General features: G+C 44.1%; 1 protein-coding gene across 1 annotated transcript; it reads right to left on the bottom strand.

Annotated features, from left to right (window-relative positions):
* Positions 1-99,968: 99,968 nt before the first annotated feature.
* LOC309647594 (uncharacterized protein) lies at positions 99,969-242,072 on the bottom strand. The gene is made up of 6 exons (XM_082435040.1): positions 231,672-242,072; positions 196,613-196,677; positions 112,148-112,224; positions 105,332-105,380; positions 104,048-104,148; positions 99,969-100,320 (listed from the first exon to the last, which is right to left on the bottom strand). Exons 1-6 carry the CDS (start codon positions 231,858-231,860, stop codon positions 99,998-100,000), a joined length of 804 nt encoding a protein of 267 aa, XP_082291166.1. The 5' UTR covers positions 231,861-242,072; the 3' UTR covers positions 99,969-99,997.
* Positions 242,073-288,358: the final 46,286 nt, after the last annotated feature.

The following is a 288,358-nucleotide window of genomic DNA, read 5'->3' as shown; positions in this document are numbered from 1 at the left end:
TAGGGGAAAAAAAAAAAACCCTCAAAAGACAGATTCTACCAATTTAGTTAATTTGGATTAACCTTTTATCCCCACTACTGACTTATGAGTTGGGTGTTGTGTACAAGTTGTTAAATGTAACTCTATCTCAGTTTTGTCATCCTTAAAATGGGGTAATAATAGTTCTATCTCATAGCTGTTCTAAGAATTAAGAGATCCAGAGCATGGTACACACAGCAAATGCTCAGTACATATTTGCTATTGTTCCAATACTATTGTCCAGTCAAAGACACTTTTACAGCAACGCACAGCAGTTCGCAAATGTTTTCTATTTCACTTATACTATAGTTATGATCATATCGCCTGTGTTGGAAATTGACTTTTCAAAGCACTCAACCTACATATAGGAAACACTTTCCTGCCCGAAAAAAATTTAATCATTCCATAATCTTTATCATTATAAGTCTTTATCATCATAAGTTGTGATTTTTCCCAATACCTGAATTACACGGATATATCTGAAGGTAGCACAGGTGCCTACACTGAGGGAACTGTTAGGAATTTGCAGACAGTACCCCTAAATATTCTCACATAGACACGTATTTGCAATTTTTATTATGTGCAATTGACACATATTTGCAAGATATTTTTAAGGGACAGACTATGTGTTTCATTTGAAACAGCAAAATTGCTCCCCACCAGAGCCAGGGAACACTTGTAGAGAAAGAAGAAAGAGTAGTGTGTCTGCAGCGGGTGGAGAGTCCTGAAAGTCTGAAGCTGGGTGTGTTATTTCTGGCTTCCCCACCGGCCTCCTCCATGACTTTGGCAAAGCTACACAGGGCGTGGAAACAAGAGCCTACCCACACGATAGCACGGTTATTCTGGCATGAGAGTGGGTGTTGCAAATTGGCGAGCTACTTCCAAAGAACTGGAAAATAAAAGCAGATGTGAGTTTTGACATACGCTCTGGGAGGGAGTTGGGGAAGGCGAGCATGCAGAAGGGGAAATACTCGTTTTGGTTTAAGCCGGCAAAGGATCCAACTATTGAAGTAGGAGGTTTGCTCAACTGATGCTTTTATAAGTGAACTAGACTTTACATATTGGATTCCTTGCTCCCAAATGTTTTGATTTGCTTTGGGGGGTGTCTTGAGAAACATTTTTTTTCTCTTCGTCATTCGTAGGATTCTCCTCTCCGTTTGTTTCTCTGTCCCACCAAATCGAAATCCATCGGTGGGAATAGAAGTCTCTTTCTATTTGAAGATTTATGAGGGCCTTGTAATAATCCTCTCTAAAGAGGAACAACAAGAACCCCATGACAAAGTGTCACTGTAATATCTGATGACCGTCTTCCTCGTTTGCCAATAACATTGAGATGTTTTCTGGCAATGCAAAGAATTGGCCAGATCCACTCAATTCCTTTTCCTTGTCAAAACTGAGCGGCACTAAAAGCACAGCCTTTGGGAACCTCTGAATGTTTGGGATGCTGAGGAAGAGAACTCACAAGCTCCCATTATGAGGGGGCAGCCACAAACTGTGAGGGGAAGAGAGACAGAGAACCAGAGCAGAATCGTGGCACCCTGCCCATCCGCAGGAGAAGCTGGCAGCTCACCTGAGAAATGGAAACAACATTCCTCCAATTAGTTATCTCTCATCTTAGAAGCCTTTGTGAAGGAGCCTGTGTTCTGGGGAGGCAGTCAAAGCCCCACAAAGTGATTAAGTCATTTTGAGGACCTACGGAATTGCTCATCAAGGACAGAGTTGGCTTTAGAAGGCAGATGAAGAGAACAGGGCAAGGGAAAGAAGTGTAAGTGGTACAGTGTAGGGTGATTGGTGACGTTTATACTAAAGGGTTTAAGAAAAGAGTGGTGCATCCTCTTTTCAGTATCCTTCAGAGAACCTTTTCTTCCCACCTTTCTGGTCCCTCCTCAGTCTCCCAGGCAAATGAACCCAGCCCTTCAATGCAGGTGCTTCTTGGGACTCTACTGGGTCCCTTTCCTTCTCATATTATGCACTGTCCCTGGATAACCCCAAATATTTCTGTGGTGTCAATAACTAACTGAATTTTGTAGATTCCTCCAAGCATAGCCTCAAGTCAGACCCTTCTCTTGAGCCTCATATTATACCTCTAACTGCCCGCTGGGCTTCTCTGCATGAGTTCCCCCAGAGACCTCAAACTCAGCAAGGTCAAGACAACTCACCAGTTTTGTCCAGGCTTGTCCTCAAATCCTGCTGTTCTCTCTCTGTGTCATGTATTTGCCAACAGCATGGTCACTCACCCAACACTCAACCTCAATGAATATCTCACAAATCCATCTCTTCCTCTCCATTCCCATGACCACTACTTCAGTTCAGACTCCATTCATTTCTCACCTGGATTGCTACCTGAAATCCCTCTCTCACGTCTCATCTCCTTCGCGTCAGTTCTTCACAGTGTTATCGTGGTACTGTTTATACAAGATGAAACAGATTGTGCAATGGGGTTTTGCTCTTGTCCTACTCTTTGTCTGGAATCCTGTTACTGAGAACCATAGGCCACTCTGAAGAGCCATGGAACAAGCAGGCACTCCCTCCCAGGGCTGACTGACAAGTGGCCAAATGAGATGCAGATCTCACTCCCAACACTGTCTCCAAAGTATGTCTACGGAAGACTGGAGCTCAATAAGTTATCAGGGAAGAGGGGGTCATGGAGGCCTGGGGTAAAGGAAAACAATGTTTTGGCTTTTCTCCTCTCTTTCTCATGGGGACAAGAGGCTTCACTGTCCCTTGAGTCAAGGAAAGTGGGATATAAGAATTGTTCATGAAGAGTGGAGGTGCCTTCAAGGAAGGACACTGGAAACTCACTTCCCAGCTTGATGTTCACTGAACGACATTAGCTTGGAGCAGAGGGTTCTCGGGAAAACTTGACTTGCATCCTCTGGAGTTTGCCAACATGCGTGAAGATAGAGACAGATGTCTGCTCTTCTCCTGGAGTAGTCTGAAGACAACTCAACTGGGGGAAAAGAAGAACCAGTGGATCAGCCTGAGTTCCCAGCAAGGATACACACATTTTCATGGGAAAGTCATGTCACAGAGGGAAGCTGGACTACTGCCATCTTTAAGGTATCCTGACCTGCCAGGAGAAAGGGATTGGAGGATACACTTTTGGACACAGGAGCTGGGGAGGTATCACAAGAGCTGATCTCTGGAAAACATCACCCATGTCAGGGAAGTACATGGTACAGAGAGCTTACAGAGTCTTCCAAATCTGAAAATGAACCCGCAAAAGGACACTTTCCTCTTTTCCTTGAATCCCCCCTTCCTTCAAATCTTCTCCTGGAGGAGCCAAAACAGAAATGATAGAACAAACAGCAGGCTCCAAGCCCCAGCTCAGGACTGAGGTGAAGGAAAAGAAGAAACTGTGGCTTGATTGTGAGTTTGGTGTTTGTATGTAGACTCTGCTGGACTTTTTAATATCTGTAAATGAGTCCATTGTCAAAGCAAGACTGTTCTTATAGCTGAACCTGACTGGAAACCTACAGGATCTTCTAGAGATGTCGTCAAAGGTTGAGGACAAAGGATCTGGCAAACACATTTGAAAGCAGTGCTGGGAGAAAAACAAAGTCATGTCTCATGTTCCAAAGTCAAAAATAACATGTCATTCCTGCTTAAAATCCCTCAATGGCTTCCAAGCATAACTCTTGGCACATAATAAGCCTAACTGTTTTTTTTTTTTTATTGACTCTTTTCATATGCTTAACTTTCTTGTTTTTTCATCTATTTATTTATTGTTTTTGGCTGCGTTGGGTTTTCGTTGCTGCGCTTGGGCTTTCTCTAGTTGTGGTGAGCAGGGGCTACTCTTTGTTGCAGTGCACGGGCTTCTCATTGCAGTGGCTTCTCTTGTTGCAGAGCATGAGATCTAGGCTCGTGGGCTTCAGTAGTTGCAGCACATGGGCTTCAGTAGTTGCGGTGCGCAGGCTTCAGTAGTTGTGGGGTGCAGGCTCAGTAGTTGTGGCGCACGGGCTTAGTTGCTCCCTGGCATGTGGGATCTTCCCGGACAAGAGATCCAACCTGTGTCCCCTGCACTGGCAGGCAGATTCTTAACCACTGCACCACCAGGGAAGTCCCAGCATAACTGTTTTTTAAAAAAATATATGAATGAGCACATCCATATTAGAAAAAAAAAGTAAACCTACTCCTACTCACATATTTCTGACCTACAAAAAAGAAAGACATTGAGAAGGCAGGTTATTAAACACTTTCAGAATATTAAGTAGACCACGAATTGACCATCTCTTGTTCTTCCAGCTCCAGCCACCTTGCCCCAATATAATGTCTATACTGTATCTCTATCTATAGCTACATCTAAATCCATATTCTTGTCCGTATTGTATCTTACGTCATCAATGAAAACATAGGGACAGATGTTCTTAGTTTGTAGCTTTCATTACTTTGAGTGCTCATAGAACGTTTTACCATGTTCAAATCAGTAACCAATGAAGATAAGGAAATGAAATATAATTTGTTAGATATTGATATCTATATAGTTATCCATATCTATAGAGATGTATAGATACAGGTATTCCTTTTTCCTTCCTTTTGTCTCGGCCTGTTTCAGCTTTGCTGCTGAGAATCCCCCTGAAGTGTGGCTGCAACTGATCCCTGGGACTCTCTCTGGCCACCATAGTGAACCCGGTGGCAATCTTGCAGGCCAGCATCATTAGCTACCCACCCAAGGCACAGAAACTCCTTAGAAAATCCTTTTCACTCTTGACAAAGCCTAGCTCCCAAGACTTGATGCAAAATCACATTCTGGTCATTTAAAAAAATAAATGAACAAATGACTTTTTCTTTCTCTTTGTATTCCCATCTCAACAGCCCTGTAGGTAATATTTCAGGCTGACTTGAGAAAAAGCCTTAAAAATGTGAAAAAGGAAATAAAAATTTTTTCTTTTAAATTACGCTGATACAAATTTGAACCATGAACTGGACCAGGCTCTGTGCTTGTCTATGGAGATAAAAAGATGAAAGAGATATGACCGCAGCATACAAAGTGCTCTTTCTGGCGGAGATTTATGTAAATGGATAATTATAACATGGAATGAAAATACACAGATAGACTCAACACTCAAACATTCCCGGGCTCCTCAATTCCTCCTTCCTCTGTTTTATCTTGTGATGTCCTGAACACTGGCTGGGCAGTGAAAAATCCAGAGTTAAGACTTCTTATTTGGGCTCAGTTATTTGGCAAATAGTTTATTAGGGACGGTCAAGAGAACATATTCAAACATTTCCAAACATGCACTCTGGGAAGCAGTGGCCTCGTGGCACCCAAGGTGAAGAGCTGATAGGGGTGGCAAGAAATGATTCTTTTTCTAATGGAAGAGTTTCAAAAAAGATACTAAAAATCGGTTGCTATGAAACATTTTGAAAAAAATAAGTTGTGCATGAATCCGAATCTACACCTCCTAAAATGAACAATAGCTACAGATTTAGTAGCTTTCATAGCAAAATTGATCTGGAAAGTTGGTGAAAATGGATACCAAAACATCAGATGGGAAAGCACATTGCAAAATAGCTTTATAATCTTAAGCACGAAAGGATGATACCGTCTCCATTAAATATGATTGATCAAAACGATTTTCTAATTTCTTATGTAATTTTTAACCAAACATTATGTTGCTGCAATAATAATGATTCAAATAAAAATGGAAATATCCAATCAATTAGATAATCTTGGCTAACTGAGTACTAAATCAGAATCTCACACAAATAGAGTATTTTCCCCTGCAAATAAGTAACTCCTGGGGGGGGTGTGCTGTGGGGTTTGTGAAGCCAGGATTGTTTGTGTGAATCAAGTAACTCCTTCTAACAGCATTGTTTTTTAGATGCTCTGCTATCCAAAAATCGTGTTTGACCTTGTGGGGTTTTTTTGGTAAATGGTCCACAGGAATTAAATATATTAATAAGTTCACTTGGTTCTAAATATTATTAGCATAATCATGTAAAGCCTAAACCCTTCCAGTTATCATGTACACAGCTTTTTGGTCCAAGCTTTAAACAAAAGGAAAGCAGCTCTTCAGCAATGCACAGTGGGAATGAGGGCTTGTTTTATAAGTTCCTTGCCAATAATTTTATAAGGTTAATGATGCTGTTTTGATAATGGATCTTGTAGACCTTTCCCCAGGATCAATCCTTCTAAGTATGATTTTATCATGTGTGGAGGGACTTGTTAGTCATAAAAATCAGGATTTTTTTAAATCAAACATGTATACATTATTTCAAATGATCTAAATATGAACTTACTGAAGAGTTGGATTAGATGTCCTGGAATTGATGTCTAAGCCTATTCCAAGTGTTATAGGCTGAGAATGTGTTTATCTCTGGGTTCTGACCATCAATTAATCATTCCAATAACATGTGAAATGAAAGGTAAATCCTCTTTAAAAGTTGAAGGCTGAAATGCAGATATCTGGCACCAAATATTTCCCAACACTCCATTTAATAAGCCTCATGATTCATGGGGAATCATGAATCACCAAATTGCCCATCAGTCAGCGAAGAAGAACTTGTAAACTGGGCAGGTGGATGAACCTGGACCAGATGTATTTAGGCACAATTTCCTGTCTGTCTGCTTCTCTTGTTTGAAGGGGGCTGAGTGGGTGTGAAATGGGGGCAAAACCATGGGGGGCAAGGGCAGCAGGTTTCTGGAAATGCCTGGGGCTGGAGAAAACATGAAACTGGGTCGTACCAGCAAGTTGTACTCTTGTGGCAGCAAGTTTTTGATACTAGTAACTATTAGACCTCTGAAATCTCTAAATCTTAGGTAAGATCTGAATGATCAACAAGTTTGGGGTCCCCAGTAAATTGGGGGAGACTAATTTTCTCTTCTTTAACCCTTCCCTTTTCAGATCCATCATAAGTTCTAAGTGCAGGTATATTATTCCCAAGCCCCCTATCACTCTCCTCTGTACTTTCTCTCTCCTACACACACACACACACACACACACACACACACACACACACAGCAGAACACACTCAAGAAACCCAATCTGGACCATCTTGACTAATTGTGTCTTGTCTACTTTCTGTAGTAATCTTTTTAAGGGAAACATTTGATCTGTTTTAGAAATGAGACAGGGCTTTTTGGGTTCTGTGTGTCTGCCATCTTCTCCTGCCTTTCATCAAGGAGGCCAAACTCTGAGAACTGCTGTTTTGGCATCAAGAATCACAAGAACTGTGTTGAGACATGGGTGAACCATCAGGAAAACTCTTCACCGGGTTGGGAGGGAGACAGAGCTGGCTGCTTCTGAGGAGGGACTGACGAGGTTGGGGCAACCCGCTGCAGAGGACCCCTGGGGCACCAGATACCCTGTACCCCAAAAACGCTCCCTAAAGGCAGGACCATAGAGACAAAGGAATAGAAACTCAGGAACAGTGACCCAGAATGACTGAATCATAAGGATGAAAGTCACCAGGAGCCTGTTTTCTGTTTCCCCTAAAGCCAACCAGCAAAGGTTGCCCTTCGGCTATATCAGCAGAAAGACTGATCTCAAGAAACATGCTCCCTGTTTGGCAAGCCTCCTTTGGCATTTGAGACTCTGGTATCCACAGTCTTGGAACAAAGATGTTTCATTTTTCAAGAGCTGGCTGGGAATTTTAGAGAAGGAGAATTCCTCTTGAGTTTCACACGTACAAGAGATTAGAAGAAGGGTGGGGTACAAGTGTGTTGACGTATTCTACTTTTACTCCCTGATTTCTTGGAAAACATCATGTAGCCACTGATTCCAAGGGCTTCAGAGCAATCCAGGTGTGGCCTCTCCAATGCACGGGCTGTCCCCAAGTTGGTATCTGGGCAACCCTCTCTTTAGTTCAGTACAAACCAAAGCACATGACACAATCAGTGATGAAGGGCTGACTGCTGTAGCATACCCACATCACCAAAATTAGGGGCAACAAGAACAGTCTGTTCTTGTGGGGTCCCAGCTTTTGCTTGGAGTTTCTTGCTTGCTCCTGATCTTCTCCTCCTGACTGCCTGCCGTGTGTGCTTTGAGTTCCATATCAGATCCAGAGACAGAGCCTTAAAGAGATGACTTAACCAAAACCCACATTTGCTGAAGCCAATTCTCTCTTATATGTCTATTTAATTTGGTTAAATCTGAGGCAGTACATTGCCAAGATACTGCAGCCTTTGATTGCTGTTGTACAGCATGGTAGGAGCACTAGATTTAGGACAGAAAATGAATTTTGATACTTACCATTTATCACGTACATGGCTTTGACAAGCCACGTAACTTCTGTTTCTTCATGAATGGAGTGGAGCTCAGAGGTTTGTGGGGATTAAATTGGATAGAGGTATTTATGGTGCTTTCAAACTATAGTGCTGTAGCATTGTTAAGGGATTAGGTCCTGTATTAGTCAGAATAACTGATGTTAGCTGATGTAACAAACAAACCCTAAACCAGGGGTTTAAGAAAGTAAAGGTCTATTTCTTGCTCATGACAGTGCCCAGTGCAGGTTGGTGGGATGGGAAGTAGGTGGGTGGACCTTGCTGCTAGCTGTCATTTAACGACCCAAGCTCCTTCCTTTATGTTGCTCTACCTTCTTCTAATGCCTTGTCCTCAACCAAGGAAAGAGGTAAAATATGGAGAAACGTATTTGCTCTTAACTGCCTTGGCTGGAAGGTGACTCACGTGCCAGGGGGTTGGAGGCAGCATTCTGGCTGTGCCCATGAAGAAGAGGACAGCATAGATATTGGTGAGCACTAGAATTCTCTGCTACAGAGCCTGACAGTGTTAATTATTGTACCCCTCCATGGAGAAATTATTTCATGCTTATTACACTCTGTTTAAAGTCAAATGCCGTTCGAAAAGACACACTCTCTTTGACAATCACCGTCAGAGATCAAGTTGAACAAGCTGCTTTGAATGTTTAATAAATACATTTAATCTTTCAATGCAAATTTCAGGCAATGGATCATAAAGAAAGAAGTTTATTTTGGAGCTGCCGAATAAAATAGAAAAAAAGAAGAAGAATCCTCTGATTGAAAGATGACAATCAGTATTTGTGTATGTCCATCACATAGCCAGGTCACTGGCTTCCTCTTACAGTTAGGATTGACTAGTATGCTAGTGTGCTTCAGTAACAGCCAATGCTAAACTTGCTCAGTGGCTGAGGTTTGTTATTTCCTGCTCATGCTTTACGTCAAACACAGTTGGCAGAGGGCTCTGCTGATCGTCATCACTCACGGAGCCAGCATCTCTCTGGGCACGCGCTCCTATAATCACGAGGGCGGGAAAAGAGGACAGAAGCTCTTAAAGTTTCTCTCTGGAAGAAGCAGACCTCACTTCTGCTCACATTTCATTAGCCAAAAAGGACGTGTGGCCACGCCAAACTTCAAAGGAAGCAGAACATGGCCCAGTAGGAAAGATGAATTGGTACCTGGGTCAATGGTTTTCGCTCACACCCTTTCTGTCTCTTATTCCTTCTTGGGAGAAAAAAGCAAGTGAATGAAGGCAGGGTGAATGGAGAGACAAACAGAAATATTTTGTCTAATGATCTGGAGGCACTTCAAACTTTATTGGTAGGAAAAAATAATCCACATCATCAAACAGAACTTACAAATAATGTTGAAGTCGTATTGCCCTTGAATCCAGAGCCAAAACTGTATACAACCCTAAAGTTATTTTAAACAACAACATGGATGAACCTCAAAGATGTATGCTAAGCAAAAGAAGCCAGATGCAAAAGACCACATACTGCATGGTGCCATTCATATGAGATTTTAGAAAAGGCAAAACAATAGTGTCAGAAAGGAGATTAGTGGCTGCAGAGGACTAGTGTGTGGGTGGAGAAGATTGACTGCAAAGGGACATGAGGACACTTTTTAAGGTGATGGAAATATTATATATCATGATTGTACTGGTGGGGCCATCACTATATGCATCTGTGAAACTTATCAGATTGTACTCTTAAAATTGACAAGTTGTATTGTGCTTAGATTGTATGTCAGTACAAAGCCAGTGCTTTAGAGACCTTATGGTGTATAATTTGTAAACTTTGTTTTAAACTTAGGTTTGTATTTGAACTGTGTGTTCTTGAAAACTCACACGAAGTGTTTTATTGAGGATAAGCATGTTATTCTCTTTGTTTCAATTAATATGACTAGGGGAAATCTAGTAGTTCCTGACTGCACAAGTGAAGAGTCCATGAAACCCTAATTGATTGCTCTGTCCAGTGCTTCCTTCTGAAATAAAATCATCAAAGGGGTTGTTGACATTGTCTTTATTCCTAGGCTGTCCCATTTGAAGTAGCGTAACTACAGTTGTGGACACAACCAATAGACAAGAGATCAGTGTCTCAGACGTTGACAGAAGTCTGTGGGCTGGGCCTGAAGGTAGCCTGTGGCCTGAGGTATGATCTGACTTCAGAGCTCTTCCTAAATACAGTGCTCTGTATCAGAAAACAGAACAAAATAAAAAACCAAAACCTCTTCCTTGGAGAGTATAAAATACACAGAGCAGAAGTCCATAGGAAGAGCACAGACCCTCCAAGTTCATTCTCCTAAACATGGGCCTTTGCAACTTTTTATCAAGGCTATTGAGACCAGGATGATGGAAATTAGAGGAAGTGTAGGAAAGAAACATGGAGAGAAAAAAGAGTCCAAGGTGGACCATGTTCTCTAGACTTGCCTTCTCTCCCATCAGTAACAGGCCCTGACTCCCCTTATCCGAGGTCTTCCCCCACGTGAGAACCTGCCTGCAGCTCAGCTCTGAGAAGGAGAGCCCAGCAGGAGCTGCAGGTAGAAGCCATGGGAGAAAGGCAGCAGCTGTCACTAGCTGGGTGACCGCTGATGGTATGATAAGCCCGTGCGGTAGAGTGAAGGAAGGATAAAGAGAGAGCAGAGCCGGATCAGAACAGGGTATCAGAGCAGAAGCAGAGGCAGCGGTAGACAGCTGAAGAACGATGGACACCAGAGTTACTTTGATCCTACGTAACGTCCAACTTTTGGTGGGACATGAGTGGGCAGCAGCCGCTGACTGATTTCCTGGGCTCTTCTCAATTCCCTGCACATCTATCTACCACGGTTTGCATCCTTTCTTCTTTACTCCAGCTCTTTTCCATCTGTGCCAGTTCTTCCGGTTTTACAAATCAACTGATACCTTTTTCTTCTCAAGTTCAGACCTCCCAGCTCTGTGGTTGGCCTCTCTTACCTGACACAAGTTAAAAGTCCTCATCTTTATCTTTGTGCCAAATCAGGTGACTGGTGGCCCAATGGCAGCAATCTCCAACTTTGCACTTACTGTTAGTACCTCTCCCTTGTCAATTGATTGCATCTATTTGTGCATCTCTTGAACTCTGCTTGAGAGTAAAGATCACTTCTTACATCTTTTTACCCAAACAGAGCTTTAAATTTGACACAATAGGTGTGAAATACAGAACTGTTGCTTTTATTTAATTTTTCTTGGAGTAACAAAGATCTGGAATTCTCTGGCAAATCAGTTTGTCTAGAAACCAGTGGTATCTCTAGGTTTCCCTAGAAAATATCAATACCACTATACTTAAGCTATTTTATATGGTGATCTTTAGTATTTCAACAAATTCCCACCTAACTCTATGCTACAGACCCCAGGGTCCTTCCAGATACTTCCAAGAAGGTCCAGAATTTAACAAATAAGATTAGTTTTAATTTATTGAAGATTAGAACACGATGGAATCTTAAAGATGAGCACATTCAACTCTTTAATATCACAAAGGATAAAACTGCATCCCTGGGATTTCACTGACTTTGCCTAAAACCCTACAGCCAGTTAATGGCAGAAATGAGTCTTAAACCAAGATTTACTAATGTTTATTCTTTTCTGTTTATCATGACAGGAGGCCTCTTCTCTACTTAATTTTTTAAATAAAATAAATGCATGGAAAATTTAACAGGAGTGGAGAGTCTCACTGAAAAACCAGTGACAACTTGGTACAGTGGTTTTCAGGTAGGATTTTCTTCAGCATCACTGGTGGGCTTTGTAAAAGAGACTGATCCCCAAGTCCCCCTTCAATCAGCAGGATAAAAACTCTCAAGGTAGACCCAGAAATGTGTAATATAAAAATAGTTATTATTGATTCTGATGAACCTCAGTTAAGAACCACTGAAAGTAGGAAAAACTGGACTTTGATTTCAATGGCTCTGAAATGGAATCTGAGATATTCTACTTCCTGTGTACTTCCTGAGCCAGTTGCTTAACCTCTCTGAGCTTCAAATTCCTCATCTGTAAAAAAAGAGATGACAATGGTAGTTCTATAGAGTTAATGACATGAAACACTTAGCACAGTTCCTAGCACAAAGGACACACACAATAAACACTGTTTTTACACGGCATCCTGGAAATTCTCATATTCTTCTCTAAGAAGAGATCACATTTGCCCTAGTAGTTGAAGGCATGGGCTCCAAGATCAGAGAAACCTGAGTTCCAAGCCCACCTCTGCCATTTAATGTTATATAGCTTTGGAAAAATTACTCAAATTGTCTATGTCTGAGTGTTTTCTTCTGCATGGGCTAACAATAGCATAGTGGTTGGCATATGCAAAAAAAAACCAAACCCTATATTATTATTATTATTACTATTATTATTACTATTATTACCACTCTATTCTGACACCTAATATACAGATTTTACCAGCTGAAGGCTCTTCATTTTATTGTGACTAAATGGGACTAGCTATTCAGGTGCTGAATAAGACATCATAAGATGGCATAAATCCACCATTAGAAACTGTTTTACGGTGCACTTGTATTTTTATTGACATAATTTACATACAATTGAATGTGTAGATATTCACTGTACAGATAAATTAGTTCTGAAAAATGCAAACACTCATTTAATCACTTGTCTCTCAGGTATGGAACTATTTTTTTCACTCCAGAAAGTTCCCACATGCCCCTTCCCAGTCAAGCCCACCTCTCCACCCCTGAAGAGACAACTACCTTCCGGATTTCTATCATAATGGATTAGCCTGACTTTTCTGGAATATTTTCTGTAATGTTTTCAAAATCTTCCACATTGTTGCCTGTATTGATAGTTTACTCCTGAATACACTTTGTTATTGTAGTATAGTTAATTTACAATGTTGTGTTAATTTCTGCTGTACAGCTGAATACACTTTTAATTATTTAATAGTTGAAAGATTACTTCACTCACTGCACTCATTCTGTAAGTCCTATACCAGAGAAATAACTTACGTGATCAACTTTTAAAAAAGAAATAGTAAGGATTATAGACACAGCATTGCTGATGCAGAATTCTTATCAGCTGGTGGCAGGAATAAAACTAAAACATGATAACTGTAAAATCTGGATTTGGCTATTTTGTCACCTCAGTGGGGAAAAGGTAGACCAGTCTTGGCTCGATAGCTTTATTCCAGTCTGATATTTTCATGGAGATATCTGAACATTAAAATGGGGTACTACCAGGGTCACAAAATGCCTTCAAAGCGTTTTCAAAATTAGGAGGCACCACATTTGAAAAATTCCCTAGAAGAGCGGTGTCCAATGTGCATGGCTTCACAGGCACAACTGGAAAGCAATATATTAGATCTTCCACATTTATCTAAAAATAAGGAAGATCTTGAGCTTTACTAACATGTACGATGTGGATTGCCACGGCTCCTTGTGTCCATGGTGGGAAGTCAGGTGAGGGAGGAAGAGGAGGTCCACCGGCATCCTTTTGGTGCTCTTAGCACTTTTCAGTGTATGGCATTTACGTGAGCCCTTGTGGAAAGGACTTAAGGATGATATCATCTAGTTTTAATTAAGTCAACCATCACAAAATATGGGCTTAAAATTAATCCTGCAAAGAGCTCACAATGAAAGATAACACGGTGAAGTAAGCACCAGCAAAGATGGCAGCGTTGACCTTTCTCTTCCTGGGAAGTTCTTCTCAACTGCATTGTGAACTTAAGACATTAATAGTCTCATCACACCTGAGAAGAATTGGGCAGAAAACATTTGAAATTATCAAGAAGACTATTTGAAATAGGGACTCACTTTCATTATCATTAAAGATGAGCTTTGGCTGAGCTTATGCTGAGCCCGTCTGTTAACTCACGATAAAATGAAGCCATCATGGTTAGCAAGACATTTAAAAGTATTGCCAATTTTATCTTCATCCTTTAAAGTGCTCTATTTTTAGGACATTCTGGTTCTATTTTTGTATATGTTTTAATATATATACTATTTCGTATGCTAAGTAATTTCTGAATAAATATACATGTATTGGAGGTATTCAAATATTTTACCACAAGAATGAACAATCTAGTGTAATGCAACATGAAGCTACTTCTGCGTGTACTCTCCACTGTGAAGTACTTTTTATCTCTGAATTACAAAGTGAAGAGCAATGAACTTAGGGAAACGTGGGATCAAGTTCACTACATTCTAATGACGTGTGGTTTGGTCTCACGAAGCTGCTTCACCTTGTAGCTGTGCTTCTGGAATGTGGTTAGATGTAATGTATATTACATTTAAAGAATATAGTGCCTTCCAAAGTAATGCAAAACACCCTTTTTTTTGGATTATTCTTCCAGAAATTTGCATAGTCCCTTACTACCTCGATGTGTTGAACATTTACTACCAGGCTCCTTAATGTCCACAATCATGTAGATTCACGCAACTATGTTTTGCTATTTTGAATCTTGAATTTGTTCTACCCCCTTGAGCTTGCTTATTGTTTTACTGGAATGTTTAATGAGTGGGAAGAGGAAAAAAAAAATAGAAAACAGAGAAAGAGAAAAATAGAAGCTTCTAAATATCAGAAGTGAAACTGGGATTATTTTTAGGCAACTAATAGTAGTATCTGCTACCATAATAATCCTCTGCTTTGTGTAGTGCTTTTCTTCCAAAGAATGTAAAACACTTTATAGACAGCTTGAGATCACGTGATGAATCCACATCAAAACTAGGAAGAAGTTAGCTCCTGGTTAATTTTTTTTTTTTTTTTTTTTTTTTTTTTTTTTTTTTTTTTTTTTTATTGTTCTTTTGTTTGTTCTTTTTTTTTTTTTTTTTTTTTTTTTTTTTTAACCTCTTTATTGAAGTATAATTGCCTTACAATGGTGTGTTAGCTTCTGCTTTATAACAAAGTGAATCAGTTATACATATACAATATGTTCCCATTTCTCTTCCCTCTTGCATCTCCCTCCCTCCCACCCTCCCCATCCCATCCCTCTAGATGGTCACAAAGCACCGAGCTGATCTCCCTGTGCTATGCGGCTGCTTCCCACTAGTTATCTATTTTACATTTGGTAGTGTATATATGTCCATGACACTCTCTTACCCTGTCACATCTCACCCCACCCCCTCCCCATATCCTCAAGTCCATTCTCTAGTAGGTCTGTGTCTTTATTCCCGTCTTGCCACTAGGTTCTTCATGGCCTTTTTTTTTTTTTTTCCCCTTAGATTCCGTATATATGTGTTAGCATACTGTATTTGTTTTTCTCTTTCTGACTTACTTCACTCTGTATGACAGACTCTAACTCCATCCACCTCATTACAAATACCTCCATTTCATTTCTTTTTATGGCTGAGTAATATTCCATTGTATATATGTGCCACATCTTCTTTATCCATTCATCTGTCGATGGACATTTAGATTGCTTCCATGTCCTGGCTATTGTAAATAGAGCTGCAATGAACATTTTGGTACATGACTCTTTTTGACCTATGGTTTTCTCAGGGTATATGCCCAGTAGTGGGATTGCTGGGTCGTATGGTAGTTCTATTTGTAGTTTTTTAAGGAACCTCCATACTGTTCTCCATAGTGGCTGTATCAATTTACATTCCCACCAACAGTGCAAGAGTGTTCCCTTTCCTCCACACCCTCTCCAGCATTTATTGTTTCTAGATTTTTTGATGATGGCCATTCTGACCGGTGTGAGATGATATCTCATTGTAGTTTTGATTTGCATTTCTCTAATGATTAATGATGTTGAGCATTCTTTCATGTGTCTGTAGGCCATCTGTATATCTTCTTTGGAGAAATGTCTATTTAGGTCTTCGGCCCATTTTTGGATTGGGTTGTTCGTTTTTTTGTTATTGAGCTGCATGAGCTGCTTGTAAATCTTGGAGATTAATCCTTTGTCAGTTGCTTCATTTGCAAGTATTTTCTCCCATTCTGATGGTTGTCTTTTGGTCTTGTTTATGGTTTCCTTTGCTGTGCAAAAGCTTTTAAGTTTCATTAGGTCCCATTTGTTTATTTGTGTTCTTATTTCCATTTCTCTGGGAGCTGGGTCAAAAAGAATCTTGCTGTGATGTATGTCATAGAGTGTTCTGCCTATGCTTTCCTCTAAGAGTTTGATAGTGTCTGCCCTTACACTTAGGTCTTTAATCCATTTTGAGTTTATTTTTGTGCATGGTGTCAGGGAGTGTTCTATTTTCATACTTTTACATGTACCTGTCCAATTTTCCCAGCACCACTTATTGAAGAGGCTGTCTTTTCTCCACTGTATATGCTTGCCTCCTTTATCAAAAATAAGGTGCCCATATGTGTGTGGGTTTATCTCTGGGCTTTCTATCCTGTTCCATTGATCTATATTTCTGTTTTTGTGCCAGTACCAAACTGTCTTGATTACTGAAGCTTTGTAATATAGTCTGAAGTCAGGGAGCCTGATTCCCCCAGCTCCATTTTTCGTTCTCAAGATTGCTTTGGCTATTCGGGGTCTTTTGTGTTTCCATACAAATTGTGAAATTTTTTGTTCTAGTTCTGTGAAAAATGCCAGTGGTAGTTTGATAGGGATTGCATTGAATCTGTAGATTGCTTTGGGTAGTAGAGTCATTTTCACAATGTTGATTCTTCCAATCCAGGAACATGGTATATCTCTCCATCTATTTGTATCATCTTTAATTTCTTTCATCAGTGTCTTATAATTTTCTGCATACAGGTCTTTTGTCTCCTTAGGTAGGTTTATTCCTAGATATTTTATTCTTTTTGTTGCAATGGTAAATGGGAGTGTTTTCTTAATTTCACTTTCAGATTTTTCGTCATTAGTGTATAGAAATGCAAGAGATTTCTGTGCATTAATTTTGTATCCTGCTACTTTACCAAATTCATTGATTAGCTCTAGGAGTTTTCTGGTAGCATCTTTAGGATTCTCTATGTATAGTATCATGTCATCTGCAAATAGTGACAGCTTTACTTCTTCTTTTCCGATTTGGATTCCTTTTATTTCTTTGTCTTCTCTGATTGCTGTGGCTAACACTTCCATAACTATGTTGAATAATAGTGGTGAGAGTGGGCAACCTTGTCTTGTTCCTGATCTTAGTGGAAATGGTTTCAGTTTTTCACCATTGAGGACAATGTTGGCTGTGGGTTTGTCATATATGGCCTTTATTATGTTGAGGAAAGTTCCCTCTATGCCTACTTTCTGCAGGGCTTTTATCATAAATGGGTGTTGAATTTTGTCGAAAGCTTTCTCTGCATCTATTGAGATGATCATATGGTTTTTCTCCTTCAGTTTGTTAATATGATGTATCACATTGATTGATTTGCGTATATTGAAGAATCCTTGCATTCCTGGGATAAACCCCACTTGATCATGGTGTATGATCCTTTTAATGTGCTGTTGGATTCTGTTTGCTAGTATTTTGTTGAGGATTTTTGCATCTATGTTCATCAGTGATATTGGCCTGTAGTTTTCTTTCTTTGTGACATCTTTGTCTGGTTTTGGTATCAGGGTGATGGTGGCCTCGTAGAATGAGTTTGGGAGTGTTCCTCCCTCTGCAATATTTTGGAAGAGTTTGAGAAGGATAGGTGTTAGCTCTTCTCTAAATGTTTGATAGAATTCACCTGTGAAGCCATCTGGTCCTGGGCTTTTGTTTGTTGGAAGGTTTTTAATCACAGTTTCAATTTCAGTGCTTGTGATTGGTCTGTTCATATTTTCTATTTCTTCCTGGTTCAGTCTCGGCAGTTTGTGCCTTTCTAAGAATCTGTCCATTTCTTCCAGGTTGTCCATTTTATTGGCATAGAGTTGCTTGTAGTAATCTCTCATGATCTTTTGTATTTCTGCAGTGTCAGTGGTTACTTCTCCTTTTTCATTTCTAATTCTATTGATCTGAGTCTTCTCCCTTTTTCTCTTGATGAGTCTGGCTAATGGTTTATCAATTTTGTTTATCTTCTCAAAGAACCAGCTTTTAGTTTCATTGATTTTTGCTATTGTTTCCTTCATTTCTTTTTCATTTATTTCTGACCTGATCTTTATAATTTCTTTCCTTCTGCTGGCTTTGGGGTTTTTTTGTTCTTCTTTCTCTAATTGCTTTAGGTGCAAGGTTAGGTTGTTTATTCGAGATGTTTCCTGTTTCTTGAGGTAGGCTTGTATTGCTATAAACTTCCCTCTTAGCACTGCTTTTGCTGCGTCCCATAGGTTTTGGGTCGTCGTATCTCCATTGTCATTTGTTTCTAGGTATTTTTTGATTTCCCCTTTGATTTCTTCAGTGATCACTTCGTTATTAAGTAATGTATTGTGTAGCCTCCATGTGTTTGTATTTTTTACAGGTCTTTTCCTGTAATTGATATCTAGTCTCATAGCGTTGTGGTCGGAAAAGATACTTGATACGATTTCAATTTTCTTAAATTTACCAAGGCTTGATTTGTGACCCAAGATATGATCTATCCTGGAGAATGTTCCATGAGCACTTGAGAAAAATGTGTATTCTGTTGTTTTTGGATGGAATGTCCTATAAATATCAATTAAGTCAATCTTGTTTAATGTATCATTTAAAGCTTGTGTTTCCTTATTTATTTTCATTTTGGATGATCTGTCCATTGGTGAGAGTGGGGTGTTAAAGTCCCCTACTATGATTGTGTTGCTGTCGATTTCCCCTTTTATGGCTGTTAGTATTTGCCTTATGTATTGAGGTGCTCCTATGTTGGGTGCATAAATATTTACAATTGTTATACCTTCCTCTTGTATCGATCCCTTGATCATTATATAGTGTCCTTCTTTGTCTCTTGTAATAGTCTTTATTTTAAAGTCTATTTTGTCTGATATGAGAATTGCTACTCCAGCTTTCTTTTGATTTCCATTTGCATGGAATATCTTTTTCCATCCCCTCACTTTCAGTCTATATGTGTCTCTAGGTCTGAAGTGGGTCTCTTGTAGACAGCATATATATGGGTCTTGTTTTTGTATCCATTCAGCCAGCCTGTGTCTTTTGGTGGGAGCATTTAATCCATTTACATTCAAGGTAATTATCGATATGTATGTTCCTATTCCCATTTTCTTAAATGTTTTGGGTTTGTTATTGTAGGTGTTTTCCTTCTCTTGTGTTTCTTGCCTAGAGGAGTTCCTTTAGCATTTGTTGTAAAGCTGGTTTGGTGGTGCTGAACTCTCTCAGCTTTTGCTTGTCTGTAAATGTTTTAATTTCTCCATCGAATCTGAATGAGATCCTTGCTGGGTAGTGTAATCTTGGTTGCAGGTTTTTCTCCTTCATCACTTTAAGTATATCCTGCCACTCCCTTCTGGCTTGCAGAGTTTCTGCTGAAAGATCAGATGTTAACCTTATGGGGATTCCCTTGTGTGTTATTTGTTTTTTTTCCCTTGCTGCCTTTAATATGTTTTCCTTATATTTAATTTTTGACAGTTTGATTAATATGTGTCTTGGTGTGTTTCTCCTTGGGTTTATCCTGTATGGGACTCTCTGTGCTTCCAGGACTTGATTAACTATTTCCTTTCCCATATTAGGGAAGTTTTCAACTATAATCTCTTCAAATATCTTCTCAGTCCCTTTCTTTTTCTCTTCTTCTTCTGGGACCCCTATAATTCGAATGTTGGCACGTTTAATGTTGTCCCTGAGGTCTCTGAGACTGTCCTCAGTTCTTTTCATTCTTTTTTCTTTATCCTGCTCTGCAGTAGTTATTTCCACCATTTTATCTTCCAGGTCACTTATCCTTTCTTCTGCCTCAGTTATTCTGCTATTGATCCCATCTAGAGTATTTTTAATTTCATTTATTGTGGTTTTCATCATTGCTTGGTTCCTCTTTAGTTCTTCTACGTCCTTGTTAAATGTTTCTTGCATTTTGTCTATTCTATTTCCAAGATTTTGGATCATCCTTACTATCATTATTCTGAATTCTTTTTCAGGTAGACTACCTATTTCCTCTTCATTTGTTAGGTCTGGTGTGTTTTGACCCTGCTCCTTCATCTGCTGTGTGTTTTTCTGTCGTCTCATTTTGCTTATCTTACTGTGTTTGGGGTCTCCTTTTCACAGGCTGCAGGTTCGTAGTTCCTGTTGTTTTTGGTATCTGTCCCCAGTGGCTAAGGTTGGTTCAGTGGGTTGTGTAGGCTTCCTGGTGGAGGGAACTAGTGCCTGAGCTCTGGTGGATGAGGTTGGCTCTTGTCTTTCTGGTGGGGACGTCCACGTCTGGAGGTATATTTTGGGGTGTCTGTGGCCTTATTATGATTTTAGGCAGCCTCTCTGCTAATGGATGGGGCTGTGTTCCTGTCTTGCTAGTTGTTTGGCATATGGTGTCCAGCACTGTAGCTTATTGGTCGTTGAGTGAAGCTGGGTCTTGATGTTGAGATAGAGATCTCTGAGAGATTTTTGCCGTTTGGTATTACGTGAAGCTGGGAGGTCTCTTGTGGACCAGTGTCCTGAAGTTGGCTCTCCCACCTCAGAGGCACGGCCCTGATGCCTGGCTGGAGCACCAAGAGCCTTTCGTCCACACGGCTCAGAGTAAAAGGGAGAAAAAATAGAAAGAAAGACAGAAAGAAAGAAAGAGGCTATAATATAGTGAAGTAAAATAAAGCTATTGTAAAGCAAAGCTATACAGACAAAATCGCACCCAGAAGCATATACATATACACTCACAAATAAAGGAAAAGGGGAAAAATTAATATATCCTGCTCCCAAAGTCCACCTCCTGAATTTGGGATGATTCGTTGTCTATTCAGGTATTCACCAGATGCAGGCACATCAAGTTGTTTGTGGAGTTTTAATCCGCTGCTTCTAAGGCTGCTGGGAGAGATTTCCCCTTATCTTCCCTGTTCGCACAGTTCCTGGGGTTCAGCTTTGGATTTGGACCCGCCTCTGCGTGTAGGTCGCCTGAGGGCGTCTATTCCCCGCACAGACAGGACGGGGTTAAAGGAGCAGCTGCTTCGGGGGCTCTGGCTCCCTCAGGCCGCGGGGAGGGAGGGGTACAGAGGAGGCGGGGTGAGCCTGCGGCGGCCGAGGCCGGCGTGACGTTGCACCAGCCTGAGGCGGGCAGTGCGTTCTCCCAGGGAACTTGTCCCCGGATCACGGGACCCTGGCAGTGGCGGGCTGCACAGGCTCCCGGGAGGGGCGATGTGGAGAGTGACCTGTGCTCACACACAGGCTTTTTGGAGGCGGCAGCAGCAGCCCCAGCGTCTCACGCCCGTCTCTGGGGTCCGTGCTGATCGCCGCGGCTCACGCCTTTCTCTGGAGTTCGTTTAGGCGGCACTCTGAATCCCCTCTCCTTGCGCGCCGCGAAACAAAGAGGCAAGAAAAAGTCTCTTGCCTCTTCGGCAGCTGCAGACTTTTTCCCGGACTCCCTACCAGCCAGCTGTGGTGCGCTAACCCCTTCAGGCTGTGTTCACGCCGCCAGCCCCAGTCCTCTCCCTGCGATCCGACCGAAACCGAAACCCGAGCCTCAGCTCCCAGCCCCGCCCGCCCCGGCGGGGGAGCAGACAAGCCTCTCGGGCTGGAGAGTGCTGCTCGGCGCCGAGCCTCTGTGCGGGAGTCTCTCCGTTTTTTTCCTCTGCGCCCCTGTTGCTGTGGGGTCTGCGGTGATCGCCGCGGCTCGCGCCCTTCTCTGGAGTTCGTTTAGGCGGCGCTCTGAATCCCCTCTCCTTGCGCGCCGCGAAACAAAGAGGCAAGAAAAAGTTTCTTGCCTCTTCGGCAGCTGCAGATTTTTTCCCGGTCTCCCTCCCAGCCAGCTGTTGTGCGCTAATCCCTTCAGGCTGTGTTCACGCCGCCAGCCTCAGTCCTCTCCCTGCAATCCGACCGAAGCCGAGCCTCAGCTCCCAGCCCCGCCCGCCCCGGCGGGGGAGCAGACAAGCCTCTCGGGCTGGAGAGTGCTGCTCGGCGCCGAGCCTCTGTGCGGGAATCTCTCCGTTTTTCCCTCTGCGCCCCTGTTGCTGTGGGATCCGCGCTGGTAGCTGCGGCTCGCGCCCGTCTCTGAAGTTCGTTTAGGCAGCGCTCTGAATCCCCTCTCCTCGCGCACCAGGAAACAAAGAGGGAAGAAAAAGTCTCTTGCCTCTTCGGCAGCTGCAGACTTTTTCCCGGACTCCCTCTTGGCTAGCTGTGGTGCACTAACGCCTTCAGGCTGTGTTCACGCCGCCAACCCCAGTCCTCTCCCTGCGATCCGACCGAAGCCCGAGCCTCAGCTCCCAGCCCCGCCCGCCCCGGCGGGTGAGCAGACAAGCCTCTCGGGCTGGAGAGTGCTGCTCGGCGCCGAGCCTCCGTGCGGGAACCTCTCCGCTTTGCCCTCCGCACCCCTGTGGCTGCGCTCTCCTCCGTGGCTCCGAAGCTTCCCCCCTCTGCCACCCGCAGTCTCCGCCCGCGAAGGGGCTTCCTAGTGCGTGGAAATCTTTCCTCCTTCACGGCTCCCTCCCACTAGTGCAGGTGCCGTCCCTATTCTTTTGTCTCTGTTATTTCTTTTTTCTTTTGCCCTACCCAAGTACGGGGGGAGTTTCTTGCCTTTTTGGAGGTCGGACGTTTTCTGCCAGCGTTCAGTGGGTGTTCTGTAGGAGCAGTTCCACGTGTAGATGTATTTCTACTGTATCTGTGGGAAGGAAGGTGATCTCCGCGTCTTACTCTTCCGCCATCTTAAACCTAAGTCGCTCCTGGTTAATTTTGATTGATAAATGCCTTTGGGACTTATACCTGAGGTCAGGGTTTAATTACTCATCTAAGAAATGAGAGGGGAATTTTGATGGGAAGAGGAAAAAATAAGAGAGAGAAATAGAACAGCAGAAAGAGTGAAAGCAAACGTCACTGGTTATTTTCCAGTTAACTTTATTTCCTTCTGTCACTTACCCCCTCTACAGAATTTAATTGGTTTTCATCAGGTGGTGGCCAGATCCCAGTTTGGTGATTACCTTCTGCCTGTTCAGAGTGTTCCTAGCACTTTCAATTTTCTCTCTTTTTTAAGTTGCTTGTGCTGCTACTTGGTGGAATTGTGTTTATGTGAGGGACAAAGCATTCGCTGAGAAATATTTTTCGTGTGCCCACATTATAGACTAAACATTCCCAATACATGTGCTTGAGACCTTCTCATAAACATTCCTCAAATGTACTTATTCTATAACGTGTAGATGAGCATATCCTTAAAAATACTTTCTAGTTTTGGGCATGAATTGATTTATTTCTACATAACAGATGCTTTTCTGATAAAGCTCCTTGACTCACCATTTTTAGAAGTCAGCCCATGCTGGATTTAACTGCTCCTGTTGATATGCTCTTCCGTGGATCTAGTCTATTTTTTTCTTGCGTTATATGTTTAGTCTACCTGATTAGTTTGCAGTCTCTCAAGGACAGTAGCTGTACTCATTGCTTCCTTTGGCGGTATTTACTCAGTGGAAGCATTTTCTTCACTATTGTGATCATAAGCTAGAGTTCCCCCACCCCACCCAATTTTCAGGAGGCATGCGGAGCCTCCCATACCGAGTACATTTAGATGGCAGTGTAGAGCTTATGCTTATGATTTACTCATTCGTTCAACTAATATTTTTGATCTCCTACTACCTGCCAGAAGTTGTTTTAAACTCAACAGTAAACAGACAAAAATTTCTGACCTCATGTGGCTGGCGTTTCAGTGAGGGCAAAACAGATAACAAACAAAACAAACAGGGAAAATATTGAGTAAGTTAGCTAGTTCTAAATACCAAAAGGAATAAAACACCTAAAAGGTAGCATCTGAATATAGACCAAGAAAATGAGGGAGTAATCCATAGAACAATCTGGAAGGAAAACATTCCCTGCAGGGGAGAGAAAGTGCACTAAGGCGGGAGCAAGACTGGTTTGTTCAAGGAAGAACAAAGAGGTCGTCAAGCAGGAACAGAGTGAACATCTGGGAAAGCAGTGGGAGGAGAACTCAGAAACGTCCTGGGCACAACAGTGAAGGGGCTTGTGGGTTACTGAAAAGACCTTACTTTTACTCTGAGGAGAAGGAAAGCTTTTTGCTTACCAGGGCTGCTGTAACAAGTCACCACAAACCGGGTGATTTAGGCAACAGAAATTTAATGTCTCACAATCCTGGAGGCTAGAAGTTCGAAAATCAAGGTGTTGGCAGGGTTGATTCCTCCTGAGGGAGAATCTGGAGCAAGCCTCTCTCCTTGGCTTGTAGATGGCCGTCTTCATGTTCACATGACATTCTCCCTGTATTTGAGTCTGTGTCCAAATTTCCCTTTTTTATTAAAGACACCAGTCGTGTTGGACTACGGTCCACCCTCATGACCTCATTTTAAGTTGGTAAAGACCCTATCTCCAAATAAGGTCATACTCTGAATTACCAGAGTTGAGGATTTCAACATATGAATTTTGGAGGGACACAGTTCAATCCATAACAGAAGCTACTGGAGGTTGTGGAGTACAGAAGTACAGGGCCTAACTCTACTTAAAAGACTCGCTTGTCCTTCAGTGCCAAGAATGGAAGCTGGGACACTGGGCAGGAAGCTCTTGCAATAATCCAGGTGAGAAATAATGGTGGTGGCTGTGGAAGCAAGGGATGAAAGCAGTCAGGTTCTGGATATACTCTGAAGGTGAGCCAATAGGCTTTTCTGGTAGATAAGCAGTAGAGTCTGAGAAAAAGTAGTCTAGAATAACTCTCAGTCACCTTTTTTATAAGGTTGGGGATACACAGCAAGAGGAGCAAGTTTGGAGGGGAATAAAAGGACATTTAGGACATGTTGCGTTTGAGATGCCTATTACACATCCAAGAGGAGATGCCAAGATCCAGCTCAATAAACGTGTCTGGAGTTCAGAGGCGAGGTCCATGCTCAACACACAGATAGTCCTTAAAGCCAAGAGGCTGGAGTGTGAATAGAGAAGAGATTAAAGAACTAAGCCTCTGGCTACTTAATTTGAGATTTAAAGATATGAAAAGAAAACAGCAAAGGAGACTGAGAAGTAGCAGCTACAAAAGAAGTGAGAAAACTGGTCGAGGGTGCTGTCCCGGAAGTGAAGGAAAGAAAATTATTCAAGAGATCCATGCAGTTAAGTGACACTAGGAAGCCAAGTAGTATGAATACCAAGAGCTGACCATTGGGTCAGGGAACGTGAGTGTCATTGGTGACCTTGTTGAGAGTCTTGGTGAGGAAAGGGGCCAAAAGCCTGGTTGAAATGGGTTCAAGTGAAGCTGAGCATGTTGGACCAGCAAGTACAGAAGATGTCAAGAGGTCTTGCTGTGAAGGGAGGGGAGGCATGGAGCAGTGGCTGAAGGTGTAATGCTGGGCACTAAAGCACACTCATGTGCTGATGGGAAGGATCTAAAAGGAAAAGAAAATTGACAATGCAAGCAAGAGAAGAGCATTGATCACTCTAGAAACTGTGTCAAGATATCTCCCAAGTCTTAGTTTTTTTTTTAATATACTATTTTTTAAACATCTTTATTGGAGTATAATTGCTTTACAATGTTGTGTGAGTTTCTGCTGTACAACAAAGTGAATCAGCTATACATATACGTATATCCCCATATCCCCTCCCTCTTGCGTCTCCCTCCCTCCCACCCTCCCTATCCCACCCCTCTAGGTGGTCACAAAGCACCGGGCTGATCTCCCTGTGCTATGCGGCTGCTTCCCCCTAGCTATCTATTTTACATTTGGTAGTGTATATATGTCCACGCCACTCTCTCACTTCGCCCCAGCTTACCCTTCTCCTGCCCCGCCGTGTCCTCAAGTCCATTCTCTACGTCTGCGTCTTTATTCCTGTCCTGCCCCTAGGTTCATCAGAACTTTTTCTTTTTTTTTTTTAGATTCCATATATATGAGTTAGCATACAGTATTAATTTTTCTCTTTCTGACTTACTTCACTCTGTATGACAGACTCTAGGTCCATCCACCTCACTACATATAACTCAATTTCGTTCCTTTTTATGGCTGAGTAATATTCCATTGTATATATGTGCCACATCTTCTTTATCCATTCACCTGTTGATGGACACTTAGGTTGCTTCCATTTAAAATGGGATAATAATACTTGCCTAGTAGTTTTGTTATGAAGATCAAATGAAATAATACATGGGAAGTATTTTGAAAGATGTTTAAGATTATACATACAATAACCTCTGAAAATTATAGTAGCCATATACATGTGTATAAATATACATGTTATGGTTGTTTTATACACTTACTCACACACAGACCTTTTGAGTTGAACTTCTAGTTCTGTGGTTCTGTAGAAGTCGAGATACGGTGCATCTTTGTGGGTGCAGCTATTCATCAATGGGAAAGAAGCAGCTGTGGCAAAGAGGAAAGGCCAGAGGCTTGCAAGCTAGTTGTCTTGGTCATACTATTTAACCTGTCCAAGACTCAGTCTCCTGACCTATAAAATGAATATTAAAATCTCTACCTTAACGGAAGAGATTAATATAGGGAAGTGAAAGGGTTTATATCAAAGTTCCAACATGTAGGAGACATTCAGTACACTCTTCCTGGATTACAGAAGCCAAGCCCCACCCACGTCAGTCTAATCATCTTCTAGGCTTTAAAGCTATCAGTCAATGTTTTCCAAAGGTGCTTTTCGGAACCTATGTAATTAAAAAGATTTTAAAGTAGCCATACTTTAACGAAGCCCTGCTCTTTGAAAAGTGAGGCAAAATCTTGGTGTTCTGAGCATTGTAGCTGTATAATAATCGAGCACAGTCTCAGTATGATAAAATAAGCAGATCAGCCTCTTTATGGGCCATAAGACAATGTGGCTTTTGTGAAACAAATCTGTACGTTTAACGAGAGGGCCTACATCAGTCTCTGCTACTGAAGATGTTTACTATTAGTGATTCTTGCTATGGAGGAACTAAATGTTTCCCCACTTCCCCTGCCCTAGGGAACAATTGCTCCATGTAAGTTACAACCAGTAGATTTGTTGGCTGAGCAGAAGAATGGATTTTGGTGTTTTTGGAGGCCACTGCAGGTATAGCTCAGTTATAGGAATGGCAGTAATACATCCTGAAGGTGGGATTGAGTGCAGGCAGGAAACATCGCTCTGAACCACAAGGATGGAGTCATTCTCTAATGTTGACGTCATAAAAGGTCAAGGACCTGAAAGTCAGCAGGTTCATCCAAAATTAAACCACCTTAGGAAAATAATCAACCATTTTGTTTTTAAAAAATGACTCCAGAGAAGGTCATTACAATAGTGGCCAAGGTTGGGCTCCTAAGCAAAGTAATTTTTCTTGTATTTAACTTTGATGATTTTCTTTTCCTTTAAGATACCTTTTAACTGTCTATATATCACACCAATAACAAATCAACATCGACTTTTATATGATGAGAGGCATATTCATGGATTCTAGTTTTAGATAGACATTCACTTTTAAGATAATTCGAAACTTGAGAATTTAACAAATTAGCTCATTTCATCTAAGAACTAATGGTCTTTCTCTGAGTCATTCACAATTGAGGGATTAAAGAAAACATCTTCTTGCTATATTAGTCATGCAGGACCCTTGACTTAGCTTGGAGAATGTTTATGGGAATGATAAGTAGTTTTTCAGTTTCAGATTTCTAGTGTGCTAATTTCCTTTTATGAGTAAACCAGTCATGAGTTTGGAAAGAGGAGCGTCAAGATGAATGCAACTTACTGTTTTGGTGGTTATTTGAACAAGAATCTATATAATTCAGCAGATATTAGAAGCCTTACATGAAGTTCTAACAGTTTATGTGAACTTTAGTCATGAAAACATCTATAATATGGGTAATGAAATACCGGGAAAACTATTTGGAGACAATTTTCCATGGATCTCTTGGGTTTCTGCAAGTCTTGTGAGTCGAGATGCTGACTGGCTTTGCTCTGGACTATCTTTTCAAGGACGCTTTTATATCAACAGCCTTGGAAGACAGACACTTCTCTTCCCAGAGCAAAGGGCAGGCTTGTTTATAACATTGGAGGATGGAGATAGTGTTTCCTTCCGGAGTAAGGATAGGCGTGCTTATTGCTCAGTATAATAAAGGTAGTACCTCCTCTGGAGCAAAGGGAAGGCATGATTACTGCCCATTATAAAAAAGAATCTGGGTTCCTTAAGCTCAGGGCTTCTCCCCTGTAATGCAAACCTCTGTGTGTGCAGGTGTCCCCTGTCCCTCTTTGTGTCTTCATGGGAGCATTGAGTCTTGGGGGAACAACAAGGAAATGCTGATATTCTTACTACCACTACTGCTGTGAGTAATAAAGTCCTCTGTCTCTGATTTAGGCGTCTCATGTTTTCTACCAGCGTCCGGCAGACTGTGACAGGCTAAATTCTTAGCTTGCAAGTAGGGTAAAATCTCAGACCTGACACAGTTTTTTTTTTTAATATGAATTTATTTATTTATTTATTTAACTTATTTATTTGGCTGAGTTGGGTCTTCATTGCTGTGCGTGGGCTTTCTCTAGTTGCAGCCTGCGGGGGCTACTGTTCATTGCGGTGTGCAGGCTTCTCATTGCGGTGGCTTCTCTTGTTGAGGAGCACAGGCTCTAGGCACGCGGGCTCAGTAGTTGTGGCACACGGGCTTAGTTGCTCCGTGGCATGTGGGATCTCCCCAGACCAGGGCTCGAACCCGTGTCCCCTGCAATGGCAGGCGGATTCTTAACCACTGCGCCACCAGGGAACCCCCCGACACAGTTTTGGCAGTCACATTGATATGCATTGGAAAGGTATCGTGTGTGTGCATGTGTGTGTGTGTGTGAGAGAGAGAGAGAGAGAGGAGAGAGACCTTCCATGTAAATGAGGTGGTTTAGAATTTCTGATAAACTAGCAAAATAAATAAAAATTTTTAAAAGGTCATCTCCACCACTGTTACATTTTAAAACTGGTGATTATCCCCTAGATTGTAGATTCTTAACAGGAAAGAACTATGCCTTCATTTCTGAAGTCATAGCTCCTTGCTCTGTGCCTGACACATAGTAGGTATTCAATAAATATTTGTGGAACCAAAGTTAAATAAAGCACACCACTATAGAGTGCTTTTTTATTGCACAGTCTCTTTTAATAATTTCATTTGATAATTATTAAGCTTTACTCTTGAAAAGGGGTGTTACTAATATTTTGAGTATTAAATAATAAAATTTTGCATTTTACCATAATTTTATCAAAAACTAGTTTTTTCTTTAAAGGCTGATTATCAAGCTGCTCTGCATTTTCTAATGTGTTTTGACTATATCCAGCCTCATGGAATAGAGCAGAGTTGGCAAGTTAAGATATTTTACTTCTCCTCATTGGATAAAATGAGGTTGAAAATCATTTTCAACCTCTGTGATCCTATGGTACTGATCTCCTATTTTTCTCCCATGAATCTGAAGAATATTAATATTCATTTCAAAGTCACTCTCTTTGTAAGTCACATTTTCTGGGATTCCTTTTCTCTCTTTAGGAAGGCACACCTGTCTTTGCCTGGAGATGGAAAAATGTAAACAAAAAAATAATTCACCAGGAGGGAAAAGCAGTGCAAACCCTAAGCCTATGGTTATTTGTGCATCTGAGCCTGGGATCCTCTCTCACAGTCTATTCCAGACAGTTTATCTGAGCCCAGGTGGGTCAGGTGTTCTTTGGGTCTGGGGCCGGGATGGAGTGCAAAGCTGGAGCTGAAGATGGGGAACTCTCCTTATAAAGTTCCCATTACCATCCTTGGAATAGAGCAAGGATTACTTTACTCTAAACGACTTGTATTAAAAATATTGCTGTGAATGAATAATTCAGTTTAATGGTTGAAAGCATGGGGCTTAGAGTTGGGCAGATCTCCTGTCTGGCCTGGGAATGAAACCCGCGCCCCAGAGCTGAGTGGGGATGAAATGTCATCGTATCTGTCATGGCCCCAGTGCTGTGACTGCCCTGTGGAGAAGGGTTCAGAAATCTTAATTATAGCAACTGCTATTTCACCTATTATTTGTATGTCAGGTAGGCAGGCCAGAAAGAAACACATCTGCCTTCCCGGTGGCATGGGGTAGGGTGGGAACGGGGTGGAGGGTAGGGTCCGGTGAGGAGCTGGGGCAGAAAAAGAAATAGCAGCTGTGAATAGATCTCCCGTTAGAGAAGGTTCTGGCGAAGGTGATGTCTCTGCATCCGAAGGTTCTGGGTTTTTTTCTGTGTTTTTATTTTTGTCACAGGTGCTTAGGAGACAATAATTCTCATAAAGATTCATCACTCCACAGGTGTTTTGAATCAGAAAATAATGAACAATGGGACCCGGGTTCTGGCCTCAGAATCTCCTACAGTCCATTCAAAGGTCTTTCATAAACAGTATCTTAAATAGGGATCAGGGCACTAATTCTATTAGAACTGAATATTTCTCTTCTTAGAAAAGTGCATTGTACCTTTTCTGGCTGAAATCTAACTTGAATGTGCTGCCGAACACTTTCTGCAACAAACTATGATGCAGAAATCGGTCCCAAAATTCTGCAGAGGAACGAACGCATCACCTAGCGTGCAGAGACGAACTCGTCTGAACCTTGACTTGTTAACTCTGATGTAAAGAGGTTAATCTCCAGAGCTTGTTTAGTTCAAAATACTCTATATTCATTAATTCCTTGTCATTTGTGACGCACAGAGAGGAAAAACATGTGCACATCTGCGTGTGTGCATGTACCTGCGTGTGTGACACAGAAGAGGAAAACTGAAGGGGAGAAACATGACTGAAGCTTGATGTTCAAAGGAATACTGAGTCAATGTTATTCTAGGCAACACACACAAATTTCAACTTAGAAACTGGCAAGTTGGTTGTATTTTTCAGATGACCAAAGTGCATACTTTCAGAATGATGGAAGACTATTTCAACATGATATTTAACAAGTCTTCTATATTGATGACAAAATTCCAGGCTCAACCAGACTGAGCCGAGCTACCACCATTCGATCTGGGGCAACCACTTTCTCAAGGGAACAAGACACTCCCTGGTGCACTCCGGGGGAGAGATGTTTTATTTATTTATTATTTATTTTGTGGATGAAATGATACGGTATACACCACGGGTCTGCTCGATTTTCTGCCTGGTTTCAGTGCTGACTATCTGGACCAACTTCACTATTCCTGTCTAAAAGATACAGAGCGTCCCCAACTAGCCAGCCAGCCCTCACAGCACAAGCCTGAGTCAGGAGCCAGCAACTCAGGTTTCAAAGTGACTTAGACAATTTACTGACACCTCGGTCCCCATTTTCCTATCCGTGAGACAGTTTTGCTTGCTCCGCTAAATTTAAGATGTTGAGACAGTTCTACAATGTCTACGGATCCATCTGAGCTCTCCTTCCAAGAATGACAGCTGTTGGGGGCCGCTTTCAGGGTGGTTGCCTTCCGCAGACCACACTCCTCTGAGAACTGCCTCTCCCCCCCGCAGCCCTGGGCCCCAGCAGCCAGCTCACTTGACGTGTGGCTGATCTCCTGGCCAGAGTTAGTGGAACCAAGGGTGGACAAGAGGAAGTGACCTCTAGGAAGCCGAGCCTATTGGTGCCTCACCCTCAGAAATCTGGAAGGGGAACCTAGAACCTGGCTCAGTTGGTTGGGAGTCCTGAGACTGCGAAGTGATGTAGAGCCACGGTCCAGAGAAGCAGGGAAAGCCATGTGCAAAGAGAGAACTGATTCCGAAAAGCAGAGAAGCAGAAACGAGCCCCCGCTGGTCCCCAGAGGAGACGCTGCTCCTTGGCTCCAGTCCCTCAGTCCAGGACTATGTGCACCCGGGCCCCTCTTCCTGCCCTTGGTTGCCAAGCGATAGCCTCATGTCCTCCCAACAAATCTCACTTTTTAGCACCTGCTAGCTGGAGTCATTCTCTGTTACTTGGAGCCAGATGATCCCTAAGCTTGAAATCATATCATCTGCGTTGCTTGTTGCAGAAAAGCTAGCAACGTTGTTGACACATAAGGATTCGCAGCAAGATTTTTGTAAGGCAAGCAGATTTCTTAAAAATCCCTTCCCAGAACAAACCAACACACACACTAGCTTCCTGCTCGTTCCTCGGCATCCTTGTCTGTTAGGGTTAAGTCCATTTTTTGTTCAACATTAACGTGAAACTGAGCAGAACTTGAAAGCAGAGCCCAGAGCTCAGCCTTTAGCAGAGTTTTTATTTTTATTCACACATTGAAAGATGAACCATCTCAAAGCACTCCTCAGCCAAGCTGGGTTTTGACTCCTGTCCATACACAGGCGGACTCGCTCCATTCACCAGCCGTGGCCGCCCCCTGTCACTAGGTGAAATACGCATGTCATTCACAGCCCAGTTGGCCCATGCCAAATATGCTGTCAAGGGCATCCAATGAGCCAGAAGAATTAGGGGCTGAGACCAGACGCCGTCCACCACCACCGTCCAGCGGTCCCTGGAGGTGTGAGAAGCCAAGTCATTTCTGTTCACAGAGAATCGGAGTGAATCATGACCATTTCTGTCAGCCTGAGGTTGAAAGTGAAACCCTATTCAACCATCAAGATTTGCTCAACGGGAGGTTGGTTACGGTGGGAAGCAAAGCACAGCACATGCCCATAAGTAGTCCCAGACCTGTAGGTGGAGAGCTTTCCTTTATGGTCCCTGGTTCAGCACATCATCAAAGAGTCTCTCTCTCTCCCCTTCATAGAAAAATGGCCAGTACACTGTTTTAAACACATCACTAGACGAAAAGTTGAAATACTGGTTTTAACCCCAGCTATGTGTCCTCGAGCAAATTATTGGCTTCTCTGAGTCTCAATTTCCTTGTCTTTATTTATTTTTCACTTTTTCTTCCTAGCTGTATTAAGATATAATTAACGTATAACATTGTGTAAGTTGAAAGTGTTATATTGCACTATGATTATCACCGAGTGTGAGCTAACACCTCAATCATGTCACATAATTACCATTTCTTATTTTTTTAATGGGCATTAGACTACATCACCTCCAAGTTTCCTTCCAGGTGTAAAGATGGGCGGCTCTTCTCCTTATAGTAGAAACTCTTTGGAGTAGGGGTTGTATTTTCAACTCCTGTGGCCCCTCCCCATTGCCCCCTCCACAGTGACGGTCTTTCCTAAAGGGGGGTGAATGTGTCATGAAAATCGAGGGGTTGATCAGTCTTCCTCTAAAATGCACACACTTAGGCGTCACAAACCTCAGCCATTAAGCTACAAACCACCCCAATGATAAAGGCCCCCTTTCCGCCAAGTGACTTCATCACAACAAGAGATTACTATCAAAAGGATGTTTCATCCTGCAACTTCCCAAGAGAGATAAGGCTTCTAAATTGATATCTATGAACTCTGTCATTCTACAGAGGCAGATAGCTACTCATATTTCCCCACAGAAGAAGTGGGGTTAGCAGGAAAATAAAAGTGTTTTTCAACTCCTTTTCAGTGGAATTTACGGGTAAACTGAGGGGATTCACCTTGTTTTTTTTTTTTTAATTTTTATTGGGGTAGAGTTGATTTACAATGTTGTGTTAGTTTCAGGTGTACAGCAAAGTGAATCAGTTATACATATACATATATCCACTCTTTTTTAGATTCTTTTCCCATATAGGTCATTACAGAGTACTGAGTAGAGTTCCCTGCACCATGCAGTAGGTCCTTACTGGTTCTCTATTTTATATATAGTGGTGTGTGTATGTCAGTCCCAATCTTCCAATTTATCCCTCCCCCCTGCCTTAACCCTGGTAATCATATGTTTGTTTTCTACACCTGTGACTCTATTTCTGTTTTGTAGATAAGTTCATTTGCGCCCTTTCTTTAGATCCCGGGAGGCCAGACTCTGGCTGAGAATATCCTGATATCTGGGCATCCCCACTCCACAGAGCAGCCACAGAGAGGGTAGTTCACCTCCCCGGCCTCCCGGCCTGTTCTTCTGCTGACTCCTGCCTTGTGGGTCACACAAGAGTGCTAGCAGAGGGCACTCTTGTGAGAAAAGTGCCAGGAACTGTGCCTCCTCTAGAAATGTCACCAAGACTCCGTTATGGAACAAGAACGAGACATCCCCTTGACTTCCAGGCATTCTGATTCTGCAGAATCCAGGCATTCTGATTTTGCGGGCTGGTGTGTGTGGTGTTTGCTTGCTCTGTGCTGCCAACCCCCTTGCTGACTTTTGCAGCCACGTGAGGCTGAGCTATTATCAACGGTGCATCAGGAATAGGGCTCCTTGTTTGATGCAAAAACACTTGGCCAAAAATGCGTTCATCTTGGAGGATCCATGAAACTTTAAAGATAAGAAAAACGTGCTGTTTGAAATCAGAGAGAGCTCTCTGGAAAACTGAGTGTGTAAGATGGTCAAATGTGACATAAATGCCGGTGATGTGTGCAGACCACACCATGTCTGCTCATTCTGTGACTTGATGAGTGTTATTTTGAACTGAAGTGACTTTGTATAAGCATGGATATTTTCCCTTTTTTCTTCTATTTTTTTAAGAAGGAAGAAAATAAATTAAACCCAGTAGTAGCCAATGAGTAAATATGTTATCTATTGTTAAAATTTATTTATAGCCGCACCCATAGAAAAATTCATGTAAGAGTGTAACTTCATAATGAATTTTAATATGTACTTTTGGATCATTGCTTTTATAATTTTCATCACAGTGATTTTTTTTTTATAGAAAAGTAACATTTTTATGGCAATCTCTGATGTCTCTATTCCCCATAGAGAACAGACACACTTGTCTCCGACTGTTAGACTTCCTTTTACTGAGTCGGTGATCACTCTGCATTGTCAATCACTGCTTGTGAGTACATCTCCTTCAACAGACCATGGAGTCCTTGAAATAAAGGGACATCCCTCCCTTAGGCTTAAAATACTTAGCAATTGGTACATATGAGATATGTAATAAAGAATTATTACAAAAATAAGTAAATTTACCATTACAGAACCATGTTACATACTGCAAAAAAAAAAAAAAAATATATATATATATATATATAAAATGAAGTCTCAAGTCTAATGGGCCAAAACAAAAAAGGAAAAAATTAACTTAATTTGTAGCATTCCTTTTTATCTGATGTCAATTTCTTTCTCCAATAAGCCATTGGTAGGTGAAAGGCAAATGTTAAATCCCCATTGATAACAATGCATCATATGGAAAGAACACCATCCAAGCAAAAATACATTCTTGGTCAACCTGAGTTTTCTCTCAAATATATATAAATTGAGATCCACTAAAAGGAATTTAATTCCTAGCCAGAGTAATTCAGGGCATCTTTTCTGGAGGAGACCTCTGTCAAGATGAAATAATGCAGTCTGCTTGAGCTGACTCCAAGTATTTTAGAATGCGTTGCCCTCACCATTTCTGAAAGTCCAAAATAGAAGATCTAAAAAAAAAAATCCACAACTTTTTTTTTTTTCTCTGAATGGAACATTCCATCTTGGTGCAGTTCATCAATTTTTTCCATCTTGCTCTTATTACTGTTTTTTTTTACCAGATGCCCATTTCTTTCTGTTATTTCTCTCCATGCCCATGCGCATATCCATGCCTGGTAACCTGAGGTTTATTTATTTTGATTTTTTAATTGAAGTATAGTTGACTTACCATGTTGTGTTAATGACTGCTATACAGCAAAGTGATTCAGTTATACATATATATATTTCTTAATATATATTCTTTTCCATTATGGTTTATCATAGGATATTGAATATAGTTGTCTGTGCTATACAGTAGGACCTTGTTGTTTATCCATTATATATGTAAAAGCTTACGTCTGCTAATCCCAACCTCCCACTTCATCCCTCCCCCCAACCTCCTCCTCCTTGGCAACTAGCAGTCCCAGGTTTATTTTGACGGAGCACGCTGGCTGTGGTCAGGGTCAGAGGAAAAAAGTTAGTCTTCACGTTCAAGTTTTAAAATGCTGTTTTATGGACCATATCGAAGATTGTTTTTCTTTCTCAAAATCTTTCTAAGAGAAAAAACTTACACCATTTAGGGAGCTTCATACTGGGAACAGTCTGCATAATGGGCTGTATTGTTTCTTCACTCTTAGGGGGCAAAGCAGGCACTGTAATTCCCACAATCACATGATTCAGATGACCCCATTTTTGTCCTCTGCTCCAAGGTCTCTGGACTAGGAAAGAACCTGGTGGCTTGTACAGCAAGACAAAAGATGGCAGTTTGATAATATCATTATCTAGAGAAGAGCTTCAGGGAAGATTGTCTGTTTAGCTCTGGATTACACTTCACCGCAGCACACTTCACCAGAAGCAAAGCACTAGCAAGTGACATTGTACTGGACCCTTAGCGTGAACTTTTTTCTACCGGAAAAGGGGGATAGATTGGGGAGGGGAGTGGATGGAAGATTCTTTCCTCCATGTCTGACTTGAGCGTCATCCATTTATATCTCCTTGATCCCAGCATTCGTTAATGGAAGTAGGATGTGAGAAAGTAAGATGAGAACATAGGCAGTCAGACAATAGAATCTCAGCCTAGGAAAGGACTTTAAAGCGTTTCTATTCTACCCGGTTATCTGCAGTTGAAATTCCTCTATAATATCTCTGCCAAGCAGTTGCCTGGTGTTTAGTTAGACAGTGAATAAGACAATACACTCAGAGTGCGGCTGTCACCGTCCTCAGAAGGATGCAATGTTCTCAGGAGGACCCTGTCACCTCTTGGAGATCTAGATGTTTTGGCCATAGGTGTGACTTTTCTGACCTCAGGCATTTTGTGTTGATCTGGTTAGATCGTTGGTCAGAATGCAGGGTCACAGCTTCCATCGTTAGATCTCATGACACTAGGAGGCTTATTTGTTTATTTTGCAAGGAGAGCTCAAGAGGAGGTGAAAAAAACCCCAAATATTCTGCAAGCCCTTTAGCTTCCCAAACATGGTAGCCAGCACTTCCGCGGGCTCTGTTTAAAGGTTTCTTTCCCTTTGCTGTGTGTGACCATGCCTAGCCATCCAAGGAACAGGCTGCTATATGCTCTGACCTGGGGTCTGATCTTTCCTGAGGGATAGTTTATCCCACCAGACATCTCGACAGTCTGGTTCAGGCCACAGATTCGGACTCCTGGATTTCCCTTCTGGATGCTAATTTTGTCGTCACAACTCAAGGACACCACTACCCATTCAAGCCCCATTGCTTCCTCTTCCTTTTGGTTATTTTCAGTCATAGAGTTTGCCAGTATGATAGTAAAATACGGACACATTCATGTATTCTTTACTTCTAAAGAATTGAATGAAAATAAAGTGAGCCATTGCCTTCTTCTAAGGAGCTGAGGACCTTTTGCTCAATAACCATTACTAAGCTCTCACTATATGCCAGAAGTCAAGTTGATATTTTTTTCTAATCCCATCATTGCTTTGAAATACATATTTTGAAATTGACCCTGAAATTGACAGATCTTTTAATCTTTTCAAACATCACTTTAAGGGTGTGGCTCTTCTGCTTCCTCCCAACACAATCCTTCTTGCATTTTCTGCTCCAAGAGGCGGAGGAGTAGAGTTCTGTTCTACACCAGGGAGATAGCTGGCACTCAATGAATAAAAGATATCGTAGACCAGGGGAACACTCAGAAAATATAATTATTAAAGCAGAGATGTATGGTAGGGCTTTCAGCAACAGAGCTGCTTGAAACTCCTTCAGAAAGAAGAGCTAGAATTCCTTATCTTCCTTTTATTTTAGCATCCAGACTTCCCCTCCTGGCTCCTAAAAAACAGCTTAAGCTCTTTTCTGCTCCATAGCTTGTCGGTGACTAATCATAGTATAAATGTTCCTCTCCAGCTATAAGTAACATTGGAGATGCCAAAACTCAGAGAAGCATTAAATCACATGGAACGTTCGTATCAGTAGAACTCAGGTCCTCTAATGATCAGCACTACCTCCTATAATAGTACGATTCAAGGATCCACCTGGAAACAGACCCCCTTATCATTTGCTGACAAAGAAGTCTAAGAAGTGCTTCTTAGCTGGAAAGACACTCAACTTATATTGTACCACTCTTGTTTTCTCCTCCCACGTGGACCGTGTACCCCGAAGGAAATACTTCTTAAATGTGTTAGGAGGTTCTGTCCATTCTTCAACCCTGAGGTGACAGTGGCAGATGGTTATCGCCCTTCTTTTAGGCATCACGATACCTAAATTACCATGTCACGATGGGACCCATTCTGATGTCAGAAGCTAATGTCCTGTGAGGCGAATGGGCTGCTTCCCAGAAGACCTGGAATAAATGAGGGGCAGTGGAAGTGGTCCCCCCATCGAGTGCAAGTAATAAGCAGGTACATGGTGTGCAGAGAATTTAAAAACAATGATAAGATCAACTAAAAGTCTGTCTGCTGTTTAGTATTTCCATGTGCTGGCATTTCTAAACAATGTCAGTGATAAAACACGCCTTCCTGAAAAAAATCTGTTTCTGGCTATACTCTGTTTGGAATAATTGCTGAAGTTATTGTTGATTTTACATATGAACATATCTCTGTAACCTTCAAATTAGCATGCCTTGATTATGTATTCTTTAATAAACATGGTATTTTAAATGGAAGTGAACACAGAGAACCCACTTTCCCAGCTGGCGCCCACCAAGTCGACTGAGCAGCTTGTGCTTCTTTCAAGAGTTTGTGGTCAGGGGCTTGGAGCTGGTAAAGCTTGTTTCCGTGACAGTGCGTGTGTTCAATTGCTATGGTACTACACATTCCTATGATTAAACAGTAGATTCAAAATAAATGATAAAATAATGATAGTATATTAGTCACCTAGGGTTGCCATAACAAAATAGCACAGGCTAAGTGGCTTAAATACCAAAATTAATTTTCTCACAGTTCTGGAAGCTGGAAGTACAAGATCAAAGTGTCAGCAAGGTTGGTTTCTAGTGAGGCCTCTCTCCTCAGCTTGTAGACAGCTACCTTCTCCCTGTGTACTTACAAGGCCTTTCCTCTGTGCACACAGGGAGAGAAAGATTTCTTTCTCTTCTTATAAAGACAGCAATCCTATTAGGTCAGGGCCCTATCCTTATGACCTCATTTAACCATAATTTCCTCCTCAAAAACTCGATCTCCAAAAACTCACATTGAGGATTAGGGTTCAACATATGAATTGGGGTGGTAGTACAATTCAGTCCATAACAGGTAGTGATGGACTGAATTGAAACAGAACCTTGGTCACTTCAATTCTCTCCTTCATTGTGACTGTGCAGCACCTTTCCTTTTGTTTAAAATTTTAAATAGAGAAACAGATCACAAATTGCAAGGCATAATATTTTTGTTTGGTAAATGCAAATGTTAGCTCATGCCTGAAATATCTTACATCTTTGGAATAATACGTTTAATATTAAAATTTTTTAAATAAATTTTTACCTATATAATTGTGATTTACTTGTTATTAAACTGAAATGTATCGCTTGTTATTGCAATAGGCAAATATGTAGATAGGCTGTCCCCTTTTTTAAAAAAATACTTTAATAGAAAGTTTTAATCCGTTACTTGCAGACTTTCTTGTACTGTACAATTTTATTTTATCTTTTGAACAGCTTGGTTATACACACAATGGCCAAGGAAAGACTCTTCACTGTGTTTCTTTACTAGGCATTTTTACATTTCATTGCATTTCACGATTATAGTTGGATATGTTTGTCATTGGAGGTCAAATAACTGTGGAAAGCCACTCAGGAGAGGTTCTTGGTCCTGATGACTAGAAAGGAAAATGGAAAGAAGCTAAGCAAAAATCACCCTGTTGAGGTCCTGAGCTCTCAGATTAACTTAGATACGTTTTCTCTGTGGAAATGTGGCTGGACCCTTTCCTAATAATGTGGGGCTGGGGATAGGGAATAAATAGATCCACTCACCTCCAGCCAGGACTCACTCCCAGTTGTTTCCTGCTTAGGTTCAGTCTGCCCCAGCAAAGGCATGGTGCCCCAGCTCACAGGTCCAAGCCCTAGGTCACTCTGACAATCAGCCCTCAGTCACCCCCTTGGGCCTCGAGTGTGTACCCCAACAATGAACTCTCCCCTCAGGAGCGTGGACCTCAGAGAAAGCCAACAAGGACCTGGGCTTGAGGCTGTTTGGGGTGGAGGGGCATGTTCTGGGGACCACATACCCAGATCTTGGTGACAGGGCTTCAGATGGGCACTTCCCCTTGGCCCTGTGGACCCTTCAAAGCCAAAGGAGGGTGCCAAGCTGGCCGAGCTTGCTGTGCAGGTCTAAGGGAAGCACTCTTGTGGGGCACCCTGTCCTCTGGTGGAAGGGGCTTGGCTTTGAAATGTGGGTCAAGCACAACGTAGTTTGCAAAATTTTCGCCTCACTAGCTCCTTGGTTGCTCCACGGATCTTGGATTTTAGATGTCAGGTCCCTTACTCAGGATCCCTGGAACTGCCTTATGAGAGCCTTGGAAAGTCTTCCTGCCCCTCGGTTCTCCATCTAAGAGCAGTACCTTCCTGGCTTACTTCTGGCCTCTGAAACAGCTAGTCGGGAACACTATAGACCAAAGTCCAACTTTTACATACTTTCCTAAGAGTTAAATATAGCATTTTTTCTTGTTATGTCACATGAACCAAAATTACTTAAACAAAGACCATTCCTTAAGTGCCCTTCGTTTAATATATCTGCTTCTACGTTTGCATCGATTTATATTTGTACGTGAACGTGCATGCGTGTGCATAGGCATCTGTGTACATGCACGTGTGTGTGTGTGTGTGCGCCTGTGTTTGTATCTTTGGCTCCCAGAAGCCCCACTGAGAGTGATTTGTTTTGAATACCGATGCCTGTTCTGGTTGAGACTTTTCTTTCCCTCTTAAAGGTTTCAGCAGAAGCTGTGAAAAGGTACAGATCAGAGCATATAACATTCCCTAAGGGACTTCTCGGAGGCTAACACTTCATGTGCCAGACTCCCTCGTTTCAGGATAGGTATTTGACATGCTTTGTTACCTGATTAAACCTGCATGTTTTTCCTTCTGGCTTATTACTGTCTGAGGCACTGTGTTGTGAAATGAAAATTACTGGCATTTGCCTGCCAAATGCAGTGATTCAGAGAATTGTGAATTAGGATTCTTTAATTACAGAGATCTGCGCCTGATAGGTTAATTTCAAAAGCAAAGTTAACCACATGTGCTCTATTTATTTTCAAACTAATTCTATTGAATTACATTTCATTTAAAAGGCCTTCTTGGTCCCCTTTTAATAAACAAAGAACAAAAGACAAAATGCTTTTTTAAGATTCAATCTCATTTCACCTGGGCTACAGAATGAAGAAGAAAATTATATTCTCATAAAATAGAATTCAAACACCAGTGATTTTTATGAGATGTTGCTTTAATAGTACTATTATTTGGTATTATTATTCTGAACTATTTTTATATTAAATTATTTGAGAATAAATAAAACAAGGTGATTTATGGGGGAAAGATAAAAGGTTCTGTTTTAAGCTCACACTGTTTTCTCTATTTCCCATTGATGTTTAGATTTTCAAGAAATCACTATAAATGATGTCTAATTTTTTATTTTATAGACCATTTTGTTATTGTTAATAGATGTTAATTTGAGACAACAGTAACAATTATTGCTCCACAGTCTATGAAGGCAGCTTCTTTATTTTTATTTTTTAAATTAATTAATTAAGTTATTTTTGGCTGCATTGGGTCTTCGTTGCTGTGCACGGGCTTTCTCTAGTTGCGGCGAGCAGGGGCTACTCTTCGTTGTGGTGCGCGGGCTTCTCATTGCGGTGGCTTCTCTTGTTGTGGAGCTCGGGCTCTAGGCGCGCGGGCTTCAGTAGTTGTGGAGCACGGGCTTAGTTGCTCCGCGGCATGTGGGATCTTCCCAGACCAGGGTTCAAACCCGTGTCCCCTGCACTGGCAGGTGGATTCTTAACCATTGCGCCACCAGGGAAGCCCCAAAGCCATTTATTTTTAAAGGATATATCCATTATAGTTATTTTAAGTTTTTCTTCCTTTATTAAAAGCAAGGTATGCACATAATAGTAATTTGTAAAAGATCCAGACAGTAGAGCCCCAAATAAAAAGTTTGTCTCCCACCATCTCCATTACCCAGAATCACAGACTGTTAACAGTTTCAGAATGTATTTCCTCTAGAGCTGGTTTTATATTTTATATGAGATGCCTCTATTCTTTTCAAGAACTTTTTTTCTTAGCATATGCCCCTCTGTTACATTAACCTCCAATTTCCTAGGATTCTCCCCAGAAGCAAAGCATCTTGGGTGCCTCTTATGCATGCTCCTGGATATTGTATTATCTAGGCTATTATTTAAATGACTCTCAAGTGGAAGATAGTTTCAAAATGTTAACAACTTCTGCATTTAAATAAAATGGAAATGTAAGCATGAAAATGCTGTAGGTACAGTACAGGTTGTTTCTCCTTTTATATAATCCTGCAGGATGTCATTCCCTTGGAAAACTCTTCAGAAATGGTGTCCCCCTCATTGCCTCCGTCCAGGGACCTTACTGTCCTTCATACACGGTGCATACATTCCTCGTCCCCAGATTATTTACACTTACAGGGAGATGCAGCTACCCCCAAATGGGTAGGAAAACCTTGCTTTGTTTGGGGGCTCCCTGTGACTCTGTTCTTTGATTCTGTACCATGACACGCTTTGCAGGTAAACTCACCTCCTACCACCAAGGGCTTGTAGTATTAAATTGTAGTATCAATTTAATAGTTCTGGATATCGGCTAATTAATGCTGTTTAAAAATATTCACGTGCAAATTCCTGAGTTAGTGGTTTCAAACATTTAAATTCATTCGTTGGAAAATAAATAAAAACGGAAAATCTGTGCTTTTTTGCCTGTCAGACTCTGTTCTGGGCACCAAGAAGACAGACTCCCAGAGCCACAATCCTCATCAGGAAGAGTCACAGCCTGCTGTGTGAGGCAGGTCATAGACCACCAGCCCAACGTCATGATGGTTCTTGGAATAAGAGTGAGGAGACGTGAACTCTGCCTGGGGTCCTGGAGAAGCTTCCACAGAGGAAATGATGGTTATCCTGTGTTATAAAGAAAGATGGAGACTTTGGAGGTCAGGATGGATGTTCACGCCGAGGGAGCTGAGTGTACAGAGGTTGCTTTGGTGAGTGGTCTGGTGAGGCTGGAGCAGAGAGGGAAAGGGCGAGGTTGCTGATTCACCAGGCTAATTATGCCTCGTGGGTGCTAAGGGCTCACTGGAGATTTTGCAGTAGGGGAGCTCAGAGCCTGCCAGGGCCGAATCAAGGAAACAGCTTGTTACTAACCTCTGCACCCACCTGAGTGCAGTAGGCACCCCAGGGGGAGTCCTGACAGGAGTGTGATGGTGTTTCTCAAATCAACAGGATGTAACGGTAGGAGAGATACCAAAATAACTCTTTCCACCCCGTCCCCGTCCCCCCAGCCCCATCCCGCCTACAGATCCCAGCTTAGTCACAGGTATCCCCAGAGCAATCCCTCCTCCTAGAACTGGAAGAGGACGTATTCCGAGAACCTTGCTGGGAGACTTACTGACCTCTAACCGCGAAGCTGTGCAGAGCAGACAAGCCTTTGAATGAAGAGGCTGCTTCCCCAGCCCACGGGGATAGCAGGGGTATGACTCTAGCCCGGACGGCCTGTGGAGGTCAGAGCAGACCTCTTAGAAAGCAGTGCTTCTTTGCTACCTCCACGCTTTACATTTTTCTCTTCGTGGAAGTTCTGTTTCTGCCCGAAGTTACTCGCAGAAGAGCAAAAGGACCTGTACAAAGATTTATGTTACAGAAGTGTTCATTGCCGCTTGATGAATTTTGGCGAAACATGGAAAATAACCCTAAATTTCTAACAATGAGGGACTGGTTAAATCAACTATGGTATATCCATGCAATGTTATACCATATGGCCGTTATAAACGGCGGAGAAAAGAATATATAGTGAGATGGTACAATGGTCTTGATTTCTAAATGCTAGAATTATGCATGATTTCTTCTTCTTTTGGCTTATATGCATCTACTAAATTTTCTTTAATGCATGTACACATTTTAATAAAAAGGAATGCTATTTTTGACATCAACAGTATTTTTTTCTTTATTTTGAGGTCCAAACACTCTGGGATTCAATGCCAATTTAAGGCACTATAAATATAGCAAATGCTTAAAGCGGATCTTCATGTATAATTTACTGAAGGAGTCAAGTGTACATTTCTGAACAATTCAAAGCTCTCATTTGGACTGTGGTCCTGGAGACACGGTAAATCCTCAAGAGTAAAATTTAAGATTGTTTCAGCATCCATCCAAACCCCTTGACACAGATTTTCTTTATGCAAAGTTGTTCAGACACCACATTGTTTGTTATTGAACGTGTAATTTGACAAATTGTTTTCTATTTCTCAACTCTGGGATTTAATAGTTACAAATAGGATCTTAAAAGGTAGACATTCTTCACTTCCCCACACAATTATTACTTACTGTTTATCACTCCCGCTCATCGGCCCTACCCACCCCTGTTCCCAGCACGTGTACACAAGTGTAACAGTTTTGTCCAGGTTACCATTCTGAAAATAAATTTGATTTAATTGTGGATCAGCAATATGGAATATAATTTATATAAATGTAGTTGAAAGGGGCCTTTATAGAATTTCTATTTATTGCTTCTATAAGCTTGAGCAAAATAATGTTTTTCTCAGTTTTGCCATGAACGGTCCTCTTCTGGATTTTGATGGAGAGTCTTACTCGCATCTCTGGCGAGTGATTCCCAAGTAAGCAGAAGAATTCTAGGTGACTGATGGTTTCTCTGGAAACGGGAATATACCTCTCGTGCTTTCACCCACTTTTAAACTTTACCCCTTTTATTTGTCTTCTTTTTTCTTCTTCCATACCTCCTATGTAAGTTTTCCTTTTCTTTTCCCCTGGGCTGACAGTTTTCTCCAGTGGAACACACAGGCTTTTGCTTAATGTTTTGGGGTAATTCGGGACTGCAAATTGCTATGATTTTCATAGACTCTCACTCTATAAAAATCCCTCTATGAATGTATAAATCTAAAAGAGAGTTTGGGGAGAAGGAGGAAAAAGGCACAAGCCCTGAACTTCCGGTACCGTTTCTACATAAGGAAGAAAACAAGGAAAATGAAACAGCAAAGCCAATGGAAGGATCAGGAGAGCACGTTCTTCTAAGACGTCACATAGAAATGTCATACCCAGACGCCCACAGTGACTTTAACTATTTTCCCTTAATTTTGGAAGGGCAGGCTTAAAAGTGTTTTAATATTAGAAGTGTCAGAATAAGCTTCATGAAAACATTTTTTCTTATTGGAAAGGGAACATTAATTTCAGATTAGCAATTTAAACAATTTTTTTATCACTTTAATTTCGGAGCTGTCAGAAGAGAAGCTTCATAAATATTCTTTCTTGTTCGGAAGGGGCATTCTTATAAAATGGAAACTCTGGGGTGGCCCAACTGAATATGCCCTGTAGAGAAACTATAGAAAATGTTAAAATAATGAGATCTTACCTTCCAAGTGCCTGAGTTAATCCCTGGGACCCAGGGAGGCAGTTTTGAAGAAGTTGTGTTAACATTTAAAAACCACCTGGGTTCCATATAATACGAGGGAGTAGTAGGCTAGCCGAGCTAATGGTACTTTTGAAAAGTATTTTACTTACTCGGCGGGGAGCTCAGACATAAGGAAAATCTGGCTCGGCTATGTGTGGTTTTATAGCGGCCATATGCAAGAAAGCCAAAGTGAAATATAGGCATTACATAAAAATCCTCTTTACATATCAATGTGTTGTATGGAGTCCTAATTGCAGATAGGGAAACTGAGGTCTCTGAGAATAGATTTGAACTTGCCCAAAGACATAGCAAAGCAGTCATTAAAAAGAAAACTTCTAAGTCAGACAAAGACAAGACTTAGACAACTGCTAAGTCAGACAAAGAGTCTATGTGGAATCTAAAAATTTAAATATGGGGAATTCCCTGGCACTCCAGCAGTTAGGACTCCGTGCTTTCACCGCTGAGGGTCCGGGTTCAATCCGTGATTGGGGAACTAAGATCCCGCAAGCCGCGTGGCATGCCAAAAAAATCAAAATAAAAATAAAACAAAATAAAATAAAATAAAAAGTTAAATATGTAAAAAACAGAGAGTAAAATGGTGATTACTGGGCGATGGGGGGGAGGGATAAGGATTATGGCGTTTAAGGGTACTAATTTGTAACAAGTAGGAAATAAGCCCTAGAGATCTAATGCACAACATAAAGAATATAGACAATAATATTGTCTTATAATTATGTAATGTGATAACTATCACTATTTTGGCAATCTTATTACAATATGTAAATATATCAAAGTAACACAATGTACACCCTAAACTTACATAATATTATATGCCAAATTTATTCAATAAAAAAATCTTCATACAAATGTAATACATTAAAAAAAACTTTAAAGTGTTTCCAATCTTGTTCACATGTTCTGAATGTTTGTTAATTCCTTAACTCCAAATATTTGGATAACTTGACTTTATTTGAAAAGCACTTTAAACTTTAATACATAGCCCCCTTTTCAGTATTATAAAATTTTGTTTCCAGAAATAAATGTAGTCTTGAAAATTCCCCATCACATATACTCTCCCACAAAAGTGTAAGAAGCATATCTTTTTCTCTAATTCCTGGCCCAGCTTCAGGTTGTAAACATTTCCAAACACCTGCATGAATATCAGCAAGATCCACATCTGCTAAAGGGCCTGTATATTGATTCAAGATCTGCTTCAGATATCATATATTCTTTCCAAAAAGATCTTTCCTTTTTCTTTTCAGGAATGATTAGGAAAAGCTTGTGTGATAAGCTTGATTGCAGGGCTGTAAATGCTGAAAAGAAAGAAGGCATTGGCTAGCCCAGCTTACTGGGAGGGAAGAGAAAAGGGAAAGTGATTTTGGAACCATTTATAAGGGTGGACTGATCTAACGTAATCTGATCAGGGATAGGGTTCCATTAGACCTTCTCATGAAGGAAGTAAAACTCCAAAGAGAACCGGAGTTGGAGGTCCAAAGTTAGAGATACTTGAAAAGACCCGACTCTTTTCACTTTTAATGGTGTGATATTTACATGGTTCATGAAGACTCTTGGACATGCTTGGAGTTCCATGAATATGTAATGTTGTTTTGAATATTACTCCTATTAAAGTGGGTCCTTTTAAAACATCATACAAACACTGTCGGTTTCTTGGGGCTTGATGCTATTGGTTGACCATCGGTAGGACCTCTACCCTGAATTTCCTCTCCAGGAATAGTGACAAATGCATGTGAATCCTTTGTTCTCTTTTGTTTGGCCCACTTATCACCAATGGCTTGTATTTGCAAGAACGAGTTGTGTACTCTTAAGTCAGACTTTATGAGGTGTATGACCTTGGACAAAGTCACTTAACTTTCCCAAATTTTGGCTTACTCATTTGTAACGTAAGAGTAATTAATCATAGAGCCTACCTCAATATTTCTTCTACATATTATGCAACATAATGCAATGTAAAGCATTTAACCCAGTTCTGGCACCAAGTAAGGATTTAATTTTTCTAAAGAAAGTAGCAACTAACATTTATTAAGTGCTTATTACTTGTCAGGCAATGTTCTAATCACTTGATAGGTATTAACTCATTTAATACTATTTACTATTAACTCATTTAATACTAACTCATTTAATATTATTACCTCATTTTACAGATGAGGGAGTTGAGCCACTTATTTGTCAGAAATTTAAAAGATCAATAAGTAATATTGCTTACTTCTTTTCCCAGGTTGGAAAAAAAAATTGAGAGAGAGAGACACAGGAATAGGCCGATGAAGCTCTAAATATTACTTTTATTATTAATACAGTCAGTCAGAGGAAATGTCTTCAGATCTGCAGCCTTGCTAGTATTTTTTTCCCAGAAGACAATTTACCCTCCCCCCTATGGACATCACTGGACAATTGCTGGTCTGCAGGTTATTTCCTGCAGAGAAGAGAGCAGACCACAAGGCCTCCTCTGAGCAGGAAGTGAGATCTGAATAAAGGGAAGGAAAAACTGAGTTGAGCATGTCTTGTTTCTTCCCTCAACTCCTCTGTCAGGTAATCCCTTCTCCTGTCAGGAGGAATAAATGAGAGACTCCAGCCATTAGGCTAAGAAAAATCCCACAACATTAAAAATGGAAGTTAGGATCTAAGAGGCTCTCCAAATATCGTCACCATCATCATGATCGTATTTATTAAGATTCAATTTCTTAACTAGATAGTAGACTCCTCAGAGTTTTTAAAATTTCTGTTTCTATCAATTTGGGCAAGATGTGTCTTTCTAGGAGTTCATCTATTTCACATAAATTTTCAACTTTGTTGGCATAAAGATGTTTCTATAACCTCATTATCTTTTTAATGTTTGTCAGATCATAGCAAAACTCCCTTATTTACTTCCTGATAAGAATAACTTATGCCCCCTCTTAATTCTTCTTGATCAGTCTTGCTAGATATTTATACATTTTCTTGGACTTTTTGAAATTTATTTTTAAGATATTAGCTTTGTTGAATCTAATGTATAGTGTATATTTGCCTTCCAATTCACTGATTTTTGCTCTTTATTATTTCCTTCCTTCTACTTTATTTGGCTTTAACAGATCTAGCTTTCTGGGCTGGATACTTAGGTCATTGAATTTTCAGCCTTTCTTTTCTAATCTATGCACTTAAAAGTATAAATGTCTCTCTAACAATGGCTTCAGCAGCATACTACAAGGTTTGATATACAGTATTCTCATTATCATTCAGTTCCAAATATTTTCTAATTTCCATTTTCTAGTCCCATTTAGCGCATTACTTTCTTTTATCTATTTCTACCATAATTTCAGTGTAGTCAAAGAACATGAAGTCTCTTAATGATTTCAATTGTTTGAAGTTTTTCAAGAGAGATTTACAGCGTAACATATTGTCTATTTTAATAAATATTTTCTTCAGAGATTGGGTCAAGTTTGCTAATCATGATGCACAGATCTACTGTGTTTTATTGACTTTTTGTTAAAATCTCCATTTCTTATTGTGGCTTTGTCTATTTTTCCTTTTAATTCTGTTGATTTTTCCATATATATTTTGGGGTTATCTTACTAGAAACATATAAATCTAGAATTATTATATTCTTGATGAATTGACTATTTTATCTTTATGAAATGTTTTTCTTTTTCTAGTAATGCTTTTTTCCTCAAACTCTACTCTTTTGATATAATTATAACTACACCAATTTTCTTTTGGTTAACATTTGTATGAATATAAATATGTATTTTTTCATTTTTTTATTTTTAGCTTTTCAAAATCCATATGTAAAAGCTGTATCTTGTGCCCCAGATATAGATATTCATAGGGATATAGATATGGGTAATATACAGACATAAAGATAGATGAATATCTACAACCTTATCTATGTCTACATTTATGTCATTATTATGCCAATAATATTATATTATAATTTATAAATATAAAAATCTATTTAACAAATTAGTGTCACAACATAAATGATATTCTGTAACCTGGTTTTCCTACTTCATATATATTATAGCAGTCTCTACCTATGGATGCCATGTTATTTTTTCAATATTTTATCATGAAAAGTTTCAGCTGAATAACAAAGTTAAAAGAACTTTATAGAACACTTGTATATCCATCACCTAGACTGTACCACCAACATTTTACCAGCATTTTACTAAATTTGCTTTCTCACTTGTCTGTCCATCTATTCATCCATTAATCCACACCTACATCTATATCATCTATATCTATACCTGGAAAGGATATATATACTGTAAAAAGTTTTTTATCTCCAGGTAGAATTGAATTATGGAGTTAAGAGGTATAGAATTTTTATTTTTATATTTTAATTATGTCTGTGTCATTTAGGTATTAGAAACTAAGCAGGAATAACTTTTGAAAGAAAAAAATAAAGGAAGAGGTATTAAAAATAATAAAACAGATTCCCAGACCTGATCCTTAGATACTGTGTGTCAGTGGATCTGAAAACCAGCCTCTTTTCCACCAGTCAGTCCAGCCTCTCCCCATGTGTGTCCTGCAAGCACTTCTTGAGCATTTAATAAGTGCCAGACATGGAAAGAAATCCATTCCTCGTGCTATTCCATTGACTGCTAACAACCACCACATGAATTAGGTACTATTATTAACTCCATTTGAAAAAGAAAATAACAACAAGCACAGAAAAGGTCAATTTCCCTCCAAATTGCACAGTGGTGTGTGGTGAATAGCAGAACAGGATTAGAGACCAGAGTCTGACTCATTTTTAAATGAATCAACTCAAAGAAGACACAGAGTGTCCACTATGAGCCAGACAAGGGAAGTGGCAGACACCATGTATACAAAAATGAACAAGATCTGGTCCCTGACTTGAAGAAGTCTTTAGTCTGTTGAGAACGACAGGGCATTTTGATACTGTCTGGCAAGGGGCCTGATAGGGGTAATCATGGGGCATTTGGGGAGCACGTGTTAAGTGCACTTGACCCATTGCAGGGGGGGGATTGTCTGGAAAGATCTTCTGGAAGAACTAATATCTAAAGCTGAGACCTGGAGATAAGGAGGCATTAAGTAGATCAGAGTACTCTGCCAGATGCTTTAGGACATGGTGTAAAACCAGGGCCAATGGTGGGAGAAAGGCAGGAGTCCAGGGTCAAGAGAGATTCTGGCCCATTTTAGTTTTATGTCATAGCAGGAGTTGTATTTCTAAAACACAGATCTGATCATGTCATTCTTCTATGAAGAGCCTCTAATGTTCCCTGCTCCCTACAGAGAAATACCCCAACTCCTTAGCAAACATGCAAGGCCCTTCATAACCAGCTCAGCTTCCTTGCTCTATTTTTGCTCCTCCAGCCATGCTGAAATACCCAACTGCCTCTGCCACATCCTAGCTCCTGCTTTTCCCTTTGCTGAGATACCCCTTCTCCCCTCTCTGCTCAGTGAATTTCTACCTATTTTTCAAAGTCCACTTAAAAGTCACTTCTCCCCTGGGCATCCAGTTGAAATTAAATGTTTCTTCATTGTTCACATGATATCTTTCTCCATGCCTTAATGCATAAATTATTATATTATTATTTTTGTGGCTGTGTTTATCTTATCTAATGGAAGCTGAGCTCCTTGACAGCTATGCACTTCTCTCCTTCAGGCCTAGTGGGTTGGCAGAACCTCGGTAGGTCACCAACAAATACTTGTGTAATTGAATTGATTTGAACTCTAATTTTGCCAATCATTGATTCGATGTTTCTAACTTCACATTTTTCCTGTAAATTATAGTTAAAATTGTCAGTTTGTATGACCTCATTTTTAGTCCAAGAAATCTGGCTCATTTAATTTCTTTATAAATAATGATTTATAAAAAGGTTAAGTGCAGTCAAGGTTAAGTTGCAAGCCTTGCTGCAGTGGAATAACCCCAGGAGAAACGATGAGAAGAGATTTGAAGGATAACAATTGAGCAGAAATCACATCTGCAGCTTTGATTCCTGGGCACTGGCACAGGAAGTGAAAGAACCCCCCTGAGGTTCCAGCTTTAGATTAAGAGATTATTCATAGCCAATCTGCCAACTGGAGTCTCAGTGAGTGGAGCCCAGGATTCTGTGCTTATAACAATCCCCAATCCTTGCCCCAAAACATGCCCTCACTCAGTTCCTGCTCCCTCCCAGGTGATTCTTATGCAAAGTAAAGTTCCAGAACCACTGCTAATAATCTCCCCTGGCAATATAATCAGTCAAAATTTTTTCCCATTAAATTGCACTTTCCTGGGAGGTATAGTCCATAGCATATATTGTTGAACAGCATGAAGGATTCCGTCCATGGTGTCTAGGTGAAATCACATAACTGACAAATATGTAGAAGTGACACTAATAACTTTGACATGATGACAATTATAAAGAGTTTGAACTTCCAGTTGTTCCAATGTGAAAAATTATAGTCAGGAGCCAAAGAATTTGAAAAGCGATTTTATGCTAATTAATTATGCGATTCCAGGCAGATACATTTGGAGATACGACTATTTTAAAGTCGGGATCCTGCTTTTCCCAACATATCCTTTTTACATGAACGTTAAACTTAGTAGTTAATAATAATCACCAGAAGTAATATGACACTAACTTTGAAAACCTGTCTTCACAAGGAAGATGGCAAATGTCACCATGTTGCAATAATAATATGGTTATTATTATTCCAAATCCCATTATTATTGCAAACTCATAGACCATGAATTAAATTATGTTCACAAAATTGAATATTAGAGTGCAGAAAAATACAAACATTTAAGACACATATATAACAGTTTTATTGTGCAGGCAGAGAGAGAGTGAGAGTAAAACGGTCTCCTTCTGGCATACATTTAATAATACTAGTGCGTGGCAAGGCATTCAGGTGGTTAGAGTTCAGTGAATATAATAATAATAATTAATTATAGCACCAGGTATTACTATCCACGTGCACCAGCTGTGCTGGAGCTTTCTATACATTATCTCTGGTCTTCAAAATAACCCTCCAAAGAAAATATCATTCCAGTGTTTACATTTGAATACACTGTGTGTAGGCAATTGTCTAAGGTTTCACAACTAATTAGTGAAAACACTAGTTTCTGAACCCAGGACTGTCTAAGCTCAGAGTTCATACTCCTTTTCCTTTAGATGATAAACTGCATGAAAGCAGAGCATGTATCTGTTTTTATTCCCTGTTCAATTCCCAGAGCCTTGAACAGAATGTGGTATAAAGTAGGTGCTCAATAAATAAAAGAATGATAGCATGCTACACAGATCAAGAATTTCATCCTTGTCAATTCCTTGGAAACAAATCCTTAATTCCACAGTTTATGATATCCTGACCTAAACAAAAGTAACATTAATCATGATGATAGGCAGAAATATAATAATAAAAACTTCTGATTAATCCAAAAGAGGGGAAGAACAGGTCAAAAAAAAAAGGGGGACAAATAGAAAACAAATACTAACATGGGAAACACAAGAGAAGAAAAGGACCTACAAAAACAAACCCAAAACAATTAAGAAAATGGTCATAGGAATGTACATATTGATAATTACCTTAAATGTGAATGGTTTAAATGCTCCAACCAAAAGACACAGGCTTGCTGAATGGATACAAAAACAAGACCCATATATATGCTGTCTACAAGAGACCCACTTCAGACCTAGGGACACACACAGACTGAAAGTGAGGGGATGGAAAAAGATATTCCATGCAAATGGAAATCAAAAGAAAGCTGGAGTAGCTATACTCATATCAGATAAAATAGACTTTAAAATAAAGAATGTTACAAGAGACAAGGAAGGACACTACATAATGATCAAGGGAAAATGATCAATCCAAAAAGAAGATATAACAGTTATAAATATATATGCACCCAACATAGGAGCACCTCAATACATAATGCAACTGCTAACAGCTCTAAAAGAGGAAGTCGACAGTAACACAATAACAGTGGGGGACTTTTAACACCTCACTTACACCAATGGACAGATCATCCAAAATGAAAATAAATAAGGAAACAGAAGCTTTAATTGACACAATAGACCAGATAGATTTAATTGATATTTATAGGACATTCCATCCAAAAACAGCAGATTACACTTTCTTCTCAAGTGTGCACAGAACATTCTCCAGGATAGATCACATCTTGGGTCACAAATCAAGCCTCAGTAAATTTAAGAAAATTGAAATCATATCAAGCTTCTTTTCTGACCACAACACTATGAGATTAGAAATGAATTACAGGGAAAAAAACGTAGAAAACACAAACACATGGAGGCTAAACAGTACATTACTAAATAACCAAGAGATCACTGAAGAAATCAAAGAGGAAATCAAAAAATACCGAGACAAGTGACAATGAAAACACAATGATCCAAAACCTATGGGATGCAGCAAAAGCAGTTCTAAGAGGGAATTTTATAGCTATACAAGCCTACCTCAAGAAACAAGAAAAATCTCAAATAAACAATCTAACCTTACACCTAAAGGAACTAGAGAAAGAAGAACAAAAAAACCCCAAAGTTAGCAGAAGGAAAGAAATCATAAAGATCAGAGCAGAAATAAATGAAATAGAAACAAAGAAAACAATAGCAAAGATCAATAAAACTAAAAGCTGGTTCTTTGAGAAGATAAACAAAATTGATAAACCATTAGCCAGACTCATCAAGAAAAAGAGGGAGAGGACTCAAATCAATAAAATTGAAATGAAAAAGGAGAAGTTACAACAGACACCGCAGAAATACAAAGCATCCTAAGAGACTACTACAAGCAACTCTGTGCCAATAAAATGGACAAACTGGAAGAAATGCACAAATTCTTAGAAAGGTATAACCTTCCAAGACTGAACCAGGAAGAAATAGAAAATATGAACAGACCGATCACAAATAATGAAATTGAAACTGTGATTAAAAATCTTCCAACAAACAAAAGTCCAGGACAAGATGGCGTCACAGGAGAAGTCTATCAAACATTTAAAGAAGAGCTAACACCCATCCTTCTCAAACTCTTCCAAAAAATTGCAGAGGAAGGAACACTCCCAAACTCATTCTAGGAGGCCACCATCACCCTGATACCAAAACCAGACAAAGATACTACAAAAAAAGAAAATTACAGACCAATATCACTGATGAATATAGAGGCAAAAATCCTCAACAAAATACTAGCAAACAGAATCCAACAACACATTAAAAGGATCATACACCATGATCAAGTGGGATTTATCCCAGGGATGCAAGGATTCTTCAATATATGCAAATCAATCAATGTGATACACCATATTAACAAATTGAAGAATAAAAACCATATGATCATCTCAATAGATGTAGAAAAAGCTTTTGACAAAATTCAACACCCATTTATAATAAAAAACTCTCCAGAAAGTGGGCATAGAGGGAACCTACCTCCAAATAATAAAGGCCATATATGACAAACCCACAGCAAACATCATTCTCAATGGTGAAAAACTGAAAGCATTTCCTCTAAGATCAGGAACAAGACAGGGATGCCCACTCTTACCACTATTATGCAACATAGTTTTGGAAGTCCTACCCATGGCAATCAGAGAAGAAAAAGAAATAAAAGGAATACAAATTGGAAAAGAAGAAGTAAAACTGTCACTGTTTGCAGATGACATGATGCTATACATAGAGAATCCTAAAAATGTCACCAGAAAACTACTAGAGCTAATCAATGAATTTGGTAAAGTTGCAGGATACAAAATTAATGCACAGAAATCTCTTGCATTCCTATACAGTAATGGTGAAAAATCTGAAAGCGAAATTAAGGAAACACTCCCATTTACCACTGCAATAAAAAGAATAAAATACCTAGGAATAAATCTAGCTAGGGAGACAAAAGACCTTTATGCAGAAAACTATAAGACACTGATGAAAGAAATTAAAAATGATACCAACAGATGGAGAGATATACCATGTTCTTGGATTGGAAGAATCAATATTGTGAAAATGACTATACTACCCAAAGCAATCTACAGATTCAATGCAATCCCTATCAAATTACCAATGGCATTTTTTATGGAACTAGAACAAAAAATCTTAAAATTTGTATGGAGACACAAAAGACCCCGAATAGCCAAAGCAGTCTTGAGGGAAAAAAACGGAGCTGGAGGAATCAGACTCCCTGACTTCAGACTATACTACAAAGCTACAGTAATCAAGACAATATGGTACTGGCACAAAAACAGAAGCATAGATCAATGGAACAAGATAGAAAGCCCAGAGATAAACCCACGCACCTATGGTCAACTAATCTATGACAAAGGAGGCAAGGATATACAATGGAGAAAAGACAGTCTCTTCAATAAGTGGTGCTGGGAAAACTGGACAGCTACATGTAAAAGAATGAAATTAGAACACTCCCTAACACCAAACACAAAAATAAACTCAAAATGGATTAGAGACTTAAAGGTAAGACCGGACACTCTAAAACTCTTAGAGGAAAACATAGGCAGAACACTCTTTGACATAAATCAAAGGAAGATCTTTTTTGATCCACCTCCTAGAGTAATGGAAATAAAAACAAAAATAAACAAATGGGACCTAATGAAACTTCAAAGCTTTGGCACAGCAAAGGAAACCATAAACAAGATGAAAAGACAACCCTCAGAATGGGAGAAAATATTTGCAAACGAATCAACGGACAAAGGATTAATCTCCAAAATATATAAACAGCTCATGCAGCTCAATATTAAAGAAACAAACAACCCAATCCAAAAATAGGCAGAAGACCTAAATAGACATTTCTCCAAAGAAGAGATACAGATGGCCAAGAAGCACATGAAAAGCTGCTCAACATCACTAATTATTAGAGAAATGCAAATCAAAACTACAATGAGGTATCACCTCACACCAGTTAGAATAGGCATCATCAGAAAATCTACAAACAACAAATGCTGGAGAGGGTATGGAGAAAAGGGAACCCTCTTGCACTGTTGGTGGGAATGTAAATTGATACAGCCACTATGGAGAACAGTATGGAAGTTCCTTAAAAAAACTAAAAATAGAACTACCATATGACCCAGCAATCCCACTACTGGGCATATACCCTGAGAAAACCATAATTCAAAAAGACGCATGCACCCCAGTGTTAACTGCAGCACTATTTACAATAGCCAGGTCATGGAAGCAACCTAAATGCCCATCGACAGACGAATGGATAAAGAAGTGGTGGTACATATATACAATGGAATATTACTCAGCCATAAAAAGGAACGAAATTGGGTCGTTTGTTGAGACATGGATGGATCTAGAGACTGTCATACCGAGTGAACTAAGTCAGACAGAGAAAAACAAATATTGTATATTAACGCATGTATGTGGAACCTAGAAAAATGGTACAGATGAACCAGTTTGCAGGGCAGAAGTTGAGACACAGATGTAGAGAACAAACCTATGGACACCAAGGGGGAAAAGCGGTGGGGGGTGGGGATGGTGGTGTTCTGAATTGGGAGATTGGGATTGACATGTATACACTGATGTGTATAAAATTGATGACTAATAAGAACATGGTGTATAAAAAAATAAATAAAATAAAATTCTAAAATGAAAAAAAAAATTGAAAACAAATACTAAGATGGAAAATTTAAACTCAGTCTACCAGTGATTAAATTTAGTATTTAGTAAACGAACTACCCCAAGTAAAAAATAAAGATTGTTAGACTGGAATTTTAAAATTACATTCATATTGTTCACTTAATTCTTGTAATTCTCTATTTATATCTGTTTTATGGGAGAAAAAAATGGAGACTTCAGGGAGTAAAGAAACTTGACAAAATGACATAGCTGATAAACAGCCACGTCAGGATAAGGGCCCTAGGTGTCCAGCCCAGAATCCTCACTTGTGCTGGTTTAGTACTGCTCAGCAAAGAGAAAGTACTGTCGAGCTTGGCAAGAATTGTGTACGTGCAATTCCAGGGGCAGAGCCAGATTGCAGCAGGCGTGGTGAATGGTAAAGTTTAACCCCACCATAAAGAAGTGAAAGCTCTTTGGGACTGGATAGGATTTCTGGGCAGTGTTAAGGAAACAACTGACATCAGACACCACCAATCTGTAGTGGAATCAATATACAAAAAAAGTATGATTTTCTCCAATAGCATCTGCCTATCCTGGTTAAAAGTAGAGGAAACGGATGGTTGATCTATTCTGGGTTTGCATTTTGCTGGAAAGTGGCAAAATATGAGATGGACAATGGAGGCTAGGGTCTGGGGGAGAGGCTTCTGCCCTGGGGTCTGAGCTGAAGAGGCAGGCTGCATAGTCAGGGGGCGGGGTATCTAAAGAGAGCAAAGGCAGAGGTACAGGGGCTAGAGGTCTGTATGAGGTTGAAGAGCAGGTATCCCAGGAGGAAGAGAGGGAGAGAACTAGAAGGATTGACCCCTGCTCTCAGAGACTAGAATGGGTGTCCAGACAACGTCTTGTAAGACATTCTAGAGATAAATTAGAAACAACGGTAAAGTAGGTTAAGTAGATTTATTTTGTATCATTAAATTTCAAGGAGAAAGCTAAAAGCTGGAGACTGCAACTCACTTCTTGTTGTTACCTGAACCACCATTTTCTTGAGGTTCTTAAAAATTCTGATCAAAGATCATTACAAAATTCTAAATTCCTCCAGGTAACAGATTGCTTTCTCTGCATCACTCAATTTTTTTTTTTCTAAAACAGGGAGGAGGAAGATAGTTAAAATTAGCCACCTTTTTATAATGCATTTGCTGAAACTAATTGGTAATTATTTTTTAACTGAGGCAGTTGGTGTGAGAGTGGTGATAATATATTTACAATATACACTTAGCGTCATTAATGAGGTTGTCATTTCTATGTGGGATGGAGATGGTCAGAAGCTGTTGCCTTTATGGCAGAGAGTTGCTCTTTCAGTTCTGGGGTGGGATGGTGGGGTTAGAAAACTCTTAAGAAATGGCCCTGCAGTAATAATGTGTGTCATGATATGTATTTGAAGAGCAGTAATACACACAGTTTTTCAAGAATTTCCATAGAGCAAATGAATCATTTTTATCCTAAAACTTGAGTATTTGAAACATCTATTAACATAAAAGTGTGGTTTCTTTACAGTAAAGTATTGACATGGATGGAAACTCCCTGATTCTCTGATAATAAATATATCTTCCCATCCTAATTCTTAAGCCTTCTAATATTAGCCTTTGCCCTTCTAAATTCCCATATTTGGATTCAGAGTGAGACTTTCTTTTCACTTCTCATTTAATCAACGTTGGCACCCAACTCGCCTCTGTCAGCTTGATATTCAGCTCTGGTCTGACCTAATTCTTCTGAGGCAATGAACTCGCTTACTCCCCATAGCTGGTCAAAAGGAGTTAGGGAGGGGAGAGAGGAGAGATACCAAGTCTTTCTTGTGTTGGGCTGCATTAGGGCATCAGCCTAAGGCATTTAGGTACTTTGATCACATTCCATGGACAGTTTAAAGCATCTCCTTAGTCCCCACGGCCCCACGATGAGTTTAACTTGACCTCACTCCTCTTCCCTAGCTATACAGTGAAACCTCGTCTGGCAGAGTGGGGTTGAGAAGGTGGATTTTTTTTTGCTGCCGCAAGTGGGTCCTAATCCTTGTGTGTCATTTCTCAGTGCCCTTCCAAGCACTGGAACGTCTGGTGGTGCCCGTGAGTCCTGGCTGCTGCAGCAGACATTTCTGCTGCCCTGTCATCACCCCTTGACCATGTTGTGGCATGTTTATTACACAGAAAATTGTCCTTTGGGTTCCATCTTCACTGGACACTACGCTTCTTCCCTCTGCTGGCTGATGAGATGTTTTCCAACTGACCGTCTTCACCACAGCAGCATGGAGCCTTAGTTGTAGCCAAAACTCATAGCAGAGTTGTAATTTCCATCTTGTAGCTCCGACTGAGGAAAACATAGTTTAGCGTTGTTGTCTATAACTGATTTTATTTAGTTCTAGGACTCCATTCACAATAATGGCCCCCAAAGTATAACTTTGCTTGGCTAGGGATTGTGAATTGCCCACCTAAAGTCCGTTCTCCCATTCTTTCTTACTAAAAGAACACCAGTTTTATCCCAGTTACCAAACATCCAACCACAGTTTATGCTTCCCAGATTCCCTTGCAGTAGGTATGGACCTGTAACTAAAGTCTGACAAGTAGGAGGTACACTGGAGTGTTATGTGTGACTTCCAGAATAGCCCTTTCGTGTAAGATAACTCAACCTGAGATGTACCCTTTCCCCCCACTGCCCACCTCCCACCTCCCTTCCGCTTGCTGCCTAAAATGTAGGAGCTCGCGTATGACTTGCTTTCTGTATTGCTTCACTCTTACAGATTATTTTGAATTGTGGGGTTTTTTTCCCTCCATGCCTTGGTTCTTCAATAAGAATGCAGCAAAAGCAATTTAAAGTCATGGACTGCTTTATTAAGCAATGTTGTGTGTGTGTGTGTGCACATGTGTGCACGTGTGCGCACGTGCACATGCTTTGTGTGTATAAACATAATAGAAGAGACAATCCCTGACATGAAAAAATGTAAGATGAGGATAAGACTTACTTGGTAAGAATAATAACAGAACATATCTAAGGTATACATACAGGTACACTGATATATATCAACATGTAGATATAGATAGATTTTAACCTAGTGTCAAGATAGGTATGTTAATTGTCACTGGATTGTAAATTATCACTTTCCTTTCCTTTACATTCAGAAATTCAGCTGCTCATGTGTTTAGAAGTGAGATGCTCAGAAAGGATGAGATGAATAGACATTTCTCCAAAGAAGACACACTGATGGCCAAGAAGCACATGAAAAGCTGCTCAACATCACTAATTATTAGAGAAATGCAAATCAAAACTACAATGAGGTATCACCTCACACCAGTCAGAATGGGCATCATCAGAAAACCTACAAACCAAGAAATGCTGGAGAGGGTGTGGAGAAAAGGGAACCCTCTTGCACTGTTGGTGGGAATGTAAATTGATACAGCCACTATGGAGAACAGTATGGAGGGTCCTTAAAAAACTAAAAATAGAATTACCATATGACCCAGCAATCCCACTACTGGGCACGTACCCAGAGAAAACCATAATTCAAAAAGACGCATGCACCCCAATGTTCACTGCAGCACTATTTACAATAGCCAGGTCATGGAAGCCACCTAAATGCCCATTGACAGAGAAATGGATAAAGAAGTGGTGGTACATATATACAATGGAATATTAGCCATAAAAAGGATTGAAATTGGGTCATTTGTAGAGACGTGGATGGATCTAGAGACTGTCATACAGAGTGAAGTCAGAAAGAGAAAAACAAATATTGTATATTAACACATATATGTGGAACCTAGAAAAATGGTACAGATGAACTGGTTTGCAGGGCAGAAATAGAGACACAGATGTAGAGAACAAACCTATGGACACCAAGTGGGGAAAGTGATGGGGGGGTGTGGCGGTGGTGGGATGAACTGGGAGATTGGGATTGACATGTATACAGTAATATGTATAAAATAGATGACTAATAAGAACCTGCTGTATAAAAAAATAAATAAAATAAAATTCAAAAATTCCAAAAAAAAAAGAGTAGCCCCCTCTCGCCACAACTAGAGAAAGCCCATGCACAGCAACGAAGACCCAATGCAGCCAAAAATTTTAAAAAAGATAAAGAAAGGATGAGATGGAGGAAGGACCCTCACCCTTTTGAGCTGTAAAGAACTGCTGATGCTCTGCTCCCACTATCTTTGTAAAGAGGCTCCGCGTTAACCACATATGAGGATGCCAGGCCGACAGAAGACAGTTCCCTACAGTCTGTGTCTGAGAAACTCATCTCCTTCCTAACAAGTACTACTGGGCAAGTTATTGAGATGACATCTTAATACATGAAGGAAATCATTTGAAGATTCATTACATGCAAATCTTTTATTAACTCCAAGTGCCTTAAAAACACACACACCACATAGACACAGACACGAGCATAACTATCTTTGCATCATTTCTAGAATACACGTAAACCAAAGAAAGTCTCCGTGACATCATGAAGTACACTGACAAACTTCAATTTACCATAAAAATGCTAATCCTGAAAGTAGTTAACACGGTAATATTTCCTGGAATCTAACAGAAAATGTTTCAAAATCGTAACACCATAAAAAGAATGGTATTTACAATAAATATAATTTAATCTCACACATAATGATAAAATCACAACTTCCCTTCTCAGTTGTTTGACCCATGCAATAAACTAGAGTTCTGCTGTAAATTGCATGGCATGTTGGTGATCACTCGGAATGGGCAGGTGATTGGCGAGTGGGACCCTTCAAAACGATCTTTTTAAGCTCATTAGCTATACTGTAATATGCCGACAGGTGTAGCGAAGACATCAGCTACCTACCAGAGATTCAGGCTTCCCTCTACACAGCACAGTTGTATCTGTGTGGTCCGTGCTGGCTCAGCTCCGGGCGTAGGCGTGTGGGTGGAGAGATGTGTGTCACTCAGGCCTGGCCCATGGAAACCTGCCTGCGATCTTCCAAGCACTCTCTCATCCTCTGTCCTCTGGCTGGAAGTGAACAATGGAGACACCAGGAGAGGGGGGGGGGACAGAAATCTAGAAAGAGCCTGGGTCCCTGAAATACTGTGTGGAACGCTGTTTGCAAAGGATTCACCTTAAACTGATCTCGTACAAAAATGAACTTTGTGCTAAACATGTGCGGACTTGCCTGTTATCACAGTCAGCTCTGGCTTAATTAACACACAGGCTGAGGCCTCCCTGGTCCTCCTCTCAGGGCGATGCTGTCCTTTCACTGAGTTATTGACAGGAAGGCCCTTATGCATGGCTCCTCTCCATTTCCCCATTCTTCACTTTTCTCTCTGACATTCTCCCTATAGCATCTCTTCTGAATCACTTGTCGATCCTTTAGAGATTGAGTCTTGGCTTTCGTTTTACAGAGGCTGCTGCTGCCAAGGGAGCACAGGAAGTGGGGGGGGGGGGTGGGGAAGAGATGGGACAGGGTCCCCTGAGGGCATCACTCTCCTGCAGTGTCTGCACTTCCCCCGTACTTGCTCTTTTCCACCCCAGGACCACCTGAATCACACTCCAGGGCCTGGATGTCAGGGCTCTGCTGAGGTCGGGAGGGCGGCCACGTTGTAAGAGTGGCTTCTGGACTCTTTCTGCAAAGGAGGGATCCAGGAGCTTGTTGTACAAGGGGCCCTGAGAACACCCTGGAAAGCAAATCCCATTGTGCTCAGCATAAGGTGGTAATTCACAAAGGGCCTCAAGGGGTCTAATGTGCAATTTTATTTCCTCTTTGTAAAGTTCACCTGATGTTCCCTGAGGCTATGCCAATGAATAATTACCCATTTCCGTTCTCCCAAGGAGAATCAATCACAGTACCAAATGGTAACTGGCTCCTTTATGTAATATCCCTGGAATTTAGGTCATGGCAATATTCGAGTTGCATTTTATGAATAGGAAACTTGCTTGAGAAACAGCACCACGTTTTGTTGTGTTCCTTAGTACGCACAGTTCAGGAATTGGAATGGGGCAAGTCCATTCCCAAGTGTGTACGTGAGTGCACGTGTACATGGTGCGTAAGTGGGAGTGTGAGTGTGGTCCGCTGTGCTTGCAGGCCGGTGGTCTAGACTGGCACCTGAAAACTGGGCTTGGGGACTGAAACCGAGTTGGCTGTGGATCTCCAGAAGGACGTGACATGAAGAGTCAGAGACCTCATTCTTGTCACTGTTGTTTCACAATGAGTGCAAAGACAGCGTGGATCCCGGCTCCAACACTTAGCAGCTGTGAAACTTTGGGCAGAGTACTTAACCTCTCTGTTCTTCCATTTCCTCTCCTGCAAAATGGAAATTGTAATGATACCTGCTTCCTAGGGTTGCGAGAGGATAACATGAGATACATATAAAATCCTCAGCGCGATGCTGTAATAGCAAACCTCAATTTACATTAGCTAATATGAATGACAATTAGAAAACGAGGATTGCATTGTCTACTGAGGAAGTTACTACGTTCATCACGGAAGACCTCTTAAGTCTCTCCCCTGTTGAATAGTCTATGAATCGCTACCGGAGCTTCCTCTGCCATAAAATGAGGGTAATGTTCACTTCTCTACCTCCCTGCGTCCTTGTCCATCAACTCAGTGGTACCTGTAGGTCTCCTGCTCTGTGAGTGGCACCTGCCACATGCTGGGAAGAGAAAGCCCTTCCTAAGGGACCAGTTAGATCATGTCCCACCGCTGCAGGAAACGCTCCAGTGGTCTTCCTCTAACACGGACCTGAGAAGCTCCCGAGGTGGTCTGTGTGTCGCCAGCCAGCCACCCAGCCTCACCAGCTTCAGTGCCCACCTTGGCCCTGAGCCCAATCTGCTCACTATCTACGAATCTTGCAGCGTGACTCTCTGTCCATTCACTCTTCCCTTGGGGTTGAATGCTGAGCCTACCTCCATCCACACCCACACACGCTCTCCATCACAAGCACAGATGTTTCAATATCATTGAGATTTCTTTCAGGACTCGTTTTAAGTACCTCTTTCATTTTGAAACCTTTCACCAATCCTATCCCCAAAGGAAACTGACTTCCCTCTTCCCTAGGACCCCACAAGTCTTCCTACGTGTTCCTGTCACTGCACTTACAACCCTTCCTTGCACTGTTGTTTGCACATCTGTTCTTCTTTCTTTTTTTTTTTTTAAATTTATTTATTTAATTTATTTATTTTTGGCCGTGTTGTGTCTTCGTTGCTGCTCGCGGGTTTTCTCTAGTTGCGGTGAGTGGGAGCTACTCTTCATTGCGGTGTGTGGGTTTCTCATTGCGGTGGCTTCTCTTGTTGCGGAGCATGGGCTCTAGGCACACGGGCTTCAGTAGCTGTGGCTTGCGGACTCTAGAGCACAAGCTCAGTAGTTGTGGCGCACGGGCTTAGTTGCTCCGCGGCATGTGGGATCTTCCTGGACCAGGGCTCAAACCCGTGTCCCCTGCATTGGCAGGCGGATTCTTAACCACTGAGCCACCAGGGAAGCCCTGTTCTTCTTTCTTACTCTTATATCCCCTGTACCTAAGACAGCATCTGGCACATTTCGTGTTGAAGCGCCTTACATTTCTGTTTTTTTTTTTTTTAAAGAATTGAGATATCTTTTGTTGTTGTTGTTGTTGTTTTTATTTATTTATTTATTTATTTGTATTTATGGCTGTGTTGGGTCTTCGTTTCTGTGCAAGGGCTTTCTCTAGTTGCGGCAAGCGGGGGCCACTCTTCATCGCGGTGCGCGGGCCTCTCATTCTCACGGCCTCTCTTGTTGCGGAGCACAGGCTCCAGACGCGCAGGCTCAGTAGTTGTGGCTCACAGGCCTAGTTGCTCCGCGGCATGTGGGATCTTCCCAGACCAGGGCTCGAACCCGTGTTCCCTGCGTTGGCAGGCAGATTCTCAACCACTGCGCCACCAGGGAAGCCCCTCATATTTCTGTTTTTATAGATGAAAAACTCAAATGTTGGCAATTTCATGTGGTCCAGCCTAGAGAGGGTGCTTAGTAATATCTGCTGATAAAGTAATAAATGAGCAGATGAATAAATGAATGAATGAACTTTTGCTCCCACTGACCTACTAGTAGCTGACAAGTCTCTTAAATGATATCATGACTTTCACAAACACTCATGTATCTTCCTGGGTACATGTTAATCCTTTTTTTGATTTTCCAGTAGAATTTTCTTAAAAATCTAAGCTATAGCTGTGAGTTATATTTTTACAGTAAAATGATAGAGACCGTTCATAATATTGTTCTCAGGCAAACAAAAGATTTAAGAATTGTCTAAGACAATCTCATACACACACACACATTCACATACACATTCACACACACACTTTAGAACGGACTTATCCCATTCTGAATCCTGAACTTGTACATACTCAACCCTGTTTCTCCCCTGTTGAACCAGCTTGAAACACTGTTCCAATCTACTCAATCCATCATAATTAATCAATATATTATATGGAAGCCAAATGATTGTCCTATTTCCCAGGCCCACTCCTCGACCCAACCATCTATTCTTCTAAAAATGATTATTGCGGTCACAAAATTGGCTCCAAATGTGATGAACAACCATGGAACAAACAACACACATGAAGTGTTTTTTCTCACATTTCATATCATCAGAAAATGACCCAAATCATCCACTGATAAGTCCCTCTTTGGGGATCTCCTCTGATCAAAGAAGCAAAGGTGGAATGTATCATAGGCATTGGGGTTCCCCACATCTCAGGAATTGAATGTCACCTTTCGACTAACATTGTGCTGAGAACCAGCCCTCTGAGGTGGGACCGGATTTGACAAGAGTCAAGGAGCTCTAACCCTTCTCTGATGGGGGCCAGTCAGGAGCCTTGACTGCCAGTGGGTTGTATGACTGGACCAGAAAGCACAAATTCAAATGCCTAGAGAGGCCAGTAGATCATGTCAATAGGAAAAGGAGACTCAATGGGAAGCAATAGGGAGCAGTGAGGAGTGTGGCAAAGTAGTCTATAAGAAGGCACTCAGTTCCAGTAAAGTGTTCCCATGCAGATCTGTGAAGTCAATGTTGCCAGATTTTAAGATTTTTTAAAGAGAAGTTAGAAATCTGGAGAAATTTATGAGAAATCTTCTGGATTTTGAAATAGTGCATGTGTCACATAAAACATGGCTGAAGGCTAGATCTACTCTCCTGTCACCAGTTGCAACTCTTACATGAAACCATAACCCATGACACCTTATGCATACAAGGTATTCAGAGACTGAAAGGGGGTTCAGTGGTCAGAATGTTCAAAGAAAACTCTCATTTTAAATACTCTCACTTATGATTCCTGCAAATATTCTGACCCCTATTGAATCACATGTCTCAAGTTTTAATTTGGAAGCTTTGATAACTCTAGTTAGCATCTTGGGTCTCCTGGTCAGTTAGTAGTTATGCCACAAGGCTGAGAAAGAGAGAAAGAACTGGCTTAAATAGGAGAGGCAGAAAGAAGGGTGAGTTAGGCAGTATGTTTATTTTAGGGAAGAAGGAAGGTTAAAAACCCCCTCATTGTTTTCCAGCTCCTGATGCGCGTCTCCTTTTCTTTCACTTGCTCTTGTCTCTCAACTTTAAATGCTTTGGCTCTGTTAATAAGAAATTGTGTTTCTCAGAGGTTTAGTCCGTGATGAGGGTACGGCACGATTAGACCATTACCACCCCTCTCTAAAAGTTTCGGTCCAACATCAGCAAAACCTGCCTTCCAGTCTGAACTTCTTCCAGCCCCACTAGCCGACAGATGGCATTACCGATGTCTCTGAGATACACACACACACACACACACACACACACAGACACACGTGTACACACCTTCCCCGCGAGTGAACACACAGTTCGGCTCTGGTGTTAGAAGCACAGTGAACTTATCAAGCAACAAAGTGGGTGGCAGGGAGAGAGATGAGTCTGAAAAAAAGGTCACCTCCTCTTTGGCTCCCACCCCCAATTAAGGAGTCCAGGGCATTTAAGGTCTAGCACATTTCCATGTGGGATGGAAACACGACTTGATGAAATGCAGCTTTTGAACAGGAAATGGGAGGGTCGTCAGTTTGGGCTGGAGCATATGTAGAGTAATAATAATGACACTGCCTTCGCTGGTGTCAGACCTCCATTTGTCAAATAGCCCATGGAGCCGTGACAGGGCACGGTCTTCCAGCCCGCCCAAGCCAGATAATTACACTGGCTACAAAACATCCAGGAACGGAGCACGGGAAACCTTTTAGGGGTCCTTTATCTCGCCCTGCCTTTTCCAGAATGAGGCTAATTTGCTCCTCTTTCAGCCGGCTCCAGCCCAGAGAGAGCAGGCGAAGGGAGAAAAAAGAGAGCGAACCGTCAGTGTTATTGAAGGGGCTCATGATGAGTCACGCTCACACGCAGGCCAGGGCCATGCCTGACACCACGCAGCTCATCAGCAGACCTGCGAACTGGTGCTCCTCTCACCGCTGAGCGCCAGCAGGCCCCCAGGGCCCCGCAGAACCCTCTCCTCCCACACCCTGCAGCGAGAAAGGCCGGTTCGGGCAGGCCTGGGTGCAATCGGCACCCCAGATGCTAAGTGAATCTGTTTGATGCGCTGTGTTGCTGCAAGTATAATTATCCCGGAGCTCAGCTGGTGTGGAAATCAAGGTAACATCTCTTCTTGTTCCACTGAGACAGTTACCTGACTGGGGCCTCCACTTCCTCCCCAGGTTCCCTTTGGAGAACCCAAGGGCTGGGCATGTACGTGTTTTGCCAACCTTGCTCCTCTCATATCCAGCGACAGCCGTGAGCCCTGCTCATCCGGAACTGGAGACGATTCTTCTCCTTGTCCGAGTGATACCAGCAATTAGAACTTAAATGTATAGTGCAGGCCATTGGCGGGCTCAGGGCACCGAAGACGAATCCAACTCATTTGCAGGAGACGAGGGTGGGCTGTAGGAATCGTTGATTTCAGTTCCAATGGCAATGGGGAAACTGAGGCTGGGAGGTCAAAGGACTTGCTCAAAGATGTAAAGCAAAGAAGAGGAGCCGGGTCCCCGCTTTTCTGTTCATTGTCACTCCATTTGTTGGAGCTACAATCCCATATGATAAGACGTTGTTTCCAGTCAGGACAGTAAAGTGTTCTCCCCTTTATGAAAACACCACTCTCAGAATCATAACTCCATAATGTTCAAGCAAAACAAACCAAAACAATCTGGCTTCTGTTAGTGTGCTCTGTACCCTCCGCAGGGGACCTGAAAGCAGAGGGGACAGGGCTAGGACATCGTAAGTGACCACAAGAGGCACTGAATACAGGGGATCATCATCTATTCCTCAGAGTGATGTGGAACCACGATGGGCTTTGGCGGAGAGAAGTAACTCTTATCACCCAGCTCAGGGGAGATCTGGCGTCCCTCCTCTGCCAGAATCACTACAGAGCCTGATTCTAGAGCTTACGTTATTTGATATGCACTGATATACATATTAGCTTAGATTTATGGTATCTACCCAAAGTGACCCTGGCCCTGAAAGAAACCCAAGTGGTGATTAAGAACCATCATTAACAACGCAAATATGACTCAAAGCACTCACACTCTATTTCTTCGGGCTGGAGACGCCTGCACCCTGGCTTCAGGGAGATGTCACTGTCTCCGTGACGACCCGGGCAAGTGTGGTAAGACCTTGGGGAAATTCCTGTGAGTTTCTCAAGTTTTCAAAACTCCCTGCAAAGCTGCTAGACGGTGCTTCATCTAAAGGAAGCATGTTGGTAATAAGGACCTACTGTAGGCACAGGGAACTCTACTCAGTACTCTGTAATGACCTACATGGGAAAAGAATCTAAGAAAGAGTGGATAGATGTATGTGTATAACTGATTCACTTTGCTGTACAGCAGAAACTATCGCAACATTGTAAATCAACTATACTCCAATAAAAATTAAGAAAAAAAAGAAATGTAAGAAAAAAAATAATGGACGCATGTTGGCAAACTCAGAGATAACGTGTGAAGGACATTTACCATGATGGACACTCAGCCCTGGGCATTCCTCTTCCTCCCGGAGGAAATGTAAAAGACAGAGCCAGCGCCTGGTACACGGTGTGCCCTGGAGATGGGGGGCTGGGGACCACTGCCCCTTCCCTTGGGTGAGTCCTCCGGTGTCTCCCATTTGCTATGTTCCTGAGTCAAAAGAGGTAGAGCTTAAGACAGGAGATCAAGTTAAAAGAATAGCTCACCTGACCCCCAAAGGAATGTGCTTAGGAGCCGCCAGGGACCAGTATGGCCTCCCCACCCCGACCAGGGCAGGGCTCACTGGCCGGTATGACTACTCCTGCCCAGCTGAAGCCTGACTATAGTGTACACAGCAAATCCATGCACACCAAGGCAAACATCCTCTGCTTCCAATTTTTACACTTGTTTCTTTCACAAGGGAGGTGATCATGATATCTGGCGATGTCTGCACAGCTTTCGTAGGTACCATCTTAAGTGTGTTGACTCTGTTAGCTTCCGTTACAACCTTAGGAGGAAATACATTCCTCATTTACACGTGAGGAAGCCCATACACTGAGAATTCCCAGTCACACAGCTAGCAAGTGGCAGAGCTGGGATTTGAACCCACTCTGCTGGGTAAGAAACGATGACATGATCCTACGTGGACACAGGGTCTTGTGCATCTGACGTACTCTGGAGCATTGGCGGGGGGGGGAACCTCTCTCTCTCCAGTGCTGTGTGGACATGCAAGAGAGGCAAAGAAGACCTGGGAGATTCAAACCAAGGGGAAGTCTGGAATAATGGTCAAGAACAGGGGCTTTGGGATCAACAGGTGTGGCTGGAGTCCACTCTGTCCCTTACCAGCTAGGTGACCTTGGGCAGGTGACTCAACCTCTCTAAGCCTCATTTTTCCCATCTATAAAATGGGTGTAAAAACTAACACACCATTGTAAAGCAATTATACTCCAATAAAGATGTTAAAAAAAAATGGGTGTAAGGAGGGCTCTATCTCACAGTGTTCTTGCAGGGTTAAAAAGAGCTGACCCCCCCCCCACCCCATCCCAAACAGCACTGAACAGTGGCTGGCTAACAGTTAATGTGGCATACACGGTGGTGTGAGTTATTATTAAATACAGCGAGCTAAATGGCAATGAGGGCAAGATAAAGTTTAAAACACGAAGATTTAAGGTCCACATGATCTTCTTAGTGATCAAATTTGTCATAGAGACTTATGACCCACAAATAGGAATTTCCCTTCAAATAGTAGTTTTGGGAAACAGTTCCTTTTTCTCTCCTGGCTGCCGTCATTTATTTGACTTCCTCCCTTCCTCCCTGGGATCTGGTGAATGATTCACAGTTATCATGTAACAGCTAAGCCTGGCTTCTCCTTGGTAACAGCTATGCCCATGGTGTCAGCAGAGCTGCCTCTGGGCAGCGGGGGCCGGACATGGGATGCAGAGCGGATGTGCCCCACCCTGTCCTCACACATCCTCCCCCTCTGTGTCCTCGCTGGTCCTCACGGCCTGATGACGTATGGCCAGATGGCTGGCCGGGAGCCTGTATTCCTCACCCAGGTCCTGTCACTATAATAACCGTATTTTCTCCTGCGGTGAAGAGTAATTGAATTAAATTGGGCGGCATTTGATCCTGACCATGTTAATCGTCTGATCCAACTGAGGCCTCTGCGAGGTCGCGGGCAGGAGTGAGCAGAGCGGCGAGACAGATGTCCTCATCCCTCGGGCCTGGCCGTCGTCTTCATATTTCTGTGCCCATCCTGGTGACCTTCGTCCTCCAGGTGGAAGCCTCTGGAGGTTCAGTGGGCCTGGGGGTGAAGCAGGAGAATCCCCGGGTGTGTGGGGAACACAGCAGAGCTGGCAGGACCCAAGTTTGACGGATGTCACGACATACGGACGTGCAAACGTCCCAACAGGGACGGATGGAAGCACAGGCGATGGGTGGCTCTATAAAATTATGAGCGCAAAAAGTACTGCGCGTGTGTGTGTGTGTCGGTGGGAGATCCGCAAGCAGGAATGAAAAGTTTTGCTCTGGTAACATCTCAGACTGTCTGTGGTTTAAAAGTCACATGTCTTTGGCAAACAAGCAGCCCCAGGAGTCTTTATCAAGAGTAAATTATGTGGGTATGTCGCTTATCTAAAAGTAAATAGGAAACACAGATGACTGCCTTTAAATGTCTCACTAGCTCTATTTCCCCTTCTTTCTGCAGATAAAATTAAATATAGACATCACCATCTAAATGTATCAGCAGGATTCACAAAGGGACACCAGGAGGTGGAGATAGGAGGAAGTCTCGGGGGGTTAGGCCTTTAAAAATCTCTTTTTCTGTCACCCTTCCCCTTGTCTTCACCATCCACTTGGTCCTGGTATCACTGTTCATCGTTCAGACGTGAAACTGAGAGACATTTGCAAACGCTTGACCCCATCTCTCTCAACCTCCATTTCATAATTCCTTAAGGTAAACAATGGAAACAAAAAGATGCTCGCACATTGACGGTGCCTGGAATCGCCCTGCTTGTAAAACACTGGCAAGACTGACTTCCATCCTCAAAGGCACGACCTCTGTCACTTCACTGTGGCCATTGGCCTTGTTGGCTGGTCCTTGGTGAACCCAAGAATCGAGGTGCCAGGCTGGGAGGAGTCCTTCATTTTGACTGGTTACCCAGGACCTGCCAGGAGGAAGGAAGAGCTGGGGTTTTGCGAATAATAAACAGCAGTCAGTCCCAAGGGCTTAGGGGGGTAACAATTATGGTCCTCCCAAGGAACCCAGAGTAGCTGGTTTCTGATTCTGTCTATTCTCAGATTATTGGTCCAGGAGGAGGAGATGGAAGGATTTCCCCCTTCATTTATATTCAGAAGCTTCAGTCTGTGTGTGAGGATAAGTATCTGCGGGCTGAGCGAGAAAGGAAGTCCCAAACACCCCGTCATTTTTAAATGATGGGTTATGACACATTAATGACTCCCAGGATGGGGAAAGTTTCCATTGGGACATAAGATTCAGCCCAGTAAGAGAGCCCAGAGCCTTCAATAGGTGCCAACTTGGTTTCCAACACATTAATCCTTTACAGCCGACCACCACCTTCCTAGTGAGAGGTCCTCCCCAGAGATACGACGAGTCACCATCACAGTATTGATACAGCAAAGGGTGCAAGTCCTTGCTGCGCTGTATGCAACCAGCCTAAAGTCTAAGATCAAAACCTAAATGTACACAATGGAGACTTCATGCTTGAATCCTCAAACACGTAAAAGGGATTGTCCCTAATTATACAAACAAATTGCTAATTTATTCCTCTTTATAGGCTGTTTTAGTAAATGAACCATAGATTAAATGTAGTGCTAAGTCGAGTGCATAACGGTCAGGGAATTCTCACCATGCAAACGAGCACAGCAGAATCAAATCTCCAGAGCCCATTGTGAAATTTAGTGCCATCTTGGAACTTTCTGGGTCCCCTTCATCTGCTTTCTTTCCTGCATGTCCCTTATTCATGACGATGTTCCCCAGGTGCTGCTGGTGGCCTTCTTCTTTTCTTTCTCACACACACGCTCCCTGCAGGGGTTCATTAACAGCTGTGGAGGGCTTCAGTTACCATATGCACATTGGGAAGGACCCAAATCCAGATGTTTAGGTTAACACTCTCTCCTCAACTTCAGTTCGTTCAGCAAACATCTGTGGAAAACCTACTCCATGGGAGGCACTGGGCTGGGCACTGGGCACAGAGAAATGCATCAAACACGGTGTCGCCTGTCAAGGCTCACATATAAATTTATATCCAGATACTATTGGAATTTTCCACTTTTAGAGTAATAATAGTAGCAGTAATTCGTTAAAAATCTGCTACAATTTATTGAGAACCTGTTTGGAGCCAGCTACTCAAAACATGGTGCTTTCTGGCCCCCGAAGCACGTGAGCATAGCCTTGCTCACCCACGGGCCAGGCAAGCCTCAGTGCCTTAGCTCTGCCAGGACACGTCTCCATGCCAGCCTGGCAGCCATCCAGTGACGGGTGGACACGGACCAGGTCACATCTTTTTTAATAAACTTTTTTTTTATAGCAGTTTTATTTATTCTCTTTTATTATTATATTAAAAATTGAAGTATAGTTGATTTACAATGTTTTGTTAATTTCTGCTGTACAGCAAAGTGACTCAGTTATACACATATATACGTTCTTTTTTATATTCTTTTCCATTCTGGTTTATCCCAGGACACTGAATACAGTTCCTTGTACTATACAGTAGGACCTTGTTTTCCGACCGGGTCACATCTTGATCATGTGTTTTGGATCATTTTAGCACTGATCCAAGGATCATGGTGCTTCCTATTTGAAGTTTCTATTGTTGGCAGATAATAATTAAAATTTGAAGTAAAAACGTCTTACAACTTTCTTTTAAGCTTCCAGATCAGTTAGTATTTTGAGATTGCAAACTGAGTTTTTTTGAAAAAAACTTTGCAGCTAGATCCCTGAGTGAATCAGTTTTCTCATTATTATATAATTAGAACAAATAAACATATATATTTTTAAATATAAAATGTAAGATGAGCTTGTCACATGTAACCCCAAGTTTTTGTATTAATTAATACCTCTTTATTGTTCTCACTGGTTGATTTTGTAACTGTTATAAATTTGAACTTACAAACTAATTCCCTAATATTTTTTTTCTATTTTTATTTTTATTTTTTTTAAAATCTTTATTGGCGTATAATTGCTTTACAGTGGTGTGTTAGTTTCTGCTTTATAACAAAGTGAATCAGCTATACATATACATACATCCCCATATCCTCTCCCTCTTTCATTTCCCTCCTACCCTCCCTATCACACCCTTCTAGGTGGTCACAAAGCACCGAGCTGATCTCCCTGTGCTATGCGGCTGCTTCCCACTAGCTATCTATTTTACGTTTGGTAGTGTATATATGTCCATGCCACTCTCTCACTTCGTCCCAGCTTACCATGCCCCCTCCCCGTGTCCTCAAGTCCATTCTCTACGTCTGCGTCTTTAATAAAATGCTGCTTTTTATCTGTTTCACATGCTGGCATTTTCCAAGAGATTTTGTTTGGGAAAAAAATACCTAGTGCCAAAGAAGTTTGGAAACTATGAAACAAACCTAAGGATTTAGCCCCACGTGCACGGTCCCTCGTGGGCTGGCCCTGCCTGCTTCCTCAGCTTCACACCTTCCACGCCCTCACCCACACCATGTGCCCCAACATGTAAAATCACCTGCTCTTCCTCCGTCCGAGTCTTTACTTACACACGCTGTGTCCTCTACTGGAATCCCCTTTCCCTTCTCACCTTCCATCGACCATCACCTTCGGGAAGCCACCCTGAACTCTCCAGGTCGAGATAGGATGTGTGTCTCCCTATCTGTGATCCCACAGAAACACTTCCCCAGCACTTCCTTCATCGCTGTAGTTTTCGCTGGCACGCCTGAGCTCCTAGTTGGGAAGACCTGTAGCTTATTTATATTTATTTACTTAATGGCTACCCACTCCTGGCTTATAATATGTACTTAATAAATACGGATTGAATGAATGAATGAACAGGTAAGCAATGTAAATAAGAACCCAGATTTAGTCCTTAAAGGATTTGAGCTTTCAAATTGCTGAAATGTCCATGCTGGATATGTAATGCCTACCAAGCATCAGGTCCTGCTTTAACTGTTTATGCAGATTGCCTCATTGAATCCTGCAAACCAGCTCCATGAAGTAGGTAGTATAATCATCATGTTAACCTTTCCAGATGAGGAAACTGAGGCAAAAGGAAGTGACGTAATGTGGCCAAGTTCCCACCGCTAGTGAAAGGCAGGGTTACACTCAGACCCCAAGCTCTGACGCCGTGAGAACATCCTGCTCTAACTTCCTGCTCAGGGGCTCCCTACTGATTACATGGAGATGGCTGTAGGTAGCTGAACATCTTCTTGAAGACGCAAAGTCATGATGACTATCCTCTAAAACAGATGCATTTGGGAACTGGTGAGGCCCTTTCTCTCTGCACTTGACGGCCCCAGCATATGGTAAATTTTAAGTACGAATTCCACTTTGACTCCTTGATTATCTGGGCTTCTCAGTGTGCCTGTCTTTGGAAAGACCAGGGGCAGAAGAGGAAGGAACATGGGCTTTGGGGTCGTGAAATCCTTAACGTGGAGCACAAGTCTACCATTTACTGGCTGTCTGACCTTCTCTGAATCTGTTTTATCATCTTTAAAATGAGTCCATCACACCAGTGTAACATTGGTTGATATTGGTTGCTGTTAGAATAAAACAAATATGTGTGAAATACCTAGTCTATTCACTTTCCTTTCTTCTTCCTGTTCTAATCCTTTGATTTTAATGTGCTATGGGGTTTGAAAGCAAGCTTGTTAGAATCATGCCTAAGATAAGCACAGACAAGGTTCTGAGTCTTCATTATTAGAGTAAAGCACATGAGCTTTAGAACGTGTCTTCCCTTAGCAGTTACCTTGGTGCCACTGGAGGCATCTTCGCTTTTTTCCTAATTCTTGCTTGTCTTCCGGATAGATGAGGCTGCGTTCCAGATAATTGAGGGGTCCTGGTAGCCACCTGTCTTACCTGGCTCACCGCTTGGTGGCAGCACACCACACTTCCTTTACCCTTACTCTTTTCTGTAAGTGTGTAAAAAGGAGGTGCTTTACTTAGGGGCCAATCTCCACTTCTCTATCTCCTACATTGCTTTTGATGCAAATGATCGCTTACCCTTTTAGGTAAAAGCAAATATTGTTTGTGTGTGCTTTCATGCACTCCTTTAGGATGACGTGGAGCTTTGAAGCCAAACTCAGCACATTTCATTAGACCATTTTCACTGGGAGGTTTTTCTTACACAAAATGATCCACAATTAAAAATGTGGAGAAATTTTCTCAGTGTGGCACAGCTTTTTAAAAGATAGGGACAGAGCCTTTATCGAAAGAGCAATTTATCATGCCCGTAATTTTCCACCTCTGTCCTGCTATTATTAAGGATGGCCGTTTTAAAAGGAACTCTTTAGCTCTGGTCTCTCGGCTCAGCCTGTAGCCTCACATAATGGCCTGTCTCTAACTTCAGCCCATTTCCATGGAAGTAATTATACCACGGGGCCGAGAACGGCGATTTGCCACAGAATCAAAGAAGAAGCAATTGGGTTCAAAATGAAAAACAATCTCTAGATAAGGGAGGGAAAGAAGGATGATGAAGTGAGGGGGATCCAGAGAGCTCTGTTTTACGTGGAAGAGTGCTGTAGACTAACGTTTTGACATAAAATATCATCAGAATAAGACAATAACATATGAAGTGAATGAAATCATTTTCCTCATGCCCCCTTCCTCCTCCCATATTTTTTTATCACAGCACATGGTTAGACGGTCCCAAATAAATGGTTCGCTACAGACACTGTGATAGTTCTTGCACCAAGCATTCCAAATAAATAATTTTATTTCTTTCATAAAATGCTGGAAAAGAATCACAGAGTCCATGGCTGTAGATGTGATCTGGGAACTCATCTTATCCCATTCCTGTGTCTTCCGGAAGGTTCAGACCGAAACTCTCCCAAGAAAATCAAAATCGATGCTGGAAAGATCATGAAATTTTTTTTTTTTTTTTTTTTTTTTAAGCCAAGGACAAAGATCCTTCGGTGTAACGGGTCAAATATTTTGTCCAGAAAGGAACATAAGCTGTGGAGTCGGGAGACCTTGGGGGAAGGCTGGGCTCCGGGGTTTGCCAACCCTGCCACTCGGACAGGTTCACATAATGTGTCTGCGCTTGGGTTGCTTCAAAAATGGAGATAATAATCTACGTCACAGGGTTGTTCCAATGATCCAGTGAGACAATGGATGTGAAATTGCTTTGTAAACTGGAGAGTGCTTTTCAACTACCACTTACGAGCACTGTTGAGTTCACTCAGTTCTTTTCCCCCTCAGTGAGCTACAGCACCCTGCCCTTTAGCAGCGAAGTGCAGAGGACTGATGCCCGCGGGCCGCAGCGCCCTGCCCCCTGTGTGCGCAGGCGCCCTGGCTCAGCAGCCTGGAGGGAGGGGTGATCTGAGGACAAAGGAGGTGCCTGGACCTCCCCGCCCCCTCCTGGGAAGCGCACCTGCGCGTTTTCCGCAGCCCCGCCTCCATCTAGCGCTGGAACTGTGGCCTGAGTGACAGGAGATGTGGCTTCGGGCCACTATCTTGCCGTATGACTCTAGGTTATTTCTTCACTTCTTTGGTTACTCATTCAAAATAAATAGGGATCCGAGACCTAGGCTCTTGAGCCAGGCAACCTGGGTTCAAATCCAGGTTCCACCAGTGACTTGAGAGGTGACTTTGGGGTAAGTACAAATACTGGTCAGTATTTATAGAGCATTCAGATACGCCAGCCCTGCTCCGAAGGCTTCATCTGCATCAACTCAGGTGATCTTCACAGTAACCTTATGAGGTTAGCGCAGTTATTATTCCCGTATTCCAGACAATGGAACTGAGGCCGACGTGCTTCGGTAACCTGCCCAAGGTCACTCAGCGAGTGAGTGGCAGTCTCACACACTGAACATGATGACGCCTAACGCCTCCTAAAGATGTAGGTGGAGAGCTCAGAGTAGTGTCCGCCACTAGGTAAACACTCAGTGATCGCTGTTATTTATTGTTCATTAAGGACCCATTAAGTACCAGCCACTCAGCTAGATGAGCCCATGATACACAAGCTCCCCAGGCCCACCCCGGAAAGATCGCAAATAACGTTACTTGCTGTGTTTATTCCACACGGTTGTTCTGGGGATAAAGTCAGAAAGGCAATGTGTAAAGATGTAGGTGGGATTTTTTTTTTTTTTTTAATTGGAGTACTTTAGATTGGCGTGTTAGTGTCTGTGGTACAAGGAAGTGAATCAGCTGTACGGACACATATTTCCCTCCCTCTTGGACCTCCCTCCCACCACCGTGCCATCCCACCCATCTAGGTCATCACGGAGCATGGAGCTTTTGAAAGTGAAAAAGCAAGTAAGTACATGGGGAAGCCAGAGTTAGCGTTAGTTTATGTTAGCTGAATCTGACACAATGTCCTTGTAAGAGGAAAAACTGAATCCAAGAGATACATTATAATAATCTTCTGGCTGGAATAAACAGCATCTGGTGCTGTGACAAGTGTCTAAGGCTCCGTTTGCCAAAATCATCGATTTGATTTTGTAGTTCTTAGAGTGTCACGTTGACCCCAGCCCTGTTGTCATAACTCTGTGCTTGTTTATTTTCCTCCAGGGTGGGACACTTAACAGCAACATGAAATGTCTGTTTTCTTTTCCAGGACTTGTTGGCCTTCTACCAGAATATCAGAGAACTGATCTTTCTAAACACCCAATCAACATATACTTCTTGGACATGTACTGTTTGCAAAACACTATGCTAAGGGCTGTATTTGTTCATGCTTTCCTCATTTTATATCTATTGCTGTGGGTTAACTCTGTTATAATCTTTATATTACAAGGATCACAGAACAAATGCCACAGGGGTTCATTGTCCCTTTTATCTCCAAGAATGTCTCATAGAAGAAAATTGAACCTAATACAATTTGTGAAAATATTAAAAAGCACCATGGTTCTTTTAGCCCAAATGGCAAATTTCTGAGGGAGATAGACAGAATCACAGTAACACGATGTTAATCTGATTTTAATGGGCATTTCTTGACCACCTACTCTGACATAAGTTCTAGAATATAAATCTTCCCACCTTGGACAAGTTATTTAACCTTACTGGACCTCAGTATCTTTATCTATAAAATGGGAAAAGAAATAAAATACTTGGGAAACTCTTAGAAAGCATATATTACTTCATTTAATCCTCTCAGCAAGCCTGTGGAATTGACGTTGTTCCCTATTATATCTGATAAAACTGGTGCGTAGCTTTCTGAGCAAAGCTGCCTACCTAAGTTCTCACAGTTGGCAAACAGCCAGATGAAGACTCAAATACATTCTTTATTTCAAAAGCCTGTGCTCCTTGCCCTGGACCAAAGGCCCAAGACCAGAAAGGATTGCCTTTGGGAAATTCAAAAGCCTAAACAATCGGTGCCAGGTTTTATTATTCTTGCACTCAGTGGTCCTTATCCCAGCCATGTGGACACTCTGGCCCTACAATTTCTTGGTTATCTCTGTTTGCAGGTCAGCGCTCAGAGAACTTCCCACAAACAGTTTCAAAATACAAATGCCCTGTTTCAAAGCTAAGCAAAGCCAGATTGACTTTAAAATCAGAAAGTTCTGTTCCCCCTACTTTGTGTGCGTGGCACGCTCTGTGTGCTGGAGGTCAAGTTTTCCCAGTGATAAGGGGGACCTGACTAGAAAGACCTCAAAGCAGGAAAGCGGAGCATGAGTGCCCCAGAGGTCATCGGCGGAAAGATGGCCTTGAGAGGAGCACTGTATCTCAGTGGACTTGCCGCCGGGAATCCAGGGGGAGCAAATACACGCTGTTTCTGCCAAAGGTCACACACCTAGCGGGGCAGCTGACAAAACCAGGATGGCTTCTAACTATGGCACGTACGCTTTACCAATGTCCGGGCAGCTAGTGAAACTGAGAAACTTCCTTTGGGAAGTGCAGTGGGTTTAAATGCCTCAAAGTTCAGGATAGTGTCTTATGTTGCTGCAATTTCTTCTCTCTCTCCTCTTTCTCCCCTCCCCCCTCTTCTCCCTCCCCCTCCCCTCCCCCACCTGCTCTTTCTCTCTTCTTTCTCCTCTCCTCCTCCTCCTCCCTTACCCATCCTTTCAGAGAACAGGAATCAGTCCATTTAACTCAATCCATTGAACTCAAAGCCTGTTCTGTCCTACATGTTCATAACTTTCACTAAAACTTCATAAGATAGCTCTCACAACAAGCCCTACCAGGTACCACTCAAGGTGATGTGCATAAATTTTTCTACCCCTGTTTGATATACTCACTCTTAGAAATGATAGTTCCTTTGGGTCCTGTTCAAGATGCCAATGAGGAAGCCCCCTCCCTGAGCTCCAGGTAGTTAAGCGTGTTGGAAGAGCGGCAAGGGAAGTTTCCAGAGACGTATCTGGAATCACTACCTAATGAAGTTAGAATAAATGATCATATCTAATATCCAATGCAAGAGGCATTTATTATTGTCCTTAAAGGAAAACTGTAACACACTTTAAATTAGAGCCCTCTCATTTATTTTTTTAAAACATTGTGCACACTACTATATATAAAATAGATAACTAATAAGAACCTACTATATAGCACAAGGAACTCTACTCAATACTCTGTAATGACCTATATGGGAAAAGGATCTAAAAAAGAGTGGATATATGTATATGTATAACTGATTCACTTTGCTGTACAGCAGAAACTATCACAACATTGTAAATCAACTGTACTCCAATAACAATTAATTAAAAACAAACAAACAAACATTGTGGAAAGAATGCAGGCTCCTGCAGAATGGACTAGGAAAGGCAGCAAAATGATGGTTTTTGCTCCGGTCACTTTCCTGGCTTCCCCCTAGAGGCTCTCCTGGGAGAAAGGAGGCCAGTGTGGAGTCAGATGTGCAGGGGATTCTCCAAGCCCAGCTTCTCTTGAGTCCAACCAGGCACCCAGGGACCCGTCTCCTGCCCCCAGGAAGTGGCAGGGCCAGCCTTCCCCGGTGCTGTCCTCCCCTGGAGAGGAGGGGCCCCCTCGCTGTGCAGATGCCGTTCACACCCCCGTTCTGGCAGCAGCTCCCCAGAAGCAAAGGTGCAGGGCTGGAGCCGCAGCTTAGCTGGCTCACCTGTGTGCTCGGAGACCGCTTGCCCCGGTTCCCCGGGTGAGAGTGCTGGGTGAGCCTGGCAGTCGTGACCATCTTCACCGCAGCCTCCTTGGCTCCCAGAGAGCCTTCTTCTCTCATCTTCTCTGTGGCTCCCCTCGGAGCACTCCACAGAAAACTCTCTCTTCTTTTGGTAACTCAGGTCAGATTTGCAGAATGCAAATTCAGTGAAGGCTCAAGTCCTTTTCCACACTGGCTGCCTCTTGTGCTTAAATTCAGCCCCAAATTGCTTGATTCTCGGCTCTACTCAGACTGCATGGATTTAGCCTGAAATTCCTTAAGTCATCAGAGAATCCCCAGGACCCCTCAACTTAATTCCATCCACCCCCAGTGTGTGTAGCTGGGCTACATCCACAACCAGAAAGGAAGGAGGATCTACTTATAGAACCCAGGAAAGAGAGAGAATCTCTCCTGATCACAGCAAGGTGTAAAATATATGATGCCATTGCTGGATGCAGTATGTGAAGTTTGTGTAATTTCATAAAAAGAGCTCAGAGAGGAGAGAGGAGTATCCTGGGTTCTAGCTTTGTTCCTACCATGTGAAAAGCAATGGATTCTTAACCTTTCTTTTTTGCATCGTGGACCCCTTTGAAGACCTGCTAAATGCTTTGGATCCTTAATCATATATGTACAACCTTTGAGGGAATGGATAACAGAGTCTGCCCTCAGGGTGATAACCCCCCCCTAGTCTACCCCTACAGTGTTTTCCAGTACCAACACCCACAGGGTCCATTAATCCTGCATTCGGGGGGGAAACAATCTAGCAAGTTCTATTTTACTGTTCAAAATGCTAATTGTTCCATGTAGCGTTGAGAGTGAAACCAGAATAGTGTGGGGAAGTTTAATCAACTGGTCTCATCCTCGGTTTTTATGAAATGCTAAAATTATCCTGAGCTCCTCGGAGCGTTACTGCAGTTCCATATGGTTTATATCCTAGCAATCTAGCAATTCATCAATCTGTTTACATACTGATGTTATACTTAGATTGATATTTAACTCTCCTCAGAATCAGTGCCTTGCAAAAGATTTATAAATGACTGCTTTGCAGTAATAGAATAGATATTGCACCAAATGGAAAATAGTAATCATTTAATTACAGATCATGGTCCCTTTCTTTTTATTTACACATACATAACCATATATTTACACATACGCACATAGAGCTGGCTGTGTCAGTCCCCGACATTGACAAGTATGTCAAATACTGAATGTTGATTTGTTAAACAGCCGCTAAAGTTCTGGATATAAACAGCCTCCTATAAAAATGCACATAAAGTGAATGTACAGCTATCTATACACACATAAAAAGTGTGCACTTAACTTATCACTCTCTTTTTCTGCTTGTTTTTATTTCATGGTATATGTCACAGTGGGATTTAAAATCTGTCAGGAGACCTCAACAGTGTATGAAATAAATAGGCTTTTTTCTTCTACTCCTATAGCACCATAGAATTTTAAAGCTGGAAGAGATTTGAAAGGCTGTTTACCCTGGCTTCCAACCCAATACAGGAATCATCTCTTTTACACCCTTGACAGATGGTTGTGCAGGCCTCTGCTTGAATACTTCTAGTGATGGGGAACTCACTTCTGTACAGATCTAAATGACAGGAAGATCGTCCTTGTGTCAAGCCAAAATAGGTTCCTAGTCATTTCCATGACAGATCTGAAACCAAACTTGTCTTCCTTCTCCTTCAAACTAGCTCCTTCTTTTATGTCTCCCATTCTAACTAATAGAACCACTGATCAGCCACTTAGAAACCAGACCCCACACATCTCTTTTCCCCATTCAATTGGTTACCAAACCCAGATGAGTTTGTCTTGCCTCTTGGATCTGGTGCCTTCTCTCTGTGCCCCAAATTTTATCACCTCTTTCTCGAGTTATTGCAGTAACCAACAACTGATCACTGTAATCTCACCTATATGGCTCGCCACTCACTGGAATCAAGACTTCACTCTGTAAACCCTACACTGAAGCCCTAGGACACAAGAGGATGCAGCTGCCCACCCCCTCCCCACCATGGCGAGGCTCCAGCTCAGTGCTCCCGCTGTATGTCTCAATGCTCTGCTTGACACCCTTCCCACTGCAAGTCCCAGCCCTAAGGGACCACTTCTGGGGAGTTCCCCTGCACATGCCACCATAATTCATACCACTAGGCTTTCGTGGATTTTGTTACTTTGCCTGAAGCACTGTTCCCCCTTGATCTACCTAGTGAAGTTCCATTGATCCTTCCTGACCTCAGGAACAAATCACTTTTTGTCATGATTGAAAAAATGGAATTCACATAGAAAGAGGAAAATTTCTTTTGTTTGGGGCAACATTCTCCCTAATCAGCCCAGGTGTGAGATTACCCACTTCATGTGCTAGATCTGTTCCTTTCTCAAACTAGAGGAAGCTAGGATTATCTCTATCAACTTCTGAGGCTATCATTAGGAAATATACAAGTCCCCTGAGTTGGCCGAAAGAAAGTTTATTCAGCCTGAATGACCCTAAGAAATTTGTTAATAAACAGTCTACCCTCAGGCTCTGTATTCTTCCTTATCTATTGAAGAGCAGTTATTACCCATGACTTGGAAAAGAATTCATCCAGTACACACAGATGGCCTATCCTGGGAATTGCCAGATCCCTGGACATATTCCCTTACTTCCTAGACAAACTTAGGCACACTAAATTCGTAGCTGCCACCATATATTTATATTCTTCCCCAGGGGCTCTGAAAAATAGAGTTAATTTTATTTCTATTTGACAAATGTCCTCAATGAAAACAATAATGGCCTCTAGCTCCAACTAGCCCATGTTTAGCAGACAGGCCTCAGCCTGACTGACTGTTGAAGGGAATATACTCTCTCCTCTCCCCAGGGGCCCCCCAAGCCTTTCAGTCCCTGAGTGTTCATCTGGAATTCAACTTAAATACATCTCTGAAAACCAAATGTCTAATGAACACGTATGTACATACAAAATAACCTCACAAGTGTTTATAGCTTAATCACCAAGAAATGGAAACATTCCATGTCCTCCAACTGGTGAATGGATACAGAAATGGTACTGGCCTGCTTACTATGAAGCAATAAAAAGGAACAAACTATTGACACATATAATACCATGAATCTCAAATGCATTATGCTCAGTGAAAGAAGCCAGAACCCCCCAAAACTACATACTTTATGACTGCATTTACATGACACTCTGGAAAAGGCAAAACTATAGGAACAGAAAACCAGTCAATGGTTGCCAGGGCTGGAAAAGGGGAAAGAGGTTGCCTACAAAAGGGTGAACAGGCATTTCAGGAACTGATGGAACTGTTCTCTATGTTGATCATGGTGGTGGTCACACAAGAAATGTGTCTGGGGCTTCCCTGGTGGCGCAGTGGTTGAGAATCTGCCTGCCAGTGCAGGGGACACGGGTTCGAGCCCTGGTCTGGGAAGATCCCACATGCCGCGGAGCGACTAGGCCCGTGAGCCACAACTACTGAGCCTGCGCGTCTGGAGCCTGTGCTCCACAACAAGAGAGGCCGCGACAGTGAGAGGCCCGCGCACCGTGATGAAGAGTGGACCCCGCTCGCCGCAACTAGAGAAAGCTCTCGCACAGAAACGAAGACCCAACACAGCCAAAACTAAATAAATAAATAAAGAAAGAAATGTGTCTGCCAAAACTCATAGACCTATACACTAAAAAGACTGAATTTTAGTATATGCAAATTACACTCAATAAACTTGACCAAAGATAGTTTTAAATGAAGGTGGTTTTTTTTGTAAAAAGAAGAAGAAATAGTGGCTAAGTAACATTATTCTCCTCCTAACCCCAAAGTTCAGGTAGATGTGTTTAATCGGGAAGGATTAAATTGATACCTAAATGGGGTCAGGACTAGGCAACATCCACCCACAGGGCGAACTGATTGCTGTTCTGAGAGACCACAGAGTGCCCTTGTGGGAACAGCATTTCAAACGTGTTGATTCTAGAATTGTCGCTAGTATAGGTCGGGATGGCAAAGGGGTGGCCAGGGTAAGAGCCAAGCTTGGCGCTTGGGGGTGCACATCCTTCAGTGGTCCTCCTCTAGGGCAAAGGGCAGATGCCTGAACAACCTACGGGCAAGAATATGAGGTGACAGACATGCAATTTTCAAGTGCTTCCAACGCAGCATCTCACTGAATCCTCCTAAGAAGTTTCTGAGACAGGGGTTATCATTCCAGTTGTGTAGATGAATAAGCCTGGGTTGGGGGGATATGACTGAACCAGATCCCAGCAAGATAGTGGATGGTAGGGCTGGGCCATAGGGCTTCTGACTTCATGCTTATTTGTTTGTTGCTTGGTTGGTTGGGTGGTGGTGGCAGTGGTGATGGTGGTAGTTTAAATGCTACTCAAGCTCTTCATCTTTGACGTTAGTCCATCATCAGAATGAAAACTGGTGGAGATGATAGAGAAAAGCTTTTCTCTCACTCAAAGATAAAGATGAGGGTGAATTTCTGAAAAAGAGACATAAAGGATTTTGTCCAGATTAGTCACCTACAGCTCCGTGAAACCAAGCATCTAATTTACAATTTTGTAGTTCAGGGCAGCATTCAGGTATTTTGACTACACGATTGGAAAACACTTGGATGTTTGGAGTTTTGAGATGAACTGTCTGACCTTTTCTTTGTCAGCCAGGTATTCAGGAGTCTTTGATTTACAAACTGCCCAAAGGTGACCCAGTGGAGGCATGTGGCGGTTGGGTACCTACAGCGGAATGTCAGTGTCTGAGGAGTTCTGTTGTTCTACCTGAAACCACTAGACTCACCCACATGAAAGAATGGGAAATACATAACACCTTCCACACATCTTCCTGGTAACAGATCCCCCTGCTATACTGCATGACAAATATAGATCATGTAATGGTTTTGGTTGACATAGGAACAGATTTGGAAACTTTCAAACCAGAAGGGTCAGAATGTTAGGAAGTTTGTAGCAGGGAAAATTCTTGCAGTGGCAGCTGATAAGCTAAATCGCCTGACTAGACTCTCTCCTTTCTTTCTGGCACATCGCCTAACTGAACAACCCAATCCCGTGTGGTTCTGTGACAGTCACATCAAACAGATGGTGCCCCTGCTTGAAGCCCTTCCGGGGTTCCGTTCGGTGCCTACGTGGGAAACGGAGGCCCAGAAATGTTGACTGCGGGGTTAGTGATGTGGTGGGAACCTAGGAATGGGATGGGGCAAGGGCTGTGTGTTCACGGCTCCAGGTCACGCTGCGCCCCCTCCTCAGTCGAGCCAGGAAGAGGAAAGAGTTCAGGGGGGCTAAATTCCACCCTGGTGCTTCCCTACGCTCTGGAGATTGTATTTTTTCCCATTTCTCTTTTTTTACTCTCAACTTTCCCCCTGACCCCCTGCTAACAGGCCCATGCAGAAGGAAATGGAGAAAGGGCTCTCCTTTCCTCCTTTTGCTTTTTCCTTTGATCATCCAGGTGAGCCAGGGAAGGGGGCAGAGAGAGGTGGGACGAGGAGGGGACCCTGGAGAGGAGCAGAATAGAGGAGAAACTAAAGCCCAAAAGCCCAAGAGCCTTAGAGGATACCTGACCTACTAATCATTGTTAATAATTGTACATCTCCAGGTTACCTGCAACCAACCCTTAACAGTTCTTACGCATCTCACTTGGAGCAAACTCATTTTGTGAACAATGTGGATTTTCACAGAAGAGAAATTATGGATTGATACCCCCTTAGCAGAGATGTAACCTTGGAAGTATTCATAAACACCTCCACTAAATGCCAGCTTCTTCTCTGTCATTTTAAACATGACTGGATTTCTAAAAAGGTGATTTTCAGCATAGCTCTTTGAGACCATATCTATTGGGTAAAGTGAGATATACCTGCAATACAGTCAAGGTTCCCAGAGGAAGACATTCTCCATTTCTTCCACCATTTACCATAATACTTGGGCAAGATGAATGCAGAAGCAATGAACATGAGAGTTAGGCTGGGCTGAGCAAAGACCTCTCTGTCCCAGGGCACAGGGTACCATCTTGATTGTTATTCCTGGCAAGGTTTTCAGGGTGATAATAAATGCTTCTCTGGGACAGAATCAGTCTGTCTCTCTCATTGCAAAGCAGAAGGCAGCTTTCCCACTTTTATGGAAAACGGGTGGGGAGAAAGAAGATGGCAATAGGGATGAACTTCCTGGTCATTTTATTTTCCATAGCTCTGGGTTTTATGGGACCAGTGGGGATGAAGCAAGTACACAAACTATGAATGAAATAAAGCAAACCAGTTGCCTTTTCAACCTTATGTTTTTAATCCCATCTCTCAAGTAGTGGCCGATTTAACCTTTAAGGATGTCTGTGCCCAGACTGTATGTAGCAAGGGCAGAACATTAAGAATCTCTTGACTTGGCCCAAATCCTATTTACAGTGCTAAAATAAGTACAATAAATTCTGCAGAAATGATCAGCCGTGAGTTGTGCTTAGCATAACTGAAGCTGTTTCAATTGTAACAGCCAGCCATTCAATCAGCAAACATTTATTGAGCACCTCCTGGACTCCAAGATCTGCGTGAGGCCGCAAGGCACCCACTATGAATATCTCTTGGACCCTGGCCTCAACAGTTTGCAGCCAAATTGGGAGACAAATACATACACAAATGACCCCAAGGCTATGTAATAAGGGCTAAAACTCTGGGGAAGGATATTCCCAGAGAACAGAGCTTCAGCCTTGCAAGGCCTTGCAAGGTGAGTAGAAGGTGACGGAACCAGGAGTCCCCTATCCAGGGCATGTTTGTTCCTGAGGGATTCTCAACCCAAGAGCATTGAATTTTCCATCAAGAGGGCTGCCGATTTAATTTTTCCTTGAAAATATATACACAAGCATATACACACATTTGCCCTCCTTGGTCTTGTCAGATCGATAGCAATTATGTTTTTGTTTTATCTTCCCAGGTCATGGGTGCATTGAGATCTAAACTCCAAAGGAATCAAGAGCAAGTGTACTTCATGTCTGTGATTTCAAGCACTCTGGGGAAAGATTTGGGGTAGTAAGTGAATAACAGTGAACAATATTTTCCCATCTGAGTGGCACGTCATATGGTGTTTGCTCTTAGAATTAATTTAGCTTTCTGGTCAGGTTATCTTGCACACTTTCCAGGGTCCCCGGATATAAATAGACTAAGCAGTAAGGAGGACATCAAAACAAGTGTGTGTTTGTCTGGAAAGTGGTAACAATTGTGCAAAGTGGAGGAAGACAAATAAATGCAAGAAAACAACACTGAACAGAAAGCTTTAGGACATAGCTAGTCACTACAATAGCTCATCACATCAACCAGCTGGCCATAAAAGGCTAGCTAGAAATTCAAGTCAAGGTGAGGAGAAGCTATAGGTTGCAGTTTAATGATGGAGGTATTTGGCTCTCCTAATTTATTTATTTTTTAAATCAGGTCAAGTTTAGCAAATTTGTGACCACTTAGAGGGGTGGGACTGGGAGGGTGGGAGGGAGACGCAAGAGGGAGGAGATATGGAGATATATGTATACGTATAGCTGATTCAGTTTGTTATAAAGCAGAAACTAACACACCATTGTAAAGCAATTATACTCCAATAGAGATGTTAAAAAAAAAAACAAAACGAAAGAAAAAAGAAAACTTCCTCACTGTTAGTCAATAATGAGAAATGGGTCCAGTTCCAAAGTTGCCTAGAGAAAGCATTTGCCAAAAGCAAGCTGGGGCTCATGAGTGAATATTTATCAACCTAAATACCTTAGTTCCTTCTTTTTTTGGCAGGGGTATGGAAAAAATGCTCATAGCCTGACAGTATTTACCTGCATTTTATTTGTAAATCTGAATGAACAATATGCCTTTCTTGACGTAGATTCTGCTAAACCAAAGGGAGATAGGAGGAACAGTGTCCTGGTTTGCCCAGAATTCTAAGTTTTAGCACTGGGAAACCCCTCAGCCCTGGACAGGCTGAGCTGGTTGGTCATCCTAAGGGAGAAAGAATCCCAAATACAATTAGCCATATTCCAACTGAAGGAATTCTCAGACGGGAGGGGCTATTTGTCTATAGGTCAAAGCACTGTACCTGCCCAACCTTGGTTGGCCTGTTATGTCTCCTTCCTTTACCCATGATATGTGGGCCTGTGATGGGAAGGTGAAAAAAAAGAAACAAACCCTTCTTTTCCTACAAAAGTTCTCAGGGTCAGCACCTCCTTCTCATGGCCTGTTCAGTTACTAGTAGGTAGACACAGCCGATCAAGTACTTTGTGAACAGCAATCTCAACCTGCAGACAGTGAGACTGGTATTTCCAAGAGGCTTTAAGAAAGTTCTCCTAGTTCAGTGGGATAAGCATCACCTGGGAACTTGTTAGACATGCAAATCACCAGGCCCCCATGTCAGAGGTGAAAAGAATAAAGTCAGAGTGTAGGACATGAGTTTAAAGAATTCCTATTGCAATTAGAACAAAGGCTAAACGTAATTTTCTTTTCTAATCTCTATCCTTATGAGGTTGACTGTTTTACCATTAGATTAAACTCGGGTCCAGATTAACTGCTTTCTTTTTCCCCAAATCTCCAAAAAAGCCCAGAGCACAACTACAGCCTGAATTAGGGAAAGAGAATAAAACAATTACTGTTTTAATTGAAAAGGATCTCCAGCAAATATTGATCCATGTCACAACCATGTGCTGGGGATGGAAATTAAGTCATCCTTAAGGATAAAAGCCTCTCCACACCCCCATCCTCACCACACCCGCCCATTTCCCCCCCTCTAGAAGCAGGAGAAATTGATTCTAGTAAAGCACCGTTCTCTCCAATGCTGACCCAGTTAGGTCAGTGACACCTCTTCGAAAGGTCTGTGGTCTCTGCCCTCCCGGATAAATCTCATTCAGGGTTGCCCAGCAGCCTGGCTTTCTGGCCTTTAAAAATGGTGATGGATTCATTTAGAATCGGGGGCTACCGAGCTGCGAGCTCAGGTGTTGCAGAAATGGCAGGTGGTTGGAGCTGACTTGACAGCAATTAAATGTACAAATCTTTGATTAGGCTCCCGGGAATGGAGTCATTAGCAACCCAGAACGGACCAGCTTGGTTTCCACCGCCTCATTAGCTGCTCCACCGATGTTACTTTAAAAAGCAGAGAGGAGGAAAAAAAAAACTCTCCAGCACAGAATTAGGAAAGTTGAGTGACAAAGCCGGGAGGGAGGGGAAGCAGCCAGTGTAAGCATTTCCAGCTGAACAAACAGGTCCCCCGGTTTTTTGCAGTATGGTCGCTGACATGCGCGTGCATGTTTGTTGGACTGTGAAATAGCCCCGTACCTGCCTGATTAATCTGCCAAAAGGGCTTTTAAAAAAAAAAAAATCTGCTTTTTTGAAATCCGCAGTTGATTCATTCTTTCTACCAAAAGCCTCAGTGTGGTGGGAGCCTTCCTCCAAGGTGCAGAGGGCAGAAGGGCCAGATCAGCTACAAGGCTCCCTATGCCTTCTCCAGGCGGGTCTGGGGTCCACACCCGCCCCATGGGGGCCACAGAGTCTCAGGGTCCATCTTCAACTCCCCTTCCTGGCTGCCACTGTGATCTGGGCTGATATTTACCTTGTAGATTTCCCCCACTTTGTTAGAGAGCTATAGGTTGGCTAAAACTAACCAGGCAAGTTAAACAATCTTCTCAACTGGGAGCTTTAAAACAAAATGGAAGGACTTCCCTGGTGGCACAGTGGTTAAGAATCCACCTGCCAATACAGGGGACACGGGTTCGATCCCTGGCCCAGGAAGATCCTACATGCCGCAGAGCAACTAAGCCTGCGAGTCACAACTACTGAGCCCACATGCTACAACTACTGAAGCCTGAGCACCTAGAGCCCGTGCTCTGCAACAAGAGAAGCCACCGCAATGAGAAGCCTGCTCACGGCAACCAAGAGTAGCCCCTATCACTGCAACTAGAGAAAGCCCACGCGCAGCAAAGAAGACCCAACGCAGCCAAAATAAATAAATAAATAAATAAAACAAAAGTGGAATGTATATCACAACCTTAATGTAAAATCCTGTGTGACCATTTATTTGATATGAGCCTAATGCACTGTGTAATTTAGTATATTTATCTTTCTCAACCTGCCAGTCACTGGATTAATATTTATAAAACATGCCCCACATATATTTATTGATCACCTATTATAAACCTCATGTTAATTGCTGTGGGGCAGTCTATCTATGACTTTAGAATCTGTAAGAAACAACCATCATCTACATTTTCCCTCTGTTATTCAACAGACACCTGCCGTGTGCCTGTTTAGTTTAAGCATTGTTCTTGTCAATAAAAATACAAAGGACAGTAAAGTACAATAATTACAATTGCTTACTCTCTGATCAGCATTTTACTGTGTTAATTCATTTAATCCTTGCAACTCTGTGAGGTAAGTACTACTGTTATCTCCATTTTAGAGATAAGAAAACTGAAGCACGGAGAGGTTAAGTAAGTTGCCCAGTGTCACACTGTTGGTTAATAACAGAGCTGGGATTTAGACCCAGGCAGTCTGGCCGCTTAACCACTATGCCGTGCTCTTTCAAGTTGCTTACAGCTTAATAGGGAAGATAAACATCAAAACCAAACATTTCAATACAATGTGATAAGCACATCTGCTTAAAGTATATTAAAAGTATGTGGTAGAGAGAGAAGGGAATTATGAAGTGGTCGTGGAAAAGAATTCACAGTGGAAAAAATGCTTGATCTAGGTTTTGCACTAAAAAGAAGAAAACCACAGCTTTCAAGAAGTTATAATTTAATAAGACACTTCACTAAATATCTTCGACACCATTCTGACATAGTTTTTGAAACAAAAATTTCACATATGTTGGGAACCTTGAAAAGGAAGGGAACACACCTGAATGTGAGTGTGTTGGCAAGAATGATTTTATTAAGGAGGTCGTGACTAAGCGAAGCCTTTAAGAACTGGTCAAAGTTTAGGATCCAGCCTTGTTAAAAGCAGAGAACCCAGGAGAAGAGGAAGGCAAGGATGGGATTGGCGGAGGGAGAAGAGAGAGAACAAAGAAATATGCTTCCAAGGAGATGAGACGAGGAGATACTGTTGGAAGAATGATTTGAATCTAAGCACGGCGGGCATCGAACGAGAGATTTTATTTAATTCTAGAAATCTATTGAAGGTTTTAGGAGGAGGGGAGTGAAATGAAAATGACTTGGAAATACGGAGGAAAGCGGTAGAGAAATTCAATTGAATTAATATGATAAAAAAGTATATTTACAAGCTAAGTAACATTTCAAGCTTAGGGGTTGTTTTTTACTCAGAATAATAATTGACTACAAAGAGTTTTTGAGAAGATCAAATATGGTAACGAGAGGAATTGCTTCGTGAGCCATAATATACTGTACAAACACCATTTTTATTTTTCACAATTTATTTATACGAACTTTAATTCACTTCTGTTCAAAGTTAGGATGATACCCGAGCTGTGTGCATGTCTCTGTGGCTAATAAATGGACAGACCATCTCAAGGAGCTTTTTATATTGTAGTGGACGAGTATGAGAGGTCTTCCCAGAACATTCGCCAGAGGAATCAGAAGGCAAGTTCTCGGAGCATCTTGGCCTCCCGAGAAAATGGCAGTGGTACCTCCAGAGTGGAGTAAGTTCTTCCTCTATCGATTATACTGAGGCGGTGCCCCAAACCAGGGAGAGAAAATAATTATTGCCCTTTGGCTGCCACCAACAACAACCAAAACAGATGATTCTTCCGAGTCCATGAGGTAGCACCACAACCTCATTCGCTATATTCTTAATTTTCCACCCAACCAATTGACTTCTCTCAGACCACAGCCCAACCTATTTCTTTTTAAAAATAATCTCTTTAACTCTCTTGCCCTACTCTTAATTTTTTTTGTGGGGGGATGGCTGGGTGGTGATGGTAACGGGGGGGGGGGGCGGTTCATTCTCTACCACAAGTTCCAAATGCTTGTTTGTTAAGTGATTTCCTGGCCTTTCTTCTGTTATTGCTTTGGAGAGCTGGGTAGCCTCCCCTCAGCAGGTCTGGGTCAATGTTCCCTCCTCCCTTTGATAAAAGACCACGCTGCCCCTCCCCCGCCCAGGTTGCTGGGGAAACAGCCTGATTGCTATGGATGGCGGACGGGAGGGTTCATCTAAGGGTTCTGGAGTTCCCAAAACTTTAAGCTGATGCATAACCCCAAGAAAAGGACAAGGTGACATTTGAAGTTAAATACATTGTTTTTCATAATTGTGAATTGGAGCAGAAATGAAAATGGGATCTCATCTGTTAAATAATAATGATTATAAGACGTGCATAATTTCTTCTGAGGTTATTTCTTTCCCTTGAGCTTCCTTGGGATAAACAAGGAGACAAAAGGAGTATTGCTCGCTTCCTGAGCCTGTTTTCAGGCTCGTTCTTTGACACTACCATCCATCTCCAGCGGCCCCAGTTGCCTTGCCTTTCTGGACTTTAACTGGGCCTTCGTGGCAAAGCTCCAACCCTGAGTGAATACTGCAACCTGCCTTTCTTTCCCTATTCTCAACTCGTTATATGAGGGAGGAAAAATATTGTCCCACCATTTAGATGTGTGCTGCCACAAATCCATGGCCAGTCTTTCTCTTTCTTGTCCTTGCTCAGCACCCTTTTAGTAGAATTTCCACTTCTTCACACTCTCCGGAAAGGTTTAACAATCTCCTGAACCTCTCGCTTGCAGCATATGGCCTTTACTTCTACATCTTTTAAAAGCCTGAGACTGTTACGGGCAAACTTTAAGCTTGTCCCCACCTACAAAAACTTTCATCCACTTACCTTCTTCCCTAGGGTCTCACAAAAGATGGAAAAGATGATGTTTTCCTTTGTTTTGCTCCCGTTTCACCTAGGCCAACCTCTTTCCTCTTGAGCTCTCGGTATCCTGTCCACCCATCTCCTTTTGGGCTTGAATCCATCAATACCTTCTTTTGCTCTTGCCTTTACAACTTCTTCCCCTACATAAGTTCCTTCCTGCCAGACATAAACTTTCTTCATTGTTTCCCACTAGAAGAAAAAACAGTGAAGCATCCTCTAACTCTTTTTTTCCCCTTCCTTTAGCTACTTCTCTTTTTTTTTTTTAATTAATTAATTTATCTATGGCTGTGTTGGGTCTTCGTTTCTGTGCGAGGGCTTTCTCTAGTTGTGGCAAGCAGGGGCCACTCTTCATTGCGGTGCGCGGGCCTCTCACTGTCGCGGCCTCTCTTGTTGCGGAGCACAGGCTCCAGATGCACAGGCTCAGTAGTTGTGGCTCACGGGCCTAGTTGCTCTGCGGCACGTGGGATCTTCCCAGACCAGGGCTCGAACCCGCGTCTCCTGCATTGGCAGGCAGATTCTCAACCACTGCGCCACCAGGGAAGCCCCTCTTTCTTTTGTTCTCACCAAAATATCTCAAACAGTCAACACCCTCTGTCTCTACTTCCTCAGCTCATGTTCCTTCCTCCCCTCCTTGCCCAGCTACTTGCCAAGCCAGGTGGCCCCTTTCTCGGTCCTACCTGGTTGGTCTCCACGTGGCATCTAAGATGGTTGATCTCTTTCTTCCTCCTCACACTCTTCACTCTCTTAGTTTCCATCACATCGCTGCCTCTTGCTTCTCCTTCAGCCTCTCCCATCTGTCCTTCTTGGCTTTAAAGGCTGCTTTTCCTCTCATGCCCCTTAAATAGTGGTGTTTCCCAGGATTCTGGCCTAGATCCTCTTCTTTTCTCACCCTACGTTCTTTCCCTGGGCAATCTCATTGACTCAAATAGTTCCACAATCACCATTGTGCTGGCAGCATGCAAATCTGTGTTTCTAGCTGGGACCTTCTGATAAGTTTCATGTTATACAAACAATGGTCTGCTGGACCTCTCCACCTGGCTGCCCACAGATCCCTCACATTCAGCTCTTCTGAAGGATCTCACCTTTGTCTTTCTGACACAAGCTGCATTTACATGTTCTCCGTCTCAGTAGATGGACCACTCTTCATCTCATCTCCCAGATTAGAAGCCCTGGGAATGTCCTCGGTTCTTTCTTCTCCTTCATCAAGTCCTGTCACATTTACCACCTAGAGTCCTCAAATGCGCCCCTTCCTTTCCATTCCCCTGGCTTACGTAGGCCCTGATTGTCTCCACCTGGACCGCTGCAAAGCCACTAACAGAACGTCCTGCCTCCAGGCTTGTCCTCCTCCAATCATCTCACTACACAGAGCACTGAAGAATCTACCTAAATCACAAATCAGGTCATCCTATCCCCACACTTAAAACCCTTTAAAAAGTCCCATGGGCCTGTAGAATAAAAAATCAGTAGGGAGGCTGTTTATTATCGCCGATGTCTCTGGCCTCATCGCTCACCAAGCCATGTCTTCCACTGCTTTTCCAGTAACACTGAACCACTGGTGGTCATCAACCTCATAATCATCACTGCGATCATCCAGTGTTTACCATGTCCTGGGCTCTATGCTAGCCTCTTCATACGCCTTATATCATGTAGTCCGCACAATAACCCTATCTGGTAGGTACTAATCATTACTCTCATTTATACACAAGGAAATTGAGTCAGAAAAAGGGTAAGTAACTTGCCCAAACTTGTATAGCTAGTAAGTGGCAGAGATGACATTTCAACCCAGGTAACTGGACTTCAGAACCCACTCTCTTAATTCTATGACACATTCTGTGGCTTTGCTTATGTTCTGCCTTCAGCCTAGAATGTTCTCTCCCTCCCGTCCGCTCGCTCCCTTGCCTGGCATCTTCTGCTTATCCTTAAAGACTTGGCTTAGACAACAGCAGCTCTAGGTAACCTTCTCCAATCCCTGGGGCTGGATCAGGTGCCTGAGTTTGCCCCTCCCCACACACAGCCCTCACGCAGTCAGCAATCCCTTTACGTACACATCTGGCTATAATTATCTCTTAATTGTGTGTCTCCCCCATCAGACTCTGTCTTATTCATCCTAGCATCCCCAGTGCCCAGCCTGGTGCCTGACATGTACAAGTTACTCAGTACCTATTAAAGGTATAAATGGTGAAAGCCTGGCCATCAGCACTCTTCCTCGCTCTGAAAAATAAAGTCATATATTCACGTGGCAGGATAATGGTGATTAATCCATCTCAGAGAGCTGTGATCTGAAGGATTCTCCTCCGCAGCTAAAAGCACTAGTGTGCTGAACCATTCATGGTCCTGCACCATGGGTGCACCGTCCCTGGCCAGCCTAACCACCCCCCCGCCCCCGCCAGTAACTGGAAAAACTGAGTCAAAGGCAGTGGGGAAAAGTCACACGACCAGTGGGAGGCTCAATGTGCTTGCATATTTTAGCATAGAGTTCATGATTCTGTATTGCAATGAACTCTTCAGCCTGCTTTCCAGGCCCTTCACATTGATCTGCCTTTCTAGCTTTACCCCCAGCTACTCACACTTTAGGCCTCCACTTTCCAACACTCGCCCTGCCTCTGGCCTCTAAGCCTCCATATTCTTGCAGACGCCATCTTGCCTGTCCTCTGCACCTTTGCAATTCCTGCCAATGCTTCCAAAGCAGCTCAGGTGGCCCTTTCTATCTACAGCCTTCTCTGTCCTCCACACCATAAGTGATCTTCCAATAGTTATTCTCTGCATCAACCATTATACACCAAAATTAATGCTATACTGTCATGAAACATCCTTCTTCATGGCCCGGACTGATCTCTATATCAATTCAGGTTTTTGTATATTTGTGTCTTTTTTCTCCAGGGAAAATGTAGGTTCTTTGAAAGCAAAAACATATTTTACACTTTTCTCTCTCAGTGTCCAATAAATAGGGGACTTCTTTTCTTTCTAAACCCTTGATTCTTCCTGACCTTTCCATCACAACAATCTTCCTCTTATTCCAGGCTCAAAGAGGGGATTTCTTTGAATTTCACCTCTTACCCTAGATCCAGGCTGTCACTAAACCCACCTGACCCTTTCCCGATGACACCTCACTGATCTGTTTCTCTCTCTGCAGCTCTGCAGTTCTCAGCAGCCCGTCTACACCATCCAGCGCTACACAGAGAGGATCAAGCAGGAGCATCCGGAGCCCTCCCCCTCTATGTGGTCCAGTTCTCCAAAATCCCCTGTGCTATGCTCTGTGGCCCCTGGATAAGCAAATCCCCAAATCTCATGATCCTTGTGTACTTTTAGTAGCACTACAAGGGGAGGAGCTAATAGACAACACATTTACAGAAAGCCCATGGCTCTGAGATCATCGGAAAACCCCCAGAACAATAGGAGAGGTAAATCGTACCTTAGGTACGATTAGGTAAATAGGTAAATAGTAGCCTTTACCTAAGCCCTACTGCAATTTTTGAGCTGGAATCAAATCACATGGAGCAATTCCAGCACCCTTGCAAGATGTGATGAAAACCAGCTTATTCGTCGTTTAATTTCCCCTTCAATATGCTGTTCTGTTTTATGAGCCATATAACTTGTGAAGCAATTACGGCTACAACGCACAGACTTGGTCAGGAGGCAGAAACCCGTGAGCCGGGTACAAAGGGCTTTGCGTGGGTGGGTCTCTGGCGCGGAGAACTCGGGTGTGTGGGACTCGGGTGGGAACTCGGGTGTGTGGGACTCGGGTGGGAGGGGTCCCTGGGGGAAGGTCCTGGATCAGGAGCTGGTGAGCGAAACTGTAGCTTTTGAAAATAACCAGAATTGGGGAATTCTGGCCGCTATGGGAAGTGAGAAATAGAGGCAGTCATTTTCTGGCTCCAATTTCATATCCTCTCCTCATGGAACAAAATCGCAGGTATCACAGGTCACCCCATTGCCTCCTTGACAGGTGACCGCCTTGTACAATGTCAACGTGCTACGGAGCAAAATAATAATTACACTGAGCGCTCGCTGGTGCCAGGTGTGTTCCTTTGAAGGGCTTTGTAATATTAATTCCTTTCAACCTCTTGACCACTCCCCGATATGATTACTGTTATCCACCTTTTATAAAAGAGGAAACTGAGACCGAGAGGGTCTGACTTTCTAGCCGAAGGTTCCAGCCATAAGAGCAGCACGAGGACGTGGATACTGGCGGCTTGAGGCCAACCCCAAGGCTTTCCTCTCTGCTATCGACTATGTGTATGGTGCTTTCTAGGTCCTGAGCACTGTTCTAAGCGTTCTGCATGTACCAGCCCTTAAAACCTTGCAACAACCCTATGAAATAAGAACTATTTTTGTCCCCAATATATAGATGAGGAAACTGAGGCCCAGACAGATTATGTGACTCGTCTGACGTCACACGGCTGGAGAGGGGCAGGGCTCAGATGGAAGGGCAGGGCTCAGATGGAAAGGCATGCCCTTTGGTCCTGAGACCACACTCCTGAGCCCGTGGTCCCCTCTCACCAGTTGCGAGTGAGGAAGGGCCACCTCTTGGGGCTGCCAGGGGGTGGGTATGAGGCATTAGCACAGAGCCAGGCACAGGGGCGTCCCACGCACACGCATGCCACCATGCCTCTCTGAAGACTCCCCCATCACCTTGGTTCTCTCTCACCCTCTTTTCTGGTACAGTGTCCCCCGATGCTCTCTCCTCTGGCTGTAGACCTGGGACAGAGCAGGTGGCAGTGCTCGGGCTTCCAGGAACTAGGTTTTGTTTTCAACTCCAAACGTCAGCTGGACTATTACCACGTGGCCATGAGACATAGTTTTGTTAGAAAGAGACTCAGCAGGGCGCAAGTCCTCATGTGTCCTGATTCCTTCGTCTGCAAGGGCTGAGCCAGCCTCTCCCGTTCTGGTGCCTCTCCCCACGCTTCTCTCATTATGTTTGCTAAACCCCATTTTAGCTTTTGGCACCTCAGACTCTGCTTGTTCTCAGTTAATAAACTGGAATTGATTTGGTGACTTCACAAAGAAAGAGAATCTCAATTCTGTTTAAAAACAAGGGTGTGGTGAGATGGGGTGGGGGTTGGGGGGTGCTGGCTATAGATGCCCCGTTCCTGCAGATCATCTAGGGAAGCTTTAGCTGAAAGAGGTAGTTGGGAAAAGGGTGAACAGTGTTTGGCCTGAAAGCTCAAAGTCCTGGCCCCCTGCTCTTGGGGCAAACGTTTTGGAATTTCCAAATGATAATTCTAAAAGGTTTGCATTTGATGTAAGAAAAAGGAGTAAATGAGCATGGCACTGGGAACAGACCAAAGGTGGGGAAATATGGTGCTTGCGGATTTTGTCTTGCAATATAAATCGAGTCAGGGAGGAACCGAGGGAGCCAAGTCCAGGGTGTAAAGCATGGCCTCTGGAGCCTGGTGGCCTGGGTTCCTGCGCCAGCTCTGCCCCTGGCCACCAGCCACATGGCCTTGGGCAAGAAAGGAACATCTCTGGACTTAGCACCCAACTCTGCAAAATGAGTCAGTGGTAATTGAGAGGTTGGGAGCATTACACTGGTTACCATTCGTAAAGCACAAAGCACGTCTGCAGTTTAGTAAACTCTCAGTAAGGATTAGTGATCCTTGTCACCTATGAACAACGTAACAGAGCTTGTGCTCGGGCAGGTGTCTGTAGGAAAGGAATAGCTGAAAGGCTCTGCCTCTCCCAATGCTTTTCATATCACCTGGTTGTTAACCTGCTTTTATCCGTTGTAGTGAGAACAGGCTACGATGGTAGGGGGTTTGCAATCCTACTCTTTACCTTTTGTGGATGTTTGAGTGTTTTCACAATAAAATGTCTTTAACAATCTAGGATTTTGTGATGGAAATGTATCATCCTCTTTTTAGAAACTTATATTTTGTAATTCATATATTAAATTCAATAAATTAGAACTGGAACGTGGGCGATAGGATCAAGAAGAAAGTGGAAGCAGTTACTACCACTTTATGAATACTCTTTAGAGTAAGACCAACCTGGGTCCAAATCCCAGCTGGTCCACTCACGGGTTTGGGGTCTTTAGATAATTTACTAACTCTTCTGCTGTTTGTTTCTTCTCTTCATCTAGTCAGATGATTAATCCCTGCTGCCAGGATTGCATGAGGTTTAAATGAGATGACATCTGTCATCCCCATCCAGACACACAAGAGACCCTCAACAAACATCCCATCTTTCCTTCCTGCCACAGTGGAGTACAGAGGTGGGGAGGAGGTGGGGTGGGGCTGAGGGTGGGGCAGGAAAAAACTCCAAGGCTGAGAAAATGAGTTTTGTGGATTTGATGAGAAATCGGTCTTGCACCCTCTGTTGAAATGGGCTCAAAGCAAAATTGTGAAGTAGGTTAAGTAGAGTCTGGGCTGCTTTCCCTCCTCAGCGATGGCCTCAGGCCATCCCTCACACAGGACCTCAGAGGAGAGAATGAGACTCATTCATTCATACAGACAGACACATTTCAGGCTTTCTAAGAAAATTTGCATTTAAACGACTTAACTAAAAGAACAAAATCCCATTAGTTGAATTTCAGCAGGCGACGTAGAGGAGAGAGTTTTCTGGGGGTTTTTTCTGGGTGGGAGTGGGGCAGTGAGGGGAGCAAAGGAAAGGCCTTTCTGGTGTCCCTGAAATCACAGCACATAAATGCCAACCTCCTTTTATTCCAGCAGAGTCCACAGGCTGAGTCAAGGGGGGAATGAGAAGCTCTCCTTCAGCGCTGTTCCCCCTCAGGAGCCAACTCTGTTGGATGGTGGGGGATCCTGAATCATCCCAGCCCAGCAAGAAATGGAGCAGGAGCTTCTGCCAAGTCTGCAGGTGCAGGGCGCTGTGTGGAAGACGGTCGCACCAGGGACCTGAGGACAAGAGAGAAAGGAAGGGCGACAGGCTAAATATGCTGGGTATCATAGAGCTTCTGTGGATATCATCTCATCTAACCCTCACTCCACAATAGGAGGAAGATAGCATGACACACGGTAAACAAGGCTCAGCGTAAGCCAGGCCACACACCCAACCTCACACAGTTAGCAATCAGCAGAGCCAGGAATCAAACCTAAGTCTCCCTGGCCCCAAAGCACCACGCCAGACTGCAGGTCTGGAAGCTAGGAGGAGAACGGAGAGTCTCCCTCTGTCTCCATGATGACCAGCTTGACCCCAGAGAACACAGTGACTGGTGCAAGTGTCCTGTGTGGCCACCTGCCCTGTGAGCTCGGCCTTGCCCTGGCTCTGTGCTCTTCCTGTGTCTGGGGAGGCAAGAGGGCAGGGCCAGCACCATTACTCTCACTGCCATACTTCCTCTATAATTCTGTTTTCAAGCAATTGGCTTGGACTGCCCCAGCAGACCTGTCCCCCAGGTGGCCATGTTCCGGTGTGTTCTGGCCGACAGCTGGCCTGGCCTCGCCAGCTGTCTGCAGGAAGATTGATGTCTCACGTCCTTCCTGCCTTCTCTCTCCTCCTCCAACCTCCCACCAGCTCAGGCTTACTGCCTGCTGTGCCTGCTGGTCTGTTTTCTACTTTCCTCCCCAGAGCTTGGTTTGCTCTCTGGGTAAAAACACAGAAAGCTGCTTCCTACAGGTCCTTGTGGGGCACTGATCTTGGATGGTTGTGGAGGAGTAGGAGGTAGAGGATGATTATGATGATGACGATGGTGATGGTGATGATTGTGATAATAATGAAGGTAAGTGCAGACCAAGCAGCCCAACCCAGACCGTGAGAAGTACACCAAAGAGCACCAATTTTCTTTGGGGGACTATTGATAGGATAACTATTCCACTGTCATTTTTCCTGGGACATAGATAATCTGAATCAAAAAAAAAAAAAAGGTGATCAGGACAGGAGGAAAGAGCTACCTCCCCATCTTGGAGCTCTGGGTGCCTGAAGTGACAGCCGGGGGGAAGCCTGGTAGGAGAAGGGGAAGGATGGAGGTGAAAGGGCAAGCCACTGGGATGCAGGTTAGGAAGCAGAAACACCACCTAAACTTTATTTTTCTCCCCATGGGAAGTGGCAGCAGCCACAGCAGTTTGGGAGTCTCCAGTCTCACCAGAAGACAGTGGCCTCTGAGACCACACCCGAGTTTATGCTGGTGAGGTGACCCATGGTGGGCCACTAGGTCATGTCAGGATGGAGGCTGGCCATGGCAGAAAGACCGACCACGTAACTCGAGGTCGGAGCTTTGAACCACCTGACATCAGCCCAGCCTCTCGACCTCCAAGGAAAGGATGGAGACTGAAGAGTGAATTCAGGCAAGTGGTCAATGACCCAGTCAATTGTGCCTACATAACGAAACCCCAATAAAAGCTCTGGACACCAAGCTCAGATGGGCTTCCTGGTTGGTGAACATATCAATGTACCAGAATACATCCTGGATACGTCCTGATTCTACATGGAGAGGACACAGAAGCTCTGCATTTGGGATCCTCCCAGGCCTCACACTATGGGTGTCTTCTTTTCACCGGTCCAGATTTGTATCCTTGGTAGTAAAACTGTAGGTAGAGCACTTTCCTGAGTTCTGTGAGTTGTTCTACCGAATTATCAAATCTGAAAGGGTCATGGGAATCCCCAAAGTTGTAGCCAGTTGTTCAGAAGTGTGAGTGCCCTGGGGACCCTGGAACATGTGGCTGGTGTCAGAAGGGAAAGAAGTCTTTGGAGGATAGTGCCCTTTCCCTGTAAAGTCTGTGCTAACCCTGGGTGGTTGGTGTCAGAACTGCATTGCAGCCTACCTTTGAATGACTGGATGAATCTACTACAGTCCAGTGAGGGGGGAAAAGGACAAGCTATGTCCTGTCTTCTAACCACTGCACTCTCCAAGAGGAAGCTGAGTGGCTTTACCCAGTGGTCCGCTGTCTCTCTGGGTAAAGCAGTAACTAAAGTTCTGGTTCTGGAGCTCATTCTCCTACAAAGCCTAAGAGTATGTTAACAGGGTGCCACTGAATTGACATTTCTGGAGTCAAATCATCTATTTTGGCTGATATAACATGCTAGTGCTGAGCAGTGCATTGATTACTGAATAATCAAACTCATCTGGTGTCTGTAAAAATGGAGATAATTTCACATAGTTCAGACACAGTCCAATTATTTTGTTGTTAAGAAAAGTGAATTGGCTCGGCCCTTTGCAATTCCATCAGTTGCTTGGCAATCAACCTGCCAATAGTTTTCGCCTCCCCATTTTTCCCTCTGATTTTAATTGTGGCATTGGAATAAAAGGGTAGTCCACACATCTGCTGCCTTAGATTTTGAGGCTGAATTTGAAAAGTCAATCCTTCGCCTGTTTTTTTTTATTCCCACACTAAAGAATCCAACTATTGTTTTACATCCCTTCCTTTCTTTCTTTTCACCTTGCATCCCCCAATCTTCTCCAGCACTTTTGCTTTTCCTTTCTTCTTCTTTTATTAAAAAATATGGAAACAAACTAAATGTAATAAGGATTTAGCCAATGCTGAGAACACTACAAGAAATTCTATTGAATCCTATACATTATATTCTAACTCCACATTACTGTAAATATTCAACAGTGCTTGTGTTTCACCATGACCCCCAGATCTTCTCTGTATTTCATGCCTGCTTGGATTTCCAAGCCTCCCTTCTCCCCATCTCTCCCCTTCTCCACCATTTTTGCATATGTGTATAATTTGCTTTACCCCAAAATTTGGTATTTGGCATTGGTTCCAGCAACATTATATTTTATCCTGTGTATAGTTTATCAAGGTGACTTCAAATTTCTTTCTGTACTTTAAGGGCCTAGTAACAATATCCAAATATATGGCATTTGCCTGAGATTGGAGCTGTTGCTTTTTCCCTTAACTGGGAGCTTTTTAAGTCTTGGCTGCCTGTCGAAAAACATGGTTAGATCACATCCATGGCCTTTTCTAAGGGACAGTGTCCTACCATAGCCTGTGCTGAAATGGAAGCCCCAGATGCGGCCCTATTACCTCTGTCCTGATCTGATTGGATGGAAGTAGATACCTGTGTCAGGGCTGCCTGTTCAGGCTTATTTCATGACCTATTGTAAAGAGCTGAGCTCAAACAGGGATCCGCTGGGCCAATCAGATCCTCACTGACAGGACTTTGAATGGGGAAATACACAGAGTCTCAGGCTGTTTGCACAGGGGCTGAGATGCAGTGGGTAAGACCATGAATAGCCTTGAGCCAGTTGAAGTTAAGAGCAAGCCCAAAGTGTGAGGAAGTAGAAACATGATCAAACAGAAAACATAGCATAGAGGGGTTATATTAGGTCGAGGGTGGTGGGAGGAAAAGCTAAAGCATGCATATAGAGAGCAGCAGAAACCAAAGAGCTGGCCAAGTCGCTTCAGTGGCAGAGCACGAATTCCACCACCTCCAAGTGCCAAGGTCCCGAGAGCTATCTTGCCTCCAGCTCTGATCTCCGGGTGGACTAACCATACTGTGGTTTCTGAGGAGAGAACTTCTGCTGCATTGCCCCTTGTTTCTTGCAATAACCCCAGCCCCTGTCTACATGACCCAGCCATCATGGGTCGCGGTTCCTTGTAACTCAAGGTTACACAATCGCTGCTCCCACCTGGGCCTGGGTACTGACGTGGAGCATCGCCAAGGGGTCATGTTACTTACTGGCCGCTGTAGCTCCCCGACGGCGCCCGCTGTGCCCCTTCAACATGGACCAGCCACTCAGGGAAGCTGTTCTCCTGGGACTCGCTCTCCAACAAGAATGCCTGAAGGATTCAAGGTAAAAACAAACAAATAAAAACACTTACAGATCACGTGCCCTGCATCCCCTTATCTCCCTGGAAAGACGTGATGGTTCTGGCTGCATCTGCTCATTGACACCTAAGTGTGAAATCCACCCTCTGCCCTGTGACTTCTGGTTTCCAAGTGATTCAGGGGTGGGAGATAGCCCAGGTCCTCTCCCAACTTCGAGGGAAAGTGATGCCAGAACAATCTGAGTGACACACGGTTCCTTCTATTATTCCTCAGCCTCTGGTTGGCCTGCAAGACAGCAAGCCTTTGGGGGCCATCAGAGCCATGAGACGAGAAGAGGATGAATATTTACGAGCTCTGCCCCACCCTGGTATCTGCAGGGAAAAGGAGGCCAATAGTTCACCTCCTGAGGATCAAGAATAAAGGGCACTTGAACTACTGCAGATGCGTCTGGAGTTCAGAGCCGGGCTGGGAGGCAGCCCCAAGGTCACTGGGTCATTCTCACTGCTTTCACGTAGGGCTGTTCCAAGTCCTTGACCACAGAGGAGACTTTTGATCCCTAAACGCATGAAGGGATTTACATCCCTCACCCGTGTATCACACTGATGAGTAACCCCTGGGGATACAGCCGGTGATTTCGTGGGCTTTCTAGCACTAATGCCTTACTGATATGCTCATGCACGGGGAGCTGGTCACCCCAGACCATTTGAACCCACAATTCCCCGGCTCTCCTTGTGCCCACATGCCATGGCTGCTGCGGGGAGAATGGTCTCCTGTCCATCGTTCTGACTGCTGGTGGTGATGATGTGGTCGTCCGAGTCAGGACGACTCCCTACCGTCCAGACAGGGCTAACTCCGGGCAGGGAGAGTGGGTTACTTGGTCAGCCTGGCACACCGAGGTCTCAGCTGGGCCCCTGAATCATCGCTGAGCATGTCGAGAACTCTGCCTCACAATCCTCTGCAGGCCTGACTCATGTGGCAGCTTCCCCTGAGAACGCCCACGGCTCCAGGTCCTGTTCACAGGCTGGTGGCCGCCTCCACATAGACGAGCAAACAAAGCCCGTCTCTAAGCTCGCCGAGCTCTGCTTAAAGATACAGGGCCTTGTGCGCAGAGCCACGAGCAGGCAGCTGCTACATGCACACCTCTCCCCCCGGGTTTCTGGTTCCTGCCATGACAACGTAGTATGGTGAGCCTACCTGGCGTCCCTTTCACACAGGTAACAGCCAGTCTTAGAAAATGCAGTGCCTGATGGGAGAGAAACAAAGAGGGGGGGAGGGCAAGAGAATTATATAAAATAGCATTCTCCAGGCCAGACCGTGGGTTCCTGGGTCCAGCCTCAGAGATTCTGTTTCAGGGTGTCTGATACGGGTCTATGCTACTGTCCTTTTTTTTTTAAGGCATCTCATAAGATTCTGACAGGTTTGGGAAACATTCTTCAGGTGTACACACACACACACACACACACACACACACACACACACACATACACACATGACTAGGTTATATGTAGGTATGACTATCTAGGTATAACCATGGTGTCAATAAATACTCTGGGGTGGAAATGGTCTTGTGTAGGAAGGCAAGGTATCTGACATTAGCTAATAAAATGATCCTGAGTAAATCACATCTCTTCCCCAAGCCTCATCTGGAAAATAAATAGTTTGGATTAAATTCTCTCCAAGATCTTTCCAGCTCCAAAGACCACTGACGCTGTGGATACTATAAATCTCTCACTGCCCTCAGACTTTAATTTTCCTTTCAGATAAGTAGTTGTTATTGAAAAGAACCATACAATTGGGTCAACCCAGAAGGATATTTTCAATATCTTCCTTCCACGTAGGTGACTAATAGTTAGAAGTATAGGGGAACAGAGCAGTCAGTGGGAGTATAAATTAAAGAGGATGAACCAGCTGAGGTGTAATTGAAACCTTCCCCATCAGCAAACTGTAAACAGAGAAACTCCCAGTTGTGCATTGTAGGAGTTGCACAGGGAAGGGAGTCAATGCTGGGAGAAGGAGCTGACCAGCAAGAAAGGGTTGGGAAAACGTGAGAGTTGGGAGTAGAAACAAGATGGCGGCCACCAGTGAAAGGAGCCAAGCCCTCTTCCCCTGCTGAACCCGGAAGGGAATTCAGGCATTCGGATGCTTCAGGTAAAGATCAAGCCAGAGAAGCAAAATCTACCTGATAACTTATGGATTTCAACAAAGCAGGAAGCGAGAAGCCTGAGGCCACAAAAGAAAGAAGAGGTGATATTTCATGTGAGTGAATCTGAAAGAATTTTCTTAGCCTCCATCAGGAGCTGGTCATAGCTGCCTGAGAAGGTCTAGCCCTAGTGAATACTTAAGTATTTACTCGAAAGCAGATATTTCTAGTCTGGGAGCCTGAGGAAGACAGAAGTGGGTGCATTAGTAAGACTCCCAGGATGGTAAGGAAGCAGAACACAAACCAAGTCCACTTTAAGGTCTTGAATGAATAAAGTCTCAGCAGTTGTGGGTTGAGGCACATGGATTTGTAAACAGAAGTCATAATTCATAGTGATTATATGCAGACAGACCAAATAACGTGTAATGGCTATTACACAGTATTTTCTGTAAAGCAAATTTCTTCGTGTAAATCCAAGGTGCTTATTTCATATGAGATATTCTGAAGAGCACTGAGAAAATGAAACAGGCCACAGGATAATATTCGACCAAAAAAATTATCACGGGGACATTTTTTAAAAGCAAGTGCTGCTACCAATTGGGAATCAAAACTTTTTCAGCGTCCCTCCATCTTGATAGGAAAACTAAAACATGGACAAAATGCCACAGGAACTTACAAATCTCAGTAGAGACAGACCACCTCTCTCTAGCTCTAGAAGACTAACCATCCCCATGAAGTAATCAGTACTCTCCATCCCAACTTACGTATTTTCCATAAATAAATATCACCTCCTTGTGGGACAATATCTATTTTTCCCTTATATAATAGGCTTACCCTTCTTTGTTTGAAGTTTTTGTAAGTCTCTGAAATTCTGAAGACATTAGCAATGGTCATTATTTAATATTTCTGAAACTGTCATATCTCTCTTCTGCATTTCATGACTCAGTTCTTTGAATTTCCAATATCCAACTTGACCACCATCAGCTTCTTTATCCTCTTGCCATCTGGCTTCTGGACTCATGGAAACCATCAGTGACCCCCTCCTAATCAAATTCAATGGCACTGCTGGGTCCCCACCCTTAGCATCACTTGTTATATCCTCTCTTGGCTGCATCCCTTCCTTAATTCTCTTTCTTGCCTTGGCTTAAGAGATAACTGCTTCTTTTCCTCATCTATCTGCTCCCTCATTCTTTCTCTGTCGGTGAGTTCAAAGTCCAGTGACCACAGGGATCAGAGAGGCACATAAGCGATGGAGGCAGGCCAGGGGTGAACTAGAGCTAAGGGTGTATTCAATGGAAGGGGTGGCCATTACTCAGCTCTGACCAATGACTGCACTCAGGGAAAGGAGGCCCAGCGCTGTGGAGGGTTGTTCACATTTTTCAGGGAATCTAGGAATCTGGATTTTTATGGGGAGTCTCCATCTTTTTAAATGTGAGAAATGAATTCAAAAATTTTTCGTACAAATATGTGTGAACCAAACCAGGCACATTGGAAGGGCCGGGATCAGCCCGCAAGCTGTGTGTCTGCCACCTCTGGCCCACGCCATTTGCTCTATTCCACCACATCAAGTACATGGGCTCCTGTGGCCAACAAGGTCATGTGTGAAGTTGGGAGTAAACCAAGACCATGGATAGAGTTGCTCGGTAGGAAATAGAGACATGCTCTTGTTCTGTGCTAAGGAATACCCTGTAGACGTTTCCTCGAGGGTGCTGGAGAAACAGAAAGGGAATTCAGGAGAGACAAACAGAAGCATCCTGAACTGTGAGAGTCTTCACTGAGCTTTGTTGGCTGCAGAGGACAAAGGTGTACATGGGCTCCCAGTAGTATTGGATGCGGGGCACGGGCACACTTGGAATCCAAGGCAGTTCTGGCAGCCTGGTTATCCATCTAACAACCAGCAGCAGGATATCAGCCATCTCTCTCTGGTGTTCCCCCTTTACCAAGGCTCAGGTATGATCAGATTCCAGCTTCGCTGTGCACTTCCCTTCTTGGGTTCTCCTTCCCAGCTAGTGGATGCTTGCTGACACTTCGGATTCAGTTCTCTCTGAGAAGAATTCTGTTTGGCCTGGTTAATCATTTTCTGACCTTCTTTGAGCACTGATTTTGTGCCAGTCTACCTCATAGGCTGCAAGCCAGGTAGAAATTTGATTCCTTTGAGCCTCTGCCTTCAGGTCAATTGCCCCAACCCACAGGTCATTCAGTTTCCATGGGCGGGGGAGACTGTTGGTAAGTTCAGAGCGTGATCTGCCAGCCACAGCTCTCTTACCAGAAGTCGGGGTGAGGCAGGCAGCTGAGATGTGAAAGACTCATCTCATCAGTGACTCTGGGATGGCATTAGGAGTTACTGAAACTTCCACTACTTGACTAGGGAAGGAGTTTCCAAGGAAAAAAGAAACTCAGTAAGATTTATACCATGATTTGTAGAAAAGAGAAAAACTGTTCTGACCTAGTCAGCTCAGGAAACAAGGGCATCAATTATAACAGGGAAAGGAAAAAAAAATCTAAGAAGCCTGCCATTTTTGTTAGAGGACTAAATTAACACCTAAGTTTTAGCATCCGAAGTACTGACTCACTGAGAAAATTAAAAGGTCAGAGAGATGGAAGTCAAAATGTCAGACTGATTGATAAAGCTCGACTGCAGAAATGGCTCAGACCAAGTCGACAAATGGGCTTCGCCCTGGAAATAGGCAGATCTACCCACCTCATTACAAACCAACTGGAATCACCCATGACCACTCACTCGCCCCAACAAACTTTTTGACAAGCAGGCTGTGAGAAGGGCATGGCCCATGACGAGGCAGATGGATGTAACAGAGTTGCTTTTCTCCAACTTGCCAGCTAAATTCAGGCTCTCCTCCCTTTGGTGAAGAGTGAAACAAAAGGACAGATGTTTTTACTTTATTGTTTGGGTAAGAATGCAGAAGAAGGGGGGATGAGCCCCTAAGAATTGTCAGGTCAGGGTTCTGTGCATTGCTTTACAAATTCAACGAAATAATAAAATTACTCATTTAGCCAACAGTTTTCGAGCACTCACTATAAGCAAGCAGACCAGGTCCCTGCCCTCACGGAGCTTACCATCAATGGGAAGGCAGGTATTAATCATATCACCAGAAATAGATTTACATTTAGACACTTGGATAAGTGCTTTGAAGGAAAAGTACCTGGTCCTGGCAGAACAGTAATAAAGCTAACTAACCTAGCATGGAGGTGATCAGATGGCCAGAAAAGGCTCCCAGGAGGAGAGATGTTTGTGCTGAGCTCTGAAGGCAAAGATGGGAAGGGAGACCTCCAGGTGGTAAAGACCCCGGGGCTGGAAAGGAGAATATCACCTCGAAGAACTACAAGGAAACGGTTTGGGTGGAGTCGTGAACAATGGGAATGTGTTGGTTATGCAGGTACTGAAATGCCCCCTTTCTCCTCCAAAACCCTTAGAGAAATTCACATGAAGGAAACATGGCAACTAACAAGGACTTTAAAACAGTCAGGCAGGCTAGCTTCTAAGAAACAAGTTTTTTTTAAATAGTTACAAAAATTGGTGCTTTGATAAAAGAAGGGAAGAGCTTCAAAAGGCGGGGAGTGATCCACAGCACTAAGTACCACTGAGAAGTCAGCTAAGGAGAGAATCGCAGACTCCTAGATAGAGAGCCAGGGTCACCACTGGTCGTGGTGGCAAAACCCATTTCAGTGGACCGATGGGGCTGAAGGAACGGAAGCAGCTGTTCAGCAGAGAAGAGAGGTGGGGTATCAGCTGGAGGGAGAAGCAAAGTCAGGGGACTTGTATTTTCAGATTCCTATAAAGCGCTTAGCAGTTTGGGACCCATTCAAATATTCAGTTAAATAACCTCTTTTCTTCTTATTATTATTATTTTTCTTTTTCAGAGAGTAAGTTCTCCTGCAGTGTAGGAAGGGAATGGATTCTCTGTGAAAAGGGATCTTGGTTTCCTGGTCGCCAGTAGGACTAAGAGAAGTCACTAGCCTTTGACTGCATCTACTAAGCTGCCCATTAGGCAAAAGTGGGTTTCGTGCCTATCCCTCAATGCCCCCTGTTGCACTACAGGACAATCATCTGTGTGCTAACATCTCTGAACTCAAGGAGTGCTTGTTGAGCTTTCTGATGTGCTAGGTGCTGAAGGCAAAGCAATGAATAAAACCCAGGGCTTGAATTTAAGGAGCTCACAGAATGCCAGGAAAACAGACCTGAAAACAGATACTTACAAAACAACGTTGTAAGTGTACAATAAAAGTATAACCAAAGACAGTGTTAGTACAAAGGGACATAATATTTAATCTGGGTCTTAAAGAAGGAATAGAAGGTTGACTGTCTCCCGAAGGGTGAGAAAACATTCAGGACAGAGGGGCTTATATAAAGAGGATGTCGATTCCCTTTTTGAAGTTATCTCAACTCTGCCCCTAATTTTTTTTTTTTTTTTTACATTCTCCAATCTGGTCCTTCCTTGAAATGAAGAACATGAATTTTTAAGCGATGTGGCCACTGAACACAGAGAAGCCAACTGGTCGACATAATTAATAATCCCATTTCCATACTCCTATAGGCACCTTCCTTGCAATGCTCAGGGTAAATGCTAATGCACTGAAATAGTAAAATGAAAAATTTTAAACACATGACCCCCTCCAGGTTCTCACAGTTTAAAGAGGACACACAAACATAGGCACAATAAATCTCTAAATAGAAGCTCACTTTACAAAACCTTCTTATATGTTTTTCAGTTCCTTGCACTAAATTTGTGAGGATGGTTGGGTGGGTTTAGGCAGAGAAGGGATGAGAGCTGGGAGAGGACAAATAACTGTGGTTGATTAGGGCAATAAACTGCATGTCAAAGCATTTACTCGAGAAAGATTCGGGCCTCAGGTGAGAACTTTTTTATGAATCTAAGTAATTTTTCCTCACACAATAAAACTTAAACATGGAAACATAATTAAAAACGCAGGTCTAATGACCGAGTTACCTGGATGAGAGGTGAAATTTCCTGCATGGAAAAACTTAGAGATTGATTCCAAAAGTTGACTTCTTGAAACTCTAAGCACCAAACTGTGTTCTCCCTAATCACACTCGGGCTCTGCTATAGAGAGCACTCTGGCCTCAAGGGCAAGGATGATTCCTAGACCAGGACAGGTGGGGCTGAAGAGCAATCTAAGGATGGGTATGGACGCAGGGAGAGGACCTGCCCATTTCTATCACCACCTGAATCTTCTGGAATGTTCCCAGGCACCTGGGAGCATTTCCCTGGGGTGTCCCAGCAGGTTCAGTGATGGTGCCACCAGCCCCCTCCTTGCTGCCGGTGAGCAAATGGATCCTTGGGCTGAAACACGAAGCAGTCGTTAGCACCCAGGGAAGGTAACGGGATCAGAGCTTGCAAGGATCCATTACCCTTTCTGCTCTCACAGAGCTGATATTTATTGCAGGATGTGAATGGCATCCTGCCAGGGCAAGGTTCTTAACTCCTCCTCGTGTCACAGTTCTCAAACTTTTGGTCATCAGAGTCATCTGGAAAGCTTATTAAAACCCAGATTACTGGTCCTCAGACCCAGAGTTTCTTATTTAGGGCCAAAGGATTTACCTCTCCAACAAGCTCCCAGCAATGCTGGTGCTGATGGTCTGGGGACGCCACTTAAGAAGGTCCTAGGGGATCCTTGCTTATCCTGAAATTCCATGCACAATCTATGTGTATGAACCTGTGTGTTTTTGTCCTTGAATGTGCTTCATAGCTTTCGTCAGAATCTCTGAGTGAATCAAACCACAACAAACAAAAGCCATTAACTTTAAGAACATTTACTAATGCAAAATACACAGAGAAATGCTGACCCCAAAGAGAGAAGAATATGCCATGGTATAGGAAGTGTAAACTCACTGGACAGAGCAAAGTCAGTTCCACAATAAGTGTTCAGAGTTGTTGAGTGAGAGCTGGGTAATGGTTGATAGGCACAACTGAAATAAAGAGATTTGGATAGGAATTAATATTCTCACCCTACAGGAATTTATTTTTAATTATAGATAATTATGCTGAATTACAACAAGATGATCTGAAGCATTACGCTAATTCAGGAGTAATGAATTAGCATGAATTACTGATGCAATCTTTAAAAATGTAACCTATCAATCAACACTGGATCAGCAACAGACAAAAGGCTATGATCTGACATTATTATTGTATTATAGTTAAAACCGGCCTTCAACCTAGCTTTTAAGAGCCCCCATGGAGCAACAAGGTGCCGATACCTGTGTCTCCCTGTGGAGCCAAGCGAAGATCTATATCCCTTCAGGTTGCCCTCCCCATTGGGTGGCTCTCAGACCCCTTGTTTTTAGAGGTAGTGGAACACAACACCTTGTGTTCAGTCAGACCTTGCTTCAAATCCCAGCTCTGACCTTTACTAGTTATATGACCTTGAGAAAGTTACTTCCACCTCTCTGAGCCTCAGTTGCCTCATCTGTAAAATGGGAATGAGAGCCTAACACACAAGGCTCTTCTGATGATTAAACGATATGATATGTAAAATCTCTGACAGTGAAAATTCAACAGATGGTCACGGAGATCAGGTCTTGCCTTGGACCAGTGTTGGTAGCAGAATCACATATGGCTGTTATGCTTAGAAACTAGCACCTAGCCTTCCAACGAGCCCTTCCAGACCCAGTTTTGTTTAACGGGACATAGCAGTCTGCCTAGTTTTCATATAACTAACATTTCATGAGGGTTGTGGCTCACAGTCAAAGGATGGTTCCTGAGCTTGCAGGTGAAGTAAGGTCCTTTAGTCAGTGGGAGAAAGTGCTGGGCTTGCTGACTAAACGTCTGCCCGATGTGTATTCTCTCTCCTGAATCTGAGAGACCACAGACTGAAGACAACAAAGGAGGTTGAGCAGAGGGGAGAAGTCGATTACAAATGTCTCCCACGCAGTGACTGCTAATTTCTATAGCAAGAAAGCTGACGACTGGCTACCTTACTCAAAGTGAAAACACCTCATGAAGAAGGGGGAAAAAACCCAGTATTAAGCACCATCTATGAGTCAGTTTTGCTTGCATATGATTACATAATGCCCTTTTCAGAGAGGAACAAAACAGAAAAATATTGCCCAAGTTCATAGAGCCAGTAACTGGTAGAGTCCGGATTAAAGCTCAGATCTGTCTTACTCCAAATGTCACATGCTTTCAGTTAAACTGTACTGTCTTTACCAAGATAATTGACTTCTACTTCATAGCATTGCTATGTTAAATAGAAGGAAAAAAAAGATGGTAGGTACAGAAGCGGAAAAAACCAGAATGTACCTACAATAACTGCAAGTAAGTCAAGAAGAAAGCACCTCCCCACACATAACCAGAACAAAAATTAATGACTAAACACACAAAAGCACTTGACACAAAATACTTAATCTATCTCAGACTATAAGACCTTCATCTCATCTGGAAGGCCAAGAGTTAACCAGGCTAAATGGCAAAGGCAATGAGGTCAAAGGCCTGTTGAGGGCAGCAGAGAGTCAGAGCTTGATGAGCACCATTGGCCATGGAACTCCGGGCAGAGGTGGAAGTCCACAAAAAGCCTTGCCCGGAGAGACTTTATTGATAACTGAGACTCAATCTGACTCTGTGCAAACAGGTCAACCAAGGTTAGGGTAGACCTGGAGATGGGTCTTTGCATTTGGGTCCAGACAGGCATTTGCATTCGGGTCAGGGTGGCAAGAGGGGCTTAACCAGTGAACAAACTGCCCTAGCAGTGAGTTCAAAGACCATGGATTGCCGATAGAGTTAGAGCCCTAGTGGTGTACACCTTGGGCATGAACATGCTCCGCTCTGACGGGTAGGTTGGGCTTAGCTTGTATTCCCTCATAGCAAGAATACGGAGCTGGGTGGGCACTGTCCTATGAGGTTACTTGACTGGCCCCAGAAAGCATATGAGTTTGTGGCTCTTGATTTGAAATGGACGTTACCCCAGGAGATAGCTTTGAACTTGACAACACCCATCACTGAAATTTTAGATGTCATAGAACATGAGTGGAATTCAGAGCCTGCACAACAGAATGGGCCAACCACAGAGAATATTTGACACACACACACAAAAAGAATAAAGACAATGTCCACGTTCTCATTCATACCTTAAATTTAAGGAGTACCTACCATAGGTCTGATCCTATAATCAGTCTAGTGAATGCAAGGATACATATGGTACGATCACTGTGCCCTCCAAAGGGCTGTGCAGTAGTGTAATTGGGGAAATGGGATCTGTACGTAAGAAGGTTTGTAATGCTGCCTTGGCATCTGTTAAATGCCAAGTAAGAGTGTAAACAATAAGGGATAGAGTTATGCTGAAGTTCAGTGTGGTCTGAGATGGCTTAGGTTGACTTCACAAAGAAGTAGAACATTAACTGGATCTTGGATAAAAGTTAGGCTTAGGTGGTTAGAACAATAGAAAGGAGGGTATTCCAAGAATGGGAAACTGCATGAGCTAAAGAGAGGTGGGAGGAAGGTGTGGGGCAAGGTTAGGGACCGTGAAGAGATCAGTCTGTCCAAATTGGTGAATTCATGTGGAAAGAGGAACATGCATCCAGGAATTTTAAGAGTAATCTCACTTTCAAATTTGTAAGACCATGTATGATTTTATGTGGGAAAATATGGTTATCATATGTCACCACCCACTAAACCCTGACAAAACCCTTGAAGCCAGGAAAGTAAGTCCTGTAAATTTGTAGTTAATGCTATCATTGTGTCTCTACCATAGTACTTGGAACTCGGTAGGCTCAATGAACCAATACAATTTGTTCTCTGTGCGTTGAGGGTTGTGTTCCTAATGAATATTTAGTTATCAAAAATCATATTAGGGCCTTAGGCTAAGTTTTCAGATGTGCAATTCCAAAGTTATTTTTTTCCTTTTGGAATTTAAAATATATGTATAAGAGCACAGCTTAAAAAATTAAACATCATTGAGCAAATCCATCCACCTAGCTTAAGTGGGGTATTTCTTTTCCCCTTACCATGTAAGGGCAGATTTCTCACATTTTCTTATCATTCACTGAGGGGCAAATAAATCACACAGCTTTTCCAAGCAGCTGTGTGGGACAGACTTGAGCATTTTTTTTTCCTTAAGGATATATGATTACTGGATGGTTTTAGAAGACAATTTTTTATAACTAATAACAGTAGATGTAACTCATTCTTCTTGATCCCATCATATGCAAGTCTTGTTATAAAAGCTCTACTGTAACATAGAGAACAGACTTGTGGTTGCCAAGGGGGAGGAGGGTGCAGAAAGGATGGATTGCAAGTTTGGGATTAGCAGATGCAAACTACTATATATAGAATAAATAAACAACAAGGTCCTACTATATAGCACAGGGAACTATATTCAATATCCTGTGATAAACCATAATGGAAAAGAATATGAAAAAGACTGTATATATATGTATAACTGAATCACTTTGCTGTACAGTAGAAATTAATACAACATTGCAAATCAACTATACATGAATAAAATAAAAATTTTTTTAAAAAGCTATGCTGTAGAAGAAATATCTGTGTTTGTGACTAAATACAAGAATGAATGAATGAATGAATGAATATACGCAGAACTGTTGATGACCACATTTAAGATGTTTCTCAAAGTGTAGGCAGTGAACCTCCTGTATTAAAATCAGCCAGAATGCTGATCTAAAATGCAGAGTTCTCCAAGGTAAGGCTCAGAAATATGCATTTGAACCAATTCCTGGGTGATTCTCACAGCTCTGAATGCTAGAATCTTTGCTGTAGAGTAGGGAGGGAGCAGACTTTGGGAGACATGGAAGCTGAGCTAAATAGTATCTGAGTAGATCCTGATTGTAGGGGGAGAGGCCAGGAGAGAAAACCCCAGGTACTCCTGCAGGCAGAAGTACTCTGAATGTATGCTATGAGGGGGTGATTTGCACAACTATATTTCAGCTTAAAAAAATTGAGAATAAATTTAAGAAAAGAACTAAAAAAAAAAAAAAAAGAAATAGAAAACAGTGTTCAGTATATGACACTGAGACCTGCCTCCTGAGCATCAGACAAGTGAGGTGTCACATAACTGTGCAGACGATGCCTGCTCCCAGGACAGTGTTGCTGCCTCAGGGTTCCCATAGCTCTCTGCGTCCTTCCAAGAATGGACCAACACAGCCTGGTGGTATGGGAGAAGCTCCCCAGAGCAAGACAGAATCCCACAAGGGCACGTCATAGCAGCCAAAGACTGGATCCTATGGGAGGAATAAAAGGCTTGAATAAGTGGTTTGGACTTCTATCTGTAGGTGACAAGGACCTCAGGACATCTGGTTTTTAAGATGAGAGCTGATATAGCCAAAAGGGTACTTGAGAAGATGAATCTGAGAAACATGTACAGATTGGAGGGGACAGAAATCACAGGCAGGGAATTCAGTAAGAAGATCACTGCTTGGGTTTACCTCTTCTAGTTGGCCCCTTTCTTTTGATCGTTTTCATATTTCTTGCCATCACTGATTATTTCCGACTGACCCTCTAAAGTGTAGAGATTCTGCCTTATCACTCTTTGCGTTTCCCACTATGTATGGCACTGAACTGAACTGAGCCATCTCACTCTTCTAGTAATGAAAATATATTTGATTTTTAATTCAATGCAAACCATAGTTATCAGCCTTTTATTTTTTTATTCATTCAACAAATATTTATTGGATACATATTTCGTGCTAGACCCTGGACTAAACACTGGGAAGAGAATGGTGAGAGATGTTACCTGTCGTGATGGGCAGTGCTCTCCGCTGGGAGACAGACGCAAAAGGCAAAGAGTGTGCCAGGGCATTTCAGGTGAAAATAACACGAGGAAAGGAGCAGAGGCCCCAAAGAGAACTGTCTCCTCCATGGAGGTAAATTAATGGTCACATGAGGTGGGGGGCAGTGGCAGTGAAGGAAAAGCATGACCTTGAATGCCCTGTAAAGGAGTTTGAAATTTAACCTACAGACACTAGGGAGCCATTGAAGGCTCTGAAGCAGGTGAGTTCATTGACGAGATCTGAGTTTTAGAAAATAAACTTTCTAACAAAGCACAGCATGAACTGGCAAAGGTAGACTCTTGAGACAGGTATACTTTTCCTTGGATGTCACTGCCATAGTCCAGGTGAAAGATGATGAAAATCCAAATCAAGGTGCTGATCTGAAGAGGCCCAAAGGCCCACAGAGGAGATAAAAATCTATAAAGCTAGAGAAGGAGCTGAAAAATGTCCCTGCCCTGATGACCACATGGACCAGAGAATGCCATTAATTACATACACCGCAAGGAGGAAGAATCTGTAAGAAGCAGGCTGACACATTCGGTTCTAACTCATGCATCACACTGTAGTTAGAGCATCCCATTGAACTCACCGACTTGGCTACAGCCCTCCGCTGCTCTGAGCTCTCCCGTGGACCACTCTTACTCAACCTCATCAAGTACCAACTCATTACCTCCTAATCCAACCAACACTCATCGGATGCCTTCTTTGTGAAAGTCATGGCAGTAGGTGATTTCAGGGAAGGGTGGATACATGGTGAATTAAGATGTAGCTCCTGCCTTTCTGAAGCTCACAAGCTAAGAGTCATTGATGTATTCACACTTCCCATGAGCCAGCCAGACCGTGGGCTGAGCACGTGTTACACCAGGTGAATCAGTTATGGTGCCAGTAAATCCACATAGGGAGGCGAATCACGTGTTGACGCGGCTCTAAGACTAAAAATGACTCTTCTAACTCACAAGTGCAAACGTTAGTTCAATCAGACCATTTTATTTTTCTCATTTATTGTTTTTAGAGAGGGGAAATTTATCATTTTAAGCATAAAATGTCGCCCTTATCTATTTTATGTGTAGAGATGACACGTAACTATTTTATTTGAAAAAAAACATTCTACCGTTCAAAAGTGAAACGTAGCCTGACAGTTTAATAACCAGTAGACTAAAACCTGGACCTTCCCCATCACCCTGAACAACAACCAAGGGCTGATATGTCACTTGCCGCTATGACAGAACCACCGTACAATTTCCATACAATTCTGTGACTTAACCCCGGCTTCAGACAGCTTGGTCCAGGCATAATAGGAGTGTCCACAGGATGCAAACACAGCTGCTTAATTCAGTTTTAAAAATTTAATCACCCAGTTGTTTTTTTTTTTCCCCTCTAAGACACCAGCCAAGTGTTGGACTGATTTTTTTCCAGAGAATTTATTGGTTCACATCATGTAGATAAGAACTCTGTGTCCAAAGAACTTGGAGTTTCAAAGCGATGTGATGATGCAATGAGACATTTGACCAAATTCCATCCTGGAGTTGATGATCCCACCCAAACGGAGAGGAGTGGCTGCTTCTGGTTTGAACTAGTTCTCGAGGCAGTGGAGCCTGGTACAAACATCACTGGACCAGGGAAGTGGATATTGGGATTTTTGTCCTTGCTCTGCTATTAATCAGCTGGGCTAACTCTCACAGGTTTCCTCATCTATTAGTGAACTCTTTGAACCAGTTGATTTCAGTGGCTCCATTCAGCTTCTGAAATTTGACAGTCCCAAGAAACGTCTCTTAAAGAACCGTTCTCCAACTTTACCATTCCGAATAATCAGATCTGGTCCCGCTGAAATTTCCTGTTCCCAGTAATTACAATTAATTAGCAGAAATCTATGGCATAAAAAATTAATCATAGAGCAGTAAGGATGATAAAATCTAACCAGATGGTGATGAGATGAACTAAGAGGAGAAACTTCTTCTTCATTTCCAAAGCCCTGTTTCAAGAGCTTGCAGGCTCCTTGAACTTGGGTGATTACCGCAAGTCATTAGTCGTTTCTGCAAGCAGGGCTCGGCCTTAGGCTCGGCCTGGCTTTGAAAGGCTCCAGGCTGGTCTGAAATTTCATTTGGAGCCTGATCAGAAATATACTGTGGGTGGTGGTGAGATCTACCTCTTTCTGTGTTTGAGGACAAAGAGCCTTCTGACAACTGGGTAGGAAGAAGGCTTCCAAATCCAGATGGAGCAAGTCAGGGCCAGAGTATCTGTCCTGTTTGCTGTCAAGCTAAGGAGGAGGATATTAGAAAGAAAGAAAGAGAAAGGAAGGAAGGAAGGAAGGAAGGAAAAAAAGAAAGGAAAGGAAAGGCAGAAAAACTTGCTAAAGGTCTCCTGCTGTTTGACTGTGCCTTACCCTGGCTAGGAAGGAGGAGACTTTCATTAAGCTGTTCCCTTTGTGTCTGCATATCTTAGGGGGTAACTTTTCAACTCAGAAACTTTGGGTTAGAATGTGCTTTGTAAGCAGATCTGGGTTTTTGAAATCCTTGTGGAGTCTGGTCTCTGTCCTTCCTGTGTTTATCCTTAAATCCTCGTTGGCCTCCCTTCTCTTTTTATTTGCAGTGGATTCAGGTCAATGGCTCAGGATCGAATTCTTTTAAAATTTGAGAGTAATTTCAGAGGAAAAAGAGAACCTTCGAGATTCTCTAAAATTTGCTTGTAGGAAGAAAGACACGTTCTGTCCTCCAACCTACGGATATTTGTGATTTTGCTTTACAAACTGGGTTTATTCCTTCTGACCTCTCACTCCAGCGTGCTGGCCCCCTTGGGAATGGGCGAGGGGCCTTGGATCCCCGATAGAGACCTGACCCATACCTACATTTTCACCAAGGGTTTGGCTCACATGAAACTGTAGGAAAAGGCCTAATAAGGCACGTGAGTGTTTAACCAAACTCAAACAAATGATTAACTACAATGTGAGGAGAAACACAATAACAGGAACCAACAATGGTACGAACACAGATGAATCACATGTCAAGCCTTGCTGATTGACGTCAGACTGGCTGCAAACGGTGTCTGACAAGTTAAGGACAAGGTGACCTCCAGGGTCAGACACTCCTGCTTCTTTAGACTATTCTCCTTTTCCAGGTACCATCTCTAAAGGTGCGCAAACACATAGCAGAGGGGATTTTAGCAGGTTAGGGACCACATTTCAGAAATGATGCCCTAAAGAGATTTAGATTATCTGAATTTATTCTAAAGAAAAAAAAAACTCTAACAATTTCAAGACTTCAAAACAAAAATTTATATTTATCCTCTATCTGATCACCTTCACAAAAAACATTTTTTACTATTTCTACTCTGCTTCTGTCCCTATCACTCTTCCCTTTTTTTTTCTTATGACACTTATTACCACCTGACATGCCATAGACTTGTCTATGTCTGTCCCCCACCCCACTAGAATGTAAACTTTTTAAGAATAGGGACTTTTTTTTTTTTTGGCTGCGTGGCATGCAGTATCTTAGTTCCCCAACCAGGGATTGAACCTGTGCCCTCTGCAGTGGAAGAGCGGAGGCCTAACCACTGGACCGCCAGGAAAGTCCCCAAGAACAGGGACGGACTGTTTATGTTCACTGTCGTATCCCCAGCTCACAGAGGTATCAGTGAGTGAATGAATCTAATCAAACACCTATCTAAGGGCATTCAGTAAATGTTTGTTATGGGAATTAGTAAATAAAGGGATAATTAAGTCTAAAAAGAAGGAAGGAAGCAGATTAATTGACCACCTATAACAAGGCTTCAATAAATGTTAGCAAACAATAATCATCATCCTTTTTATTATTATATACTTAAATTACCTGTCCATGATTTTAGATGACATATAACCAGGAGCTGAGTGGTCCAGGAAGGGGCAGCTGTAATGGCTGGGGTGACCGGCCCTCACTCCACATGGTTTCTTAGTCTCTAGTAGGCTAGCTCGGGATTTTTCTCATGATAGCAGTCTACAGCAGGGTTCCAAGAAGGCAAGCAGAAGTACTCAAGGCCTCTTGTCCTCAAGTACTCTTGAGGTATAGGCTTGAAATCAGCACACCATCACTTGCTTCTGCTACATTTGGGTGGTCAGAGCAAGTCACAAGGCCAGCCCATATTCCAGGGGTTGGAAAATCAACTCCATTCCCTGCTGGGAGGGCCAACAAAATCACATTGCAAAGAATGCAGAAACAGAGAGGGGTGAAGAATTAGGGTCAGTTTTGCAATCGGCCACAATGGCATGTATTTATATTCATTTGATGGATTCTTCTCCACTCGTTAAAATGAAGCCTATGTAACCAGTGCATGGAGTTAAAAGGATAAATGAAAAAGTATGTGTTAACTTTTATTACAACCGTATAAATATACATACAAAAGGTTAGAGGAGAATATACAGATATGATGGTTGCATAAGGATGCAGCTACTTTTTAAAAAATATTCTGACAGCTTTACTGGAGAATGCAAACCTCACATCACATCTGCACGCGGCGTAAGCCACATTTCCTTCCTTCAATAGGATTTGGCTGAAGTACCCAGTGAATGAACAAAAGAGTTATGGAGAGAAAAAGCAAATTTGGAATGTCCAAAATTCCACGCCAGACGATTCAATGGGCAGAAGGAATTTAGTGTGACATAGTATGCTTGCTATTTCTAGGGAAAAGGAGTTACAGCGTTTAGAGTACAAAGCAGAAAACCTTTGCCTGTTAAAGTATTTCGTGCAGGAGTGAAACCTTTCATTGTGTGACTAAATCAATGGAGATTATCTCCTCGGTCGGAATTTCCTTTTGTCTGCACGTGTCCTCGTCAGGCATCTGTTCCTGCATTCGGTTCAGTTGCTGAGTTCTCAAGTGAATGACTTGATTCAAGGTAATGCTGAATATTGGACTGAGGTTACTCTGTAGATATTGATGTCATGGCCTTTGACTCTATCTGAGGTCAGTCATCGACCGGCACATCACACTCAATGCCACGGGCTGACGTGAGCCACCGGTGGTGTGGTCCTCACGAGCTTGGATTTTGTGATGCTGAGGTTCTAATAAACCTGCTCTCGGGTACAATTTCTTCAGGACTGCTTGCAACAGCACTCACCTGTGGCCTGACTGGCAAACCGTGGTGTGTCGTGGGAAGTTGCAGGCGGGTTTACACTAGGGATGAACGCTCACATGGGGCCAAAAGGCACAGTTCTTCTGGGACAGCAAAGGAAAAAGGAATCATGGAAATTCAGAGCTGGAAGGCGACTTAGCATCTGAGGAAAATCAGGTCCAGGGGCAGCATGCTATTGGCAGGTGCTCCTGCCCTAAAATGAGTTGCAGTGAGGTTTTTCCAGACCTCCTCGCCACTGTCCTGTTGCCCATGAGGATTCTCTGTTCTCCTGCAGACAGCAGAGCGCTAGGAGTACCAGCGCCTGAAACCGGCAGGAGGAGAATCGCTCTGCGGGGAGAGGACCATGTCTCTCCCCATTTCACCTGCTTCCTGCTGACCTCCGGAACTACGAGTCCAGGGAGACGTGTGCAAGCTGCCGGTCCTCCATCCTATCCCAGCCTCTTGCCCACCCTTCCCAGATTCTTGGTTTAATCCTCTAGCCCAGGCTAGAGCCTCTGTGTCCCCAAACCCTCTCCTCTTGGTTCATAACAAAACATGCGCTCAGAGACTCTTGCAAAGTGATGTATAACTTATTTATTTATTTATTATTAATTAATTTATTTATTTATTTTGGCTGTGTTGGGTCTTCGTTTCTGTGCTAGGGCTTTCTCTAGTTGTGGCAAGTGGGGGCCCCTCTTCATCGCGGTGCGCGGGCCTCTCACTATCGCGGCCTCTCTTGTTGCGGAGCACAGGCTCCAGACGCGCGGGCTCAGTAGTTGTGGCTCACGGGCCCAGTTGCTCCGCGGCATGTGGGATCTTCCCAGACCAGGGCTCGAACCCGTGTCCCCTGCATTGGTAGGCGGATTCTCAACCACTGCGCCACCAGGGAAGCCCCTATTTATTTATTTTTAAAAGATTATTTTGACCATTTTTAAAGTCTTTATTGAACTTGTTACAATGTTGTTTCTGTTTTCTGTTTTCTTTTTTTGGCCACGAGGCACGTGGGATCTTAGCTCCCCAACCAGGGATAGAACCTGCACCCCCTGAATTGGAAGGCAAAGTCTTAACCACTGGACCGCCAGGGAAGTCCTTATAACTTATTTAAATCCCAAAGTGCGGACCTTCTTTGAGGGATTTGCATGGTCATGAGGACTGACCCTTAAGGAACTGGAACTCTGAGAGAGGAACCCACGGAAGGGGCACAGACACGCGCTCAGGAAGGTCTGGAGGCACCTTGAAGGAGTGAAGCAAGCCAGGGGGCGGGGTGAGGTTCTCCAACAGCCTCCTTTGCAATAAGGGTTTCGGAGTGACTGGTCGACACCATGGTCTGTGCCGGTTCAAAGAGGTTCAAGGGGACAGAGCCAGGGTGCTGCCCTTTTCTTGTCTTGGCCGGACTCTTCACCCTCTGGTGTAACAGCCAGGTCATCCTTCTGGAGAAATTCTGGCGATAGTTTCTTCTTTGTTATTTTTTCAAAAGAAGCTGGAAATCTGAGTTCTATATGAAATCTTCTGATTCTTAAATGCTGGCAATTTCCTCCAGTGGTGGAATTTCTTTGGGGGGGGGAGGGGTAGAATCATATCATCCGTGGGCTGAATCTGGCCCTCAGGATGCTCTTCTGTGACCTCTTCTCCCTTGGAGAAGGGGGTGAGATGGGGTGGGGCAGAGCAGGCACTCCCCAAATCATAAAGTAGAGGAGGCTTATTGGAATTGAGGAAGTGTAGGATTCTTGTTTTATGTTTCTCAAAAGCAGACATGATTTTTAAAGGCTGTGTGACCCTTCCTTAGTGAACGGCTACCCACATGTGGCCACGCACATAGGACCATGTGTGCCATGAGCAGAGGGGTCAGGCGGCACGAGGCTGAAACATACAGATATGGGGTCACCGCACTGTCTAGGCTGCCCTGTGTGTGCCCACCCTCCAACCACGTCCTGGGTGTGGAGCAGGAAATGGTCTTACAGAGATGGCCAGCAAGGAAAAACTGTGGAATCTCAGTGCTCTAACCCATCTTAACAGACATCTGTTCAACCCTGTTGTTTTACACAAATAAACTGAGCCCAGAGAAGGAGGGACCCCTTGCTCTCAACCTCACACAGCTGGTTTACGGCTGAACCAAGACTACAGCTCAGGGCTCTGCTCCCACAGCAGAGTTTGTCTTAAATATCTTCTTTCTCCCTCACCCCCATCCTCACTCCAGAGGGAGTTGTCCTAAAGGGTATCTGTGAAATGAAAAATAGGAAAAATCAAAGACAGCTTCCTTTCAGTAACACTGTGAGACTCTTCATATCAAAAATTTCACCAGCTAGGAAAAACCACCTTTCTCAAATCATGCACCCCTATTTAGGGCTCAGAAAACAGAGATGCCAAATCATTTTGTGCTTTGCTTAATTATGATGAAGAGCTTAGTAAGTGTATGCGTGTGACACTCTACTGGGCATTTTATACACCCTACTGCCGTTAATCTTCATTATTAACTCCATTTTACCTCTGGGGGAACTGAGGCTTTAAGAAGCTAAGAAGTCTGCCCAAAGGCTCACAATTATTAAAGGACAGAGCTGGTACCTGACCCAGAGCCCTAACGTAATAAATATGGCCCTTATAGCTGAGCTTCACCCCTGACTCACCTTCCAAGAGATGTTAGCTTTCAACGGTCCAGTTCCCAGAAAACCTACTACCATCCTGCCATCTAGGGAGCTGCCCCAGTCTCTTATACAAAACACTACTGTGTGCCCACTTCATCACACTTTTTTTTTCAGGCTCCAAAAATGTGATCTCTCTCATGATGCCAATTAAGCAGGAATAACGGACTTCTACTCAATAGTTAACCATTCACCATGTATGGAAGAAAATCTTGGAAGGTTTGTTTCAAATACGAAAAGTGTCAGCTCAAAGGAAAATTCTTTTAATAATTCTCTGGAGGGGGGAAGCGTTCTAGAGGAAGACTTCCTGCAACTTTAACCAAAATGTCATGGATTGTCTACACTATAATGGCAGAATGTCTTGATCCCAGAAGAATACACAAAAACAGAGGAGGTAAATTAGATTCATCATTTTGACACCTGAAAGGATGTCAAGAAACCTTTAACCCACCGATAATCAGCGGAGGGCACTGTCATTGTGGATCGCTCAACCAGACTATGGGGTATCCCATTAGCAAGCTGGCTGGCCTATTAGAGGCACGCAATTCTTTCATATACTTAGTGCGGAAGTGGAGAGGATTCAAAACAGTTTCCTTGTCTCTGACACACATCCAAAATTTTAATAGCAGCTAAGTACCTTACTAAGCAATTGAATAAAATAATGCATTCAAGCCCCAGAAAACCTTTCCAGACCTCTTTTTATCTCTACGTTTTACTGATGCAAAAATGGATTGTAATTCACATTTACAGACTGGGTACATGCCGTGCAATGGATTTTTTTTTTCTTTGTAAAACTCAAGCATGCCAAACTATTGGAGGAGTTAAGCGATTTTTGATCATTTTGAAACTAGCTGTCAGATTTAATCTGTGCTAAAGAGACAGAGGGCAAATGTATTCTGAAGCTTGTTATATAATTTACAGATTATTTTTGCAATTTATATTCCATCAAATAGGGTATATTAGGCTCTCAGAAAGCACGTAATGATCAATTAATTTCAGCAGAGCCATCCTGGTGGCACTTATGGGACAGACATGATTAGACCCTTTTCAAGCAGAGTCCCAAGGTCAAGTCATCAAATAGGACTGATTACATTTTCTAATGGTTTCTCCATGGCCATTAAATAGCACCCAGCTATTCAGACTCTCCTCTGACCATGACACTCAAAATTTGCTCTGAAGGCTCCTGACAAGCAAAAATGTATTCTCTAATCTTTAACCACATAAACAATAGCTAACCACTTGTAATTGAGTTTAAATTGATTTCAGGTGGCTTCAGAGAAACGCAATTTCTGCAACAGATTAACCTCTTAATTAAAGTATATTAAGAATACTGTCAGGTGTAGAAATTCTGCTACAGCAGAAAATTATACCTCATTGACATTCATTTATGAAAGAATTGCTGCTCTATTCCCAGGTAACAGGTTACTTATTGGTGGCTCTTGCTTCACTTAGGTCAACTCAAGCCTGACTCACTCTGTAGGCTCTCCGTCTTCTGTAAGGGACACGTGTGGGGGAAGGAGGGGGTGATGTAAAGTAGACATTGTTTATGGCATGATGCTGTCCTTCTACTTACGTCTGCAGAAAGTTACTTCTCTCAAAAAAATGGAACCTTCTGGAAAAACCATAGACTCCCTTAAATGATCTGAGGGTTGAGGAAAATCATGGGTCAGCCTCCACACCCATAGTGACCGAACAGGTCTCTGCCAGGTGTTCTTTGGTGCATTTAAGTAGACATCATCCCTGTCCTCCAAGTTCTTGCTGCGCAGGAGCGGTCCTCAGATCAGCCTCACTTGGGGACTGTTAGAAATGCAGAGTCTCGGGCCCCTCAGGTTTCCCCACCCCCCAACTCCAGACCTACTAAGTTAGAGTCACCATTTTAACAAGATTCTATACATCAGAAACACTTGGTCAGTTTGATGAAAACAACAACGGAACTGGTGTTGAGCATGATAGAGACCAACCAATTTCCTCTGCACTTTTTATTTTTCATCTCCCTTCTTTCAAGAACTTCCTGGCTTCCCGTATTTCCTATGCTGGCTGTGAACATCCCAGGTGAGTTCAGTCCCACTCACTCGATTCCAGCCCAGAACGTGGGACATTTGGAGTTCCTGACTTGGGCTGAATCAGGCTTTACCCCTGTGCTGCCTCCATGGGCCTGGGACAACCTGACCTTGGTAGTTTGCTCTCTTGGCATTAGACCCATAGCTCATGTTCCTGCATTGGTCCCAGCCTCTGTCATCCTCAGCCTGGGGATTTTTTGCTGCTCTCTGAACTTGCATTTTTGATCTTGCCCACCTGGTCTCAAGACACCTAGCCTTACCTGTCTAAACTTAGACCGTGGCATTGACTTCTAACCCACCCCATAGGTGGCAGCCTCCAGCCCACCTCAGCGTGGCTTGTGGTTGTTCAAAGGAAGTCACACAAACATGCAGCTGTGCTCAGCACCCAGGTATGGTTAGAAAAATTGGTTTAGAACAGCAAATCTCAGGCTTGACTACACACTAGAATCCCCTGAAGAGAATGAAATTTTCCAGGGCCAAGGGTCCCATCCCAGATGAATTTAAATCAGAATCTCACGTCCTGAGCATAAATGTTTATAAAAGCTACGAGGTAAGATGCAGCCAGAGTTAGGACGCACTCGCTGAGAGAAACTTCCCCGCCCGGGCCACGCCCACCCCCGCCCCATCCTCTATGCTTGAGTAACAATTTACTTCCTCTTACATTCCACTTAGCCTCTCCCCACCACCAGAGCATTTAGAAAATAGTGAATGAACAGTGTAGCGCTTCTGTGGGTCTCAATGGGGGGAAGGTGAGGAAGGGGGGCGGGGAGGAAGGACATCCCTGGATTATCAATCACATTGCTAAGGCTGTGCCAAGAGGGTTATGCAGGATGGATGGTACACTGACCACCCCAACTTCCCCCAGCTGAAGGTGCACGACTAGCTCAGAAGAATCAGAAAGTGAGAAAATGTAACCCGGTAATCACAACCACCCTCAAGCCCGGAAGAGAGCAGACGAAGCACCAGGGGAGAGATTTCACATGATACAGCACATGTTTTCCTACTTGCAGATGTTCCAAGAAAGAAAAAATACTCCCACACTGTTGGCGTCCGTAAATGGCAGTTCTAACCTGTCCTGAGCACGCCTAAGTCTTGCAGCACCCGTAAGGTGGATGGGGGCACCAGGCCATCGGCATGGGGTCTGACCACGCCCAAGATCTACAGGCTTTGGAGGAGGAGGCAGCCCTGCCCCCATGCCCTCCAGGGCTCCGCCCCTGGGTGGGTCTGAGCCCACAGGGGAACCAGGTCAAAACACCTGCTGCAGTGAGGGGGAAGCGAGGGCGCCCCTGACGTGCTTCCTCGCTCACCTTTTCTTTCATGGGTCAGGAATTCATAACAACTGCCACCGTGTGCTGGTTCTCTAAGTGCCATCCCCAGCCCAGCAGAGGAGCTGCACCTGGGAACCAGAGAGACATGCAAATTCTCCCGGGGAGGGTCCCGCCCAGACCCACTGAATCAGAAATTTTAGAGGGGGGCCCAGCAAGTTCTGTTTTAAGACGCCCTCCAGGTGGCTCGAACACACGCTCAAGTTTTTTGTCGTTACTTAGAGCGTTCTTAGTTGTCTCCTCAGTCGTCTTTCGGATCCGGTCTGGAAAAGAGAGGGGATGGGGAAATTGCCGGCTCTCTATTCAGATGCCCGCGCCCTGGTGCCTGCGGGGCTTCCCGGCTGGTTCTCAGCAGTCCCCCTTCTGAACCTCTGAGCCTCTGTTTTCTAGGCTCCTGCCTGCCTGGACATAACCTTTGTCTGTTGAACCTGAGGGAGCTGCCTTATCCTTCCTGCCTCAGGTTCTCTCCCAGGCCCTGCTCCTCTGCCTGGTCCTTCCTGCTCTGCTTCCTCCTCTCATAACGGCTGAGGCCCAATCTCATCCTCTGGGCAGCAAAGACCCTGGGTGACGCCGGCTCTGTCTGCCCTTCCTATCTGTCACCCTCCCCTGGCCAGCTACATTTAGTTAGCGACCAATGGGCTGCTATTAGCAAATTCTTTTGAATGAAATAATTAAGGACTTTGGGTTTCCCAAGTCCTCCTGCTTGTATCATCTCATCAGATCGCTGTGACAGTCAAATAAGGAACTCAGGTGTTACCCCTATTTAACAGCCAGGGGCACTGAGACCAATCCAGGTGATGGTCCAGTTAACAGGAGAGCAAAGACTGCAATTCACGTCTCTCAAACCCTGACTCAGGGCTCTCCCCACTGGGCTGCATTTTCCACCCTCTTCATTCATCTCTCCAGTGGTATTTTCCACTCTCCCCAGTAGCACACCATCAACATTTTAGGCAACGGATTTGTAATCAACATTCACCTACAGCAAGAACTGGTTGAAACTGGACAAACAGCAAAGGATGTAGTCTGCCTTGTCACACAGGTGCGCTCCAAAGATTTAGCAGAAGATAAGAGGAGGGAGGTTTGGGCCACACAGAGGGGTCACCTGCAGCCATAGTGATTGATTTCTGGGGTCAAAGGATGCTCTGGTGATTGACAGAGTTGATTAATGGGTCAATCACTCCTGCAGTGGTTGAGAAATCAAAAGATTTTCAACTTGAACCTCTTGTTAGTTTACATCTACCTCTCATTTCTTAGGATGATCAACCAACAAGGACCTACTGTATAGCGCAGGGAACTCTGCTCAATGTTATGTGGCAGCCTGGATGGGAGGGGAGTTTGGGGGAGAATGGATACATGTATATGTATGGCTGGGTCGCTTTGCTGGGCACCTGAAACTATCACAACATTGTTAATCAGCTTTACTCCAATATAAAATAAAAAGTTTTTTAAAAAAAGAATACATTTGGGTATTCGAGAGCTAAAGGGATTCCCTATACCATCCTCAGCTGCAAGCTCCCTTCCCTGAAGGCCATGCCCTGCCTGGAAAAGTATTGATACTTATCTGCCAGCCTGGGTCTGCCTGGAGGTTAGGGGCTCAAGGCCCTGAGCTGGGTCACCTCCAGTGTCTGGTGGGAGTTTGGGTGGACCACTTACCCACATTCCCAGATTCTGAACTCCTCTCTTGGCCTCTCCATGCAAGTCCTATATCCAGATTGCAATGTGGGAACCAGACAGGTGCCTGTTGCCCCAGCCTCCGTGACCAAGGCCTTGACCTCTGGACATCCATCTCACCACCTCGCTGCCTGCGGGTGCTGCCCTGTGGGGACCTCTGCATTCTAAACTCGTCCAGCCTGTGGGGAAGCCAGACCCGGGGCCATGCCTTCTGGTTCGGCTGGCTAACTCGGGCTCTGATCTCAGCTCTGCCTTTGAGACTCACATGAACTCCATTTCTCACATCACCACCTGGCCTTCTGGCACCACACGCTCTCAAGACGACCCACCCCAAGCCCAGCCTGCCTCCCAGGGCAAAGTCTCCCTGGTCATTTGTGACCCATGGTTCCTGTGACCCGGCACCGTCTCTCCAGCTCAGTGGAGGGTCAGGACTGCACTGGTCGAGCTGCCTGGGATTCAGATCTAGAGCATGGCTGGGGATGAACAAACAAAAGGAAAGAAATGAATATATGAAGAATGGATGGACCAATAAACTGCACGTGGAGAAAGTAGACAACAAGCATACCCAGAACAGCCTCTGCTTTCAAACGTGAAGCAGAAAGGAATTCATCCTCCCTTCCCCATGTCAGCTGACCCTGGATCCCACAGGGATTTCCACACCTCCTCACAAGTGGTCTAAGTCCTCCGTTCTTGTGAGAGGTCCCCGCACTTTCCTGAGCAAATGACAGTGAAGAGGATGATGCAGAGAGGATAAAATAAGAAGAAATAAAGGAAATGAGCAATAGAAAATAGCTTTTAATAAGCACTTACTTTGTGCCAGGCACTGTGCTAGACACCGAGCATGCAGTGGCCCCCGAGATCCTTGCCTTATCTCCTATAATAGTAACATCACCCCCAGTGTCTGGGTGACAAAACTGGTGAAGCCAGAATGTGGTTCCAAACCTGTGCCCCTCACCACCATGTGAGGTTCCTTTTCTCACAGGCACTGGGTTCTCTGTTCTGAGGCTTAGTTCACTCCTTCATTTTGGTCTCAAGAAGTGGTGGCTTGGTTGGCCAACCCCCATCATCACCATATGTGATGTTTTTACCTATAATCTTCTTTTGATCAAATTATAGCCTCAATATGATCCCTTGAAGTGTTGAAAAATGAAATTGACCAGCTAGGTCCAGTAATTTCAGCTCATGTGTCCCTGGAAGAAGGCTGAACTTGGATCTCATTCACTGCCTTGACTGTGTGACCTTGAAAAACACCGGCCATCTCTGAGTCGGCTCTCTACCATTCTATGCCTCCATAGTGCTGATCAGAAATCAAAAGAGCTATTGATTTAGGAGCACTGGAAAACACTACCAAAAGTAAATTATTATTACGTCCAAGGAGTAGTTCAACTCTTTTTTTTCTTGCTGAATTTACTAGCTACCTAAGAGTCAGGAAGGGAGGGAGACAAGATCTTTTATGGCTGGGTTCGTTCCAACAACAGTACTTTCCACAAACATCCATTAAGGTCTTAACATGAGCCAGGCACTTTTATAGATCTTTTCTCTTTTCAGAGACAAGACATTTATGACCAGGTTACTTCTGCATCTTCTCATATTTGGGCGGGTGTTACACCTGCTGTGGACTAAAGCCGGGGAGCTGGACCTGGATAGGTCAGTCGACTGGATTCGGACACCGTGGTTGGACCCCACCGGCACCCAACTGTCCTCATCCTGCCTCGGCTCTTTGCCACATGGGCATCTGTGTGTGCTTCTTCACGGAGACCATTTTGTCACACGGATTCCCCGCAAGAGAGTGAGAATGAATCACAGGAGCTCCGTCACCCTGTAACAGGCAGCTCCAAACACGTGTCCTGCCGAGCGTGAGTCAGGCCAAGTGCAGACTCAGAGGCAGTCTCCTTCCCAGCTTTCTACATTTTTCCGTCTAGCTTCTCTTCCTGGGTTTGTTTTGCCTTTAGGTTTTCTTTTCTTTTTTTTTTTCTTCAACTTTATACCTAGTTTTTGATACTTTCCTCTAAGTGCCTTGGCTAAGAAAGAGGCAGTATGAGTTCTTTTGGAGAAATGCATTCAGAGTAAATATAGTATAGTATTACTATATTTTATATAGTATATTTATACTATATATACTATATAAATATATATTAAGTTTATTTATACTCTATATAATATTTATACTATATTACATGTCGTATAAATAAACCCATGATAGACTGTGGTATTTCTCCATTTCTTTTAACTAAACATACACCAGAAACTTATTTTTAACAGAAACTTTTTATTGAGATATAATTCCAATACCTTACGATTTGCTCACCTAAATTACACAGTTGGTTGGTTTCTAGCGTGTTCACAGAGCTGCACATCCATCAGCAAAATCAGCATTAGAACATTTTTATCACCCCGAAGCAGAACTCCATACCCATTGGTGGTCACTCGCCACATCCCCCTAAACTTCTCGGCCCAAGGCAACCAGTGAAATACTTTCTGTCTGTATAGATTTGCCTATTCCAGACACTTCAGATAAATAGAATCATCTAATACGTGGCCTTGCTGTGACTGGCTTCTTTCACTTTGGCATAATGTTTTCAAGGTCCACCGGTGTCATAGTTCCCAGTAACTTTTGCATCTCTTCAGTTAGGAATTCAGACTCATGGTTGCTTCTCATGGAACTTTGCATTGTCTTTGCTTCTCTTGGAATAATAATAATAAATAATAATAAAAGTATCCTTTAGTGGGCGCCTATATACATATTGTCTCATCCTCACAACAACCTATAAGGGAGTTACTATGGTCACTATTTCTCAAGATAAGAAACCAAGAAATGTCATCATGCTCGTTAGTGATAGAGCTGCTATTCTAACTCAGGTCTCTGAGTCTAAATCTGTCTCCTCTGCCACACACGGTAAGTCTGTCTTGGAAGATGAGTCCTAGTTATTACCAGCAGCATCATAAACACCTTCAACATATGTTTTTGACTCTTGAAACCCAGTGCTGGCCCATGGCTGTGGCTTGGACTTGCACCAGAGGAATAGAGAAGAAGTTCCTTCAAATGAAACACCCAGAGACGTAGCCTAGGCGGGAAATGAGGCGGGATGCACCATGGTCAAGACTGTGGGACTCCAGAGTCCAAAATAGACCCGGCTTCAAAACCCAGCTCTTCCACCTTTTAGTCGCGTGTCCTTTGAGCAGTTACTTTCTGAGTCTTGATTTTCCCACCTGTAAAATGGGGAGAATGTTTCCTACTTTGTGGAATTGTTACGGGAATGAAATAAAAAGGTGAGGGCTCAGCATGGTGCCTAGTACAAAGTAAATGCAGGAGAATATTCACCGCTACTGATTATGATCACCGCCTTAGACAAAGATGGGATGGCATTTTGTCAGTCATCCAGGAAGCCCACACTCATGGCCTCTGCACACTCCACACACACACACACACACACACCCCAGCGTAGTTTGGGAGGTGAACTCCCCACTGGCCTTCTATGATCATATCTGAAGTACCTTGTTATAAGGGGGAAGGGTTTAAATACAAGAGGGAATAAAGAAGAAGCAAGACCTACAGCACTGGGCAAGAGAATTTCCCAAGGACCTGACCTTGGGATCCCAGAACAAATGATCTCCAGGAGCCCAGAACTTCAGGGAAGAGAGGAAGAAGTCAAGGAAGAGAGAGGCGGCCATGCTGCCATGGGTTCGCTGCAGCCAATTACTGATGCAGAGACAGCCTTTACAAAGTTCACCGGATCTTGCAAAAACATGACTACCGTAGCAGGAAAATTGTGCCAAATTATGCAGTTTGGAGGAAAACGCTCCTTTCTGTCCCCACTGTGATGTTCAGCTCCTGGCTAAGCCAAAAGCAGCTCCTGGCAAGAAAATCATTAAAAAAAATTTTTGGAGGGGGGACATATGGTGAAAAGCAGGGAAATAGGAAAAGAACCCTAGAGGAGTTTTTCCCTAACCTTTTATTAAAATGATTTTCTGCATTTGGCAAAATGGCACTAATCAAAACACATAATTCACAATGAAATTCATTTCAAAGGTTTGACTTTTTGTGAAAGTTTTGGATGAAGAATCTATCCTACAGACACACGCTCCTATGCACATAAAGATGTACAGGAACGTTTAGTGCAACCTTTTTTAGTAATTCTGAGAAACAACTGAAAGGTCCAAAAACAGGAGAAAGGCTAAGCAAATATGGTACACGCATCTAACAGAAATCCATAGAACTATTAAAATTAATGGGCTGTGTTCATATTGATATTGAAGGATGTGAAATATATAAATTGAACAAAAAAGCAATCCATTAGACAATATATTGAATATAGGCACATCTGGGAGGTATTGTGGGTTCCGTTCCAGACCACCGCAATAAAGTGAATACCGCAATAAAGCAAGTCACACAAATTTTTTGCTTTCCAGTGCACATGAAAGTTATGCCTGTTTTGTTCACTGCTATATTCGTCCTGCCTAAAATAGTGTCTGGCACCTTGTAGGGACTCAAATATCTGTCATTTGACGGAATGAGTGAATGTTCGTGCAATGCTTTTGTGATGAACAATTAAATACATATGTATACTTGTGTGTTTATATATGTATATGCGTATATATGTATATACTTGTAGATGTGTATATGTAATAACTGTTGAAATTGTGACAACTGTCAAAGGCAGACATAAACATACTGATGCTTTAAGACCAGAGGAGGCTGTCTTATATGGAGAACTCTTCCTGTGACCTCTTTACCCTCGACCTCTCACCTTTCATTTGGGATTACTTTTTCTTCACTTTTTTCCTACATTAATGGTTCTTCATTGGAGCTCCAGTATATATAAATGCAGAAAGTCAATGAATGAAAGGAATAAGGCTATGAAATATTTTAAACTAGAGGTGATAGAGGGCAGTTTCTGTCTTACATTAGCCTCAAAATCCATTGTGTTTCTGCTTGCACCAGATTAAGAACATTTCTATCTGTATAGGTAAGTATTTACAAATAATAACTTTTTAAGTAAACAGGTCATCTTGTGGGCTCAGAAGATGGTCCAGTTCAACTGAGACAGCAAGAGAAGATTTACCCAAGTTCTTGTAACTCAAGTGGATGCATCAATAGGAGCACAAACTGATGAGTGAGTGCTGTCTCCCATTGCTGAACGTTTGATACAAAATAAATTTATGCCAGTGTCGTTAATTATAACTTTTTAATATGAAAAACTTATTTCTTAAATAAAAATTGAATGAAATGGTTGCAGTTTATCCAAGCCACGGCAGAGACCTGCAGAAAATGTTGACAAGCTTTGTTCTGAAGGGGCTTTGATTGGTGACCTGTTGACACCTTTCCCTGTTGGCAATTTCACTACTTCTTTGGCAGAGCTGACATCCCAAAGGTGCCCAACCCAGTGTATTATGTGAAGCTTAAAATGAAAACACGTGAGGAGCCCAGCCTGGTAGACATCTCGTGTTGCCTGCATACCTGTCCCCACACCCACACCTTCTCAGACGAGAATACGACACTGCCAGGCTAAAGGGTTGGTAGCAGTGTCTATCCTCAGGATGTTTTCACAGGTTTGACTTGATGTGAACTTTTCAAGATGCAAATGGCCATCTCTCTGCAGCCCCCTTGAACACTACAAAAAGCATGGGGAGCTTCTGTCTCTGAATTCAGCTCCTGCCCTCATTGAAGTCTCCATCCTAGCACCATACTCTTTGGCTCTTTCAATGCAAGCATTTTTTAAAATGAATACATCCTAAGCAACGTGGATCCCACTTAATATGGTTCAACATAGAATGCTCTTAGAATAAAATCCAAACACTCCAAACACCTTGCCTTGCTCTCCAAGACTGGGCTCCTGTCTTATCATCCTGTCTCATCTCATACCTCACGTCCTCTTGGCCCTTCCGAGCTTTTTTTCCCACCACCTGGCCTTTGCTCATACTGTTCCTACTTTCTGGAATGTGCTTTCCCCAGGTATTTTTAAATGGCTTTTTAAAAATGGAAACTCCCCTGTCCTACTTCATCTGCCCCCTGTCGGATTCTGTCTACCACATCGATCTTTTTTTTTCCCAGTACACCTCAAATTCTTTAAATATCTTGCCTGGTGAATAATTCAAAAAGAGTCATGTACCACAATGTTCATTGCAGCTCTATTTACAATAGCCAGGACATGGAAGCAACCTAAGTGTCCATTGACAGATGAATGGATAAAGAAGATGTGGCACATATGTACAATGGAATATTACTCAGCCATAAAAAGAAATGAAATTGAGTGATTTGTAGTGAGGTGGATGGACCTAGAGTCTGTCATACAGAGTGAAGTAAGTCAGAAAGAGAAAAACAAATACCGTATGCTAACACATATATATGGAATCTAAAAAAAAAAAACAAAACGGGTTCTGAAGAACCTAAGGGCAGGACAGGAATAAAGATGCAGACGTAGAGAATGAACTTGAGGATATGGGGAGGGGGAAGGGTAAGCCTGGACAAAGTGAGAGAGTGGCATGGACATATATACACTACCAAACGTAAAATAGATAGCTAGTGAGAAGCAGCCGCGTAGCACAGGGAGATCAGCTCGGTGCTTTGTGACCACCTAGAGGGGTGGGATAGGGAGGGTGGGAGGGAGACGCAAGAGGGAGGAGAATATGGGGATATATGTATATGTATAGCTGATTCACTTTGTTATAAAGCAGAAACTAACACACTATTGTAAAGCAATTATACTCCAATAAAGATGTTAAAAAAAAATCTTGCCTGGTGATTTCTTTTTTTTTAAATTAATTTTATTTATTTATTTTTTTGGCTGTGTTTGGTCTTCATTGCCGCGCGTGGGCTTTCTCTAGTTGCGGCAAGCGGGGGCTACTCTTTGTTGCAGTGCGCGGGCTTCTCATTGTGGTGGCTTCTCTTGTTGTGGAGCACGGGCTCTAGGTGCGCGGGCTTCAGTAGCTGTGGCACATGGGCTCAGTAGTTGTGGCTCGCGGGCTCTAGAGTGCAGGCTCAGTAGTTGTGGCACATGGGCTTAGCTGCTCCACGGCATGTGGGATCTTCCCAGACCAGGGCTCGAACCTGTGTCCCCTGCATTGGCAGGTGGATTCTTAACCTGCGCCACCAGGGAAGTCCTGCCTGGCGATTTCTTTGAGTATTTTCCGTCTTCCTTCAATAAAACTTAAGCTTCATGATGGCAGAAACTTTATCTTGCTTGCCACTATATTCCTAGTGCCTAGCACATAGCAGATGTTCAAGAAATATATACTGAATGAACGAACAAATGAGCAAATGAGAACTACCCCCAACGGTGACATAATTTGGAGAACACAAAGGATTGGGCTGAGCACTAATAATTTAGTGCATAGAGTATACACAGTCGTAAATGAGAGAAAACCTCAGTGCCAATAGACAGAGAAGCAATTTCGGAAACCATAAATAATTAGAAGCAAGATTTTTTTCAGAGGATAATAAAAGAAGTCACCTCTCTTAGCCAATAATGGATCAATTTGGAGGCAGCCTGCACCGGGGAAGTCTTACAGTGTGTGGCAGGTCCCCAGCCATTGAGCTAAAGTTCCAGAAAAGGATGCAAATGTTTGGGGAAAGATTTAAAACTAGGCAGGACCCTGGGCTATGGGCCTATCTGTGAGTCTGTCTGTGGGGAAGAGACCAAGTAGAATCCAGAATTAAACCAGAGAGCCCTTGTTTTGGCCCTTCCTCTCTAAGATACAAAGGTCAATGCTTGGTGCTCGGGATCAGGCTGGGCCAAGCCTGTGGGCATAGGTTGGGGTGAGAGGTTAGCCCCACATAGGGAGGAGTTGAAAAACAGAGACCAAAAGAAGGGAGCGGACATTCGTCATCATAACGACATCCAGCACGGCATCGGGGATTAGGAAATACTATCTCCCAAGAGCACGTGCTACAATGGGTTCCTGCCCCACAGGAAAGAATTCTCTAGACCTCACAGGTACACACCCAGTCTTACTCTCACACCTCTGCATTTGCTGTTTTCTGTTCCTTGGAATACCTTCTCCCACTTTTTATCTGGCAAACGCTTGCTCGCTCTTCAGAAGCCAACGCACATGTCAGTTCTGCTGTGGGCCCACACAGCTCTGCTTCCCATGGACGCCTGAAATCCAGTCCCACCCCACGACATCTGGGTCTGGCACATGGGCCTTGCATGTCTTGTTCTGTCCCGAAGAATCATGACACCTGTGCCTGAAATAAGCCCTCACGAGCGAGGGCAGAGGGAGCATCTTACCTTGGCCCTGTCTCTCCAGGTTCACACTCTGCGCGCCCAGGTGGGCACAGCGAGAAGCCAGAGCAGGCAGCCCCCTGCCGTGCTGATGCCTCAGTCACTGACCTTCGTGGTCAGAATGGACAACACTCACCACCTGATGTGGGTCCAGGCCAGGCCCACAACGTGTGACTGTTTTTTCCATTTTGGGCTCACACGGCCCGTCAACTGGTCTGTGGGAGCTGCCGGGGTTCCCAAATCTGCTGCTTCTTTTTCCTGCCTCTGCGTTTCATGGTTCACCATCACTCCGACTCCAGAACAACGCTCTCCAGTCCTGATGGCTGGACACATCCGTCTGCCCTGTGGCATCTCTCAGCCAGCCAGGCCTTCCGTCAACACTCGCTGTGGGAGTGGCGGTAACAGAGCACCAGGTGTTGTGGAGCTGGACAGAGGCGACAGGACGCAGGGACTCTGTGGGGCTCCGTGGGGCTCCAGCTCTGCCAGCCCACATCTGGGACCCAACAGCAAGCCCACTGACTTCAGTGAGTGGCTGGTGGAAACTGTAAATGCCTGTGATTGGGGAAGCTGGGATCATCATCACAGAATCCCCTCTAAATGTCCCTCCAGGGTATGTCTCTCGATTGCATATAGGTCTAGTTTGCGTAGTTTCCTCCTGACCAAAACTGGGTAGATGCCCGAGCTGACCGTCTCTCTCATCTTTGGAGATGGGCTGAGCCCAGGCTTTGTAGGCAGGCCAAGTCAGTGAGCAGCGTCTGGGGAAGCTGGGTGTGCTCTAGAAGAGGCCCACGGCTCTGTGAGAAGACCCCAGCCTCGACTTCTGACCTGGGACCACGCAGTGGGCCCAGGGGCCTCCGGCACAGTGCTGACCACATAGCCACAGATGGCCTCGGGCCACTCCATGATGAAAGCCTGGGCTGTGCCCATTCCGAGCAGGACAGAAGAGAACCAACTTTGCAGGGGCGGGAGGAGCTGTCTGGAGTCGTCACACATTGTCACGCACCCCCCTGACTTCAATAGCATCTTACAACCCAGACATCTCTTTGCGTGTATGTGTGTTTCAATGCTGCAAGATTTGGTCTCCGTCTCGACAGAATGTACCATTAACTGGAACAGGCCGGGTGCCTTTGCATGATTCTGAAATGCCAGCTCTGGTTGTAGTCAGATTTCACCCAGTGTGGAGGCCTGGCTCAAGGAAATCCATCTAAGGCTTATATGGGTGAGTCTAGATTGCCCTCCTTCCCCGCCATGGTTCTCAGGACAGAGCACAACTTAAGAGAGGTTTATCAAGGCCTGCAGGTGAAGGGAAAACTGGTACAAACCATCTGCCCACTGGTCCAGAGAGGAGAGCAGAACTTACCCACAAATCCTAGGGAAGGATTTTCCATCATCTTTTGCTGACTGACTTAAAAAAATTATTTGAGGGGAGAGGGAGGAACCCTGTGGGTCTTATGAGATGTGTTCCCTGCCCTCCTCTCTGACTCCATCTTGCCTCCCCTCCCCATGCTCAGGACACCCAACCACACTGGCCTTTCTCCTGTACCTCTAACTCCCCAACTCTCCTCTGCCTCAGGGCCTTTGCACTTGTCATTTCCTCTTTCTAGAATATTCTTTCCTCACCTCAGCTTAACTGTCACCTTCTCAGAAAGACTTTCTTTGGCCACCTTATACAAGTAACCCTCACTTCCCAGACTCTCTCTATCCTATCCTCTTGTTTCATCCCTTCATAGCATTCCTTCAATCTGAAGTTAGCTTGTGTATTTATTTATTGGTTTATTGTCTGTCTTCCCCGACCAGAACATCAGCCCCATGAAAGTGGAAACCCTGTCTGTTTTATATCCTGGTGTCTTGCACATATTCAATAATATTCAATAAATATTAAATGAATGAATGATATTATCACAGCCTTTTAAGATAATATCATTATCTTAATGGGGAGAAAAAAAAAACCCTTCTATGAATTCTAAGTTGAGAGAGAAGAGGAAATAAAGCAGAAAATGGAAGAATTGTTAGCTGCTACATTAGCTCAAGACTGAAGCAACCAGAAAAGTGAAAATCTGCATGCTTAATTATAAAGTGTGATCCAAGGCAGTTTTCAAATAGGAACAGGATTATGTCCTCGGGAAGCAGATGGATTACAAAATGCCAAGGATGGCTACTTCACACCCCCTCAAGACCCGTGCCCAGTTCCTTCCTGGAAGGACCGCGTGATTTTTCAGCCCATCCCAAGAACCCTTCAACCAGAAACACTCCAAATGAAAGTACAAAAGAGCCCGAGAAGCCTTGCCACGGACAGCATCTGGGCAGAAATAAGAACATCTGTTCTCAGCATGAACCCTATTAGCTTCATCATGTGGCTTTCAGTGAAAAAAAAAAAATGTACAATTATGATACACGGGCATCATCGGTGGCAAGGTAGCAAGTGGCCCTCCACAGTGGGCTGCGTGCTCGGGGCGGACGTGGCTGCCGGGAGCGGTGCCCACGCGCCAAGGGACAGCAGCGATAGCTCGGTTACCTGGAGTCCGCAGGCCGGGCTCCTAGGGGCCGGGGTCCTGTGAGGACTGGAGGAGAGGGGGTGAGCGCAGGAGGGAGGCAGGGGAGGGAGAGGGGAGAGAGGAGAGAAGGGGCGGGTAGCACGGAGACGGAACAGGTCACCCTGCCGGGCAATTAACCGGAGGCGCAACGTCCCAGGCGCTAAACCAAGACCACCAGGGTTTATACCGCAGCAACAGCACTTCCCAGACGCGTGACCTCAGGCAAGTTGCCTGACCATTTTGTGCCTTGGTTTCCTCCATCCGTGAGAGGTGAAAATCACCGCAGAGGGTCAGTGTGTAGCACTTGATGTGAGTAAGCCCTCAGAAGGTGTCAGCTGCCACTAGGGCTATTATTACTACCATCATTATCAGCGTGATTTATGGCCGCATCGACTCCTTCCAGCACAGCCAGCTAGGTACTGGTATTATTCCCAAGGCAGGAAGCCCGTGGGTGGAAATGAAGGGCCCAGCCTCAGCCCTCTCTTGTCTCTAGAACCCGGGCTCTTTACAACTGTCATGCAGGACTCTGTGCCTCCCGGAAAAGCAGCCCTTGAACTTATCGCTGCTCCAGTGAAAACCAGCCAGGAGGCGGAAGCAATGCAGACTAAAGCAGGGTCTTGCTTTGTGGTGCGGAAGGTCGGGGGGCAGACTCCTTTCCCAGGCCCAGTTATTACAGAGGGCACCACCTGCACCTAAGGAAACAGGAATGGAATGAGACAGACACGGGTCCGAATCCCAGCTCCACGCTCAAGAGCAGTGGGCGTGGCCTGATGGCTGAGCCTCTGTGATCCCTGCTGGAAACACAGACTAAGACGCCCCGAGGATTCGGCAGGGATTCGACAGGACCGGGTGGAGACCTCACGGTGTTGGGCACTCAGCACACGGTAGCTCTCTGCATCATTAAAAGGCAGCAAGCTCCCTGCGAAAGCTGAGAAGCAAATGGGAAAAGGAGAGAGAAGGATAACAGTGGAGAAGCGGGCAGGCCTGGGAGCAGGGACCAGAGGCCGTGGGGCGGGGATGGAGGCTGCCTGCAGAGGCGGAGGGAGGCCGGCTCCGGAGAAAAGGAGACAGTCAGGCTGCCTGGGACCCAAAGACCCCCATTCCCCTCAGCACCCAAGAGCCTCTCAGAATGACAATATTGGTGCTCCTGATAGCCAAACAAAGCTTCAAGAAAAGGTTCAATGATGTGCAAACCATCTATTTAAGAGGTCAGGAATTTATGGAATATCTTTTAAAAGGGTTTCTTAACAAGTTGTTAAAATTTTATAAGAGGCATTAAAGGGAGGTATGTTTCTAATATCCAAAAAAACAGACTAGGCAGAGGGGGTTCATATGCAGTGGAATCTCATAAAACTCAGGTGTTGCTGTTTACATTTATTTATGTAAGTTCTCTCCTCTTAGAAGATGCCCTCCTGATGTTTTAGCCACCTGGGTGTTGGCACATGAAAAGCTGTTTAATCTTGGGCAAGCGGCCTAAACGCTCTAAGCCTCAATTTTTTCATCTGCAAAAGAAGTTTAATAGTAGAACCTACCTTATAGGTGGGTGTAAAAATTAAATGAGGTAAGGCATATAGAGAGAACTCAATCAATGTCAGTCAATACTGTTATGGCTATTGGCATTATTATTTGCCAATTGCAGTAGATGGAGCGCTGCTAGATGACTTAAGAGCCGTACAAATCTGATTTCTGGAAATGGCCCAAGGAAAGTAATCAAAAATATCACCCCCTCCCTCTGCCTCTTCCCCTGTAAGCACCAGTTACCAGGCCCTCTCAAGTCCTCGTTAAAAGCACCTCTCTCGTCACTCTGTCCTCTCCTCACTTAGTTTTCTTCATCTCTCACGGGATCTTCATCAACCAACTGCCAGGGCCTGTGCCGTTCCTGGGGCTAAATCCATTTCATCCATTCTTCATACAGAAGCTGCATAGCCCATCTTTGAAGTCCTAGCTTGTCTTAAATTTAGATTCCTGCCTATTTTTTCATTCTACTACATAGTATAACGACATTTGCTTTTATTCTAAAAAATCATTTAAATGGCTTACCATGTGGTTAAATTAACGTTCCCAGAACTTCCCAGAGCTTCTCTGGCAGCCGCTGTAACTAGTACGTGGCAGGGGCTCAGCAGACGGTTGTGGGCTTGAACCACAGGTGTAAAGAAAACGCCTAAGTCAAAAGACTAGGGATTAGTATGCAAACATGACAATAATTGGCAAATTGGGAGGGTGGGATTATGGCTGCATTTTTTTTTCTCAATTTCCCAAGTATAGGAACAAATATTTTCTCTGATTGTGATTCTTGAAAATGTACTGTTAAGATACAAAGGTGCATGGCAGTGTTGTCCAGACACTGCACAGCAGAACATCCTTAGGTTGCTACCTGCGAGTGCTGTTTGCAAAGCCCGTTGCTGTTTTTGACCAGCGTTTCTTCTGAGAAAGAACAGGTGTCCAAAGTCTGAGAGATCATGTGCCACCTGAGCATACAACATGAAAGAACAATGGCTGGCCTCTGAAGTCAGAAGGAAACGCACCAAGCCCGTCCCAGTCCACACCCACCCGTCCCTGAGCCAAAGGGAATTCACGCTGGACACTGGACCCACTGTGGGCTCTGGCCTCCCCACCCCATCATCTCAGGGTTTACTACCTGCTTACTCAAAGCGGTGGACTGCCTCATCAGTGATTTTCCAGCAGTTTCAAAACGTAAAATAATATTCCCAGGACCAACTGCCAAGAAGTGGGTTTATCCTGTATCCCTTCTCACCCTTGGGTGAGGAAAGAGAGCATCAGTTTTGTGGGGTCCAGTGTCGCAAGCAGTGATTTATTTGCTCTTAGCAACCGCGGCTTTAGCTTAGCTTAGCGACATCTGGAAGCTGAATATTCTCATCAAGCGTGTGTTTTATTCAACTGCCTGCCCTCGGGGTGCTGCAGGCTTGGTTGGCCTCCTGCTGGAAGCTGACAGCTCACACTACACCCTCGACCGAGAGTGGCTTTGGCTTCCACTCTTCCCAGGCACACAGGGTACAACCTGTTCTGAGCTGGCTTTCATAGCTCCTCATCACCAGGTAGCAGCCTCTCCTAAACCTCTCAGTCATCACTCAGCTTCCCGCAGCCCCACGGCCTAAAGGAAGATGCTTTCCTTTTCTTGAAAGCACCTTTTCCCTCTTTTTTGCAGTTTTGTTTCCTGTTTGCAGTTTAAGAGCCAACGAGGCAGGTGGAGGGAAACAGCCTGTCAGAGCTAGCAAATCCATCCAAGGCTTTGTAGAGCCTGCGTGGGGGTCAGGCATGGTGCAGAAGACTGTGGGCATATGTGGCCCCAGCCTGAGAACCTGACCCTTTGGTTTGGGCAGTAAAGCCCAGACCCCAGCTACTAGGAGTCATGACTCTGAACACGAGAGGCACAGAAATCTTCCTGAGTTCTGCGGGACAATCCAAGGCCATAAGATTCTTCTTCAGGTTTCAGCAATAAACATGCAAAACCAATAAAAAAAAAAAAAAAAAAGATGATGATGATTCAGGGAGAAGGCACTGGAGTTAAATGGATAGACGTGGATTTATATCCCATTCTTGCCCCAACTAGCTGAGGGGTCCTGGGCAAGTCACTTGACCGCTCCGAGGTTTCGTTTCCTCATCCAAAAAAATGTTGGAGAACTGTGCAAATCTCATAGAGCCTATGATAAAGACTAAATGAGATAATTCATGATAATTTATGTCAACGTATAGGATAACACCTGATACTTAGTAAGAGCTTACTAAATATGTGTCCTCAGTTTTTGTTTCAAAATTATCAGTCAAACAAATAAACTTACCTATGAAACAGAAACAGAGTCACGGACATAGAGAACAGGCTTGTGGTTGCCAAGGGGGAGGATGAGGTGGGGGAGGGATGGAATGGGAGTTTGGAATTAGCAGATGCAAACTAGTATATAGAGAATGGATAAACAACAAGGTCCTACTGTATAGCACAGGGAACTATATTCAATATCCTGGGATAAACCAAAACAGAAAAGAATATGAAAAGAATGTATATATATGTATAACTGACTCACTTTGCCGTACAGCAGAAATTAACACATTGTAAGTCAACTATACTTCAATAAAATAAATTTAAAATAAAACAAAAAACCAAAATTATCAGTCAAGAAATGCACGAGGATGGGACAGATTTCAGATCATTTCAGTTGCCTCCCAACTTTTGGTTTTGGTAAATACTTGCATGAAAAGAGCCCTTATCCCTTCCCCATCCTCCCTCCCCAACTCCCAACCCAATGTGCCTGTTCTCACCCTGATCCCTGTGGCTCTCTGTACGCATCCTATAGACTGTACATCCTTGTCCTCGACTCTTCCCTAGACAGCCCCTCTAGGGCACGGCCTGTGCTCTTCCGAGCCCACAGCCTTTTTAGTGTCTGGAATGTTGTTTCCCTCACACGAGGTCCTCAACACTACGCTCACTGAGCGAATTCTTGCCTCAACTCTGAAAAATGAACTATTGATTTCATGGGCTGAGATCTTTGAAGATTTTCAAAGTCTCAGAACCACTTCCCAGTCAGAGAAGTTCAAAGAATGAATGCATCGACTGGCTTATTTTGCTCTCAAAAGTCATTTACACTTCAGTCAGGAGAGGCTAGGGAAAAGGTTGTTCGCTGGGGAGCTTTTGCCTCTTCGCACAATGTCTGATATCGGAGGAAAGAAATTTCCTCTGGCGTGCACTTCAGAACGTATGAACACCATGAGCATAAAACTAGCCCTTCCTAGGGCCCCAGAGGGAACCCAATTCTTGCTTCCTGCAGCAAGGGATTGTGTGGCATCAGAACAGAGAAGCTGCCCTGCATCTCTGGGCCGTGCGGAGATGGCTAGGGCCACGTCCTGGTTTGGGATCGTGGTACCAAGAGGCTGAAGCCGGCAAAGCTTAAGCCAATATCTCCAAGGAGGTCTCTCTCTCTCTCTGTGCTGCTGCCTCCTTCCAGATTCTCTCCTTTCCTTATGTAACTAGTTATAACTCACCCTCAGGTTTTTAAGGTGGATTTGGTGCACCCTGACTGTCAAGTAATGTTATGAGTGCCAATGAATGACGGTGCAAAGTCCTAACACCTGCACGGAAAAAAAAACAAAAACAAAAAAAAACAAACAAACCACTGAACAAATAAAAGTTAAGAAAACTCTGTCCGCAGTAAGTACATTAATTAAGAAAGCCACGTTATGTAAAGACTTTTTGAAAGAAGCCATTGTCTACACTGACCTGAAATTTCAGAGCCTGTTCTGGGCTTCCTGATAGGACAGTGGTTTGCTGCTATATGCCAAACCAGCCATAAGATAGGCGGATGCCAGAGCCAGGGGTCAGAACCCATAGAAACAGGAATGGAAAACGCCTGTGTAGAGATTGTAAAATTCTTTCCAAGTTTTCCTGAGATTCACATAAAAAATGATCAAGTGACACTATAAAAATAAATGCTTGCCGATCTCACAAACAAATTAGAAGCTGGCCTCATGACTGCTCAGAAATGAGGAGCTGGAGACTTGAGCAGGTGCAGGTCAGACCCTGGTGCTGGAAATAAACAAGTTGCCACAGGAACTTGACACTGGGAGAGACCCAAATTCCCAGAAAGGGCAGCACCGCCCCCACCACACAGCCCAGGCAGTTTGCTCTCAATTATCCACCCCATGTGTAATTTCACGGAAACTTACTCTGAAAATCACAGATTTTTTGACACTTAACTCAGAAAAAAATGAGTTGTCCAACAGTGATTTCATGCCCAAGTAAACCTGTCATCTTTACTCTTAGCCTTTTCTTTCCCTTCTTACAGAGAAAAAGGATCCAGACATTTTCCAAGAGAAAATAAACTCCCAAAGCTGCAAGCTTTGAGTTTTCACGTTTGCTTACAATGCTCAGCCGAAGAAGGGGGCTTTCGAGTTGGCAAAGCGCTTCCCTCCCACGTCCCCACTAAATCACCACTGGCTCCCAAGGCTCTGACTCAGAGAACGTGTAAGCCCCAGCCTTGTCTCGTAAACACAGCGTTTCCATGCCCCATGTTCTAGATTCCTTGCTAGCGCGGTGCAACTCGGGGTCGGGGCAACTAAGGTAAGGAGACCATTCCAGTTCAACTTCTGAAGCTGTTTTTCCTCTGCTGAAGTTTAGGTAGAGACCAAAAGGGCTGTTTTCACTATTGTCTCAAACTAAACTGCTGACAACTAAGAAGTATGAACACTCGGCAGAATTTCAAGCTCCAACAATAAGCCAACTGCACGAAGAGACTGTTTTGTGTTGCTTTGCTCTGGTTCTTCTTTCTCTACCTTGTGATGTTCCAGAAGGCTATGGGCACTTTGTCCCTGCCCACTCCCAGGACTTCAGTAGCCACCCTGGTGGTCCTCACGCCTGCTCAGGCAAAGTTATCCCAAGGCGGTACAGCGGCCCTGGCTTCGGGGAACGGGGCATGTTGCCTCCCGTCTCGAGCACGAGTCCACTTCTAACCCACCTGCTGCGTGGGTTAATCGTGATTGGAACACATTATCAAGACTGTCCTGAGAGTCAGGGATGACTGAACCGTTGGGAGAGTGGAGAGGCACTAAGCCGATTTGAGAAGGGTTATCGCCCTTCTCCCCTTTAACGCCACGTCTAAGATTGACATGGTTTGCTCCCACCTGCATTCTTTCATTCACTCAACATCACTTCCTGCCATGCCTCCCTGGTCTGTGTCCCCCACAGTCCAGATCTTTCCTGGTCCCCATCCTCCATCAAAACCCCCTAGTTGTGTGAACCATTTCCTTTGGGCTCTGTCATCACTCCATGGAAGCTGAGTTATCTGATAAAATAACTTCTGCTAACGTGCCAAGTCTCCCAGGGAACATATACATTTATGAGTTTCCTTCTGGAGAAGCTATGTTAGCACAAAAAGTGATTTTAAGTATGGAAGACCAGGGACTGGTATCTGGAGGGAGCGTGAATTAGTCACAAGTCTTTCAGTGACCAGTAGCAGAAAGCCAGCCGAAATGAATTCGGACAAAAGAAGGAGTTAATTGGATGATGTGACAGGAAAGGGCAGGGGTGGAGTTGGCCCCAAGCACAGCTGGAGAGAAACCTTGTCAGGACCTGCACTGGCTCCCATCACAGCTCTTGCCAATATGTTGGCCCAGTTCTTATCAGCTTCTCCAGTTGGCAGGGGCCAGGCCCCTGGCAGGCCTGGGGCCATACATCCTCACAGCTCCCACCAAGAGAAAAGGCCTCTCTTTCTTAGAACAGGGGGAAGGAGTCTGATTAACTGAGCTTGAACCACATGCCCATCTCTGGGCCCATCACTCTGGCTAGAGACTTGGCTATTGTTTTCATTTCCTATTGCCACACTGAGTGGCTTAAAACAGACTACATTTATTATCTTATGGTTCTGGAGGTCAGAAGTCCAGTGGAGGTCTCATCAGACAAAAATCAAGGTGTTGGAAGGATCAGTTCCTTTCTATAGGCTCGGGGGAGCGGGGAGGGTGGTGAAGAATCCACTTCCTTGCTCATTCAGTTTGCTGGCAGAGTTCATTCTTTGTGTTTATAAGACTGAAGTCCTTGTTTCCTATTTCATTCCCCATCTGTGGGCCATTCCCAGCTTCTAGAGGCCACCCACATTCCTTGGCCCATGGCCCCTTTTTCCATTTCCAAAACCAGCAATGGTGGGTCAAGTCTTTCTCAAGCTTCAAATCACTCCTGCTTTTTTTTTTTTTTTGTCTCATTATCACATTCTCTGACCTTTCTGTTTTCCTCATCCACTTTTAAGAGCCCACGTGATTACATTGGGTCCACCTAGAAAATCCAGGACAATCTCCCTGTCATAAACTCCACAAGCCTAATTCCATCTGCAAAGACCCTTTTGCCATGTAATGGCAATATATATTAAATAGCATATTTGCATGTAAATGGCAACGAATTTGTAAAATATATTCGCAGGTTCTGAGGACAGAACATCTTTGGGGGGGGGTCCCCTCAAAAGATGGTCCCTCCAGTAGTGGACCCCCCCATCTTTGGGGGTCCACTACTGGACTATCACAGCCAGGTTTTAGTCTCATATCCACCTGTGTAGCCAGGGCATGGGCTGGTGGTGTGATTGACAGCTCCAAGAGAACCATGCAGAAGAAGAAGATTGAATAAGTTTCTTAATGAAGGACAAGATGCAGTTAGCAGGGGGAAGAAAAAGAGAAAACTGTCCACTACAAGGCAGGATGGGCCTTATTACGCATTTAAGCCACTGCTCAAAGGTGTCTGTGGGCTCTTCCAGTAGGAATTTTAATATTCCCAATGTCAAGTGCCTAAAACGTTTTTTAATGAATAAATGAATGAATGAGAGGGAAGACAGATCAGAGGCAGAGACTTAATCTGTTACCAAGTTTACCCATCCCAAAGTGCTAGAACTTTGTTGGACTTAACTCTGAGAAACACAGAGGAAACAGAAACTACTCATAGGAATTTGGCCCGAAGAATCATGCTCACATATGGCAACAGAAGACAGCCAAGAAAGAGGGGGGAACTGGGATCTGGCTGAAGACTCATGTGCGCGAGTAGATCAGGGGCTGGAACAGAGGAGGTTAGCCAGAGAGGCACACCGCGGCATCTGTGGGATGCAGGAGTCGGCCCTGTTTGTTGGGACATACTGGCTATGGTTCAAACTCCTGTAACCAGCCACACAAACTTGGGTAGGTTTCACCTTGGGCCAGTTTCATCTCCAGAGAAAGAAGAGAGGAGGATTATCAAGGATGTCAATGAAGTGGCAACCCACACCCAAGCCCCACACACGTAACCAACCACCACGCTTTCGCACTGAACCCCGGCCATCCTCAGAATCCTCAAGGCAGCTCTCCAACAGCCACTACAAATTAATCCAAGTCACAACATGCCTTAAAACCCCTTGGTCATCCTAGAGTCAGGTAATTTCTAACGTACTTTCCAGCTTTGACATTTAATATTCTAATATAGAGCAACTGTCTAGGACCAAAGGAGACTTAGACTCCCAATTTCAAACTCCTCAGTCTGGATGAGGACAAAACCACCTGGTGAGAAAGGCAGAGAGAGAGCTGGAACAACCTTCACGACTTAACCCCAGGGCTCAAGAGCAGTTTCCGTAGGAATTCGAATCAGAGATAAAATAAACCTCCCTGCTCACCAGAAGTCACGAAATGCCACCTGAGTGCTACACAAGAGATCACCTATAATCCCTGATGTGCAGGTAATTGCCTTGAGGTTACATGGATAAGCCATCTGGGTTTGGGGCAAGAAGAGACGGAGCAGATAAACTGGGAAATATTGCAGGTCAGTTCCCTAAAAGCTCTGCAGCAGAGATTAGCAAACAGGAAATTATTAAGGCGAGGTCTCTGGTTTCATACCTGTGGGGGAAGGGAAGGAATCAGGATTGACCAGAGGGTAAAATTGGACTGTGGACTCGGTCCAGGTCTCAGCTGATGGCACGGAGAGCTCTGGAGCTGGGCTGGCCTATCAGAGAGCTCCCCAGTTGGGACAAGGAGGTCAGACTTTTATCAGCCTCCATTGACCAGTCATTGGAGGGAGGCTGTCCCCAAGAAGGTGGCAGTCCTTGGGTGAAGAGGCTGCCTTCGTAGAGGACAGAGTTCCCAGAGCTCCCAGAGACGACTGAAGAAGGAGGGCTGGCAGCCAGCAGCACGCCCAGAAGCTGAGGGAACAGTTCCTTCAATCCTGCAGGAAGAGCTGAGTGGAGCCATATGGGAAGGAAATGGGTCCTCTACCTGCATTGTCTACCTGGATTACTTTTTACTGTTCGTTGGCACGGCAGAGTTCTATCCTCTGTGTCTTATATAGTCTGTAGCTTCCGCGGGTGTTGATCCAGGGCCAGTGTTCTGCTGTGCTCAGCAAAAGAAATTACCAAGAGTGGGAGACACAGGTGGTACGGAAGGTTCATTCCAATGGATAAATGTCATGAGTTATTTTATGTTAATGCTATAGCAAAAATATAGGTGGACAAATTATATCATCCACGTAACGTAAGTTACATAAAGAGAGTATATTAGTCCGCTAGGGCTGCCATAACAAAATGCCACAGATGGGGTGGTGGAAACAACAGAACTTTATCCTCATCATTCTGCAGGCTGGAAGTCCAAGACCAAGGTGTTGGCAGGTTTGGTTTCTCCTGAGGTCTCTCTCCTTGGCTTGCAGATGGCCACCTTCTCGCTGTGTCCTCACATGGCTTTTCTCTGTGCACACACATCCCTGATGTCTCTCCCTCTTCTTATAAGGACACTAGCCCTGTTGGGTTAGGATCCCACCCTCACGACCTCATTTAACCTTAATTACCTCTTCAAAAGCCTCATCTCCAAATACAGTCATATTAGGGGTTAGGGCTTCAACATATGAATTTGGAGGGAAACACAATTCAGTCCATACATACAGCCCTTTTAACACACTCTGCCCAGTAGTCTTCTGCATGACTGAATGGTAGAATGTAAAATTTGTATATGGAGGCCATTAAAAATATATTTTGAAATTTGTTTTGTCTTCCTTTGTTTTTACTTTATTGTAGAGATTTTATTATTTAGATTAGGATTTGGAAAGCATAGACAAGTTCAAAGAAAAAATAAAAATCACGATATTTTTATCTCCCATTTTTAAAAAAAAGTAATATTAACTTTTGATGTATTTCCTTCCAGTCTTTTTTCTCTGCTACATATGAATTTCTTTTGCAGATTGGATCACAGGTATATTGTATCTACATTTTTTGCTACACATTATCATTTTGTCGTTGTTCCATCTTAAAAGGAAGATAATATATCCACAGCTTCATTGTCTGATATTTTATTTTGTGAACTACTGCACCCAATTTGGAGTAAACATTTTCTTGAATGTCTGGCTTTCCAATATATTTCTTTTTTCATACAATTTCCTTTCTCCCCTCTTGCTATCCAAACTTTCCACATCATTTTAGGCCCAGTTCAAGCCCTACCTCCTCAAGTAAAGGCTTCCTCAGTATTTCTGGGGCATAGTGACCTGGCCTTCTTTTAGATTTATATAATGTGCTTTCTATATTATTTGCTTAATCCCATCTTTCTCGTGATATATCTTGAACCACCGTCACACTGATTTTTATTTTAAGCCTTTACTCCTCAAAGGATTGTAAACTCCTTGAGTACAAAGATGGCGGCTTCTATTCTTTACTCTGCTGTGGACAATTGCTCTTTGCTTGATTGGTTGGGTTTTTTGGTGGCTTGATTAGTCTGCTGGTTGGTTTGCTATTTTCTGAAAATTAAGAGTCAATCCCCAGTTGTCCGTGGAAATAACGTTTTCCCCCTCCTATCCTTTGGAGGGCACTGGTTTGTGACATTTCCGCAGCAGGGCTAAATTGGATGCATTGTGTTTCTTTGTGTTACCCTGATTTCCCTGCTCTGTGTGCCTTGACAGCAGGATGGTTCTATTATGTTATATCCTATTGTGTTTTTATAATGGCTTAATTACTGTCTATGGGCTTCTAACTGAAAACTGGGGAGAGGGTAAATTCTATAAATAAAATGTGTGATCGGTGACATTAATATGCTGCCAGATTTAGCTGTGTCTCCGTTGCTCAGGTTTACGTTAAAGTTCAGAGTGTTGCCAAATAAATGTGATAGGTAAAGAATCTATTTCAGATTCGTTTAGAGGGTGAATTAAGCTTCAGTCAAAACATATTCCAGAAAGAGGAACTCTGATATTCTGATGTGCCCTGTACCATATGGCAATCTATCTCAGCACGTTTTCTCTCTATGCAGTAGACTGGCCAACGCCTAGAGACATAGGCATTGAATGTGTCTATGAAAGAAGATATTCTTTGTGCTGAATCTGGCCAAGCAAAACTTTAAATTATCATTACTAAACCAAATGTTTCAGTATTTAAAATGTATATAAGACTGTATCTGGTTCATTAGGATGAACATAATACATTGCTGTAAATGGCTAAGAGGCCAACCCCTAATGACATTCAACATTTGTAACTGGAAGAGGAAAGAGAGCAGGAAGGAAGGGAGGGAGGGAGGGAGGGAAACAGGGAGGGAGGGAGAGAGGGAGGAAGGAAGGAAAGAAGGAACCCACATATATGCATGTATCTATAATGCCAGAGAAATCTCCATTTGGTTACCTTCCCTTTGGAAGCCTTACTAAATTTAAATTTCAAGTTAAATTAACAACCATAATACCACGTAGAGACTGAGAACCTACAATCAGCAAAGCAGGGGGCATGATATTTGACATTGCAGCTTTGATACAACTATTTTGATGAGAGAATATTTTGTCATGTTTAAAAAATTTCAGCTATTAGTTTTTTAAATGAATAGGGAGGCAGATAACCTCACCCCTTCCAAAAGCTCCCCCATCCCATTCACCACCCTTGAAATGCAGATACCTACCACCACTCCAAGGGATGGAGGAGGTCCCGGAGGGGAGGAGTGGGACACACATTACTCACCTTTAAAAAACGATCTTTAGGGCTTCCCTGGTGGCACAGTGGTTGAGAATCCGCCTGCCAATGCAGGGAACACGGGTTCGAGCCCTGGTCTGGGAAGATCCCACATGCCGCGGAGCAGGTAGGCCCGTGAGCCACAACTACTGAGCCTGCGCGTCTGGAGCCTGTGCTCCGCAACAAGAGAGGCCGCGACAGTGAGAGGCCCGCGCACCGCGATGAAGAGTGGTCCCCGCTTGCCGCAACTAGAGAACGCCCTCGCACAGAAACTAAGACCCAACACAGCCAAAAACAAACAAAAAAAAGTTGTAGAACCATTAAAATCCCTTATAAAAAAAAAAATCTTTATATTTGACCAGACCTTTCTGATGCATCAAAACATCTGCATCAAATGTTATCCTTTAATGCAAGTCCCAGTGGAGTGCCATTTCTGGACACCCAGCGTGAACGGGAGTGTTGAAATTACGTAATTACTCTGATAATTAATAGAAAGAAAAAAGAAGACATTTCACGTATCTGCATCTGTCGGCGGAGGGGCACGTGTGCCCAGACTTGTGCAGCTGGCCACTTCAGTCCTTCACTTCCCGCTCCGAGTGCAGACGTCAGCTAGATGTCCCAGCGTTTGCACGGGACAGGCCCTTCAAGGCTGAGAGGAAGGTGACAATGCAGTGGAGCAGGGGTGAGGAAGAGGAAAAGCAGGAGTCCAGGAAAGGTCAACGGGCCTTCTCCCCGAAGCAAGAGCTAGAACAAGAGTAACACCGCGAGGGGAGAGCCCTGCGGTCCTGTCAGGGAGAGGAAAGTGAGGCTTCTCACTGTACCTGAAGAAAGTGGCTCTTTCCTTAAGCATCCTTCCCTCCAGAGGACTGTTAGTGTGAATGCCTGTAGCCCCCCATCCCCTGGCCCCTAGAGTCCCACCCACACGGGCACCCAAGGCTCAGGCCAGCCCCTGGCGATGGGTAGGTTCATGAGGTTTGTTTCCAAAACTGAGCTGCATTTTTCCCAGTTCCAAGTCCCTGGGCCGTGAAGAGCGGGGTCGGGAGGCACAGTCGCTCCTCCAGGACACCAGCCCCTCGGTCCCCACATCTCCTTCCTGACTTCACACCTGCAAGTGCCCAGAGAGAAAGGAGCCTGGAGGGCTGAGCACACTGCCATCGAATTCCCTCCAGGGCACAGCCCCCTGCAGGTCTGGGCTGTGCCCTGGGGGCTCGGCAGAGATCCTAGCCTTCCTCCACGAGTGGATTATTTATTTAACAAACACTTAATATAGGGCTTACCACTGGTCAGGCAGTGTCCAGAGTGCTTTGCAAATATTAGCTCCATTCATCCTCATAACCAGGCCGTGAGGGAGGGGCTATGATTATCTGTATCTTACAGATGAGGAGACGGAGACAGGTTAGCTCATTTATTGCCCAAACGCACCCAGCCTGGAAGTGGAGAGGCCGCTGGGCTGTGCGTGACGCTGCGTGGCGGGAGGGACGGAGGAAGGGACACCGGCATCAGCACAGCTAAGTGGGCGTGGCCAGGGCGAGGGTCCGCCCAGATGCCCCAGGAGGACTTGGGAGCTGTCCCCTCCCTCCCTACAGCCCATGGGTTTGTCCCCATTCAACCAGCTGCCCTCTCGCGTGCTTGACTGAGTCACGGAGCAGAGGGCCCAAGGTCGCTGCAGCGATTTGCAAACCTTGCCTGGGGACCGAGAACGCTTTCTACTGTCTTCTTAAGACAGTCTTCAGAGGTGCCCATGACCTCTGGCTGCGGGGGTGAGAGTGAGGTGGGGGGCTGGGGGCAGGGGGGTGGGTAGCGCTGCTAGATAAAATACAGAACGTCCAGTTAAGTTTCAATTTCAGATTCACAACATTTTTTTTTTTTTAGTACACGTTACGTTCCATGCACTATTTGAGAAACATACGCTAAAACAATTATTCATTGTTTAAGTTCTAATTTAACTGGGTGTGCTGTATTTTTATGTTCTAAATCTGGCAGCCCTAATCTCTAAAATGCTTGGTGGGCGGGGACACAGCTGGGTGGGCAAGTGGGCTGTGCACCACCAGCCAGGTCCTGTGGGGAAGCAGGAGGGCTGACCCCTTCGCCAGAAGAGGCAGTTTCCACCGCCCGGACAGAGGCCGTGTCATGGCTTGTGACACGGGGGAAGAATCACCGTGAGCCTCTGTGCCGCTCCACTGGCTTGCACCCCACCCTCTGCATGAAGCCCCCTCTCCCCACAATTTTTTTACCTGGAAAAATTTCAAACCTACGGAAAAGTTGCAATAATAGTACGACGTATACACTTTTTGTCGCATCTGCTTTTTCTTTCTCAATGTGCATGGGTGCACGCGTACACCTAAGAACACGGGAGCGTATTCGTTTGTTAGTTGAACCATCTGAGAGTTTGTCGCAGACATTGGGAGACTTCATCCCTAAATGTGTCCCTAAATAGGAGCGTGTGTCTCCTAGGAGCAAGGGCATCTTCTTCCGTAGTCACAATACCATGGTCACTCTCCGGAAGTGTGGCATTAATACCATACTCTTAGCTAATATAAAGTCCATATTCAAATTCCCCACATACATATAATTAATGTCACATTAATATATATTAATATATTATAATATATAGTGCCACAAATATATGTATATATAAACATAAAATATATTTGTGTATATATACATACACACACATTATTGGGACGATCGGAGGAATTTGAATGTGCACTTTGTATATATATGTGTATATGTGTATATATACATATATACAAATGCATATTATTATTAATATATTATTAATTTAAAGTAATTAAATTATTATTTTAAAATTTTAATCCAAGATTCAATCAAGGCTTCCAAATGCATTTAATTTTCCTGTTTCTTGAGTCTCTTTTAATGCAGAACTACCTTCTCAGAGTGCCTTCTGCGGGCTAGACCATGGGCACGTGGCTTGGCATCCCAAATCCAATTTCATCCATGTAAGATAAAGGTTATCTCCTTTTATAAATAAGCAAACAGAAGCTTACTGAAGTTAAGTAACTCACCCAGGGTCACATGGCTAGTAAATGGCATGGCCAGTATTTGAACCCAACCCTGACTCCCAAGTCCTTTCCTTTACACTGTGCTGTCTGAGCTCTGTCTTCTAGAGATGATGCTGAAAGGGTAATTCTGAGGTGGGAACCTGAGAACCATTCCAGGAGGTGAGAGGAAGTTCCATAGAAACACACAGGATTCTAAGAGAGGAGCAGAAGGGGTTAGCTAGGAGGCAGTGTCGTGTCAAGGTTAGAAGTCAAGTCTTGACGTCACCTGGGTTCCCATGCGGATTCCTCTGTTTCCCAGCGTTGTCCCCTTCACATCTAGAATCTTCACTTCCCCACCTGGAACACGGGAGTGATGACAGCGACCTCACCGGATGACCGTGGGGCTCTATGAAGTAGTCACGTTAAGTCCTCAGCACCAAGGTGATCTGGCACATGCCAGGCCCTCGGCAAATGGTAGTGACTACAGCTACCACGTGAGGGGAGCAGTTGCCTGACAGGAGCCAAACCAAGGACCTGTTGCACCGGCGGCCAGGAGCTGCCCAGCTGAAGGGCAGCAGGATTCGCTGCTTTCAACATTCACGCGTGTGGGTTCCTCCACAAGAGAAGGGGGACAGCAGTGGGGGGTTTGGGGATTCCGTTTGCATTGCTGGAAACAGTGAGATGAACCCCCTTCCTGACTGGAGCGCCCTTCAAGAGGAGCAGAGACAAAGGAAGCTCGGGTGGGGAGACCCGTTGGCGGGGACACTGCTGCCTTCGCCCACCAGAGAGGCTCCTTCTCCACCTTTCCAGTGTGATCAACGATTTCCTGGGGGTATGGAAGCCCAGTGTCTCAGGGGAAGGTGGGAGTGGGCTTCAGACGGCTGCAATGGAAGCAGACTGTGGTGGACCGCGCTGTGTCCCCCTCAAAATTCACATGTTGAAGCCCTAACCCCCAGGATGTGGGTTATGTGACTGTATTTGGAGATAGGGTCTTCCAAGTGCTGATGCAGTTAAAATGAGCCCATTCGCATGGGCCTTAATCCAATCGGACTGGTGTCCTTATGAGAGGAGATGATTAAGTCACGGAAACCCCAGACTTGGGCACACACAGAGGGAAGACCGTGTGAAGACACAGGGAGAAGACAGCCATCTGTGTGCCACGGGGAGGGGCCTCAGAAGAACCCAAACCTGCTAGCACCTTGCTCTTGGACCTCCAGTCTCCAGAATTGTGAGCACGTGTATTGCTGTTGTTTAAATCACTCCGTCTCTGGTACTTTGTTGTGGCAGTTTGAGCAGACTAATTTACAGGTCCTCAGGTCCCCAGAGGCAGGGCTGGCCTGGTGAGTGAGAGAAAGAGGCAGCTGGATAGAGATTGAACCTGGCCTTTGGGGAGCAAAGCTCAGGGCTTCTGCTCTGCAGAGGACTGAGGGCCCCAGCTGCAGGTCCCAGAGCCAAGAGTCCAGAATCCTCAGTTATTCCTCCACTGGACAGAGGCAGGGGTTGTCAAGATTTAGTCAAGCCATCAGCCTGAGTAATGTCTTATCTCAGAAGTGAGAGCGTGAGGAATGAGTACTGGTTAATGGTTAAGGCCCCTTCCTCATCAAAAACCCCAGGATTCCCGCAGCAGGGGAAGGGGAGCGGGTTGGTTGAAAGCGTGCGCTGATCCGATTGTCCTGCTGACGACAAAAGCAGTTCGGTGGTTTGAATGCTCCATCACTTCTCTGCAGACCCTGGTGTGAGTCGTACAAGAGCCAATGAACCAAGAACCAAAGCCAGGCTCTACCTATGTTGTGAACTGCCTTTTTCTTTCTCCGTGGAGGAGGGTGCTTGACAAGTCAGGGTGGCACCAGGGCTGACTCGGGGTGACTGTCCTCCTGGATGCTGGGCTGATCTAACTGTGTGACACTGGCAGCGTGGAGTGACCTCTTCTTTGTGACACAGAGCCGCATGGTCTCAGGGGATGCCGAGAGTCTGGCCTGTCCAGGGACACTGCCAGGCCACACAGGAAGCCAGCGTGTTGAAAAGCTGCTAGGAGACCTGGGCAGCCGACAACCAGCGACAGCCGTACACACTTGGGTGCAGAGACCAGCTCCCGACGCCCCGTGAGGGGCCAGCAAAGTTGTATGGCCCCTGTCTCCTGCTCACACCCACTTTCCCAGGATAGAGGAGGCTCTCCCTCCATCCCTGACCGCCAGCACCCCCATCCTGGACCCCAAGCTCAGAGTTAACAGGGACAACAGCTTCAGAACTATTTTTCTGCAATTCTCTTAAAAGTGACAAATACACCAATTGTCAAGCTTCAAAAGATGCGTGAAATCACACACATGTAATACCATCCTTCTGAACTCTGATTTGCTCTTAAGCATTTATTCCTCTCACTCCTCTGATCATCCCGGGTCAAGATGATGTGACCTAGGCAGAATTATTCTTCTCCATGGAGGGTCAGGAAATTGAGTCACTGAGAAGAACCGGGGTTAATCCAGTGACACGGGGCATGACAGAGCCTGAGTAGGACTCAGATGGCATCTCCAAGTCCCTGAATCAAGGTTTCAGCTCCTAGGAGATACATACATGTTTGGCCCATTTTCTCCTGAATTTTTTATTATATTATTTTATTACTTGTAATTTTGTGATTCAATTGTATTATATTAAAATAGCTTTAAAATAAATGAATAAAATATATTAAACTACATTTTAGGACTTCCCTGGTAGTGCAGTGGATGGGAGTCCACCTGCCAATGCAGGGGACACAGGTTTGAGCCCTGGTCCGGGAAGATCCCACATGCTGCGGAGCAACTAAGCTCATGCGCCACAACTACTGAGCCTGCACTCTAGAGCCCGTGAGCCACAACTACTGAGCCCGTGCGCCACAACTGCTGAAGCCTGTGTGCCTAGATCCCGTGCTCGGCAACAAGAGAAGCCACCGCAAGGAGGGGCCTGCGCACCACGATGAAGAGTGGCCCCCGCTCACCAGAACCAGAGAAAACCCCGTGGTCAGCAATGAAGACCCAATGCAGCCAAAAATAAATAAAAAATTAAAAATAAAATAAAATGCATTTTATAAATTATAAAATAAATTTTATTATTTTTATTATTTTATTATCCAAAACACGCCACCTGCTCCAAATAAAATTTAAATGTTCAGATAATTGAGAAATTATTTGCCATTTTTACTTGTGCATCTGGATGGTGGCACTGGGCACGCTGAAAATAAGGAGAAATAAATAACTCTGAGATGTGACAGCATATGTATTTGCTCAAGAGCGCATGGCAAAGATCTGCTTTTCATTTTTACAGTATTTCGTCAGACATATGGGAAATCACGCTAGGTGATTTTTATTTAATAAGTCAGCCATGCCCAACGCAAAACTCACAGGCACACGCGGACCGTCAGACATCCTGCTGTCCGTGGGAACAAGAGTATTCTCACTCCTGGGGATGTCATTACTGATACTGGAAGAGGACCTGAGGGTTTCAGAGGGATTGCCCGTTTTCGATACAAAACTCAGCGGAGCGTGGAGAAACCCAAGGCTCTAGCTGCCTGTTTAACACCCGACCTTCAGCACTCAGGGCTGCAGGTAGAATGATCCCAGGGGTGAGAGCCCCAAATTGCCCTTCCTCTCTCTCTCTCCTTATCATAATCTGTCTTTACCGGGCAAGCCAAGAGTAGGCATCCCAGGTGGATAATTGACGATTTCAGCATCTTTCCCAGTTCCTCATTTTTCCTTTTAGTCTCCTGATTAGATCTCAGATGAGTATATTTGCCTGCAGGGCTGCAGAAGTGTCTGCGTGAGTGTGGGAAGCGGGAGGGCCCTGAGGGAACCCTTCGCCGCACAGCCCGGAGATGGCACTGCCTTCTCCGCCCCCCTTCCCCAACCCGCTGGAAGCCCTGAGGCGGGAAAGGCAGCTAGTTCACTAACTTATGTGCATCAAGCTGCCTGTGCTCAGCAAAGAGAGAGGCAGAGGCAGGGAAGGAGGAAACAGGAAACTGATTTTGTATAAACCCTGTATCATACAGTCTACATTACTGAATGTATTATAGTACCTAGTGTACATGGCTATTCCTGTACAGCAAACCCCATATGCCACCATCTAGCAATACTTTAGGATGACATAAGGTGCTTTCCATAGTAATCCTTCTTTCTTTCTTTGGCCGCGCCGTGAGGCATGCAGGGTCTTAGTTCCCCCACCAGGGATCGAACCCGCGCCCCCTGCAGTGGAAGCACTGAGTCTTAACCACTGGACCGCCAGGGAAGTCCCTCCATAGTAATTTTGAGTGTAGCTGGTCTTTGCCTCACAGACTGACTTTAGAACCTAATCTCCCATAAAGATGCAATTCCACGCTTTTAAATGTAAAATGTAGTTTAATTATGCTAATTAGGTGACCTCATGACTCAAAAATGATTCAACTCAAGGAGCCAGTGTTCAGCTGAGTAACAGATGTCAGGAACCCAAGGGTCTGAGTCTCAGACATTAAACAAAGAAGAAAAGAACAGGAGAGAAAGGGGTGGCCTGACACAGGAGCTGAAATGGTACCTGTCGCCCAAGGAAACAAGGGGCTTACTGCGTGCGTCTGGTCTCGGTCGAGGGCTAGGACAGGGCAGTGGTACACAGTGCAGAGAGCACAGCCGCACCGCAGAACTCAGGTGCCAACATGGATCGTCCACAGTCCCCCAGCTCTCTTTGTCATCACCATCGCCGTCATGGTCGGTCCCCCCTGCTCTCTTTGTCATCACCATCGCCGTCATGGTCGGTCCCCCCTGCTCTGTCATCACCATCGTCGTCATGGTCATCCACATTTCCTGAGTGGCTTCTCACACCAGACGGAGGAGACAGTGGGCTGGTGCCCAGGGCAAGGTCATTTGGTTTCAAGGAACTCAGCAGCTCAAATCACCAGGAGGTTTATTATAGAAAATCCTCACGAAGTGCAGCCAGCCAGCCGCGGGCAAACTGGGAGGCCATCCGGCAGGGAACTCTCTGCTTCTCTGAGGCCACGTCGTCTCTCATCTCCCACTGATTGTCCCCTCTCTGCGACCAGTTTCTGTGCCCACTGACCACTCACCATGGCCCACACGGCCAGTCCCGAAACAGAGGGCTCAGCCACCAAATCTAGATGACCTTCCAACCTTGGAGACCACCATCAACTGAGTCCTGGTCCCTTGAATCTCTTAGTTAAAATTCCTCAAAGAGAGAGTAAGGGGAGGGAGTGAATCGGTTCTGGCCACCTCATGGGTCAAGGGTACCCTCTTCCGCTCTGATTAGGACAGGGTTGGGCACATGTTATAACAGCGGCCACCCCGCCTCCCCCTTCAGATGGGGCTGTTAGGTGGGAGGGGGTCCAAGTTAAGCTGGGCAGGAGACTAACACGAATGCAATGCAGGGACTTGAGTCAATGAACAGAAGCGTCCAAGACTAAGGAATTTCCAAGACACTTCTTCATGTGAGCAAACTGATACTCTCTCCCTACTCAATAATAACAGCTAACGTGGATTGACTTATTCCCAAGCACAAATATCCATGCTTTTGAATCGTTTCCCGTGTCCTAAGCACTGTCTAAATACCAAGAGGCGTTACTGCATTTAACCCTTACGACCAATAAGATGAGTGCTAATATCACCCCCAATTTACAGATAAGGAAACTGAGACTCAGAGAGGTGAATGAACTGGCCCAAATTTACAGTCAGTAAATGACAGAGCAAGGACATAGACCCAGGGCCCAGTGACCTACCTGTGTGCTTTCTGATATTGATTTCCTTTTATTTGGCCCCATTTCTCTGAAGGCTTAAATACAAGGGAATAAACTTTACAGTTTTTCTACAATAGTCACTAAAAAGTTCCTAAGAGAAGATTTGTATTCCAGGTTCTGTAATACTTACTGCCACGAAGTTTTTTTTTTTTAAATGTTCCACCTGTATTTCCAGAAGGCATTTAAAACTTATATCACGATATCGAGAAACGGTTACCTGAACATCTCGTATGTGCAGACCCCTGACCAGGTGCAGAGGATACAGTCCTGCCTTCCAGCCGTTTAATCATTTTCATTTGCCTTCTCTGGATTTTCTTCAAACCCCTCTCCATCACTTCATCTTACTTAAGAGGTGAGGCCAGAAAGAATTCTAAGAGAGGCCTGACAGAGGTCGGTCAAGGTGGGAGGATCTGTTCAAAGTTCCCTCCTGCCAGGCACTTGTTTGTGAATTCCAAGGCTACGACTGCCTTTTCCTTAATAAGAGCAAAACACAACTGATTTAAGGTTTAGCTGGCGTATCACTAAGGCCACTGGCTCTTTTTCTTCCATACTTGTACATTGTCAGCTCCTTCCTGGCCTGTTTTCGCGGTCTTATTTTCATTCCCACATAAATTTTCCAGCCCTGTCTGCATCATGTGGCATCCTGTTTTATATCATTTGCTATCACCAATGGGCCAGAAACACCTTCAATTTTAATTCTTTCTTGCATGTGTTTCTTTTTTTCTTACCATAGACTCTTTACATCTTGAAGGATTTTTAGAAATAATTAGTTCTATCTAGTCTTTGCCTTAGTTGGGACTCACGGTTGCCCATTTCATCTTTTAAAAGCGGCAAGGATGGAGTGACAACAATTTCTTTCAATAAGGGTTTATGGACAGTTTTTAGGAGAGGGAAATCTGTACTATACCAAGCACTGGATTCAGTACTTTAAAGATATTTTCTTCTTAATTTCTTGAAATGACCTGGTGATATGGGTTTTATCATGATCATTCTACAGATGAGGGAGCTAAAGATCAGAGAGATTTAAGTCACTTGTCTAACAAGAAGTAGGGTGGGAATTTAAACCCACTGCTGGCAGCTTCCAAGGTCCATGCTTTTGAATCCTTTCCTACATTTACTTTCTCACTGTCAAAACATTTCTCTTTGCCAGACTTAGGTTTTTTTAATCCTAGCTCTGTAATCAACATGTCACTAGATGTGTCAGGTAAATTATTCTACCTCCTTGGGTTTATTTTCTCATCGTGAAAATAGGAATAATATTCATTTCACCTGCCTTGCAGGTGAAGATCAATGTAAAAGTACTTCAGAAAATATATATCCTAAACAAGTACAACTTCTTATTATAGTTATTACTAATCTTGAGCATTGTCCAGTGGGGTTCAGAAGACCCCCTCCTAAGGATTTGAGGCTCCTTGTACTGGTAAAGAAATGGATTTGTTATAAAACATATAATTCTCCTAAGAAAGTACTGTATCAGTTAGGATGTTTTCAACTGCTGGCAACAGAACCCTGAATCAACTGCCATAAACAACTGGGGGATTATTCGCATGGTAAGAAGTGCCAAGGTAAGGCAGCTCCAAGGTTAGTCGATTCATGGGCTCCTTAATGTCATTCACGAGCAAAGTTCCTCCCGTCTTTCAGCACTGCCCTCCTCAACTGGTTGGCTGGTATTCAGGCTCACTGATCTCATGGAAGCAAGGTGGAGGGCTTGGGCACCACATGCAAACACCAGCATCCAGCAGAAACTGAAGGCGACCACCTCTTCCTGGTGGTCTCCTTTTATAAGCAAAAAAAAACACCAAAACACAAATCTTCGCCAGGTGCCCCCATCCCCCAGCAAACATTCCTTCACATCTCACTGGGCAAAATGGTACCACGTGCTCTTGCCTAAATCAATCATGGGATGACCATGATTGTCTTACTGGGACATATGGTGGGGGGAGGGACAGCGGCTCATCCAAATAAAACCAGGGTTCTGTTAATAAGGATGAAAGGGAGAACAGCCGTTGGTGAGCAACCAACAATATATGCTCTAGAAAATGAACTACACCACTTAGCTGTGATGGATTCTAGTACCTTCGAGTCTCAGAGGATCTCTAAAAGAGAAGTGAGCACGATCTTCTCCCCTCATCCCCACCCCCTACTTCCATTTAATTTCAACCCAGTTTAGTTTAAAGGATTCGATTTCATTCCACATTTACAGACTTCAAGATCCTTCTGCCTCCCTGGGTCTCTCATTTTCTCTTTATTTTGGATACAGCTTGTGTGAATAGGTGCCAGAATGCTGAAGGGCTGCTTACCATTTTCTTTTCTAGGCTTTCCCAAGTGAAACAGAGAAGGACTCCAGGATGGATAGGCTCTTCAAGGGGCCTTAATTAAAATAAGCTTCAAGTTTCTCTGTGTCTCCTTACCAGATCACATCACTCTCTGCAAGACAAATATCTACAATGCTGTCCAATGTCTTATTACCTGCCCAGCGGATTTAGTCTCCAGTGAACAATATCCCTCCTGTATTCCACAAAGAAAAGATAAGACACTTGTTCTGAACGAGCTGCACGGAGTTCCTTAGCGTGCGGGCATTTCTGGATTGAGTTCGGTGTTCTGTGAACCACAGTGATTGGTACCTCCCAGGAGAGAAGCTCCAGCATCCAGAGGAAACTCAAGGTTAATTACATAAGCACAGGTAATCACTCTTCAGAAGTAATTATCCGGTTGTATACCCATAGATACTGAGTCTCAACTCGAGAATATTTTTAACTCTGGAGTCCACTGGCTTTTCCTGTCTTTCTCTCCCTCTGTTTATCCTAAAACTAACATTAATCAACATTTGGCTCCAAGCACACTATGCTTCCACCATGTAATTATAACACATTTCCTAATTTTTAAAAAAAGTTTGATGCTTCCACCATGTAATTATAACACGTTACCTAATTTTTAAAAAAAGTTTGACCTTAAATCCCCAGCTTCTATCTCTGAGTCAAGATCAGCATTTGTAACAGTGAGTTAATCAGGCTCTGGGGCCCAGGGGTGCTTAAAGAACACCCGCACCCCTACCCCATCCTATGCGGTAACAGACCCAGAGGCGGCCATAGCCCACACTCGTAGCAACATTCTTCCAATGGAGCTGAGGGGGATATATTTAGGCTTTGTGTTATGGGGAAATTATGTGGCACAAAAGCAATAATGTTTCACTTATTGCCACTTAGAGACCACCAAAATAGTCATACGCAGAGACGGACAAGCTTGGATATCAAGTCATTTTGTAAACACTTTAAAAACCAAATGAAAACCTCAAACTGGATGCCAGTCCCTGGCTTTCTGATGCTAATTCTTGTGACCATGGTTAGGAGAGTCTTAAAACACTGGTAAGAAAATGTCTTCTCCTCACTCTCTGACCAAGAGAAGAAAATGGAGATGTTGTGTCACTTCTACCACTGGGACACATCACTCTTCTTTGCACCAAAAGATAAATCCAGTTATGAAATTGGCTCCATAGGTGCACAGGGTTAGGAAAATAACAATGAGGCCATTTAGTTGTAATCAAATATTGGAACTGGTGGGGCTTGTTTGCAGGCTTTAGCACTACTAAGAAGTTGCTAAGCCTCTGGGCTTTATTATTATTATTATTCATTTAATTTGTAAAAAATGATACAGATCAGATCACTAATAATACCATTTGCACACTTATTTCCCTGTCTTGTATGTTTTAATTTTTTCCAGTTTTATTAAGATATAATAGACATAGAACATAGTATTAGTTTTAAGTGTAGAATATGATGATTTGATATTTGTGTATATTGTGAAATGATTATCACAATATCGTTAGTTAACAACCATCACTCACATGGTTACAATTTTCTTTTCTTGTGATGAGAACTTTTAAGACCTATCCTCTTAGCAACTTTCGAATAGATAATACAGCATCATTAACTATAGATGCCACGCCATATGTGACATCCCCAGGACATACTCACTTTAGAACTGGAATTTTATACCTTTCGACCCCCTTTATATGTTTCACCTGCTTTTGGGCCTTTTCCATCTGGAAATAACCTGTAAATTTGTAAAGTGATTCCTTTTTTTCAAAACACTTTCTACATTTATGATCTCATTTGAGCCTCACACCCTGTGAGATAGGAAGGGTAGTTTTCATTGTTTTAAAACTGATAAAACTGAGGCTTAAAAAGGGTAAGTGACTTACCCAAGACCAATGTGGGGAGCTGTATATACTAGTTTGCCCAGGACAGTCCTGTTCCCAAATGTTGTTCCATAGCAACTATGAAAGGACTTCCTGAAGCTCTCAAAATTGTGCTGGCTTGAATGATAAGGTACACTGTCTCCCAAACCGTAGGTCAAGGTTGGAGCCCAATCTTCCGGCTCTTGGTCTAAGGCTATTTATGGCGCCATCTTCCTCATGGTTACTGAAATAGCAGGCAATCAGCCAACTAAACAGAGTTTCTCCTGGTCTGGCTCACCAGGGATTACAGCCTGTGATGAATCAAGTGAAACTCTCCTGGGACGATGAACCTTCTCCTAGAGATGGATGTAGCTTCAAAGGTCACTCTCCAGACCCAGAGTATTTGACTCAATTCGGCCATGGCCGCCCAGACTGGTCCGAAGTTCCGAATGTCAAATACTACTTAAAAATACCCAGCCCTCATCACTCTGGCCACACTGCTCTGCCCAAAATGAACAGTCTACCCCTCGACTCCCCTGATCCCAAGCCAGTTATTCATGTTAGTGCTAAATTTACCTCCAGTTCACACCAACTTTATAGTATCTCGCAGTAAAATTTGGAAATCAGTAATTGGTATTCTGATTCCAAGGCGAGTGAATACATATTAGGCCAAAAAGATACGTATACATATTAGGCCAAAAAAAATAAGAGAAAACTCTTGTTCATCACAGAATCCAGGAACAGAAGCAATCGTTTGAGGAGATGAAAATCGTATTTTAAGATCCTTATTTTACGATGTGACTTTGCCTACACTTAGGACTGATTATAATTTCTACGTTTTTTCCTATTAAAAGGAGAAATAAGTAAACAAATGAATGCTGAGTGTTTGAGAATAACCTGAGTTCTCAGCAGAGAAAGAACCAGAGAAACTCAATATTTAGTTTTAAAGACTTGATTTTATGAGCTTGGTTGTCCTTTATTTTTCTGCACTCAGTCTAATGTCGAATGGCTTTCTCTCTACCTGACTCTCTCCAGAAAGAGTGTGGTTAAAAGAAACCCCAGATGTGGGCCCGGTCCCGCTCCTAATGGTGTGTCTCCTCTTACCCTAAGTGTGTGCATCTTTGGGTCATTTTCCTAATAGCCTCTGAAAATGTGCTTGTGAATAAGGAATTGGGGCATTGTCTCCATTTTGAAAACCACTGTAGGTGGGAGGAAGCGGCCTGGGAGCCCCTGGGAGTGGATACCACTGAGGCCCAGGAGCTGCACCCACCCAAAACCCAGGGGCTGTTTTGAGGTCTGGGGAAAGGTGCAGCCCAGCAGGGACCCAAGGCCTGGAAGGATGGCTCTGATCTTGGCCAATGGGGAAACTGTGCAGGACGATGACCTCCGAGGGGGCATCAGTACCCAATCACGCAGCAGCACCCCTCGACAGAGCGTTCCTGATAGGAGCCATGGGGCCCCCCCGGCGGTCCCGGCCCCTGCCGGCAGCAGGCGGGCGCCAGGCGGGGTGCTGCTCAGCCCCCCTTCAATGACCTCGACCGACGGTTGGTGAACATGAGCTTCCCCCAGTGGCATCTTCGTGCACAATTTTTCTTTAATAAAACTGGCCAGAGCTTTTTAAAAAAAAGAATAATAACAAAACAACAACAAAAACCACTGTACTCTTCCCCGTAGGAATCACCTACTCCTGCAGAGAGGGAACTGCCCAGGGAGAGACGTACTGGGGGACGTGTGTTGCCTTTTCGCACAGCCCGCCCTCTCCTCTTCCTGACTAATCGCCTGTGGAAAGTTTCCACTCATTGCTTGGCCACTCCCTTCCTGCGACCTGGGCTACACTTGAGACGGAGGCAAGCAAGCCTGGGCTTGCCTTATGTGTTCCAACGCAGAGGGCAGCGCTGACAGTTCAGGCTCAACCGGCCACCTCAGAGCTGCCCGAAGGCCTAAGGGCTAGCAAGGGTCGCCAGAGTCTCATACGAGATTAGCACCAAAGCGAGAAGACCTGGGTTTAAATCTGAGTTCTGCCATTTACTAGCTATGGCGATGCAGGGCGACTCTCATAATCAGAGTTGAATCTGGGATTCTCTCTGGGGCTGGTTCCCCCACGAGCAAAGGCAGATAACGCCAAGTACCATTTCTACCAACAGCTGTCGGTCACTACACACTCACTCCAGGCCTGGAGCTGCTCTACGTGCGGCGCTCACACCGTCTCCACCCTCCCAGCCACCTTGCAGAGAGGATGCTGTTATCCCCACTTGACACATGAGGAAAGAGACCCAGGGCACTGTCACCCCGCAAGGCCACACAGCACAAAAGGGTTGACAGTTGGGTTTGACCCTGGTCTTCCAGGCTCCAAGTCCAGGCTCTATATCCATGAGAACACATCACCGCCTCTCAGAGGTTTGCTGGGAGGATCTATGGAATAATACAGGACAAGGTGCTCAGGAAAGTGCCCTCCAGGTCAGAGCCGCCCTCGGTAATCCACTTCTTTTCTGCTTCCATATCCCTTGCCCACATCCCATTTCACTCTCCCAGCTGTCCCCAGGCACCCTGACAGCGCGAAGACCAGAGCAGAGCATCCCACACACTTGTTCTGTGTTCTTGTGCGATGCCACAGTTACACACTCTGCAAAGGCAGTGGAGAAAAGTGAAGCCAGAACACTCTGTGCCAGAAATTCTTTGAGAAGAATTATCTCATAGGTCGGTCAGAGATGCCAGGCAGACCCCCCAGTACAGCTGTCGCTGATTCGTGAGGTTCTATCTCCCTGTCCTTTGTTCTAGCTCAGCTGAGCAAACGTGCCCTCACCCAGTTACTCTCCCTCTTCTTTATTTTGTCCCTTATCATCTCAATTACCATCCCCAAAGAGGCCCCACAAACGAAGAAGGGCTTGGAACCGCAATAGTCAACATCATACTTAATAACAACAATTATATAATGATATACCTCCCATATAATAATATGTAATTGCCCAATAATTGCTATTAAACAGTGCCATGGTGACCACTGAGGTTCCCAAGCCCTTTAATTACTGTTGTCACTGATAATGGAGCAGAGGATCATTCTCTAACATTGTTTCTGTGTCCCACAGACACTTCTCTTTTGAGCTCTCGAGTGTCTATTTCTTTATTTATGTTTTCATTCTTGAGCTGAGGTCTCACAAGGAGATGGAGATCTTAGAGCCCCAGACTTAGAACTCTGGTTCCCTAAGCATGTTCCATGCAGATCTTCTAAGGATTTACTTTCTCCTTCATCTCCGAATGCAGACAGGATCTGGACATGCTCCTTAGCTGTAGTGATTGATGGGGAAACCTCACATCAAAATAGGTAGAATGAGCCCATGCCCCAACTTCTTCCCGACTTGCTTTGAGACACTCAGAAAACAAGTAAATGTGGATAACTCTTGGGTAGAATTAAAACAAAGTCCTCAGTTATGCTGACTTTAGAATTTGAAAGTTTATAAAATTCAGTCTCTCTAATTCGATACATGGCCTCCTATGGAGGCAAATACTGAATTTCATCTTTTCTTTGCTGGATTCCATCTTTGAGACATCTTTTTGGGAGGTGGGTAGGCGGAGGGGATACCATAATAGTATAAGAATTTTTTTTGGAAAACTTTTTATGCTAAAATTGATGCAGGAGGGAGCTTCCTGGTGGCCTAGTGGTTAGGATTCCAGGCTTTCACTGCTGTGGCCCAGGTTCAATCCCTGGTTGGGGAACTGAGATCCTGCGAGCCGTGCAGCATACCCAAAAAAAAAAAATTAAAAATTAAAAAAAATGTATGAAGTTGACTCAAGAAGAGTGAATTATTTGGCTAAAAACTGTTCTGGGGAGTTTCGAGCCCCATCTTTCCTTGTTTCCCAGACTGCAAGTAGATCACTAGAAAATTTATCTAGGGAATCTACGAGCTAAAACAAGAAAGATTTCCCTTTCCTGGCTTGAGACTGGGTCCGTTTATTGCTTAGGGATGCCTGATTCATAAGGCAGGATAATGAACTTAAAAAGTCAGCCCATTCTATAGGCTAAGAGGTGGATTATAGGTCAGTGAGACTAAGGAGGCTTAAGGCAAATGAGAATAGTGTAAAGTCCTTTCCTTCAAACTGAATTGATCACACGATGATTCTTTTTCCAAAAAAAAAAGAGACAAAGCAAGTGATTTTTCTATCCATCATGGCAAGCCATTAAAAAAAATATTTTTTCCAGCTTCATCTACCAGCTACCACTAAGAGGCTGATCCTTTTAGCAGATAATAATCGAAATTATCCCCTACACCTGAGGGAATACTACCTGCGACAGGTGACAGAATCTGGAATATAAAATAGTTTTTTGAGGTCTTGACAGCGCTCTAGTTGTTACTCTTGGAAGAAGACTTCGGCAGCACAAGACGTAATTGATGACGACCCCCCGAGTGTTCTGTGTGGGCCTCACCCCTGCTCCATGCCAGAGGATGAAGGATGGAGACGGGTAGCTCTTTTCTTTCACATGCTGCCCGTGTCCGGGCCACCCCTCTTCTCGGTCACAGCATCGACCTGTGCCTTACAGGTTGGACAGGGATACAGAGACTTCAGTGTCCATCTGGTGACGGAGGCAGCCCTTGCCCACTGGGCAGCGGAGGTGCCAGCTCCAAACCCCAGCCTCAGTATCAAGGCTCTGTCTCGGGGCTGAAGGTTGGAATACCCTGAGCTCTAGAGCAAGGACACACCCCTGCGCAAAACCTTCTGACAGATTTCCAGCATCTGTAGGAGGAAACCTGAATTTACCGCAGCCTAGAATGCCCTCTATGAACGGTCTCTCCAAGGTCAGCAGACAGCATTCACCTCCATCAGGACTTCCCCCGACACTAGCCCGCAAGCTCCCTCCTGCATTAGCAGCTTTACATACCCCGAGCACGTTCTTCTCTCCTCCCTCGTTGTCAAGCTAACTCCTACCCATCCTCAGCATTTCAACTTGAAAATCATTTCCTTAGAGAAGCCCTTTGTGAACCATCCCGTCTGAGAATGTTGCCGGGTGTGTGCAATTGTAAACTATTCTTTCATAAGTTATGAAAAAGATACATAAAAAATGACAAACTTTGCTGCCCTTTTTTTCCCCACTCGGCTATAAGCTTTATGAGAGGAGAGAGCTAGGGTTTTGTTCCTTTTTATTTACCCAGCGTTGGGCATGTTGTCATTTACAAATCATTGTGGAATAAATGAGAGAATTTGATAGATGCCGTGACCAGAATATTCAGAGATGCGCCCTATGAACCACCATAGCAAATCAACAGAGAGGAGCTCAGGCCATGGAGTAAATAAAGCGCGGGCGTATTGCAGGTGGGGTCCGGATGGTCTAGCCCCGATGTATAGAACACAAGCTGATCAAGTCTTCAATCCGCACATCCCATTACTATCAGAAGGACTGCCTTGGGGAACTTGGCCCAATGTAGTACCTGAAAGGAAGTCCAGAGACCCTGGATTCCCCAGGACAGTAGTCACTTCCAATGTCTAACACTTTGCTCCCCCAAACCATCAAAAAGCCCTGGAAATGCTCGTGTTCTAGCATCCATACTGTATCTTCCAGTATGTCTTAAACCCAAAGACGGGGGGATAAAAGGAACCCTCTGTGAATCATAAAACCTTAGTTTTGGTTTAGAAACTCTAAGCACAGAGCTTACATGTGTGTCAACCTCAGAAGTTAGGGAGGTGTTCCAAAATATCCTTCCCTCAGGAACCTACTTGCAAGTATGTAATTTACTCTTTTATTTATAGCATTGTCATAACTGTATTTTCATCTTTACTAAAGCTTAAGGGTAATGCATTCCGTAAGTTCACTACCTGCTGTATGAAGTTGTAACTTTACAAACTGCTCTGAAACCCCTGTCCTTTAAAGCTTCAAGCCACTCTGCGCCTCGGCCTCTGGCAATCTGTTTATCAGATGCGGAAGGTCCTGTTTGGCCTTTTCTCCCTCCCTCGTCACTCATCGTCTGAGCATTGTTTCTTTGCCTCCCTTGTGTCCTGTAGCTTCTTTATGGCCAGTTCCTTTCTTAATTGACTTGCTTTACAAAGAAATGTTAAGAACCATAAGGTTTCCTTCTCTGATGCTGCTAGGCACGGCCCCCACTACTCAAAGGGTTACCTAGACCAGCAGCATCGCTCAGAGGCTTGTTAGAAATGCACAATTCCGGGCCCCCCACCCCAGGTTCTGAATCAGAATCTGTATTTCAACAAGAACAACAGGTGACTTCTTTTCACATTAAGGTTTAAGAAGTAAAAAAAAAAAAAAAAAAAAAAAAGAAGTTGCTCTAGAGAACCTTCATCTTAGGCGCCAAGAGCCCCAGCCCAGGGGCTCCCTCCCAGCACACCTCCCCGCCGTAACCCCTGCCCCACAAACAGGCACTCCCCTTACACAGCAGCTGGTGGCTTCTGTTGTGACTCAGTCTCCCCGCCACTTGGAGCAAAAGAGCTCAGGGAGCCTCCAAACTCCCAGGAAGTGAGGGTATCAGAGGTCCCAACAGTAAATATCAGCTGCCTCATGTGTTCAATAGAGTCTTATGAGCTACCGCGTGATCTCCTATGTGAAGATGGTCTCTGCCTATACACATGAATGGTGTGCGTGTACAGAACACACACTGTCATACGTGCTAATTAGGATCTCATGGTTCCACAGTTTTTGCGGAACATACAACCCACATTCTAATCCCATGTAGGGCATTGAAGAGACAACAGCACAGACTTTGGAGTTAGACAGACTGAGCGTTAACCCACCTCTGCCAAGAATAGTGGCAAGACCTTGGGCAAGTTATGGAAATCTTAGCCTCCTGCTCCTCATGTACAAAATGAGGGCGATTCCTGCCTTGCAGGGCAGTATGGGATTATAAATTGGTATAATTTGTATTTGTCGCAGCTCCTGACATGTACCAGGTGCATAGTAACTTGGAGTCCTGTTATCAGTGTGACTGTCATGATAGATACACGTGTAATGTAATTTGTGCTTTTTGTTCACTCTCAGATATTTCGTTATATCCAATTCAGTTCTCGATGGACCTCTATGTCACTTTTTGTATAAACTGGTCCTAGCCAGTGTTTTAATCCAGTTGGCTTCTTGGTTCTAAAACTGCCTTTACAAGTTTTCCTACACTGGGGTCCAAAGTTTATTCTTTAGCTGTAAGTCAATCTGTGCCTGTTTTGATCACCTTCATCAATGCCTCATGATCTTAGGGAGAAGCTGCTCATCCATTTAACCAACCCCATAATTATTCCCAAACCTTTGAGTTCCTACTTCACACTTGGGCAGTGGTTCTCTGGAGGTGGGAGAGGAGAGGATCTCAACAGGGGACAGTGGCAGTGTTTGACTGTCACTTCTCCTCCCCATGTGTAAGCTGAGGCTTAGGTTCTGACGGTGTTGAAGTTCAATGTCTCTCTCTACCCAGACCTACTTCCTCTACCCACCTCCCTCCCCCGCCCCAGGTCTTGACCCACAGAGCACTCCTTAGGGACCTTAATCATTAAAGATGGGAAACTAAGGGGATGCTCTGAGAGGATGACATAGCCCTGTTCTCACAGGACCTCTGTTGGGTCTCTCACTGGACATGGGCTAGTTCAAGCTCATCCCTCTTGAATGCACCAAGTGACTCTATCCACGTCCAGCTCTTCCTAGAACATCTATCATCAACTTCATAGCTACTTAAAATTTTACACTAGTGATACAAATATTGGATAATCTGAGAGGAGGTGGTGCTTTCCTCATGCACACGTAATCTTTACCTTAAAAAAAGATGACACTCCATCTATTATTCCCAAAGGGTAAACTGACGAATACATAGAAAGGACAACTGTGAAATGTTTCTATATAATCAGTAGGAATAAAAGTACACTTGAAATAATGTGCATAAAAATTAACAAAATGCACAAAGGAGTCTATGACTGCTAGAAAGTTGGTTTTGCCAGTTTCACCAAGCAAGAGGGCTCTTTATGTGAATGATGGAGACTGGGAGCCGCTCTTCTGGTTGGATAGTGACGGTCCCTCGAGTCCTGGGATGTACACAGTATGCCCCAGTCAAGTCTCCATCCTTCTAAGCACTTACGGGACATGGTGGAGGGCACAACCTGACACACCCAGCACACAGAGCCTCCCACACACATGCCCACTCCTTTAATAGCTGAGTTCTCGGTGCTGCTTTCTGGTTTCTGGTTTCTGGTTTCATTTCCATTTTTACCTTGTTTGCAGGGCTCATAAACACCAGAGCAAAAGTGTCTGGTCTCAAATCATTAGGGCAAGGTGATCTAGCCTTGATCTACCTCTGGGGTCAGTAGGCTTCAGCTGAGATCCTTACCTTCCTCATGGTAGTGTTGGCAGCTCTGTTTTATAGATTAGCATAGTGAGTGCTGCTACTCTGCTCTTTTCTTCTTCATTCCTGTAGATTCCATCCTTTCTCCAAATAGCTCATGTGTCTCACAGAAAGCTGATCGCGTCACCAACCCCAGGAGTGGGCGCTGATTGGTCTAGCATAATCCAGGTAACCCCTTACCTCTTGACAGTCACGGGTTCTAGAGCTAGGCTTCAGCCAGCAAGCCACAACACTATTCTCTTGGTAATAGTTATTGGTGCCGGGGCGGGACAAGACCTAAATTGGTCCATTCAGACTGAAGTGAAGGATTTTTCTTCCACGGATGAAGACAGTCTCTTCCTCCTTTAACCCCAGGGGGCTGAGCAGGGAAGAACACAGCCCTGATTTTTCCTAGTAGTCCTCATGCAACCTTGAGGAGAGCAAGTTTAAGAATGAAATCAATGCTAGCATTAGGCGGAAACACACAAATAACTGGATCCTTGATGACACAGAGCCATTGAATCAATCAATCCTGATTGTTTGCATCGGGTTTTCTCTTAGAGCCTAGAGCATCATAACAGATCCTTTCTCCACCTCAGCAGAACTCAGGGCCCTATGAAGGAGGCACCAGGAGACTCAGTAATCCACTGCCGTCTTCTCTTTTACCTTGAACTATTTCCTGAGACATCCTCCCAGCCCACCATGGCGATCAAGAGACCTCCTTCCTAAAAGGTTAGACTCCAATTCAAGACCCTCCACAAAGTCTCCTGGGTCCCTTCCACCCTGTAGCCTTCTTTTTCCTTCTCCTATCCCTTCCTGTGTCCATCAGCCAAACCTCTTTCCCTCTTCATTCCCACCGGGGCTTTGTGACCTTACATGTACATTTCACCAAGATGGGCTTGGGTCCAAGTGTTTATGACGTCCATAACAACAACTTGCTAATCTCTTGGAAGCCGCCCAGTATACGGAATCCTGCACTTTACCTGGATGATCAAACGACTTCATTTTTTTATTCTCCTTAGTTGGCATCAGTGCCTTAGAATGGAATCTGGGGTCATGCTTTGCCTAAAAAGAAAGAGCTGACAGGGCTTGCAACTGGCAATGCATCAGTTCCACCTCAAGGAGATCAACGGGGAGAAGTTAATGAAATGGAACAGTTCTCATATTAACCAGTTAGCTATTCAGCTTAGGACAGATGTGGAAAATCAGCCCATACAAGACAAATTCATTAAAGTGAAATTAGCCGTTCAACACCTTGATATCTGAGCAGACTGATGTTTCAAAATTATTATAATTATGATCATGGGGATAAAGAGAGCCAAACTTTTGAAAGAAGACTTGAAAAAAAATTAAAAATTCTAGTACTACCCTGCAAGATGAAAATAATGGGCTGGTCACAGACCCCCAGGATATGAGCAATTGCTCCAAATCCTTCTTGATGAGGAATCTGTGGCTCTGAACTCAACATTAATTCAAATGCAAATAATATCTCTTCCCCCTGAGAATCATTATTCCTGATTCGGCAGGCAGTTTAATGGGAAATCTGCAGGTGCACTGCAGACTGAACCGCAGAAGTTGTTTCAGCTCCAGACGAAAGCTTCGAGTCCTAAAGACATAGAATCTGAGCGCCTGAGCCCAGAGATTTGAATTCCCTCACTGCCCCTGAAGTCGAGTCCCCCAGTAAAGCCCATGAGACTTAGTAGGAGGCACATGTGGTGTCTGCAGCCTGGAAAGCATCGTAAACCTCTTCAGCTTCTCTCAAGCACATACCTCACCCTTCGGTAGCTGTTAGCTATCTTAGCCCTTTACATAGAGGTTCTTCTTAAATACAACCTGCAGAAGACACTCAGTCCCCAGTATGGTCACCTCTAGGGGGTCCACACAGGAGAAAAAGTTGGAAGCCTCTGAACTGGGATGGCTTGGATTTGAATGTATGATGCTAGGAAAATGACATGGCCATCTGTCCTTCAGTTTCTCCATCAGCAAAACAAGGGCAGTAATGTATCTACTTTGCAGGACCATAATAGCAATTCAAACGTTTCCTAGGCAACACAGGAAAGTGGTTAAGAGTATGGACTCTGAAACCAGACTTACCTGGGTTTCAGTCTGAGCTCTGCCTCTTGCTGACTACACAGCCTTAGCAAACTAACTAACCTTTTGCTTTATGTCAGTTTGCTCAGATGTAAAATGGGGATAATAATATTAACAACCTTCCATAGTTGTTATGAAGATTAACATTTTAAAATAATTTAGACTGGTGTCTGACTTACACAACAAGTACTTTGTGTGCCTTGAGCACAGTATTTGGCCCATAGTGAGAAAAGTTCTACATTAATATCAGAATTAGTGTTAACCTCTGTGTGAGTGGGAATAACATTGTAGATGAGGGAAGAGGGAATAATATTTCTGAGGATAGGGGCTTCCCTGGTGGCGCAGTGGTTGAGAGTCTGCCTGCCAATGCAGGGGACACGGGTTCGAGCCCTGGTCTGGGAAGATCCCACATGCCGCGGAGCAACTGGGCCCGTGAGCCACAATTACTGAGCCTGCGCGTCTGGAGCCTGTGCTCTGCAACAAGAGAGGCCGCGAAAAAAAAAAAAAAAAAAAAAGAGAGGCCGCGATAGTGAGAGGCCCGTGCACCGCGATGAAGAGTGGCCCCCCTCTTGCCACAACTGGAGAAAGCCCTCGCACAGAAACGAAGACCCAACACAGCCATAAATAAAATAAATAAATAAAATTTTAAAAAATATATATATACTAAAATATATATATATATATATATATATATATATATATATATATATTTCTGAGGATAGAATAGAAAGGACAAGATACTTTTAGTCAGAAGACATTGCCTTCTCAGCAATCCCATCTTACCAAGCTTCAGGTCATAGTAGAAATGCAATGTGATACTTTGGTGTATCCTGGTGACCCAGGATCTCCAAATAGAAATACATCAGGCACCCAGATGCCGTTCCCATGAGAAGTCCGAAAGCATGTTTCTGAGGTCAACAGAAGGGGGACCAAGGTAGGAAGCTATCTTGTGTGGCAATCGTGGGTCCGAGTGACTGTGGGCACATGAAGTGCTTCATTCTTAACAGAACTGAGTCATAGACTATGTTCCAGAATCACACAGACACAGCATCTCAGGCAGATGAGTTGTACTTATCTGAGAAATGTAAATAATAACAGTCCTTGGCTTTCAATCTTGCAGGGTCACGAAGACCTGCCCAGTGTCAATGTCCATTTTTTTTAAACCACAGCTGAAAACGTAACACCTATTTATTCAAAGAACAGAGTTGTAAAAGATGTGCTGATTCAATAAATGGGTAATAGGGTATACTTAGCTTGTTTTATGTGTTAGAGCTATCTCTAAAAATTGGGAGTAGAAAAAAAAATGGGGCAGTAAATCATGATGAATATTTGATCAAAACAACCCTGCAGCAAATCTGAAAAATCTATTTAACTACAAATAATCACCCTAATTTTTGTTTTCTGGGATTTTTCTATTATTACAATTTGGGAGGCACACAGAGTTTTCTGAAGCCAGGGCTTCTATTTTCTATTAGAGACTTTTGCCTGACTATTACTTCTTTTGTTCTGGATTGTATTAGCAAGAACTTAAAGGTGTTACAAGGTAGGTGAGAGTTGAGATATAGTTCTGTCATACAGAGTTTTCTCTAAGTTACTTCAGGCCAAATGAGCTTAAAGTACCTGCACAGTAAACATGAATCACTGCGTCTTGCCACGTCTTGCAGATTTGTCATTGTAGAAGGTTATAATTTCATTAAGATAACCTTACAATGTGATTACAATCCTGTATTTGCTAAAGCTATTTTATGTCCAAGGACTAAATTTAAAGCGAAATACAAATATATATATTATATATACATATATATATTTAAAGCAAAATACACACACATATATATATATGAAAAAAATAAAAAGAATTTGCCTCCTTTACCTTTAGTGTTGGAGGAAATGGCTAGAAAAACACTTGCAATAATTTCTTTGCTTCTGGGTCAATTTAATCTCAAGGTTTTTCTATCTCACTATCGATTTCAAAAAATAAAAATTAAATTAAATGAAGAAATGGATCACAGCTCCTGAGACATCAGAGACGCACCACTCAATCTTCTCTTTAGCCAGCTGGCAACACAGATACAGTTTTTCTTTCTGCCTTTAGTTTCAAAGGTGAGGGGAATTTCAGAGCCATGCTTCTATTATCTGTTGATGTTTTTTGTCTTGTGGTTACAGCATTATTTTGAACAGGGTTTCACCACTACAACTTTCTACCCCCAGACGGTTATATCATGTACCTGAACCACCCATCAGCAAAGCACCCCAGTCAGGGGTGACCATCTACCTCCCTCTCATCTCAGCCACCACGTGGTCCAGAGCCTTCCCTCTCCACGATAATCAAACCACAGTTCATCCCAAGAAGAAAACAGCAGGCTGGGAAGAGGTCAGCCATCTCATACAATGAGAGAAGGTGGAAAAAGCCCAGCTGGATGGCCTTAGTCCCCTTTCTCCTGTTCTCAATGGAAGGCACTGGTCTCCCTCACCTGAGTGTCATCAGAGCCACCACACCTCAAATTCCTTCCCGTCTTCTCCAGACTGAGAGGAGTGCACGTTTGATGGAGGCCCTCCAGTTAGGAGGCTGAGAGCTCATTTCTGTGAATTTACAATTTATTCTTTGGAGCCAGAAAGTGGCAAAACACCAGGAGACCTGTTACCTCGGGGCCCTACAGAGCGTTCTACTTATTTCTGTTTGCACATTGAGGGACATGGATTAAATTGACTCCCTCCATGGGAGGGCTGTTTCTAATTACATCCCTTCACCTGTCAAGTTGTTCTGATCACTCATGTCTATGGCCTTTGTTCCAATCTCCAATCAGGATAACATGACATCCAGAAAATCTTGGTTCTGTTCCCTGTTTGACAAATGTTTCAAAAACCATAGAATGAAGGAAGCAGAAGAGAGGTTTAATTTTGAAGTCAAGATGCTGTCCTATGACAGCCTGCATAGTATACCGTTTACTCGAGGGGTTTGAGTCTCGCTGAGAATTCTTGAACCATAAAAACTGCATCAGTGTGCATTGATCCTTTTCAATCTCCCCTTCCATCCTACGCCTACCCCAATATTCCATTGATTGGAGACTTTGTCCCCATCAGGGGTTCACATGCTTGAGGGTGGATCAGAATCACCAGGGGGACATGTTAAAAATACCTACCCCATGGCCCTGTTCTTCAGGAATTTCATTTAGAAGATATAAGGCAGGCACTCAGAAATCTGAACGTTTAGCTGGTAGACCAGTTGACTCTGAAGCAGGAGGTCCAAGACCACATTTGCACACTGGCCTGGGTCAAAGTCGACACTTTTAAGATCCTCCAGAGGACCTCATCCTTTTCAGCATCCCCAGCATGGATTCTTTCATTTTTTTTTATATTAAGTACTCAAGATTAGACGCCGTCTCCAGGCCCCTGAAGCATCCTAAGGTCTTGTTGAGGCCAACAATGCAATCTCTCAGATTGCTAGGATTGCTCATCTGCAATTCAGAAACTCTTCTTGTCCGTAGGATATGCCAGGCGCTCAAGATAGCAGGCTGAGAGAAGCAGATCTTGCCCTCAGGATCTCACAGGCACGTGGAGGAGATGTTCTGTTAAATGAGCAATTACAATATGGCAGAAGAGTCAAGATGACAAAGATAAGTACAGGTTGCTATGCAAGAACAGAAGAGGGGCCCTGCCTGAGACAGGAGCTCAGGAAGCCTTGTCTGAGCTGGTGGCATCAAAGCAGGGCTTTGGGTATGAGGAGAGGAGATTAACCCGGGTAAGAAGGTAGAGAGGGAGGCACAGAGCAGAGTGGGTGCAAAGCATGGTTCAAGCATCCACAAGGCATTAAATATGGCCAGAGGGTGGGGCACAGGGAAGAGTGACAAGGGGAGAGGCTGGTGGGGGTAAAGCAGAGTAAACCATGCTGAGGAGTTTGGAAATTATTCACTGGGTAATGAGGAGCCATGGGGGGGTTGCGATGCGGCCAGACGTTGGGTCAGATGGGGGCAAGTTCGGATTACTTCCTCACGTGGCCAGGCTCAAATACCAAATCTTAATAATACATGTCACTTTGGCACCATGCTTCTTTTCTTAAGTAATAAAAAAAGTTTCACGTTTCTATTACACATGGAAATCTGTCGGCAATTTTAATCTGATGGCGGCTGCCACGGCGCTGGGACTTAATGACAGAGTCCTTGGCCAGCAGAAACACAGAAGGTGACGTTGCTGGTCTGATTCCACTTGGCGTTAGTCCCTTATTTCACAAATCCTCTTCCTTTTCAATTTGTCTTCTCCTTACAAGCTAGGTTCTTCCCGATGGAGTCTTCAAGTCATTAGAGGACAATACATTTCTAGCTCAAAAGTGTAGTTAGCCGCAAAACCCTTAGCAGCCTAAAAACCCTCCACCGCAACCCCAGCCGGCCTTCCAGACGCAGCCCCTGCATGACCACTGCACTCCAGGCACCACGGTCAGAGCCCACGCCTGCCACGCGGCTGCCCAGATCTGTGCACTTGCTCATACGCTTTCCTCCGTCTTCCGACAAGAACGTCCTTTCTCCAGCCTCATCTCCCCATCAGCATTTTTCTGATTCTCTAAGCTCAAGCGGCTGATGGCCTGAGCAGAACTGTTTCCTTTCTGAGCATCCGGACGTGCGTCCTCAGTTAGCTTGTCTTCTAGAGTTTGGCTCGAGTTGGAGTCACCTGTACACAGATCTGCACTGGGAACTCCTTCCAGGGCGTGAATGCATCTCTGTCAACTTTGCCTCCCATATTCCTAGCTCGTTAACTGAACTGCATGGCCCAGGAATTTCTGTATTCCAGACACTGTGCTTCAAGAATCACAACCCACAGGGCTGCTCCAGCTCCTAGTAACAGCTAGAGCCAGAGAGCTACCACTGACAGCTACACTCTGTGCTGACTATGGCCCAGGCACCGAATTGAGATTTTTCATATATTCGTATTTATATATGTGTACATATACAGGCATATATATGTATGCCTGTAAATGTGTATACACGTTATATATATATATATATGTGTTTGCGTGTGTATATATAGTTGATAATATATACGTATACACGGACAACTAACCCCATGTAAAGAGTATCATCATCTCCTTTTTGGAGATGGTTAAAGTGAGTCATAGAGAGGGCGGGTGACTTGTGGGAGACCTGACTGCGGAGCAGAGGAGGCCGTCTGAAGGCATCTCCCTCCAAGAAGGAAGCCCGCACCTACACCGAAGCACTTCCTGCTGTTACCCACTACCCCAGCCCCGTGCCCGGAGACTCCTAGCTGACGCAAAGCCTTCCACTCATCCTGAGGCTCCCCCGCCTCCGCCACTGGAGAACCGGGGTGAGGGTGAGGGGCATGGGGAGGAGACAACCACAGAGCCTGGCGGAGTCATTGCTTTGTGAAAGAAAAGAGAAAGACACGTCAGGGATGGAGCTGGAGAAAGAAAGGTGGGAGAATCTGGGAAACAGAAGAGTACAGTAGCCTGGGTTGTGGGAAGCGCAGCTCTGTACTTGCTGTTTTTATTTTAACACATCGGCAGCCCCTGTTGAATGGCTGTCTCCCATACTGGCCTGTAAGCTTCTTTTTTTTCCATTTTTATATGAATATTTATTGGAAGCCTACTTTTGTTGATAGATTTCGAGGTATTGGTTGATACAGGAGTGAATGAGATGAACACGATAGCTGCTTTATAAAAAGTCCACCTAATTGATTATACAAATATTCACATATCTCAGAAATATATTTTATAGCATTATAAAGGTAATAAAATCCAAATCGTTGATTATTTGATGAAGAAGCTGCAGTTCAGAGAGCTTGAATGGCTTGTCAAAGTTAATAAGCTAATTACTATCAGATTGACCTTGGACTTAAGCCTTCTAATTGCATCCAATGTAGCATAATTGTATCCATATTTTAAATTTCCAATTATTATTCACTCCTACAATTATTTTGTTTTGTTTTGTTGGCCTGTAAGCTTCTTGAGGGAAGAAACCATGGCTGCTGGGTTCCCAGCTGTATTCCTAGTGCTTAGCCCAGTGTCTAATGATAATAATAATAATAATTATTATTATTATAACAGTAGCCAATATTTATTGAGCACCTACAATGTGCCAGGGCCTTGTTCTAAGCACACTCCTTGTATTATCTCATCATCACAAAGCTTTGTGGGGTAGGTAATATTATTAAGCCCATTTAATAGGTGAGGAAACTGAGTCCCTGCAAGGCTGCATAACTTACCGGGGCCACACATCTAAGACAAGTCAGCACTGGATGTGAATACAGATGTTACAACCCAGAACCTGTTTCTAACGACCATGCTGTACCACTTCCCATGGCACAGGAATCAGCCCCATAATAAGTATCTACTGAATAAAATAATGAGTAAAGGAGGGGAGAGCCACAGGGCCTGAACTGGAGGGAGGGAAAGAAGTGTGGGAACTGAAAAGGATCCTTGGATTTGGCAATTAAAACGGTGTTGGTAACCTTCATGAGAGCATGGTGGGCATCGACTCTCTGTCCCCAGGAAGGCTGAAGCACCCACGAGGGGGTCTGTGCTGGGCTGGTCTTTGCATCCTCAGTTTCTAACGAGGTGCCTGGCACCTGGGCTGCTCTCAGGAGGTGGCCCCACGGCCCGGACCCCAGCGCCCTCCCATGCATCCCACTGGCCCTGTGAGTGAACAAAGGACATAACAAGCTGAAGCTCCTGGGAGTGACTGAGAAAATGGCATTCTTGACCCCGCAGAGACGTCGAAAAGAGGAAATGTTGAGACAGAAGCCAAGAACTCTTGGTTTATAACTTTGAGCCGGGGCTGGGGGAGGGGAGGAGGGGACTCGCTTTCATTGGCTACAGTCACCACATCAAAAACAAGTAAAACATGAGAACGGCGAACCACATGAAGGGAGAGAGCACCAACCTCAGGGAGCCTCTTAACACTTAAGAAGCTTCTTGGTAGAACTGAAGCCTCCGGAATGAAAAACAAGTACCGTTGTTCTTGATGGTCTAAATCACTTCAAAAGAGATTCACGAGCCCAGAAAGATAAAGCTCAGCTTAGATGTGCACCCACCTCACTTCCGTGCTAGCATCTTCCACCGCATTGCAGGAACCAGGCCCCAGTAAGCAGGGGGGAGGGGCCGGGGAGGAGGGAGCAGGAGAGAGGGAAGACCCTGGCTGCCCTCTGTGCACCACTGCCATTTGCAAATTGCAGGAGCTGGACCCAAATGGTCAGCCGGGAGGCGGCACTGCGCTTGACGGCTGTGTGGCCGGCCAGCTGGACCGCTGGACTCCGCCCCACTCGGCTCCACAAGGCCGCAGATTTCCGAGACTCAGATCCCAGCGAGCAGCACTGACATCTGTTACCCCAGAAAGAGATTTGATATTGCGCCTAATGGATTTTCTGTGTGTTCCTTTCTGACCGTGGAGAGACCTCCCAGGAAGACCAAATATGTCTACAAGAAGGGTCACGCCCCTCGCAGGGAAAATATGATCCCAGCACCACGGCAGTTCCTGGTGGCGAAGAGTTAAAGGAAAGCGCCAGAAACAAAGCAAGCCCAGCCCACGGGGAGCAGGCTAGCACGAGCTCCGTGGCGTTGGCACTAATGGAAGCAAGCCATGTGCAGCCAGCGCAAATCGAGAGCACATTTCAGAGTCACTTACACTTTGCATCCGAGAGCATTTGGGTGCGTATGGTTAACTGTGGGCGTGTTTGGTATTTCTGTAACTCGCAACACATGAAGCCACACTGGGAGAACCCGAATCAGCAGGAGGTGGAGAGCCGTCCAGGTTCTGCTCCAACAGCGCCAGCCGCGGACTCCACGCTGGGGATGACGGCCCAGAGTCCCGGCTGATGAGAAGCAACCCAGGCGCGTGCCTTGAGGGGAATCTGCGCTAAGCCCAGAGGTCTCCTGCCTTCGACCAAGAGGGGACAGAGTACCAGTAGCCTGACTCAAAGGCCCTTCTTTGCTGGGAGCTGAGCCAGAACAGAGGAACAAGGCAGAACAAGTTGTGGCTGAGACCAGAGAGGGTCGGAAGCCCCCAAGATGTCCCATGCCAAGCGGGTCCACTGAGCGGGGAGAGGCCAGGGTCTCCCTTGCTTTCTTTGCACGCTGTACCCTGCTCAGAGCGAGCAGTGCAGTCACACAGCCCCGAAACGCAGTGGAGGCCCAGGAAAGGAGGGGCCCCCTTGGCTGCGGTGGGCTTTCTCCCCATATGCGTGCTCAGTGTGCCACTAAGGATGGTCGCTTCAAGTGACAGGGAGGAAGGGCACATACAGAACTGAAATATATGACCCTTTGTAAGCGTTTTGCCCCCTTCTGGAAATTTCAGGATGGATTGGGGTGGGCTAAAGCAACATAAATGAAATGTTTGTGTTTGTGTACACAGGGATAGGGCGATCAGAATGAAAAGTGATAAAGGAAAAGAAGTAAAGTAGCACAGATGAGTTTACATAAACACGTGACAGTACACGAATGAGCTAAATTTCCTCCCTAAGACAGTGGTTTCTCAAGACCAGCCCCACAATGGTGGCAGAATGGGACAAACTGTCACTCATCCATAGTAAATTATAAATAGAAGGAAAAGGTAGGATGATGTTCATATACATTTCGTGTACAATAATAATACGTGTGGGACTTCCCTGGTGGTCCAGTCGTAAAGAAACCACCTTCCAATGCAGGCGACGCGGGTTCGATCCCTGCTCTGAGAACTAAGATCCCACATGCCGCAGGGCAACTAAGCCCGCGCGCTGCAACTACTGAGCCCACACACTCTGGAGCACGTGCATCACAACTAGAGAGAAGTTCGTCCACGCCACAACAAAAGATCCTTCATGCCGCAACTAAGACCCGACACAGCCAAAAAATAAATAAATAAATAAAATATTAATAGGAAAAGAAATAAACTGACTTTTCAAAGAAATACATGTGTGACATACATATGTTAGTTTAACAAGGACAAGTGTCCTTTCCCAATAAGGACTGTTTAGCCTGGCCTTCATTTTTTTGAAATGATGGTGAGAGTAAATGAGAATTGTTTTTTAACCAACTTATTTGACCAAAATTTAAAAGTTGACAATTCTACCTTGCAACCAATCCTAATTACTTTTTTTTTCCAACTTCACTTATCTCTGAAATTGAAATATCTAGGAACTGCTAACCTACAACATGGAAACGGTACATAATTTCTTTGTAAATTTCAAGCCTCTCGGACTAATGCAGATTTTCATCAAGTGCTTTTTTTCTTTTGACAGTCAATATCATAGAGTTGCAAGGAGGGCTGATGTTTAGAAGGGCGTACCATGTGCCAGGAATCATACCAGACTCTTCCTTGTAATTCGGGTCATTAAACTCACACAACATCTTGGCATGGTAGATGTGATTTAACCCAACATTTTTTTTCTCTCTCTTTTTTTTTTTTTTCCAAAAGAGAAACAGAAGCTTTATAACCTGAGCAAAACCACAAAGTGGTGAAGTCAGGTTTCAAATCGAGGCCCATCCACTCGGAAGGCCTATCCCATGTCCTCAGTTATTACTGAGAGGTACACGCCATTGGACCTGAAAGAGACCTTGGACGTCATCTCCTGCAGCCTCTGATTTCACAGAGAAGACCAAGCTACGCTGAGGTTGACTCCAGGCCCTGAGCTCCCTCTGCAGCCCCGATGCTTTCACAAGCACCCCAGTGCGCTCCTTTCCTGCGCCCAGGCCCTAGCCACTGGGGGGAAGAGACAGACCCCTTCAGCGCCACCCAGATGCACCCTGAGAAGCCTGCACTCCACCCCAGAGCCTGGCAGCTCTGGATACTACTCCAAGCCGGCCCGCGAGGCTCACCCCACACAGCCACACAGGAGGAAGACGGGGGGAGCTAACAGGCTCCCTAGCAGCGGCCTCCACCCAGGTCAGGCCAGGCCCCAGAGGGACGGGGGGCCACAGGGACAAAAGGGCATTGTGTGTGAGAGAGAGAGGGAGCAAGGGGAGGAATGCGCTAGCAGTTTCTTCCTCTTTCCGACCTTGCCTCACCCAGCTGTCTCCTGGTAAAGGAAGGAACCACCATAAAGGGGCTGGATGCCCACCGAATGTGACAGGAGACCCGAGCTGATTGATTGAGTTATTAGATATCCTCTGAGGGATGAAGAGCTTCATGTAGCCCGCATTGTGTCACTCGATACAATGCCCCCGAGTATATAGACGCTGCCTTATCACATTCCCTTTGATTCTCTTCAAATAGGGGCATTTAAAAAGAGTCCGATAACATTTTCTGAAAGGGACCTCCACCTCCTCTTTTTTTTTCTCTAAAAGGAATAGAATCATTTGTTTCCAAAAGGGGGCCCTCCAAAAGAGGCTGCCTGAGGAGCTGAATCCATTTTAACAGCATCTTCTCCCTGCTGAATTGTGTCTTCATTTTACACTGCGGCTTTATTCTCTGCCCCTTTGACATAGCCAGCTGCCTTTCACGTTCCAGCTCAGAAACAGGCTGGCTTCAGGCTGTAACAGGCACCAGCTTCCAAAGCCCTTTCTCCGGATGACTCACGTTAGCCTGTGTGAGCCTGTGAGCCCCATCCTGCAATTCCTAGACCTTTGTTTCCTTTACGAAGCACATTTGTGGCTGCATAGCTCTTAGGACGAAAACAATGTCTGCTTAAGTACCCTGCCCTACAGTGGAGTGAAATAAAGAATTACACAGTGGAATGTCTGGCTCATATCACGTTCAGGTTCATCCTGTTACCGACTCAGCAGACAGAGGAAGTGACATCACGCGCCCAAGTTCTCCTTTGAAGCTGGGGGTCCAAACCGAGGCCTTGTCTGTAGCACAGCACGCCGGGCAGGAAGCATCACGCTTGGACTTTACGTTAAAACTGTCTTAGAAAACAATAGGTCGGGCCATCAGTTTCTGAACCAGAATTTTGAATCGCATCACGCGAACGGGGAAAAAGGCCTTCTGTGAATTCTGCTCTTAGCCAGGAAGGTGACAGAGGAGAGGAGATCCGTCTCCCCGAGTGTCTTGAAATTTAAATCTTTTTGTACAAAGCATGAGTGTGCAGGGGGTAAGAAATGCTCAATTGAGTAGGCTTTCATGAAACCAGTGCAGCAAATCTGTCTAACACTAGTCGCCCGTGTCTCTCTTTGCCCGAATATTCCAAGCCCCTGCTCCCTACCCCCCTGACGCCCCTGTCTGTTTGCCAGCTGTTCTTCCACTCCTAAGTAAACATGCTTTATAAACTGGTTATCTTGGGTTTTTCTCGGTGAGTGACGGCTCTGGGAACTCTCAGTGTGGATCTGAACAGCATGCAAAATCATTTTACTTTTAAGACAAAAGACATTAGCTTCCCGTAGCTTTCTTGGCCATCTCAACTTCTCTTCCCTTCCCATCCTGCTTTCCCTCCCCTCCCCTCCCCCGCTCCCCAGGGCACTAAATAAAATGCTTAGAAAACGAAGGGCACAGCTGCCCTTTCTTCCCATTAAAACAATCAAGAATGATGGTGAATTTAATATATTTGATTAGAGAAACTCCAATTTGGTGCACTTGAATCAGCTGCCTTTGTCTTCGGCTCCCGATGGCCTGATTTCAGTGGAATGTCCTCTGCTGTCCACTGCCAGCTCCCTAGAGCAGGGAGAAAATTCAGCCTCTGAAAGCATTTGCTTGGCAGACTCAGAAACAGGGTATTTATGCTGTGGAAGATGCCAGGCCCGTTTCTCACTAATCAGAGGGAGCACTTCATTAAATCATGACCACTTACTGGTGACCCTCAGAGCTGTAACCCCCAGGGTCCTCTTTAGCAATGTTAATTTTTCATGGATTTTATTGCTTTTCTTATCTGATATTCACCGCTAAAATTCAGGCCTGAATCCTGTTCAAACAGCCCAGGAGATTCTGGTGCTCCAATTGCACAGAAGAAATTCAGAGAATAATAATTGCGTTTACATATGGAGTTCCTTTCATCCAAAGAACAAGTGTAACCCTAATAGAAAATAAGAAAGTGTGTCATAATTTCCCCACAAGGTGTTATTAAGAGAGTCTGAAATACTGCCCAGGCAACCCCTACCTTACAGGATGCTTGTAAAGGAATTGATCTCATGGGGAGTTTCGAGGCTTAGAGAATGCTGCTTACTTGCATTTAAGTTTTGTGGAGATTTTTATGAAGGGCTCTCATTAAATATTCTAAAAAATGGATTCTCCAGAAATAAGTACAACAATGAATTAAGAGTGAGAATTTACTCTCAGAGATGGATTGGAACTCCACAGAGGTTCACAGAGATTTCCTGAATCGATTTCATTGCCTACCATTGCCAAAGTCAGAGATTGTACTTGGGATGGACCGGGTCACCAGGACTGTTAAACTCATTTTCTACACTTTTATAAAGAAAAAGTCCCATGTCTCCTGGTGTCCACCCCAAATCGGCCGCCTAGCCCAGCGCCGGCCAGATGACTTCTCCTCCCAGTGGCATGGTAGGAAAGCAGAGCCAGGGAACCACAGCCAAGCTAGAAATAGCATCCAGGTTGCTGGGTTCCAGCGTCTGTGCCGGATCTGTGAGTCAGCCTGTCAATAGCACTGACAAGGTACACACGGGGCCCTGCTAGGCCCAGGGAGAGCGCAGGAAGGAGGACACCCTGTCCCCGCCAGGCCTGGGGGAGCATCACACCAACGCCCCAGGGGTGGGTGAGGTGAGGAGGTGAGCGCTTCACTCAGAGACCAGTGTGTGCACATCAGCTTTCCAGGCACTGCAAGCCCAAATCTTCCTAGGAGGCCTGGGCTTGGACTTGCTTTGGCTTTACACACTCCAAGGCCCTCTGGTGCTGGGGCAAGAAAAATGAGCTCAGCCTTCCAAGCAGGGCCACGTTCCCAAGAGTGGCATCGGCTGCCAGGTTCGGAGCCCGCAGGGCAGGCCTGCAGGAGAAGGTTCTGAGCTGGCTGGTATGAGCCAGGCCCACACGGGAGCCCCCAAGATGAATAAGCTAACTTTGATTGCAAGAACACAACCGAGGGCTGATTTTACCTCCTTTTCAGTGGAAAAGTCCAGTTTTAAGATCCTTATTGTGTAAGAAGGAATGTGAAAAGCATTTCGCATCCTATTATGGCATTGTGTTATAATAATGGAATGCTCTCTCCGCCCAGTCTGGCTTACGGGCCCCCAGACTTTGCCAACAATTATGCGGTTCCTTGGCGTGTGAGTGTCGCCGTGAGGACAGCTTCTCGAGCCTGAAAGAGGCAGTGAGGGCTTCAAGGTGGGAAGAAGGGCATGGTGGGCCCAGCCCCAGTGTTCCGCCCACACACACACACAGACACACAAGGGACACACCTCTCAGTGGGGCAGCTTTACTCCTCTTTCTGAGAGCTCCCGGGACCCGCCTGGGAAGTTTAATACTCTGACAACTGCAGCTGCATGAACCGCTCATTGTCTTTGATGCAACACACAATGGGTTCCATAAAAAGGAAACAAAACGCTCTTTAACCAGCATGCTGCATTCTGTGCGGGAAAACCAGAGTCCAGGGCAAGGGGTTTTCCTTGACGAACCAGGACAGGGGTGCCTGTTTCTGCCCTTTTACTTTGCTTGGGAATTAAAGCTCGTTCCCCTTGAGCAGAAAGATTTGACCAGGACGCTCCAGAATTGACCAATTCAGAGACAAGTTCTGAACGACCAAGGGAAAATAGGCTGTGTTTGGAAGGCATCAGGCGTCTGAAGAATTCCTAAGGAGGAAATGGTGACAGGTTCTTTTCCATCGCCTCCGGAACTGAGGACGAGGCAAAGAACTTCAGCTGCAGCAGGAGAGATCTGGGTTAGACGTGAGGAAAGTTTTCCAGACGGAGGAATGTGAGGCCCTGGAATCCATCACCGAGAGAGGATATTGGGACATTGCTGAAGAGTGAATGTGCCTGGCACGTCACGTGTGGCGAGCAGCAGAGCCCTGGATTCTAGGCACCCGCAGCTGGGAAGGTGGTGATAACAGCACTTTGTTTTGTTTTGAAATTCCTAGTTGTTAGCCTCTTGTCATCACATCTTTTCCCCCGAATCACCCTATTTGGTGGGAGAGCACTGCCTTTCGTGTCCTCCTGACGAATTCCGGTCTCACCAGCCTCTTTCTCATCTGTGCTTAGGAAATGTCTCCCTGGTCACCTCTTCCTCTCCATAGATTCCGAGGGTGGAACAATGGCCGTCGAAGGCGTGTCTGTCTGGCTGAGCTATTTTCCTTTTTCTTCATAGACTTCATCCACTTCCATGTATGTTCTCAGCGGCCAGGCCGGTCCTCCTCCACACGAGGGTGATGTCAGCAAACCCAGGAAGCTTTCTGAGCCAAGAAGGCCTCAGACCCAGGAGGACGCAGTTATGGATCTCCTGGCTGAAGTGCTCTGGGTCCACAGGACGTGAGAGGGAAGGTTCGCAGAGGGCGTGCCCTCGGGAGTGCCCACAGGCTGCCAGCCGGCCACAGCCCATCCGGGAGATCAACTTCTCCAAAGCAAAGTTGGTGGAAACGGGCTACCCATTTCCTGAGGTACTTTAGGGGTGCAAGATGAACAAAAACCAGCCACCATTGCTCTGTCTACACTGAAGCGGAATCCAAAGACGACAGATCAGGTGTCCTTGGATGGCCGGAAGCACCCATTCCTATCTGTTCTGTCAGGAATTTGTGCCAAAGACCAGCACCCAGCTTTCTCAATATGCACCCGCAGACTCCTGCAACCCAGCCCTGGCACAGTCTACTCCACCGAATGTGAGCCCCGGCCCATCCTAGACATCCCTCAACTTCTTCCCTCTGCAACATCTCTCCTTTCTTCCCCACCATCATCACTACCAATGTATCTACAACTGCTCAGATGCACACCAACTGACCTAAAGTTCCTCACAAATACCCCTTCCCTTGTGGGTGACATTCTATAACAAATCTGCTAAATTTACAAATAGAAAAGTTATTTCAATAAATGTAAACATTTGTTTTCACACATATGATATGTCTGCAGAGCTTTTATATCACTGACACAGTGTCATGTATAAGAAAGGAAGGGATTATTTAGCTTAGTCTTGTTATCCAAGTTAGTAACTGGTGGTGTTGAATTAGGTTACTCTACACATGGAATACAAAGCAAAGGTATGTGTCTTTAATGCCGAAAATATTCATACTTAACATTTTAGATCGTGTTTCAAGATGTGCCTATCCCTGGCCATCACAGCAACGTCGACAGAATCACAGCTACTCTGAGACTCAGGTGTCCATCAGATCCCTCACCTCTCCAGGGGCCCTCACGGAGGACTATATGGTACCCACAGGTCAAGGGAGAGGGTGACAAAGGCCTGCCTCGCTTCCTCTCATGCAGCCCAGCTGAAGACTCTAAGTGCATCCAAGATGCCCTCTGATGCTCAGAAGGAGGTAGGTGTGGGCCCTGACATTCAACTTGGTTCTAGCTTGTGTCAGCCGCTCCTCTAGCATGGACCATCCAATGAGACCTTTGATGCATATCGGCCAAATGACCCAAACACAGGGCAACACATATTAAAAATAAGTCACAGATGGTGAGCTTCTTGGGCATAGAAACAGTGTCTCACTCAACTAAGTATCCTCACTGCCTGGTAAAATTCCTGTTTCACAGTACTTCATAAATGGAAGCTGCTGAATCCATACACGAATACATTCTTCCTGCCCTCGAACATCAGAAAACCATCAGAGAATTCCAAGGAGGTGAGGTGCAATAGTGTTTTGCTGGTAAGAAGACAACTTTGTAGGAGGATGGATAAGTAGGATTCGGTCCTAAAGATTCAGAGCAAGTGCAGGCAATGGATTAGTTGTGAATTTACCCGTATCATTCAGTACCTGTATTCCCAGATGGGCATGGTAAGAAAAACTGACCCAGCCACTGCCTAGGGTCAGGAGACCCAGGGTAGCTAAAATAGGAAGGATACACACCAACACGAGAGTAGCTTGATGGGTAAGCAGCTCCCAGAATGCGATCTCCTCCCACAACTTTTTCCTCATAATTGTACCTTTTTGGAATAAAGGGAATTCTTCCAGGGCTAAGGCTATAGGCTGAGTCTGGGCCTTTCTGGGGGGGGAGGAGAGCATGCATGTGCCCCCTGAAGCCATGCATATGTCAGTGGAGACCTGCTTGGCCCCCAGAGCACCTGTGAGACAGAACTGGACTAAAGGTCGTTCTGAGAAGCATTACTGTTTATTACTGGTTATTATCAGTCCGGTGCACTCTGTGATGTGTCTAGTAATTGAATTGAATTATGAGCATAAAGAAATGCTTAGTTCCATAGGACACCTGGAAAGGAAATATAGGGATGGATGCAGAAAAAGTAAAAGAAGGCCTTGTTTAGATTTGCAGCCCTTCAGTGTTAATGAGAAATCAGTGGTGTGGCATTGGACGCTGTCTTTAGGGCATATTAAATAAGCAATAAATATGTCTAGACCTTGCTTCTAGAAACTTTCTTTCAAAACCAAATGAGTATAACTGAAACAATTGCAATATGCACAGAAATCTAAAAGTACGTGAAATGTATATAATTATAAAAGAAATGTTTTAAAACGCCCTGGCCGTGACTACTGCCCCGGGACTTTCTCATTTGAAAGGCAATAACAATGTCTTCACCAGTTGATATTTCTATGTTCGCAGGGGGTTGGGCAAGACTGAAAAAGCCGCCCGGCTACCCATTGGCTTCAAACAACGTAGAGAGACAGCATTTCTAAGGGACAGAGCAGGAGGGAACAGGACTGGATGAGGAAAGAGTGTAAATAGGCTGGTGTCTCAGCGGAATGGCTGAGGTTTACCACCGTTCCATTGACCGAATCCCCAGCAAGCTGATAACGAGGAACCCTTAATGTGTTAGCCGCCTCTGACTTGTGTCAGCCCAGCATGCGATCGTCTAAATGATACCACAACAGTGCCAGGGCACACATTAAGCTCTTACTGTAATAGCCGGGCTGCTGAGCGGGAGACGTGGAAGGAGACGGAGCAAGGAAAATTAAAGGTACCCTGGGCTCCAAGTGCCCACTGCTATCAAGTCACGGGGTGGGCTCTGATGGGCTATGGAGTGATGACAGCAGGGAACCAAGTTACCAAAAGGTTGCTGGTGGGATCTCTCTATTCTGAGGTTAAAAGACGTAGTAGACCGAGAGCGACCCCTAATGTAAACAGTGGACCTTAGGTGATAGATAATGAAGCATCAAGGTAGATTGTAAGACTGAGCCACTCTGGGGCAGGATGTTGATAGTGGGGGGAGGGACTGGGCAGGTTGGGGGGAGGGGGACAATGGGAAGTCTCTGTGCCTTTTACTCGGTTTGGCTGTGAACCTAAAACTGCTCTAAAAAATAAGGTCATGTATGAATAAATAAATAAAGTCCAAAGCAGGGACAGGGTGTATCACCGTCCCTGCAGCAAATATAGGGACCTTACGTATCAATCAACCTCATCCAGTGAAGAGCTAAAAGGATGTAGTTAGTGTCAAAGGTCTACATATGACTCTGGTTCCAACCATCCTACCTCCTACTCCAAAGAAAAAGTGGGGGGCTTCTCTGGTGGCGCAGTGGTTGAGAGTCTGCCTGCCAATGCAGGGGACACGGGTTCGAGCCCTGGTCTGGGAGGATCCCACGTGCCGCGGAGCAACTAGGCCCGTGAGCCACAACTACTGAGCCTGAGCGTCTGGAGCCTGTGCTCCGCAACAGGAGAGGCCACGTTAGTGAGAGGCCTGCGCACCGCGATGAAGAGTGGCCCCCACTTGCCGCAACTAGAGAAAGCCCTCGCACAGAAACGAAGACCCAACACAGCCATAAATAAATAAATAAATAATTTTAAACAACAAAAAAAAACCCACTTTGAAGATAAAATTTGCATATAAATCATTAAAAAAAGAAAAAAAAAGAAAAAGTGACTCCAAAATTTGTCCTATTAACATGTGTAGTATGATCTTAGGTATGTACCCCTCTACACACACATGCACATCAAGAAGTCTAGTCACCTGAAGTCTAGAAAAATAATGAACACAATTAAAATATTGAATGTAATTATAATAGTGAGTAGGGTGACTTTTAATTTAATTATCATTTTTTATATTATTTGAAATTCCAACATGAGTGTTCATGAATAATAATTTAAAGATTTTTTATTATGAATTTAATTAAGAATAAATATATGTTTAAAATTTTAAAAATTTGTCCTAGTAACATATTTCCAAGCTTCATAATCTTATATTTTTAACCTTCAAACGTCTTCAACAAGTAGCTGACTTTTTCATTATTGCCGTAACTCTAGATGGGAACCCCTCCATATTAGTTTCCTATTCCTGCTGTAACAAATTACCAACAAACAACAGCTAAAATACCACCAATTTGTTATCTTGTGGTTTTTTTAGGTCAGAAGTCTGGGATGGGTCTCAGCAGACCAAAGGCAAGGTGTCAGCAGGCTGTGTTCCATTCCGGGGGCTCTAGAAGAGAATCCATATCTTCTGCACTCAGGTTGTGGGCAGAATTCCTTGCAGTTGTAAGACCAGGAGCTCCATTTTCTTCACAGCTATACAGTGGGAACCGTTTCCAGCTTCCAGAGATCATCACGTTCCCTGGTCCCTGGCTCACGGCCCCCTTCCTCCATCTTCACAGCCAGCAGTAGTGGGTTGAGGTCACACCCTACCTCTCTGGCTGGCTCTTCCTGCCTCCTCTTTCACTTATAAGGACGCAATGTGACCACAGTCCTCGTCTGGATAATCATCCGTCCATCTGGATAATCTCCCCAACTCAAGATCCCTACCTTAGGTCACAACTGCTAAAGCTCTTAGCCATATAAGGCACGATATTTGCAGGTTCCAGGGATTAGGGCAGATACGTCTTTGGGGAACCATTATTCTGCCTACCACACTTTCCTTACCTATTAATACATGGCCCTACATCCACAGTGCTTTTGGAACTACCTCCCCTAAAGTCATCTTAATGACTTAAATGCGGGGACTTCCCTGGTGGCGCAGTGGTTGAGAATCTGCCTGCCAATGCAGGGGACACGGGTTCGGGCCCTGGTCTGGGAAGATGCCACATGCCGCAGAGCGGCTAGGCCCGTGAGCCACAATTACTGAGCCTGCGCGTCTGGAGCCTGTGCTCCGCAACAAGAGAGGCCGCGATAATGAGAGGCCCGCGCACCGCGATGAAGAGTGGCCCCCACTTGCAACTAGAGAAAGCCCTCGCACAGAAACGAAGACCCAACAAAGCCATAAATAAATAAATAAATAAATGACTTAAATGCTAAATCTACTTCATCCTTATGGGACAATTCTGCAGTGTTTGACATTGACATGACCTATTTCTTGAACGCTTGGCTTCTACTTGCTATGATGATGTCTGCTCTTCTCCTTTTACCCCTCGGGCCATCCCGTATTGAATCCTTCATCAATTTCTCTGCTTCTTTCTCTGAGCGCTGTGGCTTCACCTGTACCTCTCAGGACTGTATCCAGCTCTCCTAGATCTTAGTTCTGAATCATAACTGCTTTCTGAGCAGTTCTGCTTGGATGAACTGTAGGCTCCTTTTCACCCCAGCTCTGACCATTTCCTCTTCCTGCATTATATACGTCATCATGGCAGCGCCAAACCTCCTTCTTCCGTGACTGATTCTTAGGAGTCATTCTCTCCTCCTCGTTCTGCCTCTTCCTCACACCCCTCCACCCAGTCAGTCATCGTGCCCTGTCTGTCTCACCTCCTGAGTATCTCTTGTATCCGCCCTGTCCTCTCTCTCCCATCTTAATTAGAACTTTTACACATATTTTATGAGTCACTGACCATTTTAGCAAATCATTCCTACCTTTCATGTCCCTGTGCTTTTGCTTAGCTTGTGGGTTCCCCAAGTATGAGAAGTGTGTTATCTGTGTGTCCTGAGGTTATAGCACAGTGATATTTTCATAGCTAAACAAATGAATATCTAACTTGAAAAAAGTCAGCTGTATTTTAAATATTTTTCTATTTCTATATTTCTATATTTTTCATGTCTCTATGCAAAACCAAAGACCCAGAAGAACAACTAAATGAAGTGGAGATAGGCTATCTACTAGAGAAAGAGTTCAGAGTAATGATCGTAAAGATGATCCAAGAACTTGGGAAAAGAACAGATGCACAGATTGAGAAGTTACAAGAAGTTTTTAGCAAAGAGTTAGAAAATATAAAGAACAACCAGAGTTGAAGAATACAATAACTGAAATAAAAAATACATTAGAAGGAATCAATAGCAGAATAAATGAGGCAGAATGAATTATTCAAAACCAAAGAGAGTTGTTTACTAATCTTTTTCCTCAGATCACATGTTCTGGCTGATTTCTAGGTGTCATCACACCAGGTGGACAGAGAGCTGAAAGTAGATAGGGTTTGACCCTCACTCACCTGCAACCAATCCAGAGCAGTTCTGATCTGCACCCCAGCTCAGTGTCTATTGGTGTGGATATATACTGCAGGGGAGAGAGAAAGATAGATGTCTAGAATCAAACGTTTAGCATCTTTAGCTTTGACCAGACTTTGATCTTAAATAAATGCTTCAAGACCATGCTCATGCTTATATTGTAACCCATAGAGCAAAGCCCCCAATTCAAAGAAAATCATTTTGTTTTTCTGTCTGCTTCAGGGTAACCCTAGATGATTCTGACCCTAACTGGTAAACTTCTAACGGGTATTAAGCTCGTTAGTGGTGTAGTCTGACATCTTAAAGCAAAATGGCAGCTAATAAATTTTTCAGATAGGCATATTTCCCTAAATCGTTTACAACGAAATTTGCTATGTTCAAAGAGGTCAAAAAGACATACTGTTGGACTAAAACCATTTCCTCATATGAAACTTGTGTCCTATCTTCCTCATAGGGTTATTGTGAAGGTCTAATGAGATAATACATGTAAGAAAAAAAAAACTAGACACGTTACAACTCTATACAAATGTATGCATGTCATTTTTGTTAATAGCATTAATATATATTTTTAACGACTCCTAAGATTTCACTTCGTCCGGCAAGCGGTTGCACATCATCTACACTTTCTTTGATGTTTCTTTTTCCTGTCTATTGTTCTTCTCACCCTCTTTCTGAATTTGAGGGGAAAAGTACATCCCTTAAAATAGTCATTCTATAATGTGCACAGGGCAAGTGCTTACAGAATACACCGATGCATTTCATTTATTCGGTTTAATCAGGATTTGAATAAATTATACACATTTCTTCTCCCTGAAATTTCATGTATCTGGCACTACAAAAAATTATAATGAAAGCTAAAAAGGTGGCATTATCTCCTATTGTTCTAATACCCCCAGCCTGTTACCATACATTATCCACTTCTAACAAGATGGGTGGACACTTGCTCATGTGGGGAGAGTAGGCAGGCAGCAGCTAAGGAGAAAACAGGAAATAATAGGAAAGACTCACTGAGGCCTCACCAATATCTGTTTTATGTCTATCTCCTTTCAACTATTCAATTCAGTAAAAGGTATGTAGGATCCACCCAAAACTGAATTCAGCAAACTTGGTTTACTACCAGCGCTACACTGTGCCAGTTTCCATAACTAAAATATCTAACTAAAGTATACAAAGATATGATACTTACAGATCAAAATAACTAAAAACTAACAAAATAATTAAAACAGAGATTCATATGAGACAGAAAAATGATGTATGCTAGAGTTAACATATAGGAGTAATTATGACAGCAGAGAAGGATTAATTTAGATTTAGAGAGTTAAGAAAACCTTGTCAGGGACTTCCCTGGTGGCGCAGTGGTTAAGAATCCGCCTGCCAATGCCGGGGACACGGCTTCGATCCCTGGTCCAGGAAGATCCCACATGCTGCAGAGCAACTAAGCCCGTGCGCCACAACTACTGAGCCCGTGCACCACAGCTACTGAAGCCCGCACATTCTAGGGCCCTTGTGCTGCAACTACTGAGCCCGAGTGCTGCAACTACTGAAGCCCATGCACCTTGAGCCCGTGCTCCAGTACAAGAGAAGCCACTGCAATGAGAAGCCCGCGCACCGCAACGAGGAGAAAGCTGGTGCGCAGCAACGAAGACCCAGCGCAGCCAAAAAATAAATAAAAGTTAAATAAAATTTAAAAATAAATTAAAAAAAATAATCTTCAGTGTTTTTTTTTTAAAAAAAGAAAAAGAAAAAGAAAATCGTCTCAGAGTAGGGGGCCTCTGAGCTAAGAATCGGGTAGGCGAGACGGGCAAGGATTCCCACGAGAAGGACCAGTGGAGTGAGGACAGGCATGGGTGTGGCAGAGAGCAATTATCTGTACAGAAGAGGGAATTATAGCGTGTTGTGCAGTGGGTCTGTTTTACATGGCAAACAATTTTGTTCAGAATGGAAAATGAGTAACCATTATACTTAGTTCTGTGTCTTTCTTCTAATTTAGTGAGGCTCACTGATATATCATTTACAGACAGTAACATTTTCCCAAGTGTACTTATTTTCACATCTAGCATAGGGCCCAATGCCTAACAGAAAGCCTTGCACATGGTAGACATTCAACAGCTATCGGAGAGGGGATGCCTGGTCCGCCACCAACCTGGTATGATTTGACTTCAGAAACTCTCTTCTTTTTCCACAGGACTTCCTTGTAAAACCCTGAGCTCACATGCTAGATGATGCTACTGTCTATCTTGATGGTGGCCTGACTTTAAAAGGTCCTTTGCTTTCACCAATTTCACACTTATTCATTTAGAAATTATTGCATAAATGGCAACTTTCTCTCCAGAGTCTCAGAGCATTTAGTTTGCAAATAGTCACAGGGAATCCTAAACAAAATGTGAGGCAGGACATTTGATATTATTTCTCTCTTTATGATGAATAGACAACATTTTCTAACTGAGACTTTGTGAAAGGCAGAGATTGGGTTTTATTGGGGGGGATATTAGATTGAGGAGAAAACATGCCAGTCACGTTTCATTGCTTCAAGCCCATTTTCAGGTTCATTCTCTCCACTGAGGCTCACATATGCAAAGCAGGTATGATTTGCCTAATGTGATAGATACGGAAAAGGACTTGAGAGCTGAGTGACTCGTTCAAGGTCATGAGCATAGGTGACAAGCAACAGATACGGGATTGAAACTCAAGTTCTAGTGCAGTGCTCTCTAAAAGCTATCACAAGACACTTTTGAAGTAAGGTAAAAGAGTGAAAATCACCTTTCAGACACTACCTTTGAACACTGTACCTGTCAGGGCTCAGTTTCAGGAAACAGAAAGTACTGTAGCTATTTTAAACAGAAAGGGGTTTAATACAGGGAATTTAGTGCTCACGAAATCGTTGGAGGGGCTGGAAGGATGAGGCTGTAGGCTGGGGCCTCGGGAATGACTCCTGGCACTATACTGCTGACCCAATCCACAAGGGGAACTGCTCCCTCCACCCCAAACAGAAGGTGGAGAGTCGGCAGGCTGCCCCAGGAATGGCTGAGTCCCAGAGCACAGCCCCAGAGCTGTGGATTCTGGAAACTGTCAGCATGCTGCTACAATTGCCTCTCTACTCGCATGAGCTGACAATTATACAAGAGAATCTTGCTATAGAAAAGTGCAGCATCTTTAAGACCTTGCTTGCCAGCAACATTGGCCAAAGCTGCAGAAATCTGACCTTTTATCAGAGTTCCGCATTTCAAATCTTCCATGAGTGCCTCTAACCGGGGAACCCTGATTTGTATCCATAACCCTAGCTGCAAGGGATCCTGTGAGATATACAGCTGGAACAGATGCCAAGCACCAATGTATCTATGACAGGTAAATTCCGACACTGACAGTTTCCCAAGATAGATTAGAAACAGGTTTCTCGGGTTGTGCTCTAGAGGCAGACATCACAGGCGATCTGCGGCCACGTGCAATGTGCGGTCACACAGGTTGTACTTCTCGGAATAGGGAAGGAGTAACTCCTCAGGTTGTGGACGATTTACAGAGACTGTAAGTGGAATGCCCATCCCTGGCGTTGCCCGTGCGAGCCTTCTCCCTGGCTGTCTGCAGGAGAGCAGGGTTTGGTTACGGCTTTGACACAGAGAGAAAACCATGTGTGTGACCAGATTAGGAAGTTACTTGGCAATGGAGGATCACCCAGGGTGCGGAGGCCATGGCTAATGAGGTCAAGACTGACTTGAGGGGTGACAGCCATAGTACCTGCCCAGGTCAGATGTTTCCATCAAGCTTTCCTAATTGAACTTTAACATAAACAGACCAGAGAAGGGAAATGTAAGCTACAATCTAAGTCAAAATCAATTATGCTGTGCTAAAAAGTCTTTGAACTGACTTCGCATTATGGAAAATTAAAAATAAAAATATTCTCTCTCTCTCTACCCCATGCGTTAAACACACACACACACACACACACACACACACACACACTGCCTGGCTCCTTTTTATTTTATTATTTTTTAAAATTATTCCTCATTTATTTGTCTTTCTGACATTTCTCTCCAGCTATAATAATATTGTATAATAATAATAACCCATAATATTGTATTGGGTTCTGGCTTTACCACTTCAATAAAGACATCGAGAAATTAGAATATATCCAGAAGATAGCAATTAAAACAGGGACAGGTCTGCACTCCATGTCATGAGACTATTAGCCTTGGAAGAGAAGCTTACATATCCAAAGTTCCATCATTATGGAAGAAGAGTGTAACTTGCTCTTTGTGGTTCCAGAGGGAAGAACCTGGATAAATGACTCAAAGTTACAGAAAGGGAGTTTAGGCTCAGTAACCATTAGATGTGGCAGCACATGAAACAAGCTACTTACCTGGATGTCTCTCAAGGGATGGCATCCCATCTTTAATCACGGTTACCATTTGGTCACCTGTATCTGATTGGATTATGTGCCATTCTCTCTCACTGGCCTTGAAGCAACTGCGGGACACATCCTATGCTTTCGTCCCTGTATCCCCAACTCATCCCATAGTGCATGCTACATAGTAGGTGCTAGATACAATCTTGATGAAAGAATGAAGATGAGCAAGGCCAATGGACACAAATGACATCAGCGGAGGCGGTCTGATCCCAGATACCTGGCTCAGAGCATCAGAGTCAGTGATGCTGAGGGGAATTGATACCTAAGCCACGGCTCTGCAGGAAGAGATGCTCAAAGCCTGGCATGAGCACGGGCTCCAGGTGGAAGCTGGCGGGGGATGTGAGTGATTAGACAAGTCTGGGCACCAATGCCGTCATGCTTTCTCAGTGCCCATCCACAGCGGCAGAAAAGGCTGTTTATTTTGGATTGGGGGTAGTGGCAGAGCAGCTCCTATGTACAGAAGGCCTTTTGTTTCCAGGTCTTCAAACACTCTCCTTACGTGATCTCACTCATCCCACGTCTTCCCTGGGAAGATGCAGGCAGGTGGCCGCTCCCAAAGGCACACCAAACAGCCTGTTTGGACGAGAGCCTGCCCAATACCTCCTCTCTGGCAAGCAGCCACCTGAACAGCCAAGAAAGGACTGTCTTTCAACCCCAGTGACATCACGGGATGTGGCCTGAAACCATATCGATCCCTTTTCCTTGATACTCGTGACCCACTGGTTAATATCAAAATATGAGTTGCTAATGACAAATCAGTGACCTGTGTGACTCAGCACTGGACAGAATCCCTGAGGCCGAGTGAGTCTGTGCAACAACAGTGTTTGTGTGTTGGATGCAGCACAAGGTGCTGAAATGAGCTCCTTCTCCTACACGCGTTCTCCCCACCCCATCCCCCTGCCGCTTCCCCCAACCCAGCCACCCCTCTCGCCAGCTCCCAGAAGGCCCGGGACCGTCGGCTACTGGAGGGCATCGTCTGCCCGTCGGCACTGGCCTGTCACCTTACTTATAACAGCCCTGGAGCGAGCTGCCTCTGCCCGCCCTTGTCCCCACCCCTGCTGCTGCAGCTCACAATGCATGCCAACCTCTCTACTTAGTGCCTCCCAGGCTAAGCTCCCAATGTCAACAGGCACAGCTGTCCCACCCCGGCATTCCTGCCTGCTGACTACCCCAGGGTCCCGCTTGCTACCTTCCTTTCTTACAGCAGCGCATCTGGTGGCCCCCTGTGGCATGTTCATGGGCACAAATGAGGAAGGTTTCTCTGCTGATTCACAGGAAGAGTATTCATACCTTTTGACTTCCTGTTTTTGATGAACCACGTAAAAGAAAAGGAAAATGGTTTTTTAAAATAATATAATTGGCCCCCGATAGTAACTGATTAAAAGGCAAATGGAAACTGCAGATTGATTAAGGACCTGTCACTGCAGCCCCTCTTCACACCGAGGGGCCAGGGACCACCCATGACACGTGGCCAACGCTGGGGTAGCCATGCTGCATGCATGCGACACAAGACATGACAGTCTTTAGGAGAGGAAGTGAAGAAGGGTGTCTTCAACCGAAACCCCAACGGATAGAATGTGTGCAGACTGGGTCCGGGGCACGGCAAGTGAACCGTGAGGGACTCAAGAGCTCTGACTCCTGTTCCAGCAGATGGGGCTTCCTCTCAGCACCAACCCACCAGCCCAACTGATTGGATTCAGAGGACTGGGCGGGGAACCAAGCTCACACTTGAAAGTGGTCGGAGGATGGAAATGCAAAATGCCATCCCCGATCGCCTTAAGCTGAAACAGCTGCCGTCTACGCGGCATCAATAGCTTATGGAGGCAGGGAAATAGAGACCAGGGCTGTCTGTGCCCTAAACTGTGAGCATACTGGGGTACGCTGACTAGGATGCCATAGCTAGAGGTGACAAGTCCCTGCCCAGCCACCAGGAAGGCTAAGGGAATCAACATCCCAACATCCCCGCATCCATTCAGGCTCCGGTGCATCTGACACGTGTGCCTGGTCTGTGAGTGCTTGCAGAGCTCTGGCCACCCTCAGAAATGTCACGAATATTCAGTTAAGTGAGTCCCACACATAGTACGTGTTCAGCAAATACCAGGCCCCTTTTCTCCAGAAAGACTGTATAATACAGCTCTTAAGAACATGGCCTTTGGCAACTTACAGTCTGGCTCTGCTGCTTATTAACTGGGCAGACTTGTGCAAACTACTTTAACAGCGTAGACCTCTTTCCTCACCTGCCCTAAACGGTTGTTGTCAGGAATTTACTTAATATATGTAAGACAAAGCCAGGCCCACAGAAAATGCTCAATAAATGGCAGCGACTATTTTTATTCTGTGACTCTTCAGACTGTATTTGTGCTGCATTATTGCACCATCAGTCTCCATACATTGTAGTTTGTTTGTATTTGTCTGTTTGCCCACACACACTGGCCTGTGAATTTCGTGGGGCAAGAGCTATTTCTTCCTCATTTCTGCATTCCCAGCACATGGCAGGGGATTGGCACCTAGTAGGCACTGAAGAAACGAACATCACTTAGCCTGCTTGGCACCCAGCGCTATGTGCGTGTAACTGATGCATGGCAGTGACAAGGAGCATGCTTTTCGTTGCTGCTTGTCACCAACTCTTTTTGTTCCCAGCTTCAGGCCGTTCTTTTTCTTAGTCTCAGTCTTATGAACCCAGTATTTCTCAATGCGTGCAACCCTGCCCCAGACATTCCAAATCAGGGCTATAGGGATGGCGCCCTAGAATCTACAGTTTACCATAAATCCCAGGTGATGCTGAAGCCCACGGAAGACTGGGGAAACGGCCTGCATGCAGCAAGCAAGGGTCAGCAGGCCACAGGCAGCCTCTGAAACAGAAAGGCAAAGTTTCCTTTCCAACTTCTATAAGCAGAAAGCGGTGATTTCTCACACCTGCAAGACGAAGGGTGACACCACCTGATCTCAACAGATGGCCCCTGCGTGGAGAGAGAATCACGTGGTCGACAATGTCCACAGAACGCAGTACTTCCTTCCTCAAACGCTGTTTGTTCTATCAAACCCACGAATCTCCAGGAGCCAGTCCAGAGGTCTAGATTCCTTTCCAGTCATTCCAGAAGGAGGAGGGACCCATTTATCGTGCCCCTCCTGGGTGAGAGGCTCTGTACTGGGAAGTGTGCCCAAGATGAATGAGTTAACATCACTTGAATTTAGTCAGACCTAAACTTCATATTCCCTCAGGGTGGAATTTTTTTCTGAAGAACACAGGAGGTTAAAATAAAAACTTACCAGTTAATAGCTGCATTGCAGATGATGCTTCCATTAGAGCAAGGGAGACGCACACCTGTCAACTAGGGCCGCATTCATGTAACACGCATCATTCAAGCTACTGAAGCCTCCCACACCACACAGATGAATCACCACAGCAACAGTGAGCTGAGATGCTCGGAGAATGGACCACGCGAATTGCCAAGGTGCTCATTAAGTTCTTGGTTGATTTTTACCTAAAACATCTTGGCCCATAGCATTGCATCGATGAGAGCCACTCACTCTGCAGAACCGTGGCAGGAGACGGACAACACATGCTTTTCTGGGGGGTGGGTTCTGGGGAAAGTCAGCATAAAGGGCCCACCCAGCTCGGATAGACGCCCAGTAAAGCCGCTGGACGACAGGCCCCTCAGATCTGGGAGAGGCTTTTTGACTGTGGAAAAAAAAAAAAAACCTATGGAAAATCTTTCATCTGAACTTGTACTCTGAGCACAGATAGCCCTCTGCTCTATGCCCCAAATAGCCTAACCAAGAGCAGAGGGGCCGGGGCCCGGGCAGCTCTGTGCCAATGGCACGGCCGGGGCACCGCTCAGCGCTGCCTTTCCTAGGGACGCTCCTGGTCCCAGGCACTGTGCACCCTACAGAGGGGGTTTGTCACAGCCAGAAGGTCTGAGTTCTGCCTCTTCTCCCAGTGCTAGCCTGGCAGATGGCGACATAAGACAAGTGGCTGTCTGGAAGGATCCAGCTGACTCCGGAGTGCCAGGTCCGGAAAAGGATGGGAAGCGGTCATTGAGAAGGGCAATTCTGCCAATGGTCAATTCTTCAAGAGTTGACACTCAGTTAGGGAATTGCCCCAGCTCTCCTCTCCTTCCCATCAGCTCTTTTTTGAACAACTTATTGTCATGATTACCTTCAACAAAGGGCTAGAAGAAGCAGGGATAGGAACCCTTTTGAGACTCCGCCAACTAACCCTGAAAAAAGATGTGAATGGGGAAGATTAGAATGGCCAACTAAGATGTGGGTTTCATGAATCCAGGCTTCCTCTGATGGATGTAGGATGCCCTTCTGTTACTTCCCCTAAGTGGCTCCTTTAGAAACTTCATGGTGTCACAGCTCCGGCTTTTCCTCTGCTTTCCTTTACGTCTTACATGCTGCTCCCCCAGATTCTGCCTTCTGTTCTTTGATGTTCCTGTAACCCCCTTTCATGACCTGTATGATAAGGATGATGTAACTGTCTGACTCTCACTAAAGACTTCAGGCCATGAGGCAGAGGACTATGTCTCTCTTGTTTTGTCACTAGCGTGTGTCTGGAATATATAGTTAAAAAGCAATAAATATGTGTTGGGAGAGTGACTGGATGAAGATAAGGACCAATACACAAGCAAACAGAGAACCACAATACACGCGTGTTGTATCCTGTTCAGGTCTGGAGTTCAAACACATTATACCCAGTTATAAATATCCAGGAGATGTAAGCGGAGAAGAGTTTTCTTTGGCATGTGCAGGTGCAAAAGGCAAGTTGGAGAGAAGTTAAGACAAGCGGTAAGACGGGTTAAAGCTGAAAGCAATGCTAAGTCTTTACCTTCTGGGAGTGCTCTGGAACATACATAATGTCAATGGGGCACTACCGTCTGTATATGGCTTTTCACTCTCTTAAACTGTTTTCACATATTTTATTTTGTTTTATCTTCATGATAACCCTTGAAAAAAGAGCAAGCCAATACTGTTATCCCCATTTGACAGGTAATATTATAGAGGCAGGGAACCACATGCCCTACCCCAGGACACCTTGAGACTAGTGTCAACACAGGCATGGACTGAATATACCTCAGGCTTTTCAAATGCAACCTGCCCAAAACTCAATTAATCATATTTCCCTCCTGAAGCTTCACATAATACTGTGATCTCAAAACACAGACTGAAAGAAATACTTTCAACATATATTTGACACAAGATTTATATTCAAAGCATCTAAAGAACTTCTGCAACTCAATAATAGAAAGAAAACCAACCAAATAAAATGGGCAAAAGAGTTGAAGAGACATTTCTCTAAAAGAAGATCTACAAATGGAGTCATTTCTTCCAACACGGTCTCCCAAACACTAGTTCCAGAAGGGTCTCGAGGTGCAAAGCAAATAATTTGAACTTTGTCCAAAAAAACAGAGTGATTTTAAGCAAAGATTGATATGCTCAGTGTGTAATTTTAGGAAGATCACTCTGGATGTTAGTGTATGTTTCGTAAAAAAAAAAAAAAGAAAGAAACGGTCACAAGGTCAAAGACGTTTGGAAAACCTTGACCAATCCATCAGGTATCTTTGCTGCCAGGTTCTGCACAATCAGTGACGCTTTGTGGGTGGACCCTAAGAGGAGAGAGAAGCTGAGCAGTTGATCAAGGAACTGGTTGTTTAAAGAACCTTTTGCCAAGGATCGCTTCCTGGAGAACAGGGTAAAGATTCTTTTCCTTGACTGCCCTCTTGTACCCTCCCAATCACATCCAGTCACGCAGTCTCAGAATGTCATTCCCAAACTCTCCTTCTCTCCCATCCATGCTATGCTCTCGGCGCTTTCTGTATCAGCCTCCGAGCACGACTCTGCCGGAGGGAGCATCCTCGAGTGCCAATGTGATCGCTCACTCCCCTGGTTAAAACCCCTCAACGATTCCCACAGAAAAGAGGCTCAAGTTCGAATTCCTCAGCATGATAACTCCCAAAGCCCTTCTTACCTGACCTCTTCCTCTTTCTCTCTCCCATCTCCTCTCCCCAACATGTCCCTATGCTCCAGGTTTGAAAAGCTACTTGTGCTTCCACCAAGGGATGCTTTAGCGATCTGAGCTTTCCCTCTCCATAAAATGCCCTCGCCCCATCCCTTGCCAATCATCTACTACTAATCCCACTCATGCGTTAGAGCAATTCAGACTCCGCAGACAGGACGGACTTGCCCCGGAAAAATCTCCAGGCAGGAGCTCCGCCCCCTCGCCCTCCTCCTCGGGCACGTCTATCTACAGCCCTTGCCTCTCTGTACATCACTGCTGGTGTGTCTGTCCATTTCCTGGACCAGAGTGGAAGCATCTGAGGTCAGGGCTGTGCCATTTACCTCCTGGGTCCTGTTCATCTCTGTATCCCACACACCTAGTACAGGAACTGGGCCCTGTAAACCCTACTGATTCCTGCTCATTTTTCAGCCCCAGGTAAAACCACCTCCTCCGGAAGTCTTCCTTGACCTCAGCCCACAAAGTCACACTCTTTTGTCACAGGCTTTCCCACTTGCCTTTACTTTTCCTCCTTGCTCTTGTCATCTCCTTAATTATTTCGCTGTCTGATTATTTGGTAGGGAATCTCTCCACAGGGTAGAGATCATGTCTGTTGAATCCCCAGTGTTAGAACAGCGTCTGGCACAGAGCTGATGTTCCATGAATGTCTGATGAGTACATGAATGGATGAGAAAGTGTATGTAAATATACAGTAATACCTGGCTGGGATAAAAGAGGCTGGGGGAAGTTTACTCATCCATCCAACAGGGCATGTGTGGTGTCTGCATACAATATGAGGAAGGGTGATAAAATCTGAGATCAGGAATCCTACCTATGAAACCACACCAAGACACTCCCATCTAGAGAGGCGGGGAGTGACACAAAGAGCTTCTCTTTTTCCATCTCCTACCCATGTCCATGGCCGAGCACACGCAGATGAGGAAAAGAACATGGCACCTTGAGTTTACCAGCGGGGAAGCCCGGCTGACTCAGAGATCAAGGCCACGTGGCACTTTTTTCCCCTGGTTCCCCCAGTGGTATTTAATTACCATCATTATTAAGTCATAACAGGAGTTCTCTGTTAAAAATAATATAGTGTTAAAAATAATGTTTTATAAATGTGTAAAAATGAAATCTAGAAATTATTTACCAGGTTCTATTTCTTCCCCAGAATGCTTCATCCAGGCAAATCGATTTGAAGCTGAATTTTTTACAAATACCTAACAAATGGGCAACAAATACATTGCCCACTCTCAACCCAGCCCATGGAAATAGAATAAGCTGCAGTTCCTCACTCTTTCCTAATAGCACTCCAAACTCCCTCCCTCCAGGTTCTTTTATGTGAGAATCTTTATCTTAAACCACTTTATATGCAGTCATTAATTTTCACAGCACTCCTGCTAAGAAGATTCTATTACTTCCATTAAACCGCAGAGTAAACTGAGAAGCCAAATTAAGTGATTTGCCTGCTCAGGAAATGAGTGGCCTGACTGGGTTCGAACATAGCAGCTCTGATTTCCAAGGCCTCACACCCAACTGCCACCACAATATTTCCTCGCTCTGTGTAGTAGGTAAGGGCCTGGGCTTCCGAGTGCATAAAACCTGGGCTCAAATCTTAACTCTGCAATTTCCTTGACAAGTTATTCAACCTCATTAAGTGCCTGTAAATTGCAGATAATAAGAAACTTGTTTCATAAAGTTGCTGTGAGGATTAAATATGATCATGTGCATGGAGTACTTAACACAGGCTCTGTAACAAATGAAGACTTATTATTATGCACACCTGGAAGGGTATATCCCTTACCCAAACCCCCTCTCATAATCTTTTCCTCATCACATCAGAAAATGTGTAAGTCACAACTGCAGCTGTGCTACACAATACACACATTCGCAGATAAAGTCTGCTGTGGGGCTATTAGGGTACCTGAGCACATTCCTAGAGAACTGCTACATCAGTAATTATCCAATTATTCATTCATGCATGCACGCATCTATCCATTCACCCATCTATTCATCCATTCATCTACCCATTCATCCACCCATTCATCCATCCATCCATCCATCCATCCGTCCATCCATAACCTCATCCATGCATCTATCCATCCATCCTTCCATCCACCTATCCATTTGTCCGCCCACCATCATTTCATCCACTTATCCAATCACCTATCCTTCTATCTACACATTCATCCTTTCATTCATTCACTCATCCATCCATTCATCCGCTCACCTATCCACCCATCCACCCAACCATCCATCCATTCATGTTTAGTGCACATAGAAAGCGCCTAACGTGTAAGGTCTGTGCTAATTGCTGTGGAATATACTAAGATGACTAAGACATGGTCTCTACCCTCAGAGCTACAAACACAGACAACTACAGAAAGTTGTAAAGCAAAATGGAATGTAAAAACTGTCATAAGAGAAGTTATTGAAGGTGAATGAAAGGCATTGGCCACATAGAAAGAGGAGTGAATTAAGAGCCAGGAGATCCTCTTTAGTCCTGGCTTTAATGCTGATCTAATATAAGCCCAGTTACCTCCCTAGAGTCCTGTTTCCCCACATATACAGTGAGGAGGCAGAAGTGGAAGATTCCAAGGGCCCTTTCGGCTCTAAATTTCAAACCCTCTGCCTCTGGATAAGGCAAGGTAGCATTCAGACTGAGACCTGAGTAACAGATATGGCATTGCAGGAAAAGAGGATGACACAAGCACATTCATGAAGACAGAAAGACATGGAATATAAATGCAATGACGTGTTGTTACATTTGATTACAGCAAATGGCAGAAGAATACCATGTCTTGAGAGTTCGAAGCAGACTATATTGTGAAGGGATTTATTTCCAGGCTAAGGAACACACACACACACACACACACACACACACACACACAGGTGATGGGTGACATATGATCAGTCCATACTTTTAAAAAGTAGGCTGGGGAATAGAAAGGGTGAGGTAACACTGAAAACAGGAAGACCAGGTGACTGGGTAAACGGTTTTTGTAAGAGTTTAGATAAATAATAACCAGGGTCTGAATGCAAGTAGCAGTAGGAATGTAAAGGAGAAAAATGTGAGAATATTTGTAGGCACAGTCGACAAGGCCTAGTAACTCATTAAGAGTACGGGGAAGTGGTTAGAGATGAATTTGGAGCTTTGCATTAACTACCAGAAAAATGTATTCGAGATCACAAAATGTCAAGACTTATGCTGGCCCCAGGCAGACTCTGGTGGGAAGGTCACGTATGGGCTTTGCCTTCCAACCACATGGAACTTGCTGTCCAAATATATGGAGAAGAGCCTCCATTCATACAAGAAATCACTATTTCTTCCAACTAGTATTTGCTGAGTACATACTATGTACAAAACTGAGTCAGGTCCTTCCACCACTGGGAGGAGAGAATGAAGACACGATTGATGCCCCACGTACTACCCAGCGTCGGCAGGAATCGGTAGGACTCACTGCAGGAAGGAAAGGACAGGTCAGAAGAGTCGGAAGAATTCATCACTACTTAGCAAGTGGTCATGATCTTCCTACTCTGTCGGCACTTTCCCAGGGTTATGTACTCAGGGCACCTCCCCACAATGCTGCCAGCAAGGGCAGGATGCAGCTTTGCAAAGGAAGAGGCTCCACTGCCAGGAGCCCTGGAAGAAGCTGAGCCGGGACGCAGGGTCTCCTGTGCCTGCCCTGAAGGCTGCCTGACTGCAGAAGTTGAAGCCTTTGGGACGGCTGCTTTCCTCTCAACTATGCCTGCACAAAGGAATATTCGCCCGCCCTCAGCAGACCACAGCGGGGACAGGCAGGCAGTGCTCTGGGTCTGTGCCAGGACCCTTGAGGACAGGCACTCCGTCAAGCGGGAGGGACCTTTTTCCTGCCCATCTGCCTCGTGAACACCTACTCATTGGTCAAGTCTTACCTCCAGAGTGTCTGATCTAGAAGCCCTTCCTCATTATCCTCATCCAGATCCCAGGCACGATGGGCCACTCACTCTACCCTAGTCATAATTTTAAGGGGACCCATGATTCTTCATTTAATCTTATATATTCACAAATCACCCACCCCCAAAAAACTACAAACAGTCTCTCAGGCAGGACTCTATTTCTTTTTTTTTTTTTTTTAAATGCAAACTAGGTGCTTTGGCACAGTTGCTGGTGGTGAACTTTAAATTTATTTATTTATTTATTTTTGGCTGTGTTGGGTCTTCATTTCTGTGCATGGGCTTTCTCTAGTTGTGGCAAGCGGGGGCCACTCTTCATCACAGTGCGCGGGCCTCTTGCTGTCGCAGCCTCTCTTGTTGCGGAGCACAGGCTCCAGACGCGCGGGCTCAGTAGCTGTGGCTCCGCGGCATGTGGGATCTTCCCAGACCAGGGCTTCGAGCCCGTGTCCTCTGCATTAGCAGGCAGATTCTCAACCACTGCGCCACCAGGGAAGCCAGGACTCTATCTTAATCATCTTTGCACCTCAGCACTTGGGCTTGTAGATGACACCTGGTGCTACTCAGGCACCTGTCACCAGGAAGAACAGCTAACTTCTGCAGAGGCTCGCCCTGTGGCTGGCACTCTCCACAGGGCTTTACATGCACTGTCCCATTTAACCCCCACGATGACCATACGCTTGAGTTTGGTGTTATGAACCCCAATTTATAGATGAACAAACTGAGGCTTAGACAAACTAAGCAACTTGCCCAAAACGAGAGTGCTTTTTTTCTTTCCTGGGACCTCCATCACCTTAGATGCAGGTGAAACGGTCTGACATTGAGAACACTTCAAATATCATTGCAAAACTGGGGGCTGTCAGCTTAGCTGACACTGAAACAGTGGGTTATATGCAGACACCCACACTCAGAATCTAAGAATTCCTACTTATTCACCACTAGAGAGGATTTGTTAGTAATTTAAAAATAACACCAGAGCACACAAGCCATGTAGCCCGTCATTAAGCCTGGTTCATGGCTAAGAACATCTACTAAAATAGACTTTAAAGTCTAACCAGCTCCTCTCCCCGCCACACTAACTCTAGAGATACACGCTCATTTGTAGGAACATTTTCCCTCACTGACCCCCACTGACCTTTCCCACCACTGGCCCTTTTCAGACACAGCAGGCAGCAGGCTCTTCTTCCAAACCCACCTGAGAACATGTGTAGGTAAGCAGCTCCCAGGAGAAGAGGAAAGAGACCCTTAGGCTCAGGGGAGATTTGCTGGATGGTAGTGCTGGCTGGTTCTAGCACACTGCCCACCTCTACAAATAGTCCCTTTGATGGCTGCAAGCCCAGAGACCCCACCAGAGCACCAGGTAGATCGCATTCTTATTAGAAGGGCCTGAACAGAGAAACAGAGGGACTCAAGCAAACTCCCATGGCCAAGGTGTACAGTATAAACTATTACCCAACTGCTGCTGCAAACTGGCACATTTGGTACAGCCAGAAGAGGTTTAATTAGCCTGAACTAAGAGTCTGAGGTCAGATGATTAAGAACATTTCACAGCCTGGGTTGGAACATTAGAGATGCTACAGATTTTCCTGCCACACCACTGTTGGGCCCCAAACTGGAGAGGATTTAGTTTCCTCCAACCCGGGCTTAACTGCAGAACCCTGAGAGGGGGAAGCCTTGTCCGACCCGTTAGAACCCACAGTTGTTTATTTGCATGTGTGTATCTGTGTGTTCTCTTGGTGTTCTATGCTCCTGATCAAAGGAAGCTTATGCAAGAGGAAAATTAATTTAACTAGCAAAGTAGTGACATTATTTCAAAGTGTCCTGAGAAGATTGTCCCATAGTTTATGTGTTCATTTACTCAATCACTCAGCCTTTCAGCCAGACTTTGAGAGGATATCCCTGTAGCATTAGACTCCATTACAGAATGCAGATCCACAAAGACACACGGTGACAAATCACTACAAGCCCAGAGGCTTAAAACCACACAGAAGTACTAGCTTATACTTCAAAAGGTCCGAAGTCCAAAATGGGTCTCACTGGGCTAAAATCAAGGTTTGGGTAGGGCTGTGTTCCTTCCGGAGGCCCTAGGGAAGAATCCATGTCCTTGACTTTGGCAGCTTCTAGAGGCCACTGACATTCCTTTGCTCATGGCCCCTTCCTCTTTATTCAAAACCAGCAGCATCAGGCTGCGTCTTCCTCGTGCTACAACTTCTCTGATTCTCTACTCTTCTGCTTGCCTCTTCCACTTTTAAGAACCCTTGTGATTACACTGGGCCCACTCTAATAATCCAGGATAATCTCTCCATCTTGAGGTCCTTGATTTAATCTCATCAGCAAAGTCCCTTTTGCCATGTATATGGCGTACTGTACTATACGGTACTATACTCTACTATATGTTGCCCGAATATAAGGCAGTATATCCACAGGCTCTGGGGATTACGATTTGGACATCTTTGGGGGCCATTGCTTTGCCTAGCTCGGTCCCAGTCCCAGTAGCGTTCATTTTTCGTATCTGATTGAAACTGATTAACCTTGATTTTGGCCTGTTGTTCCTCATTAGCCTCCTTGGCTACGCTTGAAGGTGTTTCCCCGGGCGTCATTTTTGCAAATTGTTCTCAGACCTGCCCTGGTTTCCTTTTAATCATCAGCTCGCACATTCATCTCCTTTGCGGTCTCTAAGACACCCCATCCGAAGAAATAACTTACTATTTAAGACACATTAGTCTGACATTTGATTTTGAACTAAACAGCAAACACTCATTTGAATATCCATAGACTCCTAGGCAATGGCCTGCGCCTCACTCTTCTCCAGAATGGGTTCTCTGGGCCCAGCCCAGAAGGGCATATGCGGTTGGTTCCTGCTCACGGGAGGATGTGTCTCTAACCCCTGCTGAATCAGGGTGGCTCAGATTAGCCATTTTCCCTCTTCCATTCATTTCCACTTTTGAGACTGATTTTACACAGCTCCAATTTTTAACCTCTCTGCGTGTGTGGTGGGCAGGACAATGACCCCACCCTCCAAGGAAGCCCACATCCTAATCCCCAGACCCTGTAAATATGTCACCTTACACGGCAAAGGGACTTTGCAGATGTCACTGAGGTCAAGGACCTTGCGCTGGGGAGAGTATTCTGGATTATCTGGGTGGCCCAACAGGATCTTCCCTTTCTTCAGAGGGAAGAATGTTTCCTGGCTGCAGAGAACCGGAGGGAGAGACGGCAGCGGAAGGGACCAATCAAAGCTGGAAAGAGTGAGGAAACAGATCCTCCCCAGAGCCTCCAGAAGGAATGCAGCCCTGCGCACACCCTGACTTTAGCTGGCTGAGACCCTTGTCAGAGTTCTGGCCCACACAACCCTAAGGTAATAAATTCATATTGTTTTAAACCATTAACTCGTGATAATTTGTTTCAGCAGCAATAGGAAGTTAATACAATGTGCATTCTTTTCAGTCCACGCTGATGATTTAAGCCCTCAAAATGACTGTGAGTCAGAATCATTAGTAGACTGGCAGCACCCTCTTCCAGATCATTAGCCAGAATTCAAATAAGCCCAGGCCTAATGGGGTCCCCTGCAGGAGTCCATCTGAGAACTCCAGGGGTTGAAGGAGACCTGCGATCAATTATCATCTGCATTTCCCAGACCTGATTTTACATCTGAACCAATCTGGACTTTTCCTGCCAGACATGACGCTGCACAGGTTTATGTTTGTAAAAGAGATAACCTTCCCTGTCCTTTTCTCCACTGATGTTATAGCCATTGCTCTCCACCCACTCCAGGTCAGCACCCGTCCTCCAGCACACACACCAGGGACACATACAGACACAGATACACACACAGACACACACCTCCCTCTTCGGAAAAAAGCAGCCCAGATTTTAAAAATGATTTGCTCCCCCAGGGCTCTGATGTCTATTGCCCCAAGGTTTTGGGGCTTTGACTTTGGAGCTTTTTGACTTTCTTTCCCACTCTAAATGTTTCAATATGTTATAAAGGAACAGTAGGTTGGACCAGCCAGTTTTCAAGCTTTCCATGAAGAGAAGACATTGGATTTTTTTTTCTTCTGCAGAATACCAGGAATTGCATGGATTTTTTGCCATAATTCTTTGAAGATGTCAGCATGAACCAGGTGAGGGGCAGTGATTCCAAGAGGTACACTATTCGAATCACCATTTCACCTGATTAGAAGCACTTCAGGCTTCAGATTTTGAGTTCTTGTGGTGCTTTGTTTGGTCTTCTGATTCTTATTTCTATGTTTGTTTATACATATTATGTGTTAAACACTATTTCAGGTCCTGGCAATACAGTGGACATTCTGGGCTGAAGCTACAGGTTTAAGAGTCAAAACCAGTGGAATTACAGTAATTACCCAGGGGACATTTGCAGATGGAGAAGAGAAGGCAAATCCAGCACATAACCTCCGAGCACTCCAAAATTTAGAGGTCCAGCAGAGGAGAAGGACTTACAAAGGAAGAAGTGTTATGGTAGGAAGAGAACAAGCAGAGTGTGTGGTATCACAGAAGCCAAAAGAAGAAGGTGTTTCAAGGAGAAAGAGAATGGTTAGTGGTGCCAAAGGCGGCTCAGAGGTCAAGTAAGAAAAGACTGATGATCATTGGTCTTGACAACGTGAAAGTGATCTTGACATGAGCAACTAGAAAGGAGAGAAGCCCCCAGTTGTAATGGACTGAAGGAGAGAATGTAGAAAAAGGAGTGGAAACTGTGACTTAGAAAACACTTTTAATTACAGGCATGCCTTGGAGATATTGTGGGTTCAGCTCCAGACCACCCTAATAAAGTGAATATTGTCATAGAGCAAGTCATATGAATTTTTTGGTTTCCCAGTACCTATAAAAGTTATGTTTACGCTATACTATAGTCTGTTAAATGTGCAATAGCATTATGTCAAAAAACGATGTATGTACCTTAATTGAAAAATACTTTCTTGCTAAAAGAGTGCTAACCGTCATCTGAGCCTCCAGCAGATCAGAATCTTTTTGCTGGTGGAGGGTCTTGCTTCGATGCTGATGGCTGCTGACCGATCAGGGTGGTGGGTGCTGAAGGTGGGGTGGCCGTGACAGTTTCTTTTTTTTTTTTTTTTTTTTTTGCATATATGTAATTTATTAGTGACTTATCAAAGATTCTGTACATTTTAATTGAGCTAATTATTTGATGTTTTATAGTTTCTTTGCTATTGTGAATGATGTACTTTTAAATCTATTCTCTAGCTTATTTCCAGTACAGACAAATGCTAATGTTTTTTTAAAGTTTATCTTATAGTTGGTTACTTTGTAGAGATCTTATTATTTCTAATAGTTTGTGGACTATGTTTTTAAATCTAAAAGTAATGATAGTTTCACCAGTTTATGTCATTTCTTACATCTTTTCATTTTAGTGCTGGCTAGAATCTCCAGTAGCATATCAAACAGTAGTGCTGAAAGAGATATTCTTGTCCTTTCCCAGTCTTAATGTTTCTATATTAAAAATATTTGTGATAAGTTTTTGTTACATAATCTTTACTAACTTAGGGAAATTCCATTTTATTCTATATTTTCTATGCTTTTAATAATTATAAATCAATGTTGAATTTTATCATATCATTTTATGCATCCGGTGTGGTAAATCTGTATTTTTCTCCTTTGGTTATTATTATGGCAATTGATAAAATTTCTGTTGTTGAACTATCCTTGCATTTTTGGAATAATTAATCTTGATCATAATGTATGACAGTTTCTTAAAATAAGACCACAGTGAAGTTTGCCACATCGATTGACGCTTCCTTTCACGATCGATTTCTCTGTAGCGTGCGGTGCTGTTTGACAGCATTTTACCCACGGTAGATCTGCTTTCAAAATTGGAGTCAATCCTCTCCAACCCTGCCACTGCTTTATCAACTAAGTTTATGTCATGTTCTGAATCCTTTGCTGCCATTTCAACCATCTTCACAGCACCTTCATCAGAAGTAGATTCCATCCCAAGAAACCACTTTCTTTGCTCATCCATAGGAAGCAACTCCTCATCCGTGAAAGTTTTACCATGAGATGGCAGCAATTCAGGCACATCTTCAGTCTCCACTTCTAACTCTAGTTCTCCTGCTATTTCTACCACATCTGCAGTTATAATAATAACTCGAAGATCACTGATCACAGATCACCATAACAAATATGATAACAATGAAAAAGTTTGAAATAGTGCACGAATTACCAAAATGTGACACAGAGACACAGCAGAGCAAGTGCTGCTGGAAAAATGACACCGACAGACTAGCTGGACGCCGGTTGACACAAACCTTCAATTTGTAAAAAAAAAAAAAAAAATGCAATATCTGTGACGTGCAATAAACCAAGGTATGCCTGCAGTTGCTGTAAAGGGCATCAGAGAGATGAAGTAGTAGCTGGAGGTGCATGTGGAGGTCACAGGAAGGGGTTCTACATGGATATACTAGTGATAATGGTAGTAATTCAGTGGAGAGAGGGAAACTGGTGAAGCAGCAAATAAACTGATGATTGCAAGGAGAAAGGCCAGGACACAGTGAGTGGAAAGGAGTCCAAAGCACAGCTAGAAAGGGCAAACTTAGGTGAAAGCAGAAATTTCACCACAGAAATAGAAGGCAGGGCAGTAAGAATGAGTATAGTCAGCTTTCCCTATCTGTGGGTTCCTTCCACATCTGTGGATTCAACCAACTGCAGATCAAAAATCTATATATATTGTTTAATTCCAGAAAGTTCCAAAAAGCAAAACTTGAATTTGCCACATGCTGGCCACTATTTACATAGCGTTTACATTGTGTTAGGTACTGTAAGTCATCTAGAGATGATTTAAAGCGTATAGGAGGATGTGCGTAGGTTACATACAAATACCTCACCGTTTTATATAAGGGACTTGAGCATCCGAGGATTTTGGTATTGGGAGTGGGGTGGCAGGGTCCTGGGACCAATCCCCTGTGGAAATGGAGGGACAACTGATCGGAAGCAGGTATGTTGGTGGATTGTGCAGTGGGAAGATAAGGATCTCCTATCTAACTAATACTATGTTCTCTAAGAAGTATGAAGCAAGGTCATCGAATGCCCTTTAAACATCTTTATAATATGAGGTAGTAGAAAGACTGCTGTCTTGTCAGCTAAGACAGTAATGAAGATACTGGCCTGAGTATCTGGTGTAGACACTGATTATTTATCAAGAAAGTCACTTATCCTGTTGGTCAATGTACTTCTAAACTTTCAAACAGGAACGACAACTATTGTATTGATCAGACGTTGGAGAGTTAATTCTCCCTGGAAATGTCTGCTTCTGGAAATATCTGAAACACTGAATGAATTTTAAAATATGTTTTGCAATGTATGGTACAGCTGGAAGAAAGTAAGGTGAATTCTCAGAGGCTAGAGACAGTAAGACAGCATGAATCCAGGGAGGTAAGCTGCTGCTGGAGCGGACCTTCCCTGCGTCATCTGCCGACCACTGTGACCTAGCCCCCGGGGAGTTAACAGGTTCCATGCCTGCAGGACAGGAAACACACCTCGGCTAGAGTCGGATGAGGAGTCAGAGGAAACACTGGCCAAAAAAAAAAAAAAAAAAAAATTCCAGGACCTCAAAAGGGAAACACTTTCAGCAAGTGAACCTAAAAAGGAAACTCTAGAAGAGAAAGAAATAAATATGTCTGTCTTGTCCTTTGTTCTTGATGGAGGAATAAGAAGTGGGGTGGGGGGACTTCTCTGCTGAGAATATCTAACTATAAACCCACATTTAAAATAGTTTGGGGCTGGGATTCATTCTAAAAACGTAAGCCACAAATTGAGTAAAAGAGACTTCAACTTAGGTCTCAAAGAATTCCTGCAGTGAAGTCCCAAGAAACAACTATTTACAAAGAAAAAGAGAGAGAGACACCCCAACTTGATATAAGAAGAAAGATTTTGATTTTAAAAAAAGGTCAATTAGAAATTTGAGAAACCAAAAGCTGATATAACTAGTCAGAACTGAAGAGGAAATTAATGAAGTTAAAGATCAAGCTGAAAAATTTACCAAAAATGAGGCATAAAGTGGCAAAGAGATGAAAAATGTGAAAGGGAGGTCAAGGGGCGAGGAGGTCAAGGGCAAAGTTCTAATATCAATCTACAGGGAGCACACAGGAGATGGGGGATGGGGAGATATTAAAAGAGATAACGGATGAGACCTTTCTGGAGTTGATTAACGACAACGATTCCCTGATTCCAGGAGCCCAATGAACACCAGCATTTCCAAAGAAAGCCCCACCCAGACACATCAGAGCAAGACTGCAGAATCACTGAAGTCAAAGAAGCACCCAGAGAAAAGGACAGCTAACCTACAAAGAGCTGTAGCCCAACAGCTGACTCACAAACAGCAGCAATCGCGAAAAAAATCATTGATAATCCAGCAAAACTATCTTTCAACTATGAGGATGAAGTGAACGTAACTTCAAGCAAGAAAAAAAACCTGAGAGAGGTTATTACCAACAAACAGTCAGTTAAGGAACTTCTAAAGAATGAATTTCAGAAAGAAGAAAATGATCTCAGAAGGAAATAAAATGATTCTCAAGAAGAAGTGAGGAGTAAAGAAAATAACAAACATGTGGGTAAATAAAGTACAACATAATAAATACGGTGCCCCATTTGTGAAGTTTAAAAGATGAAGCTAGAAGTAAAATATTAAATAAAGATGGTATATGAGTCAGAAATAGGGAATTTGGTAAGTTATCTTACCCCTAGGATCATCAGTTTCCCCCCTCTACAAATGTCAAATAGTACCCATTTTCAAAAGGATTTCTGGAATCTAATTGCTTCTACTTCAGATCGATTTTTGATATCTTGCACAAAGCTTTAATGGTTGCATTTTCTGTGAACCAAATCTCCTAATGGTGGCATTTTGCTTGAGACCCAGAACGTTTAAGTAGCTAAACCAAGTACAACAGCTCCAAGAACTCCCATATTTTCACTTTTTCCATTTCCATCTCCATTTAATTTCTAAGAGCGATGAGATAACTGCAGTGACAGCAATCTAAGTGGCTGTGTATTTTGTCTAAAATGCCTGAAATCATTCTGAGTTATTATGTAAGTACCCAAATCTGCTCATTATGTTGTTATGGGGGGAGGCTCAACCGTTCTCCTGCTGGTGTTATGTCTTAAGATGAGATCATTAGAAAAGGATTAGTGGTGTAATGTCTGAGAGGCTTAAACAATAATTTGAGTCTTTCAGATGTGTACAAGGTAATTTTAAATAAATTCCAGAGTTTTTCTGATGATAGCCTTTAGTTCAATCATAGCTCCTTTTAAAGAAATGTTAGTTGGATGAGGTAATTTTTAATGCAAAACTTGACACATTGCACACCCTCGGTAAAGAGTAGCTATCACCATTCTTAGTATAATTTCTGGGTAGAAATAAAGTGAACGCAAAAAGCATGGCCGTCATGATGGACTGTTGGTCTTCAGACTGTTGGTTCTCTCCCAACAATGATCTGTAACTTTCCAAGGGCACAAAACTGATGGACAGAGATCTTTATCACCATATTTAATTTCTGGGAATTACTAATTTATTATGCCCATAAACTCTTACAGAGCACTCAGTAACTGACGGGCACTGACAGTGAAAAGATGTCTAAAACGTGATCCTTCCTCTTAAGGAGTTCACCATTGGCCACTGTGATTAGTTAAGATTAGTGCTTGGATAAAGGCTTACTGGGCATCCACTTGTGCCAGGCCCTGGGACACAGAGATGAACAAGACATGGGTCTTCAGTATCTCATGATCTAGTGGACAATACAGAGAAACCATAAACCAGTAAATTACAAAGCATCACAGCTGTAAAAGAGCCACGGATGAGGCATTGGGAAGTACAAGAGTCAAAATAGCTAATCGTGACTGGAGGAATTGCAGACAATTTTTAAAGGAGCTGGCATTTGAAACTGATCTTGAAAGATGAATGAGAAATAAGAAGAAAGGAAAGAGCATCCCAGGCAGAGGGGATGATGCAGCAGCAACCCAGGGTCACGAAAGGGTGTGCCAGATCTGAGGAATGGGGTGCTGTGTGGCTTGACTGTCGAATATGAAGGTGAAAACTGGAAAAAGCTTAGGTTGAAAAACTAAATTGGCATCAGTTTGGGACAAATCATGCAACCTTTACAACGAATTTAAACCTTATCCTGGAACAGCAAGGGTCTGCAGGGAATGTGAAGCAGGAGACTGCTATATCCAATTTTTTTTTTAATGATTTCAGGAGGGCAGTGTTAAAGTGACTCCAGAGGTGAGAGGGACCAGAAGTCAGGAAAAAAAATCATTTAGAGGCCGTAGCAATAGTCTAGACAAGACATGATGGTATGAAGCAAAGTCATAGCACCGGGAATGCTGCCAGATATATCAAGAGAAATTTGACAAGATAGGCAACTACTTGAATGTGGAAGGAAAAGAAAAAGAAAACTCAGAGATGATGGAGGATTATCTAACTTAAAAAACTAAGTGAGCCATTTCACCTCTATCTGAGAGAGAAAGTATAGGATATAGAGCAGGTTTGGGAGAAAAGATAATACATTTTCTTTAGCAAATTTTAAGTTTGATATGCTATGGTATCTCAAGAGGGAGGATGTATCCAGTAGGCAATTCAAAATATGGGGTGATGTTTTGGGGAATTGGGAAAGTGATAGTTGAAATCCTGGATGTCTTCTGGAAATTTCAAGATTAAAACAAAACAAAACAAAAAACAGAATGTAGGAGGGAGACCAAGAAGCCCTTAGGATTTGCCCAGATCAACCAAAGCTCATTGTAAAACCAATCCCTTTCATGAGAATCCATAATGCACTGCACTCTGCATGTAAATGCAGACAGTAAGTGACAGTAAATTCACAAAGGGTCCCACATTTTCCCAGTCTTTTATCTAAGTAAAAAATGCTCAAGATACTTGTCTCTCCTAACTTTATTAAGCCATGACTAGCTGCAAACTCAATGTCAATATTCTTAAACTTTCCTTTACATCTAACTGACTGGACGCCTTTGAGGTAAGGAGGGGATAATGCAAAAACACAGAAAACAAGTTGATGTATCAAGAAGCCACAGAGCAACAAAATTAACCCAGGACTGATAGTCTGTGGCTTTTCTTTATGAGAGCTACTCTTCTTTTATCTGCATCCTCTCTTCAAGGTGTATATGTACACATGTGAGCTGGAATACCTGCACATTTGCCTTAAGAACATGCAATGGGAGGCTGAATTAAGGTTGTTTACTCTCTCCCCCCGCAAGATGGTTTCCTTCCTTATTACTTCCATATTTCTCACTTTTCTAGAGACAAGACAACGCCATTCAAATAGCCAGTGACATTGGATTGATCCCTTTGTTCCTGATTATATTCCCTGCTTTACCCTATCTCTGTATTTATGCCTTTGAAATATCTGAAATTCAAGGATAATGAGATACGATCCAAGTTCATGCCCCAAACTATTCACATCTTCCTGGAAAAGACGAGAAATCCTGACATCCCCAAACAAGAAGTCTCCTCTCTACCTGTTCAGTGATGGTGCGTTGGGAAGGCAGAGAAATTTCAGCTGACCATCAAAATTGTTTGCCATGCATCAGCACTTTTCAAACTGGAGTATGAGGTACTAAAATGGTATGAGCTTGTGGGCCAGATAATTCCTGAAACTGTAAGATTAAATTGGTGCTTCTCTTAGGAACTTCAGTTTTACTTGAAAATATAAAGGAGGATTTTGTCTTAATACTAAATAAGCACAAATATATTAAGGAGTAGACTGCCAAGTTTGCATGGATTTTTTAAAGATAAAATGTGAGACTTCAAAGGAATTTCAGACCTCTAGACAGACTGCTTCCAGCCCCCTAAATCCGAGAAGCAAAAATTCTCTCTCCTTTGCCACGAGGGCATTTCAGATGCTTGGAGAAAATTCTCGCTGGCTGGAAGAATGAGAGGGGAGAACAAACTCACAGGTCAGTTTGGGAAAATGAAAATGTCTGGAGGATAAAATAGGTACCATCTAGAGTGAGAATATAGAAAAAGAGCACGGACACAGATGAAGAGATGAGAGGTAAATCGAGAATAAGACCAGGTAAGGCTGTGTCACCCACTTGCTTTGCAGCCTTGGGGAGGACATGTCAGTTCCCTGAGTCTCCGTTTCCTCAGATATAAAATGAAGGAATTGTACTAAAAGGAAAGTTACAAGCTCTTTAAAATTTTTGACTAGTTTCCAACATTTAAAACTTAGGAGGTTTCAAACAAAAACCTGGATTGTTGTCTTCTCTTGAAAACACAGAATATCTCACTGCTGAGCCCGTAACATTGCCACACGGCAACAATTTCTTGGCGTCGAGTGAGCCTTCTTTAGACAGGGCACGAGTCCCTCCCACGGCCTGGGGTCGTATCTGGACCCAGGTCTCTCCCCCTTGCCTGATTCTGTATACCTGAGCTGTCCAATCCAAAGGCCCCTGGCCACATGGGGCTACTTAAATTTAAGTTTAAACTAACTAAATTAAATAAGCTTAAAAGTTCAGTTTCTAGACAATTCTGAGTGTTCAATAGCCACATGTGGCTAGTGGCCATTGAACTGGATAACACAGTTAGAGGACATTTCCATCATCACAGAAAGCTCCATCCAACAGAGCTGCGTAAACCTTTGACTATGTGGCCCCAAGCTGAATAACATTCTGGATCCCTTGTAGCCGTGATAGTCCAGCTTCTTTGTGGGGAAACCCCGCCAGCAGGGGCTGGAGCTCCTTCCTGCACACGTGTCCCTTTTAAAAACTCTTTCCTTCACAGTCTGTTGCCATAGATGGAGACGATGTCTAAAGGCACATTCCGGGATCAAGAGCGCATGTGGCTTCCACCATGAAGAGGGAGGGACAGGCGGGGGGAGGCGGTTTGGTGGGGTCCCACACAGCTGGGAGCAGGCAGGTGTGTGATTCTGTGGTTCCTCCTCTCCCCATAGCCCCAGTCAACCCAGCTGCATCCCAGGGCTGGCGGCAGTTCCCATTTTCTTGGTCAGGAAAGGGTAATTAAGACAGATACGCAAATGAGACCCATTCCAGAAGTGCTCCCCTGCAAAAGAAATTAGGGCAAATCTAAAAGCGATTAGGCTGTGGACACATAACATAACTGAATAAGCAATGCAAAGTCTGCCCGCTGGCCCAGAGGCCTCAGGGAGAGCAGTAGGTGTGAGCTGCACTTAGCGGCACTAACGTGTAATTACACACGAGTAGGATGCCTCCGTCCTGTTCATTACAGCCAGCCCCTCTGGGAGGACTATCGGGCAGCACTTAGCCAGCAGTTAATAATATGTGCCAGGCAACAGCACAATCACATTTTTTTCCAACACTAGCATTCACATTGGCCTTCCTCCATGGATCGGCAAACATGAGGTATCCCTGTTCGCTTTTACATAGACTCTAGAATTCAATTTGGGGAATACCACACCGTCCGTCTTGGGAGTGGGGATGTGGTGACTTGACACCTATTTAAGACGCTACCCAAGGAAAGTGGAGCAGCCGTGGCTCTCAACCCAGCCAACAGCTTGTTTAAAAAAAACATACCTAACCTGTGCATCACCCCAGCCCAGTTAAGACAGAAGTCCACGAGTGAGGCCCAGGAATTGGTACGTTCTGAAAATTTCCCAGAGGATTCTAAGACGTAGCAGGATTGAGACCAATTGGCTTTATTTTATTTTATTTTTTAATAAATGTATTTACTTATTTATTTATATTTTGGGCTGCGTTGGGTCTTCATTGCTGCGTGAGGGCTTTCTCTAGTTGTGGCGAGTGGGGGTTACTCTTTGTTGCGGTGTGCGGGCTTCTCATTGCAGTGGCTTCTCTTGTTGCGGAGCACGGGCTCTAGGCATGCGGGCTTCAGTGGTTGTGGCACACGGGCTCAGTAGTGTGGCCCGTGGGCTCTAGAGCGCAGGCTCAGTAGTTGTGGCGCATGTGGGATCTTCCCGGACCAGGGCTCGAACCCGTGTCCCCTGCATTGGCAGGCGGATTCTTAACCACTGCGCCACCAAGGAAGCCCGACCCACTGGCTTTTGTAATCAGGCGGCCCATGCGACCACACTGCCCACATCCTGCTGCTCTTAGACCTACAAGGAGAACAGGACGCTTCCCTGCCTTGGTGTCTTTGTTGACAGATGGCTGGTCACCACATTGACCTGTCCTGTGGTGGTCACGGGACGGCCAATGCACGTGGAGAGGGTAAGCGTCAAAGATGCTGGGTACCGAAAGCCTAGAAGCTTTCCTGCCTCTATTCCAAGATCCAGGAGAAGTCTACACCAGTATTTCCAGATTCCCTGGGATCCTGAGCTTGGGAGAGCGAGTGGGAGGCTTAGCTATGGGAATTGGATTGTGCCCTGGGAATAAGGGCCGGGAAGAGACAGGAAGGAGGTGATGAGAGGAATCCAAGAAGTTTAGGGGGAGGAAAATCAAATAATTAGCCATGCAGCTGCTAAGCCATAAAACTGAGAGCGAAAGAGAGAGGAAAGGCAGAGAGCAAAGAGGGACGTGAGAGGCACAGGTCCGGCAGCCAGGGATCGCGACAGCTGTGTCCTTTCTGTGTGTGGCACCCAGCTGAAGCACGTGGCCTCCCGTGGCCAGAGTGAGACCTGACCAGCCGCAGATAGCAGATGAGAACACGAGTGTTCACAGTGGCAGCACGGAGCAGTACCAGAAACCTCTGTCAGTTTCTAGATTGCTTTTGCAAAACCCAGTAAATCATCGTGGGTCCTGCTGCCTGGCATCCCCTCTGCATGTCTAAGAAGCAGTGAAATACGGGACATCTCGAGTTACGGCTCCCTCACGCACGGGCTAGCTCAGTGGCCCCGGCTGTACAGCTGTCCTCCCCTGACCCGGGCGCAATCTCTCCCTAACGAATGTTCCCTCCTGATAGCTCAAGCAGATGGCTCCACGGGAGCCTGAACACATTCCCACATTTTCCAGCGTGACTCTGTACACACAGGGAACTGTGGGGTTTGTTTTGGTATTTGTTTTTGTTTTTGTTTTAACACAGTAATGACTTGGGGACTCTCAATGCCTTACCAGCAACAGCCAGGATGTTCCTGGGATCCAGATCTTGTCTGGAACTTTCTCCTTGGCACTCTCGGTGGTGTTTGCAATCTGCTGACTCTTGGGCCAGTCCTAAGGGACACTGGAGAGCTTCATCTGAAGGGCCAGCTGTGCAGGCCAGCCCCTCCTCACCCCAGGGCCTTGAGTGCTGCATGATGCTTTGGGGCCTCTTTAAAGTCAAAAGGACGTTTTAACTCCTTTTCCCGGGCAGAGGAAGGGAAGGCTCTCAGACTCACCCAGGGTGGGAAGGAACCTCAGAAATGATCTATTCCAATCGCTCTCAATCTGTGACACATTAGAGCCACCGGGGCGTTTTTCAGAGTGAATCTCTGTCTTTCTCTCATCGTTGGCGGGATCCTGGCATGGGTCTGTCTTCTTAGTTCCCCCAGGTTATGCAGTCCTGGCACTCAGGGACTCCTGCGTGTGGCAGAGCTGAGACGGAAACCCAAGCCCCCTCCTCCAGGACATCCCAAACTCGACTGTGCCTGGGAGTCACCTGAGGGGAATCCTGAAGGTCTGGGGCGGGTCTGCATGTCTGCAGTTCTCAAAGGCTCCCGGGAGAGGCTGGTCCTCCAAGCACACTCTGAGACACACGGCCTAACATCCAGCCATATAAACAGACGAGTCACGTGGCAATTAAATTCTGGTCTTTCTAAGGTCAGGATCAGAGAGCCACATTTGGTAGAGAGGTTGCGTGGGAGTGACCCGTGTTTTCTATCCTGAGTCTGGAAATTAACTGCTGTGTAATCTTGAACAAGTCACTTAACTTCTCTGATCTCTCATTTCCTTAAAATGGAGAGGAAGCTAATCCTTACCTTACAAAGTCATTGGGCTGATCAGATGAGACGTGAAATTGTTCTACCAACTCTAAGGCACTACAAAGTAGTTTATTATTATAACATTGACCTTTGAAAGACACCAACATTGGCCCTGAAACTGGTCATTTTTATGTGCACGCCCATTTTTATAGTCCTTTATTTCTCCCACTAGGAGCATGTGAATGTGGGCACACGTGCGATAAATGATTTTCATTTCTGAAAGGTTTTAATTCCGTGTGTGTGTTTGCATGTGTATAGTATGTGTGTGTTCTTGTCCCACCGCCTCGGGGGAAAGAATTGCAAGGAAGTTCTCTTTAACCAGGAGGATTCAGGAATGCAGAGCAAATGTTCAGAAGCAGCGGCCAAATTGGTAGCTTTTCTTGCTCCTTTCCACGGCATTAACACACCCTTCGCCCAAACAAAATGGAAGCATGCCTGGGCAACTTCATCTCAGTGTTCTCGCGGCCACATGGGGTGAGCCAGGGCAGGCGGGTCTCGTGTGTAGCCCGGGCAGGGAGACCGTCTCTCAGGACCCTCGCCCTCGTTGAGGTCTGAGCCCCCGATTCCCGCTGGCTTGCGTGGCTGTCGCCACTGAGGCTCGGCATGGATGTCCATCCCCGAAAGAAATGAAACCCTGGCAAGTCCTCAGCCCACATTCTGGAAGCGCCTGACTGAGGTTACGCAAACACATTTGGCACAGGCTTCGGGGACCAAGAAGTTCTCTGGGTTGGAGCGCAGAAACACAATGTACTTGTCCTACTTCCGAGATCGTGTCTGAGGGCTTGGCTCCCTCCGCCAAGGAGCTGCCTCCTCGCTGACGTCATCCTGCGCCGGGAGGCAAACATCTCCGGGTTCAGCAGTTCAGGACCAGAAGTGAGAGAAGGTTCGGATCAAAGGGAGTCGGCCGAGGCTTGGCTCTGACGGCACAGCTCGGGGAGAATACATCAATCCTTACAACGAAGGAATCTTAACATAGACACGTATCGGCACAGCCTATGCGGAGGGACCGTTCGGCTGAAACCCCCCCGGGCCGGGGTCACTGGTCATGATGTCACCTCCGTGAAGCGGGGTTTGGTGGCTCCAGGTGCTGCCACGCACACACACGCCGCCTGGAAGCTCCGGTCCCCAGAGGCCCAGGAGGGTATGCGACGTCCCAACCGTGGGGATGAAATAATTTCTATGTACAGCTCGTGCCTTGCCCTCATGTCACTCTGCGTAATATCTCAGGCATCCAGTGACTACGTTTTCCCAGCCAAATCCAGGCGGGTCCTGCTGGCCCTGAGCGCATTTCTCAGCCTCAGGTTATATCTCAGCACACAAAGTACCCAGGCCCCTCCAGGAGCCTCAGAGGGCCATTCTGGAGAAGCATTTTCTTTTATTAAAAAAAAAGGATCATCTTTCCCACATTCCTATTTTTCACCTGTAAAATCCATGATTTTTATGACCAGATCAGACCTCCCTAATGTTTCAGACCGCATAGCCCCACTGAGGCTTTGTGCTCAGAATAAAAGCTACCATGAAATGAGTTCTGGTAGAGGTTTGCATCACAAAGTCTTAGGAAGACAGTGACAGAGGTGGGCTTTCCTTCACCGCCTTCGAGGAGCGATCGGCCAGCCTTGGGGCTCACCCCTGGCTGTCCACTGGAAGCCCCTGGAAGCTTTACAAAAGTCCCAGTACCTGAGTCGTTCGCCAAACAAAGTGAATTGCGATTTCTGGGGGCACCCAGCAACAGTATTTGTTAAAGGCTTCTCTGTGGTTCTAATGGATAGCGGGGCCTGAGAAACCAAATCCCCCTCTTCTTTTTCTAGGGGAGAATATTTTAGCCCAGAGAATTCAAGTGCTTTGCCTAAGGTCACACAGATCACTGGGGACAGAGCTAGCACCAGAGATGAGTTAAACCAGTTGCTGGGCCAAGTACCCTGTTTTAACCCCAAGTGGGCGGAAGGATGATTTTGTAGAGGTGCTGCCAGGGGAGCTGTTTTCCCTGATGCTTCAGGGCGAGGCTGCTAGGACAGACTCCCTGGGCCTGCTGGTTGGAAGAATTACCTAACTGATTACTCTGATTTCCAGTCCTGCGACCTTGCTGTGGGACCTCAGCAAACCGCGAAGCCTTGCAGAACCTCACATCCCTTGGCTACAGAACGGGCATGGGTGATGTCTGGGGTGGGGAGAGGTAATATTAATAAGACTTTCCTCTTGGAATTGTGAGGGTTTAATGAAATAACTGTAAAACGTGTCGCACAGCACTTGGCACATAATAAGTGTCCAATAACGTGGACTGCTGTTCATATTATTAACCTCACACAGATATGTACTAGTACTAGGCCTCGGGCTCTATGGTCTCAATATCTGGAGTGAGCAGCATGTCATGTGCAGGAGATGGGGCGGGGGCTGGCCTCAAGGATGCTCCACGGTAAACAGGCAGAGACTACGGTCCAAGGAAACACGGCCTTTCCTGATTTCCAAGATGATGTATGGGTTCAAATTCCAACCGCATTACTTGGAATGAGGTTCCTGGTCCTCCTTCCCTTTGTGGCTCTTTAAATACATGCAGTCTCTGCATGCTCGTACTCAGTAGACACAGTGGTAGAGAATGAAACCTTTGACTCATCTTCCTTCCAGACAAGACTGGATAGGTCGGGGCGGGGGGGGGGGGCGGTTTCCCACCCCAGTACCCAAGTCAGACCCCACGCTACAGCACAAGAAAAAAGAATGGGGATTAGAAAATCCATCCTCTTCCCTTCCCCCAAACGTCCTCCTGCTTTCAGTATGAATATTATTGACACCATCGTTTCTTAGTCCCCGTGACTCGAAACTTCATTTTTTCATGACTCCCCTTTGTTCCTCTACCTAGACTATAAAAGAAAGAGCTCTCTTCTCTTTATCCACAGCCCCAGCCCCCTCAAGCCCTCATTAATTTCACCTGAACTATTCTGAATTATTCTCCTGAATTCTTTGCTGCTGGAAGGGTGACCTGCAGACCAGCAGCTTCAGCATCACAGAAGCTTGCTCCAAATGCAGAGTCTCAAGTCTTACCCTAGATCTGCGGAGCCCCATCTGTGATCTGAGTGCCCCTGGAAGCTGAGAAGCGCTGGGCTGCCTGACGCCCTCCCTCCTGGGCTCTGAGCATTCTCCTCGAGCTGTGAGGGCCTGATTACCTGGCTGAAGTGCTGCTTCGTGTCACTCCCAAGCTCAAAACCTTCACCTTTCCCCATGGACTATGGGCTCTATTACTCCTTCGTGTGTATACAGGGCTCTCAGATTACAAAGCATTTCTATTTTGCATTTTATCTATGGTCACATCTAATCTAACAGCAATTTCATGATAATGCTCCAAATAGCCCAAATCCAACCATGTGTTTCTGTCTCCCAACAGCTACCCTGACTAAACCACCACCATTGTTTGTCTAAATTACCACAATGGTCCCAGGGCTAGTCTCCCCCTTCTGTTCCTGTCCTACTACAATTCTTTTCTCACAGAATAAATTATGCCCTACCCTTGCTTTCCACCAGCCAGTGTTTCCCACTGCCCTTGGAATCGAAAACAAACTCTTCCTCTAGACCACAAAGCCTTATATGATCTGTCCTGATAATACAAAGAAACTTGTCTCCTCCTTTCTCCCCCTGTCCTCCATCCACACTGGCCTTCCTTCTGATCCTCATGTATGGTCTTACTATTACCACTGCCTGGAACTCTAGACCCCAGGTCTTCACATTTCTGGCTCATTTTCCTCAGTTGCCCACTCCTCCAGGAAGCTTTCCCTAACTGCCACATCTGAAGTACGAAGAATCCAGCTCTTCTACCCTGTCTCATTATTCTTTACTCAATTGTCTGTTCTCCTCCCTTCACAGTAATTATCACTATCTGAAATTACCTTATTTTCTTTCGGCTAGTGTATGTCTGTCTTATCTGGGTCTCTGTACCAACATGTCAGCTCTTCGAAAACAGAGCCCTGCATGCCTGGTTCCCTCACTAACCCTAGGACCTAGGCAGTAGGTAAGTGTTTCTTGCAAGAATTAATGACTGACCACCATTCCTTTATAATGACCACTAGTTCAGACATTAATCCACCATTCAATTGGGGAGCCTCCAACTGTTTAATGATTTGCTGAGCTAGTCGGCTGGTAAATTACAACGTCATAATTTAACTCAGATCTTCCGGCTCCAAATTCTGTGATTTCCTCAGTACATCACACTGTCTTTCATAGCAACTATTAAGCCCAACATTCAAGGACATCCATAGTGTGTACCTAATTTATCCTTTCTCATCTATTACAAAATATTTCCCAGCATGTTCTCTCACTTTACAGCAAAGCTATCTGCTCACTTCTCCCTGAACTTTCCCCACACTCTCCCGAATCCCTGCTGTGCTTACGGGATGCTTCCCTTTCTCCTACTCTCCCAGCCCATCCTTGCCTGCTGAAATCCTACGTGTCTCTAAAGTCCCATGAAATTCACTGCCCCCTCCATGAAAAGTATATATAACCCAATGTGCTCTTGCCCTGTCTTGGATTCTTATAGCCCCTCCCCCCCTTTTACCTTCCTTATGTTACATCATCATAATCCATTTTGTGTTACAGCTACATGGTGCATCCCTCATTCTTCATCTGCCCCTGAAATAGCATATACAGTAAGTCTCCTACATACAAACGAGTTCTGTTCCGAGAGTGCGTTCGTAAGTCCAGTTTGTTCTCAAGTCCAACAAAGTTAGCCTAGGTACCCAACTAACACAATCGGCTATATAGTACTGTACCGTAATAGGTTTATAATACTTTTCACACAAATAATACATAAAAAACAAACAAAAAATAAAGAAAACATTTTTAATCTTACAGTACAGTACCTGGAAAAGTACAGTAGTACAACAGCTGGCAAACAGGGGCTGGCATCGAGTGAACAGGCAAGAAGAGTTACTGACTGGAGGAGGGAAGGAGGTGGGAGATGGTAGAGCTGAAGGATCATCAGCAATAGGAGACGGAGGGCGAGCTGCAATTTCACTCACGCCTGAGGTTGATGGAACGCAAGTTCCCATCTTTGAAAGTTCGCAACTTGAGGTTTGTATGTCGGGGACTTACTGTCCTCTCTGGAAAGCTCCTTGTCTATCCCAACTCTTTGACATACCCTTTACACAATGCCACATGCATTTACTGAATTCACTTGATCCACATGACTGCATTTAAAGGTCTTTTGTCTTAGAAATGCTATGGAAAAGACTTATAACGTCTGCTGTGTGACCCAAACGTGGTCTTACAGATCCAAAAAGAAATTGAAGAGACTTAAGGGGATGAAAGAAAAAAATGACGATCACGTGCTCCTATAAATCAGAATGTGTTTTTAGGTTTCAGAAGAGGAGCAAAGGACTTGGCTCCTCATACGCCGCTCCCCTCTCGGAGAAGATGGAAAATAGAATGAAGGAGAAAGAGAAAGAAAGAAAGAACAATTGACCTGACCTTTTCCCTACTGATTGCCAACAAGTAGAGCGTGGAGCCTGGGAATTTATTCAACTCTGCTTATGCCTGAGGCTTGATCCAGTAGCAACCCAAAGGCAGGATGTTGGTGGCTGCCAAAGCCTGATCACAAGAGACAGGGCAAGTCAGGGAGCATGGCAGGGGTCCAAAAGAGGACTGTGCAGGGTGTCCTGGCATTGCAACATTTCTGGGCTACAGTCTAGTTGAGGTCCCAGATTGTTTCTAGAATTTTCTCAAAGAGCCAATGGCCTGCTAGTCAAGAACTTTCTCTTTCTCTTTCCTCCCGCTCCTACTCCTCTTCTTTCTAGGGCCTTCTCAAGACCACAGTGAAATAATCAGAGGCAGGATTACTGTGAAGCTAACGAAGGTTAAGATTTGGGGTCCTTCACATGCATGAGCTCTGTAGTGCTGGGGACTGCTAGGACTTTTAGGGAGTTCTAAATGGAGAAGGAAAGCCAGTTGAGAAAAGGAAAACATTCCTAAGAAAGCATTTCTGGCAAACTGGCTAAAAAGAGCTTGGCAAGAAGGGACCTGAACCTCTAAGCTTCCAGTAATTTGTTACAAATTCTTTACTCATTCCAAATAAATAATTATATTCATACCTAATTTGTCATTTTGTATTCTTTTACATTAAGAAGACCACACACACACACACACACAAAGTATGTAAGCTTCAGGCTCCTCGAACCTGCCTCTGAAATAGTATCAACCAGAAACAAGAGTGAATGACTTCACTCATTCAACAATGTTTGCTAAACACCAATTCATACTCACAGAGCACAGTGAATGCTGATGAATAAAAGGATGCCAGGCACTGGGGCTACACGAGCAAAGCAGGTGGATGTCAATGTGGTCCTTGCATTTTGACACCCTGTAAGGACTGTCAGGACATTGGAGAGTCCAGGGTGGATTCACATTCCCTAGAAGCACGATACGGAGGGTAAATTTCCCAGTTCAGCTCTGGCAAGAGTCCGGTGAACATGTATCCATCCTGTTTTAATCATGTTCACTTTGTCACAGAAGATGCAGGCATTGACCTCCATGCTGGTCCTCAACCAAGTCAGAAATCAAAGTCAACTACCCTCCCCAGATCCAAACCAGTGTCTGTGCTTGCTCACTCACCAGTCCCACCAGAAGTCGGGCAGACTGGATCAGGCAGTTTGAAAGGCCCGGCAGCCATCCAAGCCCTTGGCCACCCTGGGAGACCCACCCATCAGTCAGCTGGAAGAGGTGCCAGTTCTTAGCTGCAGTGGCTCAACCACCTCCTTAAAAAAAATAAATAAATATAGCATCTGTTTGGGGCTTCATCATAAAACTCAATGGTTTGTAGAATAAGGATTGAATGGGTTGGGGAGGATAAAGATTGTGTCAAAATCACAAAAATAACAAGGCCAACGCAACTGAATGATTGTTCAATCATTTAGCAAAGATTTATTGAGCACCTACTATGTGCTAGAGGACACGTCCTTGAACAAAACAGAATCACTGTCTTCTTGGAGCTGAAACTCTAGCAGAAGGACAATAAGTACGAGCTATGAGATGAGAGAGAGAGAGAGAACACACATGACACGGAAGTTCTGGACCAATGGAGTGAAGAGGGGTGTGTGTTCCCCAAGAACAGCCACTTTGCTGGCTGTGCCCTGATATACATCAGAAGGGCCACAGCAAGGTCTGGGACTTGTGCTTCCCAACCACAGCAGGTATATCCCCAACAGAAAAGGACTGCCTAACACACACCACACACATTGGCACTGTGGCTAGCTCAACTACACAATAAATAAATATTTCTTAAAATGCAATTTTTCCAGCCAGAGAAAAGATTTCACCGAATGTCATTTAAAAGAGATTTTCATCTCATGTCATTGAACTGACTTCAAAAGCACTGGCCATAAATTCCATATAATAGGCGGTTCCATTGGGGAGGACTGGCGGGGCAGCTGTCAATTAGGTGTTGCATAAAAGGATGCAAATGTCTCATAAAAGTGATGGAAGATCATATTATTGCATTAACCATGTCATTCTTGCCACGCTGTTACACACCCTAGAATAATAACCGACACATTTAAAAGGTGGAAATCATTCTGAATGTGCATTTAAACTGTGTGTAAATGCAAACTGTCTTGAACCAGTTCTTAACACCTTTGTCAGTCACTTTCAAATCCTCAAGTGCTGAGGAAAATAATTAATAGGTGAGATAGCTGATAGAATAGTTTATGGGCTCCACCAAGACATTTTCCAATCTGTGATGTTTTACAGTTGTGCCTTTGAAAGCTGGGTTGTCAAATCTATAAAAATACAAACCTGATTTATCCCATCCATAAAATCTTCTAATGGTGCCAGGCTTCAACCTCCATTTTTTTTTTTCGCCCAGCTTCTAAGGTAAAGGATTTCAAAATGTCAGCAGAACGCTCCTGACATGACAGCAAGTGAAATCCGAAGCAGATGTGGGACAGTCAGGAGAGAGGGCGTGCAGACTTGCCTCCGTGGAGGGCGTCAGTCTCAAATGAAAAGGAGAACTCAGGATGGGGGGTACCCAGTAATTCACTCAAATCAACAAACAGCCAGGGAGTCAGAAGCAATACTGACAGTCTCCAATTTTCATGTGCATTTCTGAGTCACAAATGAGGAAACTGGTTGATAAATACAACTTCACTTGTACCCCCAAAACTTTGTTGGCTGGAGCTCCAGTTGAGATACAGTTGCAGAAGCTATGGCCAACCCAAAAGAAATGGCTTTGTTAGGCGAGGAAGTGAAGTCTCATTCCACATTAAGAAGAAACAGAGCTCTGAGGATAGTCTCAAACCTGAGATGGAGGTTTGCATGTGAAACAAAAACAAAGAATAGGGATTTAGCAGTGACCAAAATGTTCACAAATTTCTGCTGTATGGGTGGAGACAGATAGTAAACAAATACACAAAACAGTACAACAGATAACGGTGCTCTGGAGAAAAATAAAGCAAGGAGCGGGCACAGGGAATACGGGGCGGGGATTGTTGACTTCAGTCAGGCTGTCGGAAGACTTCCTAAGAAGGTCACATCTGGGCAGAGACCTGAAGGAACTGGGGTGGGGAGGTGGGTGAGCCTTGGCGACGTCTGAGGAAAGAGCTGAAGGAAGAGCATTGCAAAAGCGGGAGGAGAGAGCAGGTTTGGCGCGAATGAGATGCAGCAAAAGAGCTGGTGTGGCTGGAACAGGATGGGAGCAGGTGAGACAGCCAGAGGAGAAGGCAGAAAGGTCCTGGGGGTGGCTCAGGAAGGGCCAAATTTAGGAGTTGTGAGCACACAGATGGATTTACAGGCATAAGATTGGATGAGACTATCTAGGTAACAACAGCGAAGAGAAGAGATCCAAGGGCTCAGCCCTAGGTGAACCAACAGTTAACAGTCAGGAATGAGGATAAACAAGCAAAGGAGACCCAGAAGGAGTAAGCAAGGAGTTAGGAGGAAAACTAGAAGAATGTGGTGTCCTGGAAGGCTAGTAAAACAAGTGCATCAGGTGGAAAATGTGAGTCCAAATCACTGTTGAAGTCATGGAAATAGAAGAAGTGAACTACAGATAGTAGGCGTTGGTCTAATACTGGGACTCTTATTAAAGTTGGCAAGATGGAGAGTATAACAGCAGAATTTTAAGGAGAGAATGCACATGGAAATGGATCATGTTAAAGCTATATATGGCCTTGTAGCCCCTGAAGGTCTTTGGGGTGTTGACCCCAGACTGAAGTCCACTGACTGACATGACTTGTACTTTCCCCTTTTCCATAAATTGCCAACAAATCCTCCCCCATACTCTTGATTCCTCTTTCACAAGAAAACAAGAGTAAGACGCTTTCTGTATGCTCACCACCACACTTTCCCTACAATCTGCATCCTGCCCATGGACTCTGGCTCCCCTTGTGTTACTATGGGTGCACGGCCTAGTTGAACATTCTCAAGTGGTTCAGCAAGAAAAGAAAACTATTTGGAGAGAGAGAAAGGGAGCAAATATGGCACAATGTTAACAACTGTTGAATCTAGGTGAAGGGTATATGGTTGTTCACGGTGCCATCCTTGCAACATTGTAACTACAATTTTTTCAAATTTTTCGAAACAAAATTTTTGGAAAATACAGACCAGTCCTATGCTTACTGTAAGATGTATTTCAAAATTTTTATTCTTTCATGCTTTGTGATTATTTATCAAAATATGTAATATATTTACATAATTTTGCTAAATTCTGTACTAATCATGATATTTTAATATGAATAAATTGAACATTAAGAGACTTACAACAAAGACATTTAAGCCATTTTAAATTTAACCATATATGTACTTTTTTGGAAGCAAAGCAATGATAGGATGAACAATAAAATACTTTGAATTATAAAATAAATTATAAAAATCTATAATATAAGTGGAATGCAAAAATGAGTTCAAGGAAAAAGTAGAATGACGTAAAACTTCTAACTGATGAAGAACTCGTTTATGCATTTTTAAATGGATACTGATGGATATCAAATCACTAAAATGTTAAGGTTCTTTCAGAGTAATTTAAAAGTTTTGTAATTAAAAACTGTATATATTTACAATACACTGTAATTAAGATTTTCAACTATTTAAATTTCTGATGAAAATTTAAATATCCATTTAAAATATGCAAAGGGGTACATAGTTTTGAAAAATTATTTTAGGAGATTTTCAAGCAGAAAAGGTTTGAATCGCTTTGTTCTAAGTCTAAAAGTTTGGGTATTTAAAAGCAGGGAAGTGTCCTATAAGTGCCAGCCACCTTTAAGAACCTACTTAAATTAGTGCTCACAGATTTAAAAGAAGACCAGTCAGCATTGGAGTATGCTTTTCTCCAGTCACTTTTATCTACTTGGATACAGGCATGGGGAAAGGAGAGTGGGATTTAACTGGTGTTGGGATTTTTGCCAGGCAAATGAAACAAGAGAGAGAGAGACAAAAGAGTTGATGGTATATTTCAATGAGTGATTACAGTGATTGACCATAAGCTGAGAAAAGAGGGAAGTAAAGAAATGATGGGAATGTGGGACATGAAAATGTAGGCAGATCAATAAACTGTAGGTTCTGGTGAGTTCAAGACATTGTTAAAGTCATGGAACTAGAAGTGAGCTGTAGATGGGAGGCTGTAGTTTAAGAATGAGACTCTTGAAGTTGAGAATACTAAGGGCATGGTAGAAAGAATTCTAAAATGATCCCCCAATGACCCATGACCTTGGATAATCTCCTTGGTGTGAGTGTGGGAGGGACCTAGGACTATAAGGATAGCACTCAGGTGATCAGGTTATGTCATATGGGACAGTGAATTTTGAGAAAAGGAGATTAGCCTTGGTGGGTCTGACCTAATCAGGAGAGTCCTTAAAAGAGACAGGTCTCTGCCTGATGAAAGAGACTGGAAGCATGAGAAGGATTCTATACAAGGGAGACTCTCCCCATTGCTGGTTATAAAGATTCAGGGGGCCACAGGTCAAGGAATTTGAGTGGCCTCTAGAAGCTGAGAGTAGCCCTGGCTGACAGCCAGCTTGGACATGAGGACTTAGTTCTACAACCACAAGTAAGTGAAGTCTGCCCCAACCAGATGGGCTCCAAGTGAGAACACAGCCTGGTCTACAGTTCTGACCTACAGAACTCTGAGCTAATGTATAAGTGTCCTTTTAAGCCACTCAGTTTGTGGTAATTTGATATCCTGCAATAGAACAGTAATATGGGGGTATCGGCAATTTCTAGGATATGATCAAAGGAGTGAGAGGCTTAGGTTGGATGGAGGACCATATATTGGAGAAACTAAGAGGGTAGAGCACTGGAAGTATCTTCTTCTATTTGAAGGCCTCTATGATTATGAAAGGACTAGTGTAGAGAAAGGGTCCATGAACCAGGAGCTAAAATCTTCAAAGAATGAGGGGGAGTGACCTGGGTGGTCGGGTCTTTGGATGACTGCAACTAGGAGGGATGGGGATGGAATATACTGATGGCATGAGATACAGGTTAAGGGGTAGAGGGGAGAGATGGGAATGGTCTAGAACAGCACTGTGGACCAAGAAAGACACCAGCCCACCTCCAGGCCCAGTGGTAGGACAACCATGAGAAAGAAAACAACCATGACTTGAAAGAAGCACAGGGAAAATATTGACTTCAGCAGAGTCAAGTTTCAGGTAGAGCAAGAAGGTGAGAGAATTCAAGAAGTGGTGGAGATACAGGAGGTCATTCTAATAAGGGATCCAGAACTGCAGAGGGCACAGTGGGAGACTGTAGAAGTTGTGGAGGGATAGGAGATGGGGTCAGAAAAAGGGATGAGAGATCATGAGGGGATGAGAATCAAGCTCTCTTCTTCTGGTGGTGACGATATATATAAAAGGCATTTGTCTTGATGATGATCTCAAGGTTGGTAATGGTGGCCAACCATTGAGTATTGGAAAGAAGAGCAGATATCCTACTAAAGACTGTGGACCACTAGGGCTCTTTCTTCCTGCTGATGAAGGTGTGGAAGCTGAGGGGAGGTAGAGCGCCTCTCCAACCTGGGGATGGACGAAGATGTGCGGTTACACAGAGTGCACACCACAGGACCAGCACACTCACAAAAGGCAGGGTGCACATTTGGTTTTGAGCTTTCTGCAGTGCAAGCAAAGAGGGAAATGTGACTTTTAAATGACTCACAGAGTCCGTAAGAGTATAACAGAGAAACCCAACTACAGTACCTCATCTTAAGGACTAAGAAAAGTTATCCACTTTGTCTTCTAAAAAGACAAGGGGTGATGGAGTAAAAACTGTCTCAGCAACATTACAGCAATAAATACAGCAGTGAATTCCACATGACTGTTTTTTAAATGTCTTTGCATTTAGCGTGTTGATAGTATGATGCTTCAGGAACAAGGCTCTTTAAATCCTTGGCTTAAACCAAGGAGAGATTTTAGTGTATTGAATGGAATGCCTTGCACATCATCTAAACAATCCTTCATAAATATGGTCTCTCTCATTTGCATTTTTCTTAAGCATTGAGCAGAAGTCAGTTGGAGGTTATATTTAACAACAAATCCCTGCAATGGAGCTCTTTTATGTTGAAAGTCAGGGACACAGCCACTGTCTTAACAGAAGACCTCTTAGGAAAGCTGGGGAGCCCACCAGAGACACACACCTAATTTCCACAGGCAGCCGGACCGAGAACGATCTTAACTTTCTTCAGTGTAGATCTGTCCTTCTACACAAATAAATGGACGATTGAAGCCATACAGCATAGAACACGGACAGAATAATTTCAACTTAACTAAAAGTTTCAAGCACACGTTACAAAATACTCACTCTGGCTATAAAATAATAATAAGCACCCATTTAACTTTGAATGATATAACATCCTGGTAAAACGTACATTAGAAAATGAGTTGCCAATGTTATGTCAAGGTAGCTGAATGGGGGACTTTGTGTGTGTGTGTGTGTAGGGTTGTTATTCAACATAAGCCATTGAGACATAGCTTGTAAAAATAATAACTAGTTTTTAAATAGTCAATATAAAACCATTCTTTGGGGAGAGAATTAGATGGCAGGGCCAGTTGCCCTGATGCCTACTTTGATTTATAGAAATAAAGACTGTGGAACTGTGTTTCAGGCCTTTCCTGCTGGGCATCACAAAATGGCCTCGGGGAGATACGTCGTGGTGGTTGAGATACTCCAAGGGTTTGAACACCTGCCAGAAGGGACATTCTGCTAAAAACAGATCATCAGGCAAGTTCTAGACTTACCCTGATGATAATTTTATCTCTGAGACAATAAATAAGCAATGAGAGGATATATTCTTCAAACCTAATTGAGTCAAACTGAGAGGTCTTCATGGGTGAACTGAAAGTGCTGACATCTTGAGGAGAAGCAAACAAGCCATCTCAGAACTTCCAATAAGCAGGAAGGCAAGTCTGGTCATAGGTAGGCATGGACTTTAAACCTGCAACACTCCATAGAAAGGCGCCCCCCGCATGGCTTCACGGCCCGAGACTCTACAGACAGCTGAGAAGGGAAGGCAGCTGAATGGAGGGAGCAGAAAGTCCCCGGGAACCTGCTGTGTCCCTGCACTCGATGCATGTGATTTTGTTGCATGCTCACAGCACACCTATGAGCATCCCCATTTTCAGAGGAGGGAAAGAAGCCATGTCACCCATTAGAAGTCACAGAGCTGAAAGGGCAGCGCCAGGGTCGAGACCCTAGTCAAACTGACTCCTATGTTGACCCTCTTTCTACCGCACTGTCTCAGAAAGCCCGTCCTGTCTACGCAACAGAAAAGCAGCCACGATGAGGTTCCACTGGTCATCGCTGAAGAAATGAGTGTATCTACACAGGGAGCTGTCCAAACAGTTGACACATTTCTAAGACCTGCTTGAAAGAATGGAAACAGAGCACATAACCAAGGAGGGGTGGGGACATAACCTGGAGGGTAAAGCAAGCTCCACATTCATCAAGACCAGTTAAAAATGCCCAGGTCAACTGGGGGAAGACCTCTCCGACTCTTAGTCAGAACATGACAAACAAGGAAATAGGCTGACTTCTCAAAGCCAGGGAGGCAAGTGAGGATGACGGAGTGAAAACAAAACTCCTCCACTGGGAGTTCGTATCCATTTTTCTGTCTCTGGTGAAGCCCAGAGCTTTTTTCTGCCAAAAGCTTTCAGCATTATAAAATCCTTTATTCCGGCTACACCCCACCCTGGTAGAGTTTCCTTCTTAGAACATTAACATTCTGAACAACTCCTGTTTAAACTGAATTATTGGTTCACTAGCAGCTTCAATCTACGTATATCTAGAATAAAATATTATAGGATGTGCTTGTAGGTGTGTGTGTGTGTGTTTGCCATGCAAATGCCTGCTTTTGTAAATTGCTACTAAAGTGAGAAGAACAAAGATGAAAATTACTACCGGTCTGTGGGGAACAGAAGTCACTTTTTTTTCTGATACTTTTCGAGAAGTTGAGGGTTTGGCTTTTATCTCCACCTGTTGTCTGCATGCAAAGCTGGCTGCTTGATACCACTGCTCTCTGTTTGTTTTGTTTTGATTCCCCTGAGAGATTCAAAGAATCGTAGAAAGGTTCATTGTAATTCAGCAGTTTGTGTGTCTGTTGCTTTCCTCTTCTCCTGACCAAAAAATGCAAGGTCATTCTGTCCTGTGAACGTCATTTTCTGTTGACATCTTACACACTAATTTGTTGGCATTCAAATCCAGAGGCAAGGAAGAGCAGAATGTCAAAAGTTCCAGCAGATTTTGTGCGTGTAACAGTAGGAAAAAGTGAGCGAAAGAGGCCTTCCAGGCAATTGCCCTTCTTCGATCCGAAAAGAGCGTTCCTTCAGTTTTTATGTATGAAAAAAACAAAAAACAATAGTTGAAAGGCACAAGCTTCTAGAAGACATCTCACAGGAAGTCAATCCTGTAAAATATCCCGCTCACCTGGTCACTCCTCTGCTATCCACCTTCCCTACTTCCCCTCCCCCCAGGCCCATGTCTGAATCCACATTCCGCCTTCCAAAGTTCTCAACACTTAGTATTCAACCTGCCTTTAGCTTTTCTCCTCCTCCCTTTTAGGTCCACCCATCTGCTCAAGTTGGTTTGTCCAAAAAAAGTTATTTCCGCTTTCAACACTCTTTTCTGGCTTAGAATCAGTGTCAGCTTCATGGGCCTGTGACCAGTGCGTTCACATAGGGCCCACCTTCAGAAGGGCCCGCACTTGAGGTCTAATGCTCTGTGGCTGCCATCTTGAGACTCTTAATAATTTTGCCCTTGAACGTGTGTTATTAAGTCCACGGCACAATGGAGCACGTGGCAGAGCCTGGAGCTTCAGTCCCCATGGAGCACGTGGCAGAGCCTGGAGCTTCAGTCCCCATGGAGCACGTGGCAGAGCCTGGAGCTTCAGTCCCCATGGAGCACGTGGCAGAGCCTGGAGCTTCAGTCCCCATGGAGCACGTGGCAGAGCCTGGAGCTTCAGTCCCCATGGAGCACGTGGCAGAGCCTGGAGCTTCAGTCCCCATGGAGCACGTGGCAGAGCCTGGAGCTTCAGTCCCCATGGAGCACGTGGCAGAGCCTGGAGCTTCAGTCCCCATGGAGCACGTGGCAGAGCCTGGAGCTTCAGTCCCCATGGAGCACGTGGCAGAGCCTGGAGCTTCAGTCCCCATGGAGCACGTGGCAGAGCCTGGAGCTTCAGTCCCCATGGAGCACGTGGCAGAGCCTGGAGCTTCAGTCCCCAAATAGCCCACCTCCCACTGTCTCCCCTGCCCCCGAGATGGGTCCTCTGTCCCACCAGCCCCTGCCCATCTCCATCCCACAACCACTGCCACCCTCACACTCAGTGGGGGCCTGGACAGAGGCCCATGGACAGTTAGGGTCGGGCATGTACCCCACAGTGTCTTGGGGCATAGCAAAGCGAAGGCCATCCTGCCCTGGCCTCATGGGTACCATAGCACATTCACCCTCTCACCCACCCTGGATCCAGGTAGGGAAGCACCCTGAAGTGGAGGCTGCAACACCTCGAGGGTCACCCACTGCTGTGACTGGGGCAGCGGGCCTGCGTGAGGGAGACTGACTTCCCCATCCTGTGCTGAGGCCCCGCATTTTCACTTTGCACTGAGCCGTGCAAACTCCGTAGCCTGCCCTGCCTTGAGTATTGGTGTCTCCAGACTTCTCCCTATCACATTTCCTCCTGACCGTTTTAGCTCTTTAGTCAAACTGTTGAGATTGTTTGGAATCATAATCATGCCATCATGAATGCTATTCACATCCCTTTCAAACATTTCTCGAAACTACTGATATAAAGGGTAACAGAGCTAATGAGCCTTGTAGCACTCAGGAGAAGCTTCCAGTTGGGTTCACAATTTATGAACTATCTTTGTTATCACCTCATTGATCTGACACTCTGACGATGTTATCACCAGGCCAACATCTGTTCATCTTGTCTTCAAGGAAGATTATCACCACACGCCACCTCCTTCTGCCACCCAGAGGCCTCCATAGCTGGATCCACTTACACCTCCCATTTCCAAAGTTTTGCTTCACCCCAATATCTCAGACCAACCATGAACTGAATTCTTTGTTGAAGAGGAATTATTCACTGGATAGTTATTTTTAAATGGCAAGACAGATTTTATTCAGTCTATTGCAGAAGGGGAAAGAGACCCCAGTATAAACCGAGCTCAGTTCTGCTGAAACAAAAGGTGAGAAGCTTTTCAAATGCTGGTGTGGGCTCAAAGAAATGTCCTGAAGAATGTCAAGGGCGGGAGGTTGGTCAACGTGCTTAGGCATAGGTGTCTGCCAACTGGTGCTCATGGGAGGTAGCTCCTGTCCTCCCACAGAGACTGGGAGACAAGGGGCTACCCTTCTTGATGACTGCATTTCAAAGGGATGGCTTCCAGGCCCTCGAGAAAGACATTTCTGGGTTATAGGAGATAGGTCACAGAGGGACAGAGAAAAGATTTACAACTGCAAGTTTTTTCAAGTTAATGCTCTAAGAAAAGGGAAGTCAGGGGTCTGTAGTCAGGTTTGGGCTAGAACGAAGAGTAAATTCTTTTAGCACTGAGCTTTCTGAGGCAGGCGTTTCAAGAAAGCTGAGTCATCGTCCTAGGAACAGTGTTGTAAGCTAATAGAAGCCACGCTAGAGGTTTAGCCAAGTCTCTTCGTGGGGAGGTTGGACGAAGTTGTTTGTGCTGTGAGTTAGCAGTTCTCATCCTCAGCTATTCCAGTGCCCACCAATTCCCTCCCACATTTGTCCGACTGAGGATGCAATGCTGCCCTGCTGACCACTGGGCTCCCTGAATCTCAGTCCCCTTGCCTTTTGGTACCCAGGAGCCCAGGTCTGAATCCTTTCCATGTAGTCCACAGAGGCTAGGGTTTTGTCTCAGTTTTTCTCAGGAACTGAAGCCTTGCCTTTGGCCACTCACCCAGAGGCAAGAGCATCCTTGGCAGTAAGAACCTGTGCAGAGACACCGTTTGCCAAAAGAGCAACTGTTATGCCCCCTTACTCCCTGGCAGAACCTTCTCTATCAGTGGTGTCCATCCCCAGAGATCACCCTGCCCTGAGCATCAGGTCTGGGGCTACATGCCCAGCTCGTCACTACCATTTACCTTGCACCCGGCTCCTTGCTCGACATCGTCCCTTTTATCCCCCGCAGTAATGCCGTGAGGGAAAAAAATGACGCCAGAGTGGTTCAGTGATGTCGGTAATGTAGGGAGTTAAATAACTACATTTTCATTTTGTTTCATTTGTTTCTCTTCTGCACTAAGCGTAATGAGATTAAAACTAGAAGAGACCAAAAACCCAGAAAAATAAGGAGATATTTAGAGAATACTAAGTAGCCTTAAGTGAGTATAAGTCTTTGGCCTCTCAAATTACTACCAAAATCAACTGAAGAAGTGATCAGAAAGCTACATTAGTGGTCATCACAATACCCCAGAGAACAGAGGAAATGCCAAAAGGCTAAAGATAGAAAACTGTTTCCTGATGATCATAAAAGGGAGAATTGGTTGTTCACAGCGACGCAGAAAGCTGCCAATCCGTAAGCTTCCTGTTGACTTCCAGGGAAATTCCCAAACCGATTATTGAACAGACCTTGGTGAGCCCTTAAGAACACACCAGAACTAACATAGGCACACATCAAAAAGTCATTTTCCCCACTTTATTGCTTTAAACTAATGGATGAAACAAAACTGAGAAGAGTATTAAGATGTATTAAGATGATGGAATAAGGATTCAGTGGAATTCTATAATATTAGAAAGAGAAAACAAATCAGAATTAAACTGAAGAGCAATAAATGTAAATTCTTGCTTTGGGGTTGAAATGACCACTTGAAAAAGTATTAGATGAAGAAGACCTGGGTTGATAGCAAATTATATTTTTAAATCTAGGCTTAGTTTTAACACATTGCCCTGCTGCTCAAAGTACAGCAACGTGTAAAGTAGCCACCAAAATGTCTAACCCCATTTTATGCAATATAATTAAAGTTGAAAAAATAACAGTTAGAGTCTCAGTATGCTGGGCAACCCTACCTCTGCTGTATTGGGAGGTGAAGATATCCAAGGTGATATTCATTAACAGGGACGTTGACAATTTGAAAGTGTTGTATGAGACTAGTGAAGATACTTGCAGAAACAGTCCTGTATATGTATGAAGCAACCCGATTAGAGCTAACAGAATTTGTAAAAAATCCTAATATGTTAAGATTCCTTTGGTTGGAATTGAAAGAAACTTAACTTTACTTAGCAAAAAGGGGAAATTGCATTGCTTATTGGCTCAAGAAACTAGAAATAATGGAGTGGAAGGCTAATTGGAGGATTTCCAAAGCCAGAGACTTCATGCTTCGAGGGTCTTCTCTCTCTCTTCCTCCTTTCACTATGGCTTTGCTCCAGCTCAGCATTATCTTCTACTACATGTGCTCCCATTGGCATACTGGGTGGGAGGAGATGGAGGGAGTGAAGTGGGAACAGGCAAGAAGTCCCTTACAAGTGGTGGTCCCCTGAAACTATATGGCTAAATGAGGAAGGGGCAGATCACTAAGAGAAGGGAAAGGAGTGGATGCTATTTCCCAGAGGAGGGTAAAGGGATGCTGGGCAGACAAAAACATAGATGTCCCCCACACCTCCCCGCGGTGAATGGGTAAATCCTAACACCTCCCACAGATGCTACAGTCACACTTTATTCTAAATAAATACAAGAATGGGAACATATTCACAAAGACGAACCTTGCTTTATGCCATAGATTACTTCATTGTTGTTTGCAGTTGAACGTCTAAATAAACTTTATTGAGACGTAATTTACATAAAATAAAATGTGTTCAGTTTGGTAGTGTTTAGTGAATTGTGATAAATGTGTACACCTTTGTGACTGCCACCAAAGCTGAGATACAGAACTTTTCCATCTCTACAAAAAGTACTCTAGTGCCTATTGGCACAATCCAACGATTGTGGATTGTTAATCCAACAATCCCACATCCCTCGCCCCAGCCCCAGGCAAACACTGATTTGTTGTTGTTGTTATAGACTAGATTGGTCATTTCTAGAATTTGATGTATACGAAATCATACAGGAGGTACTCTTTCCTGTCTGCTTCTTTCACTCAGCAAAACATTTTGGAAATTCATCTGTGTTATGTATATTAGTAATTTAATTCTTTTTATTGCTGAGTAAGTAGTCTGTTATACGGATATACCACAATTTGTTATCTATTCGCCAGTTGATGGGTATCTGGGTTGTTTCCATAAACAGTGGTTTCCAGTAAAGCTGCTATGAACATTTGTTGTGGGTTGAATCGTGTCCCCCAAAATGATATGTCAAAATCCAAACCCCTGGTACCTGCGAATGTGATCTTATTTGGAAACAGGGTCTTTGCAGATATAATCAAGTTAAAATGAGGTCATTAGGATGGACCCTAATCCAGTATGAGTTGTACCCTTATAAGAATAGAAGAGACACAGACCCAGAGAAACAGAGGTACGAGCCCATGTGATGACAGAGGCAGAGACCAGAGTGATGCGTTTACAAGCCAAGAATTGCCAAGAGTTGCTGGCAACACCAGAAGTTAAGAAAAAGTCATAGAACAGATTCACCTCTAGAGCCTTCAGGGAGATCATGGCCCTGCCAACACCTTGACTTTGGACTTCTAGACTCTAAAAATGTGAGAGAATAAATTTCTACTGTTTAAAGTTAACCTAGTTTATGATAATTTGTTACAGCAAACCTAGGAAACTAATGCATTCAAGTACAAGTCTTCATGTGAACACAGGTTTTCATTTCTCTTATAAATATCCAGAAATGGGATTGCTGGGGTGTATGGTATGTTTAATTTTACAAGAAATGGCCAACCTATTTTCCAAAGTATCAGTAGATTTTATGTTTTGGCCAGCAACATACCAGAGGTCCAGTGCCCCATATCCTCATCAACACTTGGTATTATCAGTCATCTTAATTTTCCATTACGGTTTTAATTTGCATTTCTCTGATGACTATTGATGTAGAGCATCTTTTCATGTACTTACTAGCTATTTGTATACCTTCTTCATGAAATATGTCTTTAAATATTTTGCCCATATTCTTGGGTGCAATCTCTTTATCAGATACATGTTTTGCATATATTTTCTCCCTCTATGATGCTTGCTTCCCATAATCTTAATGGTGTTATTTTAAAAAGCAGAAGTTTTCATTTTGATAAAGTCCATTTCATCAAATTTTTATGTTATGGTTTGTGCTTTTTGTGTCCTAAAAATCTTTGCACACCCAAGGTCACAATGATCTTATCCCGCCATTTTTTTTTTTAGAAGTTTTGTCATCTTAGATTTTACATTTAGATCTATGATTCATTTTGGGTTAAATTTTTATGTGTCACTTAAGTGTTAAAGTTCATTTTTTTCCCTCATGGACATCGAATTGTTGAAATGAGTTGGCTTATTATCTTTGTCAAAAATCAACTGGCCATCTACGTGTGTGTCTCTGTGTTTCTGGAGTCCACATCTGTTCCACCCATAACTATCCTTACACCAAAACCACATTACCTTGAATAGTTCAATTTTTTAGTAAATCTTAGAATCAGGCTGTACAAGTCCTTCAAATTTTTTGTATTGAAATTTGTTTGTCTTTATTTATCTTTCAATAGATCATGCATGATCATGAAGGGGTTTCAGTGAGAAATGTCTTCCTCCTATCTCTAGCTCCTAGGCTGCCATTTCTCCTCCCCAGAAAAGGCCACTTTTAGACGTTTCTTTTTTTTTTTTCTTTTTCAGAGATTGCAACTGATTTTTTAAAAATCGAGTCAGACTTTAAATTTACTATTCAAAAAATGCTATTTCCAGACAAATTTTAAAGGGAAATAAATAATGCCCTAATTTTATTTTCATATCAATCCAAATTTCCAGTAAGTGTGCTTGCCTTAAGTGAAACCAGTCAATATTGGAAAGATTCAACATTTGTAATGATGCACTTAATTTTCTCCACCAAGAAAAGAGGAACAGGGAAATTTGTGTGCATCACCCACTCGCCTTAATTCTGTTAGAGATATTTAAATATGCTCCTTATTTTTAGTTTAATTGCAGCATAATTATATAACACCAAGTAATCAGAGCTTGGTGATACTAACAAATTGATCTTTAAGACTGTCTGAGAAGCCTAAGAATCAGCTAAGAATCAGCTGAGTGTGTGACTCAGAGGTCACCCACCCTGAAGATCAAGATATTGCAAGGCTGCAACCGCAGAGATAAAATTCAATTCAACAAACATTAATGAGTTGTCGTATGAGTATAAAATCTTACACTAGGGGCTTCCCTGGTGGCGCAGTGGTTGAGAATCTGCCTGCCAATGCAGGGGACACGGGTTCGAGCCCTGGTCTAGGAAGATCCCACATGCCGCGGGGCAACTGGGCCCGTGAGCCACAACTGCTGAGCCTGCGCATCTGGAGCCTGTGCTCCTCAACAAGAGAGGCCGCGATAGTGAGAGGCCCGCGCACCGCGATGAAAAGTGGCCCCCGCTCGCCGCAACTAGAGAAAGCCCTCGCACAGAAACGAAGACCCAACACAGCCAAAAATAAATAAATTAATTAATTAATTAAAAAAAAATCTTACACTAGGAAATGTGGCAGAATACAGAGATAAACCAAACCCTGCCAATGCCCTCTAGAAATTCACAGTCTAGAAGAGAAGGCAGGCGCATGCAGAAGCATCCCTGTTGCAGTGAAGAGTTCTAGAACAGATGTTTTAATAGACTATGGAATCATGGAGGGAGGCACATTCTGGAAACTAGATGATGATACCGTTGAAACCCTTCCTGAATTCAAACCACTCAGACATTCTCATTTTAGGATGACATCTAAGCAGTGCATAATTGTCCAGATTTGTATTTCATTCTTACTATATTTCATTCTTATTAAGGAGGAATTACTTTATCTCTAAATTAGGTCTGTGGTTCTTCAGAATATAAGTATATAAAAAGAGAAGTTTGTGTTAGGCCCTAAACTAATTCCTAAGCTTGCCTTGTTGATCACATTTAATTACTCTTCTGGGAACACCAAACAAAAGTAATAAAGTTCTCCTCCCTCTGGCAAAATAAAAAATGGATTTGGTGCCTTACTTTCCTTAGGGGGAGAGAGACAAAGAGTGACTGTTGCCCAGACCAAGAAAACATGGAGGAGAAGAGTATTTCTTGCTTCCTCTAAACTTGGCATTTCCTCTAGATTCTCCGGAAACCATGAAAGCTAAACACAAAAGAGTACTGTACCTCTGAAATCACATGTCTGATTCAGAAAAAACAACGTATTATTGGTTGAGGGTCAAGTGTGCAGGTTTATGGACTTTAATCACCCAGAATTTCTTGTTGTTTGTATGTGTTACTAATACTCAATGACTGATATATGTGTTATAAAGTATTTCCCATTAAAAGTTCTTATAACTTAGGGTTTTTATAACTTAGTGCTTTTCCTATAGTAAAGGTATTCTTGGGAGCCCTGAGAAAAAAAGAACATGTGTTATTAAACAAACTACGCTGAGGAAATGAGTGAGAAAGTGTTCAATGAAAATGCTATATTTCTGTGTATCTTGGTGGCATCCTTAATTACTGGATAATGCACTAACCACCACACTAGGATCTCAAAGTCAGATTTGTGAAGCCAGATTCACTGTTTCATAGATATGCTTGTTGATTAAGTAAATAGAAGAATGGTGGTCTCACAGCTGAAAGTGGAAGCCAGAAATCACCCTCCTGGTGTTACCATTTTTTGGCTATTATATTATATCTGTATCCGTTAAGAATGCCTTCAGCTTCAAATAACAGAATACCCAACTAATGGTGGCAGAAACAAATAGGGATTCATTTTTCTCCCAGAGCAAAGGAATCCAAAGACTGGTTACAACTAATGTTGGTCAGCTGCTCAATTAAACCATCAAGGACCTAAGCTCATTCTATCTTTTCCTCCAACCATCTCAAGCATCCTTAGCATGTTGACTTTTCATCTTCATAATTATCACTGGTCACAAAATGGCTGCAGAAGCTCCAGGCATCTTACCTGCATATAAGATAGGAAAAAAGAGAGAAAAGGTGGCACCAGTCCAAATGGCCCCTTTATCAGGAAAAGCAGAAAGGTTTCCCAAAAGCCAGTAGGACGAACATCTCATTGGCTAGAACTGGGTAACATGGCCACCCTAGCTGCAAATGCAGCTGGGAAACTGAATGTATGGCTCCCTCTCTATTGTGAGGGCAGAAAGGAGAATGTTGAGCTTGGCTGTGAAGCTTGCCCGTCAGTGGTTTCCGCCACAGTATATAATCAAACCATCACACTTCATTAGGCTTTAATTTTCACAACACCAAAATGCAATGTCAAAGGTCGTTGTGATGATAACAAAATCAAAATAAGGAGAAGTTTGCAGATGCCTGGGTACACAAATACACTGGACTGATGAGCTCTATCTTTGGCTTAGTTGGAAATTTAGCCCTTTCTGTCCATAAAGATAACCTGGGGTAAGTCAGAGCACCAGGGGGTCTTGTTTGCTTTGCAGCTGGAAATCAAAAGCCTGAAATAATAGAGTAGCCACACAGAGGGGTGAGCTTGCTCCCATCCCCACACCACAACTCTACTTCAAAGCCTCATTTAGAGGGCGGGAAGCCTTTGAAGCCTTTTGGTCCAAAACTGAAGCATCTCCTAGCAAGTCCCTGGTTTTCACGTGTTCAAGGTATGATACGTTGGTATGTATCCAGCCCTAGGAGAAGACCTTTGGGGTTTGCAGACTTCTCTGGCTGGTGGTTGTGGTGTGTTTGTTGTTGTTGTTGAACCCAGTATTTTGGAAAATCACTACAAAAGGTACCAAGTGCAGTGGAATTCATTTCCCACTGTTCTACACTCTGGGGCTCTTCAATCTCACAACATGTAACCTTTGTAACAGGAATGCTGGAATAAGCAAACAGTGGATATAACTATGAAAGATAAGTCATCTGTATACTTTTGTTCTTCTATTTAGGACAATTACCATGACTATTTAGGGAAGCAGGTATAGGTTAAAGATTAGTGAGAAAAACACAACACAGGCAAGACAGACTTGGTGGCACCACAAGAGAACCCAGCCCATAGATTACAAATAAAACCTGGAGGCTTGATAGTTAGATAGATAGATAGATGAATAGATAAAAGGATGAACAGACATAGAGATACATAAACAGACAGATAAAGAGAGGAAAGGCGGGAGGGAGTGGAGGAGGGAGGAAAGAGAAAAAAAAGGAAAGAAGCAAAAAAGCAAGATAGAATGGAAGAAAGAATCTGGACTTATACCATGGTTTGGCAAGAAGACAGAACAAATGGCAGGTACAATTATTCAACCTTAGGAAACTCAAGCTTAAAAATCCTAAGAAGAATATGTTTATTCCCCCTTATTTTCACTCCTTTCCAGCCTTAGTAATACAATCTGGGTATAAGGGGGTTTTGAATTATATAGTCTTCTTTAACATCTTCTCAAAACCATTGTCTTTACCCCGAGGATGGCTACAAGTAAGAAAATAAGTGACCAGTTTTTAAAAATCCAGTGAGGTTCACATTGCTTTACCACAACAGAGATGAACACTGCATAGGGAAAATGAGAAAAATTATTTTCGCCCCCATTTAAATTTCCCATTAGCTTAAATGAGACCACAATTGTATTACAGTTACCACTATGTAAAAATATTCGTACGTCTAGGAGTGATTCTTTCCAAAGTAAGATCTCTGAGATTTAGGTATACTTGACAATGCAAGTTATTCACTGGCAGGCTCTAATGACTATAAAAGAAGAACTGTAATAATTAATAAAGTCAAGAGCAGAAACTCAGCTGAGACCATAAGACCATAAATACTAACTTGCTCCATCAGTCTGCCTCGCCAGGACTGATGATTACATTCTGCTTGGTTTTTCATGCACCAGCACTAGAGTTATTATGATAATAACTCTGTGATGGTGGAGGGGAAAGAATACAAACTTTGGTGTCAGAAAGACCAATGCAGGACTCGCCACGTCCCATCTGTGACCCTGGGTAAATTATTTAACTTCCTGTGACTCACTCTCTTCATCTGAAAAGCAGAAATGATAACACTCGTACCTCAGAGGATAATTGTCCTTAATGAAATGAGGGACAACGTATAAAATACCTGGCACACGGCAGATACTCAAATACATGGCCGTGCTCTTTCCTGCTGATGGGAAGACAACAGGACTCATCTGCGTGAGAAAGACTGTGCCTTTCAAGCGGGCAGTGTTAGTGGCAGTTCTGAATTCTATGATCCACAATCTGCGTGGCCACATGTTGTGTCCTCCTGCTTTGATCAGTTCTCTCCCACGGTGACAATGCACTTTGAAGGCTCCTGGCCAGGGTTAGAAATTTTAGTATTGCAACTAAGCTTACAAATAGAGATCCGAAAGGGGTCTTGATAATGGCTTCATTAGCACCATACTATAAGCCAGAGGTCAGGAAACATCCTGCTGGCCAAATCAACTTTTGTAAATAAAGTTTTATTGGTACACAGTTGCCCTCATTTGTCTACACAGTGCCTATGGCTGCTTTCCCACTGCAACAGTGGGGTTGACTCATTGTCATCAGGCCTGCAAGCCAAAAATATTTACTCTCTGGCCCTTTATGGAAAAAGTTGGCTGAGCCCTGCTCTAAGCAACCAAACCACAACCATATTCATCTATGTAATTCAACTTCTCTGTGGAGCACTTTTTACAGCCCCGGCATCGTGGTAAGTTTGGTATCGTTGACAGAAAATAGGAAACCAGTCCCTGAGAAGAGGCTCACGGTTTTACAAGAAAAGGAGTATGCAAAGCAAGCCAAGCCAGCAAATAATTGTAACAAATTATAAAATGTCCAATTACATACTAGAGGCTACAGCTGGGAAACCAGGATAGGAGAAGTCAAGATATGCTGGGGTCTCGAGAAAATCCTTTCTGGTTCCTTTGTAACTGAAAGTTAGTAATTTTCCCCCAACACTACAAAGCTTTAATTATAGGAAATAAATTCACTTTATAATAATTAGCTTTAGACAAATGAAGTGCATTGCTTTTCCATTGAGAAGGGGGATGCAGACAGGGAGGGTTTCACTGCTGTCCAGTGAGTTGTGGCTTATTTACTTCCCTATAAGACACTTAGAAGGTATTTTAGAAATTTGTGTGCATAGGTATTTTTTTGTCTCATTGATGCAGTGGGCACTCCCACCCTATAACGTGTGAGGGCCAGAAATTCTGAACATCCTACAGTGTGGAGATGGTCCTACACCACGGAGGACTGATACCTCCTGTGTGACTTTCTAACTCTCCACTGGACGTTCCTGGAGGTGAAACACCTATTTATAAGTAACGGAGCCTAGTGCCTAACTCCATTTTACATGTAAACACTTTTTTTTTGCACTATGATGGTACACACTGAATTTTCCAAGAATGTAAGTATATTGAAAATCAAAAGACAATTGTGATGTTTTGCTTAGAACTTTACCAAGAGCCATCTACCATTTTGGACGCTCATTTAGAAGATTATGTCACCAAGAGCATTGCCACTTGTGCTATTAGGTATTCTGTTGGTCACCAGTACAAAAATATCTTGATCAGTCTGCATTTTCAACTAGCCCACTCAAAGGTATTCCACTTTAACTTATATTTTTTATTTAGCCCTTATTCCAGAATGGAATTTAAAGAAAAAGTGTAAGCACAATTCAGTCTTACCGCTCTGAAAACCTGATTTATTCTTTATAAGCAAGTGCAAGCATCTGACCCCTTCATTATGTTCTTTAGTGTAATTGTACAGAACACATGAAATTGTATTATAATTACTTTCCATTTATTTTTTACTATTACAGGCAAACCTCATTATATTGCACTTCATAGATATTGCATTTTTTACAAATTGAAGGTTTGTGGCAACCCTGCATCAAGCAAGTCTATTGGCACCATTTTTCCAATATCATTTGCCCACTTCATGTCTCTGGGTCACATTTTGGTACTCCTCACAATATTTAAAACATTTTCATTAAGATTATATTTGTATGATGATGACCTGTGATCAGTGATCTCTGATATTACTTGTAAAAAGATTACAACTCACTGCTCAGACGACGATTAGCATTTTTTAGCAATAAGATATTTTTTAATGACGGTATGTACGTGGTTTTAGACATAATGCTATTATTGCACACTTAATAGACTACAATAGTATAAGCAAAACTTTTATATTCACTTTACTGCAGCGGTCTGGAACTGAACCCGCAATGTCTCTGAGGAATGTCAGTACAGATATTATGTATATATAAAATTATCTATGAATTTTTTCTCATGGAAAGCTTAAGGTTCAGAGAGGTAATAGGGCTCACCCAAGTCAACCAGCAATTCAGTGGCCAAATCAGAGAAGAAGATCCTTTTACTGAGTTCCTCCCATAAGCCAGGCTCTGCACTAGTCACTTTCAATACCCTTCGATTCATAATAAGCACTTAATGTCCACCAATGCTTAGTCCTGTACAGGAGCTGATGGTGCCAAGCTGGGCATATAGAGTCCCTGCCCTCAAGGGAAGGCAGACCAGAAAAACCATGGACCATAAATGCATAAATAGATGAAGCGGTCATAGTACAGAAAGCGGGAATCTAACTCAGCCTGGTTCAAGAACTCTTCCAAGAGGAGGAGACGCTTGAACTGACCCTTGAATGGTGGTTAGGAGTTCGCCAGACACATAGGGAGTGCAAAAGCATTTTGGGCAGAGAGAACAGATAATCCTGGAGGACAGTCAGAGAGAGCTTGGCGCTCCTGCAGGACGTAAAGTACTTCAGCTTGGTGTCAGCTTAGGGTGAGAACGCAGAAGTGGCGAGGGGTGGAGCTAGAGAGAATGAGGGACACAGCTCACAGAGGGCATGTTTTCCCAGGTCAGGAAAATTGAACTTGCCCTTGAACTTTAGGAAGGAAATGAGGAGGTCTTAAATAGATGTGTGACACCAGGTAACTCATTCTGGTGGTAGGTATTGCAGGAACCCAGACAAGAAATGACGAGGAACTGGATTAAGAGTGGCCTTGGGTGGAGAGGATATACAATGAAACAGGAGAAGCAGAATTATCAAGGTTTGGTGACTGATGGAATTTTCCAGATAGAGGCAGAGAGAAGACTTGAGGGTGACTCCAGGTGTCTGGCATGAACGATGGAGAAACTGTCCATTCACTGAAATGAAAATGCAGGAGGAAGTGGGTAGTTTGGTCTGGAAGGCCAGGGAGGAGGAACACAGACTGGGACTTGCCGGGTACAAAGTACTGCTGAGCATTCGGGTGGGACTAGGGGTCTGATATTCAGTAGACAGGTCTGGACTCGAGATACTGAGATACCAATGAGGGAACCATCAGCACATAAATTACCTCATTTTATCCCCACAACCACCTTAGGAGGCAGCGGCTAATAGGCTCATTTGATGGACAAGAAAACCAAAGTTCGCCCAGTCACATAGTTGGAGAGCTAAGATTTGTTCCTTGGTGTGTCCGACTCCAAAGCCCATGTTTTCTCTTCTACACCATGTTATCCTCCAACTACGGAGGCTCCCAGCTAGGCATTTTTCTGCTGCTCTAACCTGTTCTTCTCTGTACATAAGATGTTCAATAAAATCAGAATGATTGCATGGAGAAGTACGTCTTTCCAGAAATCACTATAAGCAAATTCCAAATTTCCCAAGAAACTGGCTTCAGAAGCAAGGTGATACCTTGATACGTGCAGTAAAAAGACACCAGGAGAGCAGCCTTCCCAAGCCCACAGAGAAGCCTCTGTTACTATATCCTCTGAGTTCATATTCCTAAGCCACAGCTCTAGACAGAAAGTGACAAAGAGGATCCCAGAGACCTCATTGAAGGTCTCCAGGATTCAGTACCCTCATTATTAAAAACAAACACAGAAACAAAAACAAAACCCTCGTCTAATGGGTCAAATCCACTTCAGATAACAAACTGCTACATTTATTTGATATCTAAGGAAATTTGTTTCAAAGATACTAAATGAAAGGGTGAAATAACCATTCATCTTCTGAATTTCATATCAGGGAGAGAAAGGAGGAGGAAAGTAGGTGGGCAATTGTAAGGGAACCTGCTTGAAGTCACAGATGGGCTTGATGACAACATGGAAACGAGCAGCCCACAGGCCTCTGTTCCCCCCAGGTGCTGGGCAGAGCATCAGGCTGGCTCTTTGTGCAGCCCTCACCACAAGGCGGTATAAGATTGATGGCAACAGGAGATCCGAATGCCTATCGTGTGCCAAAGTGAAGGCGTTTACATGTGATTTAGAACCTCTTCCTGTCACCATGAGACAGCAGTCTGAACTTTGAGCTACAATCTTGGCCTGCCCCTCTCAGCCCAATCCACCCATGCTCGCTGTATCACAAAGAGCTCATGCAAGAATCCCCCGCCCAGCTCCATCCAATCCAGGCTTGAACCAACCACGAGCATTTTGGAAGCCACAAGACCTGCATCCTGAACTCTCAGCTGACTCATGACACCTGCCAGAGCCATCACCAACAGCTTCGTGCTGACTCTCAGATGGCCAAGCCCTTCCAGGACCAACCAACTGGCCGAGGCAGCAAGGCATCTCTCTGTCTGGACGGGCCAGTCATTTGATGAAAGTCAAAGAACGTGATGGCTGTAGTCATCACCCAGTGCCGCTGCCGTCATCATGTTCCCGGATTCTTTGGATCTGGCTGTGCAAACAGACTGGACAAGGCCCAGCTGCTGTTTTGCTATTCACAGACACCATTCCAAAGCCTGTCCCTGTAGTCCAAGTTCTTCTAGAAGGTGAGATGGCTGGTTAAGCAAAAGTCAAGTATGCATGGATGGTTTAAAAATTCTTCCTTCGGGACTTCCCTGGGGGTCCAGTGGTTAAGACTCCGCGCTTCCACTGCAGGGGGCGCGGGTTTGATCCCTGGTCAGGGAACTAAGATCCCACGTGTTGCGAAGCGCAGCCAAAATAAAAATAATAATAATTTTAAAATTCTTCCTTCCCTCCTCGTCTGATGTGTACCAGTTGTTACCACCATCCCCCCGGATCCTTCCTTACAACATCACTGACCCACTCCCACCAGGCCACCCTCCCACCTAGAAGACAGATGCGTGGCCCGTGACAGGACCAAGGGGCAAGGTTCGCAGTCTGAAACCATGTTTGGTTGGATGCTGACAAAGAGCCCTGCACTTGGGGAATCTGTGTGTTTGTTCCAGCTGAGCCCTGAATCCATGCCTTCACAGAGACGGGAAACTTGAGTTCCTCAACTATGAAATCAGGACCTTACTTGTCACCCCACCTGTCCTGCTAACCTCTTGTGAGTGATGTAAGGAGAAAACGAAAGCAGGGTTGTCAATATGGATTACCAAAATATAACACAGGGCTATTATTACTGAGTGCTGGTCAATGTCTCTGGACCATGTACCACACCCAAACAGGATTACACTTTGTAACACACCTAGTTTTGATCACTCTGAGAATCAGAATTTTGGTTCCAGTCAACAGTACCTGAAGGGAGTCTGAAGATTTTAAGAAATAAACAGTAAGACGTAATAAGGACTGGCTCATATTCTATAATGAGAATTGGGTATTAGTATTTCATTAGATATTCTTTGTTTGTTTGCTTGTTTGTTTAACATCTTTATTGGAGTATACTTGCTTTACAACATTGTGTTAGTTTCTGCTGTATAACAAAGTGAATCAGCTATACGTATACGTATACATATACCACCATATCCCCTAGCTCTTGCGTCTCCCTCCCACCCTCCCTATCCCACCCCGCTAGGTGGACACAAAGCACCGAGCTGATCTCCCTGTGCTATGCAGCTGCTTCCCACTAGCTATCTATTTTACATTTGGTAGTGCATATATATGTCCATGCCACTCTCTCATTTCGTCCCAGCTTACCCTTCCCCCTTGCTGTGTGCTCAAGTCCATTCTCTATGTCTGCGTCTTTATTCCTGTCCTGTTCCTAGGTTCTTAAGAACCACTTTTTTTTTAGATTCCATATATATGTATTACTGTATGGTATTTGTTTTTCTCTTTCTGACTTACTTCACTCTGTATGACAGACTCTAGGTCCATCCACCTCACTACAAATAACTCAATTTCGTTTCTTCTTATGGCTGAGTAATATTCCATTGTATATATGTGCCACATCTTCTTTATCCATTCATCTGTCGATGGACACTTAGGTTGCTTCCACGTCCTGGCTATTGTAAATAGTGCTGCAATGAACATTGTGGTACATGACTCTTTTTGAATTATGGTTTTCTCAGGGTATATGCTCAGTAGTGGGATTGCTGGGTCATATGGTAGCTCTATTTTTAGTTTTTTAAGGACCCTCCATACTGTTCTCTAGTGGCTGTATCAATTTACATTCCCACCAACAGTGCAAGAGTGTTCCCTTTTCTCCACACCCTCTCCAGCATTTATTGTTTGTACACTTTTTGATGATGGCCATTCTAACCAGTGTGAGGTGATACCTCATTGTAGTTTTGATTTGCAATTCTCTAATGATTAGTGATGTTGAGCATCCTTTCATGTGTTTGTTGGCAATCTGTATATCTTCTTTGGAGAAATGTCTATTTAGGTCTTCTGCCCATTTTTGGATTGGGTTGTTTGTTTTTTTAATATTGAGCTGCCTGAGCTGCTTGTATATTTTGGAGATTAACCTTAGTCAGTTGCTTCGTTGGCAAATATTTTCTCCTATTCTGAGACTTGTCTTTTCGTGGTGTTTATGGTTTCCTTTGCTGTGCAAAACCTTTTAAGTTTCATTAGATCCCATTTGTTTATTTTTGTTTTTAGTTCCATTTCTCTAGGAGGTCGGTCAAAAAGGATCTTGCTGTGATTTATGTCACAAGAGTGTTCTGCCTATGTTTTCCTCTAAGAGTTTTATAGTGTCTGGCCTTACATTTAGGTCTTTAATCCATTTTGAGTTTATTTTTGTGTATGGTGTTAGGGAGTGTTCTAATGTCATTCTTTTCCATGTAGCTGTCAGGTTTCCCAGCACCACTTATTGAAGTAGCTTTGTAGTATAGCCTGAGGTCAGGGAGCCTGATTCCTCCAGCTCTGTTTTTCTTTCTCAAGATTGCTTTGGCTATTCGGGGTCTTTTGTGTTTCCATACAAATTGTGAAATTTTTTGTTCTAGTTCTGTGAAAAATGCCATTGGTAGTTTGATAGGGATTGCATTGAATCTGTAGATTGCTTTGGGTAGTATAGTCATTTTCACAATGTTGATTCTTCCAATCCAAGAACATGGTATACCTCTCCATCTGTTTGTATCGGCTTTAATTTCTTTCATCAGTGTCTTATAGTTTTCTGCATACAGGTCTTGTGTCTCCTTATGTTTATTCCCAGGTGTTTTATTCTTTTTGTTGCAATGCTAAATGGGAGTGTTTCCTTAATTTCTCTTTCAGATTTTTCATCATTAGTGTATAGGAATGCAAGAGATTGCTGTGCATTAATTTTGTATCCTGCTACTTTACCAAATTCATTGATTAGCTCTAGTAGTTTTCTGGTAGCATCTTTAGGATTCTCTATATATAGTATCATGTCATCTGCAAACAGTGACAGTTTTACTTCTTTTCTGATTTGGATACCTTTTATTTCTTTTTCTTCTCTGATTGCTGTGGCTAAAACTTCCAAAACTATGTTGAATTATAGTGGTGAGAGTGGGCAACCTTGTCTTGTTCCTGATCTTAGAGGAAATGGGTTCAGTTTTTCACCACTGAGAATGATGTTGGCTGTGGGTTTGTCATATGTGGCCTTTATTATGTTGAGGGAAGTTCCCTCTATGCCTACTTTCTGGAGAGTTTTTATCATAAATGGGGGTTGAATTTCATCAAAAGCTTTTTCTGCATCTATTGAGATGATCATATGGTTTTTATCCTTCAATTTGTTAATACGGTGTATCACATTCATTGATTTGCATATACTGAAGAATCCTTGCATTCCTGGGATAAACCCCACTTGATCATGGTGTATGATCCTTTTAATGTGCTGTTGGATTCTGTTTGCTAGTATTTTGTTGAGGATTTTTGCGTCTATGTTCATCAGTGGTATTGGCCTGTAGTTTTCTTTTTTGTGACATCTTTGTTTGGTTTTGGTATCAGGGTGATGGTGGCCTCATAGAAAGAGTTTGGGAGTGTTCCACCCTCTGCTATATTTTGGAAGAGTTTGAGAAGGATAGGTGTTAGCTCTTCTCTAAATGTTTGATAGAATTCACCTGTGAAGCCATCTGGTCCTGGGCTTTTGTTTGTTGGAAGATTTGTAATCACAGTTTCAATTTCAGTGCTTGTGATTGGTCTGTTTATATTTTCTATTTCTTCCTGGTTCAGTCTTGGAAGGTTGTGCTTTTCTAAGAATTTGACCATTTCTTCCAGGTTGTCCATTTTATTGGCATATGGTTGCTTGTAGTAATCTCTCATGATCCTATGTATTTCTGCAGTGTCAGTTGTTACTTCCCCTTTTTCATTTCTAATTCTGTTGATTTGAGTCTTCTCCCTTTTTTTCTTGATGAGTCTGGCTAATGGTTTATCAATTTTGTCTATCTTCTCAGAGAACCAGCTTTTAGTTTTAGTGATCTTTGCTATCGTTTCCTTCATTTCTTTTTCATTTATTTCTGATCTGATCTTTATGATTTCTTTCCTTCTGCTAACTTTGGGTTTTTTTGTTGTTCTTCTTCTTCTTCTTTCTCTACTTGCTTTAGGTGTAAGGTTAGGTTATTTCTTTGAGATTTTTCTTGTTTCTTGAGGTAGGATTGCGTTGCTATAAACTTCCCTCTTAGAACTGCCTTTGCTGCATCCCATAGGTTTTGTATCATTGTGTTTTCATTGTCATTTGTTTCTACGTATTTTTTGATTTCCTCTTTGATTTCTTCAGTGATCTCTTGGTTATTTAGTAGCATATTGTTTAGCTTCCATGTGTTTGTATTTTTTACAGTTTTTTTCCTGTAATTGATATCTAGTCTCATAGTGTTGCGGTTGGAAAAGATACTTGATACGATTTCAATTTTCTTAAATTTACCAAGGCTTGATTTGTGATCCAAGATATGGTCTATCCTGGAGAATGTTCCATGAGCACTTGAGAAGAAAGTGTATTCTGTTGTTTTTGGATGGAATGTGCTATAAATATCAATTAAGTCCATCTTGTTTAATGTGTCATTTAAAGCTTGTGTTTCCTTATTTTTTTCCTTTTGGATGATCTGTCCATTGGTGAAAGTGGGGTGTTAAAGTCCCCTACTATGATTGTGTTCCTGTCGATTTTCCCTTTTATGGCTGTTAGCACTTGCCTTATGTATTGAGGTGCTCCTATGTTGGCTGCATAAATATTTACAATTGTTATATCTTCTTGGATTGATCCCTTGATCACTATGTACTGTCCTTCTTTGTCTCTTGGAATAGTCTTTATTTTAAAGTCTATTTTGCCTGATATGAGAATTGCTACTCCAGCTTTCTTTTGATTTCCATTTGCGTGGAATATCTTTTTCCATCCCCTCACTTTCAGTCTGTATGTGTCCCTAGGTCTGAAGTGGGTCTCTTGTAGACAGCATATATACGGGTCTTGTTTTTGTATACATTCAGCCAGTCTGTGTCTTTTGGTTGGAGCATTTAAGGTAATTATTGATATGTATGTTCCTATTACCATTTTCTTAATTGTTTTGGGTTTGTTATTGTAGGTCTTTTCCTTCTCTTGTGTTTCCTGCCTGGAGAAGTTCCTTTAGCATTTGTTGTAAAGCTGGTTTGGTGGTGCTGAATTCTCTTAGCTTTTGCTTGTCTGTAAAGGTTTTAATTTCTCCGTCGAATCTGAATGAGATCTTTGCCAGGTAGAGTAATCTTGGTTGTAGGTTTTTCCCTTTCATCACTTTAAATATGTCTTGCCACTCCCTTCTGGCTTGCAGAATTTCTGCTGAAAGATCAGCTGTTAACCTTATGGGGGGATTCCCTTGTACGGTATTTGTTGCTTTTCCCTTGCTGTTTTTAATATTTTTTCTAAGTATTTAATTTTTTTTTTATTTTTATTTATTCATTTATTTATTTATTCATTCATTTATGGCTGTGTTAGGTCTTCGTTTCTGTGCGAGGGCTTTCTGTTGTTGTGGCAAGTGGGGGCCACTCTTCATCGCGGTGCGTGGGCCTCTCACTGTAGCGGCCTCTCTTGTTGCGGAGCACAGGCTCCAGACGCGCAGGCTCAGCAATTGTGGCTCACGGGCGTAGTTGCTCCGCGGGATGTGGGATCTTCCCAGACCAGGGCTCGAACCCGTGTCCCCTGCATTGGCAGGCAGATTCTCAACCACTGCGCCACCAGGGAAGCCCTAAGTATTTAATTTTTGATAGTTTGATTAATATGTGCCTTGGCGTGTTTCTCCTTGGATTTATCCTGTACGGGACTCTATGCATTTCCTGGACTTGATTGACTATTTCCTTTCCAATGTTAGGGAAGTTTTCACCTATAATCTCTTCAAATATTTTCTCAGTCCCTTTCTTTTTCTCTTCTTCTGGGACCCCAGTAATTCGAATGTTGGTGTGTTTAATGTTGTCCCAGAGGTCTCTGAGACTGTCTTCAAGTATTTTCATTCTTTTTTCTTTATTCTGCTCTGCAGTAGTTATTTCCACTATTTTATCTTCCAGGTCACTTATCTGTTCTTCTGCCTCAATTATTCTGCTATTGATTCCTCTAGAGAATTTTTAATTTCATTTATTGTGTTGTTCATCATTGTTTGTTTGCTCTTTATTTCTTCTAGGTCCTTGTTAAATGTTTCTTGTATTTTCTCCATTCTGTTTCCAAGACTTTGGATCATCTTCATTATCATTACTCTGAATGGTTTTTCAGGTAGACTGCCTATTATTTCCTCTTCATTTGTTTGGTCTGGTGGGTTTTTACTTTGCTCCTTCACCTGCTGAGTATTTCTCTGTCTTCTCATTTTGCTTAACTTACCGTGTTTGGGGTCTCCTTTTCGCAGGCTGCAGGTTCATAGTTCCCATTGTTTTTGGTGTCTGCCCCCAGTGGGTGAGGTTGGTTCAGTGGGTTGTGTAGGCTCCCTGGTGGAGGGGACTGGTGCCTGTGTTCTGGTGGATGAGGCTGGATCTTGTCTTTCTGGTGGGCAGGACCACGTCTGGTGGTGTGTTTTGGGGTGTCTGTGAACTTATTATGATTTTAGGCAGCCTCTCTGCTAATGGGTGGGGTTGTGTTCCTGTCTTGCTAGTTGTTTGGCATGGGGTGTCCAGCACTGGAGCTTGCTGGTTGTTGAGAGGAGCTGGGTCTTAGCATTGAGACAGAGATCTCTGGGAGAGCTCTTGCCGATTGATATTACGTGGGGCCAGGAGGTCTCTGGTGGACCAATGTCCTGAACTCGACTCTCCCACCTCAGAGGCTCAGGCCTGACAGCCAGCCGGAGCACCAAGACCCTGTCAGCCACACGGCTGATTGATTAGAGTATTTATTCCACTGAAAGATGGTTTACTTCCCACACCTGAACTGTTCTGCTAGAGCAGGGCACTCCTGGTAGATGAGGAGTTCTTTCCATGGGTGCATGCCATCGCATGCACTGCTTCTATTAGATATTCTTAGGCAATGGAACTTGATCCTAAATTTCCTCTCCCGAAGGAACTGGTGAAAACCCTTACACAGCATAGCCAAGATATAGTTCTCTCCTCGACCCATTTCTTATTTCTCTACATCCTGAGAAGTCTCTGCTCTAAGGCATCGGCTTCTTTGAATAATTACAGAGTGCTCTTAGTTTGTATCTGTGCAATGGTCCAAAGTGAAGTCCTTAAGAACCAAGCTGATCACGAGCTCTGCTTTCCTCCGATGTGCTCAGCAGAAGATGAGCTGCAGTTTGACCTGGGAAGAGCCACCCAGCCCTCAGCTCCCAGCCTTTCTATCATTTCTTCCTTCCATCAATATTCATTGAGTGTCACCATATGTCAAGCACTGCTTGGGAGAAAACAGTGCACCAAAAACACACGATGTCCTTCCTTTTGAGGAGTTTATCCTCCATATCCAGATTTGCTCAGAAGAATGGGTTCTCCCCATGAGATTGAGGGCCATGGGGTTTGCTATAAACCCCTTGGGCAGAAAGAGCCTCTTCCTGTTGGTGTCTGAGCCCAGTAGGGATCCCTAATTGCTCAGAAGTCTGGATGCCATAAGAATGGTGATATCTCCCCAGAAGTGGCCATCAGGGGAGCAGCCCAGGGTGTTCCTGTTTCCTCACTTCATGGCAGGCCACTTCCAGAGGCTTCTTAGACCTAGCTCTACGGCAAGGCTCATAATCAGAGCAACAGCTCCCTTGGAGCGCTTACTATGTGCCAGGCTAGGAGCTAAGAACTTTGCTTTAAGCTGCTTAACCACTATTATCATCTGCTTTGTACAGATGAGGAAATCATAGTTCAGGAAGATTAAGTAACAAATCCAAGCTCACCAGCAGCAAAAGACAGAACCAGGGTTCAACCCTAACCTGATTCTAAGGACCACCCTCAGATTGGAGAAGCTGAGTACCACACAGCCAGGAGAAGCTATCGTGTTTACAGCAATGAGGAGTTCTTTTTTTTTTTTTTTTTTTTGGTCCCTCTATGGCTGGGAACAGAATTGATTTCTTTCTGAGAAAATCCAGTCTGGTCTCTGTGACTCAGAAAAATAGCCAAGTGTTACTATTGACTGCTCGGGATACAAGAGGGTAAAATTAGCAAGCGTGACAGCAGCATTCTTCTTTAAATGTCAGCACTGGTCCAGGTGCTGAGAAAGACCCTGATTACCGTCAGGTCACACACAGGCTTTCCTTCTTCCCCTGAGCAGCTCCGAATGGTCGACAGGAATCCTCCTGGCACTTCAGAGGAGCAGGTGGACCTCCAAACGTGGTGGTGTTCCCAGAGAGCTGTTTCTCAGAGAGTTTAACAGAAACAACCACCACGTTCAGTCCCCTCTCTGTTCCACACACCCTGATGTCCAAGCCAGGGAAAGGCAGGTAGCCCTCATGCCACCTCCTAAGAGAGACCTTTGAACAAAACGCCACCCCAATCAGCACTGCCATTTTCTTAGCAGCTTTCCACGGAGCCACCCTGCTCAGCACAGGGTTCTCGGGTTTCTTGCTTCCTCCAACCAAAGCTGGGAGGGAGAGTCTCAGATTCCTTCATTGGTCGGGAAGAGGCTGGAGAGAAAAAGAGCCTCTTTGTCAAAAGCTCATGTGAAAAGGCATGAACAGATGAGTTAGAATCTGGGACTGGGTCCAGGTGGGGAGGTCTTGCCTGGAATTCCTAATTCATTCTTTCTGTTATTAAAATAATATAGGGGGCTGGGGTGGCCTGTTGCTTCTCTGCGTGAGGTCAATTTGGCTCATGCTGGGCGACCATTTAAAATCTGACCTCCAGTGGTGCCAGTTTCAAAATCTTTTCATGCTGGGTATGTTTCCATTCCACACAACAGGCCCATGGCAGTTCCCTAAACTCTTTCTCCAAGCAAAGCATAACTCAGTAGACCCAGCCTCTCGCCAGGAGAGATGCAATCGGCTAAGCTCCCCGGTGTCTTGTTCCCCTGGTCCCACCTGGCTGCCCTACCCAGGGCCGGCTCTGCAGTCCACCCCTCAGGTCCATCTCCTCACCTCCCCAAGGCACAGGTCTCCCTCTGTGATCCGGGGAAGGTGTTTGCGGGTGACTGGATGCACATGGCACTTTCTCCTTCCAACACGGGAGAGAAGCCCTGCCTGCTTCCCCCACTAAGCCATGAGTCATCAACACACAGGATGACAAAGGCTTTGGCAAAGATGAATGGGGGGTGGAGGAGGGAGGAGCCACGATGCACCCAGATTTGCCTCCCAAGAGCTCCTTTTGCAACTTCCCTTGACCTCCATATTCTCCCAAAGCAGCATGGGGTAAAACACCCCCAAACCACCATGTTTCCCATGAGGCATCTGGTCCTCCAAGGTGTAGGCAGGAGAAAACCAATTTATATTTGTTTCAGATATAAATGTCTTATCTTGAAAGCTCTGATCAGCGCATCTATGTGTCCACAATGACCTATTCACCCTATGAGGCATCTGGAGCTGTGAGAACCACCCCCGTGAGCTCCTTGGAGACCAGTGAGGCGATCCTATGAAAATCCGCCTCCCTGTAACCTGCCCGGGGAGCTCAGGACGCCGAGGAGCAAAGCACCCCTGCCTTCTGCCACCACTTCCAGTCTCTGCCCTGTGCCTTTCGTCCCGTTCACCGAGGACATCCTACTCTAGCTGAGGCTCAGAGCCGATGAAAAAGCAATTGTAGCACTTAAAACACCCCCAGAGGAGCAGCCTGCTGTCATGATCGCTGAGAGGAAGGAAATAAGATGGTGTTTTATTTTTAAGTAGCCCATGAGATTTCAACGATTGCATTAGAATTTTAATCACAAACTCCTTAAGTTAGGAAGAGAGAGAAAAAAAAAAAAAACCCCACAAAGGACTCATTGTATAAGAGAGTTTCACCATTTGGAGTTCTTTTATAAATTTGTGTCAAATCACAATTTGCTGTCTGGGAAATGTAAATTAGTTATTAATGAGCCAAAATTCTAACATCAAAGCCTGCGCATCCACATGCCAGGGAGAAACAAAGAGCTTTCACAGAGCGCCATCAACAGCTCCGTGCACTGGCCTGAATGCCGCATTCATCTTGACACACTTTGCTGCCTCGTGAAGGAGATGGCTTTTCGCCAGTGGAATCGCACGGCGTGCCTGGGTCACAAGCATCACCTCCACCTGGGCACCACATGACTGTCAGAATTTCAGGCAAGAGGCAGCGTGCGTGTGCTGAATGGTGGTTTGCAGGGAGCAGGGCAGATACCCCCTTTCTTCTCAGCTGACCATTTCCAAAGCGCATTTAAGGTTCGTGATACGAGCTTACCCAGGTAGAAGGGGGAATGCGGACCTGTTTTTGAAGTGTTCATATAGAGTCTGCTTTATATCCTCAGTCCTTCTTGTTTCAGTGGGGCTCAAGAATCTAGATAGAAAACGCACACCCAGGATGAGACAGGAGGCCACTGGTTTTGCGCCTATGGGAACGGCGGGTACGGTAATCTAACACGAGTCCTGCAGGCATCTGGAAGTACCCGTGTATTCCTCTCCAGCACGTGCTGCTGTGCTCCTGCCGGGCGCTGGCTCTGTTCCACGCAGGGGAAATATGACGGTGAATAAAGTAGACAGAGCCCTGCCCTCACTGAGCTCCCTGCCCGGTAGAGAGGGCAGGCAGTGAGGGGTCGCCCAAATCATCCTCCAGACGTGCTGAGGGCCAGGGAGGAACCCCCCAAAAGCATGAGAACCTGTAACAAGGGTTCCTGGCCCAGTTAGGGATGGACTTCCATGAGGAAGTGACATTTAGGCTGAAGCCAAAGGAAGAGCAAGAGTTACCTAGCCATGGAAAAGACGAAAGTACAGGTAAGAGGTCAAGGTGGGCAGCAGCCAGAAAGAGGTGAGAGCTGAGAGAGTAATGTCCTCCTGGCTCCCTGACCCAGACGCCTCCTCTCCCCAGCGTGGGCCCCCCATCGCCTTCTCCAGGCTTGGCTCTGGCTACGCGCTCTGCCTACTCGCCCTGGCTGTGCTGCCCGGGGAAGTCTGGAACGGCCCAGGTCCCAGGTTCAGGTGACTCAACACGCAGTCACACTTGCTGCTGTGCCCGTCCACCCCGTGAGAGTCACGTCCCTGCGAGGCCTGCACCCAGACTCCAGATGTGGCAGAAGGTCCGCTACCGAACCATGGTCCCGGGGCTGCCCAGCGCTCCTGCCCAGGGCTGCCGGGCTGCCTCCCTGTTGCCCGCTCTAAGCTTCCCTGCTGCCAGGCTCTTAGCTGTTCTCTTTGCAACCCCACGCTTGGGGGACCCTCCTGATGGGCCACCTGCCTCAACTGACTTCTGTCGCCGTCACCATCACCATCATTTCCGAGTGCAGTGTCTGCCTGCCTGGCCAGCTGTCCTCCCCAGCCCTGACCCGCTCCAGTGCGCAGGTCATATTTCCAGGTTCTGGTCGCTCCCAGCATGACCTCCAAACTCCCCGTCCCAACAGAGTGGGTTGAATTCTCTGAAGGAGAGATTTGAAGGGTGGGAAAGCGAAGGAGCACTAAAGTACACAGGAGACATATGATCAGTTCAGGAAGAGAACCGGACAAGCCCCAGTCTCTGGGAGCGAGGCCCAGGCTTCGGCGATTTTGCGATGCAGGCGCACCAGGACGTGTGGCTCCCAGGACCCAGGCTGCGCCTGCCCTACGCTTCATTTCTCTCTCCCCTACCCACACTGCAGACCCCTCACCCCGACCCCTATACTCCAGCCATGTGGGATGTCGTTCACTTCCTCCAAGAGATTAGCTGGAAGACCTTCAAAAACCCTATTTTCTGTACCTGGAATTTACGCAATCTCCCCCTCGCCTGGCGAGCTCACCTTTTGGCCCTCAGCCCGATCAGCGCTCTCCCGCCTAAGCCCACCCTGGACTGGCCCCTGAGCCGAGCGCCCTTGCTATGCATCCCGTGGCTCCTGAACTTCCTGGGTCGGGGGTCTCACCACGCTGCATTTCAACTGTATTTACCTGTCTATCTCCTGCCCGGTGACGGAGTGCTCAAACCACACAGAAGAATCCCAACATATGTCTGTTACGCAGGTGAGCTGATGAATAGCCGCACAAATACCTCCTTCACTGCTAGCCGGGAAGGAAGCGGCATTCTCTTCTTCAGGCCATGCCACGGATGAGCACCATATGCTGTGGTCACAGGAGCAGCCTGTCCTCTAAAAATACCTTGGGAACCCCTCACTCAGCACTTAAGACTGCTGGAGCCCCTTTACTACAACAAGAGAACCCAGCGTCCCCTCGGCAGGCCGACAGGTGCCAGATGCATGGCGTTGTTAGAGCTGGCTTCGCCCAGCTTCACATTTGGGTCTTCTTTAGGCTGATGTCCTTCCCCAGGCAATCTCACCACACCACCATCGGCCCCAGGCATCCTCCCCAGGCATCCCTGAGCTGGAACTTCTCCCTGTTTCCGGAAGCGCCATCGTTCCTCGCACACTCAGCCACGAGGAGCTCCCTGGAGAGTGCCCTTCCCACCCTCAATTCAAATACTTTACACAGCTTTTCTAAAGTACTGTCCCATCATTCCCACCATCTCATTTACAAGCTTCCCAAAGTGTGTCTCACAGAACAGCAGGCAGAAGTAGCACCGTGGTCATATAAATTCGGAAAACACTACATGAGTTATTCACCTCTTGGAGCGTCACAGCACATGAAGCTCTGAGAGGTCCTGCAGTAGACAGTTCTGCCCGGGACTTACGATCCACACGGCACGGCTGGTTCGATCTTCGACACGTCCCTCTGCACCACATACACACACACAGCAGTGAGAGACCAAATACGAGTCGAGAAAATAAAAAAGGCACAGCCCAGCACAAAGACAAAAGCAGCATCTCAGTGAACCAGAAGTGGAGTGGAAACCCAAAGCAGCAAGCAGGCTGACGCCACAGGCCTGCTGGTTCAGAAAGGAGGCAGGGGATGCTGATAACTTTCTTCCGGGACAGAGAGGAATAAAATCCATTTGCGAGAGAGGGAAACTCAGTTCCCTGCTCGCCAAGCATCTGTGAACATCCCGCAGACAAGTGTTTTGCAAAACACACTTTGGAACATGTTGTCTTTTTCCCTTTCTCCTCGACTCTTGCTTCCTATTGCTGGCCTCAGGCTCTCAGATACCAAGAATTTGCCACCCTCTGGCACACCTCTTTCTGACTCACTGAATATTAGCCTTCCCAAATCTTCTAGGAAAAAATTTATTACAAGACCCAAAATGAGCTCTAGTCTCTCTCTCTTCCTCTCTCTCTCTCCCTTCCTTCCCCACCATCACCTTCTCATTCAGAGCCCTCCTCCTCACCTTCTTCTACTCATCTGACCCTTGGCAACCTGACTTCCTTCATCCTCACTGATCTCCGTAGCTGTTGACCCAATAGCACCCCCCAACAGCCATACCCAACCATGTGTTTTCAGACCTCATCCTCTGTGATTCTCCCCACTTTTCAACACTACCAAAGGCCCCTCCTGATGAACCTGGAGAATTCCTGGCTTACTCAGGACAGCACCTTCTCATTTCTTCCACCTCTCTAAGTGCCCCAGCTCGTCCTTTTCCCTCTTTCATCTCTGAGATGAGAGTGTGTCCGGTGGTTCTGCCCTCAGCCCCCTTCTTTCTCTCCCTACCCTCACATCCATCCCTGGATTACCCTCTGTACACACACATCGCTCAGAATGAAAGTATCAGTCTCCACCTCACTCCCCACATTTCCACACACCCAGGAGTTTTGAGAACCTTGTGATTTAAATGCTGCTCCAAAAATGGTTGATTGGGTTTGTTTTTGTGTCTGTTGTTGTTGGTTGTGTTGACAGTGGTGTGTTATGGTGGTTGACACACAGACTCTGATGACTAAAGAGCTTTCCATTTTGTTTTCACTCATGGGCTTGATTTTATGTCCAACTAGCTCATGACTTCTCTTAAACCTATCAAAGGTGCTTGTTACAGCCATGAGTCCTATTGAATTACTGACTTCTTGTAGAGTAAATCATGCTAAACGCATTTAAACTCCCATCTACCAAATGTACCTATACCAAAATGCAGTCACATTACTACACGAAATAATATGGAATGCTTTGTTTTGCTATTCCAGAAATAATTTTCAAATTATTCATTCACCATATTTTCAGTGCATTTTTAAATTTAATATCTGTGGTTAGCTGAAATTTTTTAAGCCCATTTTCATCTGCTTCTCAATTTTCTCTTCTCATATCTATAAATCTTGTTTAATCTTTTAAAGGCTTTTGGGTAAATATTTATAGATTTGTGCATGAATGTATAAAAGCCTGTTCCTTAGTATAAAATCATATGGATATGAACATCCATATAATATATGACTTTACTTCACCAAATATTTTTAACTATGCAAATCAAATTTGCCTACTCAGACAGAAGTGGAAAGGCGTGAAAACACAACAGGTGAAAGAAGTTTACTGATTCCAGCCACACTACAGATCCGTCCTGTCTGAAGTTGAATTAATCTTCTCCATTTGTACTCAGGTCCACCCTGTCTACCCAACCCCGGAAAAAAAAAAAAAAAATCTTGAAACCATTTCTTTCTCTTCCTTACTTTCAGTTTCTGCCATTTTGCCACCATTTTCTCAGTTACCTAAACTCCAACTTCAAAGTTGTCTTATATCTCTCCTTTCCATTCTCCCACTCACCACAAAAGCCCAAATTCCTCAAAATCAGTTGGGAAGCTCTTTCCACTTTTCCACCATAAAGCCTCTCATCACGTGGAAATGCTCCTCAAATATCCCATTGCCCCAAAGAGGGGTACATGGCTCAGAAAATGATTCTCTTGACAGTGGAACTCCTGGAAGACCCCATAGGTACCATGTAACCTGAATCCTCTGGAAAGCCTCTTGTCCTGGGAGATGGTACCAGAGATCCAGACAAAGGATATTATGTTTCCCAGGCAAGGAGACCAGGTCTACATATTTCACCAAAGGAAATACCTGGAATCAACCATTGTAAAGAAAGCTATAACCCACTCAATCAGAGTGTGACCTGACCAGCATCAGGGAGTGGAGATTTGGGTAGGTGGCTGAAAAAGGAATCAAACAAGACCATGCCATCCATCTTTACCCATAACCATCCAAAGAATCAGACTGTGACATCCCAGGTGACCAAGCCTTGTTCTTTGCTAGACATAGTTCTCTGGATAAGAAGCAATTCAGACCGGTTGAAATATTCTCTAGGGACACTTGGTCCCCTTTGTCTAAAGCTGTTCAATTGTAAGGTCTAATGATGAAAAACATTATCTCTGGAATCAGATAGACCTGAGTTTATTTCCAGTCTCTAATATTTACCAGCAGGAACTCCGGGGTAAATTCCTTAACATCATCTACTGCTGCTACTCCTATTAATAATAAGAAGAAGAACAGTAGCTGCTAAAATGTATTGAGTTTTTTTTAAGATTTTTTTTGATGTGGACCATTTTTCAAGTCTTTATTGAATTCGTTACAATATGGCTTCTGTTTTATGATTTGGTTTTTTGGCTGCGAGGCATGTGCGATCTTAGCTCCCCAACCAGGGACTGAACCTGCACCACCTACACTGGAAGGCGAAGTCTTAACTGCTGGACTGCCAGGGAATTCCCTGTATTGAGTTTTTATCACTCAATAATAAGTGTTAGTCTTCCCATCGGTACAACTGGGCCAATAACATCACTCCAGAGTGTTGTGAGTTAGAAGAAGCTCTATGTGTAAATTGCCTAGCACATAGTATACGCCCTGTTGATGGTAGTTATCATTATTATATTTTGATGTCCTTGTTATCTGCACAGGAGAAGGTATCCTGTGCAGAGGCACAGTTTCATCTCTTGAGCAGTAAATTAATACAGTTGTTTCCCAGCTTATCCATCAGTCTTGTGAGAGTCTGATAACCTCTCCAAATACAGATAAAGCTAGGTTCTAGTCTTGTATCACTGAAAACCAGACCCTGAACTCTGGGAGACCCAGAGAAGTAAGGTATCTTAGTGGTGGGATCACGGATTCTCAAGTCAGAATGCCTGAGTCTGTATCTCAGGTCTGCCACTTAAGAACAGTATGGCTTCACTAAGCCTCAGTTTCCTCATCTGTAGAATGGGACAAATGATAGTACCTACCTCAGAGGAATCATGTAAGAATTCAATGAGATAATGTAACCCTCATAACGCTTCTAGGGGAAGGCATCATCAATATCAATCACCATTTGACATAAGAGGAACCTGACACTTAGGGAAGATAGGTAATTTGCTCCAAATCAGAGGGCCAGAAACTGGCAGAGCCAAAATTGAATCCAGATCCACCCAGCTCCAAAGCCTGAGTTTTTAACCATATTCCACCATTCAAATAGCCCTCCAATCTCTAGCTCGAGCAGTTAGCTGTGTAAATCCAAGTCCTTTTCTATACTTTAAGGTGTTCGAGAGTAGCAGTTGTGCATCTTATTCACCTTTTTTCTCCCGTTAGCACATAAGCCCATGTTTTACTCATTGAAATGTTCCTTAGCCAATTCTGAATGACTAGTCAAATAAATGAATGAATGCATGAATAAATCAAGAAAGGAGAAGAGAATAGGGTTCAAAAGCATCCACAGTCAAGAAGACAGGGAACTGAAAAGAAAAAGAGAAGGAGAAAAATAAGGAGGAGGAAGAAGAAAATAGCTTCGAATCTGCATAGCCGAAGGTCCTTACGATCCTTTGCGAGGAAGTGCTGGACGACGAGAACTCATTGAGGGGGTTAAGGATGGCAAGTCTTGCAAGGAAAGCAGCAGGAGGTATAGATCATTTATTTAAAGGAATGCCTTTAGAGAAGAGCTGTCACTAGCAAGGGAGCAAAGTCAAGTGAAGAACTGCCTTTGCTTTTTATAAAACAGAATAAACCTGATATGTTTGCAGGAAGAGAGGATTAACTCCCATCTAGGAAAGAGAGATTAAGAATTCTGGAAAGGAAAGTTATCATTGCAAGAATAATGTCCCTGAAGAGATCAAAGGGATTGGATCTAGGGTTGTTCAGTCTGTGGGTTACAAGCCAGTGTCTTGGAAATGGAATGGGATGGGATGAGATGGAAATTATAAGAATGCATCACATTTTAAGAGACTGTGTGTGTGCGTGTGTGTGTGTGTGTGTGTATTTGTGTGTACTGGGTCGCCAATTAAAGCGTTTTTTTTTTTTTTTTTTTTTTACTGTGATTCATAGTCAAAACGTATTGAAAACAGTGGTCACTGGTGGAGAGGTTAGATTTAAGTTCTCTCTGACAATTTAGCGATGCTGGTGGCCATGGTGTGGATGCCTGGCCCGACCCTACCACAACTCAGGGAAACCCGCCACCCCATCTTCTTTCTTTCCTTCCTCCATCCTTCCCTCCCTCCCTTCCTTTTGCTTCCTTCCTTCAATAAACATTTACCGAGTACTCCTCTACTACTTACCATTCTCTTTTCTAGGGCCTGGGCACAATGTCCATTTGGACAGACTCCTGTCCTCACAGAGCTTACAGCGCAGAGTTTAATAAAGAGTAACAATGACATCCGGGGATTTCCCTGGTGGTGCAGTGGTTAAGAATCTGCCTGCCAATGCAGGGGACATGGGTTCGAGCCCTGGTCCGGGAAGATCCCACATGCCGCGGAGCAACTAAGCCCACGCGCCACAGCTACTGAGCCTGCGCTCTAGAGCCCGTGAGCCATAACTACTGAGCCCACATGCCACAATTACTGAAGCCCGCGCACCTAGAGCCTGTGCTCCACAACAAGAGAAGCCACTGCAATGAGAAGCCCGCGCACTGCAACAAAGAGTAGCCCCCACTCGCCGCAACTAGAGAAAAGCCCGGGCGCAGCAAGCACTTAACGCAGCCAAAAATAAATAAATAAATAAATAAATAAATAAATAAATAAAATGTATTAAGAAAAAAAAAAAAGAATGACCTCTGGGCGGCCAAGACCTCTCATGTCACAGACCTGGACCCACTCTCTAGCTCTTGCTTTGCAGCTCAGTCGCCAGCCCCGTCCTGGCTTCTCTCCATTTTTCAGACCCACTCTCTTCCCCCAACATCTGGAGAATCCGTCTGGTCTTTCCATGGCTCTGACCCTTGCTCTCGCCCTTGGACACACTTACTCTCCGGCTCACGTGAATCCTGCCCAACCTGCCACCGCCTGGGCTCCCGCCCACACACCTCCCTGAGCACAGGAGCGCTGTGTCTCTGGGGACCGGGAGAAGGCAGGTCTGCCAGGCCGCCTTCGCACAGGGCAGGATGCTGGAGTTCCCGAGAGGTGCTCTCCGCCGTGACTCAGCGGAGGCCCCGGGAGATGGACAGTGTGGCCGTGCACACCTAGTTGACACACTCGCCCCACGTGTGCGGGCTACCGTATTTGGCCGTCCACCTAGATCAGGTTCTTGTTTTTCCAGTGTTCTTCCATTCCACAGGCAGCCCTTCCGACTGCGGTTTTTGCTTCAGACATCCAGATCCACAGTCTTAAACGAGGCTTCTCGCGCTGAGCTAATTAAAGCGAGAGAAAGTTTCCTGCTGAAGGTTTGGGAAGGGGGATGCCTGCAAAGTTTGCAGTGCTGAAGCATCACTGAATGACCGGGGAGAGAAGTTTGAAAAGAACCTGAGAAAAAAGCTATTTCCAAAGCCCTGTTTTGTATTGATAGATGATCCATCGGAGGTTCATGGGGTTCAGGAACTCACCCATTTTTCATAATCCACGGCACCCGGGGCGTTCTGCAGGGCTTCAGGAGCACCCCAGGGAGAGTGGGGGGCTCAGGCACTGGCACTCCAGGTCCCCATTCCTGCTTCATCCAAAGCATCTCTGCAAGCATCTGTTTCACGTGTAAGTTTCTACGTGACATTTAGCTTGAAAAGAGGGTTTCACTGTCTCATGGCAAAGAAGCAAGCAAAAAAAAAAAAAAAAAAAAGGGCTTCCCTGGTGGCGCAGTGGTTGAGAATCTGCCTGCCAATGCAGGGGACACGGGTTCGAGCCCTGGTCTGGGAAGATCCCACATGCCGCGGAGCAACTGGGCCCGTGAGCCACAACTACTGAGCCTGCGCGTCTGAAGCCTGTGCTCCGCAACAAGAGAGGCCGCGATAGTGAGAGGCCCGCGCACCGCGATGAAGAGTGGCCGCCGCTTGCCGCAACTAGAGAAAGCCCTCGCACAGAAACGAAGACCCAACACAGCCATAAATAAATAAATAAATAAAATTTTTTAAAAAATCATACTATGTCATGAGTGTTATAACATTAAATTAGACCCCTATTATATCAAGAGAAAAAAAGTCCTGAAAGCAGATGCTCAGCGCTAGTTAGTGATATGTGTGCCAGTTACAGGAAAGTTTACCAACGTTTGCAAGTTACCGTGAAATGTATCCCCAAAATAAGATGGATTAATGAATGGATGGGAGGCTGACTAGACAGGGACGTTCACAGTAAAGCAAGTACAGTAGACTGTTAATGGTAGAATCTAGGTGGTAGGTTTGTGGATATTCTCAGGAAATTCTTTCAATATTTCTGTATGAAAGTTTTCATAATAAAATGTGTGGGGAAAATTGTCACCAGATACATATGTTCCAGTAAATGTTTTCTTACCTCTTAAAAGCTGTTTAAAGAAAATAAAGTAAATTTATGCCTGTACCACCTTCCTACACGGCCAATCTTGTTATCGTGTGGATAAAATACATAGCAGATGCGATAAGTTTGGGAAAGTGAAATACTACCTCAAATATTTTTCCTATTCAATAATTTTTTCATTAATTTTTATTCTATAGCTATTAGAACTTCTAAGAACTGCTGGGTTTAATTGCAGCATCTCACATTTTTGTAGCGAATGAACTTTTGTAAGTAAATAAGTAAGTTCTTCTACATACGTTTTGTTTGAGCCTGACGATTTTGTAAGATGGGTAGGAAAGTATTGCTCTGAGACTTTGTGGTCTGTCTATGGTCACACAGATAGATCTGGAAATAGAACTCACATCTTCTAGCTCCTGAGTCATGGGATGACAGCAAGGGGAGGGAAGGATAGGTCCACTGCAGCACCTGTAAAGGTCCTCGGATTGGAAGAAACACAAAGGGACAAGACTGAAATCTACATGTTGATGAGATGGTCAGGTATGGTAATTAAAATCTTTGCATATTTCCTTCTTAACTTTTAAAGTATCAGTATTACTTGATCTCTTATGGATGCACATTTTACAGTGAATGATTTACTAGTTTTTTTTTAAACAGTGCTCACAATTTTCCTAATTTCAAAATAAATTCTGAATACATAATTGAGTCCAGAAACAGTGGTGTGTAGGAACTTGGAATTCTGCAACGTACTCACGATGAACCCCAACAGCTAATGTGGCTTTAATCACTGAAATTTAATGGACCTCAATTTCTTCCTCAATAAAGTGAGAGAAGCCAAATTTACAGAATGGCTAACAAAAAAGAATTCTTTATGGGATAAGAATCTTATCAAAACTCTGTTTTATTAATACAGTTGTCCCTCAGTTTCCTTGGGGGATTGGTTCCAGGACCCCCTGTGAATACCAAAATCCATGGATGCTCAAGTGCCTTATATAAAATGTTGTAGTATTTGCATATAACCCACGCACATCCTCCCATAAACTTTAAATCATCTTTAGATTACTTGTAATACCTAATACAATGTAAATGCTATGTAAATAGTTGCCGGCACACAGCAAATTCAAGTTTTGCTTGTTGGAACTTTCTGGAATTTTTCTGGCTATTTTCCATCCATAGTTGGTTGAATCCACAGATGCTGAACCCATGGATACAGAGGGCTGACTGTAATAAGAATACAAAGAATCAAAGAAACTAAGTGATCTAAGTTCATCCACCAAGCAAGGTGAGCCAGAAATTAACCCAGTATTTATTTGGGTATAAAATAATATCAAAGATGTGAATGCATTTTGAGATAGTTCATAACAACACATTTCATTCATTTAAGCTTTTCTTTTTTAACTAACAGATGGCTATGCAGTGGGTTGAGAATTCTGCGCTTTGTTCATTCTCAGATTGTTTTGGTGGGAAAGACCGCTTTTCCAATGTGGCTCACAGCTGCTTTCACTTCTAAAGTCATCGCTAGTCCTTCTAAAGTCAGATGCTTCAGCAGGATCACCCATTCTTTCTCGGCAAAAGCAGAGAAACTCATATGTCAGCCTGGCAGCAGCATCTTTTATATGAAAGACAAGGAAACAAACGCACTCTCCTGAGCAATTCTGCAGTGCTGTTGCCGCACACAATACTGTGGTGGCTGACAGCATAGATGTATAGGTTCCGAGGGGAAAAGAGTTCAAATCCCAGCTCTGCCACTACACTTAAGTGGCTTAACTGTTCAGTCATCTCATCTAGAACATAGGGATCAACTAATGCATATAAAACATACAGTTGTTCACAGCACACAGCAAGTATTCAGTTAATGTTAACAGCTATCATTAACACATTGGCTGATGCCTAGCCTACAAGGAAGCTGGTGTCTTTGATTAGCCAGATGTTATTCCTGCCATTTTCTTTTAGGATAAACTTTTGGATTCCTAGAAAATAAACCCATCATCTCAGAGGTTGATACTGATCAGTAAGTTCCAAGGACTGTCTTGAATCTGGTAGAGGTGAGTCCTGTCTGGTATCTTGGGCTTTACGTAACTTGGGTTCCTGAGGTTGGAGCCCTCACCCAGTTCAGTTTCTGGGACCCTGAGCTTCCCACACATCCCTTGCAATGGGGCCTCCTGTGACCACTTGATTTTTCATACTCTCTGCTGCTGTTGTTGAAAGCAGGTGGTTACCCTCTCTCCACTCACTCATTCCGGTTCCTGATCTGATTTCCCCACCACCACCACATTCCGGCAGCCACCCCTGCCGTAGTTGCTGACCACAGACAATATGCAGGCTGGGCAGCAAGGCAGAGGGGCCGCCAGGGCAACGAGGGTCGGGGGGGACGCCTCCTGGGGCCCGTACCCTGGAACTGAGCTTGTCAAGTACCAATGTGGATTTGCCTAATAACCCAGAGGTGACCACTCCCCCCAGGCACTGAGAGAAGAAAACCAGATCACAGATCTGCCCGTTCACCATGGATGACTGTTACGGAGTCTGTAATTTAATATACTTAAAGCAAAGGTGGTGTGGTGTTTGAAGGTGCCGGTGAGTCCCAGCTTCACTCAAGAGTTGCCCTAAAAAACAAGCCACACCCCAGAGGCCGTACGCTCACTACATGGGAAAGACCACCCTCCAGAGCGACCACCACAAGAGCAACGGTGATCTACGTGTTGGTCAATACTGGAGGCTTTGCTAATTAGCAGAGTAAATGTTATAAAGGGATGTTTTAATTGGTTAAATTAAAGACTTCTTAACTAGCATGATGGATGTTCGAGACTGGTATTGATTAAAATATTTAAAGGCACTTTCTGCTCTTGGGGGAACCGGGTATAAGAGTCTAGTAAGGCCTGTAGCCTTGCCCCTGCGGCAGGCGCCCAAGGCCAGTCCCTAAATAGTCCTGTGTGAACAGCCGTGAACTTGGAGGACTCTCCTTGTGTGATGCCCCTATGAGAGCCCCGGAATCCCGCCTCTGGGATCTGGGAGACCAGCCTCCGGAGAGCAGAGCTTTCGCCCACCGCGCAGACCGTGAGCTGCAACTTCAGCAAGCTCGCAGGACGGCTTGCACGAGCCGCTTCTGTGTTTGTTTGTAATAAATGCTTAGGGAATGAATGCTGTATGTGTGACAGTGGGGTTTGGATTACAGTGAGAGGAGGGCGTCACTGGCCTCAGGTGCAAAATTTAAAGGAGCACCGAAACAAATATTCTAGTGCAATAATTTTTCAAAACTCTGTGATAGACAAAATATCAAATAAAGAAAAACAGGCTGAACTGTTGATGTTTGTTTTACAACCCGGCATTACCATGCCTCAGGAACAGTTGTTTCCAAGCAGCCCACATCCAGGGACTGCACCCAGGACCTCCCCCAGCCGGCGGGATGATGCGGGTGGACGTAGTTCCCAAACAGATTGGGCAACGCGGGTGGGCGTGATGTATAGTCATTTTTTCCAATTGTAGATTTTTATGAACTTTTGATGGTAATATCTATAATATAATGATATAAAATGTAATGTGCTTATATATTATATATTTTATAATTAGTCATATAATTTATAACATAATTAATAGGCTATATATTTATCTGATGTATAGTGTAGTAATATATGATTGCATAATGTAATATTAATCATATAAGCAGGAACTTCTGATAAAGGTATACAGAAGCACCGGCTTCTCCAGCATGGCTGGGCACAGCACAATTTGGCGGAATTTCATCTGAGACTTGCTCTCCTCATATCCTGGCAGTGAGGTTGTTGCCTAAGAGATGGGCATGATTGGAGAATCTGTAACAGTGGCACATTTTCCTGATGACCTGTAGGTTCACCTACCTCTCCAAGGCACCTGCAGTTCCAGTATCAAGGTCACTGGAAGGACAAATGAATAGTTAGGTGTCTGGGGAACATAAAATTACAGCAAAAAAAGAAAGAAAATGCGTGTGAGTGAGTGTGTGTGTGTGTGTGTGTGTGTGTGTGTCTAACCTAACACCTATTTGATTAAATATGATACTGAGGGAATAGCTGAGATTTTTGAAATTATAGAAAAGTATAAATAAAAGTATAAATATAAAAAGTCACTCATAATCCTACTACACACATATCTAAAGTAGAAATTTTCTCAAGAGATTCCAAGGAGTGTCAGTAGAGAGAGTGCTTTCAGTACGACGGAATCTTGTGAAGTTTTGGGGAATTCTTGGTGGCATTTAAGATGCATCCTGATGGACAGATTGCCAGGACATATTGTTGGAGGAGAAAAGCAAGCTGCAGAATGATAAGCACATTTGGATACTATTTATGTCATAGACACACCCACACACAAAACAACAAGCATCACCCTATATTCTCTGTAAGTGCATATATATGAATGTCAATACACAGAAGTAAAGCCAAAAGGGGGGCCCTTTGATCTAGAACCATGGTGATCTCTGGGGAGAGGCAGAAGGGCCTAGGAGTGGGTAGCGGTCTGGTCAAAGAGGACTTCTATATAATGCTTTAATATTTGACAAGGGAAGTGTATTCTTATGATTTACAAGAACTCCCCAGGGAGGTGGGGCAGCATGAATTTTAAGTGGAAAAGTAGAGGGCTCAGTTTGGCAGTAGAATAGAGGGCATAAAGGGACTAGTTCCAGATGGTTCCAAAGGGTAGATTAAGACCAGAAAGTAAAGGATCTTCAATTCCAGGCTGCGGAACTGGCACATTATTGAGAACCACGTTATAGGTGGATATTTTGGGGAGCAGTATATAAAATTGATTGCACGGGAACGCGTTAGGAAGCTATGACAGTGTCCAGTGGGCCAGGAAAGAGCAGGGAGAAAAGAAAACTGAAGAAAGATACAGGAGAGATTTTAAATCTGTCCAATCTGATGGGGGGCAGGTGGATTGAGAGAGAAAAGGGTAAGAGAGAGAAGAATCAAAGACTGCAATCACGTGGTTGGTGTGCCGTTGATATCAGTTAAAGGAATACAAGAACACAAGATTAAAAAAAAATAGTTGCAAAGAAAAACATCAATGATCACTGAATTCTATCACTGAGACATAAATGTAAGGGAATAAATTTTTTCTGGTGATAAACTGAGCTAACACATGGAGAGCACTTAGCCTAGTGCTTGGCACATAGGTGATGCTAAACAGTCATAATAATGATAAATACATATTGACAATTTTTTTGGGTCAAGCTCTGTTGTAAGGGCTTTTATCTATTAAAACTTAATCCTCCCAATAATTTTATGCAATATGTACTATTACTATTCTCACTTTACAAAGTTACAACATTTACAGTTCCAGGAGGGAAAAAAAGAATAGAAGAGCCAGTTCGTTAAATCAGGCAAGCAAGGAACTTGGGGTCACAGTTATTTGTGCTAATTGCCCGATGCTAATTACAAAATATTCAAGAGCTGTCAAAGGGAATGCTCACCTGCGAATCTTCTCGGATGTTTAAAGGGAAGCAGTTACAACCAGAGAGCACCGACGAGGGAAGAACCTAGGTGACTGCTGCATTTTAGAGATGACCAAACCCTGGCTCGGGATCCCTCAGGTCAGGGCCAGGCTAGAATTCCCTGTCCAGTTCTCCGCCCAGGGTGACATCCTGGTTTAAGACAATGGTCACAGACGGTTGCATCACGCGTGTAAAAGCACCAGGCATGGTGCCTGGCACATTGGCTTACATTTGTTGAATGGAATGAAAGAATATTTAAATACCTTTGCTAACCTATTTTATCTGCTGCCTGTTTTTTTCCTCCTTACCCAAGAGGCCTGCTGGACTACGCTGGTGGGTCCCAGGCCAGCAGTTCTTCAACTTTATGCCGGGGGGTGGGTGGGGTGGTGAGGGGAGCTCTGGCTTTGCGTGCTAGATCCTTCCTTAGGAGATCCATATTCCACTCCCATTCTAGCAAACACTGAAAAATCACCTCCTTATGGGACAAATTGCTATTTTAGAAGAAAACAGAATACAGCTGACCCTTGAACAATGTAGGGGTTAGGGCACCAACCCTCCACACAGTCGAAAATTTGAGGATAATTCATAGTTGGACCTTCCTATATGTGGTTCCTTCATATATCCCCAGTTCCCTGGTATCTGTGGGTCCGTATCTGTGGATTCAACCAACCGAGGATTGTGTAGAACTGTAGTGCTTACTACTGAAAAAAGACGCCCATAGTGGACCCATTAGTTCAAACCTGTGTTGTTCAAGGGTCAACTGTACTTTTCAATCCAACTACATATAAATACTAAGTTTAGATAAAAATAGTGGAAAGTTCTGGAATCTTTGGCACTGCAGTCTACCTACCTCCATAGAACCAGAAGAATGGGTTTTGAGCCCTTATATTTGGTCAATGTGTTCACATTTCTTCCATGTAAACACCAACTTTTAAATTCATATTCACTTAGCTATTTCTTAAAGGAGTTTAACTCATGCAATAGCACTTTAACAAACTCTGGGGACACTGAAGTGTCAAGTTAGGGGTGGCATTTGTGGGGTTCTCACCATACGCCATGTTCTATTCTGGGTACTTTCCAGTGATTAAATCATTTAATCTTCACGTGCACTCCTTCAGGTAAATCTTACTAATATCTCTGTTTCCCAGATGTGGAAACCGTGATCCAAAGAGGCTCAGTCACTTGCCTAAGATCACATGCCCCATAAGGATGGAACTAGAATTCAAACCCAGGCTCCCAGCTCAGAACGCAAGCTCTTAACTGCTATTGTACATTAATTTTAAAGTAATCATCATCACTACTCTTTTTTACTGTTATAAAATACAAATATCTATGTAACGGATTTCCTTTCACACGAAAGATTTCTCTCTGCATAAAATGAGACCGACTATACAAACAAAAGGAGTTTCCTCCTAGGAAGCTTCCATGCCTCTTGCAGCAGTGGAAGGTCGTCAGAGATCACCTCCTACACCCACCCTGTGCTTCCACCTACAGGCACAATGAGTCACACCCATCATGTTCTAGAGCTCTATGTTTTGTAGCTTTGTAGATACTTACATCACCACTGTGCTTTAAATGTTTGTTTCTATGTGCCCCCGTCACCACTGCCAGGATTTTGAAAACAAGAACCCTGTCTTACTCATATTTATGGTTGTGTAATGATTACAGTGATAATGAAAACAATAACAGAAAAGCAATAATAATAATGAAGGCTTACCATGTGCCAGACTCCGTACTAAGTGCTCAACATGCATTGTCTCAGTTAAGCCTTTCAACCACCATCTGAACAATGATGACCATTTGTTCAGTGAATGTCTGGCACCTGCCAGGTGCCTGATAAAGTTTGACTGATTGATATTCCATAGCGTTTAAACACATCTGCTTGGAAAAAATTAAGGTATAGACTCATTGAAGAGAAACAAACATACCAGGGATTCCCAGAGGTTGAGAGGCCTGGACTGCTTATACCTGGTTGCAGAGGAGTGATGGGCGCTCCTGATATATTTTTTAAAAAAGGAAAGGCAAGCTACACGAAGCTACGAGCATTGTCAGGTCCACTCTCCCCAGTAACGCCAAAATGACTGTGACCACATGGCTCAGTTTGCCTGGGCGAGTGTCAACTTATGTCTGTCTTCCTGGTGGAATTATTAATAGAGCCTCCTTTCACCCTCAAAAGTCTTCGGTTGGGAAGATACATTAACTAGTCATCCCAACCACGAAGACTCAGTGTGAATGACACGCTGAGTGTCATGGCTCTTCTGCAGCCCTCCTGGCCCCCCACCTCACCCTCCCCCACCTCCATAGGCCAAGGGGGATGTGACACTGTGACCTGGGACAGTCTTGCATTTGTATTAAATGAGGAGGGGGGAGAGCCACACGGTCTGTGGACGAAGGGCCACGCTGCCACACGAGGATTAGCAGAATGATTGGCAAAGAACTTTGGAGCAAAGGAACCCTGATGGCATTATCTGGATACCTGGCCTTGATTTCTCATTGAGTACATTAAACTGCATGTGCCTCTACTCTGATTATAAAATAAAAAGTGACCACAGGGTTCTATAGAGACAAGAACACTAGTCTCTCTACGTCACACCATAAATACGTCTGTACATGGTTATAGGGTCATAAGAAAAGTACAGAAAAATACAAACTAGTGTGTTGTGGTATGTGTGGGGTGGGAGAGGGGGATGGCAAAATGAGACAGAACAAGGAGGAGGAGAGCCAAAGAGCAAAGGGAAAAAACAATTTTAAAGACTGAACTTGCTATGGTCTGAATGCCTGTGTTGCCCCAAAATTCATATGTTGAATCCTAACCCCCAATAATGATAGTATTAGGAGGTGGGGCTTTGGGGAGGTGATTGATTAGGTCATGAGGGTGGAGCCCTCATGAATGGAATTAGTGCCCTTATAAAAGAGACCCCAGAGAGTTGACTAGCCCCCTTCCACCCTTTGAGGACACAGCAAGAAGACTGCCCTCTATGAACCAGGAAGAACTGCCCTCAACCAATCATGCTGGCACCCTGATCTCAGACTTCCAGCCTCCAGAAATGTGAGAAATAAATTTCTGTTGTTTATAAGCCACCCAGTCTGTGGTATTTTGTCATAGCTGCCTGAACACACCATGATAGCACTGAAAAAAAGAAGCAAATTATAAGATGGTGTTTTTGCACTTAAGTTAAATTATGTACGTGTGTATATGAAAAATGGATAAAGTGCTAGTCTAGGATTTGATGTTGCTGTTGCTCTGTGGGAATATCTTGTCCACTACAGTTTCCCAAGCACCTAGTGTAATGCCTATAATACAAATATTTCTGGAGGGAAAAAGCAAGGAAGCAAACGGGCAAACCACCTTGGCTTGCAGTTCTAACTACACTCCTCCCTAGCTGTGTGGCTCCGGGCAATACTTCCTCACTCCAACAGCAGCTGAGAGAATGAAAGGTTGTTTTCAACAGTCTCTGTCACTCAGGCAATGATGAAGGGCAGGTCTGAACACAAAGTTCCTACAGACCATAAGTTTGCCCAGATACCCCTAGACAAGGTGACCACCACAGTGCTGCAGTGGCAGCCTGCTTTGAAGCTGTTTTGTTGGATCTTTAAGCTCTTTTTAATTCACAAATTGTACACACACACCACACAGAAAGGCAAAAACAAAAAACAAAAAAAAGCCAGCAGTTTTTTCAAATTCATGCTTTTAAAGATGTGAATGCCATCCCTCAACACTTTTTATTATTTAGATGTATAAGCATATTCTTATTTTTAACAAAATGAGATCAGATGTTTACATTATTCCACAAATCAGAATTTATATGATTCTACTTTTCAACCTTTTATTCTCTCTTAATATATCACACACAGCAGTCCAGGCTTGATCATAGAAGGTCACTGTATCAGTCAGCTATTGTCACAGTAATGATGCATAACAAATCACCCCCAAATTTAATGAATTTCCACAGCTATCTTTTGTTTTTTCCATTCACAATGAGTGTCTCAGTCACCTAGGCTCATCTGGACTCTGAACTTCAGGTTGGGTCCAGTCTGCTCTACATGTCTATTATTATCCACCTTGGACCAAACCACTAGAGGATCATATTCTTCTAACATAGATGGCAGAAGCTCAAGAGGGGTGAATGGAAACACACGATGCCTCTGAAGGTCTAGGCTCCATTCCTTGTCACTTCTGTCCACATTTCATTGGCCAAAGCTCACATGGCCAAGTTCAAGACTGGTGGGGTGGGGAAATATTCTCTGCCTCTTCCTTGAGAAACTGCAGTCATTGACAAAGGGTGTGTTTACAGGGAGGGTTCATTACCTGAGGATGTAGTATGCTATGCTAAGAATGTATCCTACTTTACTTAGCCATTCTCCCACTGATAAAAATTAGGTTGCTTCCAACTAATAGTCATGAAAATACACTCTACCAAGCCTGTCATTTAATCCTCACAACAAGCATGAAGAGTAGTTACTATAAACCCCATTTAAGAATGAGGAGGAAACTGGACCTTACCTCAAAGAGTTAGTAAATTGCCATAGGTCATTCTTTCAGGGAGGAATCCACATGAGCCTCAAACACAAAAATCTTCTCATCACAGCCCCTCAAAAATCCTTTCTGGGATTTGGGGCTTGATCAGATTTACCTCCTCCAAGGAGCTGCGAAGAACATGCAACTTGTCCTGTTTCCCTTTGTCTGGGCTTCCATGAAGCCCGGAGCCAAATTAAAGTCTCAATCAAGGCAAATTACTTACAATTAGCATATCCCTAGATTCATTTTCTTTGGTTCTAATTATCGTTTCTATTTCATTCAACCTTATTGTAATGTTCTTTTCTGCAAGGTTTCTTAATTTTTAAAATAAAGAATCAAGGTGTAATTAATTTGAATTTTAAGAGTGTCAGAATCTCCTAACTGTTCAAGGTACTGAAGAGCCAGGCTCTAATGATACATGGGCACTGCCCCAAGACTTCCGTACTCCAGAACCTTCTGGCACCTGCCCAGTATGTGGTCACTGGTCACACCCACTGCCACCAGAGGACAGAGAAGGAAAAAAAAAAAATGCAGATTTCAAATGTGTCCATTTTGTTACTTAGCAGCAACCCACTCTGCTAGCAATTTAACAGAGGTGGAAAATTAACAGGTGGTGTTCCTCCTTACTCCCCAGTGTCAGAGAAAATCCAGGGGTTGATTTTAGTGCCCTATACAGCATCTGGCCCTTGTCAGGTACTTGATAAATGCATAAGGATACACAGTTATCTATTTATCAAAAAGAAGTAAATATGATCAACACTCAAAAGGCCACTCTATTTTTAAATTCGGGGGCTTCTGCATTTTCAAAAGCGGTATCAGTTTAAAGATATCCTCCCACCCCCAGTCTCTGGACAGCACCCTTCCTTATGGTCACCTGTGTTCGCTCTCACTCAGGGTCCCACCTCCCTCTTCATCATCAAAGAGTAAAGGGCAAGTAATAGATGCTCAGAGACGACCCGCTCGCCGTTTGGCGGATCTGGTAGCTCTGAAGCAGTCACCAAGCCCACAGCCCAAGCTTGCAGAGTTGGTTTTATTAGCAGCACCCATTGCTCTGCATTAACATAGGTTAAAAGGTGACACTTCAGAAGCTTTTGACAGTCTCATAAACTGGAAAGGGAAAAGACCGATGTCAGCTGCTAGGGAGGCAGATTTATTGTTCAAATTCATATCCATCAAACATGGGACAGAAAGAGAAAAACAAATACAGTATGCTAACACATATATACGGAATCTAAGGAAAAAAAAAAAAAAAAAAGGCCATGAAGAACCTAGTGGCAAGACGGGAATAAAGACACAGACCTACTAGAGAATGGACTTGAGGATATGGGGAGGGGTTGGGGTGAGATGTGACAGGGTAAGAGAGTGTCATGGACATATATACACTACCAAATGTAAAATAGATAGCTAGTGGGAAGCAGCCACATAGCACAGGGAGATCAGCTCGGTGCTTTGTGACCACCTAGAGGGGTGGGATGGGGAGGGTGGGAGGGAGGGAGATGCAAGAGGGAAGAGATATGGGAACATATTGTATGTGTATAACTGATTCACTTTGTTATAAAGCAGAAGCTAACACAACATTGTAAGGCAATTATACTTCAATAAAGATGTTAAAAAAAAAAAAAAAAACATGGGACCCATTCTTAGCAAGGTACATCAAGTTTACTTCTTCTCCAAAGGGTCTAACTCAGTTGGTGAGAGGGGGAAGGGAACTATTTTGCTCCACTATCGTTAACATCAAATCTAAGTTCCTTGCCTCATGCAAAGGGAAGAAAAGACAGTAAGACGGTGTGAAACGGCACAGAGTTAGAGACCTCTGTTTAAAAGGCCAAGTTGGTCTAAACACCTTGAGGCTTCCTGTCCGCTAGACTGGACTCAGTTGCCTTTTCCCAGCCCCTTTTCTCCCCTGGGAATTGCCTCAATACATGAGGTTTTACGAAAGCCAGTGGAGAAGAGGAGTGAAAAGGAAGGACCATCAGGGGACCCGGTGAGTCGGGAATATACTGCTGAGCTCCACTCCGCACATGCAGCCTC

This window comes from Balaenoptera physalus (genome assembly GCF_965194825.1).
Source record: "Balaenoptera physalus genome assembly, chromosome: 18".
Taxonomy (NCBI): Eukaryota; Metazoa; Chordata; class Mammalia; order Artiodactyla; family Balaenopteridae; genus Balaenoptera; species Balaenoptera physalus.
Note: the sequence above shows the minus strand (reverse complement) of the source record. Positions and strands in the feature narration are given on the sequence as shown.

Bases quoted from the DNA above. Each gene is read 5' to 3' on its own strand.
- LOC309647594 (XM_082435040.1), bottom strand. From the start codon at position 231,860: ATGGGAACTTGCGTTCCATCAACCTCAGGCGTGAGTGAAATTGCAGCT. The intron at 196,678-231,671 runs GTACTGTACTGT...TCTCCCCTGCAG, and splicing joins GTACTACTGTACTTTTCCAG to TATATATCCACACCAATAGA. The intron at 104,149-105,331 runs GTAGGCTCACCA...TGAATCCTTCAG, and splicing joins CTGTGTGAAAGGGACGCCAG to GCATTCTTGTTGGAGAGCGA.